The sequence below is a fragment of the Somniosus microcephalus genome, chromosome 6, assembly GCF_052327205.1.
Source record: "Somniosus microcephalus isolate GS21.2 chromosome 6, FLI_Smic_1.0, whole genome shotgun sequence".
Taxonomy (NCBI): domain Eukaryota; kingdom Metazoa; phylum Chordata; class Chondrichthyes; order Squaliformes; family Somniosidae; genus Somniosus; species Somniosus microcephalus.
Genome location: NC_140992.1, coordinates 97,313,852 through 97,589,313, shown reverse-complemented (window position 1 = coordinate 97,589,313; position 275,462 = coordinate 97,313,852). Strand labels below are relative to the sequence as shown.

Below are 275,462 nucleotides of genomic sequence, written 5' to 3'. Positions count from 1 at the left end.
CAAGCTGTAACATAGTGGGCTGCAAGTGTTACACAGCTTCTCTCCTCTCCCAGTAGGAATGGGAGTTTTTGGTTGTCATTCAGATTTCTGAATTCAGAGCATATTTGTGAGAATTTTTGGTAGAAATTCTCCCTGATGTCCTGATATTTTCCACAAGCTGTGAGGAAGTGCATCTCTGTCTCCACTACTCCCTGACTGCAGTGAGCGCATAACCTGTCTTCTCTTGGCAGCCTGGTCTGCCTGTGTCTGCCTTTTTCGATCGCTAGGCTATGTTCGCTAAGTCTGTACCTTGTCAAGGTTCTTCTCATTTTGTTATCCTTTACCATGGTCAGGTAATCAGCTATGTTGTATTGTCTGTTTAGGGCCAAGTAGCAATTGAGTTTGCTTTGGGTTTTTGTTGTTTCTGCCCAATATGTCAGATATTTTTCCTTTTGCTTAGCGACGATTGTGTTGGGTCGAATTCTTTGTGTTACCCTGTCACTGTCCTGGGGCTGGTTATTGTTAGTATTGTTAGTAGTTACTTCACTGAGTCCCAGGACTAGTTGACTGAGGGTATTCTTCTTTATGGTCAGCTCTTGGCATTTCAGGGCGTCGTAGTGATAGCATTGGGGGTTGCTCATTTGTAGGTGATTCCAAAATTTGGTGGCTCTTTTTTGGATAGTGATTATTAATGGATATTGGCCTAGTTCCGCCCTGCATGCATTGTTTACTGTTTTCCTTTGAGTCCGGAGGATACTTTTACAGAATTCTGCATGTAGGATCTCAATTGGGTGTTTGTCCCATTTTGCGAATTCTTGTTGAGTTAGCGGTCCCCATACCTCACTGCCATAGAGTGCAATTGGTTCAATTACTGATTTGAAAATTTTGAGCCAAATGCTAATTGGGATTTCTATTTGGATTGATTTTTTGATGGCATAGAAAGCCCTTCTTGCTTTCTCTTTCAGTTCATTCACAGCCAGTTTGAAGTTTCCCGTAGAACTGATTTTTAAGCCCAAGTATGTGTAGTTAGTGGTTTGTTCAATTTTGGTTGTTCCTACTGTGAAATTTATTTTGGGTCCCTGATGTTTGGATCTTTGCTGGAACACAAGGACATTGGTTTTTTGGGGATTTATTGTCAGGGCCCAAGTCTGGCAGTACGACTCCAGCAGGTCCAGGTTCTGCTGCAGACCCTCTTTAGTTGGTGACAGCAGAACCAGGTCGTCTGCATAGAGGAGGAATTTAATCTTGGATTCATATAGGGTGAGGCCGGGTGCTCTCTCCCCCCGCCCCCCCGTCGCTCTCTCCCCCCCCCAGTCGCTCTCTCCCCCCCCAGTCGCTCTCTCCCCCCGCAGTCGCTCTCTCCCCCCCAGTCGCTCTCTCCCCCCCGCAGTCGCTCTCTCCCCCCCAGTCGCTCTCTCCCCCCCCAGTCGCTCTCTCCCCCCCCAGTCGCTCTCTCCCCCCACAGTCGCTTTCTCCCCCCCCAGTCGCTCTCTCCCCCCCAGTCGCTCTCTCCCCCCCAGTTGCTCTCTCCCCCCCCAGTCGCTCTCTCCCCCCCCCAGTCGCTCTCTCCCCCCCGTCGCTCTCTCCCCCCCAGTCGCTCTCTCCCCCCACCAGTCGCTCTCTCCCCCCCAGTCGCTCTCTCCCCCCCCAGTCGCTCTCTCCCCCCGCAGTCGCTCTCTCCCCCCCCAGTCGCTCTCTCCCCCCAGTCGCTCTCTCCCCACCAGTCGCTCTCTCCCCCCCCAGTCGCTCTCTCCCCCCCCAGTCGCTCTCTCCCCCCCAGTCGCTCTCTCCCCCCCAGTCGCTCTCTCCCCCCCCAGTCGCTCTCTCCCCCCCAGTCGCTCTCTCCCCCCCCAGTCGCTCTCTCCCCCCCAATCGCTCTCTCCCCCCCCAGTCGCTCTCTCCCCCCCCAGTCGCTCTCTCCCCCCCAGTCGCTCTCTCCCCCCCAGTCGCTCTCTCCCCCCCCAGTCGCTCTCTCCCCCCCCAGTCGCTCTCTCCCCCCCCGTCGCTCTCTCCCCCCCAATCGCTCTCTCCCCCCCCAGTCGCTCTCTCCCCCCCCAGTCGCTCTCTCCCCCCCAGTCGCTCTCTCCCCCCCAGTCGCTCTCTCCCCCCCCAGTCGCTCTCTCCCCCCCCAGTCGCTCTTTCCCCCCCCAGTCGCTCTCTCCCCCCCCAGTCGCTCTCTCCCCCCCAGTCGCTCTCTCCCCCCCAGTCGCTCTCTCCCCCCCACTCGCTCTCGCTTCCCCCCCCACTCGCTCTCGCTTCCCCCCCCACTCGCTCTCGCTTCCCCCCCCACTCGCTCTCGCTTCCCCCCCCACTCGCTCTCGCTTCCCCCCCCACTCGCTCTCGCTTCCCCCCCCACTCGCTCTCGCTTCCCCCCCCACTCGCTCTCGCTTCCCCCCCACTCGCTCTCGCTTCCCCCCCCACTCGCTCTCGCTTCCCCCCCACTCGCTCTCGCTTCCCCCCCACTCGCTCTCGCTTCCCCCCCCACTCGCTCTCGCTTCCCCCCCACTCGCTCTCGCTTCCCCCCCCACTCGCTCTCGCTTCCCCCCCACTCGCTCTCGCTTCCCCCCCCACTCGCTCTCGCTTCCCCCCCACTCGCTCTCGCTTCCCCCCCCACTCGCTCTCGCTTCCCCCCCCACTCGCTCTCGCTTCTCCCCCCACTCGCTCTCGCTTCCCCCCCACTCGCTCTCGCTTCCCCCCCCACTCGCTCTCGCTTCCCCCCCCACTCGCTCTCGCTTCCCCCCCCACTCGCTCTCGCTTCCCCCCCCACTCGCTCTCGCTTCCCCCCCCACTCGCTCTCGCTTCCCCCCCCACTCGCTCTCGCTCCCCCCCCACTCGCTCTCGCTTCCCCCCCACTCGCTCTCGCTTCCCCCCCACTCGCTCTCGCTTCCCCCCCCACTCGCTCTCGCTTCCCCCCCCCACTCGCTCTCGCTTCTCCCCCCACTCGCTCTCGCTTCCCCCCCACTCGCTCTCGCTTCCCCCCCCACTCGCTCTCGCTTCCCCCCCCACTCGCTCTCGCTTCCCCCCCCACTCGCTCTCGCTTCCCCCCCACTCGCTCTCGCTTCCCCCCCCACTCGCTCTCGCTTCCCCCCCACTCGCTCTCGCTTCCCCCCCCACTCGCTCTCGCTTCCCCCCCCACTCGCTCTCGCTTCCCCCCCCACTCGCTCTCGCTTCCCCCCCCACTCGCTCTCGCTTCCCCCCCCCAGTCGCTCTCGCTTCCCCCCCCAGTCGCTCTCGCTTCCCCCCCCAGTCGCTCTCGCTTCCCCCCCAGTCGCTCTCGCTTCCCCCCCCAGTCGCTCTCGCTTCCCCCCCCGTCGCTCTCGCTTCCCCCCCCAGTCGCTCTCGCTTCCCCCCCAGTCGCTCTCGCTTCCCCCCCCAGTCGCTCTCGCTTTCCCCCCAGTCGCTCTCGCTTCCCCCCCAGTCGCTCTCGCTTCCCCCCCCAGTCGCTCTCGCTTCCCCCCCCAGTCGCTCTCGCTTCCCCCCCCCCAGTCGCTCTCGCTTCCCCCCCCAGTCGCTCTCGCTTCCCCCCCCCAGTCGCTCTCTCTCTCTCTCTGTCTCCCAGTCTCTCTATCTCTCTCTCTCCCCAGTCTCTCTCTCCCTTCCCCTGTCTCTCTCCCCCAGTCTCTCTCTCTCTCTCTCAGTCTCTCTCTCTCTCTCTCTCCCATCTCTCCCCCAGTCTCTCTCTCTCTCCCATCTCTCCCCCAGTCTCTCTCTCTCCCGTCTCTCTCCCCCAGTCTCTCTCTCTCCCCCAGTCTCTCTCTCTCCCCCAGTCTCTCTCTCTCCCCCAGTCTCTCACTCTCCCCCAGTCTCTCTCTCTCCCCCAGTCTCTCCCCCAGTCTCTCCCCCAGTCTCTCCCCCATCTCTCTCTCTCTCCCCATCTCTCTCTCTCTCCCCCATCTCTCTCTCTCTCCCCCAGTCTCCCTCTCTCCCCCATCTCTCTCTCTCTCCCCCAGTCTCCCTCTCTCCCCCAGTCTCCCTCTCTCCCCAGTCTCCCTCTCTCCCCCAGTCTCTCTCTCTCCCCCCTCAGTCGCTCTCTCTCTCCCCCCTCAGTCTCTCTCTATCTCCCCCCTCAGTCTCTCTCTATCTCCCCCCTCAGTCTCTCTCTATCTCCCCAGTCTCTCCCTCTCTCTCCACATCTCTCTCTCTCACCCCTCAGTCGCTCTCTCTCTCCCCCTCAGTCTCTCTCTCTCTCCCCCTCAGTCTCTCTCTCTCTCCCCCTCAGTCTCTCTCTCTCTCTCTCTCCCCATTCTCTCTCTCTCTCCCCAGTCTCTCTCCTCTCTCTCCCCCCAATCTCTCTCTCTCACACTCCCAATCTCTCTCTCTCACTGTCCGAATCTCTCTCTCTCTCACACTCCCAATCTCTCTCTCTCTCTCTCTCTCACTCCCAATCTCTCTCTCTCACTGTCCGAATCTCTCTCTCTCTCACTCTCCCAATCTCTCTCTCTCTCTCACAGTCCCAATTTCTCTCTTTCACACTCCCAATCTCTCTCTCTCACACTCCCAATCTCTCTCTCTCACACTCCCAATCTCTCTCTCTCACACTCCCAATCTCTCTCTCTCACACTCCCAATCTCTCTCTCTCACACTCCCAATCTCTCTCTCTCACACTCCCAATCTCTCTCTCTCTCTCACACTCCCAATCTCTCTCTCTGACACTCCCAATCTCTCTCTCTCTCACACTCCCAATCTCTCTCTCTCACACTCCCAATCACTCTCTCTCACAGTCCGAATCTCTCTCTCTCACACTCCCAATCTCTCTCTCTCTCACTCCCAATCTCTCTCTCTCACTCCCAATCTCTCTCTCTCACTCCCAATCTCTCTCTCACACTCCCAATCTCTCTCTCTCACACTCCCAATCTCTCTCTCTCACACTCCCAATCTCTCTCTCACACTCCCAATCTCTCTCTCTTTCCTTCCATCTCTCTCTCTCTCTCTCCTTCCCTCTCTCTCTCTCCTTCCCTCTCTCTCTCTCTCTCTCTCTCTCTCTCTCTCCTTCCTTCCCTCTCTCTCTCTCCTTCCCTCTCTCTCAGTCCCTCTCTCTCTCTCTCCTTCCCTCTCTCTCTTCCCCCCAGTTGCTCCCTCTCTCTCTTCCAACAACAATATGCCCTCAAAAAGCCTCGGCACCGCCGGGCTCCCCCAGCTAGTATAGACATACATCACACATGCATATATATAGGACACACAGAAACACAACAAATTATAGACCTAACTTCAATCAAAACTATAAGATAGAAAATAAATATTTTCATACAAATAATCTGTCTTTACACATATTATGGCGCCGAGTTGAGGCAAATTGAGTTTCCGCAATCTTTTGCGCTAGTCTAAAAAACATTGAGCTCGACACCGGCCCCGCCTCCAAAGTGGCCACAAGGTGAATTAATCGCCATTGGGAGTTTCCACTAATTGCGCTCCTTTGCAGGCTTTGAAGGAGGCTCTAAAAATTAAGCTCATTCTTTTGGGCACAAGGATACTAATAGGCACGTTTTAAAAGCTTTTGAATGTAATTTTTTTTATTTACTAAGAAACTGACTACTGTACCCCAATATAACTAGCAAATGGTTCCGTATATTTTTTTAAAGTAATTTTCAGTCATTTAAAATCAGGTAACTCACAGGTGGTGGATTGACACTGTGATTTAAAACGTTTATTTTTTGTGATAAACCCATTTTTGGCCGTATTAATCAAACTGCACCAAATTACCACTCTTAAATATAGCAATTTAAATGACGTAAAATGTTGCCCGGTTCATGGTAGATTTTGCCATTGGCGATATGCAAATGAGTTTGAGTGGAAACTCAAGAAACAAAACACTTCTCAAAACAGCCACAATTTTGGGCGCAATTTGCGCCTGGATCGCCCGGAACTCTACCTCTATATATCTAAATAAGCTCCATCTATACATCAGACAAATATATTTATATGCGTGTACAATGAAATCGCTAGGAACATAAGAACACAGGAGCAGGAGTAGGCCATTGAGCCCCTCGAGCCTTAGTATTTTACATTGACAAATATCATCATATCTATATATAAATTCTAAATTAACCCATTTAATCACTCCACTACATCAGTTCCTCCAATTTCGCCCCATCCATTCCCTTATCCTTCTCCTGTTTGTAAAACAGGAAGAGAGGAATTAACATTGGAATTCCATTTCCCCAGTCCAAAACATGAAATTTTCCAGTATTCACTTTAAATAGAACCAGATCTGTTCAGTGAAGCTCCAGCACTCAATGCAAAAAACAAAGTAAAGTGCAGTAATTTCAACCAGGATGGCCTCCTTGCAGAATCTGCCTCAGACACTCTGCTGCTCATACCGCCACTTATATATTAGTGGTTGACACGGCCCTCGACCGTGTCCATTCTATCTCCCGCACTTCTGCCCTCACCCCTGCCCCTCCCTCCCGGAACCACGATAGGGTTCCCCTTGTCCTCACCTTTCACCCCACCAGCCTCCACATTCAACTGATCATCCTCCGCCATTTCCGCCACCTCCAAAGTGATCCCACCACCAAACGCATCTTCCCCTCCCCTCCCCTTTCAGCATTCCGTGGGACCGCTCCCTCCGAGACACCCTAGTCCACTCCTCTATCACCCCCAGCACCCCTTCCCCTTCGCCTGGCACCTTCCCGTGCAAGCGCAGGAGATGTAACACCTGCCCTTATACCTCCCCCCTTCCCACTGTCCAGGGCCCCAAACACCCCTTCCAGGTGAAACAGCGATTTACTTGTACTTCTCGCAATCTAGTATATTGTATTCGCTGATCACGATGCGGTCTCCTCTACATTGGGGAGACCAAACGCAGATTGGGTGACCGCTTTGCGGAACACCTCCGTTCAGTCCGTAAGGGTGACCCCGAGCTTCCGGTCACCTGTCATTTTAATTCACCGCTCCATTCCCACTCAGACCTCACCGTCCTTGGCCTCTTGCATTGTTCCACGGAAGCTCAACGTAAACTCGAGGAACAGCACCTCATCATCCGATTAGGCACTTTACAGTCTTCCGGACTCAATATCGAGTTCAACATTTTCAGATCATAACCTCGGCCCCTATTACATTTTTACTTATATTTTTTATCCACACCTTTGTTTTGGTTTTTCCCTCCCCCCCTTTCCTTTTTTTCCCTCTCTCCCACATGGCAGCTGCCTCCCATTCTGCCAGCGCATTTCACATCTAATCTAGAGCTGTCTTTTGTTTCCACTAGTCTTATCACCATCTCGTCTCGTTTTGAATACCTCTTAATGTCTCTTCTCTTTTGTTCTCTCCCAGCCCGGCCTCTTAATCTATTTCATTCCCTGTGCCTCTTTAGTCTTGATAAAGGGTTTTGACCCGAAACGTTGACTCTAATTTCTCTCCACGGATGTTGCCTGGCCTGCTGAGTTTTTCCAGCATTTTCTGTTGTTATTATACATTAGTAGAGTTGGCCATGAGTGGGTTAGGGGTATGAATTGGGGGAAATTGTGTAAAGGAATGAGCCATACCTATTCAGAAAAATACACCATCCTATGAACAGAATTCTGACTTTATTAAAACATGACAAACTGGGTTTAAAAATCTAAAAGCCTCAACAACACAAAGCTGTAAATACAGGCTTCTGAGATAAGATGAGTTGTTAACACAAAGCTGTAAACACCATACAAACTTTTGAAATGGGAATTGGTTGTTGACACTGAAACAATGGCCCTATTGAAGCAAAGGGTTGGAGCTTCCAAGAAGTCTGCAGTTTGGAAAGAACACAATAGCTATACCCAGTTTAAAGTGTTATAAACTAACACTTCAAACAGAAACACAGAACATTAAAGAACCATATGCCTTCATAAATATGACATCAATAGATGCACCAAGCAATCACATGGTTTTTGTATTGAACTTGGAACACATAGGAGATGCGAAGTCTGCTTACAACCAGCTAAGGTGATTTAAGAATTGAATAGAAGTCCTTCGTAAAAATGGCATCAAATAAATACATGTTATAACTGTTTTTATGTTAAGTTTTGAACACCTACACAGCAGACAGAATTCTGCAAGCTAACAGCTGAATTGACAGTAAGAATAGAAAGAAGTCAACAGAAAGATGACTAGAGATAATTAGCTTATATCAGCAGAAAACTTCAAAGGATATACCACTGAAAAAAGGGTATAAAATATAGAACTTTCAAATAGGAAGTCAGAAGTCGCTGAAAGGGGCAAAGCGATTCTCAACTTCAGAGGCAGGCTCTGTAAGTTTTTAACTCTTTGAGCCTCGGGGATCAAAAAGGTACTTTTATTTGATTTTGGTGGATATCCTGGATTAGAAATAAGTAAGAAATGTAAAAATGTAATGAAGTTAAGATTTAAGAATAAGAATTGTAAGCTATTTGAATTTTGAACTGTTAATGTTGCGACTGAATCACCAGCTGTTAACTACATGTCGGTTCTTTAATAAATCTATATATTTTTAGAATGGTCTCACATAGTACTTCTGTATCAAACTCACGAACTCAATCTCTGTATACTCTTTGGTGAGGAGTTGCAGAATTGTGGGGGAGTTTTCTGGACCCTCATAATATCCAGAAGGTTACAGTCTAGTTAAACTTATTAAAAGTGCTATCTGGAGGATGGTAACATCTTCAAGTCATTCCTTTCCTTTAGGGAGAGATAGTCTGGACCTTTAGACCCAATTAAGCGTCTTATAGAATTCGGCTATCTCTAACTTTAGTTGAAGGTGAACGTCTGGGGAATACGTCTGATCCGGGGTAGCCTGAAAAGGGCTAGGACTAGTAATTATCCCTTCAATTCCAGGGACTGTTTGACAATGCCCACCAACCATCATTTACATGTGGCAGGGTGGGCACAGGGCAGGTGATTATTGGGACTGGTGATTTTCAACAAGTAACATTTTGATGGCTATTTTTGTGATGGGTAAGCCAGTAAGCCACGCTACTCCTTTCTACTTTCTTTCATCTCAAAACCACCTGGCCATAAGTGGTTTTCTAAAGAAAAGTCTAAGCTTGAATGTCAAGATCAGCACCCGTGAAGTGACATGCTTTTTATCATATGTGGATTGTCATACCTGCCCACTTTTAGTTCAGAAATCAGTTTTTAGTTTTTGGACTTACTATTTGGGACTGGACTTTTGCTTTTGCTCACAAGCACGTGATTTTCTGTCCATTCACTTTAATAGGTAGAACATCACAAGCTAGCAAGCACACAAGCAGAAAACCCTAGTCTTGGATGCTGTGTAGTGGTCAGGAGTCTCAATTTAACCATGTCCAATTATCACTTTGGAAGTCTATGAAAGGTTGTTTCCTCCAAAAGACTTGCAGATTATTGGATTGTGTAAATAATATAAGCTAAGGAAGATATTTTAATCCAGTCAAATTGATCCAATCTATATTGTTTTCTAAGTACTTTTACAATCAGCAATGATAGAGCTTCAGATGAGTTCTGATATCTCTATAGCACTGCCTGTGGCCATGAAGGTCAGCATGAGCCAAATGGCCCCCTGTGCTGTAAATTTCTATGATTCTATGACTCTCAATGTTTATGTATCTGCCTCCTTCCAGGCTAGTACTAATAATATCTGCAGTGTCAGCTAGTTTAGTATCTGGATACCCTTGTTTCACTGGAAAATAATCTCTGGGGATGTCCTTAATCTTCCTGTACTAAGAATGAGTTATTTAGTCTGGACATAGCCACACTGCCAGCACCATTAATAAAATAATATTTGTGAGTTCAAGTTTCACTCCAGAGACTTGAGCACATAATCTAGGCTGATACCTCAGTGCAATACTGAAGGAATGCTAAACTGTCGGAGGTACTGTCTTTCAGTTGAGACCTTAAACCAAGGCCTCGTCTTGCCTCTAAGGTGGATGTAAAAGATCCCACAGCACCATTCAAAGAAGAGCAGATGAGTTATTCCTCAACCAATGTCACTAAAACAGATTATCTGGTCATTTTCTCATTGCTGTTTGTGGGACCTTGCTGTGCACAATATTGGCTGCTTTGTTTCCTACATTACAACAGTGACTATAATTCAAAAGTACTTTATTAGCTATAAAGTGCTTTGGGACGTCCTGAGGTCATGAAAGGCGCTATATAAATGCAAGTCTTTCTTTTTTCATTTAACTTGCCCAATAATAGCAGGACTTTGATGGCAAACAATGGCAATCAAGTTGTGCTGGGAACCACTGTTTGGGAGGGAGTAGGCACTCTGACAAGTGTTACTGATATAATTCGTATTTGTTAGGGGGCGACTGGGAGCATTTGAGGGGTAGGGGGAGTTAGCTAGGGAACAGGAACATTTTGGGGCACTAAAATTTGAGGGCACTCAATGTGTTGGGCTTAAACCTGGAAGTACTCGGGTAAGGAGGGTGGGCGTGAAGCAGGAATGAAGGTCTGGGAGCACTTGGGGCTGGGAGTGTCTCCATATACTCAACACAAAAGAGAGAAATCCTATTGAGGTGGGGTGAGAGAGAGAGAGAGAGACAGACAGAGAGACCTTGTTGAGGAAGGGATGGCTAGAGGATAGAGAGGAGATGTACATAAAAACTTAAGAAATAAGAGCAGGAGTAGGCCTTATGGCCCCTCGAGCCTGCTCCACCATTCAATAAGATCATGGTTGATTATCGACCTCAACTCCACTTTCCTGCCCGATCTTCATATCCCTTGATTCCCCTAGAGTCCAAAAATCTATCTATCTCAGCCTTGAATATACTCAAAGACTCAGTATTCACAGCCCTCTGGGGCAGAGAATTCCAAAGATTCACAACCCTCTGAGTGAAAAAATTCCTCCTCATAGTCTTAAATGGTCTACCCCTTAACCTGAGACTATGCCCCCTAGTTCTAGACACTCCAGCCAGGGGAAACAACCTCTCAGCATCTACCCTGTCAATCCCCTTCAGAATCTTATAGGTTTCAATGAGATCACCTCTCATTCTTCTAAACTCCAGAGAGTATAGGCCCATTCTACACAATCTCTCATTACAGGACAGACCTCTCATCCCAGGAATCAATCAAGTGAACCTTCATTGCACTTCCAAGGCAAGTATATCCTTCCTTAGATAAGGAGACCAAAACTGTGCACAGTACTCCAGATGTGGTCTCACCAAGGCCCTCTACAATTGTAGCAAGACTTCCTTACTCTTATACTCCAACCCCCTAGCAATATGGGCCAACATGCCATTTGCCTTCCTTATTACTTGCTGTGCCTGCATGCTAGCTTTCTGTGTTTCTTGCACGAGGACACCCAAATCTCTCTGAACACCAACATTTGAAAGTTTCTCAGCATTTAAAAAATATTCTGTTTTTCTATTCTTCCTACCAAAGTGAATCTCACATTTCCCTACATTATACTCCATCTGCCACCTTACTGCCCACTCACTTAGTCTATCTATATCCCTTTGCAGACTCTTTGGGGGCGATTTTCCTGGAGCCATCAGGCGGGCTTTCAGGCATGTGGGGGGGGAAAATCGCAAAAATAGGGGGTCGCGACCACCCCCCCGCCTGATTCCCCGCCCCGTCCGATTTTCACCTAGGTGTTTCTGTCCGACCCGAATCAGTCCCGCTCGCAGCAGGCGGGACTGGTCTTCAAGCACCTTAATCACCAATAATTGGCATCTATAATGCCATTTTACGGGGCCCTTGCTATTTTCAGCCTTTTCCCACGTTAAACACGCCTGGTGGGAACCCCGCTGATGAAACCTGGCGTGAACAATATCGGATTGCTGACTATCAGCTGCAGGTTGTGGTAAACCACTGTATTGTATATTGCCACCTCTGGGTGGCGCTGTGTATGGAGGCATGCCTCAGCTGACTCCACCCACCACTGTGTGGGTTTCGTTCAGACTTGTTCAGTCACTCACGAAGAAGCATGGTCTCTTCTTAGCTAATAAAAGCCTTATTCATCTCTTCTTTCGACTCATCATCTCTTCTTCGACTCATCACCTTTTATGAAGTAATTGATAAGCGTATCAATTTTATTAGCTAAAAGTTAAATGGCGACACCTGAGGAGCAACAACAGCAACGGATACAGCAGACATTGCTGAGAGCCCTCAGACCACCACGCCTGGACCTCGACCCTCAAGATGTGGGTGCATCAGCCAAGTTTGAACACTGGCTGAGCTGCTTTGAATCCTTCCTCGCAATCTCACAGGTTACAGAGGAGGATCACAAACTGAAAATTTTGACCGCCCAGGTGAGCCATCAAGTATATATGCTAATCCGGGACTCTAATACGTACGTGGCAGCCCTCGAGCTACTAAAAGGGCAATATACGCGCCCAGTGAACACAATTTACGCCCGACACCTCTTGGGATCCCGCAGGCAGCAACCGGGAGAATCGGTAGGGGCATTTGCACGGGCGCTACTGGCACTCTGCAGAGACTGCGATTGTAAAGCGGTAACGGCTGTGGAGCACGCGCAGGGACTCGCCTGTGATGCCTTCGTCAGGGGCCTCCAGTCAGACCACACCCGGCAGAGACTGCTAGAAAGCAAGGAACCCGACCTGAAGACGGCCATTGCCCTTGCGCTCTCGTTAGAGGAGGCCCACCGAAACCTCGAGGCATACCCCCGTAACGGCGCCGAGACATGGCAATCGAAACCGTGGGACACGGGACCGCCGCCCCCGGCACCAACCGCTGCAGCGACCCAACCGAGACAGCAGCCTCCGGTAAGAACTGCTTCGATGCCCAGTAACCAGGCCCAAAAATGCTATTTCTGTGGCCAGTTAAAACATCCCAGAGCGCACTGCCCAGCTAAGACAGCTACCTGCTCGGGCTGCGGGAAGAAAGGCCATTACGCTAACGCCTGCAAGGGGAAGCCAGCCAGCAGCGCAGCGTGCGGGCCGTGGGAGCAGCCATCTTATCCGCCATTTTGTGTACCCCCGGCCGCATGGCATCCGCCGCCATCGTATCCAACGCACTCAACCGCCATTTCGTCACCGGAACCGACCACCGTCTCGGCGGATGACTATAGTGACTCACTAAGCCACATACTGGCCTCCGTGACGCTGGATCAAGCCCTCCCTCACCATCTATCCAGCTCCATGATGGATATCGCGGTAAACGGCCGCGCCACCAGTTGCCTGATCGACAGCGGGAGCACAGAGAGTTTCGTCCATCCCGACACGGTACGTAGCCACTCCCTCACGATTCTGCCAACGCACCATCGCATTTCTATGGCGTCCAAGTCCCAGTCAATGGACATCAGCGGCTACTGTGTGGTGACCCTGTCAGTAGGGGGCACTGAATATCAAAAATTTAAACTGCTAGTCCTGCCCCGTCTTTGCGCTGCCGTCCTGCTAGGGTTGGATTTTCAGTGCCACCTTAAGAGTGTCACACTAGCATACGGTGGACCCCTCCCCCCACTCACAGTCTGCAACCAACAACTTTTAAATCGCCCGCTGCAAACCACCTGCAGCCTTTCCACATTAAAAGTCCCCCCCCCTCCCCTGTTCGCTAACCTCACCCGCGACTGTAAACCCATCGCTACCAAAAGCAGGCGGTACAGTGCCGGGGACAGAGCTTTTATCAGCTCCGAGGTGGAGCGGCTCTTGAAGGAGGGCATTATCGAAGGTAGCACTAGCCCCTGGCGAGCCCAGGTTGTAGTCGTTAAAACCACTGCAAAACGCCGCATGGCAATCGACTACAGCCAAACCATAAACCGGTACACCCAGCTGGACGCGTACCCCCTCCCTCGCATATCTGATATGGTCAATCAGATTGCGCAATACAAAGTATTCTCCACCATCGACCTTAAGTCAGCGTACCACCAGCTGCCCATCCGCCATGAGGACCGCCAGTATACTGCCTTCGAGGCAAACGGCCGCCTTTACCACTTCCTTAGGGTCCCCTTCGGCGTCACCAACGGGGTTTCGGTCTTCCAAAGGGAGATGGACCGAATGGTTGACCAGAACGCGCTGCGGGCAACCTTCCCCTATTTGGATAACGTCACCATCTGCGGCCACGACCAGCAGGACCACGACGTTAATCTAGCAAATTTCCTCCGTACGGCCCAACGGCTGAACCTAACGTACAATAAGGAAAAATGTATGTTTCACACCAAGCGCCTGGCCATCCTCGGCTGCGTGGTGGAGAACGGAGTCATCGGGCCCGACCCCGACAGAATGCGCCCCCTAATGGAGCTACCCCTTCCCCACTGCCAAAAAGCACTGAAGAGATGCCTGGGGTTTTTCTCCTACTACGCCCAGTGGGTGCCCCTCTATGCAGACAAAGCCAGGCCCCTCATCAAAGCCACCTCCTTCCCCCTGACACCAGAGGCGTGTGCAGCCTTCACTCTTATCAAGAACGATATCGCGAAGGCCGCAATGCACGCGGTGGATGAGTCCATCCCCTTCCAAGTGGAGAGCGATGCCTCCGACTTCGCCCTAGCCGCGACCCTTAACCAGGCGGGCAGACCCGTGGCCTTTTTCTCAAGGACCCTCCAGGGCCCCGAGACGAGACACTCCTCCGTCGAAAAGGAGGCCCAGGCTATTGTAGAAGCGGTGCGTCACTGGAGGCATTACCTGGCCGGGAAACGATTTACCCTGCTCACTGACCAGCGTTCAGTAGCTTTTATGTTTAATAATAAGCAGAGGGGTAAAATCAAGAACGACAAGATCTTGAGGTGGAGAATCAAACTCTCCACCTACAATTATGATATCTTGTATCGGCCAGGGAAACTCAATGAGCCCCCAGATGCCCTATCACGTGGTACATGCGCCAACGCGCAGAGTGATAGGCTGCAGTCCCTCCACAATGACCTCTGCCACCCGGGGGTCACCAGGTTTTTCCATTTTATCAAATCCCGTAACCTGCCCTACTCCATCGAGGAGGTCAGGACCATGACCAAGAGCTGCCAAATCTGCGCCGAGTGCAAACCGCACTTCTATAGGCCGGACAGAGCAAGCCTGATCAAGGCCACCCGCCCCTTCGAACGCCTGAGCGTCGATTTTAAAGGGCCCCTCCCCTCCGCTGACCGCAATGTGTACTTCCTCAACATAGTTGATGAGTACTCCCGTTTCCCCTTTGCCATCCCTTGCCCAGACATGACCAGTACCACGGTCATCAAGTGTCTGAATGACATCTTCGCTCTGTTCGGGTTCCCCAGCTATATACATAGCGACAGGGGCTCATCGTTCATGAGCGACGAACTTCGGCAGTACCTGCTAACAAGAGGTATCGCCACGAGCAGGACCACCAGTTACAACCCCCGGGGGAACGGCCAGGTGGAAAGGGAGAACGCGACGGTTTGGAAGGCAGTCCTCTTAGCACTAAAATCTAAGGGCCTTCCGACCTCCCGCTGGCAGGAGGTCCTCCCTGCAGCGCTTCACTCCATTCGGTCACTGCTTTGTACTGCCACTAATGCGACCCCTCATGAGAAAATGTTCGTTTTCCCCCGGAAGTCTACATCGGGAACCTCGCTACCGGCATGGTTGACTTCTCCTGGGCCCGTCCTACTGCGGAGGCACGTGAGGACGCATAAAACGGACCCCCTGGTCAAGCGGGTGCACCTCCTACACGCCAACCCCCAGTATGCCTGGGTGACATACCCAGACGGGCGGGAGGACACGGTCTCCATACGAGATCTCGCACCCTCGGGTACCCCTGAATTACCACCGTTATCCCCCTTACCACCGTTATCCCCCTTACCACTGTTATCCCCCACCACCCCTCCCAACCCAACCCCTGCAGACGGCATGCCAAAGCCCCAGGAATCTTCGCCAACCACCCAGACACCAGACCCGACGTCGGATGCTGCAACACCACCGCCGCCACCACGACGATCAGGACGTCAGACAAGGCCTCCTGATAGACTTAACTTGTAGTACCCTTCACCCCGCCGGACTTCACATTAAACAAGGGGTGAATGTGGTAAACCACTGTATTGTATATTGCCACCTCTGGGTGGCGCTGTGTATGGAGGCATGCCTCAGCTGACTCCACCCACCACTGTGTGGGTTTCGTTCAGACTTGTTCAGTCACTCACGAAGAAGCATGGTCTCTTCTTAGCTAATAAAAGCCTTATTCATCTCTTCTTTCGACTCATCATCTCTTCTTCGACTCATCACCTTTTATGAAGTAATTGATAAGCGTATCACAGGTCAATCAGGAAAGAAGAGATTTAATCAGACATCATTTGTAGGTTGCAGGACCTTGTTGTTTCAGGCTTGGGGCAACTTGTTACAGGCTTAGGCACAGCTGTGGAAGGTTGGAGCCTCACACACTTCTCCAGTGTGAGCTCCTAGGAAGCCCCTCTCACCACCCTCACTCAACAGAGGCTCTACCAGAAGTATGGGAAGCCTTTTTTTCCTTCCCTTCTTGGCATTAGAGGATCTCCAGCAGCAGAGGCGGCAGCAGCAGATCCAGCAACAACAGCAGCAACAGCAGCACCAGCAACAGCAGCAGCAGCGACAGGCTGCAGCTCACCCACCTGAGGCAGCACAGGCCAGAAGGGGCCAGCGCATGGAAGGCCGTTGGCGCAGGAGATGCCCCCCAAACAGGGTCTACAGAAACAGGGTCAGCTACCTCAACATGACTGAGCAGCAGTGCCAAAGGCGGCTCCGACTTTCGCGAGAGGTTGTGACTGACATCTGCGCAATGCTGCAGCAAGACCTGGAGCCCAGAGCACCAGGTCAACACTCCTTACCAATGGCCCTCAAAGTCACCACCACACTCAACTTTTTTGCCTCAGGCTCCTTCCAGGGATCAGCAGCAGACATCAGCGGCATCTCCCAGGCGGCCGCACACACTTGCATCATGCAGGTAACCGATGCCCTCTTTGCCCTTGCGCACAATCACATTCATTTCACCAGGGATCGCGCAAGTGTGAGGGCGCGAGCGCTTGGATTAGCTCATCTGGTAGACTTTCCAAGGGTGCAGGGCGTCATTGACTGCACACATGTGGTCTTTAGGGCACCCCATCGCAATCCAGGAGTTTTTTCAACCGCAAGGGCTTCCGCTCCCTTAACGTCCAGCTGGTGTGTGACCACAAGAAGGAGATTTTGCATGTTTGTGCCAAGTACCCTGGCAGCTGCCATGACTCCTTCATACTGTGCCAGTCTACTGTGCCTCCGCTATTCAGGCCGCCAGATGAATTTCAGGGATGGCTACTTGGAGACAAGGGCTATCCCCTGCAGACTTGGCTAATGACGCCGTTGAGGAGACCAACCAACGAAGCTGAGGAGCGCTACAACTCCAGCCACATTTCCACCAGATGCATTATCGAGCAAACCATTGGATTGCTGAAGATGCGCTTCAGATGCCTGGATAGATCAGGTGGAGCCCTACAGTACTCAGCAGCCAGGGTCTCCAAAATCATCGTGTGTACTTCACAACATGGCACAGCGTCGTGGCTTGCAGATTCCTCAGGACCAAGTGGTTCCTCACAGACCCGTCTCGGATGAAGATGATGCTGAGGAGGAGGAGGAGGAGGAGGGCGAAAACGACCATCCTGCAGAGGCCCATCAACCAGCGGCACCATTACGCGAGAACATTGCTGCCCGGGATTCAAGGAACGCACTCATCCTGTCCAGATTTGCTTAGCCTAGTACATCAAACACTGTAGCCTCGCTGCTTCTTACCTGAGCATGGACAATGGCCAAACCCTGCGCATTCCTACCTATTTGACCAACATCCTGACAACTGCAAGTAATCCTAAGGCCTCAATGCGAAATCCGCATTTGCCAAATGACACATGCCACAACTGCAGCAGTTGCCATCAGATTTTTAATAAACAAGATACTGATGACATAATAACTATATACAAAACTTTTCACTCAAGTGACTACCCTTGTGATTAGTGGTGCTTTATTTTTCTCGTATGCATGCTCCTACGTAGTGGTTCCCCTGTGGCTTCAGCAGATGTGGAGGCCCCTTGCTGACTTTCCTGCTGCTCCTGTCTCGACACCTTTGGTGGGCGTCCTCTGGGGTGGCGAGCCTGGGCTCGCCAGCAGTCTGCTGCTCCTGCGGCTGTGCAGGGGTTGAGACGTCTCTCTCACTTGGGTGTGGACTCCGGCGGGGCTCTGACCGAGGGCTCTGCAGTGGCATGGAAGTGTGAGCGCTTGGAGAGGAGCCCCCACTTCCTTGAGGTGTGCCAACAACCTCCCTCTCATGGGTCAGGTCCCCCTCAGCGCCTGCAAGTGGCTGGAGAGCACCTTGCTGCACATCAGGGGGGCCATGGGGACCCGTATCTGCACTGGAAGTCCTACTCAGAAGGACTTCCATGAAGGTCTGGTTTCTGTATTTAATAGATGCCCATCGCTCCTCAGGAGATGTCATTCTATTCTGAACACTCACCATGTTTTCCATAGCCTGGCGACTAAGCTCCCCCATGGCCATAGCCCTCCTCTCCTCGGCCGTAGCCCTCCTCTCCTCGGCCGTAGCCCTCCTCTCCTCGGCCGTAGCCCTCCTCTCCTCTACCGCAGCCATCCTCTCCTCTACGGCAGCCAGCCTTACCACAAAGGTAGCCATCCTTTCCGTGGTGATGCGTTCATGCGCCAATGACTCCACTAAGGCTCTGCTCATGTTCGCTATGGACGCCTCCATTCGCTCTACACTCGCAGCGACCCTGGAGACAAAACCTGTCAGAGGCTCCTGCATCTGTGCATGGAGATCCATCACCTCTTCTCTTGCGGATGGACCCAGAGGCACAGGGTTGACATGCAGCTGAGCTGAGCTGGCAGAGTCCTGCGCCCTCCGACAAGGACTCTCCACTGCTGTCCCTGTCTCCACAATCTGCTAATGCTCACTTGTGAGCTGTGAAACACCAGGTGACAACACTACTCTATGTCCCGAAGGTCCCCCTGAGGTGTGAGTGTCTGCGCTGGTGCTGGGTGCGCTTACTTCTGCTGACGCTGCGCCCTCAGAGGTTCGAGCTTCCTCTGAGGAGTCTGGCTGCTCAGCCTCTTCCTCCTCCACAGTGGGGACGGGGGCTCTGGATGGTCTTGTGGTGGAGTAAAGGAAAGAGTTAGAGATGTGATGCCAAGGTTACATGCACATTGGATTTTGCAGATAAGTCCAAATGATGTAGCTTCAGAATCATAACAGCGACTCATGCTATGTCAATGAGAGAGATGGAAAACTATTCTGTCACCAGCTTGCGGGACTGCCCCTGTCTCTCCTTCCCCAGCTTCCGCAGCCACATCAGCCCCGACAATTTCCAGCACTCCTTCCTCCCAGGGGGTCAGGTGGGCTATTGAGGGTGGGCCTCCTCCAGTCCTGGCTCGCTCTCTGTTGTTGTGAGCTCTCTTTTCCTGCAATGAGGGAGACAAGTGGAGTTTGAGTGAGAATGAAGGAGTGAGTGTAGAGATTGCATAGCATAGATACTTAAAGGGAGACAAAGATGGTATGAGGCTGCAAGACAAAGGGCCCTCCCTGTGTGTTGTCAGTTGTGTTCAAAGCATCAGAGTGAGAGGGAGTGTGAGGGCTGCATGGTGGAATAGTTATGTGAATGTGAGCATAGAGAGAGAGGGAATGGGTAAGGGTGCATGGATGTGACTGTGAAGTGGGATGTGGAGGTAGAGAGTGCTAAAGCTGAGTGCTGGTGGGGAAAGGCAATGGGGATCAGTTTGAGGGTGATGGAAACTTCATACTTACTTTTCCTGTATGGTGAAGGTCATGGAATTGTTTCCGACACTGTATCCAGGTTCTTCTGGTGACTCCCAGCGAGTTGACATCTGCTGACACCTGCATCCATGCAGCCTTGGTCTCAGTGGGAGGCCTCTTCCTCCCTGACCTAGGGAAGAGGACCTCCCTGTGGGCCCTAACCCCATCCAATAATGCCTGCAGTGAAGCCTCATCGAATTTGGAGGCAGCTCGGGGTCTGGCACTGGCCACAGCTGCTGCAGGCTCCTCTGCCATCCTGTATAGTTCGTTTGGAAGCCTGCAAAGGAAGCAATGCTTGCTGTGGGCCTTAAAAGCACCACGAATGATGACATCATACTGTGCGGCTTTCTCACTGGAAATAGTCAATTAACAAGGGTTCCCACACGCTGGAAATGAATTGGCCAATTGAGGGAAAATTGCATCAATCTGGCAGACCCATTTAGATTCGTGTGGGAACCCCGACATTCAGGGAACCCGACAATTCCCCACACCTGCAGGAAAATCGAGCCCTTTGTGTTTTCCTCACAGCTTACTGTCGCATCTAGCTTTGTATTATCAGCAAACTTGGATACATTACACTCGGTCCCTTCATCTAGGTCATTAATATAGATTGTAAATAGCTGAGGACCCAACACTGATACTTGCGGCACCCCACTAGTTACAGCCTGCCATCCTGAAAAAGATCTGTTTATCTCTACTCTCTGTTTTCTGTCCGTTAACTAATCCTCTATCCATGCTACTATATTACCCCTAACCCCATGAGCCCTAATCTTGTGTAATAACCTTTTATGTGGCACCTTATCAAATGCCTTTTGGAAATCCAAATATACTACATCCACTGGTTCCCCTTTATCTACCCTGCTAGTTGCATCCTCTTATGTGAGTACTTGGGGCAGTTGGGGCTCTTTCAGTAATGGGGGTGGGACTGAAATATGGGAGAATTTAGGAGATAGGATTGGGGCCAAGAAGAACTTAAGGAAGTATATGGACTGGGAATGCTCCTGTATGCAAGCCCTTGCTCCCTGTGAACCGTAGTGTGACCTTATACACAAAATATATTGTAATGTTGCATTGCTTTGGATTGAACAGAACCTCACTGTCACTGTAATTTGCACAGTGGAAATGACACAAGCCCTTTTGTGTCCTCCTACTCTTCAGATAATGAAATAATAATCATTCTGTCAGATCACAGTAGTGAGAATGTGGAGCTCACTGCCACATGGAGTGGTTGAGGCGAATAGCATAGATGGATTAAAGGAGAAGCTGGATAAGTACATGTGGGAGAAAGGAATCAAAATATATAGTGATAGGGTGAGATGAGGTAAGGTGGGAGCATAAACACCAGCATAGACTTGTTGGGCCTAATGGCCTGTTTCTGTGCTGTAAATTTGATGTAATTCTATTCTATGTAATGATGTGGCTAATCCTAATGTCCATGAAAAGTAAGATTTAACCAGTAGCAAAAAGATCAACTCAGCAAATTTCACTGGATTTCAACATTTTGTTTACAACTGCCTGGTTCACAAAATTATAAAAGATGCGTTGTTTCACTAACTGCTAATAACATTGAACGTGGTCCAGTGCCCATAACACAAAACTTGCGTGTGAGCTTATGTCCACCAATGGAGTCTTCATGCATTCATTTCCACATCAGTAGAACAGGAAGAACTGCTGAATTGGCCAAATGCGCCAAATATATTTCACCACCTGGACAAGAAGCTGTCAATCAGCATTATCAAAAGAGCCTGACTGACAGACCTACTATAACAACTCAGCCCCATCCCTTCCCCAATGGTTTGCCAATTAGCTCTGTTTCTCCTCGCAACCTCTGTAAACAACTTCCCAAATAATTGCATTCCCAAATAATTTTATGGCCCAAGGGAGCATATAAAGGGCATTGATATTATTTGATGATCCTTATATATTTTGACATATAACCTTCCAATGTCATCTGTTTGTGCGGATGGGACCAGGCAGTTCTCTCAGCAGGAGACTAAGACAACTGAAGCTGTCTTGAACTTCAGTCACGCATGTGAATGTGGATTCCCTTCTCATGCAGAGGAGCCAAAAATACAGCAATCAATTTACAAGTGGCACCCTTACAAGTGTTAATAATAAAGTGTTCCCCGCACAAGTATTAATAAGAATATATATATTATAACGATTCCTATGACATTAAGGAGGATAGATTTTGGGTCTAAGACAGCACTGTTGGAGAGCGCAGAGGTGCAGCATTTGATTAACCATTTCCATGACACAGGCTGTACTTCTACTTATATTCAACTCTCCAGCAGTTCCTGCTGTGTTGGGTTTCACTCTCTATCAACAGCCTGAGAACTGACATGGGCCTTCATAATAAAAGAGCACATCAAGATTCAGAGTGGTAGGAGATATGAGATATAAGATATATCAAAGCAAGGTATCAGGGACAGCCTTTAAAAAAAAATATGTGCATATGTTGTGCTGGAAGCATGTGCATGCATTGTGATGGAGAGTGAGCCATGGTAAGTCTTCAGCTCATCTGTTGCTGAAACCCTCATCCATACCTTTGTTACCTTTAGACTTGACTATTCCAATGCTCTCCTGGCCGGCCTCCCATTTTCCACCCTCCATAAACTTGAGTTCATCCAAAAGTCTGCTGCCCGTGTCCTAACTCGCACCAAGTCCTGTTCACCCATCAGCCCTGTGCTCGCTGACCTACATTGTCTCCTGATTGAGCAACACCTCAATTTTAAAATTCTCATTCATGTTTTCAAATCCCTCCATGGCCTCGCCCCACCCGATCTCTGTAGCCTCCTCCAGCCCTACAACCCTCCGAGATATCTGTGCTCCTCCAATTCTAGTCTCTTGCACATCCCTGATTTTAATCGCTTCACTATTGGTGGCCGTGCCTTCAGCTGCCAAGGCCCTGAGCTTTGGAATTCCCTCCCTAAACCTCTCCGCCTCTCTACCTCTCTTTCCTCCTTTCAAATATTCCTTAAAGCCTGCCTCTCTGACCTAATATCCCTTTATGTGGCTCAGTGTCAAATTTTCTTTGATAATGCTCCTGTGAAGCATCTTGGGACCAATGTTCCCTTTAATTTTTTGGGGGTGTGTGGCCCCTTTACTGGGCTGCGAGGCCCATTCAAATTTCCACGCATGCGCGATTTTCTCATTGTGAAGCCAGCAAGCAGCCTGGAATGCAAATTCTTCACTGCTAACCATTTTCTTAAGCCCCTCTCCCCTGTCTCCTCCACCCTCATCTCCAACAAGTGTGAGGAGCTAACAACAGAAAATGCTGGAAAAACTCAGCAGGTCAGGCAACATCCGTGGAGAGAAATTTGAGTTGACGTTTCGGGTTGGACCCTTCTTCAAAACTGAGGAGCTCATGGACTTCTTTGTCTCTAAGATTGAGACCATCCGTTCAGCTACCTTTGTCACTTCCTATCCTTCCCCTAGCCCACCGGGCCAAACTTCCTCTAAGGATCCCCCCTGCCCTAGCCCTGAACTTACATCTTTCTCCAGTTTCTCTCCAATCTCCCCTCATGACCTCTCTGTGCTCATCTTGTCCATGAGACCGGCTTCCTGCTCCCTCGACCCTATTCCCACCAAACTGCTGACCACCCAACTTCCTTTTCTGGTACCCATGTTAGCTGACATTGTTAACGGTTCTCTCTCCTCAGGTACTGTCCCCCTCGCCCTCAAATTTGCCATCATCACCCCTCTCAAAAATCCAACCCTTGACCCCTCCGTCCTTGCAAGCTACCGCCCCATCTCCAACCTCCCTTTCCTCTCCAAAGCCCTTGAATGGGTTGTCACCTCTCAAATTCGTGCCCATCTTTCCCGCAATTCCATGCTTGAATATCTCCAATTATGTTTTCGTCCTTGCCACTGTACCAAAACGACTCTCATCAAAGTCACAATTGACATCCTTTCTGACTGTGACAAAGATAAACTATCCCTCTTCGTCCTTCTTAACTTATCTGCAGCCTTTGACATGGTTGACCACTCCATCCTTCTCCAACACCTCTCCATCATCACCCAGCTGGGTGGGACTGCACTCGCCTGGTTCCATTCTTATCTATCTAATCATAGCCAAAGAATCACCTGCAATGGCTTCTATTCCCACTCCCGCATCATTACCTCTGGTGTCCCCCAAGGATCTATCCTTGGCCCCCTCCTATTTCTCATCTACATGTTGCCCCTTGGCGACATCATCCAAAAACACAGCGTCAGCTTCCACATGTATGCTGACAACACCCAGCTCTACCTCACTACCACTTCTCTCGACCCCTCCATGATCTCTAAATTGTCAGACTGCTTGTCCGAGATCCAGTTCTGGATGAGCAGAAATTTTCTCCAATTAAATATTGGAAAGACCGAAACCATTGTTTTCGGTCCCCACCACAAACTCTGTTCCTTAGCCATTGATTCCATCCTTCTCCCTAACATCTGTCTGAACTGAACCACACTGTTCGCAACCTTGGTGTCATATTTGACCCTGAAATGAGCTTCCGACCACATATCCGCAGCATAACTAAGACTGCTTATTTCCACCACTGTAACATTGCCCATCTCTGCCCTTGCCTCAGCTCATCCGCTGCTGAAACCCTCATCCATGCCTTTGTTACCTCTAGACTTGACTATTCCAATGCACTCCTGTCTGGCCTCCCACATTTTACCCTACATAAACTTGAGTTCATCCAAAACTCGGCTGCACGTGTCCTAACTCGCACCAAGTCCCATTCACCCATCACCCCTGTGCTCGCTGATCTACATTGGCTCCTGGTTAAGCAACGCCTCGGTTTCAAAATTTTCATCCTTGTTTTCAAATCCCTCCATGACATAAGAACATAAGAACATAAGAAATAGGAGCAGGAGTAGGCCAATCGGCCCCTCGAGCCTGCTCCGCCATTCAATAAGATCATGGCTGATCTGATCCTAACTGCCAATCCACTATCACAGAACCATCTCCTGCATCTAACAGAATTAGACACATGAAATAGGAGCAGGATCAGGCTACACGGCCCCTGGGCCCGCTCCGCTAACCACAGGGCCATGACCGATCCGAACCTAGACTCATGTCCAAATTCCTGCCCGCTCCCCGTAACCCTTAATTCCCTTTACTTCTAGGAAACTGTCTATTTCTGTTTTAAATTTATGTAATGATGTAGCTTCTACAGTTTTTTGGGGCAGCATATTCCATGGACCTACCACCCTCTGAGTGAAGTAGTTCCTCCTCATCTCAGTTTTGAAAGAGCAGCCCCTTATTCTAAGACTATGCCCCCTAGTTCTAGTTTCACCCCTCATCGGGAACATCTTCCCTCCATCCACCCGATCCAACCCCTTCACAATCTTATATGTTTCAATAAGATCGCCTCTCATTCTTCTGAACGCCAATGAGTAGAGTCCCAATCTACTCAACCTCTCCTCATATGTCCATCCCCTCATCCCCGGGATTAACTGAGTGAACCTTGCCCCCTCCCTATCTCTGCAATCTCCTTCAGCCCCACAACCCCCTGAGATATCTGCGCTTCTTTAATTCTGCCCTCTTGAGCATCCCTGATTATAATTGCTCAACCATTGGTGGCCGTGCCTTCTGTTGCCTAGGCCATAAGCTCTGGTATTCCCTGCTTAAACCTCTCTGCCTCTCTTTCCTCTTTTAAGACACTCCTTAAAACCTACCTCTTTGACCAAGCTTTTGGTCACCTGCCCTAATTTCTCCTTATGTGGCTCGGTGTCAAATTTTTTGCCTTATACTCCTGTGAAGCACCATGGGACATTTTACTATGTTAAAGGCACTAGATAAATACAAGTTGTTGTTGTTACTGACCCTTCTACCTACCACTCTGGGGACTTGAGCACGGGGGTCTGGGCTGACTCTCCAGTGCTGTGCTGGGGGAGTGCTGCACTGTTGGAGGTGCTGTCTTTCAGTAGACGTTGGACCCAGGCCCCGTCTGCCCTTGGGTGAACGTAGAAGATCCCACGGCACTATTTCGAAGAAGAGCGGGAGAGTTCTCCCTGGAGTCCTGGCCAATATTTATCCCTCAACCAACATCGCTAAAACAGATTATCTGGTCATTGTCACATTGCTGTTTGTGGGAGCTTGCTGTGCGCAGGTTGGCTGCCGCATTTCCTGCATTGCAGCAGTGGCTGCACTTCAACAATGCTTCATTGGCTGTGAAGCACTCTGGGACGTCTAGTGGTCATGAAAGGCACTATATAAATGCAAGTCTTTCTATCTTATAAGATCCAGCAAGGCAAGGGGGCTCAGTCAGCTCAAAAACAGCTCTGGCAGAGGCCTTGGAGCAGATCATGTGCTTTCCTCTCCGTTAGAGAGGGGAATTAAATAAAGCAGAAACAGCATATTTAAAATGATGTCATTACTTTAAGTTGGGCTTAATGGAGAGCCAGTAAGCTGAAAAGTCCCTGCTCCATAACAGAAACCAAAGGTGTACTTTACAGTTACTCTGCTGCATTTGAGGCACATTGTGATCAACTTGCATAACATGTTTCCTGTGTGTAGGAGTGCAATGAACATGTGCTGGGGGCTTCATTACTGAATCACATCAGTCACAATCTGAGTCACTGGTTGAGTAATGTTCCTTTCAAGGCCCTAAGCTCTTGAATTCCCTCCCTAAACCTCTCCGACCCTCTACCTCTCTCTCTCTCCTTTTAAGACGCTTCTTAAAACCTATCTCTTTGACCACATTGATTGGCAGAAGAACCAAAGGTGACATGAGGAAAGACTCTTTTATGCAGCGAGTGGTTAGAATCTGGAATGCACTGCCTGAAAGGGTGGTGGAGGCAGATTCAATCACAGCTTTCAAAAGGGAATTAGATAAGTACCTGAAGGAAAAAATTTGCAGGGCTACGGGGCAAGGGCGGGGGAGTGGGACTAGCTGAAGTGCTCTTGCAGAGAGCTGGCACGGCCTCGACGGGCCGAATGGCCTCCTTCCATGCTGTAACCATTCCATTCTATGATTCTGCCAATGAAAACAGTTTCTCCTTATTTACTCTATTAGAAGCATTCATGATTTTGAACCCCTCTATTAAATCTCCTCTTAACCTTCTCTTTTCGAAGGAGAACAACCCCAGCTTCTCCAGTTTATCCCTGGTACCATTCTACACCCACTCCAAGGCCTTGACATCACTCCTAAAATAGGTTGAACACAATACTCCAGCTGAGGCCTAACCAGTGTTTTATAAAAGTTTAGCAAAACTTCCTTGCTTTTGTACTCTTTTCCTCAGTTAAGAGTCAACCATGTTGGCCAGACCAGGTAAAGGTGACAGGTTTCCTTCCCTCGAGGACATTACTGAATCAATTGAAAGGACGTTATGGTTTTTACAACAACCTGGCAGCTTCATGGTCAGATTTTTAAAAACTGAATTCAAATTCTCAACTATCTTGGTGAAATTTGAACTCACAGTCGCTTGATGTTAGCCCAGTAACATAAGCACACTACTGTGCCCAGTAAACGACACTGCAATATTTGGAAGTCACAGTGCATGAAACTTGAAAGCTTTAAAAAAAGAGCAAGAATTTCCTTGCACCTGCTGGCAATCTGAGGGTTAAATACTGCACCACCCTATGACTCTGTTGCTTCTCATTTCTTGAGATGTAATATATTTTGTCAGCTGTTGAGATGGCTACATCAACAGATTGTCATTATCTTTCGTGTCTATTCGCAACCACGTGGGAGTTTACTGAGATGTTTATTGACTCGGGGGAGATGTCACTTTTAGGTACAACACAGGCATTGTGCCGTACCATCGTAAAGCAAGCAGCTCCCAATTACAGGCCACTTCCAAATGCTGCTATTTTGCCTGGATTCCCATTCAGCCATTTTTGGTTCATCGGCGCAGGGAGAGGATTCGTCTGAATCAGGAGGACAATCGTGTCCTCATGTGCATGGAAGCAGACCAAATTAATGGGAGCAGCTAAAGCAGAATATTGGACATCTCTTGTCTTCATTTTTCATCTTCAGGTAATAGCATGCCCTGGTTTGCCGCAACTGTAGCTATTAGTGCGATCAGATTCAAATGTAGATTCTTAAAAGTATATTGCGAAGCATGGGGAATGAATGTTGTCATTGTGTTTTCAAAGCACGTTCAAAGGTACCATATTTCATATACGCCGCGGGGGAGCTTTGCGGAGCTGAAGGCACCAGTTCAACACACGCTGCCGCAAATGGTGGGAAGAACAAGCACACAGAAGATTATTTGTAGCCTAACACGCAATGAAAATACATACAGCTGAAATGTACAAGCGCCGAGTCTAATCCATTAGAACTACAGTTCAGCATACAGAAAACGTTTGCTGTTTATTTTAAATTGATTTTAAGTATGTGCTGCTCTACTAACCCAGTCCTTGTTAAGTCTGCCTTCACACAAAGGAAGTAAAAGTATCTTCCACTGGACCACAGCTCCTTGCCAGCGTCCTCCACGTGTAAGGTATGATTTTTGTGCTCTTCCGTTCATGGTCTAAAGATGTTTATAGCATTGCTTTCGATACGTTTCGAGCTTCTCAATGGAGAACGCACATGTCACAAATGGGTTTAATACTCTGAGTTAGCGTGAAGAGTGCAGAGCTTACTTTTAATTCCCAGATTTGTTTTCCAACACCCCCCTCATCATTCTATAAGGGTATCCTAGCTCAGCCTTCATAGCAGTTTTCACCGACTGAGAAACCAGTCAAAGGATGATTCCTGTGCGGTCCGCAATTGAGCCTGTCAGAACCAATTAACGATACTATCTTTTTTGAACAAGACCACCAGGGAATATATGATGGACGCCTCCAATTATGTATGGAATTAGTAGTCAGTCACCTACATATCTTAATAGTAAGTGGCAACTACCGATCTCTGCGATGCCGCTGCGAAATTCAAAATGTTGGTCATTGCTGGGAAGAGAACTAGAATGAAATTAACCCTTCTGGAGTACAAGAGAAATAAGCCAGAAGGTCTCGGGTATTCTAGATATCGGAACGTTATGTTTAATAAGGAACATGTCACATTTATAAGTCTAGAATTGATTTCAATATTGCTAATTGATGTTGGAATGGAAAAAAGACACAAGGCACCTGGAGCTGCTTTCAGTTTTGAGCAGAACCTCTAGAAGGATACACTGGCCTTGGAATGGTACAGTGCGGAGTCACCAGAATGATATCACGGCTTAAAGGGTTAAATTACGAGGGCCTGTTACATAAACTTGGCTTGCATTCCCTTGAGAATAGAAGATCGGAGATGATCTAATCGAAGTATTTAAAATGATGAAGGGATTTCACAGGGTAGATAGAGAGAAACGATGTCCTCCGATGGGGGAACCCAGAACAAGAGATCAGGATCAGGAGTGGAATCAGGAAGCAGTTTTTTTACACAAAGGGTAGTGACAATCTTGAACTCTCTCCCCAAAAGGCTGTGGATGCTGCGACAATGGAAATGTTCAAGTCTGAGATGGAGAGGTTTTTTTTTATTAGGTATGGATATGGAGCAAAGGTAGGAAAATGGAGTTGAGGTATAAACAGAAAATGCTGGAAATACTCAGCAGGTCAGGCAGCATATGTGGGAAGAGAAACAGAGTTAACGTTTCAGGTCGATGACCCTTCGTCAGAACTGGAAAAAGTTGGAGATGGAACAGGTTTTTAAGCAAGTGTAGGGGCAGGGAAAGGGGGGAGGGGAGGAAAGAACAAAAGGGAAGGTCAGTGTGGAAGGCAGGAGAGATTAAAGGACAAAAGGGATGATGGTGCAAAGCAAAAGGAGATGGTGATGGGACAAGTTAAGAAACAAAAGATGAGTCTGGAGGAGGTGTAAATGGCAATGGCAGTTGTGTCAGCCACGATTTAATTGAGGCTCGAGGGGCTGAATGGCCTCTTCCCGTTGCGATCTTTCTATACCTCTTGTAAAGAACTCTATTCAACATTTAGCTGCAGACATCAGGGCAGACAAAACATGCAGACAGCATTAACACGACGGATGGAACAAATGTAATCTCCTGCAGTGAGGCGCAGACCGAGGAGAAAGGTTTGAACCCATACTTTGTTACAGAAATGAAACCTTTGCAATTCAGGGCCTGAAAGAAAACAGTAACTCGTGAGCATGGGTGCACTCAGGCTACGGTCTGGGTCGGCTTGCCAGACGTGAATGGTGGTGGGGATGGGATGGGGAGGGGAGGCGGGTGCTGTCACTGTATCTGGCTCGGGTAATAGAGAGGTGAGCACAAGAAAACATGGAACACTCTTGTAAGTTGCATTCATAAAAATAAACCACAGTTGAATCCAAGGGGATTGGATTTTTTAAAAATAGCGATTCAGCCACTTTGAGCCCAATTGCATTTGCTGTTTGGTTCAAAAGTAATTTCCTATGGACGGATTATGTGTTGTTGACTGCAGTGATTGGAGCTGTAAATTTGATTGATGCCTGGGAGCTAGAGGCTCTTGACAACAGTAGCCCTGAAATACTGCTCTCATGGTTATGCTAAGGGTTTTAACACTGCAGATTAAAGGTCAATTGGATTGCTGACTGCAATAGACAAGATGAAATAGTTGCCGTAGTTCATGAAATGCGGACCTAATTTTCCTTGTCCTAAATATTTTTTTATTGAAGAAGAGATGGCTGGCTGAAGCGCAATATTTACAACAGCAGTAAAGTTATCATTTAGGTTTCGACTGGGCCAAAACAAACCATTTGAAACACCTTTTTACACATTTCTGTGTATCTAAAGTTGGAACCACACAGTGAAATCGATTGCTGAGCAAACCTGATGCAACGACATTTTACCAAATGCTCTTTACTTAGCCATTCCTATTCCAGGTGCGGTCGGGAGAGATTGCACATCACACGCCACTTCAGTTACATTTGTTAGAGGCTGTATCGGTGCGACTGAAGCGCAAGTTTTCCACAGTTGTATTAAACTTTATTAATTCAGAATCACAAAGTTGTTCACGTATTGCAGAAGTCAGCTTATTGATTGAAATCCCTTACGCTCATTTCTTGTAGTATTCAGCTAACATAATTGTTATGAATAATCAGATCCTGGGATTTGGGGAACTCGGTGCTAAATTTGCATGCAATCCATTATGGAATCCTTGTCGCATTTCTTGAACTGCTAAGTTTATCTTCCATATACTAAGGATTAAATAAAAGATGCTTTGGGCAAAACTGTGGCAAATGGATTTGAATGTAGGCAAATGTGAGGTCATCTACTTTGGACTTAAAAAGGATAGAATTGGATACTTTCTAAATGGTGAAAAGCTAAAAACAGTGGAGGTCCACAGAGACTTGGGGGTCCTGGTACATAAATCATTAAAATGTCATGGACAGATACAGAAAATAATTAAAAAGGTTAATGGAGTGCTGGCCTTTATATCTCGAGGACTAGAATAGAAGTTATGCTGCAGCTATACAAAGCCCTGGTGAGACCACACCCGGAGTACTGTGAGCAGTTCTGGGCACCACACCTTAGGAAGGATATATTGGCCTTGGAGGGAGTGCAGTGTAAGTTTACAGAATGATATCGGGACTCCAGGGGTTAAATTACGAGGAGAGATTACACAAACTAGTGTTGTATTGCCTGGAATTTAGAAGGTTAAGGGGTGACCTGATCAAAGTTTTCAAGATATTAAGGGGAACAGATAGGGTAGATAAAGAGAAACTCTTTATGCTGGTTGGGGAATCTAGGGGCATCGTCTAAAAATTAGAGCCAGACCTTTCAGGAGTGAAATTAGGAAACACTTTTGCACACAAAGGGTGGTAGAAGTTTGGAATTCTCTTCCACAAAAGGCAAATGATGCTAGATCAATTGTTAATTTTAAATCTGAGATTGATAGATTTATGTTAACCAAAGGTATTAAGAGGCAAAGGCGGGTATATGGAGTTAGGTCGGCTCGTTAAGAAAAAAGCATTTCACTGACTGGATTTCATTTGTTGTATTTGGTTATGTGACAAATAAAATTGAAATTGATAGGTCGCAGATCAGCCATGATCTCCTTGAATGGCGGAACAGGCTCGAGGGGCTAATTGGCCTACTCCTATTCCTCCTACTATGAGATGACTGGCTGAATTAGCGGCGAGTCGTTGTTTTAATTATACTGCAAAACAAACACATGTTTAAAAAGCAGCGCTCTTGAAACATTATTGCCATACATGTGATACAGTACAACGCATTATCAAAACGTACACACCCGAAATACGGTATACGCTGGATACAGTTAACAGTGTGTCGTCGGGAATTTTCGGCTTGCAAGCTAGAAATTCCTAAACCCAAGGGTCTTTAGACAATATCTAGGTAAGTCACTCTCCAAGCCGTTCCAGAATTTGAACGAATGTGTCAAGTCTCCAGCTTCTGAATAAGTGAACAGCCTTAGGGCCATTTGCAAAGAGTCCCTGGAGGCGAGATAGAAATTGCCATACACACGTGTGCGCAGCAGGGCAGGAAACAGACAAGGTACTGCAAGCGGTTGCATTGATTCGCTCAGCGAACAACGTGACAGCGGATGAACTGCTAGCATCGGAAAAGCAATTAGCTAGTGCCTTATGCAGTCCTAAATGATGCATCATCATCTGCGCATCAAAAATCGATTTCTAATTCAATGAGTGCCTTTATTGGATTTTTTCTCGTGCAATTCTTTGAAGAAATGATATTACCTTTGTTGCTACCTAAAACAAAGGTTCATTATTTGATTCTTCCTTTGGCAAACGAATGATACAATGTGGCTTCATTCGTGTCAAATAGAAACTACACTCTCGTTTGGGCAGTTGCATGATTAGTGTTCTTTCCCGATCAACAGATGATAACGCTATGTGTTCTCTTTGAGAAAATAATAAAACTACGACAATGCCTGTTAAAATGTGAAACGAGTTTTGGTAAACATTAATAAAAAACACATCAATAGAAGAAAATATTCATTTTACAGAAGTAATTAATTGTTACGCAACCTATTTAGTAAGAAGCTTATTGATTCACATACAAGGTGTTCTCTGCTCTTTCAGTCTAGCAGGGACTCATTCTCGAATCAACACCACCATCACCCTGCTGATGCGCTAAAGAACGGTTCCAGAGCAATTTCAGTCGTTTTGGTGGAACTATGCAGGACACACTGTAATTAAAATAGACATTGCTTTTCTAAAGTACAGTATATGGTTGCACATTATTTTGCAAGTAAAAGTAATTATATTTATCATCATGAATAAATTTACTTTATAAACATTTAAAGATAACCATTGTGTTAAATGTTCTCCAAATTACGTAACAAAGGAAATGCCTATTTTGCGCTTAATCAGGAAAATGAACAAATGCTGCAAGTGTACGGAACTGCTTAACAGTCCATTGTATGAAGAGAGAAAAGGATTTTCCTCTTTTTCTGTAACAATGTTACTGGGCAATCTCACGCACTGCATTTTCTCTTTTTTTTTGCCTTCCGCGCTTGCGGATGACTATCACAATGACGTCACTGCAAAGTTACAACTTTTCCCCAACAAACCTAAAAAAAATCCCAAAAAAAGAGAATCACCAGAAGAAAATCTATAAACAAACATGCATTTGAACTGGCGCAAATTTTCGCGGAGAAAGGGAGGAAAGCTGAGGCAGCGGATGATGTCACACGCTGAACCATTGTAGCCGGCACTTTGTTACAGTGTATCTATCTGAGTCCAGCGGGGACAAGCTGACCTGATGATGGGCACCACGTGTAGCCAATAAGCGAAGAGAAACGAGTCAAATAGACCAATCAAAGCGGCGTGAAGGCGGGACTTCCGCGTGTAAAACTCGGTGTCGCCAACGCTCCCATGCGCAGTGAGACTTTTCGCACGGCTTTAGGTGGCGAAAGGAGTTTAACTGGAGAGGAAGGAAAAATCACTATTATTGGATTGAGCTCCAGTGGATACGATTTTGTTGGTTTTAGCACCAACTTCTCAGGAGTGTAGTTCATTGCTCAGGTAAATCCTCTTTTGGTCGAATATACATATATATTTTAAAATGTGAAAAGTAGTGATTGACTGGAAGTGATGAACAATCGTTGCACTCAGTCACCGCTACCGGTCAGCGAGCAGTGGCGGCGGCGGGAGGCTGAGGGCAAACCTGGTGATTACAGAAAGCAGACACCATCGATAAGGGGTCGGGTTTTTTTGTTTGTTAGGGGCGGGGAACGACTATGTCCTTTTTTGTATATATATATATATATCCACCCATGCCTGGATTCTTTATCCATTGGGAGAGGGAGAAAGTTACAGAAGTAAAGACAATGAATGGCAGCCCAGTTGGGGAAAAAAAACTTTTTTTCTATCTCGGTGCTTGATCGGTGAAAACTGCGTCTCACCAGGTTATCCTTCTCGGTATTCAAAGCAGCCCAGCCACCAACTCCCCCAGTAATTTGTCGCATTCAACGGGAACCTTTTGTTCTCGACTCTAACCTAACATTTTTATTTCCCGAGAAGTTCAGCATCTGCAGGAACTGCACACTCCTTTCTAAGAATACAAGTGTTGTTTTACTGGGTTCAGAGTTTGGGCTTCAGGGTGAAAGGACGGACTCATCGGCGATAAAACTGCTCTGAAAACATTACTTTGGACTTTCTTTTTAAAAAAAAAAGTTATCGAAGGAAACGCGATCTTGTCAAAAATGTTCAAGCGGCTTTATAGAATCCGATGATCGATCGATCATGAATATTTGAAGTTTGTTAACAGTACAGGCAGAAACGCAAAGCTCTTCAGTTTCTTTGGACGATTGATCAGAATCAGGCTGTGGATTTTTATGGTGTCTCTGCAGCTTGTATCGCGTCCAATTCAAGTGTAGGTAAGTAAGGATGGGTGTTTGTTTTATTAGTAAGATCACCTAATTCCAGCATTAAATACTAATGCTTTATCATGTAAGATCTTTACTTTCCGACAGCGTTTCCTAAATTACAACAGTAACTACACTTCAAAAGCACTCCATTGGCTGTAAAGCGCTTAGGGATGTCATGAGGTCGTGAAAGGCGCTATATAAATGCAAGTTCTTTCCTTGCCACTTCCTTTTATTTTTTCTCTTTCTCCCTCCCCTCATTTCTTCTTGGAGATCTGTGTCCATACATTTTCCCTCATGGCTCTTGTGAACTGAGTCCCTTGAGGTACTTCCATGTTCTTAATCTATTAATAGATCTGGGACTCTATGAAATCTTCATTCAAACCCATATGTTCATGCTACTGCCAAATTTAGAAAATTAAACACATGGAAGTCACAGCCTGGAATCAGGCCATCTGTCCCAACCAGCTGATGTAGGCATTTACCATCCCCACGAGCAAATAATTCTGAATCATATTTACCCACCCTGTTTGTATATCACTTCAATGCCTTTTCTTTGATCCAGCTGTCTATCCAGTGAATATTTACATAATTTCTGCCACAACCACTAACCCTGAAAGTGAATTCCACTGCCGCACAACTTGATGAAGTTACTCCTGCTCTGTTCTAAATCTCTTGCATATAATCTTTTATCAAAGGCCCTCATTCTTGAGCCCACAACTACTGGAAACAGTCTGCTTCCATGTACCCTGTCCCATCCTTTCATAATTTTAAACCCTTCTATTGTATTGCCTCATAATCTGCATTGTTCTAGCAAAAGTGACGCAATTGAGTCTTTCTTTGAATTTGTAATTCCTCATACCAGACAGCATTACAATGAATTTGTTATATACCCTCTCTAAAACTTCAATGCCCTTCCTATAGTGTGGATCCTGATACTGCACACAGTACTCTGAGGTCTCTGAGGTCTTCTGAAGGTTTTATATAGGCTCATCATTACCTCCTGGCTTTTACGTTCATTACGTGTTGAGATAAAACCTAGAATTCTCTTGCCTAATCAACCTGGGTGCTGCCTTTAATGTTCTGTTAACCTGTATCCCCAAGTCCCACTGCCCTTCCACAGAACCAAGCATGCTTTTGTTGAGAGCATAATTGCTACTTTTTTTTCAAACTAAAATGCATCAACTCACACTGACATTGAATTACGTCTAACATTTTTAGCCCATCTCCCATCCCGTTGCATTTTTCTTAGGTATAGTTAACTCTTTTAGAAGACTAATGTGTTTTGGTATCATCTGCAAATTTTGACACCTCCCTCTAGGCCTATATCCAAATTGTTGATATACACAGTGAACAGAAGTAGCCCAGAACTGAACTCCAAGGGCCTTCACTACCCACTTCCAACCACACTTGAAAAAGTGCCCTTATTCTCTATTTTCTCTCTTCTAAACAATTTTTAATCCACTTTGCTATCCTCCCCCTAATTTCATACCCTTCATCTTATTTAGTAATCTCCCATGTGGTATCTTGTCAAAGGCATTCCTGAAGTCCATGTACACTACATCCACTGCATTTCCCCCATCTGCCACATCTGTTTCCTCAGAATTCTGAGGTTTGTCAAGCATGATCATCCCTTCTGAAATTTGTGCTGGCTGCTTTTAATTATTTTCTCCTTATTTAGAAACTTGGTAATTCCATCCTTAATTGAAGACACTCAAATTTTCCCTACTACAGATGTTAAACTAACTGGCCTGTAATTACTCACATTAACTCTGTCTCCCTTTTTAAAAATGGGTGCTGCATTGGCCACTCTCTAGTCCTCTGGTACATATCCACATTCAATAAAGCTCTGAAATACAGTTTCTAGGGCGTCTACAATTTCCTCCTTCAAGATATCCTGTCAGGTTGTGTTGCTTTGTCTTCCCTCGGCTTAACCCGCGCATCTAATTTTTTTTATCCATCAAAATATTGCTAATCTTGTTCTCGGCTACTTCAGGATTCATCTCTCCAATACCCTCTTTAGTAAAGACCGATAGGAAGTACTTATTAATACATCTTATTAAGTGTCAGCTGTGGCTCAGTTGGTAGCACACTCGCCACCTGAGTCAGAAGGTTGTGGGTTTAGGTCCCACTCCAGGGACTTGAGCACATAAAGCTAAGCTGACACTCCAGTGCAGTGCTGAGGGAGTGCTGCACTGTCGGAGGCGCTGTCTTTCGGATGAGACGTTAAACCGAGGCCCCGTCTGCTCTCAGGTGGACGCAAAAGATCCCATGGCACTATTTTGAAGAAGAGCAGGGGAGTTATCCCTGGTGTCCTGGCCAATATTTATCCCTCAATCAGCATCACTAAACAGATTACCTGGTCATTATCATTTTGTGGGAGTTTGCTGTGCACAAAGTGGCTGCCGCATTTCCCACATTACAACAGTGACTACACTTCAAAAGTACTCCATTGGCTGTGAAACGTTTTGAGACATCCGGTGGTCATGAAAGGCGCTATAGAAATGCAAGTCTTTCTTTACCTGTCATATTTTGATTATCCTCTGCCAATTAACAATCCTCCCCCTCTCAAAGATCCCACCTCACTTTTAACGATTCTCATTTTATTGATATTTGTAAAATACTTTGCTTCTTTTGCTGGTTTTGAATTTTGTTTCCTTGTACTTGCTCTGATATTTCCTTCTACCACTCTTGACCTCTTTCATTTTATTGTATTCTCCTTTTAGTTTTTTCTCCTTTTAGTTTTTTCATTATTATCCTTAAAGTATTCGTAGTCATTCTTCAATTTTACTTTGGTTTTTCACCTCTTTGTTGAAGAGGGCCATTAACTGCCGAACATGAATGCAAATTTTGACAAAAGAAACCCAGAACCAAGTGCAAATCACAGAATGATACAGCACAGAAGGAGGCCATTTGGCCCATCATCCCTGTGTTGGTTCTTTAGTAGAGCTATACAATTAATCCCACTCTTTCTTTCTTTCCTTCCCCATAGCCCTATAAATATTTCCCTTCAAGTATTTATCCAATTCTCTTCTGAATGTTGTTATTGAATCTGCTTCCACCACCATTCCAGATCACAACAACTTGCTGTGTAAAAGAAAAAAGTTTCCTTATGTCGCCTCCTGGTTCTTTTGCCAATCACCTTAAATCTGATTACCGTCCCTTCAGCCACTGGAAACAGTTTCTTATTTACTCTATCAAAACCATTCATGATTTTGAACAGCTCTATCAAATCTCCTCTTAACCTTCTCTGCTCTAAGGAGAACAACCCCAGCTTCTCCACATAATTGATTTTCCTTATCCTTGGTACCATTGTAGTAAATCTCTTCTGCACGCTCTCCAAGGCCTTGACATCCTTCCTAAAGTGCGGTGCCCAGAATTGAACACAATACTCCAGCTGAGGCCTAACCAGTGTTTTATAAAGCATAACTTCCTTGCTTTTGTACTCTATGCCTCTATTAATAAGGCCGAGGATTCCATATTTTTTTTTTTTAACAGCCTTCTCAACTTGTCCTGCCGCCTTCAAAGATTTGTGTACCTACAGCCCCAGGTCTCTCTCTTCCTGCACCCCTTTTAAAATTGTACCATTTAATTCATATTGCCTCTCCTCATTCTTCCTAACAAAATGAATCACCTCTGAGTTAAATTCCATCCACCACGTGTCTGCCCATTTTTACCAATCTGTGTATGTCCTCCTGAAGTCTGTTTACATTTCCGAGTTTTGTATCCTCTGTAAACTTTGAAATTATGCCCTGTATACCCAAGTCCAGGTCATTAATATATATCGAAAAGAGCAGTCCAAATACTGAACCCTGGAGAATACTGCTGCAGACTTCCCTCCACTCTGGAAAAACAACCGTTCAGCACTACTCTCTGCTTTCTGTCTCAGTTGGTAGCATGCTTGCCTCTGAATCGGAAGGTTGTGGGTTGAAGTCCCACTCCAGAGACTTGAGCTCAAAAATCTGGGCTGACACTCCAGTGCAGTACTGAGGGAGTGCTGCACTGTCAAAGGTGCCGTCTTTTGGATGAGACGTTAAACGAAGGCCCCATCTGCGCTCTCAGGTGAACGTAAAAGATCTCATGGCAGTATATTGAAGAAGAGCAGGGGAGTAATCCCGAGTGTCCTGGCCAATACTTATTCCTCAATCAGCATCACTTAAAACAGATTATCTGGTCATTATCCATTGCTGTTTGAGGGAGCTTGCTGTGTTCAAGTTGGCTGCCACATTTCCTACATTACAACAGTGACTCCACTTCAAAAGTACTTAATTGGCTGTAAAGAGCTTTGGGATGTCCTGAGGTCGTGAAAGGCGCTATGTAAATGCAAGTCTTTCTTTCTATAGCCAATTTTGTATTCATGCTGTCACTGTCCCTTTAGTCCCATGGGCTTTACATTTTCTAACAAGTCTATTATCTGGTACTTTGTCAAAGGCCTTTTGAAAGTCCATATACACATTCACCACATTACCTTCAGCAACACTCTCTGTTACTTCATCAAAAAACTCAATCAAGTTAGTCAAACGTGATTTGCCTTTAACAAATCTGTGCTGACTTTCATTTATTAGTCCATACTTTTCCAAATGCCAATTAATTTTTCCCACATTATAGTCTCAAAGTTCACCCACCACTGTCGCTCGGCTGACTGACCAGTAGTTTCCCAGTTAATCCCTCTCTCCTTTTTTGAAGAGGGATGTAACATTTGCAATCCTCTAGTCCTTTGGCACTACCCCCATATCCAAGGAGGATTGGAAGATTGTGGCCAGAGGCTCTGCAATTTCCACCCTTACTTTCCTCAATAACCTAGGATGTATCCCATCTGGACCGAGTCAGTAGAGCAAAAAGGGGTTATGGGGCTTTTCTTGTATAGCTGCAAGTTTGACTGCAGTTATATTACAACTACTGGTCTGAGACCAGTAATGAAAGAACTTGCATTTATGCAGGGAATTATGTCTTCAGGGCATTCTGAAGTGCTTTACAGCCAGTAGATTTTTTTTTGAAGTGTAGTCAATGTTGTTAAACCGAAAGAAAGAAATACTTGCATTTATATAGTGCCTTTCATGATCGCAGGATGTCCCAAAGTGCTTTACAACCAATGAAGTACTTTTGCAGTGTAGTCACTGTTGTAATTTGGGAAATATAGCAGATAATTTTTTTCCACAGCCAGGCTCAACAGACAACAAATGAACAGATTAAAAAGCTGGAAAAACACAGCAGGTCAGTCAGCATCTGTGGAGAATCAGATGTCAGTCAATGTTTCAGGTCTAAGACCCTTCCTCAGAACTAATTGGGTTTTTGTTGGTGTTGGTTTAGGGATGGCTGTTGGCTTCGCTACTGGGAGAGCTTCCACTGTTTTGAATATTTGAAATCTTTTTTTGTATTCATCTGGGCTGGCAGACATGGCTTCAGTTTAGAGTCTTCATTACTGCAGTGCTCAGTACTGCACTGAATTCTGTCCAGATTATCTGCTCAAGTCTGTGTTGGGCTTGACTCCACAACCTTCTAAGTGAGGTGGGAGCACTATGAACACCGAGCCAAGCTGACTCTAGGTATCTATTAAATCCAATAAAACGCTGACCGACATGAGCCTGCTGAATTTTCTGTTGTCTTGCAGATGACTTACTTTTAATGTGAGCACAGATAGGCGTGCTCACATTCTACAAACATAGACAAACAAGTTTACAGAGTTCCCAGGGGAGCCAACGGGTTGCCAATTTTATGTCACCGTGCACAAATCTGTGTAATTAAAATTGCAGCCAGTAAAGGCACCAATTGAATCTTGTGCATGCACACTTAGTTCAGACACATTTCTGACTTTTTCAGTGTGACTAGTATCTTGCCTTGTGCCAAAAGTGCTTTGCTGGCCTGTACGGGTGAGCTGAGATGTCAACCTATCCATGGACAGACAGAAAATGGCTGACCCAATGCCAGATGCTAGGACCATTTTAGTTATGATCCCGTAGCACTGTTGGTCAGGGGCAGTTATCCTCCAGTCCAAGAGGGTTTCACTGCCTCTGATGGCAAATGTCTTCATACGTTACAGGTTTGCCTCCTCTCCAACCGCAGAATAACTTGGTGACAACCCTTTACCATAAGGAAGAGTGACTTAAGAAGGTGTTTGGTTGTGTTTTAGTCATGAAGCATTTGGGAAGAGACCTTTGTGCTTGTCAAGTGATGAGGATTGCAAGCATGGATCTCTGATCAAGATGGCTTGGTCTCAGCCAGTTTGCATTCTCAGTGGGGTTATGAGTGTGCAACTTTACAAATAAGATGCAAGACTGCAAAATTGTAATGCAAATTGAGTGTCCATTTGGAATAATAAAAGTAACACACGAGTGTCCATACATACCACAAAAAACGGTCAACATTACATTTTGTTAAATGATCAGAAAGTGATTGACTTCAGTAACATGTTGCTTTGTATAAAATTAATAGATGGTAAATGTGACCTGTTATGATTTGTTAGGAGGCAAGAAAAAACACCTAGTATCCCACATTCTTAGAACCTAATTTAAATTGCCAAGTAATACTCCTGAAGGGAATTTTTACTGTTTACTGAAAGCTGTAATATTGGATCCTATATGTTGAATTGCAAGAAAGAGCTGACTGACTATATGGTGTTAACTTTTTAAAAAAAAGTAAAATGGTGCACTTTTATGCAAACAACTGGCTTTTCTCAGTGAATGCAGGACAGTATTTTGTATTTCTGTCCAGCGATATTACTGCTGTGAGAAACAGTTGAGTATATCTTTGAGCATATAGATGTTATCACTTTGTCTTGTGTGCACACAATATGTGGTCAGATTTGAGGAAAGCAGCCGGAAGCAGTCATGCAGATAATGTAAAAGCTGCTATTGTAATGCCATCAGGCTTGACTGTGCTACACGTCCTGTTAACAATTTGAGTCTGAGTAGGATGACAGTCTTTAAAGGAGATCCGAGTCTAATTAAATGGTGCTGCAACTTAATACTGCTTTAATTTTATTTTGCACTTACTGAAGTGAGAGATGTTGACTGCAGGTTTTTGCTGCTCCCAATCCCAATTTTCTCCCTTCTCTGCTGAAAACATGGCTGGTGTTGGAGGATTATGCTGGCAGCCTTCTGGTATCTTGACTACATGGCTATTCTGTATGTGAGTCTGGGTAGTGTGCAAATGAATTTGTCATTGATGAGGATGAGTTTGTGTAATGAGAGAGGAGAAGACATCACTGTTCTCGCCCAGTGCGCAGTGTTGAGGTTCCAACAGGGCTCACTGGATTTTCATTAAAAGCTGAACCCTGGCTCATTTCTCCGTTGCCCTCTGTCCAACAGGATTGAGGTCAGAGTAGTGCTTTCACCAGCACTGTATTTACCCACGGGGTGGGGAGGGGGTGTGTGTCAGTTTTAGCATTTGATACTGCGCTGATGGACTGGCAGTGGCCAAAAATTCAGTTATTTCTGTCTGCAACAGGAGAGGCTTTAGACATGATAGTTGGCACTGTCTGATCAGTCAACTTTCAGTTATCTTTGTGGGTGGGGGAAATTGAAGTGATTCACAACTTAATTTCTTTTTAATCCTCCAGGGATGCTTTGACTTCACTTGCTGCCAACTAAAACAGTAGCTCTAAAGTACCTGATTAGTAATTGCAACTTTGGTCCTGGGGGAAAAAAGTCACAACAGCAGCATTTGTACTCTACCATTAAATGGGAAGGACAAATGGAGATGAAGGGGATTTTTGTTCCCAACCCCTAAATCTATAATAAGTAGTTGAGATGATGCATGTTCCATTCAATGGTGTTTAATATTTCTTAATTAAATAAACCAATGACTAACTCAATCGAGTGGGTATGTGAGGCTGTATCCACCATAGATGACTAATGTTGAGTTTGCCATCAATCTGGTCAGCAATAACGCACAGGTTATTGGAGCCAGATCTCCTGGTGTGTTTGCAGTCTGATTCCAACATGCAATAGATTGACCACTTAAAGAAGAAAATCTAACTCTTTTGACTCCTCATGTTCAATGCTATTTTTAAAAGAAGGTTGGTAGAGTTCTTATTTTTTTGCTGTTTGATCTTGTGTGGTTTAATAAACGTTTCACAATATAGTATTTCCAAAATGGACTAGTAACATCTAGTGGTAGAAAATTGTTGCTGCAACAATATCAACATGTGGCTTGTTTTAATTTAGTTTAAAAATATATATATATTCCATCAATGTTCTCCCGAGCTTTTTCATTCTTTACTGGTGTACAGTTTTGCTGGTGCTGGGCTAACTCTGGTACTTCACTCAGCTGAGCATGATTTATGTATGAGCCTGGGCATTGATTTTTAGGCTATTTAACTGCACATGATATTCTGTCCTCAACAATGTCCACAGATATTAACTTCTGGCAGGAGTTGTGATCAGGAGCAGGGGCCCTGACTGTAGTGTCCGTGTGTAGATAAAGACACTGAAGACAGGAGTTGGTTCATAGGTATTTACTAAGCAAGTCTGGGGGGGGGTTCTAAAGGATATACACAATACACAGGCTTATATAGCCCAAGTGGCAATTACCGGCATTACGCACACCTGGGGCTCTTAAAGGCACATACACCACACTGACTCCTTTTCCAGACTCAAAATCAGAGGTTTTGAGGCAAATTATAGTGTCCCTTCCACCATTCAGCTGAGATCAGAATGGCCTTTCTGGTTCATTTATCAGGTAGTTAATGGGGTCATGTTAATGACTTGCCTGACTTGGATGACATCCGGTTAGATACTAAAATTATTCCAATTACATCCTATATTAATGTATGGTCATCAAACAGAGTGGAAAGCTTTGTTGATGGAAACAATATACGATGTATATGTGAAGAAGATAAAGGGCTTCCCATCCTCTTCAGCCTTCCCTTCACCCCGATTTGGTAAAGTTTGACTGCTTACAGGAGAATGCAAACTGCATTGTCGCCTTTATCCTGAGTTCTCGTGTTACATTTTTGATAATCCTGAATATTAAAACCCATTTTGCTATGAAAGAGGATAAGCACCAATTCAGTAAAATGTGACCATCATTAAAAAGTACACTATGGTCCACTCTTTTGTGTAGGAAGTTAATGTGAGGAATGAAAGTATACTTTGAAGAAAAGAAAATTGCTGCAAATTTTTTCAAAATTCTTTAATACCAATGTGGAAACATTCCGAACCTTATTACAAGATTGAAATTCCCAAATGATGTAGAATCTGAGCTAATAAATATAATGCGTGACTGCTTTCTGATCCACTGCATCATGGATGCCACGAGATACAACTCTCATCTAGACTTGTTAATGACATATGTGGGAGCATATTTGGGTTTGGATTGTGGGCCCTCTTGGCAACAGCGAATGTATGATGATTAAATGTGACCTGATCTGGGCTAAGCCAATACACACACATACAGTTTTAAAAGGACAGACTTCAAGGGAGCTCAAAATAAATCGTGGGGGGTGGGACGGGCGTGGTGCAGTATTGAAGAAAACGTCTGGGGTTGGTGTAGTATTGAAGGATGAATGGAATGCCATTTAATACTGAGCATGTAAGATAAATACATAGCAAGGACAGATAAGTGCAAACGAAACAAACCTGATCCAAAAGTAGATAAACAAGACAATACAAAGTGAAATAAGTAAGAAGAACAAACTGTACAAAGCCTTTGGGGAGAAAGGTGAAGAAAACCACAGGGAAAAATACTGGAACTTTTTTTTAAAGCTGATGGAAGATGGAGCTAAAAATGAGCAGAGCTGTCCATGCTAAACTCAACAGGAAAGAGTTATTTCATTGTTGCAAATAGTAAGAGGCTGTTATCAAAAAAGAACAGTCACCCTTTAAGGCTGAAAATTAGGTTAAACTGAAGAGAAACTAAAATTGGTTATGATGCTAAATGACTACTTCCTAGAAACATACATCAAAGAACATGTGAGTAACTGGTTACCCAACTTAGGATGGTCTATAAATAAATTTCATGAGTGCAACATCACTGACATGGAGGGCCGAGACAAGCAGAAAGGACTGATAACAAATAAATCCCCAAGGATGGATAATGTATACTTGAAGATGCTAATTGAGCTTGGAGACAAAATTACAGAAGTGCTGATCATGATGATGGAGGTGATGAACATGGGAACTTCTACTGTATTGGAAACAGGGTAACATGATTCTTTTTAAAAAAAGTAACAAAAACGTTCACAACTATAAATCAGTGAGTCATTACTGGAAAAACAATGGAATTGATTGTGGGACAAACTAGATTACCTGTATAAAATAATCAAATAAATGGCAGTCAACATGGCCTCAGAAAGGGGAGATCTTGCTTTAACATAGAAACATAGAGATAGGAACAGGAGTAGGCCATTCGGCCCTTCGAGCCTGCTCCGCCATTCAATGAGATCATGGCTGATCTTCGTCTGAGATCACAGCTGATCTTACCAGTTCAGTACCCCGTCCCCGCCTTTTCTCCGTAACCCTTAAACCCCTTAGCCTTCAGAAATATATCCAATTCTCTCTTGAAAATATTTATTGAATTAGCCTTCACAGCCCTCTGTGGCAGGGAATTCCACAGGCTCACCACTCTGAGTGAAGAAATTCTTCCTCATCTCTGTTTTAAATGATTTGCCTGCTATTTTTAGACTGTGGCCCCTGGTTCTGTGCTCCCCTGCCATTGGAAACATTCTCTCTGAATTCAGCCTGTCCAGGCCTGCCATAATTTTATATGTTTCGATGAGATCCCCTCTCAATCTTCTAAACTCCAGTGAGTACAAGCCCAAACTATTCAATCTCTCCTCGTAGGTCATTCCCGCCATTCCAGGTATCAGCCTGGTGAATCGCCGCTGCACTCTTTCCATGGCAAGAACATCCTTCCGCAGATGGGGCGACCAAAACTGTACACAATACTCCAGATGCGGTCTCACCAGCACCTTGTACAGCTGTAGTAAGGTATCCCTATTCCTATACTCGAACCCCCTTGATATGAAGGCCAACATACCATTTGCCTTCTTAATCGCCTGTTGCACCTGCATGCTCTCCTTCAGTGACTGGTGCACAAGAACACCCAGGTCCCTCTGCACTTCCCCATCTCCCAATCTATTGCCATTTAGATAATAATCCACCCTCCTGTTTTTACCCCCCAAAGTGGATAACCTCGCATTTATCCACATTATAGTGCATCTGCCACGTATTCGCCCATTCCCCCAACCTGTCCAAATCGCACTGTAGCCTCCTGACATCCTCATCAGAGCCCACCCCTCCTCCTAGTTTAGTGTCGTCAGCGAATTTGGAAATATTGCATCCAATTCCCTGATCCAGATCATTTATATATATTGTGAACAGCTGGGGTCCCAGGACAGATCCTTGCGGCACCCCGCTGTTCACTGCCTGCCACTCCGAAAACGAGCCGTTTATTCCAACTCTCTGTTTTCTATCCGCCAGCCAGTTCTCTATCCACGTTAATACTTTGCCCCCAATCCCATGAGCCTTAATTTTGCATGATAATCTTTTGTGTGGAACCTTATCGAAGGCTTTCTGGAAGTCAAGGTACACCACATCCACTGGCTCTCCCCCATCTATTTTACCAGTTACTTCCTCAAAAAATTCCAGCAGATTAGTCAAACACGATTTACCTTTTGTAAATCCATGTTGACTCTGTCCGATCCTTTCCCCATTTGTCAAGTGCTCTGCTATTTTATCCTTAATAATGGACTCTAGCATTTTGCCCACAACCGATGTAAGGCTTACTGGTCTATAATTCCCTGCTTTCTCTCTACCCCCCTTTTTAAATATTGGGGTAACATTAGCTACCCTCCAATCCACGGGTACTGTTCCCGAGTCAATGGAGTTCCGGAAGATGATCCTTAGAGCATCTGCTATCTCCAGGGCCACCTCCTTAAGTACCCTAGGATGTAGTTTATCAGGCCCCGGGGATTTGTCGGCCTTCAGTCCCCTCAACTTACCCAACACCATATCCCTAGAGATACTAATTTCTGTCAGCTCCTCCCTCTCATTAGTCCCTATGTTTGTCGATATTCCTGGGAGGTTATTTGTGTCCTCCTTTGTGAATACAGAACCAAAGTATGAGTTTAATTGGTCTGCCATTTCCTTATTCTCCATTATATATTCTCCCGAATCGGACTGCAAGGGACCGACTTGGGATTTTACCAGTCTTTTCCTCCTGATATACCGATAAAAGCTTTTGCAGTCTGTCTTTATGTTTGCTGCAAGTTTACTTTCGTATTCTATTTTCCCCTTCCTGATTAATCCCTTTGTCCTCTTTTGCTGTATCCTGTACTGCCCCCAATCTTCCGGTCTGGTGCTTTTTTTTGCCAGTTGATATGCCCTTTTTTTTGATTTTATGCTGTCCCTAATTTTCCTCGTTATCCACGGTTGAGTCACCTTTTTAGGTTTATTTTTATGCCAAACCGGTATAAACATGTTCTGGAATTCTTCCATTCTATCTTTGAATGCTTGCCATTGTCTATCCACTGTCAATCCCCCCAGAAACACCACCCAATCAATCTTACCCAATTCCCGTCTCATACCCTCGTAATTCCCTTTATTTAAGTTCTGGACCTTAGTCTCTGATTCAATTTCCTCACTCTCCATCTCGACTGAGAGCTCGATCATATTATGATCGCTCTGACCCAAGGGGCCTCGTACAAGAAGATTGCTGATAAGTCCCTTCTCATTGCACAATACCCAGTCTAAAATGGCCTGATCTCGAGTCGGCTCCTCGACATATTGGTCCAGATAACCATCCCGAAAACATTCCAGGAATTCCTCCTCCTCAGAATTTTTACTAATTTGGGTAGTCCAATCAATATGTAAATTAAAGTCACCCATGATGACAGCTGTGCTCTTATCGCACGCTTCTCTAATTTCCCTTTTTATGCCTTCCCTCACCTCCATATTACTATTTGGAGGCCTATATATCACACCCACTAACGTTTTCCTCCCCTTGCTATTTCTCATTTCTACCCATACAGATTCCGTTTCATCCGAGTTAATATCCTTCCTTTCCATTGCATTAATCCCCTCCTTTACCAATCTCCTTATTGTTTTGAGCTAGTAACATCCCAATTTGACAGTGGAAAGTTCTACAGTGTAGTGCACCTAGAATTCCAGACAACTTTTGAGATGTTTTGTATGGACATCTGCTACACAAGTTCAAGGCAGTGAGTACCCATGATGAAATCTGTATGTAAAGCAGAAACTACTTTGTGATGCAAAAGTAGCAACAATAACTTGCATTTATATAGCACCTTTTAATGTAGTTAAATGTTCCAAGGTGCTTCACAGGAGTATTATCAAACAAAATTTGACAGGTGACCAAAAATTCGGTTTGTGAGGTAGGTTTTAAGGATTGTCGAAAGAGGTAGTGGCAGAGAGGTTTAGGGAGGGAATTCCAGAGGGCCTCGGCCGCTGAAGGCATAGCCATCAGTGATGGAGTGATTAAAATTGGGGTTGTGCAAGAGGCCATAATTGGAGGAGTGCAGAGATCTCTGAGGGTTGTAGGGCTGGAGGAGGTTAGAGATTGGGAGGGGCGAGACCATGGAGGATTTTGAACACAAGGGTGCGATTTTTAAAATCAAGGCGTTGCTGGGCTGGGTGCCAATGTAGGTCAGCGAGCACAGGGATGATGGGTGAATGAGACTTGGTGCGAGTTAGGACATGGGCAGCAGATTTTTGGATGAGCTGAAGTTTAGAGGGTGGGAGGCTGGCCAGGAGGGCATCGTAATATAACTGCTCCTAGAGAGGCTGGCTGTGTACTATTAGAGAGCGTGCAAGTCACAATAAAAAATTACAGCACATTGTGAACCATTTGAGTGAAACCTGATAAATATGCACAAGTTAGATGTGCTTATCTTTATGCTTTCAGAAGGATCAAGGTTGGGTAGCTCAGCCAGTTTAGCATTGAATCTGGTGCCAGAAGTCTTGAGTTTGAATCTTGGCGGATCTCACTCAGCCTTCTGTTTTTTACAAGGTGGATGAAATGAGTCTTTGGTTTTGGGTGAAAACGGGAGGTAGGTGCTTGCTGCAATGTCACTTGAGTAGCATAGGAAATAAGGATCAGCACTGCATCCAATAAGCACTTGTTTACTCTACCTCTTGCAAGGTGGAGTGGGGCAGCTCTTCGCAATGTGTGACTTGGTCAGAATGAGCTTGTGCACATGAGTTCCCTGTGTGGATGAGTTCTTGCTCTTATTTATTTGTTGGGGCAGGGTACAATGGGATAGTGAACTTTCTATCTGCTTCTGTGAACCTGTCATCAAAGCATAAAACAGAATGAGCTTTTTATAAAATAACAAACGTGACACACTTAAAGGAATACTCCTCCAGAATAAAGCCCAACAGTGGGTTTATCCTCGAGTATTTGCAGACTTATGCTTGAGATTTTTTTTCTCTGTAAAGTTAATCAAACTGAAACACAAGGCCCAGAAATTCGGGTCGGGGGCTTGCCGCGCGTGCAAGCCCCCGATATGCACTTACCCGACGCGCTGGCCGTTGAGCTTCAGGGACGCCTGGAATTCCTTTTTTAAACTGAAGAATCCCGGGCAGCGTCTGACGTCACGCCGCCCAGGAGTGCAGCAAGCGCGAAGCCTGTAGCGCGCTGTGCAACTGAGACACGCCCCTTGAGGTCTCCGTTTAATAGGGCACGCCCCCAATGTTTCTCACAAGCTGCTAAGCATTTTTACATGCAAAGCAGCATTTTAAATAGGTTTTTGGTATTTTTATGAAGCTTTTGGTAACTTTTATAAACTTTTTAAAAAGTTTACATTATTTTGAAGAATCTGAAGTAGTTTTAAACAGAATTAAAGCAATTTAAAGACTTTCAAAAGCCCTAAAAAAAATTTAATTTTATTTATTTAGCAATGTCGTCGTCATACGTGTCTTCACACTGTTCCCTTTGGGGAACTGTATGAAGTGGTGGAAGGATTTATGGCCGTGATTAACGCTCATTCCGTGACCGTAACCATCTTTGAACCAGCCATTAGGGTGGTTAGTCCTATGGCGGGAGGGTTTTACGGGCTCCCACAAGCTATACAAGGAGGGGGGGGCCACCCACACCCACGGACGCAAATATCCCACTGGATGTCGACCCAGAATTTAGAGCCGGAGCTCCGACTCCACTTGCCGGGACTGTCTGGAGCGGGGTTCGAAACCCTACCCCGTCTGGCCCAGCGGCGGGGATCCTACCGCTACGCCAAAGGCCCAATCCGATTAGCAACGTGAAATGGCTGGAATGAGCACAATTCACGGCATTAAAAGAACTCACAATTGAACTGATGATGACCTCAGCAATCTCCTCAACGAGGTGGAGGCGCAGCGCCTGCTCATCATTGGTAATGAGAAGTCAAAGGCGCCGCAAAAAGGACAGATGATAGCTTGGTCTTTCAAGTGGCAGCATAGGGCTCCAGTCACGGGGAGGGAAAAGGCGCAGGAAACGTATGGGTGTCACCTTTTGCGCGGAGTGGGCCTTTTGCGTAGCGGTAAGCATCCCCGCCGCTGGGCCAGAAGGAGTAGGGTTTCGAACCCCGCTCCAGACAGTCCCGGCAAGTGGAGTCGGAGCTCCAACTATAAATTCTGGGTGGACATCCAGCAGGATACTTGCGTCTGCGGGTGTGGGTGGCCCCCTCCCCCCCTCAGATGGGTTGTGGGAGCCCGTAAAACCCTCACGCCATAGGACTAACCACCCTAATGGCTGGTATGAAGATGGTTATGGTCACGGAAGGAGTGTTAACGTGGCCAGAAATCCTTCCACCACTTCATACAGTTCCCGAAAGGGAACAGTGTGAGGATACGTACGACGATGACCTCTTGCGCAATGCACCTCCTTGGGCCCTCAGTCGCAGATGCGAGGGGGCAAATCGTGCAATTGTTAAATTTTTCATTTTATTGACATGTAAAATGTTGGCCCAGTAATTCCCTTCCAAACGCGCGAGTACGGTCGGGGTACTTACGCGTCTGGCCGGAGGAAATGCCGGTTTTCAGCATGCACAGCGCATGCGGGGAAAACCGGCATTTCCTGTCCTCTGAACGAAGGGGTTCAGAGGCAGAACGCGTGCGACTGTACAGGCAGCGCGTGCGCAGTAAAATTCGCCGCTTTCATTCATGCTTTCAGTGAGGTCAAGTCCTTACAACTTACACATGAAAAAAGCGTGAGTACAGTTGCTCCAGAGGCTGCGGAGGAAGATATTTCTTATCGTGGAGCTTCTGAAAGGCAATATTTTTGTTTGGGAAAGGGAGGAAAGTTATTTTAAGAAATGCTGAGGTAAGTTTTAAAGTTTATTTTTGTTTTTTAAAACGGGTTTTCAGTACTGTAGGTAGAAGGATCAATTGTGGCTATGTGAATTGAATTTGCTGTGTTTATTAAATGTGAAAATGACTCCAACATTTTTAAGAAAGAAACTTTTCATCAGTAATATATTCTTTTAAGTAATTATGTATGTATATATTCCTTTGCGTGTATGTATATATTCCTTTACTTATGTGTATGAATGTATGTATTTAATTATGACTTTCAGAGAAAGTAACTTATTGGAAAATCATAATTAAAAACATACATTCATACACATAAGTAAAGGAATATAAAACATACATACATATACGTAAAGGAATATATGCGGACATACATACATAATTACTTATTACTGATGAAAAGTTTCTTTCTTAAAAGTGTTGGAAATGTTACATTACTCATTTTAGAACACTCATTCTCACATTCAATTCACACAGCCACAATTGCTCCTTCTACCTACTGTACTGAAAACCCGTTTAAAAAAAAAAAAAAAAATTTAAACTTTAAACCTTACCTCAGCATTTCTTAATATAACTCCTCCCTTTCCCAAACAAAAATATTGCCTTTCAGAAGCTCCACGATAAAATATATCTTCCTCCGCAGCCTTGGAGCAACTTTACACATGCTTTTTTCAAGTGTAACTTGTAAGGACTTACCCTCACTGAATCCATGAATGAAATCGACGAAGTTCACTGTGCACGCGCTGCCTGTGCAGTCGCACGTGCTGTGCCTCTGAACCCCTTCGTTCAGAGGACTGGAAATGCCGGTTTTCCCCGCATGCGCTGTGCATGCTGAACACGGGCATTTCCTCCGGCCAGACGCGTGAGTACCCCGACCATACTCACGCGTTCAGAGAGGAATTACTGGGCCAATAGTGCTTTCCTGACAGCACTGTGGGTAAAAGCACTGGCCAGTGTAGCACTACAGAGCGGAAGCACCCAGGTTTGTATCTATTCTCTGATCTCAGCTGGGCAGCAGTATATGTGTTACAGTTGGCCTCAACTACCCTGGGTCATGGAAGGTTAAAAACAAAATCTGCTAGATTCCCATTCCTGATCATTATACTGTGACTCCTGCTGGAAAGTGTGTGCATGTGGACATTGGATGAGGAGAGGATTGTACTTGACTGCCATTTTATTTCCAGTTTAAGTAGCACGCTAACCTCGTGTGAAGAATCACCACTTAGGCAAAATACTAGGGTGCTATTAGTGCTTAAGGAAATGTACCCCAGCAAGTCCGTTCTCTCGGAATCATTTTGGAGAGAAATTGTATGGCACTTGGAACGCGATTTCTATAAATCTCAACCAAATGATCAATTTGCAGATTTTTGCAATGCAGCCCATTTATAATTATTCACCGAGTATTTATTTTTTATCTGAAGCCAATTTTTACCAAAAAAATCTCACACAAATAACCAGACCTCTGAATTGTGCATTAATCTGATTGCCGTTTGGCAGTAAATTATCTAACTATGTTGTGTATAGATTATTCGAAAGCTGTGTTCCTGGGTAACATTTTACGTCTTGCTACTTAAGTTTGGCTTTGAAATTCTATACAAAATCGCTCATGATTCGATAATTTGGAATTCTGTACTTTCATCACTGTTTATATCTGTATACACGAGCCTTCTAATTTTATGATTAAACTGATAATCACCCCTCGAGATAACCCAAATTGAGGTTAAGCCTGACGAAAACCCGGAAACATTAATGTTGTTGTACTTCAGTTCTGGTGTGATGAAAGATGCTGCTTTCTATTTGGCATAGAGTACCGCATCGCTATTCTGTAACAACAGGCAATGGTAAGAATACATTTTCAGTTGTCTACATCATGTACAGACAGCTGAATAAAGTGAAAGGAAAGGAAGGACTTGCATTTATATAGCGCCTTTCACGACCACCAGACGTCCCAAAGTGCTTTACAGCCAATGAAGTACTTTTTGGAGTGTAGTAATGTGGGAAGTTCCACAAAGGAGGAGGATTTGAGGATGCAGAACAGCTTTTATAGCATATATAATTAGTGAAGATGGTTGTAAGCATTTACTATTTTGTGGTGGGCAAACTATACTCTTGCTGCTCTTTGGTACCCTGTGTTTATACTATGTTACAGGGCTGCCTTCTGCCATTCTTTTAATAACTCTGCTAATCTCTTGAACACCCAAGTCAAAATCTGTCATTTCCTGCCACAGATTGGTAGCCTATGAACTATGATCTGTAAATTGATACTTTGTGTTCTTTTGTTCAGATTCCCATTCAAGGTTCTTGTTTGTTTGATCCTACTTTGAGTTCACTGTTGCTGGTCAGTGGACTAATTTATTTGTCTTTTTTGTTTAAAAAAAGGGCTTGTATGCAGTTTTTGTCTTTGTTTCTTGCTTGATATTTTATTCCATTTTCATACTTAATTGCTATTTATTTTTCTTGAGTAAGCTGGCTCATACTGTATGCCTGTTAATAGTTCTTGTGCGCATCATTCAGACATCAGTGGCCAACCTTGAATGGAAATCTTGAGGTTTTATAGACGAGGGTGACTTTTTCTTTTTCCATGCAAGAAAGGAAAGTTCAGGAAGTACAGTTTAGAACAGATACGGGGGTGTTCTATTCATTTAGTTAGATGCCTGAATACACATGCTTGGAAAATTCTGTTCAGACTGAAAAGAAGCTATAGTCTGCACTCCTATTTGTTTAAGGCAGCCTGATTTAAGTAGACATCAATGTTGGCAGTCATTGGAGTGATCAAGATGTTAACTCCTAGGAGATGTTTGTGTGTGTAATTGACTATGCTGGTAGAACCTGAGGGGATCTTGCCTTTAGACATCCTTGGATGTTAGGATTTGTAATGCATCTCCTGTGATCCTCTTTTTTTTTAATTGAAGATATTTACCTTGACTAGAGTAATGCTAATTTCATTGTGGTTCTGGGAAAAATAATTGTTGAGGGAGGGAGGCCGAAGAATGCACATCACTGGAAGGTTGCCTGTAACATCACTCTGCTCTTTCCATTTGAGTGCTGTTCACCAACTGAGGCAGCAGGATGCTCCTGTCTTTCAGCCTTTTTTTCCAATGTGGATACTCTGCCTTTGCTGTCTCGGCTCAAATATGAAGCACGGCCAATTGGGTGAGGTAAGGTATACCTGATCAGTGGCGTGGAACAGTACTGTAGTGTGACTGACTGATATCAGCAGAGACAAGAATTTTATAGGTGCTTTTAAAATTAGAATGAAAGTATATTTTTTTATTTTTGACGCTTTCTTCTCGAAAGTAAATCACTGGGGGGAGTCTATTCTGTTCCAAGTTTGACATTTAACCCGATGGTATAGAGTTGGTCAGGCAACATTAGTTTGACCTTTCCATCTAATCAAATAATTGGTCACTGGGCTGATCAAGTCAGGAAAGTCTGATACACCAGTACAACTTGTTATTATTACTATGCAAGTCATCTGATCCAGAGCAGCTGCTGCCATTTGTTTCTCAGTCAAGCACGAACATAGGTATTTTTTCTATCAACAAAGTTTCACTAAGTTTAATTTTGAATGAAAAGTCAGTTAATATTCAGTTTCATCTCCTAAAATTGTACAGATGTATATCCTCAGACCAGAGGTCAGTGTTGACACTCGGTGTACTTCATTGTGTACTTCATTGTATAATAGTATAAAAAGTAGAAGAACATCTTCAAAGTGTAAGAGAGTAAATGATGCATAAAGATTGACGTTGCTGGCAGTGAGTTATAAATAAGATAGCAATTTAATCCTCTAGTGCTGTTGCCATTCTTGTGCTTCAGTTTTGTAAACTGCTCTGAATTGCTTGTAACTCATTGGCCATTTTTATCCGCTGTAATGTAATTACAAGGCATTCTAAAGGCATGCAGTGATGAGCACCAGTACTACGTCTACTTTTTCCCTTCAATTTGAGCACTTTCTTTACAAAAAGAGTGGGCTGGATGTGTGAAAAATAGACTCGAGTCCAAATGGACACCTGGATCCAACAGTGATGCCCCAGGTGTATTCTATAATTTGATATCTCTTTCCTGAAACTGTTTTAAAATGTGTGACTTGATTGAAATGGAAAAATAACCTTTTTTAAATCCTTTGCATTGTAGAGGTAGGAGTTGTTGTCCTTCCATTTTCAAAGATCTTTTAGTTTAACTGTTCAGCTACATTTGACTGACTCAATGGAGGGACGTGACTTTCCAGCATAATGAAATGTATGTATTTGTTTCACGTGGCCAGGTTTAATGATGATGGACACTGATGGTTCAGTCAACCCAGTAGTTTCAAATTGACAAAATCACAAATATGATTGACTTGTCTTTGGATTTTTCCACTTCTGCATTAAAAAAAAATGTTCTCTAGTCAATGACTGAAAAACTAAAAATATACATAATGGTTTGACGAGAGAGAGTTTGAAGTTTCAAAGTTCTTGAACTTAATGCTAAAGCGCTGACTCTCCAATTCAGCTTCAGTGAGGTTGGAGAAGAGCTCAGATCTTATTAAAATGAATCCATGATGGGACTTAAACCTGTTCATCAAGTCTTAGACAGCCAGAGCAACAATCGGTTAGGATTGTATATACACCACTTGAATGAAGAAATAAACTGGAGTTGAGTCCTTCAATGGCGTTGGCTCTGCTGTCAGTGTTATTATTTCTAGTCATATGACCTCTTAAACATACCTGCCTTTCTGTTTGAAATGTAGTGTTTTGTCCCTTTACAAAATATTTTGTTTTATGCAGCTTTGTTCCAGCTGCTTATAGTTGAGTTCAGCAGGACGTTGTAAATGAGAATGACATCCCAAGGTTTCTGTGTGTCATTGAGGTCTGATTTGAATTCCTAATTTGGATCGTTGCAGGTGCTTGGTATCTGTTTTGCATATTTTGAAGGGAACAATTGATACTTGGGGTGATTAGCAGGCAGTAACCTAATCTTCTGGTTGAGGCTTTGTGAACAATGTCGTGAATTTGAACAGATTATAAATCATTTTAGCCTTGAGATTAGATTACTGGCATAAAGGATTATTTTCTAATACACTGTATAGTTTAAGGAGTGTTTATATTCAGTTTTGGAATCTTTTGTGTACTGTTTGTGATTGTCAGTAGAAGCATCAACTGCCACTATGCTTTGTTCGTGTAATGTATTTTAAATAATAACAGGAAATTATGTGGCCAGCAAATAAATAATTGTCACTGAACTAATTGAGAACTATTCACGCATGAGGATCAATGCCAGTAAATGAAAATTTTCAAATATAACATGCAAGACGTTCTAAATATACTCTTGTGGTAGAGAGATGGAGTACTTGATTTAAAAGAGTTTCATGGTGATGGAAATAGAGGGATGAGCGACATCCAAGACAACTGCCCTAGATTAAGAAGTGAGAAGACAGACAGTAAATTAGAGCCACTTTCAAGTTGGCATCTATTTAGTTTAAGTTCTGAGAGAACATGATTCACGGGCCTGCTCATTTCATTTGTTTGACTAAATCTGGCTTCCTTTTCCTGGTAGCAGAAAGGGTGGAGTAGTTGTTGGCAGTGTGGATGATTACCGTTTGTGAAGTAACCAGCTAATATTTGCATCTGCCTCTTTGGGATAAGGATGTAAAATAGCTCACGCACTCCTCAGGCACCTCCGCTTACTGGAAGAGCTACATTTATATCACGACCTATTAATTATAGGTCAGATTTCATTGGACCTTTTTCTTCCTCTTGTGATGTGTCTTTGGGAGTTGCATGCAAGCAAAATTGGCTCTCTCCCACTCTTTTATGCCTGCCCCCCCACCCCCCATACAAAAAAAAACTGTTGTTGATGCAACATATAAAAGCTTCCACTGACCGTCTTCCTACTAGTATGCAGGAATATTGCTTTCCCTTTCCCTGCCCCCTTTCATTTGATTGGCTGCTTTTGTATTCTTTGTGCATGTCTATCTCTGCTTTTGGTTCTTTATCCCTTGCTTTCTCTCGTGTTCGCTCTCTGTGTCTCTCTCTCTCGTGTGGGTGCTCTCTCTCCTGCTCTCTTGATCGAAAGTGGCTCAAATTTACTGTCTCCTAGTCTCCCTGCCTATTTTCCTGTTTGATCAATTAAGTTAGATGTGCTACACAAAGTGAATGAACCGTAGCAACTGTCTGGAGAATAAGCAGAAAGGTGGCAAATGTAAAAAGAGCACATAAGCAAGGAACATTGTGCTACGATGGTCAATTCTGTTTGTTACAAAGTAGTTCCAAGAATGGGATAAGAAGAACTGAATTCAAGATTTAACCAACACTGCTTGAGATTGATCAAACCTTGATGAAGTGATGTGTGGAGTGTGTTTTCTTTTCTGCCAAAAGAGCTATTTAGCAGCATGTACGATCCAGAATAGTAAATCCTATGTCAAAAACAGATGGCATTTTATTAGGACCAGTGAAGATTAATGAGCTTAAACTTTTCCATTAATTTCTAACTTGCCCAGCTTCGCCTGTTGATTTAAAATGAACAAATCTAAGCAAACTGATCTGACCTCCTCTGGTTGGCAGGCTTTTCAAGATCTGTTGTTTAAAGTAGAAGTGTGCCTATTGAATCCATTTTTCCTGGTTTTCACCGTGTTTTAGTTTATTCCAAAATCCTGCAGTTTGGTTTTGTTCTGTGGACTCCTGATAACAAACGCCTGGATCAAGATCATTTGACAAGCACTGGAGAAAGCTCTTGCTTCCATCTGTGCCCCTTAGAGGATGAGACCAGGAAATTAATGGTGGGAAATATGGAGATGGCAAAAACACTGAATGAATATTTTATATCAGTCTTTACAGTAGAAGACACTAAGAATATCCCAACACTGGACAAACAGGGGGCTAAAGGGGGGGAGGAGCTAAACACGATCAAAATCACTAAGGAAGTGGTACTCGGTAAAATAATGGGACTCGAGGCGGATAAATCACCTGGACCTGATGGCTTACATCCTAGGGTCTTGAGGGAAGTGGCGGTAGGGATTGTGGATGCATTGGTAATAATTTTCCAAAACTCCCTGGACTCAGCAAAGGTCCCGGCAGACTGGAAAACTGCTTATGTAACACCCTTATTTAAAAAGGGCAGTAGACAGAAGGCTGGAAACTATAGACCGGTTAGCCTAACATCTGTGGTAGGTAAAATTTTGGAGTCCATTATTAAGGAGACAGTAACAGGACATTTGGATAATCATAATTTAATAGGACAAAGTCAGCATGGTTTTATGAAGGGGAAGTCATGTTTGACAAATTTGCTGGAGTTCTTTGAAGAAGTAACAAATAGGGTGGATAAAGGGGAACCAGTGGACGTAGTGTATTTAGACTTCCAAAAGGCATTTGATAAGGTGCCACACAAGATTATTGCTTAAGATAAAAATTCACGGGATTGGGGGTAATATTCTGGCATGGATAGAGGATTGGCTATCTAACAGAAGGCAGAGAGTTGGGATAAATGGTTCATTCTCAGACTGGCAATCAGTAACTAGTGGTGTTCCGCAGGGGTCGGTGCTGGGTCCCCAACTCTTTACAATCTATATTAACGATTTGGAGGAGGGGACCAAGTGTAACATATCAAAGTTTGCAGATGATACTAAGATGGGAGGGAAAGTAGTGAGTGAGGAGGACATAAACCTGCAAGGGGACATAGACAGGCTAAGTAAGTGGGCAGAGATTTGGCAGATGGAATACAATACTGGAAAGTGTGAGGTTATGCACTTTGGCAGGAAAAATCGTAGAGCAAGTTATTATCTTAATGGCAAGAAACTGGAAAGTACTGAAGTACAAAGGGATCTGGGGGTCCTGGTGCACGAAACTCAAAAGGTTAGTATGCAGGTGCAGCAAGTGATTAAGAAGGCCAATGGAATGTTGGCTTTCATTGCTAGGGGGATAGAATATAAAAATAGGGAGGTATTGCTTCAGTTGTACAAGGTATTGGTGAGACCGCACCTGGAATACTGCGTACAGTTTTGGTGTCCATACTTAAGAAAGGACATACTTGCTCTCGAGCCAGTACAAAGAAGGTTCACTCGGTTAATCCCGGGGATGAGGGGATGGATATATGAGGAGAGGTTGAGTAGATTGGGACTCTACTCATTGGAGTTCAGAAGAATGAGAGGCGATCTTATTGAAACATATAAGATTGTGAAGGGGTTGGATCGGGTGGATGCGGGGAGGATGTTCCCGATGATAGGTGAAACTAGAACTAGGGGGCATAGTCTTAGAATAAGGGGCTGCTCTTTCAAAACTGAGATGAGGAGGAACTACTTCACTCAGAGGGTGGTAGGTCCATGGAATATGCTGCCCCAAAAAGCTGTAGAAGCTACATCATTACATAAATTTAAAACAGAAATAGACAGTTTCCTAGAAGTAAAGGGAATTAAGGTTCCGGGGAGCGGGCAGGAATGTGGACATGAGTCTAGGTTCGGATCGGTCATGGCCCTGTGGGTAGCGGAGCGGGCCCAGGGGCCGTGTAGCCTGATCCTGCTCCTATTTCGTGTGTCTAATTCTGTTCGATTCAGGAGATGGTTCTGTGATAGTAGATTAGCGGTTAGGATCAGATCAGCCATGATCTTGTTGAGTGGCGGAGCAGGCTCGAGGGGCCGATTGGCCTACTGCTCCTATTTCTTATGTTCTTATGTAGTTTGGTCTGTTGGGCGACACAGTTATGAGGGCAATGTCTTTTTCTTGTGCTAATGCTGTCTCCAGGAGGAGCAAAGCTGGATTTTTATCCCTTCACTGTATTAGCTGGGGTTTATAGTATGGAAGGGATTTACAGATGCTGATCTCTTGATCTGTGCTGCTGAAATTAAAATCAGCCACTGGTAAGAAAATATGCCAATTGCTAAAATGGTTGCTCTCCCCTCTTATGACACTGACTGCATAAGGGCACATTTAAACTGCAAACTAGCATCGCCCTGATGCAATATCCACGTGTGGTGACTCTGAAGTTGCAAAATCATTCTGGAGTCTAGGTCAACAAAACTCCGAAGACCCCTTGCCTATTACTACTCGGGTTGACATGGCAGAGTGCATAACAACAGTGTGGTGTCAAACCAGGTTTGTAAAGTTTATTTAGAAAATCCTACCTGGAGTTGATGTAAATGTGCGGAGCTGTGTGCTTTCAATGTTTAATTGTTAACCTCCTGGGAGAGGAGATCTATACCTACATGTAAGCACATGTGCAGACCTCTTTCCTGAGCTGGAGAATTGCAATTGGACTTCAGGCAGTATAAGCAGGATACTGAAACAAAAACAGAAAACATTGATTTAAGTTCTGGGAAGGTTCCATACTCCACGTCTTGTCTGTTCTCTCCACAGATGCTTCAGATTTCCAATGATCTGCAGTATTTTGCTTTTTGTTCATAAGCAGGGTACTGCCTGGCTGCAAGCAGTTCAGTATCCATCTTTGGTAATGCACGGAATAAAGGTGCCAACGTTAGTGGGGAGTTGTTACAAAGATGAAACATGAAATCACTGGTTCAAATCCTTCTTGTGGGCCAAACACATTCATGCTGCAAATTGGTATTTGTATTGTGACACAAGTAATGTTTTAATCCATGGGTTGCTTTGAAAAGATTACTTTGTTCCATGTATTCGTGACAGGATAGCAATAACAGGGATAAATCAGCTGCCTTCTGTTTTCCCCAGGTTTCCTCAAATATTTACAGTTCTATTTTATTAGATTTTACTTCAACATCAAAACAGTAAAAATAGAATGCTATTCAAAGCTTGAAATCTGTTGTGTTGGGTTTCGAACACAAGGAAACTCAAAGTGGCAGACGTTGATGCTTTAATTAGATGCTGTCTCTTTGATTTTTGTTTATACCCCACCCCAACTAAGTGGCAGGTAGTAACAGGTCTTCACGGTGTGTTTGTGTAGTAATATGGAAGAAATACAAGACTTTAAAGGAAGCAGTAATGTGAGATTGGTGCAAAATAGTGGAGAAATTTGGATTGGATTTCTTACAATAACAACTTTCATTTATATAGCACCTTGAATTTTCTCCTTTCCCCAGTGCAATCAAAAACATCGGAAGTAAAACCAATGAATCCAGTAAAACTAATTATTAAACATTAAATTCAAGTCTAGGAAGTGCATGTATATATTGATACTAGGCAAGAATACTAAAGTAGTGGTTGTGATATTTGCTGTTTATTTGCAAGTGCTCTGATGCAAAATTATATTCATTTAAGTGCAATTGCCTACAGTTTAAACAATTGAGAGGGGTGCAAAGAAGAGAATTCTAAGTCCAGGTTACCTAATTTTCTTCCCGCGCACTGTAATTATTATTGCTCCCTGTTCCAGCCTTTCATCACGGTTTAACCAGCAGGCTCCTGGAGCTTAGGTAAGCCTTGTTGTAGTAAGCTGATGGGCCAGCTGTGAAGCTGGTGTTTACACAGGATACCTAACCTGAGCCGATTATCTCTATGTGGGGATAATTTGCAGCAATGATTAGCAGTGTCATGGGGAAAAGGTTTGAATTACCGAGAGTGAATCAGGCAAATAATTTGAAATTCATTGAGAAAGGGCAGTCTGTTGGCATATGTACTTGGCCATAGAATAGTGGTACACTGTTTTGTACTGAGTCTCAATTGATTTTTTGGAAGGAGGTGAAGTTGGAGGATAAATCAAAACATGTGACTCTCTCACAGTTCTCAACAGGTTAGAGGCCCCTTTGTGTTCTGCTGGTGCTGCCTCCTCCCACCATTGACAGCCGTTCCTTCAGCGCCTAGGCCCTAAACTCCCTCCCTAAACTTCTCCACCTCTCTCCTCCTTCTGTTCGAATATCTCCTTATGTGGCTCGGTGTCGCATTTTGTTTGATAACGCTCCTGTGAAGTGCCTTGGGACATTTTACTGTATTACTGATGCTGTATAAATGCAAATTGTTGTTGAGTTTTACCAGCTAGCGCCTATACTATAGGTTAAACTTGCCAGATTTGCTGATGCTGACCCCCAGGAAAAACGGTGTCTTCCTGCCCATCGTCTCAGTGAAACCTTCTTTGTCAGGAGTTGTATTGGCATATAATCGAAATAAAACTGTAGTCCAGCACTGAATTCTCTCTGAGAATGGGGGTGAGGGGAAAATTCAAATGCACTGAGGGGAACAGTTAAACCTGGTATAGGAAGCCTGCCAGGCCTGTAGTTACTGGTTAAGAGAAACTCCAACTATAACCTATTGGCATTTAAACTGCTTAGGAGGTCATCTGAAGCAATTCAGCTCAAGTCTATGCCAGTAGTTCTCCCCATTAGAGCCAGCTAGTCCAATCCCACTCTCCTGCATGCTGTCCATACCATTTATGTTCCTCTTTTCAAGCAAACATCTAAACTTTATAAAATAATTTATTACATATAAATTACTCTGTTTTAACAGTAGTTTGTGGTGGAGAATTCCATATTTAATTACCCTCTAGGTGAAGAAAATTTTCCTAAACAACTCTTTAATTTTTTTTGTGATTGTTTTCCCTTGTCAGCAAGTCAGTAATAAGACAATCTCTCTCTATTTACCATGCCATAAACCTTTTATGCTGAAGACCTCCTATTGGGCTAACCTTTTAACCTTCTCAGCTGTAATGAAAAATGCCCTAAATTCTCAAATATCTCTTAACTTTCAAACCCCGCTCCCCCGGCTGGTAAAATCCCAATGAATCTGCTTTACACTTTTCCTTCGCTTTTGTGTCTTTTCTGTAATGGATGTCCAGAACTGAGAGTGCACTACCCCAACTGTGGCCTAAATAAGGTCTGTGCAAGTTCAACATTACTCCATTGCTTTTGTAATCTCTGCTTCTACATACAAAAGCAAAACATAGTGTTTTTTGTGTGTGGTCTTTATCTGTTTGGGTTGCCAGCTTTAATGACCTTGTATTTGCATACCAAGCTTCCGCTACTCATAAAATCTTACCCTTCTTCGACTTGTATTTCCTTTGACAGTTTTACTTACAAAATATATTTTTTCACACTTTCTACATTGAACAGAACCAAATTGGGAGAGCTGTCTCACAGACTAGTCCAGCAACAGCCTGACATAATCATACTCACAGAATCATACCTTTCAGCCAATGTCCCAAACTCCTCCATCACCATCCCTGGGTATGTCGTGTCCCACCGGCAGGACAGACCCACCAGAGGTGGCGGCATAGTGGTATACAGCCTGGAAGGAGTGGCCCTGGGAGTCCTCAACATTGACTCATGGCTTCAGGTCAAGTATGAGCAAGGAAACCTCCTGCTGATTACCACCTACTGCCCTCCCTCAGCTGATGAACATAAGAACATAAGAAATAGGAGTAGGAATAGGCCACTTGGCACCTCGAGCCTGCTCTGCCATTCAGTAAGATCATGGCTGATCTTGGGCTCAAAGCCACTTCCTTGCCCGCTCCCCATAACCCTTCACTCCCTTATCTTGTAAAAAATCTATCTCTCTCCACCTTATGACCCAGCCTCCACGGCTCTCTGGGGCACAGAATTCCACAGATTTACGACCCTCTGAGAGAAGAAATTCCTCCTCATCTCAGCTCTAAAAGGCCGACCCTTTATTCTGAAACAATGCCCCCGCGTTCTAGATTTCCCCATGAGGGAAACATCCTCTCTGCATCTACCTATATGCTTCAATAAGATCACCTCTCATTCTTCTAAATTCCAATGAGTATAGGCCCAACCTGCTCAACCTTTCTTCATAAGTCAACCCCCTCATCTCTGGAATCAACCGTGTGAATTGTCTCTGAACTGCCTCCAATGCAAGTATATCCTTCCTTTAAATAAGGAGACCAAAACCCTGTACAGTTGTAGCAGGACTTCCCTGCTTTTGTACTCCAACCCCCTTGCAATAAAGGCCAACATTTCATTTGCCTTTTTGATTACTTGCTGCACCTGCATGCTAACTTTGTTTCATGCACAGGGACCCCCAGGTCCCTGTGAACTGTAGCATTTTGTAATATCTCTCCATTTAAATAATAATTTGTATTTTTATTTTTCATGCCAAAGTGGATAACTTTGCACTTTCCCACATTATACTCCATCTGCCAAATGTTTGCCCACTCACTTAGCCTGTCTATATCCCTTTGCAGATTCTGAGTCCTCTGCACAACTTGCTTTCCCACCCATCTTTCTATCGTCTGCAAACTTGGCTACATTACACTCTGTCCCTTCATCCAAGTCATTAATGTAGATTGTAAATAGTTGAGGCCCCAGCACCGATCCCTGTGGCACCGCACTAGTTACCATTTGCCAACCAGAAAATGACCCAATTATCCCGACTCTCTGCTTTCTGTTGGCCAATTCTCTATCCATGCTAGTATATTACCCCCAACTCTGTGAGCTCTTATCTTATGCAGTAACCTTTTATGTGGCACCTTATCAAATGCCTTCTGGAAATCCAAATACATCACATCCACTGGCTCACCCTTGTCCATCCTGTTCGTTACATCCTCAAAGAACTCCAGCAAATTTGTTAAACATGATTTCCCTTTCATAAAACCACGCTGACTCTGCTTGACTGCATTATGATTTTCTAAATGCCCTGCTACTGCTTTCTTAATGAAGGACTCCAGCATTTTTCCAACGACAGATGTTAGGCTAACTGGTCTGTAGTTTCCTGCTTTCTGTCTCTCTCCTTTCTTAAATAGGCGTGTTACATTTGCGGTTTTCCAATCCGCTGGGACCTCTCCAGAGTCCAGGGAATTTTGTTATATTGCAACCAATGCATCTACTATCTCTGCAGCCACTTCTTTTAAGACCCTGGGATGCAGGCCATCTAGTCCAGGGGAGTTGTCGTCTTTTAGTCCCATTATTTTACCAAGTACCTTTTCCTTCATGATAGTGATTGTCTTTAGCTCCCTGTGGCCCCTTGATTGTCCATTATTGGGATATTGTTAGTGTCTTCTACTGTGAAGACAGATACAAAATATTTGTTCAGAGTCTCTGCCATTTCACCGTTCCCCATTATTAATTCCCCATTCTCATCCTCTAAGGGGCCATTATTTACTTTAGCTACTCTCTTACTTTTTATATACCTGTAAAAGCTCTTGCTTTCTGTTTTAATATTTCTTGCCTGTTTACACTCATAATTCATCTCTCTTTATCATTTTTTTAGTCATCCTTTGCTAGTTTTTAAAAATTTCCCAATCCTCTGGCCTCCCACCAATCTTGGTAACATTGTAGGCCTTCATTTTCAATTTGATACCATCCTTTACTTCCTTAGTTAGCCACCGATACTCCATTCTCTTAAAATATTTCTCTCACTGGAATATATTTTTGTTGAGAGTTATAAAATTTCTCCTTAAATGTCCACCACTGCATTTCAACTGTCTTGCCTTTTAATTTATTTTTCCAGTCCACTTAGCCAGTTCTGTCCTCATGCCATTGTAATTGTCTTTGTTTAAGATCAGGACACTCGTTTGAGATACAACTTTCTCACCCTCCAACTGAATTTGAAATTCAACCATGTTATGATCACTCTTTCCTAGAGGATCCTTTTACTATGTGATCATTTATTAATTCTGTCTCATTACACTGTACCAGATCCAAGATTGCCTGCTCCCTGGTTGGTTCCATTACATACTGTTCCAGGAAACCATCCCGGATACACTCCCAAGGCTACCATGGCCAATTTGATTTGTCCAATCAATATGGAAATTAAAATCACCCATGATTATTACCGTACCTTTTTTACAGGCCTCCATTATTTGTTGATTTACACACTGTCCAACAGTATTGCTACTGTTCGGGGGCCTGTAGACTACGCCAATCAGAGACTTTTTCCCCTTATTATTTTTTATCTCCACCCAAACCGATTCTACATCTTGATCTTCTGAGCCAGTATCACTTCTCACCACTACACTGATCCCATCCTTTACTAACAAAGGCACCCCACCTCCCTTTCCTTTCTGTCTATCCTTCCGAATTGTCAAATACCCTGGAATATTCAGTTCCCAGCCCTGGTCACCTTGCAACAACGTCTCTGTAATGGCGATCAGATCATACCCATTTGTATCTATTTGTGCCGTCACCTCCTCTATCTTGTTGTGAATGCTGCGTGCATTCAGATATAGAGCCTTTAACTTTGTCTTTTTACCATTCCTCCTTGTTTTGGCCCCATTTTCTGTTGCACTCTTTTTAATATTATGTCCCTTCATGTCACTCTGGTTATTATTTCCCCCATCTCTATCCTGCTCTATTGTTTTCTAATTTCTCATTGACTTTTTAATCAGTATTCATCCATATTGAACACCACTTGGAAGAAGCACCGAGAGTTGGAAGAAGCACCGAGAGGAGCAAGGGCACAGAATGTACTCTGGCTGGGGGACTTCAGTGTCCATCACCAAGAGTGGCTTGGTAGCACCACTTCTGACTGAGCTGACCTTCCCTTCAACATAAGGTCAGAAATGATGGGGATGTTTGCTGATGACTGCACAGTGTTCCGTGCCCTTCACAACTCCTCAGATAATGAAGCAGTCCATGCCTGCATGCAACAAGACCAGGACAACATTCAGGCTTGGACTGATAAGTGGCAGGTAACATTCGCACCACAGAAGTGCCAGGCAATGACTGTCTCCAACAAGAGAGCATCTAATCACTGCCCCTTAACATTCAATGAGATTAACATCTCCGAATGCCCCACCATCAACATCCTGGGGGTTACAATTAACCAGAAACTTAGCTGGACCAGCCACATAAATACTGTGGCAGCAAGAGCAGGTCAGAGGCTAGGTATTCTGTGGCAAATGTTTCACCTCCTGACTCCCCAAAGCCTTTCTACCTTCTACAAGGCACAAGTAAGGAGTGTGATAGAATACTCTCCACTTGCCTGGATTAGTGCACCTCCAACAACACTCAAGTAGCTCAACACCATCCAGGACAAAGCATACCACTTGATTGGCACCCCATCCACCACCTTAAACATTTACTCTCTCCACCGCCGGCGTCCCATGGCTGCAGTGCGTACCATCTACAAGATGCACTGCAGCAACTCGCCAAGGCTTCTTCGGCAGCACCTCCCAAACCTGCGACCTCTACCACCTAGAAGGACAAGGGCAGTAGGCGCATGGGAACACCACCACCTCCAAGTTCCCCTCCAAGCCACACACCATCCTGACTTGGAAGTATATCCCCGATCCTTCATCGTCGCTGGGTCAAAATCCTGGGACTCCCTACCTAACAGCACTGTGGGAGTACCTTCACCACACTGACTGCAGCAGTTCAAGAAGGCGGCTCACCGCCACCTTCTCGAGGGAAATTAGGGATGGGCAATAAATGCTGGCCTTGCTAGCAATGCCCACATCCCATAAAGAAATTAAAACAAAACCTGCTGCTTATGTGACCTTTCTGATATCGTATCTGTTCCCCTGCAGTCCTTGTAACATTGTGTTACCACCAACCAACCACTCCCCTGGTATGGTGTCACCTGTAAATTTCAGTATTGTTACTTTGATTGCTAAAAAGCACACAATTTTATGGGTGTGTATATAATCCTATATATTAAATAGTGTCCTAACACACCTGTGGAATTTCCATTCACCATACCTTTCCACATGGGGAAACTTCCTTCTACCTCATTTTGATCTTTGCTTTCTGCCCTCCAACCACCTCTCTGTCCATGTGAATACATTCTTCTTCACTCCATGTCATTTTTGCCATGAGTCACGTGGTACCTTATCAAATGCTTTTTGAAAATCTATATAAATCACACTTGCATCATTTCTTGTATCTAACCTATTTTCTAGGAAGAATTTTCTAAGGTTTGACAAGTTGACTTTTTGAAATCAGTGCTGATGATTAGCTCATGTTTCTTTAAGTGCTTAGTAATCTCATGATATATTGTAGACTCCAGTAGCTCCCCAACAGCTGAATTAAGATTGATTGGACTGCAGTTTCCTAGCCTAATTATGACTTTTTCTTTTGAAGAGCATAGGCACAATTTTCTTTCCACAGAATTTTGAAGACTGTTTGTCTGCTTTTGCTATTTCTTCCTGGCCTCCATTAAGATCCTTGGATGCAAATGACCAGGTCCTAATGATTTGTCCACCTTAAATTTGAGTGACTCTTTCTGTACCATTTCTTTGGAATAATCACCATCAATTACTCTGCAATTGCAATAACCACCTTTAATGATCGACAGTTCTATTTACCAATTTGTCTTTCCATTTTATTCTGGGTAAGAACCTTTTTTAAATCTTAGCGCCCCCCCCCCCCCCCCCCCCCCCCCCGGCCTCAGTCAAATGCCCCTGTCCTCATCTTTTCTTCTTTTGGTTCTTGTACTGAACCTAATTATATTGTTGTTGTCACTGCTTCCCAAATGTGGCAGGTTGAGAAAGCAGTTAAAAAGGCCTATGGGATCCTGGGCTTCATAAATTGAGGTATGGAGTACAAAAGTGTAGAAATTATGATGAACCTGTATAAAACACTGGTTTGGCCCCAACTGGAGTACTATGTCCAATTCTAGGCACCTCACTTTAGGAAGGATGTGAAGGCCTTCGAGAGAGTGCAGAAAAGATTTACAAGAATGCTTCCAGGAATGAGGGACTTCAGTTACTTTGATAGACTGGAGAAGCTGGGGTTGTTCTCCTTGGAGCAGAGAAGATTGAGAGGAGATTTGATAGAGGTGCTCAAAATCATGAGGGGTCTGGGCAGGGTAGATAGAGGGAAATTGTTCCCATTAGCAGAAGGGTCGAGAACCAGAGGACACAGATTTAAGGTGATTGGCAAAAGAACCAAAGGCGACGCAAGAAAAAACTTTTTTACAGAGCGAGTGGTTTAAGATCTGAATGCACTGTCTGAAAGGATGGTGGAGGCAGACTCAATCTTATCTTTCAAAAGGGAGTTGGATAAGTATCTGAAAGAAAAAAAAAAATTGCACGGCTACAGGGAAAGGGTGGGGGAGTGGGACTAGCTGAAGTACTCTTGCAGAGAGCTGGCATAGGCTCGACAGGCCGAATTGGTCGCCTGTGTGCTGTAACTATTCAATGATTCCTCTACTTTTAGATCATCTACTTGCTCTGCCTCATATTTGCCAAAACCAGTTAAAGTGGTGCTTCCTTGGTAGTGAGAGTTAGGTGGAAAACAGTGAAAAAACATCCTCTCTTAATACAAACATTTTTGCTATCCTAGTCTATTTTTGGATAATTCAAATCTCCTACAACTAGAACTCCTGTTATTACACACCTCAATAACTTGCCTCCAGATTTTATTCTCAATTTTCTTCCCACTGTTTGTTAATTTGTGATGTGACCACTCCTTAATCCTCAGACCAATCCAAAAGGATTCTGTTCAGACTACGTTGATTTGAATCCTTAAGCTTTAGTACTATGAGACTATCTCTAATTAATACTGCTACTCCTTTTCCCTTTCTTTGCTAACCCTTCTGAAACTTTAATACCCAGGTATATTTAATTGCTAGTCCAGGTACAGCCGTGTTTCAGATATTGCTATTGTGTTTAGTCAGTGTCTCGAGTTCTCCAATTTTGATTCTTATACGCTGTGCATTAATATACATAGTTTGGATTCTCTTGGTTGTCTTTTTTTTTTGCCTTTGTTCTTGCTGTCTTGTTCAACCCTTTTCAGTCTTGCTCCCTCCTATTACCTGTACACTTGAAGCTAAATTCCCTTTCAGGCAGTCTATTCTCTTTACCTCTTCACTCTCCTGTTAGTTTAAAGCCTCCCCCCAGAGCTCTCATTAATCTCCCTGTGATACTTTTAAAATGCATGACTTTGTGTGATTCATATTTACAGTATCTTGAGGCAGTTTAAATATTTGTGAATAACAATCTGTATGGACTGTTGTCTTTTTTTGGTACGTGATCTTTTTATCTCTCTCTTCCCTTTTCCCCCATAAGCCATATGTGTTTTGTGAGGGAGGAAAATATGTTGAGGCCTTTAGCAGTGTGCTTTTGAGTAGGTTACCAGAGCAAAAAGAAAATACTGCAGATGCTGGAAATCGGAAATAAAAACAGAAAATGCTGGAGATACTCAGCAGGTCAGGCAGCATCTGTGAAGAGAGAAACAGAGTTAAAGTTTCAAGTCAATGACCTTTCGTCAGAACTGGGGGAAAAAAGCAGGAAATGGAACAGATGTTTAAGCAAGTGTAGGGGCTGGGAAAGGGGGGAGGGGTTGATAGAACAAAAGGGAAGGTCTGATAGGATAGAAGGCAGGAGAGGCTGAGATATTCAAGGCAAAAGGAGATGGTAATGGGACAGGTTAAGAAACAAAGGATGGCTCTAGATGAAGTGTAAATTGCACTGGCAGAATGAAAGACAGCTGCCATGTGGGAGAGAAGAAAAGAAGACACAAACAAAAAGGTTACCAGAGCAGCCTGTTGATACAACTTGCTGCTCCCTCTCTACAGTGCCGAGGTTTCTGTTCAGTGTATCCCTACACTAGTTTGATTTGGAAAAAAGAAAGACTTGGATTTATACAGCGTCTTTCACGACCACCGAACCTCCCAAAGCTCTTTACAGCCAATGAAGTACTTTCTGAAGTGGAGTCACTGTTGTAATGTAGGAAATGCGACGGCAATTTGCGCACAGCAAGCTCCCACAAACAATGTGCTAGTGACCAGATACTCTGTTTCAGTAATGTTGATATAAGGATAAATATTGGCCAGGACACTGGGGATAACTCCCCTGCTCTTCTTCGAAATAGTGCTATGGGATCTTTTACGTTCACCTGAGAGAGCAGACGGGGCCTCGGTTTACCGTCTCATCCGAAAGACAGCACTTCTGATAGTGCAATTCTCCCTCAGCATTGCACTGGAGTGTCAGCCTAGCTTTATGTGCTCAAGTCCCTGGAGTGGGACTTGAACCCACAACCTCCTGACTCCGAGGCAAGGGTGCTACCAACTGAGCCACAGCTGACACCGAGTTCAGTAATTCAGCAGAGTGGGGAATTGCATTTGTGTCCCACCACTCCTTGGTGGTGTCTGTAGGTGTTGTTGACTGGGTCAGGTTTTATTTAAACATATGTTGATTCAGATTAACTTTGATCTAAACAACATCATGGAGGATATGGAATCTTGTTGCCAGTTGATGTGTGATTAATATATTTTTATCCTCCACAAGCGAGGCTGATCAGATAATTCTGACGCGCTGGTTGCTGGTGAGATATGCCTACCTCTTGAATGGTGATATTTATTGCAATTTGCTGCTGCCAGACCCATTGTCATCTCTCATTTTTAGAGGTCCTGTGCAAAGAAAGGTTGACTAAGTATGATTTGTAGATTGGGAGGTGTGTTGCCTCTTGACTTTATTGCAGCGTTTCTGTTCTGAGTGGGTTAGTGATGCGGCTGTGTGACAGTCAAGATTGTGCATTGATGAAATTATATAAACTACCTCAACAAAACACACACACATCCATTTTTCAAAATAAGTTTCATTATAATTTTAATACAGAAGGTCTCTGCTCCAACTAACATAAATATTCCTTGCACATCTGCTTTTGGCTCCTGTAGGCGTGAGTTTGCACAAATTTGCCCAGGATCTTTGTTCCTTTGCTGATGACAGAAGCACTTTGCATTTTAATATATTTATAGTCTTTGTATATAATACCCAAACCTCTCTTTTAACCCAAACTCCCCCAAGGAATTTCATTGTAAAAAAAAAAAAAAAAAAATTAAAAAAATTAATATGGACTTGCATTTCCCCCAGTATCTGTACAAAATGGGGTGAGGGTCAAATTGCATAATGGCCCAGATATTCGGGTCTCCACGGGTGAGTACGCATGGGGTACTCACCCGTAAGCCCAATGGAAGTGCCGGTTTCGTGCATGCGCGGGAAACTGACACTTCCGTTTCCCTGAAAGAAGGGGTTCAGAAGTCAAACGCGTGCGCAGGAGAGGCAGCGCGTGCGCATTGAACTTGTTTTTTTTCAGGTTTTCCTGGGAAGGTAAGTCTCCAGAAGTTAGTACAAAGCAGTCGCAAGGCCTGCTTTTTACAAGGTAAGTGGTGAATTAATTAAAATTAAAACATTTTTTCCACAAGTTTATTATTTTTAAATACTTTAAAGAAAGGTAAGTTTATTTTTAGCCCCATTAGAAAATGTAGTAATTTTTTCAAAAATTTAAATTGTTTAAAATAGTTATTTCATGTAATTTATAGTTTATTTTAAAAATGCGATTTAAAAAAAAAAAATTAAAAATTATTTGAAGATTTCGTGATGTTTTGGGACTCATAGTATTTATAGGTTTGACAGGTCTTCCTGTCAAACTTATGAATGAAGCATTCCCTGCTACCATTGGCTCTCCATGGCCCACGTGATCCATGGGGACGCTTCGAACTTTATTCCAATGTTGGGAGGACTCGTAAAAATCAACATTTCATTGTGCAGTACACACGTCTGCTGCATATATGACAAATAAACTTGAATTGAATTGAACTAACTGCGCCCCTGGGATACGCAAGCACTGCGCGCCAGCAGTTGGATGAGGCCCAGGATCGCAATTCCACGGGGGCTCACAGCTCAACGGCCGGCACGCTAGCTAAGTGCAGGTCGGGGGCTTGCACCTGCGGGAAGTCCCCGACCCGAATTTCTGGGCCATTGACTCTCTACAGATATGTACTTAGTCTTGTATATACATATAATAATTTGAAATTGTAGTAATTAGCGAATTCCAACAGATAACGGAGATCGACACAAGAGAACAACTAAACGGGTCTTTAATCAACGGAGATGCCACGAGGACTGCCTGGGCAGCCCCGTGGTTTGCGACGTGACGTCATCGTGTTTTCCCACGCTCTTAAAGGGGCCACGCCCCATACATGCAAACTCTATATACAAAACACAGTAATGCCTAACACAATGGTACAGGTTTAGGCTGGTGTTAGAACATCGTTAAAGAGAATTATATACAGTTAGCCAGAGTCATTCAGTGGTTCTGCCACATGCGTTCCCCCAGAATTCACTAACAGACAAAGTCAAACGGTGAGGGGGTCTGACGAGCCTGTCAGAACGACTCCTGTACTCTCGAGGCGGAGGCTGCTGGTCGGCTGGCAGTCTGGTGGGTGGTTGTACTCGGTCTGCCGTAATGACGATGGGTGGCCGACCCCGTCTCGGCGGTTGTGCTGTCTCGACGGGGCGGTCGAGGTCTAAATGTGCTGGCTTTAAGCGGTCAACCGAAATGTGGTCCGGTTTACCACCGACATCTACCGTGAAGGTTTTGTCCCCTGCTTCCAACATGCGGAAGGGACCGGTATATGGGGCCTTGAGCGGATCCCTATGTGTGCCATGGCGAATAAAAACGTATTCAGCCTTGTGAAGCTCCGTGGGAGCGAGTGACCTCTGCAGCCCGTGGTGCGAAGTGGGCACCGGTGCAAAACATCTGGCCACCTCTTGGTGACTAGCAAGCTGGGCAGACACGGACCATGGCTCCGTCAATGTTGGTAGGAAGTCCCCTGGGACTCGCAGCGGCTGACCATACACAAGCTCCGCTGATGAAGAGTGAAGGTCTTCTTTGGGGGCCGTGCGAAGGCCCAACAGGACCCACGGTAGCTTGTCTGCCCATCCAGCGTCCTGGAGGCTGGCCCTCAGGGTGGCTTTCATTGACCGGTGGAAGCATTCGCAGAGGCCATTCGCCTGTGGGTGGTAGGCTGTGGTGCGGTGTAATTTGACACCGAGTCCTTGGGCCACTGCATTCCAGAGTTCGGAGGAAAACTGTGGTCCCCTGTCTGATGAAATATCTGCGGGCACTCCAAAACGGCCGATCCAGGAGGAAATGAACGCCCTGGCCACGTCCGCCGACGTAGTGGATGACAGGGGGACCGCCTCTGGCCATCTGGTGGTGCGGTCAACCATGGTCAGTATGTGTCAAAAACCATGGGAGGGTGGGAGTGGTCCCACCAGGTCCTCATTGACATGGTCAAAACGTCACTCCGGAACCGTGAAGGTGGCCAACGGAGCCTTGATGTGGCGCTGTACTTTGGCCTTTTGGCAGACCACGCAGGTGTTGGCCCAGTCGCGGACATCTTTATGCATGTCATGCCATACAAATTTCGCTGACATCAGTTTCTGAGAGGCCTTCATTCCAGGGTGTGACAACCCATGTATGACGTCGAACACTTTGCGGCGCCAGACGACCGGCACGACAGGGCGAGGATCCTGTATGGAGACGTCACACAACAGCATGGTACCTGCCAAATGGAACTTGACGTCGGCCAACTGGAGGCCAGTGATGGCCGTTCTGTAAGCTTGGACTTCCGGGTCTGAGGCTTGGTCCGCTGCCATGAGGGCGTAGTCGATGCCCAAATGAACCGTATTGACGATCGCGCGGGGGAGGCAGTCTGCCGCCAAGTTGTCCTTACCGGCCACGTGCTGTATATCTGGTGAATTCGGATATGTAGGTCAGTTGACGCTGCTGTCGGGCTGACCACGGTTCGGCAGTCTTGGCCATTGCAAAGGTTAGCGGCTTATGGTCCACAAAGGCGGTGAAAGGACGTCCTTCCAGTAGGAACCGAAAATGGCGGATGGCCAGAAAAAGGGCGAGCAACTCCCGGTCGAATGTGCTGTATGCTCCCTCGTTCTGCCGTAGTTGACAGCTGCCACGTCCCGTTCACCCACAGCTGTTGCACGGCACCGACTGCATAGTCCAACACGTCAGCATAGTCGCGTTGGCTAAGGCGCTTTTGGTGTTGGCGAACGCTCGGGCCATGTCATCCGTCTAGTCTACCGGGTTCTTGCCAGTCTTGCCTTTGAGGGCCTCGTACAGGGGCGGGCTGCATGAGTAGTGCAGCCTTAGGCACGAAACAGTGGTAAAAGTTTACCATGCCTAGGACTTCCTGCAGGGCCTTTACGTTCTGCGGGCGTGGAAAGGATGTCACCGCCTCTACTTTCGAAGGTAAAGGAACCGCTCCCTCTGAGGTGATGCGATGCCCCAGGAAGTCAATTTGGTGCAGGCCAAACTGACACTTGGCCAGGTTGATAATCAGGCCATGTTGGCTGAGGCGTCGAAAAAGGATGTGTAGGTGACAGGTACGTTCTTCGTAGGACTGGCAATTAGAATATCATCCAGGTAGACGAAGAGGAACTTGAGGTCCCGCAGCACGGAGTCCATCAGGCGTTGGAAAGCCTGGGCGGCGTTCTTTAAACCAAATGGCATTCGTAAAAACTCGAGGCCGAATGGGGTGATGACTGCGGTCTTCTGGACGTCTTGTGGATGAACTGGGACCTGGTGGTAGCCCCGGACGAGGTCGACTTTTGAGAACACGGTGTTCCCTGCCAAATGGGCAGAGAAATCCTGGATGTGGGGGCTCGGGTACTGATCGGGAGCGGTGGCGTCGTTGAGGAGTCAATAGTCGCTGCTTGGCCGCCATCTGCCACCAGGCTTCGGGACGATATGGAGGGGTGAAGACCAGGGACTATTCGACCGGCGAATAATCCCTAACCGTTCCATGGTTGCGAACTCCGCCTTTGCGACCGCCAGCTTGCCAGGTTCCAGGCGTCGGGCCCGCGCATAGACTGGGGGGCCATTGGTGGTGATGTGGTGTTCCACACCATGTTTCGTGGGTCTTGTCAGGTCGGGGAATTTGCCGAGCAGGCGAGCGAACTCTTCAGGAGTCGGGAACGCACAAGACGGTGTGTGACGTAGTGTTACTGCGGTAACACGGAAGAGAATTAAAAGCTGCTGCATTGATCAGCCGCCGGTTCCTAACGTCGACCAGGAGGCTGTTGGCGTACAGGAAATCCGCGCCGAGGAGGGGCTGGGAAACTGGCCGTAAAAAACTCCCAGTGAAAACGTTGCCCCCCCGAGGCACACCTCCACTCGCCGTCTGCCGAAGGTCCGAATTGTTCCGCCATTGGCCGCTTCAAGGGTGGGGCCGTGATTCCCCGTCTGCACATCGAGGGTGGACGCGGGTAAAATGCTGCACTGCGCCCCGGTGTCGCACAGAAAACGACGACTGGAGAGAGTATCCGTGATGAACAGCAATTTTCCCGCGTTGCCGATCGCCATCGCGGCCGCGGGGTGCCCGTTAGACCCGTTCCTCGGTGGTCACAGTGTCAGTCGTTTTTTTGGGGGGGAAACTGCAGGGAGGGCGGTAACGCTTCGCCTTCGCGCCGAACTGCGCATGGTAGAAACACAGCCCAGCAGGCCGACGAGCTGGGGCGGCGTCTGCAGGGGATGGGTGCCTCATGGCGACGCAGTATTGCCGAGTTACAGCGACAATTTTGTCAGCCTCCGCAGCGAGTGTTGCGCAGTCTTCAATTTCAGATCTGGCCAGGGCAGCTTGTACATGTTCAGGCAGTCGGCTGAGGAAAATCTCGCGGAATAGGAAACATTCCCGTTCTGAGCCCAGGAGTGTGCGCATTTGGCTCATCAACTCTGAAGGCTTGGAGTCCCCAAGCCCGGGCATAGTGAGTAATCGACGGGCGCACTCTGATTTTGTGAGCCCGAAAACCTGCAGTAACCGCGCTTTGAGGGTTTCATACTTGCGCTCCGTTGGGGGGTTTTCGAGGAGGCTGACGATCCGAGAGGCGGTAGAGCTGTCGAGTGCGGAAACCACATAAAGGTACTTGGTCTGATCCGCATCGATGTTCCTCAGGGCGAACTGGGCCTCGACCTGAATAAACCACGAGGGCGCTTGCTGCTCCCAGAACTGCGGTAGCTTTAGCGAAACGGTGTTTGCTTCAATGCTGTACTTTTCTTTGGTGACCCCGTTTTTGTGAACGTTTTCACATATGTAGGAATTAACGAATTCCAATGAATAACGGAGATCGACACAAGAGAACAACTAAATAGGTCTTTACTCAACGGAGATGCCACGAGGACTGCCTGGGCAGCCCCGTGGTTTGCGACGTGACGTCATCGCGTTTTCCCACGCTCTTAAAGGGGCCATGCCCCATACATGCAAACTCTACATACAAAACACAGTAATGCCTAACACAATGGTACAGGTTTAGGCTGATGTTAGAACATCGTTAAAGAGAATTCTATACAGTTCGCCAGCGTCATTCAGTGGTTCTGCCACAAAATATTGATTTATGGTATTTTTAAACAAAGTAATATGAAAATTGGAAAATAATTTTATTTTACTCATTCACTGTTATTCACTGGCTGTAAAGCGGTGGCTGAGTGGTATTAACTACTTAAGCTTTTTCTATTAGAAATGTTACTACAGTAATACAGGTTGTAGCTACATATTTGTAGCTGATTTTAAATGCTGTTGTTAGTGCGGTGTAATTGAGTTATTAAGTGGACCATTTGTTTGGAACTTTCCTGTTGTGAGAACACGTTAAGGTTGAGCTTGGAGTAAATATGTCTCGATCTGATTGGCCGATAAAGACTTTCGCCAGAACAAAACAACAACTTATTTAGTGCCTTTAATATTGAAAAGCACCGTAGACATTTACAAAGGACATGTGAGCAGAGGGAATTGCCTGGTTGAAGGGTGAGGTTTTCAAGAGACGTTTGAAGAAGCTGTGCAAAGGGGATGTGGCTTACAGAGGAAGTTCCTGAAAGTAGGGTTCAGATAGAGGAAGGCTCTGTCACCGATGGTGGGGAGGAAGGGAAGCACAGAAGGACTGCGTTAGACTAAAGGGCACAGATTAAATATAGAATTAGAGGCGGTTTTCTGGGTAGTGTTGGATGAGGCTGTGAAGGGAGAATGAGGACTGGGATTTTGAATTCAGTGTGTTGGGGGTTGGGAAGCCATTGGAGGTTGGTGATGGTAAGATGATCGGTGAGCAGATCAAGGTGCAGGACAAGATGCAGGTCAGTGGAGACATTGTCACTAATACTTGATGAATAAATCGGATGGGGTAAGGATGTAAAATAACTGACTTAAAGCTTCTTGTTGATCTGAGATTGGAGCCTCTGTTTAAAATGTTTAGTCAATACAGTGTGGGCAATACAGAATCATTGAGCCCGATGGGCTTAGGTAACCAGTAGCTGTTGTCAGCAGGAATGCAGTCTTGTTTCCTGGTGTAGCTTGACACATGGCATCTGGGAGTTATCGCCCGAGATCCATAATTAGAGGTGTAAAATATTTGTAATATGTTGTAGAGACCAGTGGCTATACCCAAAAACTTGTAATGTGACTTAGTTGTTGTATTTGCAAGGTCTTCTGAATTGAGGATGTAAGCTAGCTCAATTAGGGTTTGTGTGATTGCCATGTCTGCCAAGTGTGAGAGAATGAAAGAACTTGCACTACAATAGCGCCATATCACATCCCCAAGAAGTTCCAAATTGCTTTACAACCAGTGGATTACTTCCTCAAGTGTTGCCTACAGAGTCAGGTAAGTGCGGCAGCCAACTTGTGTGCAGTAAGGTCCCATAAACAGCAAGTGAATGAATGACCAGATATATTTTTGGTGGTATTTCAGGGAGAAACAGTGGTCAGGATACAGGGAGGACGTTCTGCTCTTTGGCTCCTCTTCAAATAATGTCATAGGGTATTTTAATTCTACCTGAGCAAGCAGCAGAGGCCTTAGTTTAACCTCTCATCTGAAAGATTGCAATTCCAACAATCTAACCCTCCCTGCACTGATGTGTCATCCTAGGTTATATACTCAATGGAGAGCTCATTCAGAGTGCTGTTACAGGCACGATGGACTGAAGACTCCTGCTGTGTCCTGGAGTGGCCCTTGAACCAAAACCTTCTGACCTAATCTGACACACAAAATCTGCTCTCCTGATCTCCTTTATGAACCTGTCAAACCTCTGCACATGACCCTACAGCTGTTGTAGAAAATTGTTGTAATGATGTTGACCTTGCATGAGAAGCTGAGCTGAGCTTCCTTATCTCTGGCAGGAGGGAAAGGATGGTTCTTCATCCTTACTGAGTGACTCAATGATGTCTGAATTGCTTTTGGCATAGATTATTGCATTCTTTTTTAACTAACCTGTGGTGAACATCTTTTCTACTTTGCCTTTATTAGAGCCAACCAAATAATGAGCCTCTATCAAGTTTAGGGACTTTTTGATCCTTGTTCCACAGAGGTGTTTTGGATAAAAGTTATCCCAATCCAATCTTCATATTGGATTTTCAACAAGTGTAATGTATTCAGACAAGCTTTCCTAAAAAAAAAAGCTGAGACCCTGAATAGTTAAGATGCTAATAACCTAGCTGTGATGTTGTTTCCTCATTGAGCAATTTGTTGATTTGTCTGGGCATTCAAAAATCTCCCATCCATCATACTGCAAAGTCTTCGGATCCTTGTTTTTAGCTGTGAACAAAGAGACAAGATAATGGCTGAGACACAGGCAGGCAGGGAAGTTTCTTGAAATGAAAAGGCTGTGAAGGCTTCACTGAGGCAAAGTGGTTAGAAATGCTGGAGGATAGTTAGAAGCCATCTCTCAAGTTAAATAAGACGACTCACTGGTGTGAGCTGATCTGGTATGTTTATTTTCTATTACATGAGGATAAATTGTACTGATTGAATCGAGGGATTCCAATGGTAACAGCTGTTCTGTGTGTTCTCCTTGCTGTGAGGGGAAAATAAGCAGCATAACCATTCGTATTTAACCTTATCTTGCCAAATGTTTACACAATTTGCCTTTGGAGAGATCCAAGAAGCAAACTGAGAAAGATAGGAATATTTGGTTGAGCTCAGCAGGGGATACTATTGTGTCCCTGGGTTACACTATAATGCAATAGGTTTAGGGCAGTGTGAGTCAATTTACATACAAGTAAGATGCTCGGAGTGATTGATGCCACTGAACCCAAGAATGCATCAATGGCAGACACTAATCTTTAATGAACAAAAAGTCTAAATCTTAAATATCTCATTCTTCATGGACAAGGACAGCAGATGTTACCACTTATAAGAAATGGCTGTCACTGCAGTTAGATTGTTGCGTTATTATGTGTATTTTGCTGAGGGGCCATCAATTCTTTATCATTCCCTGATTTAAGTTGATTTATTTTGGTGTCCATGGACCTATTTTGGGCTTTTGAAGAGGACAAGTTTCCCTTTTTATGTGTTTCATGCAGTTTACACATAGTAAGCGTGTGTAATTTATTCTTGGATATTTAGATGGCTGGAGAAGGTTCTCTGTAATGGAAATGAGGTTCAGGATTTAATTGCTCAAGTTTTATCCTCAGTGTCTCTATGATCAAAAAAAAACTTGAAAACGGGTTGCATCTTTTGTGTGCAGAGAAATCCATCTGTTCTTGGCCTGAAATCTGAAGAGTTCCAGGAATATTATCTTTTAAGTTGCCACCCATTGGATTTACCACATTCTAGTATGTCATTAACTTACTATACCAGAAGGTGAGTAAGCCAGTGTCTCTTAATTGTTGCAAAGCTATACTTCAAAAAGTTGAAACTATATAATCAAGAATCTACTTGAATGCACTGTACTTGCAGTGTGCACTTAAAATGGTAGTTATGCTTTTGATCTGCTTTTTCGTGGTAATGTACTTTGCACAAAGACCAGTCAGTGACTGATGGATGCCTTTCAGCTTATATCTTTTTGGATGTTAATTTTGATGGTTCATTTTTAAATGTGTAACTTGGCATCATTGCAATATATTTGAGAAATATTTTACTGTTTGGGGACCTTGGCATGCAGGATTGCTGAGCAAGACGGGAACATTTTCTTCAAGTAGCCAATTAATATGCATATATAATTAGATCTTCTGATTGGTTTTTTTCACACACACCAACCCCACTGAATTTAGTTAAAAAATGAAGTCAGCTGTGAGCAAATGCGTGCTTTTGGTCAAAAATAAAACCATGTTTGTAATCGAGAATATTTCAGGTTAATCAGCAAATTAATTTTGGAAACAACAAATTAAACACTTGAACAAATAATTAAGTTATTCATCAAATTGTGTGTGTGTGTGTGGCTGAGATATGTGGATGTGTGTACTGTGTCAGAGCACTGTATATTCTTTTCAAAGGTATTTTGGGAAGCAAGAAATCTGGTGATTTTTGGATATTATGAGTAGGAGGTTAACTGTTAAGTGTGTACAGTGAAGATTCATGATGTGTACATAGAATCAGGTCAAGTCTATTCATGTGTTGTGATACAAAAATCCTTTACTCAAATATGATACATGTAAATTGATGTAGGAGGTTGTCTTGTTCATGAGACCCATCTCCTGCTCCCTTGACACCATTCAACAACAACTTGCATATATAAAACACCTTTAACGTAGTAAAACATCCCAAGGCACTTCACAGGAGCATTATCAAAAAACAAAAACTTTACATCGGGTCATATGAGGAGATGTTAGGGCAGATACCAAAAGCTTGGTCAAAGAGGTAGGTTTTAATGAGTGTCTTGGAGGAGGAAAGAGAAGTAGAAAGGTGGAGCGATTTAGGGAGGGAATTGCAGAGCTGAGGACCGAGTCAGCTGAAGGCACGGCCACCAATGTTGGAGCAATTAACATTGGGGATGTTCAAGAGGCCAGAATAGGCAGAGCGTAGAGGTCTTGGGAGATTATAGGGCTGGAGGAGATTACAGAGATAGCGAGGGACAAGGCCATGGAAGGATTTTGAAACAAGGATGAGAATTTTAAAATCGAGGTGTTGCTTAACTGGGGGCCAATGTAGGTCAGTGAGCACGGGCAAGTGGGACGGTGCGAGTTAGGACACGGGTGGCAGAGTTTTGGATGACCAAGTTTATGGAGGGTAGGACTATGGAGGCCAGCTAGGAGTGCATTGAAATAGTCAAGTTTAGAGGTAACGGGCATGGATGAGCGTTTCGGAGGCGGATAAGCTGAGGCAAGGGCGGAGACGGGCGATTGTTATGGAGGTGGAAATGGATGGTCTTAGTGATGGAACGAATATGAGGTAGGAAGCTCAACTCATGATCAGATATAATATCAAGGTTGCAAACAGACTTGGTCAGCATCAGACAGTTGCCAGGCCGAGCGATAGAATCGGTGTCAAGGGAGCAGAGTTTGTGGCATGAACCGAAGACAATGGCTTTGGTCTTCACGATATTTAATTGGAGGAAATTTCTATTCATCCAGTGCTGGATGTCAGACAAGCAGTCTGATAGTATAGGGCGGTGGAGGGTTCGAGAGAGGCGGAGGAGAGGTAGACCTGAGTATCATTAGCGTACATGTGGAAACACACATTGTGTTGCTGGATGATGTCACCGAGGGGGAGCATGTAGATGAGAAATAGGAGGGGCCAGAGATAGATCCTTGGAAGACACCAGAGGTGACCGTGCAGTATCGGGAAGAGAAGCCATTGCAGGTGATTCTATGGCTATGGCTGGAAAGATAGGAATGGAACCAGGCGAGTGCAGTCCGACTGAACTGCCTCCGAGCTTTCCTTCTTGGCCCCCATGCTAGTTGACATTATAAATGGTTCCCTCTCCTCAGCTATTATCCCCCTCTCTTTCAAAACCACTTTCATCAACTGTCTTTAAAAAAAAAAAAAAAAAAAAATGTCCTTTCAAAACTACCACTCCATCTTCAACTGCTTTTGCCTCTCATGTTCTTGAACTTGTTGTCTTCCAAATCCATGCCCATACTTCCACTCCCTGTTGGAATCTCTCCAGTCAGGTTTCCATCCTTGCCACAGCACCAAAACGGCTCTAACCAAAGTCACAAATGACACCCTCTGTGACCCGTGGTGCATTATCTCTCCTTTAACTTCTCTGCTGTCGTTGACATGGTCAACTATGCCATCCTGCTCCAACGCCTCTCTTTTGTTGTCCGTCTCTGGAACTGCCCTTGCTTGGTTACCTATCTAAGTTCAGCAAGAACATCTCCATGATCTCTCTGTCCCCACACTGTTACCTCTAGAGTTGGCTCAAGATCTGTCCTTTGACGCCTCCTCTTCCTCATTTGCATGCTGATATTTGTCAACATCATCCAGAGACTAGGAGTCAGCTTCCATATTTACACTTCAGACACTGAGCTCTACCTCGCTACTGCCTCTGTATTGTCGGACTGCTTATCTGGCATGCAATTTTGAATGAGCCACAATTTCCTCTGGCTAAACTCTGGGAAGACCGAAGCCGTTATCTTCAGTCTTTGCTACAAACTCCAAGTCCTTGCCACCGTTTCCATCCCCCCTTCCCAGCCACAGTCTCTGGCTGAGCCAGACGTTTTACAGCCTTGGCATTCTATTCATCCTCAATCTGAGCTTCTGACCCCATATTCTCATCACAAAAAAACACCTATTTCCAGCTCCATCCACACCTACCTCCGCTCATCTGGTCCCAAAACACTCTCATGCCTTTGTCACCTCCACACTCAACTATTCCAGTGCTCCCCTGGTTGGCCTCCCATCCCCCACCTCCCTACCTCCCTAAACTTCAGCTCATCCTATACTCTGATGTCCATATACGCTATCCCACACCAATTCCCGCTCGCCCATCACCACTTGCATTGGGTTCCTGAACACCTCAAATTTAAAATTTCATCATGTTGAAATCCGTTCATAGCCTCACCACTCCCTATCTCTAACCTTCTCCAGCCCTGAAACCTTTGCCCCTAATTCTCTCTTCCTCTGACTCTGGCCTCTTGTGCGTACCACTTCCTCCCTTTAGCCACCTAGGCCCCACACTTAAATTCCTTCCACCTCTCCACTTCCCTCTTCCCCCCCCCCCTTTTTAAGACCTTCCATAAAATTCATCCTTTGACTAAACTTTAGTTCGTCCCTCCTAATATCCTCTTTGGTTTGGCAGCAATTTTCTTATTCTGCCTATGTGATGCTTTCTAGATTAAAGGTAAGTTGTTGAATTTGTGTTCCTCGGTAACACACTTTAAAAAGATTAGTCAAGATTGGCAATTGTCCAGTTCATAGGAAATTATACTTGCACCAGTTGCCCATTTGTTACAATTAATGAAGCTTGGGGATGGATGTTTTACAGTACTACTAAACTGTGAGCTACTGTTTGATTTAATGCTACTCTTAAATCTTGGGTTTTTTCTTTCCAAATGCTAAGAAGTCGAGCATCCTGCACTGTGTTGATGGTGACTTATGCCTCCGTTGGTATGTTTATTGAAGTGTAGCTAGCTGCTTCCTTCAGCAGTGCTTCTGAACAGTAGCAGGCAACAGAAGCCTCACTTCCACTTCGACTTTATGGTTGGTTGCAACTGTACCAGAACAATTAAAGGTGTTAAACTTCAAATTAACTCTGCTTTATTCAATTGAGCTTTTTTTTTAAAACTAGACTTAATTTCACACACCACTAAAATGCAAAAGCCCCATTTTGCCTCCCAATCTTCACATTTCCCTCTTGATTTTAATAAATTGCATAGCATTTTCCAACTGAAGATATTGCAGCAAGTTGTTGCTGCATTGAACAGAGGTCTCTGCAGTGACCCAGACTTCACAGTTTTAAAAATGATGGGCTCCATGATCGTTTCCTGTTCTTAAGAGTAATCTATGCACATTGATTTACTTTTAAATAATGAGGTGGTGTGGGCTTCTAGTTCTAAGTTTAGGAAATGGGTGCCAGTGTCCACAAAAATGTTGCATGTGTTCAATTGTAGTGGAAACGTTTTGCCGTTTCGGGCAGGCTTTTAACAAGGTAACAGGACAGGCCAAGACTAGTTGTGAGGTGTAGTACAAGATGAAAGCAAAGTTAATTCAGCTACAGTTCACTCTTAATTCAAAATCACTAAATTAAAATTATTTATATCATTAGGAGTAAACTTTAGTATTTTTAGACTCCTTCATAGCCCACGGATTCACTTCAAATAATGGCTATTTTTGTATTTTAGAGCGCTCCACTATCCTGCTGCAGTTTTATTTCTTTCCTCCTTGCTCTTACTGTGTCTTTCTGCTTCTGTGCATTATGTCAACTGTACTTGAACTTTATTGAGTAGTTTAGTGTGTACCCATTGTTATAATTGTGTTGTTTTCCTCCTTTTAGAAGAGACAGGAAAAGTCGGTGCGCCTCTTGTGCATTCTCCAATGAGCAATAAACCACAATTAGTGGCTGATTCCCAACCTGGGTGTGCTATCCTTACATAGGGGTGAATAAGGTTGCAAGTTTCAGTTCACAAGCGAATCGGTCTGCTTCTGGGTTCTGCCATCTAGTGTGCTCAGGAGAGCAAGTGCTGACGGCAGGAGCATAAACTATCATCGTTTATTCTGCTTTTTCCCTTCTGCCTCATGGGGTCTATTCCTGGGATGAGACCGAAAGGAAGAAGCAGAATAAAAGAAATGCGAGATAAAGAACATGCAAATAGCTGAGATGGTGCAGCACAATTCAAAGCTGGAAAGAAACAAAAAAAAAATGTGCATTTACACAATGCTTTTCATTTTCTCAGGATGAACCAAAGTACTTCACTTCAAAATTACTTTGTTGGCTGTATAGTCGCTGTTGTTTTGTAGGCAAATGAGAAGTCCATTTGCACATAGCAAGGTCCCGCAAACAGCAATGTGATGAATGACCAGTTAATTTGGTTTTTGTGTTGGTTGTGGGATAAATGTTGGCCTGGAGAACTCCCCATCTCTTCTTAGAAATGGGTCTTTTGATTAATTATCTCTTCCTAAAGACAGCACCTTGAACAATGCCACACTTCCTTTGTCTTGTACTGGTGTGTCAGCTGAGGTTGGGGATGGCATTAAACGAGAAATTAGAGACGTGTGCAATAAGGGCACAGCAGTTATCATGGGTGACTTTAATCTACATATAGATCGGGCTAACCAAATTAGTAACAATACTATGGAGGAGGAATTCCTAGAGTGTATTTGGTATGGTTTCCTGGACCAATATGTCGAGGAACGAACTAGAGATTAGGCCATCTTAGACTGGGTATTATGTAATGAGAGAGGATTAATTAGCAAATCTTGTTGTGTGAGGCCCCTTGGGGAGGAGCGATCATAATATGATAGAATTCTTCATTAAAATGGAGAGTGAAGTAGTTGACTCAGAGACTAGGGTCCTGAATTTAAATAAAGGAAACTACGATGCTATGAGGCATGAGTTGGCTAGGATGGATTGGAGAATGTTACTTAAAGGGTTGACGGTGGATAGGCAATGGCAAACATTTATAGATCGCATGGATGAACTACAGAATTTGTTCATCCCTGTTTGACATAAAAATAAAACAAAAAGTTGACTCAACCGTGGCTAACAAGGAGAAGACATATAATTTGGCCAGAAAAAGCAGCAAACCTGAGGATTGGGAGCAGTTTAGAATTCAGCAAAGGAGGACAAAGGGATTAATTAAGAGGGGAAAATAGATTGAGAGTAAGCTTGCAGGGAACATAAAAATTGACTGTAAAAGCTTCTATAGATATGTGAAGAGAAAAAGATTGGTGAAGTCAAGCGTAGGTCCCTTGCAGTCAGAATCACGGGACTTTATAATAGGGAACAAAGAAATGGCAGACCAATTAAATACATATTTTGGTTCTGTCTTCACAAAGGAGGACACAAAAAACCTCCCAGAGATGTCGGAGAACATAGGGTCTAATGAGAAGGAGGAATTGAATGAAATCAGTATTTGTAGGGAAATGGTGTTAGGGAAATTGACGGGATTGAAGGCCGATAAATCCCCAGGGCCTGATATTCTACATCCTCGGGTACTTAAGGAAGTGGCCCTAGAAATAGTAGATGCATTGCTGGTCATCTTCCAAAATGTTATAGACTCTGGAACAGTTCCCATAGATTGGAGGATAGCTAATGTAACCCCACTGTTCAAAAAAGGTGGTAGAGAGAAAACGGGGAATTATAGACCGGTAAGTCTGACATCGGTAGTGGGGAAAATGCTAGAGTCCATTATAAAAGATGTAATAGCAGAGCACTTGGAAAACAGTGACAGGATCGGACAAAGTCAACATGGATTTACAAAAGGTAAATCATGCTTGACTAATCTACTGGAATTTTTTGCGGATGTAACTGGTAAAATAGATAAGGGAGAACCAGTGGATGTGGTGTATTTGAACTTTCAGAAGGCTTTTGATAAGGTCCCGCATCAGAGATTAGCGTGCAAAGTTAAAGCACCTGGGATTGGGGGCAAGGTACTGACTTGGATAGAGAACTGGTTGGCAGACAGGAAGCAAAGAGTTGGAATAAACAGGTCTTTTTCCGAGTGGCAGACAGTGACTAGTGGGGTACTGCAGGGATCGGTGCTAGGACCCCAGCTATTCACAATATATATTAATGATCTAGATGAGGGAACTAGATGTAATATCTGACACAAACTGGGTGGGCGTGTGTGCTGTGAGGAGGATGCAGAGAAACTCCAGTATGATTTGTACAGGTTGGGTGATTGGGCAGATGCATGGCAAATGCAGTATAATGTGGATAAATGCGAGGTTATCCACTTTGGTGGCAAAAATAGGAAGACAGATTATTATCTGAATGGCAATAGATTGGGAAAAGGGGAAGTACAAGACGACCTGGGTGTCCGTGTGCACCAGTCGCTGAAGGTAAGCATGCAGGTGCAGCAGGCAGTTAAGAAGGCAAATGGTATGTTGGCCTTCATAGCGAGAGGATTCGAGTACAGGAGCAAGGATGTCTTGCTGCAGTTGTACAGGGCCTTGGTGAGACCACACCTTGAGTATTGTGTGCAGTTTTGGTCGCTTATCTGAGGAGGGATGTTCTTGCCATGGAGAGAGTGCAGCGAAGATTCACCAGACTGATACCTGGGATGGCAGGAATGACGTATGAAGAGAGATTGTGTCGATTAGGATCTCATTGAGACTTTTAAACTTCTAACGGGACTAGACAGACTAGATGCAGGAAGGATGTCCCCGATGGGGGCGTCCAGAACCAGGGGTCACAGTCTAAGGATAAGGGGTAAGCCATTTAGGACTGAGAGATGAGGAGGAATTTCTTCACCCAGAGAGTGGTGAACCGGTGGAATTTTCTACCCCACAAGGCAGTTGAGGCCATTTCATGAAATATATTCAAGAAGGAGTTATATATATTTCTTAAGGCTAAAAGGATCAAGAGATATGGGGAGAAAGCAGGGACAGGGTACTGAATTTGGATGATCAGCCAGGATCTCATTAAATGGCAGAACAGGCTCGAGGGGTCGAATGGCCTACTCCTGTTCCTATCTTCTATGTTTTTATAGATTCTGTGCTCAAACTCCTGTTCCTATCTTCTATGTTTTTATAGATTCTGTGCTCAAATTCTGCAGTGGGGCTTAAACAGTGCACAACCTGGTAAGTTAAAAGAGAAGTAAATCAGGCTGACATTGAGGGCACCGATCCCTCTGCCAGCACTAACCTACCTTTTATGTTTTCTCTCCCTACCCCCCTTCAAACCCGCTTACACGCCCATGCCACATCACCAGCAGCCCCCGCTGTAAAGAAAGTGGAAGCTGAGGTCTGGTTATTGAAGTCAATGTTATGATCACAGTGCTGTAGAGTGCCTAAAGGAAACAAAGGGTGCTGTTCCTTGAACTTCCGTTGTGCTTCATTGGAACAGTGCAGAAGGCCAAAGACTGAGGACCGAGTAGGTTGGGGAATTCAAGTGGCAAGTGACGGGGAGCTTGGAGCTGCAGTTCGGACTGAACATAGGGGTTTGACAAAGTCATCACCACCTAATCTGCATTTGGTGTCCCCAATGCAGGAGACACTGCATGTTGAGCAATGGATAGAGTGTACTTAATTAGTGCAAGTAGAAGTAAATTGCAGTTTCCCCACCCTCCACACTCTCGCCCTCTTTCTCCTCTCCACACCTCAAGCCCTCGTCACACCCTCCATCTCTTCACCCTCTGCCCACCGCCATCTTGCTCTCCCATTTTCTTTTCCTTTTTTTATTCATTTTCTAATTAAGTGCTATTCATTTTTTTCAGTCCTCCTAGTATTACAGCCAAAATGTTGACATGTGCGATCTCTCCATTGATGCTCACTGACCTGTCTAGTTTAGCATTTTCTGTTTCTGTTTGATTTTCAGCATTTGCAGTTTTCTTAGCTTTGTATTGACTGAGTGAAAAGCAAAGACCTGATTGTTTGTTTGCAGCCGTTGGCATCTACCAAGGAAGCAGTTGGACTTCCTTAGAGCTGATGCAGCACTTATAGTCGCTGAACACCGAGTGAAGACCAAGTATCCTCTCCAGATGATATGGGGTAATGGTGAGGTAGAGCACAGGGAGTATGGGCAATGGTACGGAAGATTTATAGAAACAATAAGAGGAATATAAAAATATTACACCCACACAAATACAGTCCCCACCACTTAAAGCGTTGATGTTAATGTGATGTATTTCAAGAGCCAATAATAAAAATATTTAAAAATGACCCTGTATGAATCGACACCATTTCAGTAGCCCTAACTGTGTAATTGAACCCCAAAGAAGTAACTTGTAATGTTCCAAGGGTTCTTTTGCTGGTCACTGCTTTCATAGTAATCACAAAGACCTTGCTATTTTACTACCCCTGCCCCGATGGAAGCTCAGCAACATAGACTGAGAAATTGCTTTGAGACATTTGGCACTGTATCCAGTGTTTTTGCACAGTTGTGAAAAGGAAGACTTGCATTTATATTGCACCTTTCACGACCTCAGTACGTCCCGAAGCGATTTACAGCCAATGAAGTGTAGTCACTGTTGTAATGTAGGAAACACGGCAGCCAATTTGCACAGAGCAAGCTCCCACAAACAGCAATGTGATAATGTCAAAATGATCTATTTTGGTAATGTTGGTTGAGGGATAAATATTGGCCAGGTTGTATTGAATACTGCTGTGATTTGAATACAGGAAACTTTGTGCTATCTGGCACCGACGGGACCGAGCTGTTGCCGTCCCATCAAAACTGCCGGACAAACCAGCGCTAATGTTAAAACATACGGAGATTTTGAGCTCCGTATCTGGCAACAAACCCTGTTGCTTAACAGCTTCTAAACAGTCGGCCGTACCTTGCAAGCGTCTTTGTAGCTTAGCAACAGCTTCAGCGAGACCTTGTAGACCCTGACTGGTGGGGGAAAAAAAAGCAGCGAAAAGAAAAAAAACCTAACGAAACGGCTCCTGATTTTTGCCGGTGGCTCGAGCATTCCGGACAGTTAACCTCCGGGTAAACCAAAGTTTCCTGTAGTACAATTTATACAAATTTAAAATTATATTTGCCATTCGATTCCATTTGAAAAATATTAATTTGAGTTCTTGCACTGCAATGCATGAAATGATTGACTGGCTGAGTAAAATTCTGATTTTTATTGGATGCTAATTATAGTAGCTGCACATACTAGTTCCATGCTTGAATGTGGTTTCAGTCTGTTTTAAGAATAGGAAGCTGTTGTGTAAATTTCCTGGGGAATGCAATGAATAATGTTTCAAATGTGTGGGCTGCTTCTTGCCTGTTTGCAAACCTGTTGGTTTGTATGCTTATTTTTAACCAACTATTTCCTAATCATGACTGACGGATGTTAAAAATAAGTATTTTGAAAACAAAAAGACAAATTTAAAGAGCTAATTCAATTTCTAACAATCACTGATCGAAAGCAAGAACTTCCTCCCCTTTATATTCTCGAACTTTAGTTAAAAAGGCTGTCATTCCATTAGTCGTTTTGATTATTTTTGGTATCTGGCTACTGCATTTTAGTGATCTGTGTACATGGACCCTGAATCTCTTTGGACCTCCACTGTTCCTAGTTTTCGCCATTTAAATAATACTTGGATAATCCTTTTTTGGCCCAAAATGGATTGCCTCGCGCTTGCAACCTTGATGATGCGAGTCGACAGGCCATTCTATTATGGGGTTATTGCATATGAGCCTAGTCGCAGCCTTTCGAGACATCCACATACACACTGGATAGCAATCAGGAACCTTGGTTGATTCAGCCACTTGCTTATGCCAGAAGTCCAGAGATGACTTGAAGTGCCTCTGTCATTGCCCCTGCAGAGATCCGCTATTGACAAAAAATGGGACTTCCTGTTTAATCTGCTCACCGGCTCAACACATTTGGCTTTTAGCAGAGCTGGCAGCCCGTGCTATTGGAAGGAGGTTTTCAAACAAATGTTACTTTTTGATGTTTCAGGACTATATGCTATTTAATCTGAATTTTACAGTGGTGGTGATATCTGGTTATTTTTATGTGTATGCACTACTTCTGTTTCCTCCCATTCTGTGCACTGACTACAGCCGAGACCAGGCCTCCCTCAATGCTACACTGAACCAGACGCACGAATGCAAGACATCGGCACGGCGATAATGCTTGTCTGTTTTCCTGCTCCTCCCTCACAATATAATGGAGATTGAGCGAGAGATCAGAGCAACATCTTACCTCCCTCTAATGCTGCCACCTTTGTGTTTCATTTTCTCTCGAAATATAAATCTTCAAGAAGAGGTTATTTCATAAAAGCCAACAATAAATTAACTGAATTACAGCTTGGAAATCTCACCCTTTTGAGGTCCAGATCATACTAGTGCTGACTTTTTTTTGGTTGGGGAAGAAAAGAGATCCAGATAGCAAGACCAACGGATTATTGTAAACCAACTTGTCCAATTTTGTGTTTTGGCCTACTTGCTTGAATAACAGGAAGAATACTCTGAACAGTTACTGTACATTTCATTTTAGGATCTAAACATTGTCCTGAGGTTAGACCCGCAAAGGCGTCTAAATAATAAAACCGAATAATTGAAAACGTGCTCTATAACCAAACCTAGGTTAAATGTAAAAATATTTTTCAAAATAAGTTGCCATTGTGTTACAGGATTTATTCTAATTTATCCTATGTAGTAACTGATTTACTTAATGTGAGCAAACCCAGCAATTATCACTATGCGTTTGTTTCTCAGATTTTCAGAATGTTTTAGTTTGATAACAGAATCTCTTGGTGCCTGAAACTGTTTACCATACATTTCAGCTAGTGCAGATGTTTGCTGTCTGGTGTTTGTACAATACAAAGTGAAGTCTTTTTTTTTCTCAGGCTGTCATTTTGAAAACAGCAGTTCTACATTCTTTGTCCAAAATAACTTCACTTTAAACCAGCACTAAGGCCATTATTTCCCAGGCAGGAATTAATTTCTCCCAAAGGGAGAGTGGACCATATATGGAATGTAATGACATCAGGAATGTTTTGCTTGTGTTTGTCAAAATGCAGGAAACCGTGACAATGATCAGCTGAAAGAAATTAAGTTGAAATGATCATCTAAACAAGTACAGTATAGTCAAGGGACTTGTAACACATTTTAGGCTCTTGGATTGCTTCTTCTCGAGAGTACAGTATTTGCTTTTTGTTTGCAACTTAATCTACATCTTCCCTATGTGTTGAGAGTCGCAGCATGTTCAGTCTGTTGAGGCTAATAGTTTTGGCTGTTTTCAAGTTTACACTTGCAGGTGTTTGTTTTTAGCCAGTGTAGATTGATAAAAAGCAACTGGCTTATGTCTTGTGTGGTCTGGAAATGTGAAGATATCTTTAATGTCTCCATGCCTGAGAGATAATGAAAGCCTACATTTGTCCTTAAACAAGGTGTAAATGAATTGGTTCCTTGCCAGGAGTCAATAAATGAATATTTTAATTCAGAATGACAAAACCATTTTCAGTCATGAGTTTTAGAATCATTCTCAATCATCCTCTAGTTGAAGATTAGGAGCTTCGTAGCATTTTTCAATAAAATCACAATGAAAGTGTTTGACTGCCATTTTAGGGTATGGGTGTTGCACTGCTTGTCGGACGTACAGGCCCTCCTACCACATTGGATATATACTTGAAAAGGTAAAATTTTGCAGGGCTATGGGGAAAGAGCAGGGGACTGCGCCTAATTGGACTGCTCTTTCAAAGAGCAGGCACAGGCATGATGGGCCGAATGGCCGCCTTCTGTGCTGTAAGGTTCTGTGACTACATTTTCTAAAGTTTTATGTTGTTTTGAAGAAATCCAAGGACCATAGCTCTGAATAAGAAATAATAATTGCAAAGCTGCAATTTCAGGCAGAACTTGAGAAAGATGGTAAATATTTCTTAGTACTCTGGTTGAAATATTTGACCCGGCAGGACAGCATTGCTGAATAAGTGGTACATTCAGTGTGTTCCAGACAACTGACCCTCGTGCTTGGGCTGAAGGATGCCTGCTTGTGTCCCTCCTTCAGTTCTCTAATTTTGACTAAAACTGGACTAAAATCAGACAGCTGCATCAACTACCTTTTTTAATCCATTTAATAAGAATATTTCAGATATTTTATTTCTGTGGTCCGTGGCCTTGGTTTAATATCCTGCAGTCTGCGTGCGTCAGCATGTGTCTGACATTAATCTCGGGTTGTTGCCAAAAGAAACCAGAGAACAGCTGGTCCCAGTTGGATTACAATTGTATCTTGTGTGATCTGTGATGTGGAATACACTGATCTTGGGTAGGTAAGGTGCAATCAAATATGTGTGTGTGTGGTAAATTTTATCAGAACTTTGCACATTCAAACCTAGAAAAGAGGACAGTTTGTTTCTGCAAGCAGTACCTTTTCATGACCAAAATGGGTGATGGGCTAAACGGGGTGTGTATGCTTTTTAATTTAAATCTTGCAGCATTTACAGTCTTGATTTCCACCCCCCCCCCCCCCCCCCGGCCATATATGTAGCAAATAGCCTCTTGCTACATTGGCAATCTAACTTTTGAAGATCTGTAATATAGCACTGGTGTCAACATTGCAATGCCACTATTTAACCCATGTTCAGATGCCCATCCATGTACATGGGTTTCTTACCATTTTCCTAGAACCGGTACAAAGTTTGAAATGTGATTATCTTATCAGTTTTTGCATTATCTTTGGACACACTAGTATCCTTGTACATTATCATTCTAGCTGGGGATATATTTATCGGTAGAGAGAGCTATCTTGCTTTACCATTTGCTGTGCCCCCTCTTTTTTTAAGGTATATCTCTTTCTTTTGGGTGTTCTGTCATGCCTTAACTGGAATTGAAAGAGTGGATGGGTAACCTGTTTGGAAGACTCTCCCCTCAGGTGAGTTCCTAGCTGCGCGTCTGGCCCAGTGATAACTTGCCTCAGTGCCCGTGTACCCTCTCCCATGGGAAAATACCTAGCCTTCATTTCGCCCCCCTCTATAACATGATGGTTGGATCAGCGACTCGCTGGAGTGACAAACGATAGGTGCAAGCCCACATCTCATCATTTTGGCAGCAAGTGTTGGAGCTTCAGTGAGCTGAATCATACTTGCCTTGCGATGATTTTAAGATGAACCTCGTAATTTTATTCTTGTACCAATCTGGCCAAACTGGAAAGGGACTAGGTAAAATTCAAATTTAGCCTCTTTGTACCAGGAGAAAAAATTGAATCATTGCTACATTTGTGGGCATGGTACAAAATGAGTGAAGTTATTACAGTAATTGTTTAAGCAGAGTGAAATGAGATTTAGCTGGTACTTCTAAAAGAAACTGCGTCTGATCATCTACATCAGTAGTAGGGAAAATGCCAGAGTCTATTATAAAGGATGTGATAACAGGACACTTGGAAAATATCAACAGGATTATGCAAAGTCAACATAGATTTATGAAAGGGAAATCGTGCATTGGTTGTCATCTTCCAAAATTCTATCGATTATGGAACCGTTCCTGCAGATTAGAGGGTGGCAAATGTAACCCCACTATTTAAAAAGGAGGGAGAGAGAAAACGGGGAACTACAGACTGGTTAGCCTAACCTCAGTAGCAGGGAAAATGTTAGAGTCTATTATAAAGGATGTGATAACAGGACACTTAGAAAATATCAACGGGATTAGACAATTTATTATTGGATTTATGAAAGGGAAATCGTGTTTGATAAACCTCCTGGAGTTTTTTGAGGATGTAACTGGTAGAATAGACAAGGGAGAACCAGTGGATGTGGTGTATTTGGATTTTCAGAAGGCCTTTGATAAAGTCCCACATAAGAGGTTACTGTGCAAAATTAAAGCACATGGGACTGGGGGTAATATACTGGCATGGATTGAAAATTGGTTAACAGACAGGAAACAGAGAGTAGGAATAAATGGGTCTTTTTCGGGGTGGCAGGCGGTGACTAATGGGGTACCGCAGGGATCAGTGCTTGGGGCCCCAGCTATATACACAGTATATATCAATGATTTGGATGAGGGAACCAAATGTAATATTTCCAAGTTTGCTGATGACCTGAAACTAGGTGGGATTGTGGGTTGTGAGGAGGATGCAAAGAAGCTTCAAGGTGATTTAGACAGGTTGACTGAGTAGGCAAATACATGGCAGTTGCAGTATAATGTGGATAAATGTGAAGTTATCCACTTTGGTAGGAAAAACAGAAAGGTAGAGTATTATTTAAATGGTGATAGATTAAGAAATGTTGATGTACAAAGGGACCTGGGTGTCCTTGTACACCATTCACTGAAAGCAAACATGCAGGTGTAGCAAGCAGTTAGGAAGGCAAATGATATGTTGGCCTTCATTGCAAGAGGATTTGAGTACAGGAGCAAGGATGTCTTACTACAGTTATACAGGGCCTTGGTGAGACTACACCTGGAGTACCATGTGCAGTTTTGGTCTCCTTACCTAAGAAAGGATATACTTGCCATAGAGGGAGTGCAGCGAAGGTTCACCAGACTGATTCCTGGGATGGCAGGACTGTCGTATGAGGAGAGATTGGGTCGACTAGGCCTGTATTCACTAGAGTTTAGAAGAATGAGAGGGGATCTCATTGAAACGTATAAAATTCTGACAGGGCTAGACAGACTGGATGCAGGGAGGATGTTTCCCCTGGCTGGGGGGTCGAGATCAAGGGGTCACAGTCTCAGGATACGGGGTAGGACATTCTTCAGAGGGTGGTGAACCTGTGGAATTCTCTACCAAAGATGGCTGTGGAGGCAAAGTCACTGAATATATTTAAGAAGGAGATAGATAGATTTCTGGACACAAAAAGGCATCAAGGGGTATAGGGAGAGAGCGGGAATATGGTATTGAGATAGAGGATCAGCCATGATCATACTGAATGGCAGAGCAGGCCCGAAGGGCCAAATGGCCGACTCCTGCTCCTATTTTTCTATGTTTCTATGATCCAGTTAGCAGTTCTGAGAAAATATTTTTCACAACCATGTCTTCTGTCTCGTATACTTCAGGAATAAAAATGACCATGGTTTGAAAGCTTGAATATCATAGAACAATGTTGGTAACCAGCAGTTTGCTGTTACAGCTTGTGTACATGTTGAATCAAATATTAGTGTTGGCAGCAAGAAGCTATCATGGGTGACCTATATGTTCTACCTCACAAGACCAGACAGACTCCCTTTTGTTTTCAGCATCTGAATTTGTTCTAAATGGCTGGATCAAAAATAATCACTGCAGTATATCATGACTCTGAGCAGGATTACAGGCAGTCATGGTTTAGTCATGATACCTTAAACTAATTGGCAGCCGAACGCATCTTTCTGGTAACTGAACATTTTTTGTTATAAATATACTGGATAATAATCCATTAACCTTGCACTTTAGTACCAGTTTGTTTCAATTTGGATTTATTCATTACATTCTCACTTTTCTGCATTACCCGATGCCTATGGTGTGGGTTAGACTGGCCTTTTTTATAGATCGAGTTGTAATGCTGCTCTGGCATCAGCATTTGATTGCTGTGGCAAAGAGGTTTAAACAGGATTTGATTGTTGCTCTCCGCTGTAGTGCTGATGGCCCTGAAAAAACAAGGCCACTTTCTGAAAGCTGCATTGCCTCTGAGAACTTTGCTCAACAATTGACACACATTAACTTGGATAAATATGCCGAGGTACTTCACAGTTGGGAGTCAGATCTGAGCAGGAGGAAATTAGGGGAGTGGTGCAGGTGAGCTAGCTCTTAAGGAGCCATTTGAAGATGGGGAGATAGGGAGAGGAAAGAACCGATGTTTCTGTGCTCAATGTTGAGTGGTGATTGGGGTGGAAGAGAGACTGCATGGTAAACCTGTGTTGGAAGAGCAGGCCTCAGAGCTGGTAAATAGGATTGGAAGGAGCTGCAGCTATGGAGGATTTTCTAGACTCTAATTTTAAATTTGATGCTCTGAGGGGTAGGGAGCCAATGGTGGTTAAGGTGACAAGTGAGTGGAATTTTGTTTGGCTCAGATGTGAGTAGCAGAATTCTAGATGAGGTGGCATTTGTGTAGCTTGAAGCACTCACTGGACAAAAGTTTTGGAGGTGAAGTATGTATGATAGACAGTACAGCGACAGTCACAGAATTGATGGTGGAGGGGTAAAGCTGGGTATTCTCAGCATACATAGGAAATTTGTCTCCACGCTTAATGGTAATGTCACCAAGGGTAAACATAAAGGAGTGGCCAAAGTGAAATCTTGGGGCACACCAGGGATGATTGAAGGATGGGAGGAGATCTTCTGACTGTTGGGGAAGGTAGGAATGGAACCATGTGAGAGCTGTGCCATGATGGTGGACTGCGCAGTAGTCAGTGCGGTCGACAATATCAAAAGTTGCAGAGAGGTAGAGCAGCGATAATGTGTTATGATCACTTTTACCAGGCCTGTCTCGGTGCTGTAGATAGGATGGATAGCAAGAATAAAGGGGCTGTTACATTTGTGAACTGTCAAATGTTCCAATAATCCAGACAGAACAATAGAACTTTTTTTTTGGTCAAGTGCTATGGGAGACATGAGACAGTGTAAAGTCTTCATGAAATTACAGGTATTACAATGATCCTATAATATGACACATTTGTATCCAGTTCTGTAATGCAGTTTAAAGTAATGCTGGCTATGTGTTCTTGAATCTCTGCGCTGGATTTTGTCGTTGGGGACGGGACTGCTTTTTTTTGGGTTTTAGTCCCGCCCCCAATGACGTCCGGCCAAACCACGCTATTTTCCCTTGATTGACCTTGTTAAGCCTGCCAATTAAGGGGGAAAGCCTGTGACAGGACGTCGGCATATGACTTTTCATCTGTCAAAATTTTTTAGAGAAGCTGTCAAACACTGACAATCTCTGTTCTAAGGTGAGCCCTTGTACTGAAGACTCACCAATAGGGTTGCAAAGGGGTGGAAAGTTTCTGGAAATTTTCCACGGGAAGTTTAGCTTGGGAATTTTGGGAATTTTGCCCAAAAAAGCACATGCTAGCATAATTTTTTTTGTATTTCTTTTTTTTCCACAGGTCCTCTCTTAAAATTACTAACCGAGATGGAATCTTAATTATTAAGGAATTTCTTAATCAATATATGTCTATCTTCTTACTTGGCTTGTTTTAATAATTACAAGTTTTGTGTGTGACTGTGAACAAATGTGTCCTGATTGGTTGGATGAGTGGATGAGCGATTAGCTCCCTCTATTTGTAACATTTGCATATCGAATTGTGATTGGCCTGCAGGCATCTGTAAGACTGCTATAGTTTTTTTAAGATCCAGGTTAGGGGTCCTGAGGGAAGTCATTTTGTTTTCTGCTGATGTTGTGATGATGCAGTAAGTAAATCAGACTTTATACCAAATAAACCAGTTACTTGTTGAACTCTGCTGTCCTTCAATTTAAAATATACAAAATAATACACTATTGGTGATGTAGCGTCGTGTGTGTACAGGTCATGCTTCCATCACATGGAGCATCAGCAAAAATGTACTCGCCCTGTTGCAATCGTGCTGATCGACCGCAGTTCGACACAGAGATGAATGCCCTTTATTTCTCTGCATAGAACAATGCCACGTTTACCGTCAGATGTGTGGAAGCATTTTACCCCAGGCATTAAAGATGGAAAGACTGTGTACATGTGCAAACACTGTAGAAAGCCATATGTAAAGAATGCCACAAAGATGCAGCAGCATTTATCCAAATGCAACAACTTCACTCAAAGCTCACAGCAGTCAGCCCAGAGTTCCTCTGCTTCCATTCAAGAAGATGATGGTTCTCATTCAGCATCAGGCTCCTTATCATCAGCAACTCCTGGCCCACTTGGAAGGTTCTTTGATACAATGGATAACCATAGCCAGAAGAATGCAGATGAGTGCCTTGCTCGAGCTGTATATGCAACAGGCTCACCCCTCATGCTCACAGCCAATGTGTACTGGAAGAGATTTTTCAATGTTATTCGCCCTGCGTACTGTCCTCCCACCAGACATGCTTTGTCTACTTATTTGCTGGAGGCTGAGTATAAGAGTCCAAGGAAAGCTCAAAGACACGAAGGACAACAGACACACAGGCACATACATTGCTGATGAGCTGAAAGCGGTCATCAACGATCTTGGATCACAAAAGGTCTTTGCAGTAGTTACTGACAATGCTGCGAATATGAAGGCTGCTTGGGCTCAAGTGGAGGAGGCCTACCCTCATATTACGTCTATTGGGTGCGCAGCTCATGGGCTTAACCTGCTCCTCAAGGACATCATGGGTTTGAGAACCATGGAAGCACTGTACAAGAGAGCCAAGCAAGTTGTTAAGTATGTCAGGGGAAAACAGGTAGTTGCAGCAACCTACAACTCCAAGCAAATGACACAGAACAAGAACACCACACTGAAGCTGCCCAACAACACTAGATGGTGAGGTGTTGTCATAATGTACAACAGCCTTCTGGAGGGTAAGGAGTCGCTGCAAGAAATGGCAATATCCCAGTCTGGGGATATGGAAACCACCATCAAGAAAATACTGCTGGATGATGTGTTTTGGGAGAGAGTGGTTAGCAGCCTTAAACTACTCTCGCCAGTAGCATCTGCAATTGCTCAGATTGAAGGAGATGACGCTGTCTTGTCAGATGTTCTCAGGCTTTTTACTGATTTAAAAGAACAAATCAGCATTGCCCTACCCACATCCCTGCTGCTCAAAGCAGAGGAGAAGGCAATTGTTCAATTCATACAGACGCGTCAAGAATTTTGTGTCAAGCCGATTCATGCTGCAGCATACATACTAGACCCAAAGCATGTTGGGAGACCAATACTTTCTGGAGAACAGATCAACAGCGCTTACAGTGTGATTTCTACCCTCTCACCATCTCAATCTGGATGTGGGCAAAGTTCTGGGAAGTCTGGCAAAGTTCTCTACCAAGCAAGGTCTTTGGAATGGGGATGGGATATGGGAATCATGCAAGCATATCAGTGCACATACCTGGTGGAAGGGACTTTGTGCATCTGAGGCCCTGTCACCTATTGCATCGGTGATACTCCAAATCCCACCTTCATCAGCGGCCTCTGAACGAAACTGGTCACTTTTTGGGAATACGCATACAAAGGTGCGCAACAGGCTGACTAACAAGAGAGTGGAGAAACTGGTGGCTATCCGGGCGAACCTACAACTTATTGAGCCAGATACAGAAGTGTCCACCACACAGCTAGACACTGACACAGGAGGAAATGGACACGCCAGAGTCAGAGAATCAGGAGGAGCAATGAGGAGTAGAAGACTCAAAGGGACAAAATAAGGACAAATTACAGGCTAAATAAGCTGACGCTCTTTTTATTTTATTTTAGATGGGTCTTTTTTGTGGGGGTTCAATAAAGATCAAAATTATAACCTAAATAAAGTTTTGAAAGCCTGTTTTTATTTGTATGGAACAGTATGTCTATTTTGACGACAAAGATAATATAGGGGTCAGAGACAAAAACCATCAGTGTGCAAAAAAACTCAAAATTCCCATGGAAAGTTCCCTCTTTTAAAAATTCCCAGAATTTTGCAACCCTACTCACCAAACCTCTTTCCTCAGCAGAAATCAGATGGCTGCTGCATCAGAGAATGCAGCAGCCATTCTGTCATCTCTGCCGTTGAGATGGGGTACCTCTGGATCCCCAAGGGTTGAAGCCTGCAGGAAGAAGCAAAGGTAAGTAAACTTTTTCTAACACTTTACACTCACCTTTCATACTTACCTCTCCACACGAGCACCCATCACTCACCTCCACAGCACACTTTTCGACCCCTCTCAGCCCCGCAGACCCACTGCTCGCCTCGCTGACCTTGGCGAGGTTCGCAGCAGTTGGGAAGCCCACACTTGCAGGGGTAAAATGGGGATAATCCTCTTAACTGCCTGTTAACTACCTGTTAACAGGCAGTTAAATGGCTGTAATCCTCTTCCCGCCTCAAGGAGACGGGTCCTTGCACGAGTTGGGGACCTGCCTCCCGGGAAGATGGCACGGAGGCGGGTTGGGAGCAGGTTCAGTTCCTGCTCCCAGTTTCTGCCATTTTCTCGGCAGCCCCGCCTCCATACCCACCTCCCCAGGGCTGGGAAAATTTCCCCCTCTGTTTGCTGCCAGCTGTTTTAGATTTTTTCCAGGTTTGCTTTTAAGGCGCATTTACACTGCAAATTTAGTGAAGGTGTGAAACCAATTCCACTTTGCATCAATGGTTAAACCTGTTGTGTACCAGACATTAAATTTGCAGTATAACTCTTGGAGTCTGGGCACAACTTTATACCTGAACGAAGGGGAACCTCCCTGGTGGGAGTAATCATGTATTGCTTCATTTTGACACCACCATTCGCAGAATAAATCAAGTATGGTGTTGAGCCTGGTTTCCAAAGTGTGCAGGTCACTTTGTAAACCTACTTGATCTTGATTTAAATGTTCATGAGCAGAGATGTTCCTCATAACAGTAAAATTAAATTTCTAATTTTTGGCAGACCGCTCTGCCCATGTATTTATCCAGCCAGTGCCAGAGCGAGCGCACGCGCTCAAATGTTGAAGTTACAGCCAGACTGGAACCAAGCACTGAGAATGGGTGCTGCGTTGAAACCCAAATTAAATTGTCTATTTAATCCACTCATTTTTACATAGAATTACACAGAAAGAGGCCATTCAGCCTAACTGGTCCATACTGGTGTTTGTGCTCCACATGGGCCTCCTCTCACCCCTCTTCATCTAACGCTATCACCATAACCTTCTATTCTTTTCTACCTCGTGTTTATCGAGCTTCCCCCTAATTACATCTCTGCTATTCGTCTCAACTACTCCTTGTGGTAGCGAGTTCCACATTTTAACCACTGTCTGGATAAAGAAGTTTCTCCTGAATTCCCTATTGGATTTATTAGTGACTATCTCTTATATTTATGGCCCATAGTTTTGGTCTCGCCAACAAGTGGAAACATCTTCTCTGTCTACCCTATCAAACAGGGGTCACAGTCTCAGAATAAGGGGTCGGCCATTTAGGACTGATTAGGAGAAATTTCTTCACTGAGGGTGGTGAATCTTTGTAATTCTCTACCCCAGAGGGCTGTGGAGGCTCAGCCGTTGAGTATATTCAAGATGGAGATCGATGGATTTTTGAATATTAAGGGCATCAAGGGATATGGGGATCGTGCAGGAAAGTGGAGATGAGGTAGAGGATCAACCATGATCTTACTGAATGGCGGAGCAGGCTCGAAGGGCCAAATGGCCTACTCCTGCTCCTATTTCTTATGTTCTTATGTAACCCTTTCATATCTTAAAGACCTCTATCAGGTCACCCCTCAACCTTTTTCTTTTTTATAGAGAAATAAATTTAAAAAATAAATCTGGTAATCCAAATGTATTTAGATAAACCCTGTTTTAAATCACTTTTTCTTTAAATAAAATCAAATTCTATTTTAATCCTATTTATTAGCAGTATTCTTTCTGATATGTTCATTGGGAACCAAAATGAAAACTTTACACGGGAGTTTTCCAAGTTGAACAGTCTAATCCAGTACAGCCTGTTTTACACTTGCGCAATTAGTTAATTTTTTTCCTTTTGGCTTTGTAAGATTTGAGTGGGAAGGGTAGTGTACATTGGTTTATTTTCATGATCGTGAAAATGTCTGTTTTGCAAAAGTTGAGTACTTAAACAAAGTTAGATTCAGAATTGATCTCTTCCTCCACAAATGTGAATTTTTACAAGATCCTTAAGAGAATCCATAAAATGTGAATCTTTATTGCATGGCTCAGTATTGAACATTGAAAAATATCTTTTTTTAAAAAGAAAATGTTCATTTGCTTTTCTGCTTTTTACCATGTACTTGTTCAAGGAATCTACTCCAGAATAAGGCCTTATTTTACAGTTCAGTAGATCTTTTGAGACTCCTATTTCAATTTGGAAAATCATTGGGATGCCTGTTTTGAGATTTCCGGGTAGAACCCACATCATTAGTATGTTCCACATTGTACAGATCGAGTGAATTTTGATCATGGAATTACTGACATAAATTGTTTCTCATTTTATTTTCTTCTGTACAAGTGTCACCTTAATTTGGTAGGTAGTATTCTCGACTGAGTCAGAAGGTTACAGGTGCAAGTCCCACTACTGATCTTGAGCGGGTAATGTGGGCTGACACTTCAGTGCAGCACTGAGGGAGTACTGCATTGTCAAAGGTACAATCTTTTAAGATTAGAGACTTTGGCTCCCTGCCCAGGTGGATGTTAAAGTTATCACGACACTATTTAAGGAAGAGCAGGGAATTTTTCCAATGTCTTTCCCAACATTCCTTCCTCAAACAATATCAGCAAAAGAAGATTATTTTGAAATTTATTTGCTGTTTGTGGGACCTTCTGTGTGTAAAATTGGCTTGTCATGTTTTCTGACATAAGTGATTTCAAAAGTAGCATGTAAGACACCCTGAGGACATAAGGTGGTATATAAATGCAAGAGATATCTTTCCTCCCATAGTATTGCACTGAATTCTTCGACTTCAAATTCCTCCTTTTTATGAATATGGTATAAGTCTTGCTGTCACGTTGTGGGAGGGTCCAGTCTGACTACATTATTTTGAAGCATATTCAAGATACACTGAACGTAGAATATTGAACAATACAAATGCTTTGCTTCTGTTAATCAAACACTTGGGCAAATTTCATCCTTGTAGGTGAGCTATTTACTCCCGGAGCCAACAATTGTATAGAGTGCAAAAGATTGGAGTAATAATGCATTGTTTGAGCCCTCGGTAATGAAAATACTCTGTGGGTATTTCAAGGCTTAGTGTTCATGATGCTTTGGAAGTTCTAACATTGTTAGTAATTTTTTTTAAATGTTGTCATTTCAATCCTCAGTCCAAGTAAATTATGAATTGCTTTGAAGTTTTCAGTAAATGGTGGCTTTAATAAATTGATTCATGTTAACATTTGCTTTCTAAACAAATAATCAAAGAATATATTGTTCTAAAATTGTGCTGAACTAAGAGTTCTCCTTTTAAAATTACTTTTATGTGGTAAAGTCCATCAACAATTTTTTTTGTCCTAGGCCACACTGAACCTCTGTTTAAAAACAGTTTCACATTCTATTGGGGAGTTAGTATAATTGACAAGTGGGTAAGCTCTTTAGCGTCGTTATACTACCAATGTTTTGGGATACAAGTCAAATGAACTTTGTAATATGGTGAGGAGTCTCAAATTGAGACAGTGGCTATTTATAATCCAAATCTGGCCCAGTCCTGATCTTTTAACACCACCTTGTGCACTGATTCTTTGCACTTTTTATTCTGGGTTCACTCTGACTAGGTTCTCTGCTCCTGCTCGGGTTGCAGCCCGTCATCTCCAGGTAGATATCCCATGCTTTGTGATTTTAAGTGGTACTGTAGCTCGGTCTACCTTGACCCAGCCGAAGCAGGTGAATGTGTGCCCCAAAATTGGGCTACAATATCATTGACTGCAATCACAGTTGTTCAGGAGGTGAGGGCTCAGAACATGAGACTTGAGCAAGAGCGAGGAAGTCCAGTCCAAGCAAAGCTGAGATTGAGAGACGAGGAGTTAATCAGGAGACTGATGCTGGAGGATCCAAGAAGGCAGATTCTGGCCTGGAGCAAGTGGGGGTGCGCTTTGCCAAAGTGACCTACAAACCAAGAAGTATTATGCAGTTACTGGACAGCAAGCAAATAAAATAACACACATGTTGAGTGAAAAGTATAGCTAAGTACATGTTACAAGGCAATTTAAAAACCTTTGCATTCTCATATTAACTTTGCAATTCTATTGCACGAAAGACTTGCATTTATATAGCGCCTTTCACGACCACTGGACGTCCTGAAGTGCTGTACAGCTAATGAAGTACTTTTTGAAGTGTAGTCACTGTTGTAATGTAGGGAAAGCACCAGTCAATTTACGCACAGCAAGCTCCCACAAACAGCAATGTGATAATGACCAGATAACATTTTAGTGATGTTGATTAAGGGATAAATATTGGCTAGGACAAATGCTCGTCGCAATTATAATTAAAGCTGAACAATTCAATATGATCATTCAATCCCAGCCCCGCTCAGATTAGTCTCCTTGCTCTCAATTTCAAATTCTGAGCCCAATCCTTCAGTTCCAGCTCAGTGTCCTGTTCTCTATGATTACAGTTGATGGCACTTTACTCAACTTTGGGTCATTCTTTCAATTACTTTTAGTTGACACAGACTCTGTTCCCTACACACAGACTCCATCCCCCTCCCTGGCCACTGTCTGAGGCTGGACCAGACTGTTCACAACTTCGGCGTCCTATTTGACCTTGAGCTGAGCTTCCGACCCCATATATTCTCCCATCACCAAGAATGGCTCTATAATATCACTCGTCTCTGTCCCTGCCTCAGCCCATCTGCTGTTGAAACCCTCATCCATGCCTTTGTTACCTCCAGACTCTACTATTCCAACACTCTCCTGGCTGGCCTGCCATCTTTCACCCTCTCTAAATTTGAGCTCATCCAAGGCACCGCTGCCTGTATCCTAACTCGCACCAAGTCTCGTTCACCCATCACCCCTGTGCTCGCTGACCTACCTTGGCTCTCGGTCTGGCAACGTCTCAATTTAAAAATTCTCATCCTTGTGTTCAAATCCCTCCACAGCCTGGCCCCTTCCTATCTCTGTAACCTCCTCCAGCTCTACAACCCTCCCGGATCTCTGCGCTCCTCCAATTCTTGCACCTTGCGCATCCCCGATTTTCATCACTCCACCATTGGTGGCCGTGCCTTCAGCTGCCTAGGCCCTAAGCACTGGAATTCCCTCTCTAAACCTCTCTGCGTTTCTACACCCCTCTCTAAGATGCCCCTTAAATACTACCTCTTTGACCATCTGTCGTAATATCTCTCTATATGGCATGGCATCTGTCTAATGACACTCTTGTGAAGCACCTTGGGATATTTTACTACATTAAAGGCGCTATATAAGTGCAAGTTGTTTCATTTGTTTTCCACTATCCTATCTGACTGGAACTCAGAAAATGGTAGACCAGTTCTGGAGTCCAGACCAGACACGTATGTGTGCGGGTCAAGGATCAATCAACTCTTCTGCTTCACAGGCTTTTGTGGTCTCTGAGAATGAACCACAATATGGAAGCATTATAAAGATTAACATTTTTATAGGGGTGATCCTGACCTTGTTTCCTTAGTGCAATGCAATGTTTCTACAACCGTGTCGCAACATTAATTAGTTATACATGGGATTGTGAATATCCTGGCAAAAAGCAATGTATTACTGGAAATTGTACCTTTCTATTGTTTAGTGAGACCACAACAAAAGTCCTCTTCCTCTTCCACACAACGTATTTTTTGGTGCAGCAGAAATAGGGGAAAAAATAAGGAAAATTAGGAACTTGAATAAGAATAACCAATGCAGAACTAGAGACTTACTCAAAACTATAAATGTTCTCGTGACTTGAAAGCCTCCAAGTTCTGCTGCTTTTCCTTTTACCCCCACCCTCCTTCTTAGGCAGTCCCTCGGAACCGAGGATGACTTGCTTCCATGCTAAAAATGAGTCCTCGGGTGACTGATGAGTCCAATGCGGGACCTACAGTCTTGTCACCGGTATCATCAGTTAGAACTGAATGTACACAAGTGCTTGGTCTTGAGGACTGTAGGCAGGTAGGGCCTAGCTAGTTGGGGGTTTCCATAAGAGCCAATTTAAAGACTATTCTTTGCACACTTTCTACAATCCCAAATGCTACACACAAAAATCTTTCAAATACTGGGCAGATTTGTAAACTATATTTTGTATTTTCAGTGGGAGTATCAACCAATGGGTAAGAAACCTTTTATTTTTGCCTGCAAGCAAATGTACCCTGGGGTAGATGATGGCAAATTGTTTGGCTTTATTTATAATGGTATATACTATTCAAAAATAGAGTTGCCAAATTAATATCCAAATGTTTTGGGTTGGAAGACCAAAGACATTGTGTTTTCACCCCCATCATAAACTCTGCTTCCTTGCCACTGACTCCATCCTTCTCTCACTGGCCACACTTGGGCTGAACCTATCTTTGTAATCTTGGTAACCTGTTTTACCCAAAGTTGAGCCTGTAGTTCCATATCTTATCCATCACCAAAGTTTCTTACTTCCACTTCTGTAACATTACCTGTCTTTTCCCCCTACCTTGCCCCTCCTACTACTAAAGCTCTCATATAATCCTTCGTTGTGTCCAGACTTAATTACATTGTTCTTGTTGGTGTCTCATTCTCCACCCTCCATAAACTCTCAACTTGTCTAAAACTCTAATGCACTAATCCTCCCTTCACCCTCGCCCGCCCCCTCACTCTCTCGCTCGTTCCTATATATTTATCCATATAGACATCCAACAATTTTTTAAAAATTAACTTTGTAGGTTCTCCCACAACATCTGACTTGCAGAAATTCCTATGTCAAATTGTTCTGATCTCCATTTGTGGCTGCTATTTCGTTTTGCCACTAGAAAATTGTTCAGGCATTTAAGAATCTGTTAAAATGATCTCATCTTCTCCAATTAGACACTGATTGGTGGGTATACACTGGTAACTGCAGCAGCGAGACCGTATTGAAACAATTAACATTTCATTTTAGGTGGCTCTAATATACTGAGGGGTTAGGTCACTATGTAGTGATGCTTAAGCTTTGAGAGCTACTTTGTTCGGTAATCCATATGTTGCCCGGCTACAACAAGGTTGTGATCAGTTTGAGAAAGTGAATCAGTGCAAGTTTTATTTGGCCTCCCTGTGCAGCCAGATGTTTGTACTTTTCCTTGCCACAGGCTCCCATGCTCCAAGTTATAGGTCAAAATAACACGTGATGTGTTTCAATCAAATTGTCCAGTGGCTATCTAATGTGCTGTAGAACTATGTGGTTGATGTATTGCATCATAAAGAAAACATAACGTTCGCCAAGATAACTCGGCTGCTGATGACTCCTTTCAGTGCCTTCGATGTTCCCTTTGCTTCCTTATCAGTAATTACCATTGCCCTTTAAAATGCTCATCACTTCTTAGGGAATGTTGAGGGCTTCTTCTTGAGCATCGATATGAAAAAATTGTTCGTGTAATCTGCCGCAGGTTGCATGATGCCACCTCACCATTGGTGCCTTTCAAAGGCCTTGTTGCTCCTCTGACTTCTCTTGTCTATATTTATAGAACAATTTAAATGTTCTGTGCGATCCAAATCTCAGTGTCTATATTTGTAGACTGTCCAACCAGTTGTCTAACATATCCTTATGGACTTCGTGTTAGAGTCATCGAATCAGCACAGAAGGAGGCCATTCAGCCCATTGCGCCTTTGAAAGAGCTATCCAATTAGTCCCACTCTCCTGTTCTTACCCCATAGACTTGCAAATTTTTGCTTTTCAAGTATATATCAAATTCTCTATTGAATCTACTTTCACCACCCTTTCAGGCATTGCGTTCCAGATCATATCTTGCTGCGTGTTGCTTAGTATGTGTGTAGTGTGTTGCTGGTCCTCTGCCTATGCTGTTTTTGCGCTTATTGTTAAGTGATGTGCAGCAATGGCACATTGAGTGATTTTATTTTTTCCCCCTTTCACATGGGGAAGTGTTAGTTTCTTCTTTCAACCTTGCCAAAAAAGTATAGCTGAAATTGATTTTAGGAGGTTTAATTGCAGTTTGAAACCCACACATTGCTTTCTTTAGTGTTTCACACTTTTGTAAGGAGTAAGGAAAATCCATGGTAATCATGGAGAATGCATTCCTCTCCTGAACAGTGGTAAAGTGTTTAAAAATGAAATCTGCAAACCTGCATTTGTCTGAATTCTGGAATGAGTACCCACTGCAGTTATAGAAATGCAAGCTGCTTTCTCCTTCTGCTCCACCCCCTTTTAAATTTTCTTCCATCATTTGTAGGGGCCATTTGGAAATCGCAAAAATAACGCCGGTTAGCAGCTCATTGCAGTTTAAAACCCTGAGGTACGAGGTGTCGGCTGTTCAATGACCAGTTAGAAAAATGGCAACAAACATAAATGAGCTTGGGAGGTTGAAACACTGAGAGATCCTGATTTTTAAACCTGCATTAAAAATGTGATTTTTGCAATCGGTTACAAAACAAATGAGGGAGGAGCTGACAGAAATTAGTATCTCTAGGGATATGGTGCTGGGTAAGTTGAGGGGACTGAAGGCCGACAAATCCCCGGGGCCTGATAAACTACATCCTAGGGTACTTAAGGAGGTGGCCCTGGAGATAGCAGATGCTCTAAGGATCATCTTCCGGAACTCCATTGACTCGGGAACAGTACCCGTGGATTGGAGGGTAGCTAATGTTACCCCAATATTTAAAAAGGGGGGTAGAGAGAAAGCAGGGAATTATAGACCAGTAAGCCTTACATCGGTTGTGGGCAGAATGCTAGAGTCCATTATCAAGGATAAAATAGCGGAGCACTTGACAAATGGGGAAAGGATCGGACAGAGTCAACATGGATTTACAAAGGGTAAATCGTGTTTGACTAATCTGCTGGAATTTTTTGAGGAAGTAACTGGTAAAATAGATGGGGGAGAGCCAGTGGATGTGGTGTACCTTGACTTCCAGAAAGCCTTCGATAAGGTTCCACACAAAAGATTATCATGCAAAATTAAGGCTCATGGGATTGGGGGCAAAGTATTAACGTGGATAGAGAACTGGCTGGCGGATAGAAAACAGAGAGTTGGAATAAACGGCTCGTTTTCGGAGTGGCAGGCAGTGACCAGCGGGGTGCCGCAAGGATCTGTCCTGGGACCCCAGCTGTTCACAATATATATAAATGATCTGGATCAGGGAATTGGATGCAATATTTCCAAATTCGCTGACGACACTAAACTGGGAGGAGGGGTGGGCTCTGATGAGGATGTCAGGAGGCTACAGTGCGATTTGGACAGGTTGGGGGAATGGGCGGATACGTGGCAGATGCACTATAATGTGGATAAATGCGAGGTTATCCACTTTGGGGGTAAAAACAGGAGGGTAGATTATTATCTAAATGGCAATAGATTGGGAGATGGGGAAGTGCAGAGGGACCTGGGTGTTCTTGTGCACCAGTCACTGAAGGAGAGCATGCAGGTGCAACAGGCGATTAAGAAGGCAAATGGTATGTTGGCCTTCATATCAAGGGGGTTCGAGTATAGGAATAGGGATACCTTACTACAGCTGTACAAGGTGCTGGTGAGACCGCATCTGGAGTATTGTGTACAGTTTTGGTCGCCCCATCTGCGGAAGGATGTTCTTGCCATGGAAAGAGTGCAACGGCGATTCACCAGGCTGATACCTGGAATGGCGGGAATGACCTACGAAGAGAGATTAAATAGTTTGGGCTTGTACTCACTGGAGTTTAGAAGATTGAGAGGGGATCTCATCGAAACATATAAAATTATGGCAGGCCTGGACAGGCTGAATTCAGAGAGAATGTTTCCAATGGCCGGGGAGCACAGAACCAGGGGCCACAGTCTAAAAATAGCGGGCAAATCATTTAAAACAGAGATGAGGAAGAATTTCTTCACTCAAAAGAGTGGTGAGCCTGTGGAACTCCCTGCCACAGAGGGCTGTGAAGGCTAATTCAATAAATATTTTCAAGAGAGAATTGGATATATTTCTGAAGGCTAAGGGGATTAAGGGTTACGGAGAAAAGGCGGGGACGGGGTACTGAACTGGTAAGATCAGCTATGATCTCAGACGAAGATCAGCCATGATCTCATTGAATGGCGGAGCAGGCTCGAAGGGCCGAATGGCCTACTCCTGTTCCTATCTCTATGAATCTATGAAAATTGGGCCTGAGCCCTGGTGACTTTAATTGACATGGCTCATGCCATTAATTACTGAAGTTATTTTATCCAAATATCAGAAGGGGGAAAAAATCTATCTCTGGATTTTCTTTTAAAAATTTGATTTCAAACCAGTGAACCATTGCTGAACACCTCATTAAAGCGCATATGTGGTTATTGTACCAAAGCTGAGAAATAGCAATTTTGAAGGATGTCTTTTAGTTGTTATCTTGACTCCGAAGATTCAGTTTGAATGCAGAACTTTTGACTTCAGTGTGTTTTGAGCCCCAGGAGGCTGCAAGATTAAATAAAACAGTTTTACTTCCTGTAGTTCTAAATGGGCGAACTGGCCTGTCACTCTGCTGCCAACCGGTTATTTTTGCAGTTTCCAAATGACCCCTGCAAATGATGGAAGCAAATTAAAGAGGGAGAAAGCAGCTTGCGTTTTCTGGAATGGCAGTGGGTACTCATTCCAGAATTCAGACAAATGCTTTTTTGCAGATTTCATTTTTAAATGCTTTACCACTGTTCAGGAGATGAATGCATTCTCCATGATTATCATGGAGTTTCTTACTCCTTACAAAAGTGTGAAACATTAAAGAAAGCAACGTGTGGGTTTTAAACTGCAATTAAACCTCCTAAAATCAAGATTTTCACCCCCAGAAAGAGGTAAATGTTTAATGTGCATCTCGCTGTAACTTTTTTAGGTTCTCTGATCTACATTTGCATTTTATTAAACTATTCTACAATCATGGGTACATTTTGATGAAACCATTATACAGGTTTAGCCATATCAAATATTTTATCAAGCCATTGTTTAATTAATTCACACACACCTTTTCTGAGATCAACGTATATTTAGGTGTGTAATCACTTGCATTTTGTCAACGTACACTCGCACACATAGTTTTATGAAGTCATTGTGCATCTTGACTGAATGGAGACATTTGGTTGTTGCTTGCACTGGGAGCAATGCAGCTTGTTTCGGGGGGAAAGGGGAACTGAGGTAACTTGTTTAACCTTGGTTCTGGGGCGGGGTGGTTAGATGGTCTTGGGGATGGTTAACCTTGGGTTCTGGGGGGGGGTTAGATGGTAGTGAGGGCTCTGCACAATGATCATATTGGTGTGGCTCATGCCGGTGTATGGGTTGCTGCGTCGAGAAGTCTGTTTGTGCTGAGTGGGTCTCCAAGAATAGATCTCGGACTGCCTAGTACTTCTCCATTTCCAGGTGGAGGCCAAATATCATTCACTCTGACCGCTATCCCACATTTGCCACAGCCATGTTTGTTGTGTGATGGGCCACAGAGAAGGGACACATCTTGCAGCTAGCAATGAATTGTGCTAGCCTACTCATTGCAGGAGGCCCTATTGAATCAGTGGGCAGGCCCAGCAGCACTGAGATGGGTCTTCTGGGATGTGAGACCAGTCATGTTGGTAGTGCTGTTCAGAATGTCTGGATGTGAGGGCATGGCCAGAATATAGTGAGGAGGATGATGGCCCCTCCAGCAGTTGTCTGGTATGGACGGGTGGAATTTATGGCGTGGTTTCAGAATTTTTAGTACCAGTTTGTCTCTGTGGTCTAATGCCTTTTCCTGTAAGTAGACTGTTCCATCATGCCATCTAGAATCTGTACCCATTTCTTTCCTCTACCCTTGCAGTATTGCATCATGAAGGTCAACACTCACTCTGTTTACTGGGTTTAACACTAGACTACCAGATTTTCTTAAATGGTGGATATTGCCACAAAGATCAGAGGTTGACAGATTAAGCCATTGTTTTTAGTTTTTATTAATTATGATCTCGGTTTCTTTCTAATAACCTGAATTTCTAAAATGTGTAGCACTACCATGGTTGAAGTATCACATTGCCATGGCCTTCTCCAGTGTATTGGTTTTCTCAAATATTTGTGAAAAGAGTCCCTAAATCTAATTTACATTTTTATTTGAGATTTTTATTTTTAAACCATACCATGTTACTTCACCTTCCAGTGGGGGCTTGGACTAGTTTCTGTGCCATTTCGTGTAGATGAAGCTATAGCAATCTTCAGAAATGTGTTTTTTTAGTTGCAGTTTTTGTAATAGTGCCCTTGCTGCGGCTCACACTCGAAATACATTTCTGTCCTTGTGCTCCATTTAAAACCTTGGAATCATTCCAGATGGACAAAGGTTTTAAATATATCTGCAATGGTTATGAAGCAGATCGCTCATGGAAGGAGAGGTCAGATATTCAGTTACGTGGATTTGAGTGAGCCCTTCATAACTTGGTATTCTGAGTTTTTTTTAAAAATTGCTTGAAAGCTAGCATGCTCCAGGTCAGTTAAATTATCCTAGACACACACGCACATACAACCATCTCCCTTGGCCAAGTTTTTCTGAGCCATAATTGAGCTGACAGCTACACAAGTCTGGATTTTTGTAATAAGTTGTACTATGAATGCCAAAGGTTGCAAGACATTGCTGCTTGTCCTGGGGACTGACAGTAATAGCAAGAGATCACTGCTCGTCTTGACATGGTTTTTGCCCGTTGGTGACAAGGCGACAAAAAGCTGTAACGCTGTATAGTCTTTTAACAGGTTGTGATGTAAAACTGCACACAAGAATTTATTTTTAGTGACATTTTTAAGGATTTATTACTACATTTGTTATGTATATGGGAACGCTTCTTTGAGACTATCAAAATATTCTACACATGTAAGATTTAGTGAGGGGGTGACTTAGTGAATATAAAGAAATTCATATTATTCAGCTCATTCCAACATTAACTGGGGAGAATGAATGAGCTAGCGAGGTGCAATGGTGCCCTTTCTGTGGGTTATGCTGAAATAATCTACAGATCAAACTTGCATATGGCATGTACTTCTTGTCCACAGACATTACTTCCTGCTATTGTTTTGGTGCTGCTTTTGTTCACATTTGCTAGTGTAAATTGCTGAATCAGCTGTCACAATGTAGTTGCAGACTTTGGCTAGTGGGCTCTGTGGAGCGAGCTTTTAAAGTGTTTCTTTGGACTTGGTCACGGTTTGTTTAAGAAAAATGCTTGTATTCATTGACTTTGGGGGACAACACACTGGCAATTCTGTGAAAAGAGAAAAGAACTTGCATTGATATAGTGCATTTCACCACTTCAGGACGTCCAAAAGCGTTTTATAGTCAATGTGGTACATTTGAGATGTTGTAACTATTATAACGTAGGGGGGTGATTTTGCCAGTGGGGAGCTTTTGGAGGCAGGACTCCCACTTGTCGAGTTTCAGTCCCGCCTCCAACAACTTCTGGCCAATCCACGCTATTTCCCCTTGATTGACCTTGTTAAGCCCGCTCAGCGGGCTTAGCAGGCCAATTAAAGGAAAGCCAGTTACAGAGAACGTCCGCATATGACGTTTCATCTGTCAGAAATTTTTGACAGATGATTTGTCATCGTTTGACAGCTCTGTGAAGCTGTCAAACAGTGACTTCTCTAGTTTCATGAGGTCTTGAATTCATCTTTCTTTTGCAGAAATGAGATGGTTGTTGCATCTGAGAATGCAACGGCCATCTCATCTGCAACACAGAGGTCCGAGACTCTCCGCATACACGCCGACTGAAGCCTGCAGGAAGAAACAACGGTAAGTACACTTTTACTAACATTTTGCACTTAGCTCAGATACTGACCTCTCCACACTTGCACCCATCACTTACCTTCACAGCACACTTTTGCACCCCCGCAGACCCAGTACTCGCGTCGCTGACCTGGCGGGTTTCGGAGCCTTCGGGAAGCCCGCACTTGAGGGCAAAAAATGGGGATAATCCTATTTTCTGCCTGTTAACTAACTGTTAACAGGCAGTTAATAGGCTTTAATTCCTTCCCGCCTCCAAGGAAACGGGACCCGGTGTGGGACGGCTACCCGTCTCCTGAGAAGATGGCAAGGAGGCAGGTTGGGCACCCGCCCCCAAATTCTCCCATTTTCCCGGCAGTCCCGCCTCCACCTCCCCAGGGCTGGCAAGATCGTGCCCCTAGTATGTATAGATATAATTATTATGTATATGGATATATGATATTCTACATAGACATTATGCCTTTCAGGCTGAATGCATGTCCTTCCTGGACATTGCCGTTATTATTGAGAAGGCAACTGTTACACAAGTCTTACTGGCCAGGTGATAGTCTTGTGGCTTTTATTGTACAAAATGGATGTTACCAGAATAGTTTGTGTATCAAACTATGTCATGTCCTGTTACTGTAAATGTAAACTTCAGGAAGAATATATTTATAGAACACTGATTCCCATAAAGGATGTATTACATTTCCTGCTGAGAAGTTGCCTTCTGTAAGATGAGGTTCTCTGTTGAAATGATTTCAGTGTTGTTTATAGGAGGAAAAAATTTACGTCCTTGGTGTCTAATTTATTTTGGTCTCCAGTATGATCGATCAAGTCACATTTATATATTCCAGTTCAAGAGTGGGCATTAAGGAGCAGAAAGTCCAAACTTTTTCGAGTGGGGTGGTGGTGAATGCAATATGACAGTCTTGGAAATTAGCATAAAATATTTGCTGCAGATATATTGAGAATAGTTTGTAATAACTTGTGTTGTGTTTAAAACATCTGGTGTGTTGAAGCATGCAAATCACAATGGTCTGTATTTATACCAGTGGTGGTGGTAATTGAAATTAGGCCAGGGGCCCAATGGCAGCCCACCTCCTTGGCCAGCCTACTGCTCCATGCGTGTCTGGTCCTCATTTCAGAGCCTGCCAACACTGGGATGTTGGAGATCAGATTCAGGGGAAGAAGATTAAAACAAATTAAAAAGGGAAAATGGGGGGGGGGGGGGCGGGTAGGGGAAATGGAAAAACAAAAAACACATGGGATTATTTTATTGTAGGTCTGAGATTGACCCTCAAGCAAGACACTCCGAAAGTACCTCTGTATTCCTGCCAGCAGATGTTCAAGCCTGTTAGAATGGAGTTGAAAATGTGTTTGCTTATGAAATAAATTGAAATTATAGCACTGTACCCCATCGTGTGCCTATTGCACAGTAGCTGCAATCCGTGTAGTTGGTATGAATCTTCAGGTTCCACTTTGCTGTGCCTTGTTGAGTCAGTGAGGGCAAAATAGGATTCTGGTAAAATTACAGATTGTTTGTAATGAAGAGATCCTCTTGCTTCTAAATAAAGTGCTGAAATAATGATGTAAGGGAAAGTTTAAACCTTTTGACATTTGGTTGTGATGACATCTATGCTGGCTGATCTCTGCAGCAGGTCTCCTGATGTTTCCATTCCCATGATTGTCCATGCATCTTAATTTTGACGATGTTTTTCCTCAGTTGAAATGCCATTTAAAAAAAAAAAAAAAAAAGATTCTGAAGCGTAAAAGAAATACGGAGTGTTCTAAATGCCCAACCCAATGATTTGAACACCAAATGTGAATCCTTCAAGTATAAAACTCTGTTGTTATTATAATCAACTCCTACAGGTCCTCAGATTTCCCCTGCTAAAACATGCTGTTTCAATTGCTTTCCGGTCTGTAATGTCATTTAGATGCTCATATGGGAATTTTAAGGGTAAATCTTAACGTTAAAGCTATTTTTGAGTTGCTAAATGAATGACTCTGACTCAGTTCCCTTTGGAAAACACCAGCTTTGTTAACATTAATGGGGTGACGGTTATATTCTTGTTGCATGGATTATTGATCAGTAACCTCACGTCAACAACTTGCATTTATTTAGTGCGCTTATCGTACAAAAAAATGACCCAAGGCACAAGATATAAAGCCCGCTAATGCCAAATACATGGTCACAGTGTTGATTTTTTAAAAATTCCAAATTTTTTTTAGAAAAAAGTTTTGATTTAGCTCAGTTTATTTTTAAAGTAACTTAATCAGAAGTTAACATGAGACCGTGAATGGTTTATTAGAATGGAAGGATTTTAGATCTTTTGACCCCGACCCCACCCCCACCCCCAAACTGTGACTTTGCCACTTATTAAGCAATTGTACTCGCAGAAGTAAATGATTGAAGTTGTAAATTTTGATGCAGTGAAAAAGAGTTTCTTTATTAGCAAGAAGTTTCAAAAGTAGTGAAACAGTTTTAATAGCATTTGTTTTTCACCAACCCTGTTGCTGTATGAGACTAGGCATTTTGTGCTGATGGAACACCCAGATTTTGGAGTTTACAAATGCATTCAATTCAACTACTGTTGTGCAGTCATCAAACTGCCTACCCATTATATCTTGGAACAAAATGTTTTTCAAACTGACCACTTTTCCTTGAATATAGAAGTGTTAACATTCCAAACATGGCTCCTGAGGTGTTGGCCATTAAAGCTCTTGGTTGCCATGTTCTCCTCCCTTGACTTTGTAATCTTTTTTCCATGGAGATGGTGGTGAATATGATAAAATCTTGTGCATGGAGTTGTGACAAATGCAATGTGACTGCAGTTTCAGTAGCATTTTCTGCACCAATACTTCAGATTTTGTGTGTCACAAAGTGCTTGCTGGTACTTGATGTTGAACACGATGGGATTTGAACTCCTGTTCTCTGCATTGTTCTCTGGGGATAGCATCATTGGCAAGGGTATGGAGTTTTAACTCTGCAATGATTCAATCCCCACTGTCTCGGGCTGAACCGGACTGTTTGTAACCTCGGTATCCTGTTTGATTGATCTGAATCTCCAACTCTCTTTTCTTCCCCCCCCCCCCCCCCCCCCCCCCAATATGTTCTCCATCGCAATAACTGACTGCCTACTTCCACCTCTGTAATATCACCTGCTTCCACTCCTACCTCGGGCCATCTGCTGCTGAAACCCTCAGCCACATTATTGTCTACTACAGACTCGATTATCCCAGTGCTCTTCTGGCTGGCCTTCATCCTCGGCCCCACGTTCTGGAAGTCCCTCCCTAAACCATGGCACCTCCCGATCTACCTCTCATTTAAGATCCTTATTGAATAAACCCTGTCTCTGAGACCAAGCTTTTTTTTATTCCTCCTAATCTTTCCTGCAAAATCGTGCCTGCTTTGGTTCAATCTCTGAAACTCCTTGGTGTTTTATGTTAAAGGCACTTTATAAATGCAAGTTTCGAATCAATCTGCTGTTGTAAGCAGGTTTATGGGTCAACAAAGACCTTTTAGATACACTTCATGCCCCATTTATATTACAGCATTGCCTCTGACTGGAACAAAAGGCTCCTCTCTCGGCTGTAAGGGTCCGATGATATATCAAATGAGCTTGACGTTCTGAAACCTGCTGTTAACTTCCACAAGCTCACAGCACAGAACTCTCGGCATCTTGTACAATAAGAGCAGTTGTGCTGAATAGGCAAAAGTGTAGCTGTCGTCGTCTTTCTCTTCTGTCCATGGTAGCACGAGACAATGCGGACAAGTTGTTAGCTTGACTCACAACCCCTATCGCTTCCACTCCCATCCACCGGATCTCAACCGGGTATTCCGAGATTGAACTCCTGTCTCTACTCGCCAAGCTTATAGCTGGTGTGGGGAATGGAAATATTCACACTATTGGCGAAGCGGACTGGTGGTAGTTGTATTTTGCACTTGAGTCACACTCTACCCAGCTGAATGGAATGCTAGAAACTGATACTGGATAACAATATCGGTTGTCTTTTTTCCACAGTGTGGCAAACTTTTCTGTGCCACGTTATTAACACTCCTCACTACTATAAACATACAGTAGTGAGGAATGTTCCAGTACTATTTTTTTGGGGAAAAAAAAGGTGGAATAGAATTGACTTGAATTTTTTAACATTACAGTACAATGTAGGAGATTGAAACTGGAAACATAAGAACATAAAACTCTGCCCTTTGTTAATTGTCAAGAGACCTGCTATAAATAATGCCAACTCCATTCTGCCAGACATTTTGTTATAATATTGGAATACTTCTAGCCATTTGTGCCACTTTCTGCAATTCAAATACATTACTTAATAACAGAACTGAAAAAACACAGGAAATGAAACAGATTAAAAGGCCAGTTTGGGGGCTGGGAAATGGGGATGAAAGAACAAAAGAGAAGTGAAGAGACATTAAGAGGTATTCAAAACGAGACTAGATGGTGATAGGGCTAGTAAAGAGACAAAAGACAGCTCTAGATTAGGTGTGAAATGCGCTGACAGAATGAGAGACAGCTGCCGTGTCGCAGAGGAAAAAAAGGGGGAAGGGCACAAAACAAAGGTGTGGATAAAAAATATATATAAAAATGTAATAAGGGCCGAGGTTGAAATTGTTGAACTCGATATCGAGTCCAGAAGGCTGTAAAGTGCCTAATCGGAAGATGAGGTGCTGTTCCTCGAGCTTACACTGGGTTTCCGTGGAACAATGCAAGAGCCCGAGTACGGTGAGGTCTGAGTGGGAATGGGGCGGTGAATTAAAATGACAGGCGACTGGAAGCTCGGGGTCACCCTTATGGACTGAACGGAGGTTCAACCTGAAACATTGAATCTATTTCTCTCTCCATGGATGTTGTGTGGCCTGCTGAGTTTTTCCAGCATTTTCTGTTATTTCGGATTTCCAGCATCCGCAGTATTTTGCTATCACGTCTATATAATATATCTATATATATATAAAAGGATCGTTCTGTCTGTCTGTCTGTCCTCACGTGTGCGTCTGTCCGGCTATGTGCTCGAAAGTTATAGAGCGTACCTACGCGCGCGTTACCTCCAAAGAAAGCTTACGGTTCCGGGATGGTCGTAAGCGTATTTACTTTTCGGTCGGACGAAAATTGTTCGCGCCTTATGCAAAAAACCTTCAAAATTAAACTCATTATCTGCTACTTAGCATTGATTGATTGACTGACGTCAAGGTTCGACCAATCCTGTGCCGTCACGATTGACCAATCCTACAGTACAGTCCCCTGATGGTTGGCCAATCGGTGTGTGTGTGTGTGGGCGGGACTAATTGTTTTGAACCGAGGTGAGTGTCAGCCATCTAAATTTCATTCTTTTTCCCGCTTTCTGCGTTTTTCTTTCCAAACCTACATTTCCAGCAAAAAAAAATTGCTTTTATTAAATTGTTTTTAAAAAAAAAAAAACTTCATTTGTAAATATTTACTCTAACCTGATGATTCTTTTTCCTACCTTTCCCCGTTTTTGTAAGGCCTCAGAATCTAGGCCTCAAAGCCTGGGCCCCTCCTGCCCAGCCACGCCCGAGCTAGGTAATTGCCCCACGGCTTCTGCGAAGCCCCTCACCCCTGTCACGTTACCCAGGGCAACGGCATCGGCCACGAGGGTCACGGGACATGCACAGGGTGCGCGCGCAGCAGGAGCAGCTGAGACGCGGCGTCTCTCTGTTCCCCGCTCGGCGCGGGGGGGCGGGGCTCGGAGAGCGGGGCTCTCGGGAGTGCGGATCTCGGGCGGGGCTTGGAGAGCGGGAAGGGTTACCCCGGCAACCGGGCCCGCCGGCCGTCTCTCACAGCCGCAATCGGCAGTCTTGAAGCCAGCTCGGGAGGGCGGGGCCATGTCAGTGCGTGGGGCGGCACGGAGCTCCGCGGAGCCATCGCCGGCGCTGGGCTCGGGTGCTTTGTGGCCTGCGGCCGAACGGCAGCTGCGGACCTCGAGCTGACTGGGGCGCTGGACTCGGCTGGGCCATGTCTTTGCGGGTGTTCGCCTCGGTCAACGGCATCAGGGTGACGGCCGAGGCCGCCAAAAGCGTCCAAGGGAACGCGTTCATCCAGGTGCCGAGGCCCGGGTCCCGGGGCGGAAAGAGGGATTGGAGCGGAGGAGGGGGGGGGGGGGGGGGGGGGAGAAAGAGGTAGGAGGGAGTCGGCGTTTTATCAATTACGGGCATTTCCTAATTAAGAAAAAGTCACAGAAACTGATAGATTTATTGGCATCATTCGAACAACCAGCAAAGATTCAGCATCAAACTATGTCTGAGTTTCTGCTTCACACAGGCGGTCAGAAGCTGCAACGTAAGACTTCAAGCATTACTAACTACACCCTGGATCCGAAATATTAACCAGAATTATATTCAATGTTAGAAGTATTTTAAACTACATAAAATTTAAATGTGGAACGAGTAACAGTCGCCCCCCCCCACCCGGTCGCTCTCTCTCTCCTCCCCCCCCCCCCCCCCCCAACCCGGTCGCGCGCTCTCTCGCTTCCCCCCCCCCCGGTCGCTCCCGCTCCCCCTCTCTTCCAACAACAACATGCCCTCGAAAAAGCCTTACTTAATAATATTGTTTGCAAATTCCTGTTATGTATCCCAGTGGAATTTTTTTGAGAGTTTCTGGAAAGAATGTGATTTGTCTCAATGTTCTGTTAATGAGGGCGTAACTCTGAAACACTTTTTAAAGCCCAAGTGTTTGTGGACTTCGGGTATCTATGGAGCCTTTTTCAGTCGGCAATTGGAGGATTCAGCATGCGGTGCCCTATTGACATTTATCACCAAGGGAACTCGAGCTTCAATCTGCAGATGGTGCATTAACATAGTTTAACTACTTTACCTTTTTGATTTCTTGCTGTTGCATTTAGAAAATATGAAAATGTAAAAGCTTTCCTCAGTTCCCCCGATACCCCAGTGCACGGTTGATAGTAATGTTCACTGAAAATGGGATGTGTTGTTTGCCAATTCAACTTTTTAAAAAAAAAAAAAGTAATTTCATTAGATATCCTTGAAATGTGGTGCAGGCTGACCAATTTCAAACAATACATATACTGGTGTGACTTGAGATTTTTCCCCATTTCCTTTATTCTTCTTTCCTCTTGTACTGAGCCATGTTTGCAGATGTGAATGAATTACAGGCTAGGAGTGGGGGTGGGGTTGGGCGGCAGGCAATATAGGATTTAGTTGGGGAAAAGAAATGAGTGAAGCTATGACCTTCTGTTTTTCAATGCTAGAAGAAGTGATTTTAGGAGAGTGGCCACCTGTTGTGTCAGTACCTTTCTACCGAGACACAATTTAGGACTCAGAACTCAGAGATTCAAACATGAAGTGCTTTATTGGAAGGAAAGGAAGTTCTGGAAAGTTCCGAACAAAGAGAGCTAAACTTAACAGAGAACACCCAACCATTTATCTCCTGTGACAGCGCCACCACAGGTGGGAGGAGAACACACAATACATGACCTTCCATTTAAGAGGGGAGGAAATGTTCACATTATTCCTCAACAGGCAAGTTACTTTCAATGCACTCAACTAACCAAGGGTAGAGGTAGACTGCCTCAACCCCTGACTTTACCCTGGGGTTTATTCTGCCCCAGTCTTGTGGGTAAGTCACTAAGCCTACAGATCCAAGCGTCTTGGAGGCCGCCGCTCTCTGACAGGATACCGGTGGTCATCGCTGGCTTCCACAGCAGCAGGCATTGACACAGGCCTGGATGGAGAAGGTGCCTGTGTCAGTTGAAAGTCAGGAGTTTGCACAGGTGGAACAGTCTCTTTGACTTCCTGTGTTGGAGAAGAGCACTGTGGCAAAGGATGCTGGTTTGCGGTATCATCCGGAAACAGTTCAGGCCAACCAGCCGTTGGAGCCTCTGTGGCTGTCTCTGCTCCTAGCAACAGTTGATCTGTGTGTCTTCTCCAGACGACGTCCTCAGCAGTCTCAACCGTGTAAGACACAGGGCCCGCCTGCGCGATCACCGTAGCAGGAACCCATTTCGGTCCAGTGTTGTAGTTTCGAGCTAGGACGTGCTCTCCAGGGTGAAACCGTCTCTCCTTGGCTCTTTTCGCTCTCTTTTCAACTTGAGCTTGTTGTTGACAATGGACAACCTGTTCTGCCCTTGGAGGTTTGAGTAAGTCAAAACTTGTCCGCAACTGCCTCTTCATCATGAGCGAAGCGGGGGAAGTTTTGGTTGTGGAATGCGGCTCGTTCCTGTAGGACAACAGGAAGCTGTTCAGATGTTGGTGGATTGAGCCCTGACCTTGCGATGCCTTCAAGGCGTGCTTCAAAGTTTGCACAAACCTTTCTGCCTGGCCGTTAGTAGAGGGATGATAGGGCGCAGACCTGATGTGTTGGACACCATTCACATGCAGGAAGGTTGCAAACTCCTGTGATACAAATTGTGGACCGTTGTCACTTACGAGTTGTTCCGGTGAGCCATAACGGCTGAACATCTCACCAAGTTTTTCAATTGTTTTCTCTGCCATGGTAGACCTCATCACAGCGACCTCCGGCCACTTGCTACGAGCGTCCACAACCACCATAAACATCTTCTCTTCGAAAGGACCGGCGAAGTCCACATGTACTCGCTGCCACACTTCTGCAGGCCAATCCCAGGGGTGTAGGGTTGCCAGCTGTGGAACATTCCGGACCCTTTGACATGGGGAACATGTTTTGGCTTTCTCCTCAATATTTCCATCGAGACCTGGCCACCAGAAGTAGCTTCTTGCCATTTCCTTCATCCGAACCATCCCACTGTGGCCTGTATGAAGTTGTTGCAGTATAGGTTCCCTCAGAGGTGGCGGAATGATGACACGGCGTCCCCAAAGAAGACAACCTGCCTGGACGGAGAGCTCATTTCTTTTTGAAACGTAAGGTTTCAAACTAGGAGAATCTCCTATAGCTCTCCCTCGAATGACATCGTCCATTACCTCAGACAGGACTGGATTGTTGCGGGTGTACCTTCGCACCTGAACTGCAGTGACAGGTGCTCCCTCCACTTGTCTAAAGTAGAAGATGTCTATCTGACGAGGCTCTGGGGGAGTAACAGGCAAGGGTAGCCTCGAGAGACCGTCTGCGTTGCTGTGCAAGTCTGATTTGCGATATTTGATGTTGTATGTGTGTCCTGACAACAGTAAAGCCCACCTTTGCATCCTGCTTGCAGCGAGAGACGGAATTCCGGTGAGGGGCCCAAGATTGAAGTCAATGGACGGTGGTCCGTCAGGAGTGCAAACCTTCTCCCAAACAGGTACTGATGAAATTTTCAAATTCCAAAAACGATTCCCAAGGCCTCGCGCTCGATCTGCGCATAGTTACTCTCGGCCTTGTTCAGGTGCGTGATGCGAATGCGATAGGTTTCTCTTCACCCGAAGGCATGATGTGGGATATGACTGCTCCCACACCATATGGTGATGCATCACATGCTAGCTGCACGGGTAGCTTTGGGTCGATGTGTGTCAGGACCTCCGATTTCAGCAATGCTTTCTTTGCTTGGGCGAAAGCTTCGTTGCACAGTTCAGTCCATTTCCATGTTTTGCCTTGACATAGCAACTGATGTAACGGCTTCAGCAATGTTGCTAAGTCTGGAATAAACTTCCCATAGTAGTTAAGTAGTCCCAGAAATGAACGTAACTGGCTCACATTCTGGGGTGCTGGGGCCTCTACGATCGCCTTGACCTTTGACGGCGTCAACCACATGCCCCAGGTACTCAACTGAAGACTGAGAATTCACATTTGTCTTTACGAACTCTGAGTCCGTACTCTTTCAGTCGTTGTAGTGCCGCATCCAAGTCCAGAAGATGATCCTCCTCATTTGTCCCAGTGACAAGGATGTCGTCCAGGTAGCACTGGACTCCTGGCAGTCCACTCAAAATCTGATCCATTGCCCTTTTGGAATAGAGCAGGGGCCGACGTAATTCCAAACGGAAGGCGGCAGTGCCTGTATAGCCCCTTGTGTGTCACAATTGTCAGCAGCTCCTTTGATTTGTCATCGACATGCATTTGTCGATAAGCCTGGCATAAGTCTATTTTGGTGAACTTTGCCCTCCAGCCAGGCCCGTAAAAAGATCATCAATGAGGGGAAGAGGGTACTGCTCCGCAGACAGCACTGGGTTAATAGTCACTTTAAAATCCCCGCAGATTTGAACAGATTCATCCTTTTTCAGGACGGGAACAATGGGTGTGGCCCATTTGCTCACGCTCCAGGACTCCATTCTCGACTAAGGCCTCCAAGTTAGCCTCAACTTTTGGCCTAATTGCATAGGGTACAGGTCGGGCTTTGTGAAACTTCGGCTTACTGTCAGGTTTAATGTCCAGTCTCACGCTGATCTTTTTCATGCTCCCAAGTTCCCCATTGAAGAGTTCTGCATGTTTGTTTAACACTGCAGTCAGACCTGACTCCCCTTTTGACATCATGCGGACTGCAGGCCAGTCCAGCGTGATTTTCTCTAGCCACGCACGTCCCAGTAGCGATGGGTAATTTCCCTTTACCACATATAGTGGCAGTTTTGCAGTCTGTCCGTTCAATTTAACTGTCACCTCAATGACGCCTCTCATGGCCACAGGTTCGCCGGTATACGTCTTTAGCACAATGTTTGCTGGCTGAAGGGTAAGATGCTTTAGCATTTTGTAGTAGACAGTGTCTGAAACAAGGGACACAGCCACGCCTGTGTCCACCTCCATCCGCACTGATTGTCCCTCCACCAGTGGTGACACCCAGTAGCCATTTAAATCCCCTGCAACCATCAGTATGTGCACCTCTTCCTCCTCCAGAGGTGTCTCTCCCCTCTGTTTTGCTTGTTTCATCATACTGCACTGAATGAACACTCTCTTTTTCCTCTCTTGTCCAAATACAGACATTTTGCTTCCATGCTTCCCAGCTCTCTGTTCTTTTTTAACCTCTACAGGCGCGTTCAATGTGACCCTTTTTGCCACAATTTCGGCACTCCAACTCCGTACACCAGCAGTCATTAGCGTGATGGCCCGTTTTCCCACAACGGTAACATGTGCCGTTCCGTGCACCTTTAGGCTCAGACGACACCTTGTGAACTCTCCCTGTTGAACTCAACTGGTGAGCCTCCTTTTCTGCCATCTCCATGGAGACACTAACTTCAATGGCCTTTTCAAGAGTAAGGTTGTCCTCAGTAAGAAGGCGCTTCTGTGTGGCTGCATTTTGCAGACCACACACAAGTCTGTCTCTAATGGTGTCATTCAGCACCTCCTTGAACTGGCAGTGTTCCGACAACCTTTTTAAAGCAGCAATAAACATCGTCACTGATTCCCCCTCTTGATTCCGTTTGGTTATTGCTGAGAGATTTAGATTTCAGAGGTTTTGGTGAAAAATGTGCTCCTGGCTTATCTGGTTGCACAAGGCTGCAAAGTAAATTGAATGTCTTCGGCCCGATTACACTCCAAGGTAGGCACGACCTTTTCATTTGCCACCGCATTCGCCAATACAAAATAGTCAAAACGTTCCGTATATGCGCTCCATTGCTCCACATTTTCATCAAAATCACCGATGTTTCCTAATATAGTAGCCATCTCATGTTTCAAATTAAATTTTCTGTTTACTCACTGCACCTGTAATGTACGCAGATTCATCCGCTCCTCGTCGCCACTTGTTGTACCTTTCTACCTAGACACAATTTAGGACTCAGAACTCAGAGATTCAAACACGAAGTGCTTTATTGGAAGGAAAGGAAGTTCTGGAAAGTTCTGAACAAAGAGAGCTAAACTTAACAGAGAACACCCAACCATTTATCTCCTGTGACAGCGCCACCACAGGTGGGAGGAGAACACACAATAGAACACACAATACATAACACCACCCTTCCCTGCAGTCTTCCCTTCAGGGTTAGAGATAGGAATAGAATTTCACTGCTAATGGGCACATCTTTTATAAAAAAATAAAAAAAAAATAAAAGGAATTGCCCTGATTTCAGTGTCGGATGTCCTGTGCAATGTCAGAGAACTTGCAATGCTGAAACTCACTCCCATATGTAAATTAATTAATGTTACATTTTGAATCGGCCCTGACCCAATCAAACATCTTTTTATTAAGTTTGACTTTGGTGAATTATATTCTTGCAACAATTCTGTAAAAGTCTTGGCTGCATTACTACCCTGTTTATGTTACAGGGTAGATTCCACAGCATCAGTTGCAGCAGCCAGTTATGTATGTGTGTGTGGGTCTATCTTGGGTAGAACAAATGAAGGATTATAAATGACCATTAACAGTAAAACATCGCAAAAATTCAGTTTAGGCGTCTCAAATTCACCTTAAACTTGTCCACTCGAAGGTTGAAAACTGTGTCCTTCCATGATCCCTAAAAATGGCTTTGGGACCCCATCCTTGTTGCCAAAATGTAATATATGTGGGTAGAACAAATGAAGGACAGAGACACGATGAGTTGCAAGTCCATGTGCTTGCTTTTAGGCCAGAGCGAACTGAGCATGCTCATACTAAACCATGTGATAATACATTATACTGGAGTTGTAAGTTGAGCTTTTTAATTTCTAGCTGGGGAGGGTCCATGCATGCCAATGTTTTTTAGTTGGGGGAGTGCACGGCAGGGGGTAGAGGAATAGCACTGCTGACCTGCAGAGTCCAAGCCACCAAGGTAGGCTGTTGCCTCCAGATGAGCCTTGGCAGACTGCACCTTTTGGTTGTTGCTGTGAGATATAAATGTTTTCAGTAACATAAATTGCAATCTGTAATTGTTATTTTAAATAAAATTTGCTGTGAAGATGTAATGAACCCAGAATAGATTCCTTTTGATTCAGTTGGCAGGAACCTGTAGGACTTGAGCACATAATCCAGGCTGTCACTGCAGTGCCACGTCGAGGGACCACTGCATGGTTAGTACAAAAGCAAAATACTGCGGATGCTGGAAATCTGAAATAAAAACAGAAAATGCCGGAAATATTCAGCAGGTCAGGCAGCATCTGTGGAGAGAGAAACCAAGTTAAAGTTTCAGATCGATGACATTTCGTCAGAACTGGAAAAGCTGGAGATGGAACAGGTTTTTAAGTAAGTATAGGGGCAGGGAAGGAGGGGAGGAAAGAACAAAAGGGAAGGTCTGTGATAGGATGGAAGGCAGGAGAGATTAAGAGAGATTAAGAGATGGTGCAAGGCAAAAGGAGATGGTAATGGGACAAGTTGAGAAACAAAAGATGGCTCTAGATGAAGTCTAAATGGCACTGGCAGAATGAAAGACAGCTGCCATGTGGGAGAGAAAAAAAAATGGGGGGGAAAAAAGGGTAGGGGCAGAGGTTACGGTCTGAAATTGTTGAACTCTATGTTGAGCCCAGAAGGCTGTAAAGTGCCTAATCAAAAGATGAGGTGCTGTTCCTCGAGCTTACATTGAGCTTCATTGGAACAGCGTAAGAGGCCGAGGACAGAGAGATCAGAGTGGGAGTGCAGCGGAGAATTAAAGTGACAGGCGACCGGAAGCTTGGGGTCACGCTTACAGACTGAACGGAGGTGTTCTGCAAAGCGGTCACCCAATCTGCATTTGGTCTCCCCAGTGCAGAGAAGATCACATCGTGTGCAGCGAATACAGCATGCTAAATTGCAAGAAGTACAAGTAAATCGCTGTTTCACCTGGAAGTAGTATTTGGGGCCCTAGACCATGGGAAGGGAGGAGGTAAAAGGGCAGGTGTTGCATCTCCTGCACTTGCAAGGGAAGGTGCCGGGCGAAGGGGAAGGGAGGGGTGCTGGGGGTGATAGAGGAGTGGACCAGGTTGTCGCGGAGGGAGCAGTCCCTTCAGAATACTGGGAGGGGAGGGGGAAGATGTGTTTGGTGGTGGGATCACGCTGGAGGTGGCGGAAATAGTGGAGGATGATCTGTTGAATGTGGAGGCTGGTGGGGTGGAAGGTGAGGACAAGGGGCTCCCTATCGTGGTTCCGGGAGGGAGGGAAAGGAGTGAGAGCAGAAGTGCGGGAAATAGAACGGACATGGTCAAGGGCAGTGTCAACCACAGTAGAGGGGAATCCTCGGTTGAGGAAAAAGGAAGACCTGTCGGAAGCACTAGTATGGAAGGTGGCATCGTCTGAGCAGATGCGGCGGAGACGGAGAAACTGGGAGAATGGAATACTGTCCTTAAAGGAAGCGGGGTGGGAGGAAGTGTAGTCCAGGTAGCGCTGGGAGTCAGTGGGCTTGTGGTTAATGTTTGTCAATAGCCTATCCCCAGAGATGGAGACAGAGAATTTGAGGAAGGGAAGGGAAGAGTCGGAGATTGACTGAAGATGAGAGAAGGGTGGAAATTGAAAGCAGAGTGATTGACATTTTCTAGTTCAGGGCGAGAGCAGGAAACGGCACCGATAGTCATCAATGTACTGGAAAAAGAGGTGAGGGATGGGACCTGAGTAGGACTGGAACAAAGAATGTTCCACATATCCCACGAAAAGGCAGGCATAGCTGGGACCCATGTGGGTTTCCATAGCATCACCTTTTACTTTAGAGAAAGTGAGTGGAGTCAAAGGAGAAGTTGTTCAATGTGAGAACAAGTTCAGCCAGACGGAGGAGGGTGGTGGTGGATGGGGACTGGTTCGGCCTCTGTTCAAGGAAGAAGCGGAGCGCCCTCAGGCCATCCTGATGGGGGATGGAGGTGTAGAGGGATTGGACGTCCATAGTGAAAAGGAGGCGGTTGGGGCCAGGAAACTGGAAACTGTTAAAGTGGCGGAGGGCGTCGGAAGAGTCGCGGATGTAGGTGGGAAGAGACTGGACGAGGGGAGAAAAAATAGTCGAGATAGGAAGAGATAAGTTCCATGGGGCAAGAACAGGCACACGCGGAGGTAGAAGGTGGTGTCGGAGAGTTGGCGTTCAGCCTCTGCTAGGTAGAGGTCGGTTCGCCAAAAAACAGCACCAGCACTACCCTTGTCAGCAGGTTTAATGACAATGTTGGGGATGGATCTAAGAGAATGGAGTGCTGCAAGTTCAGAGGGAGGTAGGTTGGAGTGAGTGAGGGGAGCAGAGAAATGGAGATGGCCGATGTCACGCCGGCAGTTTGCAATGAAAAGATCGAGAGGTTAAGATGCCAGAGGGAGGGGTCCAGCTAGAACGAGAAATCTGAAAACGGGAGAAAGGGTCAGCTGTGTGGGGGGAAGACTCCTGGCCAAAGTAGTGGGCACAGAGATGAAGGCGGCGGAAAAAGAGCTCAGCATTGTGCCAAGCTCTAAATTCATTGAGATGGGGGCGTAAGGGGATGAAGCTCGGGCCTTTGCCAAGGACTGATCATTCGGGGTCAGAGGGGATAGTGAAAACACGGCAGGGGGTGAGATTGGAAGAAGGGATGGGGTCAGAGGAAAGTGAAGGAGAAGGTGGTTCTATTTTTTTCATTTTTTTCTTTCTCACATGGCTGCTGTCTTTCATTCTGCCAGTGCCATTTGCACTTCATCTCGAGCCATCTTTTGTTTCTTAACTTGTCCCATTACCATCTCCTTTTGCCTTGCACCATCTCTTAATCTCTCAATGTCTCTTTAATCTCTCCTACCTTCGATCCCACCACAGACCACCCCCCCCTGCCCCTGCACTTGCTTAAAAACCTGTTCCATCTCCAGCTTTTTCCAGTTCTGACAAAGGGTCAACGACCTGAAACGTTAACTCTGTTTCTCTCTCCACAGATGCTGCCTGACCTGCTGAGTATTTCCAGCATTTTCTGTTTTTACTGCATGGTTAGTGTTGTCCATCAGCTGAGACTTTGAATGAAGGTTGTGATCTCAGTGGTTTAGATAGACATCAAAAGCTCCTATGGCACTTTGAAGAGCAGGTAGCTCTTCCGATGGCCTGGCCCAACATTTCTTCCTCAAGCAATACCAACTTTAAAAAAAAAATCACTTGTCACTCTTATCATGGTTGTTTGTGTGATGTTGCAGCACAGAACGACTGCTGCATTTGGCAAAATAAGTTAACTGCACTTCAAAAACAAAGTGTAAAACACTTAAAAGCATTTTGAGACATAAACACTATATAAATGCAAGTCTTATTCTTTGCAGATGTTTTAAAGAATTCTTAACCAGAAAAGTACAGTGTTCACTTCACTCCTGGTGAAATCACCCTTTCAATATTTTAATTGTAGCAATAACCTTAGACCAATCTGTCCCTGTTATTAATTTTGTAGTCATCCTGTCTTGAGACTTTTTGTAAAATTACATTTGTTTTCTCTGATTATTTGTTGAGAGAAATGTAAAACAATTAAAACAAAATTCTAACCCCTTCCATTGCATTTCCAGGCTATGTAAGTTGTACTGTTTTCTGCTACTAACTCTTAGAATAGACATTTCAGAGGGGTAAATAGAAAGAAGGCGGCAATTGGATTGCTCCCAGCAAAAGTTGTTCTGGGATGGAGGTTTACATTCAACATTTGTTTCATCTGTTCATGGTTTTTCTGAGATCTTAACTGTTTTGCACCTTTAGTTAAAAGAAGGTTCTCATTGTGAGCAAAGAACCAATTCTAGTCTAATCCAAATGCACATATAGTGCACTCCATTTCTGTAATTTGATTACGGCCTCTCTTGTATCATGCAGGACCATGTTGCGGGGTACGAGTCTCTCACAACTGAGTGCACGCCAAATGTTGAACTGCTGGGACTTGCTAAGATTGGCAGCTGGGCAGACTACTTTTCACTCTGTCTTCCAGGCTGATGTTCTTGGAAAGTCCTGACAATTTTGCAGTTTATTGGGACAACACATACATTTGGGGAACCCAGTGACACTAGTGGGATGGAGAGATTCATATAGGGAGTTGTCAGAGTTGAGTTCAGATTTGGGAAATTACAACACATTCAAGGATTTTGGAGAGGAAAGGAAACATAGAAACACAGAAGATAGGAGCAGGAGTAGGCCATTCGGCCCCTTGAGCCTGCTCTGCCATTCAATGAGATCATGGCTGATCATCCAAACTCAGTACCCTGTCCCTGCCTTCTCCCCATATCCCTTTAGCCTTAAGAAATATATCTAACTCCTTCTTGAATATATTTAATGAATGGGCTCAACTGTCTTCTGTGGTAGAGAATTCCACAGGTTCACCACTCTCTGGGTAAAGAAATGCCTCCTCATCTCTGTCCTAAATGGCTTACCCCTTATCCTTAGACTGTGACCCCTGGTTCTGGACTCCCCCTGCCATCGGAAACATCCTTCCTGCATCTGGTCTGTCTGGTCCTGTTAGAATGTTATAAGTTTCAATCAGATCCCCTCTCATTCTTCTAAACTCCAGCGAGTATAAGCCCAATCGACCCAATCTCTCCTCATGCGTCGTTCCTGCCATCCCAGGTATCGGTCTGGTGAATCTTCGCTGCACTCTCTCCATGGCAAGAACATCCTTCCTCAGATAAGGTGACCAAAACTGCACACAATACTCAAGATGTGGTCTCACCAAGGCCCTGTACAACTGCAGCAAGACATCCTTGTTCCTGTAGTCGAACCCTGTCGCTACGAAGGCCAACATACCATTTGCCTTAACCGCCTGCTGCACCTGTATGCTTATCTTCAGCGACTGATGCACAAGGACACCCAGGTCTCGTTGCATTTCCCCTTCTCCCAATCTATTGCCGTTCAGATAATCTGCCTTCCTGTTTTTGCCACCAAAGTGGATAACCTTGCATTTATCCACATTATACTGCATCTGCCATGCATCTGCCCAATCACCCAACCTGTCCAAATCATACTGGAGTTTCTCAGCATCCTCCTCACAGCACACACGCCCACCCAGCTTTGTGTCGTCGGCAAACTTGGAGATATTACATCTAGTTCCCTCATCTAGATCATTAATATATATTGTGAATAGCTGGGGTCCAAGGACCGATCCCTGCGGTACCCCACTAGTCACTGCCTGCCATTCAGAAAAAGACCCGTTTATTCCAACTCTTTGCTTCCTGTCTGCCAACCAGTTCTCTATCCAAGTCAGTACCTTGCCCCCAATCCCATGTGCCTTAACTTTACACGCTAATCTCTTATGCGGGACCTTATCGAAAGCCTTCTGAAAGTCCAAATACACCACATCTACTGGTTCTCCCTTATCTATTCTATCAGTTACATCCTCAAAAATTCCAGTAGATTAGTCAAGCACGATTTACTTTTTGTAAATCCATGTTGACTTTGTCCGATCCTGTCACTGTTTTCCAAGTGCTCTGCTATTACATCTTTTATAATGGACTCTAGCATTTTCCCCACTACCGATGCCAGGCTTACCGGTCTATAATTCCCTGTTTTCTCTCTAGTTGGAGAAGGGGCAATAGTTTGGAAAGATGAGAGGGATTGTTTTTTTGGGAGAGTAATGTGGTTTCAAAAGGGAGGGGAACATGCCGGAGGAAAGAGAGCTATTTACAATGTCAACCAACATGGGGGTCAGGAAGGTCAGCACTTTAGTGGAAATTAGGTCAAGCGAGCAGGTGGTGGGTCTTGTGGACGGCTTGAGCTCCGAGGGCATGGAGGTAATGAGAGGGAACCTAAAGAGCGATACAGGTTCCAGTCCCTGGCAGGTTCAGGCTGGGGAAGGATTGGCTTGGTGGCCTATGACGAGGGGGAAGCAGCCGAGTCAGTGAATGGATTATTTCCCTTGTGGCCTGTAAACTACTTGGTCTTGCTAGAGGTGAGTGTGAAGGGGTCAACGGGGGAGGGGGACTTTAAGGAGGTGATTATAGTTTAGAAAAGAAGCTGGAGTTATCTTTTCTCTGCAGTGTGACTTTAGACCAGTGAATGGTTTTGGCAGAGGAGAATGAGGCCCATTAGAGTCTGATGTAGTCCAGCTAGATCTGATGATGTGTGTATTCAAGATTATATTCCTTGGATTTGAGGCAGTAAGGATGAGGGCGGTACCAGGAGGAGCGCCTAGCATGAGATGATGATGGTTTTCCTTGGGACCAGGACATTAAAGGTGGAAGTGAGGGAGTGGTTGAGCAAGTCAGCAGCTGCAGTGATATATTGTGGTGAATGAAGGGATAAAGACTAGGCAATAGGGAGTTTTAAAATGCAGTTGCAAGGAAGTTGAGAGCGCCTTGATTCCTATGGACTCAACTTAGTTAACTTAATGATGTGTTTGATGCTATTGATGCTGCTGAGGTTCTTAACATGTGGGTGCGAAAGAGCAGAGGGCTGGAAATGTGCCATGTGCAATGTAGAAGATTTGGCATTGTCTGATAAAGGAAGAGGTTCTGGCAAGAAATAGTCAGTGGGATGGTGTCCCGTTTTGTCAATTGAGCATAACTGTAGCCAATCACAGAATCACAGAAACCCCACAGTGCAGATAGAGGCCATTTTGGCCCATCGAGCCTGCACCGACACATATCCCACCCTATCCCCGTAACCCCACATATTTTAATCCCCCTAACACTAATGGTCAATTTATCATGGCCAATCAACCTAACCCGCACATCTTTGGACTGTGGGAGGAAACCGGAGCTCCCGGAGGAAACCCACGCAAACATGGGGAGAATGTGCAAACTCCACACAGACAGTTACCCGAGGCCGGATTCGAACCCGGGTCCCTGGCGCTGTGAGGCAACAGTGCTAACCACTATTACTTGTCTATTTTAAGGTTTCCTCAATTTAGTGTTTTGTGTAAACAGTATCTGAGAACTTCATCCCTTAATGCACATTGTTGAGTAAATGTCTGGGTTCAATTAACGATGAACTACATGGCTTGCAGCAATCCCCATTAACCGTACAATGACAGGAATTTGATTTGGGGGTGGGAGGAAGCTGTTTCAAACTGAAGTGGAGTTGCTGTTGGGAGAAATGCATTCCCTTGCATTAAATTCCCAATCTGTTCCAGATGTTTTAGTTCTTAATCAATAGTTGAAAAAATTGGAAAGCTTGCTGGCAGCACAGTGTACTAGATCCCACATATAGAGTGAAACTGGAAAATGATTAACCCCAAGAGGTTTGTTGATGAACTCCTTAAACATTTAGAAAAAAACTTTGCTACCAATACTTTTAAAAACAAACTGCCCAATATTTCATGAAAACACGAATCAAATGTTTGAACTTTGGAGACAAATAAACTAATTGTTACTAGTTCCAGAAAACATGAGCATAATGCTATGAAGTGAAAGGAATACAAATATTAATTGCCAGAAACTTTATTTTGTGCCTACTACTTGGGTCTGGCATTGGGTAAATTGTAGATGGTTTGGAACTTGCTCTGCAGAAGATTAGTGACATCACAACTATCTTGCAAATATTTAGTGCTTCACTTTATTAGAGACTGACCTGCATTGCCTAAAATTATATTCTGATTTTGTAAAAATTGTTGAAGCCGCATTTAGAATATTCTGTCCAGTTTTCAGTACCCCTTTAAAAATTGCATGGAAGAGGGTTCTGGAAGAGAAAAGAGGGTGATTTGAGATTTAAGGCTGAAAAGTTGAGAGTTGCAGAACTGAACTTGCTTTCATTGAACAAAAGCTGGGTGTGACACACAACTCAGTTTTTAAACCAAAGTTCTGAGGAAAGTACTGTATTGTGCAATTGCAAACAGGCCATTTAACTTTGAAATGTGAACATCAAACCAGACAAGAGAACTGCAAGATTGCTGAGCCTCAAGCAAGATTTAAGGTTAAAAGAATTTTTTCCCTCTCCTTCCCTCCATGCTCATGGTAAGGGGGAAATTAGATGACTCCCAGATTAAGCAGTTAATATGGTATGCAGAGCACTTGTTTAAAAAAAAAATCACAAGAGTAACAACATTGAAAATTAATGCACTAACCTTTATACTTGTGCTGCGCTCCTGATATAAAAAAAACTTCTGTTTAGAAGAGAGGCGCTGAGCAGGAAGTAAGCAATTTAGGAGGGCAGGCTGAAGGGAATCATTTTCTTTTTAAGGGCAAGTGCCAGAGATTATTGAATGTTTTGTGGTACATGGTTCTTGAATGGCAGAAACCATTGAAATATGTCACGCTAGGAAAAGCAACCAGTCTAGATAAAGGATTTGGGTGTTCTCGTCTAGGTAAAAGTCCAGAAGAAATTTTAAAGGACGTTCCTTCAAGAAGTTAAATAGGTGGTATAGAGTCGATGAGGGAACAAGTTATACATGGAGAGCTGGTTGAGTTGAATGGTCTTGCTCATTACATACTTATTTCTAACTATATTCTTAACAAATAGCCAGAGCCAAGTTACTGTCCAGTTTTGACAAGCCAAAAAACAAATGTGCAGGTATTATCTCTCTGCGTTTCCAGCTCCATCATTTCCTTTTTCTTGCTTTCCCCAATTCTATTGTGACCAGATGCAGCTCCTCTTACCCCATTTAGTGCCTTCTGTGAAGTGATCAGTATGGAACAGGAATGATGGACCAGCTGATCTTTACCTGCTCATCATTTTCAAATGTTCTTGTCCAGTGTGGTTACTGCAATATTTTAAATGGCAGTACAGTATGTTTAATATCAAGAATTTCATACTTGTTATATCTATACTGGCTTTATTTTTATACAGTCGATCTGTTTTTCAGGAACTTCATTTTTGGAATGCGCTTCTCAAAACTTCACTTACAGCTGCTAATTGTTCGGTGGACATTTCATGCAATAGTTCTTTTTTTCAGGGTGCTGTAATCTTCCTTTTGAGCATGTGATTGTTAAAAGAGGAAATGCTTACAAATGAAAGAATGAATCAAAATAATTACATGCTCGCGCAGCCAGTTTTCAAAAAACGTTTGTCATTGGATTAGAAAACTTGCAACTATTTTTCTTCTATTCATTGCTCTTCCAGCAAAGGGTAATGTTGGGATGGGGGAAATGCAGGTAATGATGCAGTGAATTTAAATGTATTTTTTTTAATTTCAGCTCACCATTGGACAGGATACTCTTTGAGGCTGGCTGTTTTGATGTGGCACAGGTAGAATTTTCATTTCTGTTTACTGGCCAGAATAAGCAACAGTAACCATTTTTAATTCATCCTGTTGGTTTACCCATAAATGTTAGATATCATAGTTGTATCATATTTTATTTGTAATGATAGTGAATTAAGTGCCCATGTGTGAATTGTTTTATTTAATTAGAAATCAGTCTTTCTTTGGATCAAATGGATTTATGACCTTGACTTTCATGTACATAAAGGGATCTTTGATCCTGATGCTGGACTGGAAAAAGGCAAAGTTCAGTGAGATATGAAGGGATCCAACTTAAATTAACTTGGCAGAAAAGTTGGCAAACAAGATGATAGATCAGCAGTGGGCAATCTTCAAATATAAGATAAATATCTACACTGCACTCCTCCCAAGGCCAATGTATCCTTTCTAAGGTGCGGTGCCCAGAACTGTACACAATACTTCAGATGTGGTCTAACCAGGGTTTTGTATAGCTGTAGCAAAACTTCCTCCCCATTATATTTTAGCCCTTCAGATATAAAGGTTAACATTCCACTAGATTTTAGTGATCTGTCTATATGGACCCTAAATCTTTTTGAACTTCCACGGTTCCTAGCTTTTCAACACTTGAAAAATATTTGGGTCTATTTTTTTTGGTCCAAAATGGTTGACCTCACACTTACCTGCGATTAAATCCATCTGCTACAGTTTTGCCCACTCACTTGATCTATCAATGTCTCTTTGTAATTTTATGCTCCCGTCTACACGAGACTGCTCAGGGATCGAGTTGTGCAGCATGAAGATATGGTAGAGATATTGAATGGTTTTAGTTTTTGCAAATTATGGTGAAGGTAAGAATCCAAATGTACTAGAGGAGAATGTAGAGCAATTGTTAGCAGTAAATATAGATGAAGAATTGGGTCTGGAAAAAAAATAGCCAAACTCAAGATAGGTAAGCCACCAGGCCCTGCTAGGAATGCACCCTAGCTGTTGAAGGAAGTCAGAGGAGATAACAGAGGTGCTGACTGCAAATTGTGCAAGGGGAACTAGAGAGTAGCATTCTAGTACCTGTTTGAGAAGGGAAATGAGGACTGTTTAGTCTAATGTCAGTTGTGGGGAAACTCTTGGAATCCAGAATTCAAATTAACGGCCCAGAAATTCGGGTCGGGGACGCGCCGGCCGTTGAGCTGTGGGCCTGCGTGGGATTCCGATCCTGGGCCTGCTCCAACTGCCGGCGCGCAGTGCTTGTGTATCCCAGGGGCGCAGTTAGTTTGATGCGTCCCCTGGGATCACGTGGGCCAGGGGGAACCAATGGTAGCAGGGAAATGCCCATTCATAAAATTGACAGGAAGAGCTGTCAAAACTATAAATACTATAAGCCCCAAAACATCACTGAAACGTCAAATAATTTTTTTAAAAATATTTTTAAAATAACTATAAATTACATAATTTTAAATTATTGTTTAAAATAGTTACTTTTTGAAAAAATTAATTACGTTTTCTAACGGGGCTATAAAATAAACTTACCTTTCTTTAAAGTATTTAAAAATAATAAACCTGTGGGGAAAAATGTTTTAATCTAGATTAAGTCACCACTTACCTTGTTAAAAGCAGACCTTGCGCCTGCTTTTTACATGTGTAACTCCTGGAGACTTACCCTCCCAGAGAAACCTGCAAAAAAAACATAAGTTCCATGCGCACGCGCTGCCTCTCCGGCGTACGCGTTCGACCTCTGAACCCCTTCCTTTAAGAGAACGGAAGTTCCAGTTTCCCACGCATGCGTAGTGCATGCACGAAACCGGCACTTCTGTTGGGCCTCCGGGTGAGTACACTGTGCGTACTCACCCGTGGAGAGCCAAATTTCTGGGCCAAGATTAATGAAAATTTGGAAATGCATGGGTTAATGGAGAACAGCCAGCATGGATTGATGAAAGCGAGACGTGTTTGACAAATTCAGTAATCCCCCCCCCCCCCCCCCCCCACCAAAAGTGATCGATTGGATAAATGGAGGGAATGCAAGGACTTGACGTATATACATTTTCAGAAGTTGTTCAATGAGGTCTCTCACAGGAGGCTTACTACAAAGTTTCAGTGCTGGTTCTAATGTTGTTCTCATAGATAATTTGGACTTGGATAAAGGGAGAACAGAATTGAAGTTTGCTGGCTACACAAAAGTAGGCAGTTTGGCACACACCGAGGCTAGCTGGAAAAGGTGGCACATGCAATTTAATGCAAGGAAGTCCGAGGTAATACCCTTTTCTCCCAAAATGCAAGAAATGGGAGTATACTCTATGGAAAGACACTGAAAACTTTGGAGGAACAGAGACCAAGAGTACAAATACATAATTCCCTGAAAGTGAGTGCAGGTAGCTGAAGCCATAAACTGGTCACTAGCCTTCTGAATTTTATAAATGGGGCATAAAGTACAGGAGTGAAGAGTGAATAAATCTGTATACTGCAATGGTTAGGCCACCATTAAAGCAGCATTTGCAATTATGGGCACCATATTATAGAACATTGAAGCCATAGAGAGCATATGTACACCAAGATGATACAGATCTATGGGGTAAGAGTAGAGAAACTATTGTTATGAAGAGAGACTTGAGATACTAGGACTATTTCACCTGAAGCAAAGAAAGCAAATAATTTAATAAATCTCTATTAAATCTATGAATGGGGAAAGACTATTTTCTCATGTTGCTGGGTCAGTGACTAGATGCTGTCAATTTAAAATAGCCACAAAGCAAATAAGGAGAGGGGTTAGGAGATCATTGTATGATTTAAAGAGAGAGGTGAATAAGAATTTGAAGCAGAAAAATGTGTGTCCATGGGGAGAGAGGAGGGCAATGAGATGATCTTCAGATTGTTCTGGCAAAGACATAATGGGCTCTTTCTGTGCTGTAAACCTTTTATAGTTCTGTGAACCTAGCTAAGATTTGTTTGTTACAGTAGTTACAGTAGTGCTGTCGACTCCCATGAATGTGTTCCAATAGCTATGTTGAGTCGCCTGTAGCAGAGAGCCAGTTTTTCCTGGGTCTTCAGGCCTTCTGTCCACTGTTGGAACTCCCTTCACCCTTCACTGCTTTGTTAATTCTGCTCAACCAATGCAGTGAACAATGTGCTTATGTCATGGTGCCATGTCAAAAACCAGGACATTGCCTACTGAATCTAGAGAGACTTCTTTGTTTCAGTGCAAACATTCTTATGAAGGGTAATTGACCCATTACAAACTTTCTCTTGCAAAAGTTCATAGTTAGCATCTACCAAACTTCATATTACTATTTAATTGTAAATAAGTGTACAGCCATACTTGAGATGTCATTAAGGATGGAGACAGGTATTTTACAAAGAACATACTTTTGAACTGATTCATAGCTAAATAATTTCTTAGTGAATAAAGGTACTAAGGTTGTACTAAGCTAGGCAAACCAGAAAATCCCCAGTCTAGCCTCTGCTCTCTAATATGAGCCAGGGCAGCAGTGAGGGTACAACAAATGACTGTCTTCTCTGTGCTAGGGAAGGGGAAATTCATCCTGCATTTCCATAATTGCTAGCCAATGAACTTTGATGGGAATTGCACATGTGTAGACATTGGGTGAGGACAGGATTGGGGTTGGATGCCTTTCACAGTCAAATAATGTGCTCACACTCTTAATCAAGGCTGAGAAATGGTCCATTAGACAAAGTACTGGACGATGCCCTACCCTAGTAAGAGATTGTATCTGGAGAGGAGAAAATAGAAATGGGGGACAAATTTAAAAAAAAATCCAATTATCTTTACTCAGAAATTTTGAGTTATATGTTGACTCTTTATGTTGCAGTTTGGGATTTGGTAGAGCAATGGCAAAATTACCCCTTGCGGATGCTTTCCAGTTTTTCTAATAAATTGGCAGTTGGTTCTATAGGCCCATTAGAGACCAATTGGTTCTATTTGCACAAAGTGTCCAATCGTCCTTGCATGCAGGGGGCCTGAGAACTGACTCTGGTCTTGCACCATGACGCAAGCACACAAAAATAATACAGACTCCATGGGCTGGATTTTCTCAATGGAGATGAGTTGGAGGCGGGGCTGCTGCTTGTCGGGTCTGTGTCCCGCCTCCATCTTCTGACCAACCAGAAGGATTTCCCCCTGATTGACCTTGTTAAGCCCGCCCTGCGGGCTCAGGAGGCCAATTACGGGGGAAGTTACTGACAGAGCACGTCAACGTCAGACGTGTTATCTGTCAAGACTTCTTGAAAGAAGAAACGTCAGCATTTGACAGCTCTGTGAAGCTGTCAGACACTGACATTCTGTGTAGTTTGATGAGTCCTTGTGTTCAGGACTCCTCAAATCTTTCAACTTTGTAGATTTCAGATGGCTGTTGGGTCAGAGGATCCAACAGCCAGTCTGTGAAATCGACAAGGAAGATGTCAGGTCTCCCAATCCAGGGTGGATGAAGGCTGTAGGAAGAAAACAAGGTAAGTGAACATTTTTTAACACTCACCTTCCATTCTTACCACTCCACACTTGCACCCATCACTCACCTCTACATCTTTCTTCCAGGTGCCTCCGACCCCCGCAGACCTCCTTCACGTCTCCTCCAACCCAGCGGGGTTCTCGGAGGTCAGGAAGCTTTCACCCGAGAAAGTAAAATGGCACTAATCCTTTTTTCTGCCTGTTAACTACCTGTTAACAGGCAGTTAAAAGGATTTAATCCCTTTCCTGCCTCCAGGAGATGGGACCCGAAGCAGCACATCTTCCCGCCTCCTGGCAAAAGGGCACGGAGGCGGGATGGGGGCGGGTTTGCCATCCGCCCCCACTTTCTGCTACTTTACCAGCTGTCCCGCCTCCATGCCTGCCTCCTCGGGGCTGAGAAAATCCAGCCCCACGTCTTTAGCAGCGGAGAGTCAGTTGTTTCAACGCCTGATTACGCTTGAAAAGATGGGTTATTGGCTTACAGAGGTTAGATTTTACATAGTACATAGAATATACAGCACAGAAACAGGCCATTTGGCCCAACTGGTCATGACAATGTTTATGCTCCTCACGAGCCTCCTCTCACCCCTCTTCATCTAACGCTATCAGCATAACCTTCTATTCCTTTCTCTTTCATGTTTATCTAGGCTTTCCCTTAAATGCATCTATGGTATTCGCTTCAACTGCTCCTTGTGATAGCAAGTTCCACATTCTAACCACTCTCTGGGTTTCAGATACTAGTGTGAGTCGGAATAAATAATATATAATAAAAATAATAGTCAGAGCTCAACACTGACCTTTACTTAATTACACAAAGGAAGTGCCTAAAGGCTGTGGATGAGATTAAATGTCCAGTGTACATTGGCAAATACGTGGCAAGCTGATTCCCTGGAACTCTTCTAATGACATATTTTCAGGCTATGAAAATAAAACAATTTGGGTGCTTTTTTGGTAATTAACTTATACTGGAAAAAAGCATTCTCCTGCAATTTCCAATAAGTGTCCCTTTTACCCAGCTGCCGCTGTTGAGATGAACAGTTAGTGCTTCTAACTGTGAGCGTTAACTAGTATTAGTGTTCACAACAGGTAAGATTGTGGCTGGGAGTAGTTCATTCTATGCAATAAACAGCCAGATGCGGTCAGTCCAGATTCCTGTATAAGGGCACGCAGCCCTAGAGTTGTGAAGCTGTTTATTTATAAATCCTCATTCAACCATTTCAAACTAGCTGTCAGTGTGAATCAATATTCCTTATTTTACTTTCAAATCACACTGAGGGTATTTTTGACTTTGGACGATACAGATGTGACAATCGTCTGCAGTTGATGAGAATCCATAAACATATAAGCTGCATAGTTGTCACATTTTCAGCAGTCAGCACAGCACTGAGGCCTGTGCATGCTACAAGGTTTCTGGATTTGGTTTAAATCTACGTTGCAAAGCTTCAAACCCTGCATCGTGGCTTTATAGTGAAAATGTAATCTAGTTAATTTTGTTTTTTGCAGTGTATTATCCATCCACAGTATTGTGGCTCCATATGTTTCTCTCATTCTTCTCTACCGAGTTTGTCAAAATATAGGTGAAATCTGTTGAATTTTCATATAATGCTATTTCAGTCGCAAACATTGTAAAAATGCTGCAGTGCTCAAAACCTTTATGAAAGAAAGACTTGAATTTTTATAGTACCTTTCACATCCACTGGACATCTCAAAGCGCTTTACAGCCAATTAAGTATTTTTGAAGTGGAGTCACTGTAGTAATGTGGGAAACGCAGCAGCCAATTTGCGCACAGCAAGGTCCCACAAACAACAATGTGATAATGACCAGATAAATTTTTAAATGTTGGTTGAGGGATAAATATTGGCCAGGACACCGGGGATAACTCCCCTGCTCCTCTTCGAAATAGTGCCATGGAATCTTTTACGTCCACCTGAGAGCGCAGACAGGGTCTCTGTTTAACGTCTCATCCAAAAGACGGCACTTCTGACAGTGCAGCACTCCCTCAGCACTGCACTGGAGTGCCAGCCTAGCTTTATGCGCTCAAGCCCCTGGAGTGGGACTTGAACCCACAACCTTCTGACTCGGAGGCGAATGTGCTACCAACTGAGCCACAACTGACACTATTGTGATGTATTCTAAATGTAATGGAGACTTGGACTGCACAAAGAGTACGCAACCTTTTGTTTTTAAGATGTGGTCTGTTAGTGTGGAACTAGGGGGGTGTCTGAAATCTTAGCTTCCTGCAGTGCAAAGTTCTGTCACAAGGAATAAAGTAGAGTATGTGTGTGAGTCATTCACAAGTGGGTAGATAAGCTGTATCCTGGAGCTGACTACTTCCTGAAATCTGTGTCTCTGCCTGGTGGATAGAGTGTTTGGCACACTCCCCTGGCACTGCTGGGGAACAAGAGTTCCCTCCTTGCCCTCACCTCTTCCACAAGCACATCCAGGGAGGCTTCCAAGAACCTGGGGGCTTGCCTGCAAATCATTTGAGAAGATTCTTTCAGCACCTTAAACGAAAGAAGCCACAAGGGACTGCAACCTCATTTTAAGAGATGCATTCCCGCCTTAACTAGGCTATTAATTCTGTGTTAGATAATATTTAGGGCGTTTGATCAAGTGCCACATAATAGGCTTGCCAGCAAAGTTGAAGCCCATGGAATAAAAGGTACAGTGGCAGCATGGATACAAAATTGGCTAAGTGACAGGGAGAGAGTAGTGGTGAATGGCTGTTTTTTGGACTGGAGGAAGGTATACAGTGGTGTTACCCAGGGATCGGTACTAGGACCACTGCTTTTCTTTATGTATTAATAATGACTTGGATGTGGGTGTACAGGCACAATTTCAAAATTTGCAGATGAAACAAAACTTGAAAGTATAGTGAACAGTGAGGAGGCTAGTAATAGACTTCAAGAAGACATAGACTGGCTGGTGACATGGGCGGTCACGTGGCAGATGAAATTTAATGCCGAAAAGTGCGAAGTGATATATTTTGGTAGGAAGAGGAGAGGCAATATAAACTAAAGGGTACAATTCAAAAGTGGGTGCATGAACAGAGAGACCTGGGGGTATATGTGCACAAATCGTTGAAGGTGGCAGGGCAGATTGAGAAAGCGTTTATATAAAAAAAAAATACAAGATCCTGGGCTTCTTAAATAGAGGCATAGAGTACAAAAGCAAGTTATGACGAACCTTTTTAAAACAGTGGTTCGGCCGCAACTGGAATATTGTGTCCAATTCTGGGCACCGCACTTTAGGAAGGATGTGAAGGCCTTCAAGAGGATGCAGAAAAGGTTTACGAGAATGGTTCCAGAGACTAGTAACTTTAGTTATGTGGATAGACTAGAGAAGTTGGGGTTGTTCTCCTTCGAGCAGAGAAGGTTGAGAGGAGATTTGATGGAGGTGTTCAAAATCACAGAGTGTAGACAGAGTAGATAGAGAGAAACTGTTCCCATTGGCGGAAGGGTCGAGAACCAGGACCCAGATTTAAGGTGATTGACAGAAGAACCAAAGGCAACATGAGGAAAACCTTTTTTACACAGCAAGTGGTTATGATCTGGAATGCATTGCCTGAACGGGTGGTGGAGGCAGACTCAATCGTGGCTAAGTACCTGAAGGAAAAAAATTTGCAGGGCTACGTGGAAAGGGCGGGGTAGTGGGATTAGCTGAAGTGCTCTTGCAGAGAGCTGGCATGGGCTCGACGGGCCGAGTGGCCTCCTTCTGTGCTGTAACCATTCTATGATGATCTTGAGTAGAGTTTCCCTCCCTGCTACATTGCACCTTTGATATCACTTATGTGCAGCAGCTTCACTACAAAAAAGGAGGGGGGTGAGGATGTGATATGACTTCATTCCAGCCTGGGAGCTGCTTTGGAGCTGTCTGCCCTAGGAATCTTCTATAGCTGAGAAATCTGCATCCCTCATAAGACTGGGGGAGCAGGAGTGGGTGTGTTTGGGCAGTTTGAACTCCCCCCCCCCCCCCCCCCCCCCCCCATTGTAAGACTGACTTTTTTAAAAAATGTTGTGGGAAATTTCAGTTAAGAGTATTTTCCTCTACAAACATTCCTCCTGGACTTTCCTTCTGTGCTATACCAAATATATTTGAAGTCATATTACCGTAACAATATTTATACATTCAGCTTTTAAATAATTGACTAAATGAAGTTGTTTTCAGGTGCATATCCTATTCCTCCAACTATGGAAAATGGCACCTTGCTGTTCTGTGAAAACTGTTCTGAAAAGAATATTGATGTTTCTGCCATTTCCTCTCCCATAATCTCAGTTCCCATCTTTAAGGAGTCCCATTTATTTTTTCAGTGCTTTACCTGCTGTGAACATATGGGTTGGGGGATAGGATGCAGTGATATTTTAAACTGTAACCTTTCCAATAACTCTTCAATTTATCTTTGGGCAGTTTTTAAACTTTTTTAGTCTTTTCATGACATTCAATGCCTTGATGTGTTACAGCATTTTAACACTTAAAATTTTTTTTTTCATTTTTATTATTGCTGTCAAACAGAGAATATTGGGAGGGGGTGGTGTAGAGCACAAAAAAGCAAGGATAACTACAAAGGAAAGTCAGTTTAAAAAAAGAAACATTTTATTTTGAACATCATTAACATGCAGTATAATACAAATGTAATACAATTTTCTATGATTAAAATACTGTCAAATGATTTTAGTAAGATGCATAGCTGTCAATGCACTGTTCACTTCAAAGTGTTGATGGCTAAAGTGAAGGATTAGTCTATAACAATTGTTTGTGTAGCAGAGCTGTACCAATAATACACTCACTGTGTAGGCAATTGGAGGGTTTCTGTCTATTATGGGTTGAACAGAGAGCCAAGAGTAAGGAAGGCCTTAATGGTTGAACGAAAGAGGACAGTGACTTAGTAAATACTGAACAAGTTCACATTCTGACTCGGAGGCAAGAGTGCCAGCCGTGGCTCAGTGGGTAGCACTCTCCTCTGAGTCAGAAGGTTGTGGGTTCAAGTCCCACTCCAGAGACTGGAGCACAAAAATCTAGGCTGACACTCCAGTGCATTACCGAAGGAGTGCTGCACTGTCGGAGGTGCCGTCTCTTGGATGAGACTTTAAACCGAGGCCCTGTCTCCTCGGGTGGACGTAAAAGATCCCATGGCACTATTTCTAAGAAGAGCCAGGGGAGTTATCCCCGGGGGTGTCCTAACCAATACTTATCCCTTAGTCAACATCACTTAATAAAAACCCAGATTATCCGGTCATTATCACATTGCTGTTTGTGGGAGCTTGCTGTGTGCAAATTGGCTGCCGTATTTCCTACATTACAACAGTGACTACACTTCAAAAAGTACTTCATTGGCTGTAAAGCGCTTTGGGATGTCCGGTAGTCGTAAAAGTACCATGATTGCTGGTCTTTTTTCTTTCTACCAATGAGCCACTGTGGTATGTTTCATTTAAACAGTTTTAATTGAAAATATAATTTTGAATTGTGAATTTATAAAAATTCAAGTTTACTAATACACAAAAATCTACATTAAAGTGTTCTCTGAGAATCTTAACAAAAAGGTGACTGAATATTTGAGCTTTTAAAAATTTCCCTGTTGTGAAAGCCTTTGTTATTTTCTGCTTTTCTAGCAGTAATTTAGTGCTGGTTACGTTTCCATTGACAGTATTGTATTGATCAAGATGCTAAGACCAGATGCATGTTGCAAAACCTCAAGCTACTTGGTGCCTCCAGTGTGAAAATACCTAATGTGTGATTATAACAGTACACAGCACTGCATTTGAGGGTCTGATATTAAATGTGTGTTTTAGAGGGCTGGTAATTGTTAAATTATATCTGTGGTTAGAACATGTTCGGGTTTATTCTGACAGTAACTTGCCCAGCTTTGTACCTCTTTATGTAAGACTTGCAGAAACCCAAACATGTGCGTAGAATACAATGCTTGTGGTTATTGTGTCAAGATAGTCATTTTCCTGTAACCTAAAAATGTTTGGTGTGTACAACTGAATTGCAAAGTACAATGCAAGGCTGACTGGCCTCAGTTTAAGAATTTATATTTGAGCAAATATTCTATATTTTCTTGTAAAAGAATGTGTGTGTGTGTGTGTGTGTGTGTGTGTGTGTGTGTGTGTGTGTGTGTGTGTGTGATGTCATTCTTTTCATCAGAACTTGTTAATTTTTTCCCTTTGATGTTGAATGCGATGTGCATCTGACTATATTTGCACCCGCCCATGATCTTCTATAATCTAGGGATGAGAGGTGCTGCAGACTATTATAAAAAAGATCTGCTTTAATGCAAGAATAGGAAATAGAAACCTAGCTATTTGTTGAGCCCATCCACTGGATTGCAGCCTTTTATACCACACATGGGGTTCATGGTCGTGGTTTATGCTCTGCCTGTACGTCCTGTGTACCACTGCAGTTTCTGCTTTGCAGCTCTTTTGCACGCACCTGGAGAGTTACTTGCTGATAAAGGACTATCATGATTATAAAAAGTATTGTATAATCTGGGTATTTAAAGGAGATATGGTATTCTAAGACGGTGTCTCGGCTGTGATGGACCCATAACTCTGTTGCATTGTGTGCTTAAGTCAGTGCCTCTTGTGAGTGGCACTAGCTGATTGTAGGGACACTGAGATACAGGTATGTTTGGGAGAGGGTGGGATGGATAGCTGAAAGGTAAAGTAGTTTGGAAGTATTTCTCCCCCCCCCCCCCCCCCCCAAACTTAAAGACCGAGGCACCTGGGCCTTCAAACTGGATAAGATCCCTTCAGTTGATGCAAACGGCTCCTCGTTCTGTGCTTTAATTTTTTGCCTCAAAGCCGATGGCTCCCTCTGAATTCACTATCCTTCTGTCCCCCTGAGGCAACCATCACTAATCTTGCTTTTTACCCCATGAAATACTACAATGCTTTGCTTTCCCCAGCAAAAACTAACACTACCAGAATCATTGTGCATTTCAACGATAATCCCATATCTGTACTCCTCTCTCCCATAACTCTCTGAATTCCTCTAGTCCAGCTGCCACAATTTTTCACTGCATCACAGCCCTAACTAAAGAAACAAATAATCCCCTGTGACAGTGGCGCTTTATGCCTCCTGGACCTTTCTGCAACATTGGCCTGACTACTCCATTACTGCCATTGCCGGCCTCCCTTCCTGCACCCTCTAAACTCCAATTTGTTTAAAAAAAACTCTACCTCACGCATCCTGTCCCACCCCTAGTTCGGTACACCTATCAACCCCGTCCTCATTGATTTGCATTGGCTCCCTGTCCCTCCCACATGTTCAATTTAAAATCCTTATCATTAAATAATTCTCCTCCTTTGCCTCATCCTGTCTGTAACCTGATGCAATTTTTTTTAATCATACAGATGCACTCTGCCATGAGGATTAAAATTCATTACTCTATTAACGCCTCACTTATTCAAAATGGTTTAGATAAGCATTGTACCAGTTAAGGTCACACACCTGCTATAGCTCCCGGAAGCTTGAGAGCTGCACACATTGCAGCTATGTAGGAACATCTGAGTAACAGGAAGGGCACCAACAACAGAAATATTCAGCTTAAACACGTGACACATTACAATGAAAGTGAATTTGAATTTAGTGCAAGATTCACTGTCAAATTAGTTTGTAACTTATTTTGACAGTAATATTGCAGAACAGTAGTTCAATTAATTAAAAAAAAAAAACACTCTTGGAGTCTGGTATGGCAGTCAGCATATATTTATGTACAAACCTTTGTCATTGAAAGGATTACTATTGACTGCCCTTAATTGGGGATGGCAAAGTTAGTTTTTATATATAAATGTTTATTCGTGTTTAAAATCAGAACATACCTTTTGTTTTATTGCCCAGTTAGACTGTTGTGGAGATGATGCAGGTTGAACTGGAGCTGTGGTCAGGAGACGAATGATATTGTGAATTCGTGCTCATGTTTGAAATCCATCGGAAATAGGTATTGTAATTGGAGGGAGTATATTTTCAATGGTTTGAGATTTGCAGATAAGCACTACTTTGAGAAGTGTGTGTGTGTGATGTTTATCCTGTGTACCAGAGCTTTACCTAGGATTATTGAATAGTTCACCTCGCCCAAATCCAGACTCCTCCACTGGATGCCGTTTTTCTTTGTCGTGTCCGCATAGCAAAAATAAAATCTGATTTCAAAATGTTTTACTGCAAATCACTAATATATTTGCCGGTGTTATACGATCGCAAAGGTTTGATTAAACTACTAAGGCTTTTATGGAATAAACACACAGCTTGTGGAAATCCGAACCAATTAAACACAAATTGGATAATTACTGCCTTTTGTGCAAAATTTGACACTGAATGAGACCAAATTCTGAAGCTGGGTAAAAGTAATAATGGTATTTGCCTTTAACATTTTAAAGTATATTTATTTGAGCTTTTAATTTGTCCAAAGACTTGCATTTATATAGCGCCTTTCACGACCACTGGACGTCCCAAAGCGCTTTACAGCCAATGAAGTACATTCTAGGGTAGAATCTGAGGAATCCTCCATCATAACTATTAATGTGTGCTTCTAGATGACCCATTTTGTGCTTAGTGACATAGTTGCTTGGAATCTGGTTTTTAAAATTATGAACTGTTGGAATTTTTATCTTGATTTTTTTATTATATTCAGAATTTTTGATTCCTGTTTCACAATATGGTAATGACCATTCCCACCTGTATTGCTGGAATAGGGGACCAAACATTTAAAGCACCTGGCAGTGCACTTTTTCAGCAGCAAGTTTCTCTGTTGCACTGTAAACTGTGCTGGAATATTCATTGTAGGCATAATGTACTGTCGATGTGCAAACATTTATCACTCAGTTGAACATCAAACCTTGCAAAACGATGGGATGCAGGACCGTTACTTGTTGAAAGAGCTTGGTGTCATAATTAAACCCAAATCAGTTCCTGACTTTGCCTATTCTAACCAATGTCTTTGAGGAAAGAGAGGGGTATCCCTGGGTACTTCTCAATGCACATGCCCTTTGGCAGCAATTTCAGAGTGGCAGTGATGGAAGGGTGGGAACAGGGCACTTGTCTGAAGTTGGTATGCATTCCTAGGATAAAAAGAAGTCTTGAAAAGCCTTCTGTCCTAGCTAATCTGATCACTTGTTCAAACTTAGCAATGCCAATCACATCTACTAAAATAACTTGAATGACGAACTGAGGAATGTCAACACTGCACCAGGGAAAATTCACTGTGCAGCACAATGTAATCAAACAGCCAGTCGAGCCGTACTTCTCTCTCCATTTCACCTGTGTTCAAATCCTGCTATTTCCGGTGCTAATACTAACTAGAAACTACTGAGTAAAGTGATCATGCTCTATTAAATGTGCCAAAACACTGGTGCAATAGGGAATGGATAATGGTGGCAATTATTTAATACTGCTTGTAGTGGTTGCCAGATATTACAAACGAAAAAACCTTCTGTTTAATGCATTAAATAAAACACTGCGAGAAGATAGAAGGAGCTTGTAACATGCACCTAGAATTCATTTTGCAAAGAGAACCAATATTGCTTGTGCATTTTGCTTGATTTGGACACGGGAACTACAAAATGAATCTGCTCTGACTCCAACCCTTTGCTCAGCCGCTCTCTAGATAGAAAAATGTTACAATTTTCTTCTGCCTGAAGCCAGATCTCAAACAAATAACAGCTCATTTTCCACAATTTTTACTAATTTTTCAATTTAACTGAATAATATATACTTACTTCTAAAATTTGGGTAAGGGTTCCATTTTGCACCATTGTCAGCATCTTGAAGACTGAATGACTATAAAAGGTTATGTTTGTTGTGGAGAGGGGATTTCCACAAGCTTTGTTCAATCCCTTTTATCAGATTCTTGGATGTTCTTGTAAATGAATAATTGAAGGAGCTTTGTTTCTAGACTTTTTATAATAGTTGGCTGTATTTTCACCAAGCCTGAAAGTGGTCTCATTACACTATTTTAGTTAAATCATAGCATGCTGCAAGCTATCTCCATCTGTATGGGTGTTTACAAAAATTTTAACTGCACCTGAAAAGTGACTCCACTTTAGGAACTGTGATTCATTTGTCATCTGCAGCACCTATAGAATGCAGAAAGAAAGACTTGCCTTTATATAGCACCTTTCACAACCTCATAATGTCCCAAAGTACTTCACAGTAGGAAACACCAGGAGTATTCTATTGTTTGAGCTGAATTGATTTGTTTGCAAAACATTAATTATACATCCTGCGACTTACTTCACCAAATTAGGTACCATCCAAAGTTGGAAGGTGTAGGATAGCAAAATACTGCAGATGCTGGAAATCTGAAATAACAACAGAAAATACTAGAAAAACTCAGCAGGCCAGGCAACATCGTGGAGGGAAAGGTTTTGAAAAAGGGTTAGACCCGAAACATCGACTCTATTTTCTCTCCACGCATGTTGCCTGGCCTGCTGAGCTTTTCGAGCATTTTCTGTTGGAAGGTGTAGGTTCAGCACCTGAAGTTCGTGTGTATGGGACCCAAATTGGCTGTTTTGTTTGCCTACAAAACAGTGAGAAGTATTTCATTGACTGACTGTGAAGTGCTTTGGGACATCCTGAGGTTGTGAATGCTGTTTTGATAAATACAATTTTTTTTCTTTTCCCCCCCCTCCCCCTTTTATCAGGGCTGGAGGGGAGACACTTCACCAACCTCTTCATTTCTCTCTTTCCACATCCCCTGTCATCCCAGGAGAAAGAGAAAATTGGAGGACAAGCTGTTTCTGCACAACTCTATAAAGGAGCAAAATGAGTACAGGCTTCCTTTCTGCTTTCCCTCTTGATTGTTTCCACTTATTGGCCTCTGAAAGGGGAGGCTGATGCTGCGAGACGGTTTCATGGGGAGTGGTGGCTTTCCAGTACCTTGCTCAGTTTGTGATTGTGTGACTTTTGTCTGTGGTCACTAATAGGCGATTGACTAACATCAGGCCTGACTCTGACCGACATGCTCAGTTCTGGTAGGTTTCGGGGTAAGAAGCCCCAACTACTGCCCAGCAACTGCCCAGCAAATGCCCACAAAACCCTTACGCCTGCTTTTTACCAGATGTAAGGCCTTTTACCAGTGTAAGCGTTTAAATAAATATTAAAATTAATTTTTTTAATGATTTAAAAACCTTTAAAATTAGTTTAGGTTATTTTTGGCCTCTTGAAAAATGTTTAAATTTTTCAAAAAATTACACTTGTTTTAAATGTTTAATTAAATTGTATTTTAATTAATTTTTAACGTGATGATTTTATTTTAATTTATGTGGAGTGAAATGTATTTTTTAGGGGATTTCTATTATATGTATGGGGATTCTGTACATAAATGTTTTGAGCACAATGGGAATCCCCCTTTCCGATTGGTTGGGCCAGCCCACATGATCCCAGGGACACTTGCGAACTGCATGCGCCCCGGGATACATGGGCCTTTACGCAGGCGTACGCCTGCAGGTCCAGGATCGCAAGTCTTCGAAGATACAGAGGCACCAGGTAGGTGCTGCGTTTACTTGCGGTTCGGAGGCATTGGCCCGCGGGAAGCTTCCAACCACAACTTCCAGCCCATTAAATCCGGACCACACTTCTGCCTGTATTATCACGAGTAGCACGTTGTGCTATGTTCATGAAAAACATGACATCTGCCACCCCCCACCCTCCCAACCTGGAAGTTGCTATCGCCTGCTCCTCAGTTTGGTCTTTTGCTGCTTTTGTGGGGGTGGTGGGGGGGGTGGTGGGGGGGGGGGGGGGAGGAGGGAGGGGAGAACCTAATTGGTTGCATGCTCCAGTAGTTTTGCAAAGTAAGTTCCTGTCCACAGCATGCAGAAGAATTGGATCCCCGAGCAGCAGCGCGAGTTGGGTGAAGCAAGAGACAGAGTGCCTCTTAAAATTGGGGACGGTGTTGGAAGAAGCCTGCCTTTTGTGAAAGGAAGACGTGGGAGCAATCATGTTAAATGCAAAGTTATTTACAAGTAAGAAGTTTGAGAATGGCTTGAGGACCATAGTGCACCAGCAGCCTGAAATTTCCGAAGAAAGGAGAGAAAATTCCTGCAGTTTTGCAGCAGTCTTCTGCCATTTTCCAGTGGCACTGGCTGAGTGAGGAACGTGAGAAAAGCAAGCAGCTAAGGATGGGAATGAGCATTCTTTCCCTTGCAAAGAACATTTGCTTTTCATGTAAATTGGAGTTCTGAATGATTTAGTAACTAACTGAAATGCACTACAGTTTGTTGCTTTCAGTTGCCTGGGGCTCGTCAAAAGTTAGTGTTGCGTGGATTTGGCACTTGGCATGAGTTCCCTTGCTAATTATGGATGAGCAAGATCATTTGGGCCCATTTTAGTTCGTCCATCCAGAAGGACTCTACAGTGTTTCCATCTCTTCCCCCTACACATCAATGCCCCCACTCCCTGATGGCTTTAGTTTATTAAACAATTCCAGGGTTTTTAACCTTATCTATCCTGCCTGGAAGTCCATTCCATGTGTTGATCACTTTGTGTGAAGAGCTTGTGACATCTGTCCTCATTTTGCACTTTACTGGTTTGAGTCTGTGCACCCTTGTCCTAATGGCATCTTAGTTTGAAGTAATTTTGAAGATCTATGTTTTTCATATTTAATATCCTGCATCTCTATAAGGTCACCTTTTTGAAGCCTGAAAATTTTGAGCTTCACCAATCTTTCCTCGTTTCTCCACCTTCTGATGCTAGGGATCAGCCATATGGATGTCTTTTTAAAAAAAAAAAAAAAAAAAAAAAATTGCCTCCAGGGCTTGAACGTGCCCCTTGTGTCTTTGTAACCAGAACTGGGAATAGCACTCAATGTAATCTGATCAGAGCATGATACAGTGTGAGCATGGCTTCCTCTGAATTGCTCTGTTGTTTTGGCTATATAGTTCATCATTCTGCTGCTCTGCAGTGGTTGGGCATGTTAAACATCTATCTATTAAGATCCTTAGATTCATTTCAGCCTCATCCTTAGCTATTTTAAAGGCATTCGGGAGTACTTGTCACTCATTTCTCTTCCCTATGTCTAGTACTTTACACTTGTCTATATGAAATTTCATCTGGCATTATTTTAGCCATTTGCATATTTATCCATCTCATTTTGTAGCTCTCCAGCTGTCTCTTCAGAATCAACTGCTCCTCTTAGTTTGGTATCATTTGCAAATTTAACTGAATTGCATAGAGTTTCTGAATCCAAGTATCTAATCTCAATTAGAAACAGATTCCAGAAATAATCCCTGGGGTACCCAATCAGCACTTCCTCTCTCTTCCTCCCACCCTTTGAGATAACCTCCAATAAGTAGCTGCTTTTTATCTTTCAGCAAGTTTCTTCTTCATTCCGAAGTCTTGCCCTGAATTCTTGCTGCTTTGAGCTGAACTAGTTGCCTTGCAGAACTTTGTAAATCACTTGACCCCATGTCGTCATTTTCCTTAGTCCATTTAGATGTTATTTTCTCAAGATCAAGTCGATTGGTGAGACAGGACACTTCCCTTCTCAATCCATGTTGTTACACGACACACAAATAAATGATTGAGACACAGAATCACTTAAAATAGACTAGGTGATAAATGATATCGAACTGTGAAAGAAAACAAGTGAGCTGTTGCATCATGAAAGTAAGCTCCAGCTAAAAAGATCTAGTATGATAGATTATGATGAGTATCTAGTTTAAACATTGGAAGAGTTTTGTAAATTTAATATTCAAATAGCTAAAAAGGAGAGTAAGTTAATTACTTTTATTGCAGACTTTTGAGTTGCAATAATAACAGATTTACACATTGTTGCATAGTGAAATCTTAACCCGCTTGTATTTGGGAACTGTGGACTACTGGCTCGCTAACATTTGTGGTCAGTGGAACCCGGTCAATTTAATTTAGTACCACGCCATACTATATTTTGAAGGGACGTAGTTTATGCCTTAAAATATGTACCCATCAAAATACAATAAAGTGTTACTGCCTCTGATTGAGAAATGTGCAAAAATGCAAGCGTTTCAATTTGATTTATTCTTGAGTTACCAAAGTTTCAAAAAAAAAAGTCTTGGAATCAGCAGTTCTAGGCTTGGGAGACATTTTAACCTTTGGGGATGTCCATCGAAAGTTGGGATTTCAGGGCAGGATTGAAATTCACCTGCAAACTCGGAGATATGGCTGTGACTCAGTGCCTCATTGCATTGGTCATTTAGCCCACTGAGCCAGCTGGGGGATGTCTAATAAGGGTTGAATGAAGCGAGTGACTGGTAACTGTTAGTTGGGTGAGAGCTAATTATTGTCCATTTTGTAAGAAATAACTCCCACAATTATTTCACAGCAAAATTTTACTCTTTCTGAATATCAAATGTGTAGCTTAATTTACATTGTGCTCTTAAAATGCCAGCACTTTACTGCAGAGTAAGAAAAATAAAATGTAAAGGAACAAGAAAAAGGGAGCCAAAATTAACCTGCTAGCAGCGTCACACCAAGGTCTCGAACAATATTTAAAAATAAGACTGATTTAATTGAGGTAAAATATAAGTCCACACATACCATTTCAATTAATGTGTGATTTCACTTGCTTAACTAATATTTTCCCTGACTCTTGAAGTTTTAATCAAACATTGAATATTATTTGGAAAGCTTACATTCCTCTAAAATACATACGTTTTTAATAATCAGCCTTGTATTCAGGTAAATGAAAGGGGTGCCAGAAAGCTGCAAGGAAAAGAAGGTGGGGAGGGGGCAGCTAATTGAGTTGGGGGAGGGAACTCGATAAAAGCTTAAACATCTCAACACCAGGATTTATTTAAGGGAGATTTCAGGAATACTGGAAACCAAGGCCTTCCGAAATGCTTAAATTGCACTGTAAATCAGGGCCTCACCTATGTGAAATAACATTCCCGTGAGCATTGAGCAGTGAAATTACCAATCATGAAATGGAACAAATGGAGAATAATGGCTGCCTGGGAATGATTACAAGGCAATAATCTGATAATGGGCATCAGTAAACTGGTCAAGCATTTATTATGGATCGTAACGATTCTCTGAATCCAGAAATTGGGTTACAGCCTTGAAATTGCTTCCGAGTAGAGTTTTTTTGTTATTTATATTTTTTTATTAGATATATAATAAACTGTGGGTTGCAGTTTTATGCAGTGGCTTTACTCATTTTTGTATTACTGGGATCTCTTTGTTCCATGACCTTGATTTGCGATGGCAGTTGCAAGTGATGAGCATGATGTTTTGGCATCACACTCAAGTTGTGAAGTTCAGTTGATTGCTGAGATGTTCTAACTCCAATGTATAGTAACTTTGAGGAACCTGCAACCATATTGTATTGTAGGATTTACGATGGAAAAATTGAAGTGTATTTGGTAACTGTAATTATTAGTTGTACCATGAGGTTTGTAACAGTTTGCAGACTGACCACCACTGTTTGTGGTTGAAAAGATAGTGTTTATAAACCAATCCCATGGTGTGTTCCAAGACCTTTTACTCTCTGTGGAAACACAAATCCTAACCCCAACAGAACTGTTCTTGGTAAATTGCTTCTGTCTTCTTCGAATTTAATTGTACCATGGGCCGATTTTAGCAGTGGGATAAATGTAAGTTTTTTTTTTCCTCTCTCTCTACTGAGTCAACAAGCTTAACTTAAATAGTTTGGCTCCAATTACAATCTTCTCCCAGGTGCTGAAAAATTAAACATTCCACAGTGAGTAACCTTTGAATATTACATGAGGAAATCATTTGAAGTGGAAAATTGTATTCGGCAAAGCTGCAGTGTGGTTTCTTATCTGATTTGTTTTCTTGACAAAATTTCCACACTGCTGCAAGAAGAGATTCTGTGTAATTTTCTGGAATAAGATTCAGTGTCTGTTTCTCTTGAGTTCGGCAGTACAGTGACCCAAGAAGATGACTCGTAAACACCATATCCTGGCAGATTACTTCTATTTACATCACACTTCAAATGTCATTCTCTTTGTGAAGTTTTTCTTCTCGTGTGAAGTTTTTCTTTTCTCAAAAATCATAGAAAAACAACATTCACGCTTATAGTAGCTTTAACAGTAAGTGTTACATGAAGATGGAATCACAGCAGAAAGTTATCAAAAATGAAATGAATCAAGTTCTTGGCTGGGAACTGACCAGTTGTGTACAGCACTTCAGAATGCTGCGTATGATCACTAAATTTGGGCTCAGCCAAGGTCTAGGCCAGTGTGCTCACAGGGAAAGAAGAAAGTCCTTTTGATGTAGTGACATTTTAGAAAGGACCAGAACTGGTTGGGTTAATTTCAATGAATATATGAGGAGAGAAAGTTGCAAAAGGGTTATCCCTTGATGGGTTGAGTACAAATTCCGTACTGTTATTAATATGAGAATACAATTAATTTGTTTTACTCTATAGGTACGTGATTTCCCATTTTGGTGCACCTGTTTGCAGAAAAATTAGCGATCAGTGATAATGGGCACAATGGAAGGTCTATTTAAAAATGCCTAAATGCATGAAATACAGAAAGAAAGAACTCACATTTACATAGCACTTTTATCAAGTTCTCAGGACATCCCAAAAAGCCCAACAATCAGATACGTTTTGAAGTGCAAATGCTGGTGTTACGCAAGTGAAACAGTCATGTACTATTTTCGGTTTTGCTAGCTTTCTGGTGAACAGATAGGCAGAAAAGTATGATGGATTCTATGTTTCTATAATTCATGTGTTAAATTTTACCCATTGGCAAAGTCCCAGTCTATGAGAAATGTAACAAAGGGATTTCCTCCCATCATATATGCATATTCTATTCCAGATTTTCTTTCCAATTATTGGTAATTTATTGCAAAACTTGATTTTCCTTCTAGTTCTGTGTTCGATGAACACTTGGGCAGTATCAAGCATTTAGTTAATGGTGGTGCTGGGTGATGCTTACTGGAAAGTCCCTGTGGTGTTGCACAGTTGACTGCGTTTGAAGCTGTCTGCCCCCAAATTTTTGTGAATGGTGTACATTATCACTTATCAAGTGACTCCACTAACAACCTTTTAATCGTGTGTGTGTGTATATCTGAAAGGGGACTGTCAAATGCAAATGTATTAACTGAGATTGATAGATTTGTGTTAGGCCAGGGCATTAAGGGTTACACAATCAGTACGAGTAGATAGAGTTGAGATATAGATCAGCCCTAATTGAGTAGCGGAACAGGCTCGAGGTGCTGAATGACCTACTCCTGTCCCGATTGACTGTAAGCACTTTGTTGCAGTGTGTAAATATTCAAGTTACGGTATTTGTTTGCTGAGTTGCACATATCACCCACTGCACCGATCATTGTATTTTGTTAACGCTAGTGAAGTTTACTGATGTCATATTGAAACAATTACTTGTTGGTTACTTAATATACTTTCTAACCTAATAAGCATTCTTTTCAGTGACTGATATAGTGAATATAATCTGCCTTATTGAAATACAAAAGTAACCTTTTCCGTGTCTCATACAGCACTACTTCTGCTTGCTTCCTTACCAACCAGTCTATGTAAAACCTCTGAAATGTTGGCAATTTTAAATGTAAAGATTGTTGGCTTAAATAACCTAGCTCTATTGAGTTAACTATGCTGATTTGCTGAAATACTGGATTGTCAATAGACGGGAAAAGCTACCAGTTTCAGATCAGACACGAGCAACCTGTACAAAACCAACCAAATAGCACGCTCTTTTTTTCAAAGCTGGAACAAGCAGCTACCACGGAAGTTTGGGGGCTGTCCAACTACATAACACCAGCACAATAAAAAAAAAAAAAATCTATAACCTAACAGATGCACACATTATTTCATAAAAACTTTACACTTGCTCAAAATTGTATATTCTGTCCAGCCCTAAACCACCTGATCTGTAGCACCCAGTCCTGCGCAGAACCTTCTGTTTTGACCCCTGCACCATCAGCTGACCATTCCAAATCTGTTCTACCTCTGAAGCTGATTTGGTTGTAACATAATCTTACCAGCTAGACCTCGATGCATGCCATATTATCAATGTAATATTTTCTTCTGAATGACCTAGAGCCATGGCAAATGCTGTAACTGCTGTATATACCCAAGCAGGACCCAAAACTGGAGCTGCTTAGAGCTCTTGCTACCAAAGGCTGACTTATCGTTGATGGTGGCCGTTCCCATGCTGAAGTGCTTGAGTTTGAATGCGGACTCTGCCCAAGATCCCCTGATTATTGCCAAGCCCCAACACCCTCTCCTGAGTGCTGCAAGACCAAAGGCTCCCTTTTTGATACCGAATACATAAAAAAAAATTGGGTGGGAGAGCACCAGGCAATTTGACAACCTCACTGCAGTTTGTGAAGAAGTGGGAGAACTTGCATATCTGTGAAAAGCATCTGAAAGGTTTACAGAGAAAAAAAATTATATCTCAGCAATTTAGTTACGGGGAACAGCTGGCTAAATCCACTTTTGATATCAACTGTACCAATTTCCCACCATGTGTTAAGAAAGATGAGGCTGCTTATCTGTTTCATCTTTTCTCCACTCATTTGACTCCCCCGGTGCTGCTTCCAGTCACTCCTTCTTCTTAAACTGAAATCATGTGTCCATGAAGGCGTGGAAGTGACCTTTTTTAATAATGCTGTAATGCAAAGTAATTAAGTTAATACCAACATTTGAACCATCATGTGGCCACTCCTCAATGCTGTCTGTCTGTGTGCTGAAGTTGTCCAGCTGGTCAACATCATGCTGCCAAAATCTGCTGAACTAAAAGTTCACAAGCTCTGAATTCAGGACACCAGAAATGTTCTTGGCAATGGCACAGAAGTGCTGCTCATCCATGTCTGTTTTGCTGTGAGATGAGTTAACTCTAGCTGTCTCCTGAATTGCAACATGGCATCTCTGAGCTTTGTGTTGAATTTGGGTTATCCACCAATGTAAACACCCTCCCCTTTTCCATGACACATGCAACAGTGCTTTCTTGGTTATACTGTTGATGTTACTATTCATATTACTTATTTTAGCTAGTATTTTATAATTCACTGAATTCATGTTTATCATACAGAATCTGTTCTGTAATTTGCTAGAGCTCCTGGTACTATGGACCTTGCCCTGTTTTCATTGTGCATGTTTATACATTTGTTTGAAAGGCATGAGCCTAGAATTTCAACCGTGTGGCATAAAATGGGTGCCTAAGGGTCTAAGATGGAGGGCGACGAGTTCGCGCTCATTCCATGCCGGTAGTTTGTGGTCCGCCATATTTGACTGGGGTCCTCTGTAGATGTCCAGGACGCATGCCGGAAAGTATTAAAAATGCTCATTACAATATTTCAATTAATTTTTGTGAAATTGGTCTTCCCCAGTGCCTGACTTGCCATGTGATAAACTCAGTTAGCAAATCATGGCACTAACGGGCAACAAGGACTCTGCAGTGATGCTATTTCAGGGGCTCATCCACTCCAGGTTAGTTGCTGGTTTGTCCTTTTAGGCTACTGGTTAACTTCTGGGTGTTTTTTTTTGTCTATTTCCTGTGTTCTATAATGAATTGTGACTTCTGGTGCTGGACTGCATTTGCCTTCCTTCAAAACTGTTTTTATTGCAGTCATGGGTGGTCTTGTGGGTCTGCCTTTGGGCTGGAGGACAAGGGGCAGCAGCAAAGAGGACAAGGGGCAGCAGCAAAGAAGACAAGAGAGCAGGAGCAGCTGAGAGAAGAGGGAGGAGGAGGGCATTGCTCAGGAGGCCATAGCCACAGCAGGTCTTCAGGGAGAACTTCTCGCACCTTAAATTCACTGAGGAACAATGTGTCGGGCGCCTTTGTTTCACCAAGGAGGCTGTCGCTGAGCTATGTCACCTGCTGCAGCTTAAACTGGAGCCTCCAATCAGGGCATGGACAGCACTGCTTGTGGCTGTGGCTGTTAACCTTTATGCAACTGACTCCTTCCAAGCTGCTGCTGGTGACACCTCCCAGTTTCCTGTGCACCACTATCAGGGAGGTGACCGAGGCGCACTACACCAGGAAGAACATCTATGTCACTCTTATAATGGACAGAGTGAAGCAGGACGAGAGAGCACTAGGCTTCACCCAGATTGCAGGCTTCCCCAGAGTCCAAGGTGCCTACGTGCTCCCCATCACCGTCCTGGTATCTTTCTGATTAAAAAGGGATCCACTCCCTCAATATCCAGCTTGTTTGCGACCACTGACGCATCATGCAGGCCTGTGCCCAATTTCCTGGCAGCTGTCACGATTCAGTCTGGGTGGTGAGCGAGCAGGCCTGCTGAGAGAGGGCGCTGTGGGTTGGCCTATCTTTTAGTTGCCCTGTGGATATGGTAATATGGTTATTTGCAAAAGAGAGATTTTCTTTTTTAAACTGCAGTTTACCTGATTCCATTAATCACTCATCTGAGCCAGGTTTTTTTCATGCATTATTTCAAAGTTTAATTAATTTCAACTTTAATGAAGTTTTACTCAGTTAATGCTTCTTGTATTTTAACTTGGTTATGTAGTGATGGAAAGTACTGCCCAAGGGCCTGGGAAATTCCAGGCATTTTAATTACATGGATTTTTCTTTTCTTTCACTTTTTTTTTAATGTTTCTCCTTACTGAAGAAGTGCTACATAATTCTATCTCTACCCCTGCACCCCTCTTCCCCTCGCCCCCCAAACAAGGTGCAGTGATTGCTACGTATCTATGAAAAAGATTGGGTTTCATTTAAGTGGTGTATCAATAAATTATTTTAATAATGTAAGAAGTCACACAACACCAGGTTATAGTCCAACAGCTTTATTTGAAATCACAAGCTTTCGGAGCGCTGCTCCTTCGTCAGGTGAAGTGGAGAGATGCCTATAGACACAGCTTATATAGTCAGAGAATAATGCCAGATGATTACAGGTAATCTTTCTAACTGCCATTTATCACACCTCGGCAGAGAGATAATCACAGCAATCAAAGGTGTGAATGGTGTCCAAACAGGTCAGTCAGGAAAACATTATATCAAAGAACAATGAGGTGGGGTCACAAGAGGTCAAATGTTGCAGATGCTGGGGTCTATGGAAAACAAAAAACAGACAAAAAACATTTTTTTGCTGGAAATCACAGCAGGTCCAGCTGCATCTGTGTAGAGAGAACAAGCCAACGACGACTCGAGTCTGGATGACACCGGCATCACCACACCATGGTTATTTTAATAATGCAGCTAATTAACACACACTTGTGCTGTTCTATTGAATATTTGGACATTGTTATACACGCCCACATGTAATGTTTGCTAGTTGGATCTTGTGCCTAAAGCATCACCTGTCTCTAAACATAACCCAACAGTCCAAAAAAAATCCCTCCGCTGAATTTGTTACAACAGAGGGCCTGTTTCAACAACAAAGGAATAAGACTCCAAAACGATGCCTGGTGAGCTGCTGTTCATTCTTGAGCTGTACTAGTTATACAGTGGGTAAGTAATTTTAGTGGGGTTTTTTTTAAACCAATTTTAAAGCTTAAAATTAAGGGACTTGTATTGATGTACTTGGTTGAGAAGGAAGCTGTCAGTTGTGTTTGGTGATAATGTAGTTTGTACAGATTTGTGGAGCATTTGAATGTACCTGGTGAAGAGGTTTTTTCATTGTGAAACTATTAATGTTTGTGTGTTTCACTGCCAGTTTGCACTTCAAAGGTTTTGTGCGTTTACATTTTTCTCTCATAATTTGAATGGGGAAGAAGGGTGGCGACAGCAGTCTGATACCTGATACAATCACATGACAGTTGAAAATAATTCGCTGTAGTAGTACTGCACAAAACATCGTGTAAAGAGAAAAGTTAAAAAAAACTAGAACCCAATGTATCAATCTAGTCTTCAAATGTATCCAAACCATTGATCAGATAAGCAGGCAAACAATTATTTTGGAATGAATGGAGCAAATATTTCAACAAGAATAACTTGCATTTATATAGCACCTTTAACATCGAAAAGCATCCCAAAGGGCTTCGGAGAAGTCTGGATGGTGTGGTCGACTGTCAAAGGTTGCAGAGAAGGATGAGGAGCGATTAATGCACCACGGTGACTGGATGTAATTCTGGTTTGATTAGAGTGGGCTCAGTGCTGTGGAAGGGGCGAAAACTTGATTTGGAGAAATTCAAACGTGGAGTTGTGGGAAAGGCGGGCATGAATTTGGGAGGTGACCACATGTTCAAGGAATTTGGAGAGGTTGGAGATGAAGCAGGAGTTTGCAAGGACAGGGATGGAGAGTGGGCATTTTGAAGAGGGGGATGATGACACACTTTTTTAAAACGGAGAGGGACAGTACCCGAGAAGGGGGAAGCATTTTCAATGTCCTCTAGCATGGGGGGCCAGAAAGGGATGTTGGGTGGTCAACAGTTTAGTGGGAATGTTTAATTTGTGTTTATTTTAAAGTAAAATGGTGCAGATGCTAGAAATATGAAACCTAAATAGAAAATACTGAAGGCACATGGCAGGTCAGTCAGCATGTGTGGGAAGAATAGATCACGATGTTTCAGGTGTGGCTCTTCAGGACTGAGTTGGAGGAGTCCAAGTTCTGAAAAACCTGCACCCAAAACATAAACTTGTCTGTTTTCTCCACAGATGCTGACCGACTTCCTGTATGTGTCCAGCATTTTCTGTTTTTACTAGCTTTCCATTTACGTTCATTTTGTTTAAAAATTTAAATAAGTTTAAATCTGGACATGGCGGTGGAATTGCTTCTTGAGGTGATTTCACAAGAAGGTTTAGTGTGTTATATTTTTTCCAGAGTGTCTATTGACACCACTGTCGGCCATTGAGTTAGTGGCGGGGTGGGACTTATGGTAGGATTAACTGCGAACAGTGTATTTTACAGCAGAAAAAGTCTGTTTGCTCAGCAGAGTCCGTTTAAACAGCGCGCTACAGTAAACAGTCTACAGTCTATTTAAGAAGAGTCAGTACAAACTCCAGCAAACAAGACCAGAACTGCAGCAACATCTCCCGATAAAAGCAGGGTGATTTCTCCAGCACCATGCAGTGAGTGGAGGAGAGTTACATACAAATTGTGTGTAAAATGAATCCCAGTCACTTACAGCAGTGATTGATGGGGAAATTTTCCAATCACCTCCATTCTGACTGGGAATACAGGTGTCACGATATGCAGCCACTTCTCCAGTTCTTGGGCAAACATGGCCTGCTTCCTCAGTATATCTGACATTACAACACTGCTGCTGTGGTCAGGTTTCAGTTAGAGCAGAACCTAGGCCCCACCTGTATTTGTAAATGCATTGAGTTTAACACAAATGTACTGCTGTTGCACAACCCCCCACCCCGCCACCCATAATGTTGAGACAAACGTAACTTAGTCTGAACATTTATTCTATGTCTCCCTCCTTGTTTGCCTATAAGTTCCCAAAGATGTAGTACTGTAAAGTACAATTAGATAATTCAATTAAGATTTTTTTTGTACTGGTTAAATTTGCTAAAACTATTGTCTTGTCGATTAAAACCCTAGAATTTTACATTGCAGATGGGGACCATTCTGCCCATTTTGCCTGTGTTGGCTGTCGGAAAAAACTGCCCACTTACTCCCATTGCCCCGCCCTTTCCCTGTACACTTTAAAATTGTTACTTTCCATATATTTAATCACTTCTGTTGTAAAAGCTCTTGTGCATCCTACTTTCACTGCTGTTTCTGGTAGGACCTGCTATGCTTTGACTACCAATTGCTTAAAAAAAATCTCTTGATCTGTTCTTTTGGCAATCAACTTAAATTTACACCCTCTCGTTGACAACTCACTGACCGATGGAAATAATTTGTCCCAATTTAATGATCAAACTTTTTTTTCTTGTGATTTGGCAAATTAAAAAAAATTAAACCTCCAATGGCTGTGTCCTGCTCTTTGGAGCTTCCTCCCAGTGCTCCCCTCCTTTTGTTTCAAAATCCTCCTGGAAAAGGTGATGACAGCACTTCAGCAATATGGAGAAGCCATATCTGAGAGTGGGGGGGGGGGGTGGTTTATCAAAACATTTTTCTGTTTTAGATTTTAATGAAGCCACACAAACCCTATCATATCTTTTCAAACATTCAAGGAGCTGAGAGAATTTACATTTCTTAATGGAAATTTATTTGTGTTAAAATGATGTGCAATGTTGAGGTCAAGAATTTTGAATCTTCTGGCAAAAAATTAGCATTTCCTAATGGAAATTCATTGCTTCATTCCAGTGATATCTATTCCTTGGCCTAGATTAGGGTTGCAAAGGGGTGGAAAGTTTCCGGTAAATTTCCGGAAATTTTCCACGGGAAGTTTAGCTTGGGAATTTTGCCCAAAAAAGCACATGCTAGCATAATATTGTTCTTTTTGTATTTCCTTTTTTTCCACAGGTCCTCTCTTAAAATTACTAACCGAGATGGAATCTTAATTATTAAGGAATTTCTTAATCAATATATGTTTATCTTCTTACTTGGCTTGTTTTAATAATTACAAGTTTTGTGTGTGACTGTGAACAAATGTGTCCTGATTGGGTGGATGAGCGATTAGCTCCCTCTATTTGTAATATTTGCATATCGAATTGTGATTGGCCTGCAGGCATCTGTAAGACTGCTATGGTTTTTTTAAGATCCAGGTTAGGGGTCCTGAGGGAAGTCATTTTGTTTTCTGCTGATGTTGTGATGATGCAGTAAGTAAATCAGACTTTATACCAAATAAACCAGTTACTTGTTGAACTCTGCTGTCCTTCAATTTAAAATATACAAAATAATACACTATTGGTGATGTAGTGTCGTGTGTGTACAGGTCATGCTTCCATCACATGGAGCATCAGCAAAAATGTACTCACCCTGTTGCAATCGTGCTGATCGACCGCAGTTCGACACAGAGATGAATGCCCTTTATTTCTCTGCATAGAACAATGCCACGTTTACCGTCAGATGTGTGGAAGCATTTTACCCCAGGCATTAAAGATGGAAAGACTGTGTACATGTGCAAACACTGTAGAAAGCCATATGTAAAGAATGCCACAAAGATGCAGCAGCATTTATCCAAATGCAACAACTTCACTCAAAGCTCACAGCAGTCAGCCCAGAGTTCCTCTGCTTCCATTCAAGAAGATGATGGTTCTCATTCAGCATCAGGCTCCTTATCATCAGCAACTCCTGGCCCACTTGGAAGGTTCTTTGATACAATGGATAACCATAGCCAGAAGAATGCAGATGAGTGCCTTGCTCGAGCTGTATATGCAACAGGCTCACCCCTCATGCTCACAGCCAATGTGTACTGGAAGAGATTTTTCAATGTTATTCGCCCTGCATACTGTCCTCCCACCAGACATGCTTTGTCTACTTATTTGCTGGAGGCTGAGTATAAGAGTCCAAGGAAAGCTCAAAGACACGAAGGACAACAGACACACAGGCACATACATTGCTGATGAGCTGAAAGCGGTCATCAACGATCTTGGATCACAAAAGGTCTTTGCAGTAGTTACTGACAATGCTGCGAATATGAAGGCTGCTTGGGCTCAAGTGGAGGAGGCCTACCCTCATATTACGTCTATTGGGTGCGCAGCTCATGGGCTTAACCTGCTCCTCAAGGACATCATGGGTTTGAGAACCATGGAAGCACTGTACAAGAGAGCCAAGCAAGTTGTTAAGTATGTCAGGGGAAAACAGGTAGTTGCAGCAACCTACAACTCCAAGCAAATGACACAGAACAAGAACACAACACTGAAGCTGCCCAACAACACTAGATGGTGAGGTGTTGTCATAATGTACAACAGCCTTCTGGACGGTAAGGAGTCGCTGCAAGAAATGGCAATATCCCAGTCTGGGGATATGGAAACCACCATCAAGAAAATACTGCTGGGTGATGTGTTTTGGGAGAGAGTGGTTAGCAGCCTTAAACTACTCTCACCAGTAGCATCTGCAATTGCTCAGATTGAAGGAGACGACGCTGTCTTGTCAGATGTTCTCAGGCTTTTTACTGATTTTAAAAGAACAAATCAGCATTGCCCTACCCACATCCCTGCTGCTCAAAGCAGAGGAGAAGGCAATTGTTCAATTCATACAGATGCGTCAAGAATTTTGTGTCAAGCCGATTCATGCTGCAGCATACATGCTGGACCCAAAGCATGTTGGGAGACCAATACTTTCTGGAGAACAGATCAACAGCGCTTAGTGTGATTTCTACCCTCTCTCACCATCTCAATCTGGATGTGGGCAAAGTTCTGGGAAGTCTGGCAACGTTCTCTACCAAGCAAGGTCTTTGGAATGGGGATGGGATATGGGAATCATGCAAGCATATCAGTGCACATACCTGGTGGAAGGGACTTTGTGCATCTGAGGCCCTGTCACCTATTGCATCGGTGATACTCCAAATCCCACCTTCATCAGCGGCCTCTGAACGAAACTGGTCACTTTTTGGGAATACGCATACAAAGGTGCGCAACAGGCTGACTAACAAGAGAGTGGAGAAACTGGTGGCTATCCGGGCGAACCTGCAACTTATTGAGCCAGATACAGAAGTGTCCACCACACAGCTAGACACTGACACAGGAGGAAATGGACACGTCAGAGCCAGAGTCAGAGAATCAGGAGGAGCAATGAGGAGTAGAAGACTCAAAGGGACAAAATAAGGACAAATTACAGGCTAAATAAGCTGACGCTCTTTTTATTTTATTTTAGATGGGTCTTTTTTGTGGGGGTTCAATAAAGATCAAAATTATAACCTAAATAAAGTTTTGAAAGCCTGTTTTTATTTGTATGGAACAGTATGTCTATTTTGACGACAAAGATAATATAAGGGTCAGAGACAAAAACCATCAGTGTGCAAAAAAACTCTAAATTCCCATGGAAAGTTTCCTCTTTTTAAAAATTCCCAGAATTTTGCAATCCTAGCCTAGATCCAGTTTTCTTTGTGATATAAAGCCTGCACTGTGCTCAAAAGGTAGTGTTAGTAAAGTGATATACTGTTGCAGTAGGGTACTAATTGTGCACAATAACTCTAGTTTCTGTGCTCCTGCTTATTTGCTCATATGGGTGCAAAATAGTGACGTTACAGGATCGCTGGATGACAGAAGAAATGTTGGTTAGAATATTTCTCGATTGCTTTCTGTGCAAATCGGACATCATCCAATTAGGAGAAAAATATTTAAGCAGGCACCCTGCTAATGCAGAGCCATTTCCTTGCACTGCTGACTGTTCTCGACTGCTTGTCACAATAAAAAGAAAGGTCTTGCATTTATATATCACCTTTCATAACCTCGGGATGCTCCAATGCGCTTCACAGTCAATTAAGTACTTTTGAAGTGTAATCGCTGTTGCAATGTGTCTATTGACACCACTGTGTCAGCCAATGAGTTGGAGGCGGGGTGGGACTTTGGGCAGGATTTACAGCAAACAAGTTTATTTTACAGCAAACGAGATCTATGTGCAGTCTATTTAAAAAGAGTCTACGAACTGCCGCAAACAGAACTTGTGCATGACTGAAACTGCAGCAACTTCTCCCGATTAAAACACTGTGATTTCTCCAGCAAAATGCAGAGTGGAGGATAGTTATATTGTAGCGGTTCGTGTAGATCGCCACTAAATAAGAGAGTTTGACTTTGACGAACTATTAACAAGTTGTTTATTTACAGGAACAGACTAATTACATCAGGTAAGATGGCTGACTGTAGGAGCACCGTGGTGTAGGTCTTGTCCCAGCGGGGACTCCACGAGGACTGAGTTCGCAGTCCTGTGGGGAGTGTGATGACGTCATCGCGTTTGTGTTGTGGCGTCATCACGTTCGAGTTTTCCGCGCTTAGGGCGTCACGTGATGCGCGTCGTTGCGTCGCTGGCCGTTGAGGCCGAGGTTGCGAGGCCGGGCTGTGCCGGTGCTTGCCGCGGGAGCGGAAGATCGCGTCACTCCCGTCGGCTGGCCGTTGAGGCCGAAGACGCTAGGCCGGGCTGTGCCGGCGGCCGTCCTAGAAGGCCGAGTCGGGCCGCTGCACGTACGTCACGTCGTACGTGACGTCAGCGCGCTGGGGCACGTCTTAAAGGGGCAATGGCCCCAACAGGTAAGTTAAAAGGGCAACGGCCCCAAAAGGTAAGCTAAACATACAGTAAGGTAAGTTAAAGGGAATTATGTGTCTTTATGTAAGGTACAACCGGTGGTACCGCCACAATATACAAATTATGTGCGTAAAATTAATCCCAGTCACTTACAGCAGTGTGGTTTCCAGGTGTGATTGATGGGGGAATTGCCCATTCTGGCTGGGAATAGCGGTGTCACTATATGCAGCTGATCATCTTTGAAATAGTACCATGGGATTTTTTGACGTCCATTTGAGAGGGCAGAAGATGGGACCTCGGTTTAACGTCTCATCCAAAAGACAGCACGTCCGACAGTGCAGCACTCACTCAGTACTGCACTGGAGTGTCAGCCTAGATTATGTACTCAAGTTTCTGGCGTGGGACTTGAACCCACAACCTTCTGATTCAGAGACAAGAGCACGACCTGCTGAGCCATGGCTGACATGTGTAATAGCTTGTTAAAATCCACCTGATACACTTGTAAGGTGGCATCATGGTGTATGCCTCCATTATAAATGGAGATGTATTGTACAGCTCTTCCAGTAACACAAACTGGCTACTCTCCTCTGTAACAAATCTATATAATTTGGATTGTGAATACTTAGTTAAGTTACTGTCAGTTCAATTTAACGTGAAGGAATTTGAAATGAGACATGACTGCTAATTTGAAGCCATATAGAATATAAAATAACAAGGAATGTGGACAACCTTGGCTGTCCACAAAAGAATTGACAACCTTCTCTCAGATCTTCCAGCCTTTAATTTGAGTTACTGTCTGATTTTTTGGAACATCGCCTTGCTGGAGATGTTGTGGTACAAAGTTTGAAAGAAGTATCCATAAGTATGAACAGGAGCATATATCCTTGGATGTAAATATCAAGGAGAGCTGTCCTACAATACCAGATTGATCATTATCTTGGGTTTCTAAATAGCAACTAGTGTACTGGTTGCATTCAGTATCTTTTGCTACCAGTTTGCTTGGTCCTTGGAACATCAAAAGGACCCACTGACCCTGAACACGGGGGCTCCACAAGGATGTGTGCTGAGCCCCCTCCTCTACTCCCTCTTCACCCACGACTGTGTGGCTGTTCATGGTTCCAACACCATCATCAAGTTTGCGGATGATACCACGGTAGTAGGCCAGATCACCAACAATGATGAGTCAGCCTACAGGGAGGAGGTCCAGCATCTCGTGAAGTGGTGCGCCGATAACAACCTGGCCCTTAACATCAAGAAAACCAAAGAAATCATTGTGGACTTCAGGAAGTCTGTATCACAGTATGGTATGGCAGCTGTAGCTACTATGACCGGAAAGCCCTGCAGCGGGTAGTCAAAACTGCCCAACGCATTACCGGCACCCGGCTACCGACCATAGAGCACATATACCAGAAACGCTGTTTACGGAGGTCACGGTCCATCATCAAAGACCCTACCCACCCCAGCCACAGTCTGTTCGCCCTCCTGCCATCTGGGAGACGCTACAGATGCATTCGCACCCGTACGACCAGATTTAGGAACAGCTTCTTTCCCAGGGCTGTCATCCTACTGAACTCCACAAATAAACTCTAAAGCCTGCACATCTGCCAATGCACTTTATTATGGTTATTGTGATAAAAATAATAACTTCCGGGAAGTTATGTCATCACTTCCTGTGAACTATGAACTGTGTACATACCTCACTTCCTGTCATATGTCACTTCCTGTTGGACTGGTATAAATACTGGTCTGTTCAGTATTGTAAGAGGCTTCTACCAGAGGCATGGTAAAGACCTCTCTTGTATATAGTGTGTTTATAAGTTACTTAAAGCTTACTTTAAAGTTACTTGATGGTAAGTCTCCTTTTTCTTACATCAATTTAAGTAACTTAGTATTTACACTGACAAATACTAGACCTTCAGACAAACTCGGAAGTTAAGGATCCAGGGAACCACCCATCATGGAGAAAATCCTTAGACCTATTCGTCTGGACTTGGACCCAAATACACCAGCAGCTGGCAGGGTATGGAAGCATTGGTATCGTACTTTTGAGAATTTTCTGGATGAATGTAAAGCGGATGCTCCTGCTAAATTGAAGATACTTGTCAATTATGTGACCCCAAAAGTGTTCGAATATGTTGATGAATGGGATAATTACGAAGAGGTGATTCGGGCACTTAAGAAACTTTACGCGAAGACCCCAAATGAGGTCTATGCTAGACATCTACTGGCCACAGCCCAACAAGGGCCAGGGGAATCAATTGACGAATTCCTGCAAGAACTTCGCAGGCTCAGCGTAGATTGTAACTTTCAGGCAGCCTCAGCTGAGCTGTACCGCCAAGAAATGATTCGTGATGCTTTCATCTGCGGGATTGCCTCTCCATTTATACGCCAGCGTCTACTAGAAAGTAAAACACTTGAGCTACAAAAAGCTTTTGACCTAGCTTGTTCACTGGATTTGGCAAAGAGAAATGCAGACCTCTATCAGCTGCCCAGATCTCGATCTGCTGCTGTAGCTGCAACCAGACAATTCAAGCGGTCTCAGGTGAACCCTATCATGGGGGAATCTAATTCTGATGAAGAAGAGGAGGACGACCCCACTTTAGCAGCCTCTTGGCAATCTAGGAAGGAATGCTTCTTTTGTGGAGATGCTTTTCACCCTAGGAAAACCTGCCCTGCTCGCAATGCAATCTGCAGTTATTGCGGGGAAAAAAGGACACTTTGCTAAAGTTTGCCTATCAAGGGCCTCTACGAGGGCCAATCCAGCTAAGGCCTACCGAACTGCCCCAATTAGGGCCTATCAAGATGCTCCAGCTAGGACCTATCGAGCTTCCTCTCGAGCTCTCTCCCGAAGAAGCACACCGAGAGTTTTAGCCACTCTCTGTGCAACGACACCAATTACAGCTGCTTGCCCACAGAACCTGTCTCGTGCAGCCACAAAAATTTCAATTAAAGGGCATACCTTAGATGCCTTAATTGACTCAGGAAGTACTGATAGTTTCATTAAGGAACAGATTGTTGCGAAATTGAAACTACATGTCTTCCCATCGGACCAGGCAATTGCGATGGCCCAGTCATCACTTAATACCAGAATCTCCGGCTTTTGTGTTGTTGATATGACACTTCATGGTCGTATGTATCCCTCCACCCGACCTTCAGTGCTCAAGGACTTATGTAGTGATCTCCTCTTATGCTGTTTTTGGAAGTCCAGCCCTAAGAAACTCACCATTCAGTTTGGTGGATCCAAACCCGGACTTACTATTTCTAATATACCGTCTAAATTACCATTTTGTGCATTATCAGCAGCTTCACTTGATGAACCCTCATTATTTGCCAGTATTCCGCCTCAATGCGAACCGATAATAACGAAATCGCGGCGCTTTAATCAGGAAGACCAATCTTTTATTGCGGCTGAAATCTCTCGACTTCTAGCAGAGGATATCATTGAACCATGTTCGTCGCCCTGCCGGGCTCAAGTCGTCATTGTCAAGAACCCTCTAAAACCTCACAAACAGCGACTATGCATCGATTATTCGCAAACCATCAATCAATATACCGACTTGGACGCCTACCCATTGCCACGCATTGATGATATGGTTAATAAACTGGCCGAATACAAAGTGTTCTCAACTTACGATTTAAAAAGTGCCTATCATCAGTTACCCTTGAAGGTCTCAGATAAGCAGTACACAGCCTTTGAGGCTAATGGACGGCTGTACCAATTTCGTCGCCTCCCATTCGGGGTTACTAATGGAGTGGCTGTCTTTCAACGGGCAATGGATGGCCTGGTTAAGCAGGAAAACCTAAGGGACACTTTTCCCTATCTTGATAACATTACCATTGCAGGTCACGATCAACAGGAACACGACTCCAAACTCCAAAAATTTCGGGATGCCCTCCATCGCCGTAATTTGACCCTGAATGAATCCAAATCTGTTGAGTCGCAACCGACCATCAACATCCTTGGCTACTGCGTAGGCAATGGTATCATTAAGCCAGACCCAGAAAGACTTCGCCCGCTCCAAGAGCTCCCGTCACCTAAGAATCCGGCTGCTTTACGTCGGGCTCTCGGTCTGTTTGCATACTACGCTAAATGGATTCCTCATTTTTCGGACAAAATCCAACCCTTGCTGCATGCTAGATCATTTCCACTGGGAACAGCGGCTGTTGCAGCCTTTAACCTTCTCAAAAAACAGTTGGAGAAAGCGGCTCTTCACTCCATCGATGAGAATCTCCCTTTCGTGGTTGAATGTGATGCCTCGGAGGTGGCGATCTCGGCTACTCTGAATCAGGAAGGTCGTCCTGTAGCATTTATGTCCAGGACCTTACAAGGTGCCGAGCTACATTATCCTCCGGTTGAGAAAGAAGCCACAGCCATCATAGAGGCAGTACCGAAGTGGAACCATTTTCCAGCTCGCCAGCACTTTACATTGATCACGGACCAACGATCAGTCGCCTTCATGCTCGATAATCGAAAACGAACCAAAATTAAGAATAATAAAATACAACTTTGGAGGATGGAACTGGCCTCTTTTGGTTATACCATTCTCTATCGGCCTGGCAAGGAGAATGTGGCCCCGGACACCCTCACACGGGCATTCTGCTCCACTATGTCATCCTCCACTCTTATGGATGTCCACAATGGTTTGTGTCATCCTGGCGTTACGCGCATGCTACATTTCGTACGATCACGGAATCTCCCTTTTTCCACTGGAGATGTAAAGAAAATATGCTCAGAATGCCGGCTTTGTGCGGAATTAAAACCTCAGTTCTTCCGCCCCTCAGATGGTATACTCATACATGCAACCCAACCGATGCAACGACTTAGCATCGATTTTAAGGGCCCAGTGCCCTCTTCAACTCGGAACACATATTTGCTCACCATGATCGACGAATATTCACGTTTTCCGTTTGCCTTCCCCTGCTCCAATATGCTGGCGTCCACAGTAATCTGCTGCCTTGAGCAGGTATTTTCTCTCTGTGGCATGCCGGCTTATATTCACGCAGATCGGGGTCCATCCTTTATGTCAAGGGAACTCGAGGACTACCTCTCAGAATGGGGAATTGCTACAAGCAAAACAACACCATACCATCCCATTGGAAATGGGCAGGTAGAGAGGTATAACGGTATCATCTGGAATTCCGTACGTCTCGCTTTAAGATCTCGGGGCCTACCAGACCAGCAATGGGAAACAGTGCTTCCGGATGCATTGCACTCTATACGGTCCCTGCTTTCTACAGCCACAAATACTACACCTCATGAGCGGTTCTTTGGATTCCAGCGTCGCTCATCTCATGGGACATCACTCCCGTCATGGCTAACTACTCCTGGACCTGTATTACTCCGAAGATACGTTCGGACGTCTAAAAATGACCCTCTTGTAGACGAGGTCGAACTAACCGATGCCAACCCCACCTATGCAAACATACGATATTCCGACGGCCGAGAATCTACCGTATCATTACGGGATCTGGCTCCCTGCCCACCAGGACCTAGTGGGACATCGGGTGATGGCATTTCACCAGGAAACTCTTGGGACCTATCGGGTACCCCTCTCCAGGATCCTGATCGGACACCAACTAGCTTGGTGCCGGTAGAACCCCGTGCTCAAGGTTGCGACCCTCCCAGTACCGCGCATGAAAGTACTGATCCGCCACAGACCAGCTCTGCACCTCCCTCTGAACAGAGGCAGTCCGACTTTGAACCTATTGGGGCTCGTACTCGAAGCCATGATCTCCCCGACCCTTCACAGGGCAATCCAGGCCACACAGACTCTGACCAATGGCCAACCGCATGTAAGCGGACCAGCGACCCTCTACGACGGGAATCCAAACGGGTGCGACTCTTCCTTGTTCGGTGGCTGCGGACCAAAAGGTAGACCACAGCCTCCTAATCCTGCAGGAGGGAAGAATGTGATAAAAATAATAACTTCCGGGAAGTTATGTCATCACTTCCTGTGAACTATGAACTATGAACTGTGTACATACCTCACTTCCTGTCATATGTCACTTCCTGTTGGACTGGTATAAATACTGGTCTGTTCAGTATTGTAAGAGGCTTCTACCAGAGGCATGGTAAAGACCTCTCTTGTATATAGTGTGTTTATAAGTTACTTAAAGCTTACTTTAAAGTTACTTGATGGTAAGTCTCCTTTTTCTTACATCAGTTATGTTTATGTTAATGTATTACAAGCCAAATGTATGTTGAATGTTTAAATGTCTTAATCTAAATGTACACTCTCGGGAGCCGCAAGCCTACATTTCATTGTACTGCACTTGTGCACTAACAATGACAAAAGTTGATTTGATTTGATTAAACTCACTAGTGATCACTAGTTGAATCAACTTTAGTATATTTAATGCAGAAAAGTGCTACCTGCCTTTTTAAGTGTGTACATATAGCTGATCTTGTACAGAAGGGATAATTGTGTAGTGCTTTTTAAACATTTAAAGAGTCAAGTGATTTTTGATACTTTTATCTATTCCGAGAAATGAATACACTACGTGCATAGCTTATCGTCTGAACTGTAATCCTATTTGAAAGTTTAATTACATGTTTGAACAGAGGCCTGACTCTGATTACATGGATTCCTAAGCCCCATGGTGAAAAGCGAAAGTTCAAACATATTACCACCAGCTGTCGCCCAGTGTTAACTTAAAATTGAAGACTGAGCTGTGCATCAGTTTTGAACATATTTCTTTTATCTCTGGGTTTGGATGGAGCTCAAAGTTGGCATAAAGGTCTGTGTTTGCTCCCTGTCCAAAGCATCAATGAAGGACGTTTCAAGTCTATATCTCAACGAATTTGAATTGAGGTACTAAATTGATTTTTTAAAATTCAGCCCTAATATTTATTTTCTACTATGAGGCAGAGAGGCTATAGGTTACAAAAATGAAAACATTTGTAAGTGTTACTATTTTATTGTAGACAATGTTTGATATATTATGAGTGTAAAAAATAGCATCTCATGGGTACCTTGCCAACTGAAGAGTGCTCAATACTGGTGGAGATGAGAAAAATCCCTTTTCCCAGGAGTTGACTGATAAACATGGGGAGCATTCAGTGGGGGAAAAATAAATCTTTTTGCCTCTGCAGGGGCATTTGATTATTTACTTATCAGCTTCATGGAGTTTTCCTATATAGGTCTATTTATACATATTTTTTAAATCCAGCATTCTTGACAAAGTCTCCATAGATGTGAAAAATAGTTTTTTTTTTAGTACTTGACAGCTCAAATGAGAATTTGTAATTTTAAATCAATCAATGGATCCTTAACAAGTAGGAAACTTTAACATTTTTTATTTCCAGTAAATAGACCCCGAGAGGAGCCAATCACTGTTTCTGCTTTTGGGTAAACGCAGGATTAAAATAAGCAGACATGCAGTTTGATCAGTAAAACTGGAGCAATTGTAAAGAATGTGGGTCCATGTGACTGATATTAGTAGATAGTGTGGACAGTTGCAGGGTTTTAATTAGTCTTTTTTATAAAAAAAAAAAAAAAAAAAAATTTTTTGTAGTATTGAGGAATTCTGAACCAGATTGCCTTGTTCATACTACAGTGGCTTTGGCAATCATTTTTTTAAGTTTTCCAGTTTTGTAGTGCCATGGGAAGAAAAAGAACTTGCATTTATATAAAAGCAAAATCCTGTGGATGCTGAAATCTGAAATAAGAACAGAAAATGCTGGAAATACTCAGCAGATCAGGCAGCATCTGTAGAGAGAGAAAGGGTTAACGAATCAGGTCGATGACCCTTCATCAGAACTGGAAAAAGCTGGAGATGGAACAGGTTTTTAAGTATGTGTAGGGGCAGGGAAAGGGGGTAGGGGAGGAAAGAACAAAAGGGAAGGTCTGTGATAGGATGGAAGGCAGAAGAGATTAAAAGACAAAAGGGATGTTGGTGCAAGGCAAAAGGAGATGGTAATGGGACAAGTTAAGAAACAAAAGATGACTCTAGATGAAGTGTAAATGGCAATGGCAGAATCATCAACAGCTGCCATGTGAGAGGGGAAAAAAGAACAAATAGGGGCCGAGGTTATAGTCTGAAATTGTTGAACTCGATGCTGAGTCCAGAAGGCTGTGAAGTGCCTAAGCTAAAGATGAGGTGCTGTTCCTCAAGTTTATGTTGAGCTTCGTTGGAACAGTGTAAGAGGCTGAGGACAGTGAGGTCTGAGTGGGAGTGGAGTGGAGTGGAGAATTAAAGTGACAGGCGACCGGAAGCTCGGGGTCACGCTTACGGACTGAATGGAGGTGTTCTACAAAGCGGTCACCCAATCTGCGTTTGGTCTCTCCAATGTGGAGGAGACTGCATTGTGAGCAGTGAATACTGTATACTAAATCGCAAGAAGTACAAGTAAATCGCTGCTTCACCTGGAAGGAGTGTTTGGGACCCTGGACAGTGGGAAGGGAGGAGGTTGTGGGGGACTACGGTCTCCCGTGTAAAGAAATAGGCAACACAGCGAGCTACAAGAAATAGGTCTTTACTCCAACTCTCTCAATACAGTACTGAATTCGTGAAGCCCGCGAACCTGTGATGACTCACGGATTGGTCACCTGCTGGAACCTGATTGGTTTTCCTTCTCTCAGCAGCAGGCAAGTCTGAACATGCCTTATTCCTCTCAGCTTGCAACTGTCTTGCGGGGGGAGGGGAATACAGCAGTTAAAAGGGGATTATACAGGTTTATCTACATACACAGTGTTTCCCCAATGTGGCAACGCCACATACGCCCCCCCCAGAATCCTCGTTAACTGTAAAAGTCAGTCTCTGCGGAGGTTTGACCAAGCGGCCGTAACGACTGTAGTAGCCATCTGGCGTGTGAGGAGGGCTGTCTGGGAGGTCGGCCAGTTGGTTCGTCGGCTGGTCTGCCGGTGGACTGGCTGGACGGGCTGCTGGCGAAGGTGGGGCGGCGGCCGGAAAGTAAGGTTCTGGCGTGTCTTGGTCCTCTTGTGGGGCCGCCACCAACGCGGGAGGTCTGCCCCGCCGTGGGGGAAGAGCCGGCCGAAACGGGAAGCCGAGGTCCAGGTGCGCCGGTTTGAGGCGGTCTACTGAAATAAGGTCCGGCTTCCCGCCGACATCGATAAGAAAAGCTTTGTCCCCTGTCTCCAATACTGGGAAGGGGCCGGTGTATGGTGCCTGCAGCGGGCCTCTGTGCGCGTCCCGGCGCACGAAGACGAACTCCGCATGTCGTAAGTCTCGAGGCACATAGGACGGCTGCGGGCCGTGTTGCGAAGTGGGCACTGGACGGAATTGCTGGGCCGCGTCCTGGTGCAGGGAAAGCTGTCTGGCGGCCGACCACGGCTCCGTTGTCGGGGAGGAAGTCACCTGGTACTCTGAGCGGTTGGCCGTAGACCATCCCGGGCGCGGAGGTCCTCTTTGGGCGTGGCACGCAATCCCAGGAGAACCCAGGGTAGTTTGTCGATCCAGCTGGTGTCGACCAGGCTGGCGCGGAGGGAGGCTTTCAAAGAACGATGAAAGTGCTCGCAGAGCCCGTTGGCCTGCGGGTGGTAGGCTGTTGTCCTGTGCAACTTGGTGCCGAGGCCGATGATGATGGCATTCCACAAGTGGGAGGTGAACTGGGGGCCTCTGTCCGAGGATATGTCGGTGGGCACGCCGAACCGGGCCACCCATGTCGAGACGAATGCTCGCGCGACGTCGGTCGTGGTGGTGGAGGCGAGGGGAACCACCTCGGGCCATCTGGTGGTGCGGTCGACAATCGTGAGCAGGTGTGTAAAACCGTGCGACGGCGGCAAGGGGCCTACCAGATCGACGTGGACGTGGTCGAAACGCCTCTCTGGCACCGGGAAACACTCCAATGGCGCCTTGGTGTGCTGCTGGACCTTAACGCGCTGACACGGCATGCATGTGTTGGTCCAGTCTCTCGCATCTTTGTGGAGTCCAGGCCAGACGAACTTGGCGGACATAAGTTTCTGAGACGCACGCATCCCTGGATGTGAGAGGCCGTGGATGATGTCGAAAACTCGCTTGCGCCAGGCGGATGGAACGACCGGCGTAGGCGAGGGGACTGAGACGTCGCACAGGAGGGTTGTGCCGGCTGCGTGGAAGTGGATGTCGGCCAGGGTGAGGCTGGTAGTTGACGTCCTGAGGGCCTGGATCTCCGCGTCGGCAGCCTGGTCACTCGCCATGCTGGCGTAGTCGACGTCCAGGTGCACTGCGTGGAGCGAGGGTCTTGAGAGGCAGTCGGCCACCAAATTGTCCTTGCCGGCGACGTGGCGGATGTCCGTGGTGAACTCAGAGATGAAGTTGAGTTGGCGCTGTTGGCGCGCGGACCAGGGTTCAGTTACTTTGGCCATGGCGAAAGTGAGCGGCTTGTGGTCCACGAATGCGGTGAACGGCCGGCCTTCCAGAAGGAAACGGAAGTGCCGGATTGCCAGGAACCGGGCCAGGAGCTCTCTGTCGACCGTGCTGTAAGCCTGCTCGTTCTTGCGCAGCTGTCGGCTGAAAAATGCCAGTGGCTGCCACGCGCCTTCGACCCACTGTTGCTGGACGGCGCCGAACCTGATTGGTTTTCCTTCTATCAGCAGCAGGCAAGTCTGAACGTGCCTTATTCCTCTCCGCTTGCAACTGTCTTGCGGGGGGAGGGGAATACAGCAGTTAAAAGGGGATTATACAGGTTTAGCTACATAGTGTTTCCCCAATGTAAAAGGGCAGGTATTGCATCTCCTGCGCTTGCACGGGAAAGGGCCGTGGGAAGGGGAAGGGGTGTTGGGGGTGATAGAGGAGTGGACCAGGGTCTTGTGGAGGCAGTGGTCCCTTCGGAATGCTGAAAGGGGAGGGGAAGATGTTTTTGGTGGTGGGATCACACTGGAGGTAGTGGAAATGGCGGAGAATGATCCATTGAATGTGGCGGCTGGTGGGGTGAAAGGTGAGAACAAGGGGAACCCTATCATGGTTCTGGGAGGGAGGGGAAGGAGAAGTGCGGGAAATAGAATGGACACGGTCAAGGGCCATGTCAACCACGGTAGAGGAGAATCCTTCGTTGAGGGAAAAGGAAGACATATCGGAAGCCCTCGTATGGAAGGTTGCATCGTCCGAGCAGATGGGGTGGAGACGGCGAAACAACACTGAGCTCTTTTCCCGTCTCATTCGTCTCCAAGCCCACTTCTTTGGCCAGGAGCACAGCAGACCCTTTCTCCAGTTTTCAGAATTCACGTTCTACCTGGACCCCTCCCTCTGGCCTCTTAACCTCTCGATCTTTTCATTGCAAACTGCCGGTGTGACTTCGGCCGTCTCAATTTCTCTGCACCCCTCACTCAGTCCAACCTACCTCCCTCTGAACTTGCAGCACTCCATTCTCTCAGATCCAACCCCAACATTGTCATTAAAACTGCTGACAAGGGTGACACTGTTGTTGTTTAGTGAACCGACCTCTAGCTAGCAAAGGCTGAATGCCAACTCTCTGACACCTCCTCCTACCTCCCCCTGGACCATGACTCCACTACTGAACATCAAGCCATTGTTTCCAAGACCGTCACTGACCTCATCTCCTCTGGAGATCTTCCCTCCATGGCTGTCAACATCATAGTTCCCCAACCACGCACAGCCCGCTTCCACCTCCTTCCCAAGAACCACAAACAAGATTGCCCTAGTAGACCCAGCCTGTTCTTGCCCCAAAGAACTTATCTCTTCCTATCTCAACTCCCTGTTTTTTCTCCCCTTGTTCAGTCTCTTCCCGCCTATATCCGCGACTCTTCTAACACCCTCCGCCACTTTAACAGTTTCCAGTTTCCTGGCCCTGACCGTCTCCTTTTCAATATGAACGTCCAACCCCTCTACACCTCCATCTCCCACCAAGATGGCCTGAGGGCGCTCCGCTTCTTCCTTGAACAGAGGCTCAACCAGTCACCATCTACCTCCGCCTGGCTGAACAACTTCTCACATTGAACAACTTCTTTGACTCCACTCACTTCCTCCAAATTAAAGGTGTTGCTATGGGAACTCACATGGGTCCTAGCTATGCCTGCCTTTTCGTGGGATATGTGAAACATTCTTTGTTCCGGTCCCCTCCCTCGCCTCTTTCCGATGACTGTATTGGTGCCGTTTCCTGCTCTTGCCAAACTGGAAAATTTCATTCACTTTGCTTCCAAATTCCACCCTTTCCCTCGCCTTCAGAGTCCATCTCCGACTCTTCCCTTCCTCGACTTCTAGGTCTCCATTTCTGGGGATAGGCTGTTGACAAACATTCACTATAAGCCCACTGACTTCCACAGCTACCTGGACTATACTTCCTCCCACACCGCTTCCTGTAAGAACTCTATTTCATTCTCCCAGTTTCTCCGTCTCCACCCCATCTGCTCAGACGATGCCACCTTCCATACTAGTGCTTCCATCATGGCTTCCTTTTTCCTCAACCAAGGATTCCCCTCTACAGTGGTTGACACGGCCCTTGACCATGTCCGTTCTATTTCCCGCACTTCTGCTCTCACCCCTTCCCCTCCCTCCCAGAACCACGATAGGGTTCCCCTTGTTCTCATCTTTCACCCCACCAGCCACCACATTCAATGGATCATCCTCCGCCATTTCCGCCACCTCCAGCGCGATTCCACCACCAAACACATCTTCCCCTCCCCTTTCAGCATTTCGAAGGGACTGCTGCCTCTGCGACACCCTGGTCCACTCCTCTTATCACCCCTTCCACTTCCCATGCCAGCACAGGAGACGCAACACCTGCCCTTTTACCTCCTCCCTTCCCACTGTCCAGGGCCCCAAACACTCCTTCCAGGTGAAACAGTGATTTACTTGTTGCACTTGCAATTTAGTATACTGTATTCGCTGCTCACGATGTGGTCTCCTCTACACTGGGGAGTCCAAATGCTGATTGGGTGACCGCTTTGCGGAACACCTCCGTTAAGTCCGTAAGCGTGACCCCGAGCTTCCGGTTGCCTGTCACTTTAATTGTCCGCTCCACTCCCACTTTGATCTCTCCGTCCTCGGCCTCTTACACTGTTCCAATGAAGCTCAGCATAAGCTCGAGGAACAGCACCTCATCTTTCGATTTGGCACTTTACAGCCTTCTGGACTCTACATCGAGTTTAACAATTTCAGACCATAACCTCGGCCCCTATTTCTTTTTTCTCTCTCTCACATGGCAGCTGTTGATGATTCTGCCAGTGCCATTAACACCTCATCTTGAGTCATCTTTTGTTTCTTAACTTGTCCCATTACCATCTCCTTTTGCCTTGCACCATCATCCCTTTTGTCTCTTAATCACTCCTGCCTTCCACCCTATCACAGACCTTCCCTTTTGTTCTTTCCTCCCCTCCTCCCTTTCCCTGCCCCTACACTTGCTTAAAAATCTGTTACATCTCTAACTTTTTCCAGTTCTGACAAAGGGTCATCAACCTGAAATGTTAACTCTGTTTCTCTCTCTACAGATGCTGCCTGACCTGCTGAGTATTTACAGCATTTTCTGTTTGTTATTTTGCATTTATATAGCCCCTTTCACAGTCTTAGGATGTCACACAGTCAGTCAAGTACTTTTGTAATGCAGTCATTTTTGTAATGTGGAGAAACAATACAGCCAATTTACGCTCAGCATTGAGATTAATTAATGACTAGATAATCTGTTTGTGATGTTGGTTGAGGGATAAATACTGGCTTGGACACCGGTAGAACTCCCTTGCTCCTCTTCAAATCGTGCCACAGGATCGATCACATCCACATGAAAGGGCAGCCAGAGCCGCCGTTTAATATCTCGTGTGAAAGATGGAGTCTCCGACAGTGCAGAACTCCCATAGATCTGTGTGAAGTGTCTGCCTAGATTATGTGCTCAAATTTCTGGAGTGGGGCTTGAACCCACAACCTTCTGTTTCAGAGATAAGAGTGTTACCATTCAGCCAAGGCTCATAACATTGAAAGCTTTCACTGCTGAAAGAAACGTCTTTGCTCTGCTGGATTAACTACATAAGTGAATGGAAAATAATACTTGCATTATTACATCTCCAATTATTTAACATTTTCTTCAAACCTTTCTTGAAATTTTGCTCTTAAATGCATTAAAGTTTTTTTGCTATCTTTTGTAGATGAAGTACTCATTTCACTTACTACATTGGGATGTAAACTTGCATTCCACAAACCTTATGTACAGAATCTTAACTAAGCACATTCACACTTGAGCTTTTTTTTCAGCTTGTAAAGTATATGTATACAAACTAGCTCCCTTCCCATAGGAATGTTTTGAGCATGGTATACTGTGGTCTTTTTTGCAGTATTCTGTTACAATAATAATTGTTTTCTCTTCGAACTTGCAGTGCTGAACCCACGGGAAGATGACGGAAGAGGTGATAGTGATTGCCAAGTTTGACTATGTGGCCCAGCAGGAGCAAGAACTGGACATAAAGAAGAATGAGCGATTGTGGCTGTTGGATGACTCCAAGTCATGGTGGCGTGTTCGAAACTCCATAAACAAAACTGGCTTTGTACCTTCAAATTATGTGGAAAGAAAGAACAGTGCCAGGAAAGCTTCTATTGTGAAGAACCTGAAGGATACCTTGGGTAAGGTTGTCATTGACGATGGATGCTGGAGTATTGTAACACAGTAAAACTATTTGATTTTAGTTTTAAAAAAACTTCTAGCCCAAAATACAAATGATGTCTTTATTGAAAACTCTTCCTGTCAGAGTGTGAAGCCAAATTGTGATTATCAGCAGCCATAATCATGAGGGAATATTGCAGCACTGAAAGATAGAAATGCCAGTGGGTATTTAAATGATTAAAATTGGGCAGATGGGTGGATGGTAATGGAGGAAATATATACAATGAAAATATTATGCTGCTGAATGCAATGCTCTTGTAATCATCTGTTCTGTCTTTTTAAATCGTTCTAATAAAACTTAGCACGTATTACGAGGTCCGACAGAACGGAATGCAGATGAAATCGAAATTCTCTTATTTTAAGACACATGACATCCAATAAGTACTTTTTAAAGGAAAGATTTCTGTAGACATGCTGCAGAGTAATCAATTCTTCTGAGAGATATATACTAACATTGTTTATGTGCATTATTTAAACAAGAGCTGTAAGATAAGCATTTATTAACTATTTGCAGATGTATAGCTATGCAATCTCCTTTACTTTTCTGCAGCCACTTTTCGGAATACTCAGCAGATTGAACGTTGTATGCTTTGTTTGATTATAAATAGATGAATTTAATAGAATACATAACCGCCTTTATTTCTAAATGCAAGACAAATGGGTAATTCTGCACAAGCACAGGTAATCATGGATTTTGTTTCCAAATTTTAAAAAATTGCACAATATAAAATAATGGATTTTGGAAAAACAGTAATATGGTTTCAACAATATCTTATTAGCTATTTGTAAACCTCAAAGTTCATCACCTAAACTTCTAGATTGTATTATAATCTGAATCATCTGTAATCTTTGAACTGAATCCTTAAACTATTCTTCTCTCTTCTCTGTATATTTGTACCTTGATGTGTATCCCTGTCGATCTTGGCTGACAAATTGCATAAGAAAATGGTATGGGCAGTTTAAGAATCTGTGGAGAAGTGGTTCAATGAGGGATGACTACACAGATTCAACTCTGTTATTCCTCCATGTGAAGACGATTGAGTTGAGCTGTTAAGTCTATCATGTTCTTGCTGCTTGTTCTGTGAAGAAATGGCACAAGCAAAATAATAATCAAAAGTGACTCCACAAATATCTTCCCCCCCCCCCCCCACCAAGAGAACAAGGAAAGCAATTGTGGGTTGTGTGTATTTTGATTTTCATTTACCTATGGGTCCACAGTCGTTTGAAGAATTGCTTCCAGACATGTGCATGAGAAACTCATCCGCTCCCATTATTCTCACTTTTCAACCCACCGTCGAACACAAAAACCTGAAAGCTGATTTAAAAATTATATGGGACTTTGCTAGTTCAGGATTCTCAATCCGGCACCAGACATTCTTATTTCCTAATCATTCTCGCGATGTGGGCATCATGGCGAGACTGGCATTATTCCCCGAGTTGCTTTGAGAAGCTGGTGGTGGGTCAATTCTTTGGAGTCACGTATAGGCCAGACCAGGTAAGGACAGCAGGTTTCCTTCCCTAAAGGGAAATCAGTTGGGTTTTTAACGGGTACAGTAGCATAATGGCTATGTTGCTGGACTAGTAATCCAGAGATGTGAATTCAAATCCCACCACGGCAGCTGGGGAATTTAAATTCAGTTCAGTAAATCTGGAATGTAAATCTGGAATAAAAAACTAGCATCAGTAATGGTGCAACATGAAACTACCAGATTGTCATAAACACCTATTTGGTTCACTCATATCCTTTAGGGAAGGAAATCTACCGTCCTTACCCAGTCTGGCCTATATATGACTCCAGGTCCACAGCAATGTGGTTGACTCTTAACTGCCCACTGAAATGGTCTAGCAAGCCACTCGGTTGTATGGGCCACCACCTCGAGGGCAATTGAGGTTGGGCAATAAATGCTGGCCTTGCTGGCGTTTTCCACATCCCATGAATGAATTTTAAAAAACGCTTCATAGTCACTTTTAATACCACCCTTTTGTTTTAATTTCCAGATTTTTAAAAACTGAATTCAAATTCTGCAGGGAGAGATTTGCACTCCTGTTCTCTGGAATACTAGACCAGCAACATAACCACTACACTACCATACCCTGGCTACTGAAACGTTCTTATTAAAAGCCCGATTGCTGTACTGCGCTACGTTATTTTGCAACCTTCCTTTCTGCCTATACTTAGCTTTGGTGCAATGTATGATTTCATAGTCTATAGGGTTTCCCCTCAGTTTGCAACAGCTACTACTTTCATTTTTATCGTGCACTTCATGTAAAAAAAACTTCCCACGGTACTTCACAGAGGCATAATCAGAAAACAAATGGACGACGTATAGTGATCTTGGGAGGAGTGATCAAAAATTTGGTCAAAGTAGTTTTTTTTAGAGGGTTCAAAAGAGAAGCGAGAGGTGGTGCGGCGGATGAGCTTATGGATGGAATTCCAGAATTTGGGGCCTGAACGGCTGCCAGTGGGGCAAATGGAGGGCATGATGCAGAAGCAACTAGAGTCCCAGGGACTGCAAGTTCTTGGGAGGGGGCTGTAGGGTTGGAGAAGGTATGAGATGGGGATTTGTGAGACCGTGAATGAGTTTGAACATGCGGATGAGATTTTTTAAATTGGGGGACTGTTAGCCAATGTAGGTCAGCGAGGACTCTAGCACAGGCAGCAGATGTTTGGATAAGCTGAAGTATACAGCGTGTGGAGGATGGGAGGCAACCAGGAGAGCATTGGAATAGTTGAGTCTGGAGGTGACAGAGACATGGATGAGAGTATCACCATCAGGTAGGCTGAGGCTGGAACAGAAAAAGGCAATTTTTTATGGTGGATGCAGGTGGTCGTTGTGATGAAGGGGATATGGAAACTCCGCTTTGGATGCCAAGATCTGGTTCAACTGGAGACCATGGCCAGGGAGGGAGATGGAATTGGTGGCAAGTGTGCAAAGTTTATGGCAGGGGATGAAGACAAGATTATGGCTTCTGTCTTCCCAATGCTTAGTTGAAGGAAATTGTAGCTCATTTAAGACTGGATGTCGGACAAGCAGTCTTGACAGCACAGAGGCAGTGGAGAGTGAGGCTCAATTGTGCTTGATGTGGACCAGCCATATCTGGTATTGGATGGCCAAACTAGTTCTGCGCCAGATATGCTGAAATCAGCACCCCTTGGATTTGAGAGAGTGAAGATGGGGGCCATGCCTGGGGACAAGTTTATTAACAATTTGGTAACAAATAATTATAGTTTGAACCATCTGGCATTTAAAAAAAAAAAAAAAAAGGTCATGAAGTTCTACTCCAATTAATGTCTAAATCCAAGATGGAAAAAGTTGGGTTAAGAACAATTACCTCTGTGTAATGCAACATTAATCTCTTTCATCTGTCATCAAAATCATGGTATAAACTTTTAATAAGAATGCAGTGTAATTTTCATGTTTTATTCATGAAACCATCTACTTTCCCTGAAAATGTTTTGAATTGTTGACCTTTTCATTTGGTCTGACAGAGAAGTTGAAATAAGGATAACCTTGTTGACAAACTTTTAATGTCACTTTCTGGGTGTCGGCCTGTTGCGTTTCCCACTAAGTGTCAAATATTTTTGCTTAAACAAATAGAAGGTGTGACTCATTATAAGCTGAACTTTCAGTCGAACTACAGGAAACTTTTTTTTTTTATCCGGGACCGCCGTGGTGCCGGTTCATCAAAAATTCCGGATAACCGAAAGCTATAGTAAAAGATACGGAGCTGAGAGCTCCGTATAAAGCAACAAACCCTGTTGCTTAGCAACAGGTTCAGAACAATGGCCACAAGTTCCAAGCGTCTCTGTAGCTTAGCAACAGCTGCAGCCACACCCTTGCACAGCAACAGACCGAGGAAGGCAAGTAATAAAACTTACCTGAACCTACTCCTGAATTTTGCCGGTTAACTGAGATTTCCGGTTATTTACGTGCCGGTAAATCGAAAGTTTCCTGTAGTTTGATTTTTGGGTATGAGTTGTGAGCCATTCAGCCTACACCTAACCTTTAATTAAAACAGTTTGTGACCTGCCACAAAGACTGAGATGCATGGTAGATGGACCCATAAAGTCTCTTTGATTTGGACTGTGACTTATTTGTGCTTGCTTAAAAATTTAGCCTATTAATGTATCTCTTAAAACTAAACACAGCTTCATTTGTTTAAATGGGTTTAGAATCAAATCTCATTCCTAACATTTCTGCATTACTGACACTTCTGTTAAAGATTGGAAGTATCACGCACTATTACCATTTGCCATGTGGCAATTGATCCTCCACAGACTAAGTCTGCAGGTCATTTTTCTTCTGCCTCACTACAGCTAGTTAGCATGTGTACTGGCCTCGCTAGACGTGCTCCTATCTAGTTATCCAGCAAGTTAAACACTTATTCAAATAATTCCTCGAAGCCGATTTGCTGTTTTGAAGATTTACTTGAATACATTTGTGAAACTGTAAACAAAGACAAAGTATGTTTTATACATAAAACTGAGTAATATACATAAGATATAAACATATTTACAACAGTAGAATAGACTAATTGTATAACTAACTAACATTTGGACTGTACTTCGGTAAATACCAACTATTACTTCTTATAAACATAGTATTGTCAAAATACTACACGGACAAAGTTGCTATCATGTTAACAAACAAAGATACTCACAGATATTGCGTATGGCCTAACATATGAGATCAGATTACACTGGATTGCGAATCCTTCATGGAATTCTCCATTACTCAAGTCAGGTTCTTTCTGGGAAAACTCCTTCCTGGGTCAAACAGGAAGAAAGGTCAACTGACCTTTGCTGCATACAAACACTGCTAACACAATAACCACCACCAGAGGGTGCCATCTGCATGTAAAATGTCCATAAGTCCAGAACAGCATGTCATTCCAATAACTCCAATTTGAAATTCCCTCCTAATGCAGTAGATCAGTTTTTTTAAATATTGTTTCTTCTCCTTTCACCATGGTTATGACATCTTCCTCTAGTCCTGCAGAGAGGGATCAGAGTTCCATTCATGTCAAGACTTTTACATTCACATGGATTTAATTTATGTCGAGCAACTAATTGGCAGATTCAAAATCACCCCACCTCCCTCCTAATGTGACTCTGCAAGATAGCAAGCACCAACCATTGTGCCTTTTTGATGAATTTGTCTCGAGTGTCATTTAGCTGATGCGTCACTTTTGCGACCTTTAACACAAGTACCAGAGTTGGATTAAATGTCCTTGGGATGCTTCCATAATTTCAACTGCATTACGCACTCAAGAATTCCAGAGAGGTTAATCTTCACAGGACTGGAATTCCTGGTCAAGATTTGTCCTTAACGTTGATTAAAAGACCACCATCTCTAAAGTGCCCAAAACAAAGACATTTACCCCTTTGGTAACCTCTGAAAAGACTAAAGTTCTACCTAATGTTGACAGTCCCCTGGGCCTTGAGTAGAAGCAGCCACTCATTCCAGTTGTCTAACTCCCACTCAGTCACATGTCAATGGATTAGTAAAGAGGGCCTCAGACATGGTGACTTATCAATGCTAACTTTCTTTACCAGTGACATGAGGTCACAGGGATCCAATATCTGTGTCACTGAAATGGTTCCCTCTTTGTCACCAACTGCTTGGAAATAGTGTCTATATACATTTTGCGCTCAAATATTTTGCATTCCAGCTATAACCTCATATCCTCAAAGTTGAGGATAGTATCTGTAAACATTATGGTTGGGCCTCTGGACTAGCTGGGATTGACTCATACTACAATGGTCAAGAGACTGCTCCTGATGTTGAGCAAGAAGTAGAGAAGCCACAGCTGTATATTCAAATAGAAATTTCTGTCCTCCTTCCAACCTTATTTAAAGCTGCTTTTATATTTATATTGATGATTTAATTTAGAATCTGGGAGACTGCAGTCCAAGAGCTGGCTCCTGGCATTCACAGTCATAAATCTGGCTCAGTTATCTTGGTGGCAAGTGAAGAAGAGAACAGCTGAGATGGGAAGAAATGAATGTGTAAATGTTTCCATATTTTCTTTAATTCAAAATCTAGGACTTTTATATTGGTGTGCAATGTTCCAATCAGCCCTGGCACAGAATCAATTTAAAGGCGATAATGTCCACAATTCTGGCATCCAAGACGTGACTTTTTGTGGGTCTTGACAACTGCTATTGAAGGCAGTGAAATATATGTGCCTCCATGCTGTTGATCCAATGGTGATCAGTAGCACGCTGAGAAGGAAGGAGCGTACAATTCCCCTCTAAGTTTTCCCCCTGTAATACATTCACCCGATGCCTCAGTATTCAGAGAATAGAATCCTTTGTCACCGTCTGCCGATCTGACTATATTAAGATTTTGGATTTAAGTTGCTCAAGTCTGAAAAAGCAACTTATTGACTCTATTCCAAAGATCCAACGTTTTGAATTGTGGTGAGAGTTTAACATAGTTTTAAACATTGTGAAATACAGAGAAATTTCCCTGGTTGTCAGTCACATTGCTCATTTTGAGCTGAAAAGTCCACCTAAAATATTTAAATTCTTTTATTTGGTTGCCAAAATCAACAGTTTCTTCCATGTAATACCTTAAGTGTTTGTTGAAGTAATCTGGTATTGCTATGTTCTTAAACATTAAATTATACTTGAATAATTTTTCATATAATTTAATTTTAGTGGAAACTGCTGAGTATCCCTTTCTAACTGGCCTTTACTTGTCTTTGCAAAAGAAAATGCAACCACCCATTCAGACATATCATGTCTTGGCTGGTTGATTTTGGGATGATGACACCCATTGGTGAAGCCAGGTAGTGATTTTATGTATTATGCAAAGGGACTTTCATTTGTCGGCTTCAAATCTGTAGAGTTCAGTAAAATGCAAATCTTGTGAATATGAGAGATCCATAAATGTTGATGCAAATAAGGTAAGACTGCCTATCAGGTTTCTCACAAGTGTGAAAATTTTTCCTGCCAGTTTTCTCTTCTCCTTCCTTCTGTCAAGGGGTTGACTCTTTGAGGTATCATTCCGTGGGGTTTGGGCCCTCCAGTAACTCAGTCTTGTGGCCATTCTTGATGTGAGCTAAGTGATGAGTTGACCAACTATTCCTTTCATGGTGCATGTCACAGCTTGCCTGATCCTTTCCTCACATGTACAATTTACAACAGGGTTTGCTGGATACTGATTAAGGTGGAGACCATAGCTTATTTTCCCCTCCCTAACCTAGGAACACTGGGGCTTTCCTGGTCTACATGGCTCAACTACTCGCTGTGTTAATCATGTAAGACATTGGAAAGTGGTCCTGTATTCCATGGATTATTCACTTTACATTTTAAGCGTCCTTGCAGGTCCCCAGAACAGTTCGTTGGTAAAGGCACCAAATGGTTTAGCAGTTTTTGGAATCCGACTGTGCCTTATGCCTTGAAACCTCTTTCTTCTACTCCGCCGCATGGAATATCGTCTAAGTCGTAAAATGAACCCCCATTGCGTTCAATTACTTACGAAGAACACATAGGTTGCCCGCTATATCTCTCGTGAATCCAGAAGGTGGAAAATATCAATGCGAGATTGCTTTGTATTGGCTAAAACTATTGATCAGAATTATTTACAATGATCCACAGAAACAAAACATTACCCAGCGCAAGTAGTTATATATAGATATATATATTTATATTGATGTATAGTAGAGATATATCGATACATATACAACTGGGGTGACTATTTAAAAGAGACTTTTGTTCTTCCAGCTTCATTGGGCAAGCTCTTGGGATGCTGGTCTCTTGCTAGATATATTTTTTAGGGATACTTCCCCCTTTAAGGTTATAAGCAATTTTTTTGAAGACAGTACAGCAAATAGAATCTTAACAATCTTATTTTGATAGAACATGAGATAATGGCTTGAGATTTGTCTTTCATCCTTGAGACTTATCCAGGTCTCCAATTGATTATCTTAATACACAACAACAATCAGAAATGACATACTAGTCTGCCTCATCACATCCAGATGAATTGACAAAGTATCCCTGCATGGAAAGTTAATGAATATATAAAGACATACTGCCTGGAATCCAAACGTCATGCTGCTGGTAAACATCCTCATTCACAATAATTAGATATTCACGATCAAATTCACACTTGGAACAAAAGATACTCAAGAGGTTAAGTGGGCTGTGATTCAGATAGTCTGAGCAACCATTTAGATTTTCAACTAAGTGGTCTATCTGTCTTGGAACTAGGTTACCATAAGACATTTTTACGGTCTACATACCAAACCAGACAGAAAATGTCATAGAAACATAGAAGATAGGAGCAGGTGTAGGCCATTCGGCCCCTCAAGCCTGCTCCGCCATTCAATGCGACCATGGCTGATCATCCAAATTCAGTACCCGGTCGGTCCCTGCTTTCTCCCCATAACCCTTGATCCCTTTAGCCTTAAGAAATATATTCAACTCCTTCTTGAATATATTTAATGAACTGGCCTCCACCGCCTTATGTGGTAGAGAGTTCCACAGGTTCACCACTCTCTGGGTGAAGAAATTCCTCCTCATTTCTGTCCTAAATGGCCTACCCTTTATCCTTAGACTGTGTCCCCTGGTTCTGGACTCCCCGACCATCGGGAACATCCTTCCTGCATCTAGTCTGTCCAGTCCTGTCAGAATTTTCTAAGTTTCAATGAGATCACCTCTCATTCTTCTAAACTCCAGCGAGTACAAGTCCAATCGACCCAGCCTCTCCTCATACGTCATTCCTGCCATCCCAGGTATCAGCCTGGTGAATCTTCGCTGAACTCCTTCCATGGCAAGAACATCCTTCCTCAGATAAGGTGACCAAAACTGCACACAATACTCAAGATGTGGTCTCGCCAAGGCCCTGTACAACTGCAGCAAGACATCCTTGTTCCTGTGCTCAAACCCTCTTGCTACGAAAGCCAACATACCATTTGCCTTCTTAACCGTCTGCTGCATCTGCATGCTTACCTTCAGCGACTGGTGCACAAGGACACCCAGGTCTCGTTGCACTTCCCGTTCACCCAATCTGTTGCCATTTAGATAATAATCTGCCTTCCTGTTTTTGCCACCGAAGTGGATAACCTCACATTTATCCACATTATATTGCAGCCATGTTTCTGCCCAATCACCCAACATGTCCAAATAATCCTGGAGTTTCTCGACATCCTCCTCGCAGCACACACGCCCACCCAGCTTTGTGTCGTCTGCAAATTTGGAGATAATGGCCTAGAAATTCACTATGGCCCCGCCAGCTGGCTAGCCCCCAAAAGTTAGCGCTGGGCGCAGAGCCAGTTGCGACCGTCAGATATTCAGTTTTTGCGCCCCAAGTCGGAACCGGGTGCTATTCCAGGGTGTGCCCGCCCCCGCTTGGGGCGCTGAAACTGAATTTCAGCGCTCTAGGCGCCGTTGCGCCACCCGCTGCGGAGCGGCAGGCTGCGGTACTGCAGGTCTCCTCCTCCTCTTAAGGGGGAGGTGCCTGCCACGGGGAGATCGCCGCTGGATTGTGCCGGCAAATGAGCCCGGCACCACGGAGAAGTGCCGGGTTCGCGGAAAGCAGCCGGCAATGCCGCGGGGCGGGGGGGGGGGGAGGAGGCCGGGGAAGGAGGTGCGGGCAGGCGGCCGCCAAAAAAGCGGCCGGCCACACCTCCACCTTAAAGCGCCCCACTAAGGCTACAGTACGGCCCCGTTTTCTGGTCGCTGTTTGCGGCCGCTACTAAATATGGGGATTGGGGTGGAACCGGGGCACTGCGCACTCCGATGACATCATCGGTGCCGGCGCAGCGCTAACGGCTACCACCGCCATTACCGTTGCGCTGAATATCAGCGCAAACTCCTGTATTGGCGCAGAAGCCCTCTTTAGGCGGTAACTGGCAGCAAAGCTGCCGGCGCCTTAATGAATTTCTAGGCCCTTACATCTAGTTCCCTTGTCTAGATCATTAATATATATTGTGAATAGCTGGGGTCCAAGGACCGATCCTTGCGGTACCCCACTCGTCACTGCCTGCCATTCGGGAAAAAGACCTGTTTATTCCAACTCTGCTTTCTGTCTGCCAACCAGTTCTCTATCCAAGTCAATACCTTGCCCCCAATCCCATGTGCCTTAACTTTACACGCTAATCTCTTATGCGGGACCTTATCGAAGGCCTTCTGAAAGTCCAGATACACCACATCCACTGGTTCTCCCTTATCTATTTTACCAGTTACATCCTCAAAAAATTCCAGTAGATTAGTCAAGCACGATTTACCTTTTGTGAATCCATGTTGACTTTGTCTGATCCTGTCACTGTTTTCCAAGTGCTCTGCTATTACATCTTTTATAATGGACTCTAGCATTTTCCCCACTACCGATGTTAGGCTTACCGGTCTGTAATTCCCCGTTTTCTCTCTACCACCTTTTTTGAATTACAGCAAGTACAAATTTGAATACAGAGACATCCATCTTAAAGGCTGCACATCTATAAATGACCATTCACTGGTAATTCTATCAATACATTTCTGGTTCTTCAGACTGGTGTTCAAGAACCTTTCTGAAGCCGTCCATAAAGGTCATTGTGATGGATGAGTTTAATTATAAATTACATGACTAATTCAAGATTAAATACTTTCTAGTTCAGTTTTTTTTTTTAAGTCGTTGCTGTTTTTATACATGGCACATATTTATATTGCCAAATGACCAGAATATAAATGTACAATTTTTTTTCTCCATCTTCTATTTCTTCCTGCATGTTACCTGTTGCAGTGTCGCATATTAAAATAAGACAAAGATCGGATTTTAAGGCCCACTGGCATGCAAATGGCCAGGAGAAGATGCATCTGAGCAATGAGTTGATGGGCATTCCTCTGTTGCCTTTCTTCCTGAATTTCTGACCCTGTTGGGTGCTCCAAAATCATGGAATTTTTTTGTACTACATAATCTGTATTCCATAAAAGTGAGTTTTAGCACTTGATATTTTTGGTTATTGGGTAAAATCAATTTCGAACTGAAATTCTTTATATTTTTTAATCTACTTCCTTTGATAGCTTAGTGGGTTAATCTACTCACTGTTCATTCATTGTGCTACTGAATTATACAGACCAGGAGAGTCCCTACTTGATCCCATTTTGTGCTGAGCTAGCTGGTCTCAGCATGCAGGCTAGAAAGAGGAACAAGTCAGCCAAGTTTCCCACTCTTGACTGATGTCTAGCAACCGCGAGTGGAAAAACCACTGGGGGTAATTTTAACCCCTAAATAACGGGTGGGTTTGGGTCAGATGGGAAGTAAAAATATAAAAAATCTCCAACCCAAACCTAACCCGTCCACTTCCAGTTTTAACAGAGATGGGATGGGATGGGATGCGGGCAACCAACCCACTCCCAGGAGGCGGGCTGCTCATTTAAATATTTTAATGAGACTGCATACCTAAGATTTTATCTGTGGCTTAGGCTTAATGCTGGCTAGCTGGGTTTTCCAGGCCTCAGGAAACCCAATAGCTAAAGGGAGGAGAGGACAGCTGGATGTTCCAGGAATGTGCTTTTCCAGCATTGCTTGTGGGCTAGGAGGAGCACGGATGCTTCTCCCCCACCCCGGCCCACCAAGCAAATCTGTTAATTTCCCCAGCAATCAGAGCTCCCCCTCCCATCTCTCCCTCTGACCTCTCCTGAGTCCCTGATCTCTCTCCAACTCCCCCACCCCACATGATCAATCCCAACCCTCCAAACCACACTGTACCCACCACCCCACCTCACAATCCCAACCCTTCAAACCACGCTGTACCCACCACCCCACCTCACAATCCCAACCCTTCCAACCACACTGTACCCACCACCCCACCTCAATCCCAACCCTCCAAACCACACCTCACAATCCAAACCAGACTGTACCCACCACCCCACCTCAATCCCAACCCTCCAGACCACACTGTACCCACCACCCCACCTCTCAATCCTAACCCGAGCAGCAGGGAACCTGTTTATAAAAAATTTAAACAAACACGCACTCACGCCATGGAGTTAAAATTCCACGGTGTTTCTGACCAGCGCTCCTCCCCCACCGCTTGGAATTCCCACTCCAGTAAATATTGGGCCCTATTTGTCTGTGCACAGGATCAGGGTTGGCTATTGCTCCAGTCCTCTTCTGTTGTTTCCCCCACCAAACTAGGCTAGCATGTGTTAAATGACGGCACTTATTGTCCAGCCTTCTACACTAAGAATGGCTAGATGGTTGTGGGTTTAAGTCTCACTCCAGAGACTTGAGCACATAATCCAGGCTGACACTGAAGTGCAGTGCTGAGGGAGTGCTGCACTGTCTGGGGTGTCGTCTTTCGGATGAGATATTGGCCCAGAAATTCGGGTCGGGGACTTCCCACAGGTGCAAGCCCCCGATCTGCACTTACCTTGCGCGCCGGCCGTTGAGCTGTGGGCCCGCGTGGAATTCCGATCCGGGACCTGGTCCAGCTGCCGGCGTGCAGTGTTTGCATATCCCAGGGGCGCAGTTAGTTCGATGCATCCCCTGGGATCATGTGGGCCATGGGCAGCCAATCGGAGCAGGGAATGCTCCATTCATAAGTCTGACAGGAAGTGCTGTCAAGACTTATAAATACTACAGCCCCAAAATAGCACTAAATCTTCAAATAAATTGAAAAACCATCATTTTTTAAATAAACCATAAATTACATGAAATAACTATTTTAAACAATAACTTAAATTTTTGAAAAAAATAATTTTATTTTTTAACGGGGCTAAAAATCAACTTACCTTGCTTTAAAGTATTTAAAAATAATAAACCTGTGGAAAAAATGTTTTAATTTTAATTAATTCACCACTTACCTTGTAAAAAGCAGGCCTTACGCCTGCTTTTTATATTTCTAAATTCTGCAGGCTTACCCTCCCGGGAAAACATGTTTTAAAAAAAAAAAACACACGAAGTTCGATGCGCACGCGCAGCCTCCCCCGTGCACGCGTTCGACCTCTGAACCCCTTCGTTCAGAGGAACGGAAGTGCCGGTTTCCTGCGCATGCGCAGTGCATGCAGGAAACCGGCACTTCCATCGGGCCTACGGGTGAGTACCCCGTGCGTACTCACTCGTGGAGACCCGAATTTCTGGGCCATTAAACTGCCCCCTCAGGTGGATGTAAAAGACCGGATAGCACTATTTCAAAGAGGAGCGGAGGAGTTCTGCCAGTGTCCTGGTCAATATGTATCCCTCACTTAAAAACAGATTATCTGGTCATTATTACATTGCTGTTTGTGGGACCTTACAGTGTGTAAATTGGCTGCCGGCTTTCCTACATTACAACAGTGTCTACACTTCAGAAGTACTTCATTGGCAGTAAAGCGCTTCGGGACATCCTGACATCCAGAGGTCATGAAAGTTGCTATATAAATGCAAGTATTTCTTTCTTTTCTATTGGGGTGAGGTACCAAATGACGACTTGTGTTCAGGCAGCTTTGTCAGCATGAGCCACTGCCTTCAGGAGTGAAAACTGGAAAAACAAAATATGTGCTCACAGTGTTGTGATACCAGACTGGACTTTGTGTGCTGTGCATGGTTGGTTGATTTAGTGCTCTCAACCATCACCATACAAATGATGTATTGAATAACAAGCAAGTCATGGAACTCTTGTCCTTTACTTGGTACTAGCCCTACCCTCGCTCAGAAACTTCATTTTGCTCCAGAAAGTAAAAAGTGTTACAGGAATTTTCTCCTGTCTGCTGACCAAGAATACTATGCAGGATGTACTTCGCTTAAGCCAAGACAAAATCTAGTTTTACAATGGAATAAGATCAGGGTATAATCCAAGTCCTTAATGAGAGTCTGTCCATGCTATTATTCCCTTCATACTGGATGACCTTTACAAAAGGAGGGTCAATAAACTCTTGCGTTTCACGTGTGGCTGACTTGCTCAATGTATGTCTTATCATTTCACTGAGCAGCGTGATGCATTTTTCAATAAATGCGCACTGACTGGAACTGATCCCATTATTTTTTCAGTATTGACTACATGGTACTTCAAAAAAAAAATCGACTTGGACAAGTAAGGTACTTTAATGTGCGCTTTAGTTTGCCTTGCCTAGAAAAGAGCAAATTTTACTTAGCCTGTTTCAAAATGTACACAATTTAAAGTGTAGCATTTTTGTCAGGTCCTTAAATGAAAATTTGGTATTAAGAACAACCCACAGCATGTGGGATGTTTTAAACAACTTATTGCTTCCTCTCTAGGAGCAGCGACCCCATCTTCCACTCTTATCAATCATCTGGCCAAGCATACTCCTCAGGGAGTAATCGCTCCTGCTGCCCATCTTGCTCAGCCCCACTACCACCACTCCACACGTCCTTCCAGAATGCCTGCTTTCAAGCGAATAAGGCCCTGGTTATACACAGCCTATTTGTGGTGATTGTGATGCTGACAGAAACCTGGCTTATGGATGGTTATTTATTCCCCCTCCCTCTTTCTCCCCCCCCCCCCCCCCCCCCCACTCTGCCCATATAAGTGCTTTGATTCTTTTTATCTTCAAGTCATAATTTGGCTTTTTTTCTCTTCCCCTTTTCCCCCACACATACACTCCTCTGGCACCTTCTCCTTTTGGGCACTTCACCCTCCTCCATCCCTCTTTCATTTAAAATCCTTGTTGTCTTAGCCTCCCGGTCCTAGGAAGTCTAATTTCAACTATCTCCAAGACCTTATTTTATTATGGCAGATCCCTGATTTTGTCAATGATTCTCAATGATAATCAATACAAATCTCCTTTTTGGTGACTCAAACAAAATCCTTTGTATTCTCCATACTTGACACAGTGACAATAGTGCAGCTGACCTAGAGTTGTGAAGGAGAGCAGTGCCCTTTTCCACTTTGTTCTAAATAATGTGGTTGTCATGATCAGTTTGCAATATAGCTGATCATAACACAGCAAAGTTTTGCTTCAAACGCTTTGAGATGATTTGAGTAGTGATTGTGATGTGATGTGAGGAGGGAGAGGAACACTGGTGTTTTATAATTAAAAGCTAGTGTGTGAGTCAACTTGCTTGATAGATTCAGATATGTCAACATAACATTAGTGAAATGGGGTCCAGCCTTGTGCACAATATGGAGTTTGATCAGTAACTACAGCAGTAATTGCTTGGGGGGTTTGGAAGAGAGGAGGTTGTGTAAATAACATTGTTCTACAGTTGTGCAAGACTATTAGTTATATCACCAGTTATTTCCCCTCAGGGTCAAATGCAACATACTGTATGTAGTCTTGATGCTTTCATTGTTAATAACATCCACATATCTTATCGCTACTGTACTACCCCTGAACTTTTAGTCTGAGCAATATTGCAAATGAATCTATTCCTTCCTCAGTTCATTTGTTTCTGCTAGTCATCAACTTCAGTTTGGTTTTCCTACATTGATGAGCAAAATGTAATTTAGTCAACCATATGGGAAGGTCCCAAAATATAACTTGTGCATCACCAAAATACACAAGGAGCAGGATCGAAGGGGCATATGGCCTACTCCTGCTCGCTCTTATGGTCTAAAATGTCCGTATGCGGTGGGTGGGAATAAAAGTATTCAAGCTTGTGTTAAAGTGTTTGATTTTGGTCTATTTGGGAGTGAAGGACAGAAAGAAATAACCAGTGTCATGGTATTGGTAGGTTTATTCCCATCCCTGGAAAGTGGCTTAAGTTACATCAAGGAAAACTGGGATTTTGGAATTGGCCAGTTCTAATATTTGGATTTTTGAGCTTGAATGGAAATACTTATGAGCTGAATTCAAAGTTCTAATTTCTCATTCCTTATTATCTTTGTGGCATTCCAATGCTCTATTGGCCAGCCTCCCACCTTCCACCCTCCGTAAACTTCAGCTCATCAAAAACTTTTCTGCTCGTATCCTAACTTGCACCAAATCCCGTTCACCCATCACCCCTGTGATCTCTGACCTACATTGGCTCCTGGTCCGGCCATGTCTTGAATTTAAAATTCTCACCCTATCCTTCCATGGCCTCCCCCCTATCTTTGTAACCTCCTACAACCCTCCGAGATATCTGCGCTCCTCCAGTTCTGGCCTCTTGCACATCCCCATCCCCAAGTTGTTGTTGCAGTCTTAATTTTTTTTCCAGTTTGTGAATGGATTTCTTGAACAACAATGGGGTTGTGGTTTGTTTTACCAGTAACCTCTTTAAAAAATAAAAAATAAATTATCCTGAAAGGTCATTAAACATAAATGCCAAATAAGCCCAAATTAATTTGACCCTTTTTTCCAACCTAATTTTGTTTTAAACTTTTGCAATAATAAGTGAACGATTAGTTGCACTTTTAATGACTCTTTCATCTGAGCTTTAGTCGAGCACTGCTATTTTCATTAGTTTACTATGGGTCACAGTTTTACCAAGCATCAAGTTGGTAAAGTTATGATGTATTTGGCTATGATTCCAAGTTAGGACTGGTGTAGGTAGACAATCCAAAACTCTTAGCTGCAACCACAAATGAAATTAAGATTGTGTTTACAACGTCTGTGTTGCTGCCAAGTGGTTTCCACTTCACAGCAATGCAAAAATTGCTCGAAGTCCAGAGGTTAGGGCCCAAGTGCCTCGAGGCAAGAGGAGCGAACTACACCCCCACCCCCAAAAAAAATGGAGTTGGGCTCGTACAGCTTGGGTTTGACACTACACAGGCAACATTTGTGCTAGTGTGTTTCATTATTATTATGCCTATTTAACTTTTATTTTAAATATAAAAGGGGGCCCCTTGGACCTCCCATGGGCTCTCTCTTTTTAAAATTAGTGCCAGATTTTGTGGCTGTGAAATATAAATGTTACCGTTGTGTTGGGAATTGTCGTAAGTTGCCCCCTTGCTTCCCCACAGGGAGAGAAAATTTCGACATAGTCACTTTGGGATATCCCTGCACTTCCTGACAAATATCCTATGGATCAGATGACGTGCATTAAATGTTTTTGTGGAATTCACCCTTTTTAAAGAATATGGCCCTGCGCTGACCTTGTCCATGATTGAGGGCTGTGAGCTGCCATTTTGCCCTTGTTTTCAAGGATAGGCACTAGTGCAGTGTTCATTTGCTTAGCCTTTGCTCGTTTCTTCTTTCTTCCTATCTCCTCGAGACCTACATTGAGAAAATCCAAGCAACGCAGCCATCGTGGAGCAATTTTTATAGTGATCTGGTAGACTGGCCTCTGTGCACCACTCGTAACCATGTACATTGCTGCTTTGCTCCGTTCTCTATTTAGCAATGTTGTATGATCGGACTTTGTATTCTAGCACAGCAGAAGGTTTAGGAAGTAGTTTCTGGCACATCCTCATAATCTGGCATTGTGCCTCTCTGTGTTTACTTTGAGAATAAATTGTCTTAATTTGGTGGATTTGTAAATTCACATTTTCTTGTGTCTATAATACCATCAACATCCCAGAAGCTCAGCGCGTGTACATGTGGAAGTGCAGGTGACAGAGAGAGAACAGTGGGTGTCGTGCTGGCTGCACACATGATGAGTTTGTTTTAAATTTGAAGGGTCAGTATTTGACTATTGGTAACAGCAGTATATAATTGGGGAAAATTTGGGGATAACACGATTTTCAGACCTTATGGAATAATTCTTTCATTGGGAACATCTAGTTAAGAAAACATTTTGCTCAGTTGTAGGTTCATTCTGTATATATTCAATTAGAAAACATACTTGTTTTATGGGGAGAATTTAGACTAAGATTGTGTCTTCTAGCCAAGAGTTCATACACAGGAGTCTAACTAATGTGCACTATATGCAAATAATGCAGAACTTTGACTCACTGAGATTAGTGTTGAATTAAGTTTTTTTTTAAATAATGTATAGTTGGTGTGATTTAAAATTTGAATAAACTTCTATTTCTGCATAATAGTCACATTAACCAATTTTTAACCAGTATAATTGCTCCCTGTAATTTTGCTGTACAAGGTTAATGTGAATACACTTTCACGTTCAGGTCCTAGCAGAGTGACACCAAAGCACACTATCTGCATCACTCCCCTGTTTAGCCACCACAAGCCTTCTGTCGGCCTTGTGGTTGCAGCTAAGAGTTTTGGATTGTCTACCTACACCAGTCCTAACTTGGAATCATAGCCAAATACATCATAACTTTACCAACTTGATGCATGGAAAAGGGACATTTTACATCTGTGCAGAAGAATCCAAGAACTGGTGAGATAAAAAGATAACTGTCCATCTAAATAATTGCAGCTGGTGTGCATGGCGTGCAGTGCAAACTCTTATAAATGCCCAACTGATATGAGTTAAGTTTAGTTATATTGCAGGTTTTGACACTGAAGCATGCACATACACTGTTTTGTCTTGCAGCACAAGCATGCTGACTTACTGACCCAGCGTATGATATGTGGGCCGCAGTAGGAGCTAGTTGATCCAACAGCAGAATGCAAGATCCATGAAACTTGTAGGTCTATGTTGCTGTAGTGTCTATGGCGATTGGATTGTTTACTTTGAGGATTTCTGTTCATTGTGTGCAGTAAGTTTAAAGCATCATTATTTCTTGGGTCATTGAAAAGGTTGTTGGGACCAGTGCTCCTGATCACTTGATAGCAATAATCGAACAAAGGGAGCTTTACTTGCCACAGGTGCCCTCGGTGGTATATTTCTGAGTGTTGTTCTGAAGCATGGGTTACAACATGATCTTTTTGCAAGGTGAATTAACCCTGATCGAATTAGAGCTGTAAAATGAGTTTGGGCAGTCCTGGTCCAGTTCCTTGTAAGCATAGGTCCACAGCCCAAAACTGCTCATACACTGGTACTAATCTTGCAAAATAAAATTGCATGCTCAAAGACTGACAGGATAAGCCGGTGTTGGAAAAGCAATTGTCAAACTGGTGCAGTGAGTGCTCTAATGAGTTTGCATTCAGATACATTGCTAGGTGTTTTTCTCCATCTGACTAGTACTGTATACCTCACCTCAATAATTGCTGGTGTACCCAGAATGGGAAGTGTTTTTTTTTGTTTTGCACTGACCTCTTTTTCCAAGGTGGGCCCTGAAATTCACGTGATTAGTTGGTAGTATTGCAGTGTCTTGAACTACAGGTTGTTGGTTCAAGTCTCGCTTATAGACTGAAAGTTCAGTACAGTAATAGGGGAGTGCTGCATTGTCAGAGGTGCCATCTTTTTGGTTGAGATATTAAACCGAGGTCCTGTCTGATTGTTTAGGAGGTCGTAAAAGATCCCATCTACTCATAGAAGAGCAGGGAGTTCTGGTGTCCTGGCCAAAATTTCTCCTTCAATCAGCATCCCTAAAAACAGATGATCTAATCTTGTTTATGGGGCTTTGCTATGCACAGATTGGCAGCTATCTTTGTCTACATAACAATGAATGCACTTCAAAAGTAATCCATTGGTTTTATAGCACTATTGTACAGGTAGACTACCCTTTATCCGAACTTCCGAAAACCGAAACCCTCTAAAAACCGAAGGTTTTTTCGTTCAGCGTAAGTCGTGCGCACGACCCCCCGCCGACCCCCCCGCCGACTTACGCTGAGCGTCAGCGTAAGTCGTGCGCAGGACCCCCCCCCCCCCCCGCGGACCCACCCCCCGCCGGTCCCGCTGACCCCGACCCCCGCCGACTTACGCTGAGCGTCAGCGTAAGTCGTGCGCGCGGACCCCCGCCGACTTACGCTGAGCATCAGCGTAAGTCGTGCGCACGGACCCCCGCCGACTTGCGCTGAGCGTCAGCGTAAGTCGTGCGCACGACCCCCCGCCGACTTACGCTGAGCGTCAGCGTAAGTCGTGCGCAGGACCCCCCCGCGGGCCCCCCCCACCGGTCCCGACCCCCCCGCGGACCCCCGCTGACCCCGACCCCCGCCGACTTACGCTGAGCGTCAGCGTAAGTCGTGCGCACGACCCCCCGCGGACCCCGACCCCCGCCGACTTACGCTGAGCGTCAGCGTAAGTCGTGCGCACGACCCCCCGCCGACCCGCCTTCCGAAATCCGAAATTCTCCGAAAACCGAAACACGGCTGGTCCCGAGGTTTTCGGATAAAGGATAGTCTACCTGTATTTGAATTGTCCCACATAGCTTACCGTAGTTGTGATGTGCAATGCACTATGGGAAATAGAGTGCATGAGGTGGAGATGATTCTGGAAAGTCATGGCTGTTAACTGAACTCTGTCTCCTGCGTACTCTCTTAATTGTTATACAAGCAAGGTTATTAAACTCTTGAGATTTAACAGTGTTCACGTGCCATTATAAATGCAAGATCCTTCTCATCATGCATTTATGCTGTCAAGAGTTGTCAACAACACAGAAATACTAAGCTTTTAAGATTGGTGAGCCAGATTGTAAACCCTTTTACAGATATCGAGCTGTGTTTATATTGTTAAGAATAATGTGCATCAACATAAGTTATATTTTTTTTATAAATGTGAGGTTATTGCAGCATTTTCCACTGAAATATTCTGCAGTTGTAATCAGAGTGAATTGTGCATATTTCTGCAGAGCTATTAATGTAGATTTTGCAAAATTATCTTTTCTCACTAAAACCTTTCCCTGCTGCTCCTGAAAGTATCGATTGCTTGGTGGAGTGTAGTCCCGCGGATGCTGCGTCAATTCTGGCACCCCTTGCCACTACCCGCCTGAAATCAAATTTGATGTTTGAGTTTAGTCAGTTACAGCTGGCAATGAAGTGGGTGTGGTCTACAGAAGTGCTGACAATGCAAGTACAATTGCAGAATAATTGGGTGAAAAAGTGCAGTAATTCTAGACATGTCCAATATGTGAATACATTTTGGAACATTTTCATTCTTGTAGTTTTGGCGTTTTGACAGCTCATTTAAACTGGATAGGAACTGGAATGTCATGTAAGATAACAAAGTAAAGCTGTTAATATATTAATGTGATTAATCACCACCACACTGTTTACTAGCCATGAGTAAATCCCTGGTAAAATCAGTTGGGCAAATGGTACTCTCAAGCCAGCCACTTGTCCACAAAGAAACTAAGTTGAACTCGGGTAGGTGGAAAACTGTTACTGAATTTGGATGTTATCAACTTGAATAAAATCACTGCTGAATTAAGTAATGGAACAAATTATATCAGAGGGGAAGGGACTGGAGAGTAAAGGGAGAGTGGGAGTCAAAATATTGCTGTTGCTGTTTGCCCTGTTCACTGATTTTTGTAACGAGTGAAGTATTCTGAAGTGATGTAACCACTGTTGCCGTAACAACATGATTCACTTGTCAGACAGGTTTTGTAAGCGTTCAAACCAAACCTTTTACAATGAGTGGTTGGGAGTTATCCTTTGGTTTGATTTGCTGTCCAGTCACATGCTCTTGGGGCGGGGAGTTTCTACGCTGATAATTGCTGCGTGACTGCTGGAAGTTTCTATCGGACTTGACTTACCTGAACTGAACACCGAGGCAAAGGGAAACGGACAGAATGGAACCAGTTAATATTATCAAGCAGTTCTTCAGTAAGTTACTAGTTTCTCATAAATTAGTAATCTCTTATCCATTGTCTAATCAGTTTAATGAAAAGCAGCTGGAAACAAATGGTCACTGCCAGCTTTACATTTTGCTAAGTTAATCTAGGTGCACGTGTTTGATCTAAGTTTGCATTTAGTTTTTAATGGCAGCAGTATTTTACTGGAATTATTTTGTCTTAAGTTGTTAGTTGTGAAATGATTGGTATCCTTTGGTAGAAAATGGCCAGTTGCTATTTTTTAAGCTTATTTTTCAACTCTTGAACTTATTACTTAATGTTGAGAACTGTAGTACTATAACATTCCAACACTCAAATGTTTTGTGCAACTTTTAGTTTGAGCCCTGAATTAAAATTAGTTTCATGGTTCCTTAAAATTAGTTTCATGGTTCCCAAAAACTTCTCTAATTTGGTATCAACAACTTGCAGAATTTTCATTTAAAATAACTTTTCCTTCCCCATTTCAAGCTGCCTACTTGTATTGGTGGGATTTTTGGAAAAATCTTCTTGGAAAACTGTCTTTACTGCTGGTCATAATGACACCTGGTGAGCATGTAATGGAAACATTTTGGTGGTTTGACTCCTTGTATTTGTGTGCTCTTCATACTGACCTTGATGGCAAATAATGTTGGAGAGCTGCAGTATTTAATTGATTTACATTAGATATCTTGGAATTGAGGCAAGATTAAGTTTTGGGGCCGGGTGAAAGCACCCAATTAGCTATCCTGACGATGCTGACTTAATCTCTTCTTCTTAGGCAGTCCCTCGGAACCGGGGATGACTTGCTTCCACATTAAAAATAAGTTCGCAGGTGACTGATGAGTCCAATGCGGGACCTACAGTCTCTGTCACAGGTGGGGCAGACGGTGGTTGAAGGGTGGGTGGGGTGCTTGGGTTGACGTGCGCTTGGCTTCCGCTTGCTCCCGGCGAAAAGACTCGGTGTTCGGCGCCTTCCCGGATGCTTCTCCTCCACTTTGTGCGGTCTTGGGCCAGGGATTCCCAGGTGTCGGTGGGGATGTTACACTTTTTCAAGGAGGCTTTGAGGGTGTCCTTGAAGTGTTTCCTCTGCCCACCTGGGGCTCTCTTGCCGTGCTGGAGCTCGGAATAGAGCGCTTGTTTTGGGAGTCTCGTATCGGGCATGCGGAAGATGTGACCCGTCCATCGGAGCTGATTGAGCGTGGTCAAAGCTTCGATGTTGGCCTGAGCAAGAACACTGATGTTGGTGCATCTATCCTGCCAATGGATTTGCAGGATCTTGCGGAGGCAGCGTTGGTGATACCTCTCCAGTGCTTTGAGGTGCCTGCTGTACATGGTCCATGTCTCTGAGGCATACAGCAGGGCGGGTATCACTGCTGCTCTGTAGACCATGAGCTTAGTGCTGGATTTGAGGTCCTGGTCTTTAATCTGGTGATTAGCTGAGCCGCACTAACCATATTCGATCCTTGTCTAGGCCCTAAGCTCAGAAATTCCCTCCCTAAACCTCTCCACCTCTCTCCTCATTAAGATGCTTATTAACACTACCTCACCTGTCCTAATCATATGTGGCTCGGTGTCAAATTTTGTTTGATAATGCTCCTGTGAAGCGACTTGGGTCATTTTACTATGTTAAAAGCAAGTTGTTGTCTGTGTTGAGTTAGCTGGTTTCAGTTGAATTGCTTATATCCCTATATTAGGGTGGGGGAAGTTGGCACCTTGCTGGAGATGCCTGTGTATATGAGTAGGCTCAGCTGCAATGTCCTCATAGTTGAACATCCTGCTGACATTCACTGCCAAATCGCGCGCACAAATAATTTAGGTAGTGTACCAGGGAGCGGGAGCAGACCTAGAGCCACTGGGGGTGGGGCAGTTTTGCGTTCTAGTCCTGCCATGTTTAACGGCTGAACCTGAAACATTTTTTGTTTTGTTTCCTGGCCGCAGCCAGTCATATTGAGTGGCTGTCAGGTGGGTGGGCCTTCACAGCCGGGGGGGGGGGAGCGAGGGATCGGAGAGGCTGGGTGGGGGTGGAGTGTCGGGGTTTGGTGGGGGATCGGAAGCCAGGGGTGGGGGGATCAGAGGCCAGTGTCGATGTGGGGAGTGAGATTGGAGGCTGGTGGGGGGGGGGTGCGTGGGAGTTTGGTAGTGGGTGGGTGGGGGGTGCGTGGGAGTTTGGTAGTGGGTGGGTTCGAGGGGGATTGGGTGCGGGTTTGAGATTTTTAACATTTTTACATCCCACCTGACCAAAATGCACCCGTTTTTGGGGGTTAAAGTTCCCCTTATAAATTCAGTGAGTGAGCAATACCTTCAGGAGAGATGAAGGGGGTGGGGGGAGGAAAACTGAAGAGAAAAAATATTAAGATTGCATTCAAATCATAAATATATTAGAGGGGCTCTTCTGATAGTAAATGTGGAACTGAGCCATTAGACCAGGAAGGTATCGGGTTTAATCTTCAGTTTATGTTGCTTATCTGAGTGCTACCATTGACCACCTTGTTCCAGGATTAAGGAGAGCCAGTATTACCCTAGTCTTATCTGACTGACTCCTCCTGAAAAGTGTGCATTAGCAAACATTGGATGAGGACAGGATTGGTTGTGGCTATGATGCCCCCATAGTTCAATAACCTCAAGGCACTCGCTGACTAAGCTTACACAGGAAGACTGGCTAATTAGGCAAAGTACCAGAGGGAAGCTGGTGCCCACAATCCTATACTTGAGCATCAATCAGTGTCTTCAGAGAAAGGAAAAAATATATAGAGGAAGGTGGAGGAAGTGCAGCTTTAAAGTATCTACGTAAGAAACACAAAATGATGGTCAGTATTACTCGTATAGAATGTATTTCAAATCGCACAAAGCATTTTTGGTACTTTCGGTTTAATAATTTAAGTTTAAAGTAGGGCTTTGCTGAAAACATGTATATACAAATTAAATGAATACTGCATGATATTCACTACTAACAAAATGCTGAGAATGCATTCGAGTGAAGAGATGAACTTCATTTTGATACCATATTTTGTAAATGTATTTGTTTAGTGCACACCAAATTCATGAACCATTCAAAAATTAATTTCCCATTCTTGATGCAAATGCACCATCCACAGACTGACGAGCAATGTACAGGGAATGATGTGTTGTGTAAGCTTTTACTCCTGTGCTGACTTGATCTAAATGACTGGCCTGGCAGTTTTAGGCTCGAGAACCGCACGATTTTTGTTCACCTTTTAATAAAAGCCTAGCCATTGTTGCAGTGAGATTGATGGTCTTCAGTTGTATGGCTGTATATTTTAGAGTTGCTGAAATCATGAGGCACAGTGACGAGGACTCAGTTTGGGAAAGAGCTGTTCCTTTACATTCAGCAGAAATTAAAACGAGACAACCCCCTTTTAATTTAAACTAATGACACCAGTTACCAGATGCAGTGGAGGATGTTAGAGTCTCAAACTGTAATCATTTTTGCCGTCAAGCTAGTGCCCAGGGCTTCATCTGTCACTGGCAGCAGCAGCAGTTAGTGTACTGGAATGGTTGCGATTCTTGCTGTGCAGGATATATCGTCATATATAATTTCTTGTCCCGCTGTATAGACCTGGATTCCATCAATTCCTTCTAACTGCCTCATAATACTGCAGGGCAATTTGCACCTTAATAGTTCTGTCACTGGTTGTGTGATTTTGTTCCGGATGAACATTTTTTTCTCACCAGTTCAGTGGAGATCAGGACACCACATTGTGGTATAAATGTGTCCAGAGACTTTAAATAGTTGCATATTGGCCCCACTAAAGTTTTCTGTTTCAAACATCAACCTTTCCACCATTCAGGATTTAGCTCGCTCAATTAACTGATCACACAAATGGATATAGCAGTTTTTCGATGGGGGAAGAGGGGAGGGTCAACCCCGCCAAACTCCATTCTTGCTGCATTTCTCAAGGTCAACAAACAGTAAGGTTTGGATAACAGCTACTGCAGTTTGTTTTGAAGTACCGAGTACTGGCACTTACAAGTATTAATTAACCCGTCCATTTAACGTTTGTTCAGAACCAAAAGTATTTAATGCTGAATTTCAGTAAAGGTCATTGTATAATTCCCCCACTTGTACAATGCCGTCTGTTGTAGGAAAAATGATTCCTCGGAAACTAGACTTTGAGTAAGAGAGACAACTTTATTAAATGACAGCTCTGGGAGAAGCGTCTGCGAGAGCACCTTCTCCCCGATTGTAGTATGTGCCGAGCTTATATACAATTCCAAGAAGTTGGTTTTAGATCATTTACATTCATCCAATCAATTCGTTTATTAGCACATATCGTTATTTTCCTCCAGTCAGGAGTTTACACACTTGTGTTGCCAATTCAGCCTCTTCAGGTCTTTGTTCCGTCTTGTTCCCCGGCGGAATGTGATTAGTTCGATAATAGGATACAAGTGATTAGTTCGATGATAGGATACCAATGAACCTTGTTAGTCCTCAGTGATCCAATTAATCCCAGTCAGGACACGAGACGAACTTTGTTCCAGCCATGCGTAAGCGTGGCATGTCTCACTGTGCAGTGATTCAATTAGTCCCAGTCAGCGAATTTGTTGTTTGTGTCTTTTCCAGCAAAATCTTGTCCAGCAAAATTTTATTCTAACACCGTCTTTATTGATGAACAGTGCAATGCATTGCCATACTATTTATTCGTGGGTAACAAGTACATAAACTGTTGGAAGGATTTAAACCCACACGCAGTACTAATGTAGCACAGTATTAACAAAAATAAATTAATTATATTATTGGGATATAGCATTATGCAGTCACAAAACAATAATGAAATCATAGTACAGGTAGACTATCCTTTATCCGAACTTCCGAAAACCTCTAAAAACCGAAAGTTTTTTCGTTCAGCGTAAGTCGTGCGCACGACATGACCAGAGTGGCGCACGACTTAAGCTGAGCAGGGCAGAGGGTCACAGAGTTCCCTCGTGGGTAGGAGATTGCAGGTCGAGCCGGGCAGTGTGAGGGAGGTATCGGGAGAGTGAACCCGACAATACAGCGGCCCGTCCGATATTCTTTTCTCCCCCCCCCCCCCCCCCCGACAACCCTCACGCCGACCCCGACAAATTTCCCAATACCTTCTGAAATCCGAAAAATTCCAAAAACCGAAACTCAGCTGGTCCCAAGGTTTTCGGATAAAGGATAGTCTACCTGTATCTGAAATTCAGGTATCCAGTGTACAAACAGCAGATTGCAATAAACCAACTTTTATTATAATGTATTCCCGAGTATAATAACTAAACATCAGTGTAAATGTAACAAACCAGATTCAATGAACAAGAAATGAGCAATATCAGAAATAGATTCCAGATGTAGAGAAAGGAAACCTATTGACTTAGTGTTAGATATAGAGTAGAAGCATTGTATGATTTTGCATGTTCAAAATAATTGTTTTAAATCATTGGTTCTTCCTTTGCAATGCCGTAATCATCCTTTCCAAGACGCATGCATTTCCTCATTTCTTTTCAGTATTCTGATAGCGCATACCTTTTTAAAAACTATTTTGTGTATTTATGGTAACACTATAATTATTGGGTGCATTGGAGTACCAGCTGTTTCCTTTGATCCTATTATGTAGTAACATCAGGACTGCAACATGCAAATATTTCATTTTTTGACCATTTGGGTATGACCAAGTACTTGTATAAAATCCTTTCATTATATCTGCAATTTGCCAGTATTAAAAATTATGAGCCAGCGTCAAGGATTCTAGGCGGGTGTCGGAGGTTATGCAGTGTCTATTTGAGGGTTGAAAATAGTAGAATCCCAGAATAAATAACACTTTAAATGCCAACTGCCACCCCCTCTTCACCCTCAGCAGAATTTTCTTTTTTCTTGTTTATATTTTTTTTCTACCCAAATTGAGCTGGTGCCCCTCTGTCTCAGATGCATAGCCCCCCACTCTGCTCGAGATCAAGTACTGCTCAGAGGGGGGAGGGGAGGAAGAGGAGGAGAGGTGCGGGGAGAAAGGGTGGGGTGGGGGAGAGAGACAGGGGGTGGGGAGAAGGGGGGAGAGAGAGATCGAGATGGGGGGAGCGAGAGATCGAGATTGGGGGGGGAGAGAGAGATTGAGAGATGGGGGGGAGAGAGAGATTGAGAGATGGGGGGGAGAGAGATTGGGGGGGAGAGAGACAGAGAGAGACGGGGGGGTGAGAGAGAGAGAGATTGGGGGGGGGAGAGATGGAGAAAGAGATGGGGGGGCAGAGAGAGATGGGGGAGAAGGGGGGAGAGATTGGGGGGGGAGAGAGAGATGAGGGGAGATGGAGAACGAGATGGGGGGGGGCAGAGAGAGATGGGGGGAGAAGGGGGGAGAGATTGGGGGGGGGAGAGATGAGAGATATGGGGGAGGAGAGCTAGAGAGATATGGGGGAGGAGAGCTAGAGAGATATGGGGGAGGAGAGATAGAGAGACGGGGGGGTGAGAGCTAGAGAGACGGGGGTGGTGAGAGATGGAGAGAGACTGGGGGGGGTGAGAGATGGAGAGAGACGGGGGGGGTGAGAGATGGAGAGAGACGGGGGGGTGAGAGATGGAGAGAGACGGGGGGGTGAGAGATGGAGAGAGACGGGGGGGTGAGAGATGGAGAGAGACGGGGGGGTGAGAGATGGAGAGAGACGGGGGGGTGAGAGATGGAGAGAGACGGGGGGGTGAGAGATGGAGAGAGACGGCGGGGGGAGAGATGGAGAGAGACGGGGGGGTGAGAGGGAGGGAGACGGGGGGAGAGAGAGACGGGGGGGGGGAGGTGAGAGAGAGAGAGAGAGAGAGAGAGAGAGACGGGGGGGGGGGAGAGAGAGAGACGGGGGGGGGGGGAGAGACGGAGGGGGGAGAGAGACGGGGGGTTGGTGAGAGATAGAGAGAGAGAGACCGGGAGGGGGGGGGAAGAGAGAGAGACGGTGGGGGGGAAGAGAGAGAGGGGGGGGAAGAGAGAGACGGGGGGGGAAGAGAGAGACGGGGGGGTGGAGAGAGGGGGGGGTGGAGAGAGAGGGGGGGAAGAGAGAGAGACGGGGGGGGGAGAGAGAGGGGGGGGAGAGAGAGACGGGGGGGGAGAGAGACGAGAGGGAGAGCGGGGGGGGGTGAGGGAGAGAGAGAGGGGGGGTGAGGGAGAGAGGGGGGGTGAGAGGGAGAGAGAGGGGGGGCTGAGAGGGAGAGGGTGAGGGGGAGAGTGAGAGGGGGGGTGAGGGAGAGAGGGGGGGTGAGGGAGAGAGAGGGCGTGAGGGAGAGAGAGGGGGCGAGAGGGAGAGAGAGGGGGGGTGAGAGGGAGAGAGGGGGGGTGAGGGAGAGGGGGCGTGAGAGGGAGAGAGGGAGAGAGATATGGGGGGGAGAGATGTGGGGGGGCGAGAGATATGGGGGGGTGAGAGAGAGATATGGGGGGGAGAGAGATATGGGAGGAGAGGGGGGAGAGGAGAGAGATGGGAGGGAGAGATGGGGGGAGAGAGAAGAGAGATCGGGGGAGAGTGATAGAGAGATGGGGGGAGAGATGAGGGGCAGAGAGAGAGAGAGATGGGGGGGAGAGCGATTGAGAGGGGGGGGGAGAGAGATTGAGAGGGGGGGAGAGTGATGGGGTGGGGGACTAAGACTGGGGGAGAGAGATTCCTTGCGCTGCTTAGAATAGCGGTAAAAGAATGTTTAACAACCACTGACGGGGCCTCATTTACTCGTCTCTTCTAAAACTTGCAGCCAGTTATCGCTCAGGATTACACTGAGCTGGGACACTAAGGGCATTAAATTAATTGCGAACAAGTTAGTGGAGTTGATGTCTGATACAAGCACCTTCATTATTACAAGAGCACACATAGGAATGCATTGTTATGAAGTGTTTCCCCTAAGAGGGAAAAAATTCTGCTCATTTTTCAACATTGACTGGATTTCAAATGTTTAAAAAACTGGGACTAAAGCTCTCTCCTGAACTGACACTGATTCGCTGCTTCTCCTTTTGCTCTGATGTCCTTTGCAGAGAGAGACACAAAGAGCCAGAGAGAGAGAGACACAAAGAGCCAGAGAGGGAGAGTGAACACGATACAGGGACAGAGGGAGATAAGGAGTGTGTGTGAGACGGACAGAAGGAGATGGAGAAAGAAAGGGACAGAGGGCAATAGAGAGAGAGAAACTGGGAGGGAGGGACAGCGAGCGAGACAGCAGTAGAGGGAGGGGTGAGGCTCCAGTCGCGTGTAGTCCGTTCTCTGGGACTGAGCGGCAGCCGCACTTTGGAACAACACAGGTGGAGGAGCAGCACATGTGCAATGGCCACTGGAAGGAGGCTAAAGCAAACAATTTTTAGGCCCACAGTGAAAATTTTTTTTTTTAATTCGGAAAATTGTTTAAAGCCAGAAAATAATACGGGTAAGTGATGTTGAATATCCTGCAGTAAGTTCCAGTTAAATTTTGCCAGGTGTTGTCCCCTTTTTGAAAGAGTTTAGCAGGGTTATTTAAATCATGTTATGAGAGAGGGGAAAATATTTGTGCCCCTGTTAGTACCTCGCTGTTTGAGAGACAGAAGGGAATGGGAGCAGAAAAAGAGGAAACCGCTTCTCCAAAACTGATCCCAACTCATCGCCAAGGCTGAGGATAGATAACCTCACCACCTTCTTAGGAAGCTTAACCACTTTATTCACTTTCTTATTTGAGCTTCGTTTAGAGTTTATTTTATTATTTTTTGTATGTTTAACGACAGCATTGAAGAGGGAAAGAAAAACTTGGAGCAACCTACTCTGTCAAAGCTGCAACAAGACTTGAAAGAATTTAAAGGGGGAGAAATTGGTCTCCCTTGCGCCTCCCAGTAGCACCTCCGGGGGGGGGGCGTTAACGGGGTGCTACCCGCTTTGTGACCGGGCGCAGCAAGAGTACCGATGCCCGCGAACTTCCCCTGCGGTTAGCGGCGGCGATAAACCCTAATGCCACAATCTCCTGTGCCCTGGAGATCGTGACGTCATCCGGTGCGCAGTGCCCTCGTACCACCCTGGATGCGAACTTGGCTTCCACCCCATGCAGCATCGCTGGCATCAACACCGACAGCTGCAAGAGGCGTTGTCACCGCACATGACCGCTTGGGGAGTGGTAGTTAAAGGGATTGCCGGTGAGGTAGGCGAAAAATGTTTCATCAAGACTCTGTGCTTCTTTCCCCCTATTTTCGAGGCGCCACGCTTGAACAGCCCTGTACTCCTGTTAGAGAGCTTGAGGCTGATTGGCGCCAATCGGAGGTGCCGTCGGCGATCAGGGGATTCGTTTTCTTGCAGAGCCTGCAGCAATGGCCCTTCCCTTTAAGAGGGAAGGAGCCTTCCAACTTGGCAGTGCCCTGCCTGTTGCGCTCCAGGAAGGAAGTGGAGCACTTGCTCTAGTGTTCCACTTCCTTCCTGGAGCGCAAAACCAAATTTTTTTAAAGTTGAAAGGCATTAGCGCCTGGTGCTAACTTTTTTAACTTTTAAAAGTTAGCGCCCCAAATGGGGCGACACCAAATTTCGACACCAAATTTCTCCCCCAAAGATTCTTAATGAACTTTTAATAAAAAATAAGTTTTGAATATGATTTTGAAAGAAACAAGCAAACATCAATTTCCCCTCATCTAAACAAGTTTCAACCAGGTCTTGAAGTCCAAACGCTTTTAAAGTGGCTCTGAATTGCTTAAAACGTTTTAAAATTGAAATTTCTCAGTATTTGATTTTGAACAATCAACGGAAGTGAGTAGCTTGATACAAGCATGCAACCATACTGTTGAGGAGGGGGACGGCAGGGGACGATTTGTGGGAGTTACATATTACTTTTTATTGAGTTAAAAAAAAATCATTAAGACATTTAGGAAGAGAACCAAAAAAGGGGAAAACACACACCATTTTATTTTTTCTGTCGTTCTATAGTCCGAACAAGTCCCAGGAATAATGTAAATATAGATTTCCTCTTAAACGTTTAGTGGAATGTTAATAGAAACACGAGACATAGAAACATAGAAGATAGGAGCAGGAGTAGGCCATTCGGCCCCTCGAGCCTGCTCCGCCATTCAATGCGATCATGGCTGATCATCCAAGTTCAGTACCCAGTACCTGCTTTCTCCCCATATCCTTTGATTCCTTTAGCCTTAAGAAATATATCCAACTCCTTCTTGAATATATTTAATGAATTGGCCTCTACTGCCTTCTGTGGTAGAGAATTCCACAGGTTCACCACTCTCTGGGTGAAGAAATTCCTCCTCATCTCTGTCCTAAGTGGCCTACCCCTTATCCTTGGACTGTGACCCCTGGTTCTGGATTCCCCAACCATCGGGAACATCCTCCCTGTGTCCAGTCCTGCCAGAATTTTATAAGTTTCAATGAGATCCCCTCTCATTCTTCTAAACTCCAGCGAGTACAAGCCCAATCGACCCAATCTCTCCTCATACGTCATTCCTGCCATCCCAGGTATCAGCCTGGTGAATCTTCGCTGAACTCCTTCCATGGCAAGAATATCCTTCCTCAGATAAGGCGACCAAAACTGCACACAATACTTAAGATGTGGTCTCACCAAGGCCCTGTACAACTGTAGCAAGACATCCTTGTTCCTATACTCAAACCCTCTCGCTATGAAGGCCAACATACCATTTGCCTTCTTAACCGCCTGCTGCACCTGCATGCTTACCTTCAGCGACTGGTGCACAAGAACACCCAGGTCTCATTGCACTTCCCCCTTCTCCCAATCTATTGCCATTCAGATAATAATCTGCCTTCCTGTTTTTGACACCAGAGTGGATAACCTCGCATTTATCCACGTTATATTGCATCTGCCATGCTTCTGCCCAATCACCCAACCTTTCCAAATCATCCTGTAGTTTCTTGGCATCCTCCTCACAGCACACACGTCCACCCAGCTTTGTGTCCTCTGCAAATTTGGAGATATTACATCTAGTTCCCTTGTCTAGATCATTAATATATATTGTGAATAGCTGGGGTCCAAGGACCGATCCCTGCGGCACCCCACTAGTCACTGCCTGCCACTTGGAAAAAGACCCGTTTATTCCAACTCTTTGCTTTCTATCTACCAACCAGTTCTCTATCCGCCAACCAGTTCTCTATCCAAGTCAATAACTTGCCCCCAGTCCCATGTGCCTTAACTTTACACGCTAATCTCTTATGTGGGACCTTATCGAAAGCCTTCTGAAAGTCCAAATACACCACGTCCACTGGTTCTCCCTTATCTATTTTACTAGTTACATCCTCAAAATATTCCAGTAGATTAGTCAAGCACGATTTACCTTTTGTAAATCCATGTTGACTTTGTCCGATCCTGTCACTGTTTCCCAAGTGATCTGCTATTACATCTTTTATAATGGACTCTAGCATTTTCCCCACTACCGATGTCAGACTTACTGGTCTGTAATTCCCCGTTTTCTCTCTACCACCTTTTTTGAACAGTGGGGCAACATTAGCTACCCTCCAATCCATGGGTACTGTTCCAGATTCCATCGAATGTTGGAAGATGATCAGCAGTGCATCTACTATTTCTAGGGCCACATCCTTAAGTACCCTAGGATGTAGATTATCAGGCCCTGGGGATTTATCAGCCTTCAATCCCATCAATTTCCCTAACACCATTTCCCTACAAATACTGATTTCTTTCAGTTCCTCCCTTTCATCAGACCCTATGTTCCCCGACATTTCCGGGAGGTTATTTGTGTCCTCCTTTGTGAAGACCGAACCAAAATATGTATTTAATTGGTCTGCCATTTCTTTGTTCCTCATTAGACATTCCCCTGATTCTGACTGCAAGGGACCTATGCTTGACTTCACCAATCTTTTTCTCTTCACATATCTATAAAAGCTTTTACAGTCAGTTTTTATGTTCCCTGCAAGCTTACTCTCATATTCTATTTTCCCTTTCTTAATTAATCCCTTTGTCCTCCTTTGTTGAATCCTAAACTGCTCCCAATCCTCTGGATTACTGCTTTTTCTGGCCAATTTATATGTCCTCTCCTTGGATCTTATGCTATCCCTAATTTCCCTCGTTAGCCACGGTTGAGTCACCTTTTTTGTTTTATTTTTATGCCAAACTGGGATGAACAAATTCTGTAGTTCATCCATGCGGTCTTTGAATGTTTGCCATTGCCTATCCACCGTTAACCCTTTGAGTGACATTCCCCAATCAATCCTACCTAATTCGCACCTCAGACCATCGTAGTTTCCTTTATTTAAATTCAGGACCCTAGTCTCTGAGTCAACTACTTCATTCTCCATCTTAATAAAGAATTCAATCATATTATGATCGCTCCGACCCAAGGGGTCTCGTACAACAAGATTGCTAATTGATCTTTTCTCGTTACATAATACCCAGTCTAAGATGGCTTGATCTCTGGTTGGTTCCTCGACATATTGGTCCAGGAAACCATCCCGCAAACACTCCAGGAATTCCTCCGCCACAGTATTGTTACTAATTTGGTTAACCCAATCTATATGTAGATTAAAGTCACCCATGATGACTGCTGTGCCCTTTTTGCACTCTTCTCTAATTTCCCTTTTGATGCCATCCCCAACCTCCGCATTATTGTTTGGAGGTCTATATACCACTCCCACTAATCTTTTCTGCCCTTTGGTATTTCTCAGTTCTACCCATACAGATTCCACATCATCAGAGGTAATATCCTTCCATACAATTGTGTTAATCCCTTCTTTAACCAGTAATGCTACCCCACCTCCCTTTCCTTTTTGCCTGTCTTTCCTGAATATTGAATACCCCTGGATGTTGAGTTCCCAGCCTTCGCCACCCTGGAGCCATGTATCCGTAATCCCAATCAAATCATATTCGTTTACCTCTATTTGCGCAGCTAATTCATCCACCTTATTACGAATGCTCCTCGCATTAAGACACAAAGCCTTCATTACATAACACAAAAATTGCAAGAAGCTAATTTAGAAGCAACTACTAATTGTTTATTGAGAAAGAGACAGAAAATACTACGATTAAACTGACGATGTACAACTTCGTTTTGGTATAAATGTTTGAAATAGGAGATTAAAAATTGAGTGTACAATGAAGTTTCTTTCCCATACTTAATTGCGAAATACCTAAAGTAATTCAACTCTTTTCGTGGTAAGAGCAGGGATTAATACTGTGGAGAATGTTTGTGAGAAAAACATTAGAAGCAAAATTTGTACATGAACATCTTTACGTCACCATCTTAGTTTCCAAGTCAAATTGGTTCTCCTGTCCAGGAAGAAAGATTAATGTTTATTTTTGTTAAATCATAGCTTTTTCTGCTTTTTCTTTTTAATTCGATGACGCAATTTGTGTATATGTTTTTCTGCACTTGTGAATAAGTGCTGCATTTCAGACATGTTACATGAGGGGTGTGCTGGTTCAAGAAGACAATGTTCATTAATGGAAGTGGAAATATGGATACCCATTTTTGTTCAATTTTTTTTAATACTGTGAACTAAAGATCTACAGCCCTTTATACTGGTTGCATTGTGATTAATATTCTAATTACGTATCTGGACATGCAGCACATCCGCGCCATAGGAAAACCGCTGCCCCTGCTGCTTGTGCAGCCATTGCTGTAGTGACATGAGGGATGGGCTAACACGTTGAAAACTTTAAAATGATTACAAATTGCATGAATAGATATGCCTTTTTCAGCTCACCATGGGCTTTTGGATTGTTGTCGATGCATAACCGTGTAACTGAGTGACGCTTCTGAAGTGTTATTCTGCAGTTCTTTTACATCCTAGTCATTTCTGATGAGTTTTTTTTTAATAGTTTGCACATGACGAACTAAAAGCTTTTAATTAATTCTACCATAAACTTGCAGAATGGGCATGTAAATAACAAATGAATTTCAGTATAGGTAAGGGTGAGGTGGTGCATTTTGGTAGGAGAAATAAGGAGGTGAACTGCTCCCTTGGAACACGAGTCTAAAATGGGGTAGAGGTGCAAAGAGATCTAGGGGTATAGATTCACAAATCATTAAAAGTAGCAACGCAGGTTAAAAAAAGCCATAAAAGTGCAAATAAAGCACTGGGGTTCATTTCTAGAGGAATAGAATTCAAAACCAGAGAAGTTATGTTAAACTTGTATAGAACCTTTAATAACAGAAAATGCTGGAAACGCTCAGCAGGCCAGGCAGCATCCGTGGAGAGAGAAACAGAGATAACGTTTCAGGTCTGGGACCCTTCATCAGAACAATGTCCATTGGCAAATCCATTGGCAGGATAGGTGCACCAACGTCGGTGTTCTCACTCAGGCCAGCATCAAAGCTTTGACCATGCTCGATCAGCTCCGATGGACGGGTCACCTCGTCCTCATGCCCAATACGAGACTCCCAAAACAAGCGCTCTACTCTGAGCTCCGACACGGCAAGAGAGCCCCAGGTGGGCAGAGGAAATGCTTCTAGGACACCCTCAAATCCTCCTTGAAAAAGTGCAACATCCCCACTGACCCCTGGGAATCCCTGGCCCAAGACCGCACAAAGTGGAGGAGAAGCATCTGGGAAGGCGCCGAACACCTCGATTCTTTTCACCGGGAGCAAGCGGAAGCCAAGCGCAAGGAGCACACGCCAACCCAAGTACCCACCCCTTCAACCACCGTCTGCCCCACCTGTGACAGAGACTGTAGGTCCCGCATTGGACTCATCAGTCACCTGAGAACTCATTTTTAATGTGGAAGCAAGTCATCCTCGGTTCCGAGAGACTGCTTAAGAAGGTGGTTCTGATGAAGGGTCCCAGACCTGAAACGTTAACTCTGTTTCTCTCGCACGAATGCTGCCTGGCCTGCTGAGTGTTTCCAGCATTTTCTGTTGTTATTTCAGATTTCCAGCATCCTCAGTATTTTGCTATTGTGTTGTATAGAACCTTGTCTGATTGTCTCATGATTTGAAATGGTGGGGTGGCAATATGGCATTACTGTATATATGCTTTTAAGTGGTTGTAAAATTTGCCCACGGACAAAAAGGTCACGCTCAAAGGAGATCGTGGCCCGCTCAGTACAAAAAAAATTAGAGGGAACATTGGTTGGAGGACCAGTGATTTCCCAGAAATTACTCCTGTTGGGCTGCCACAATTTACAGTTGAGCTGTTGGTTTTTGGTGTTGCCTTTCCTTGACCCATCAATCATTGATAAGGATGCATATACTTGCACATTGCAGAGTTTGTGATGAGTCAGTGGATCAGCATGTTGGTGCATTCGCATGCTGTGCCTCAGAGTGGAAGAATGCAGGTTCAAGTCCATTGATTACCCACATTGTGTTTACACAGTCCCAGCTTGCATGCTCAGAGAGGGAGGGAAAATCAGAGGCTGTGTCCATCTGTCTCCAGTGATCTATCAAGGTAACAAAAATGTTCTGATCCAAGTTGCCTTAATGATTGGAATTTGTGTAAATTTTTCTGGAACAACATTTGTAAATCTGGCCAGAATTTCTGGTGTGCTAAAGCACAAGCAAATTATTGCAATGTTACAGAACAGAAATCCATCAGCACTTTGATAGTCTGCAAGGGTTCATTTCAGATGTTAATATATTGTGAAGAGATATCAACAACTTCTGTCCAGCTAATCAAATCTACTTTTTGCAAATTTCTTGTTTCTCATGCAAGAAAATATTTCAGAACTGAAGTCTGCAAACAATTTTGTGTTTCACCTCTATTCTCCAATAAAGTGAGGACAGTGAGGCGGTTGCTCTAGCGAGAAATTGGGAGTACACTAGGATTTGAATCATCCCATTTCTACTTGGACATTATAGGAAAACCTGCTTGAGACCCTGTGCTCAATCTTTTAACGTATAAAGAGTCCCGTGTGTTTCTGCCTTGTACTTTCTCCAACCTCTTAATAAAACTTAATTGAAAGGGCTCAGCGAAGGGACAGAAGAGGCACAGGAAAACTGGGAGTGGTGTAGGTCAACAGAAGTATACCACTAACGTCACAAGTGGCTGTATAGTCAAGAGGAAAAGCAAGTAATTTGTCATCCTCCTTCTGTTTATCACATTAATCGTGTAGTATTCTCAGCTTCCTGTAGTCGCTGGCACCTCTGACCAATGGCTGAATTGTTACTTATTTATGTAAGTTTTGGCCAGCTTGAATGTTCCATGTTCGTTCTGGAAACTAGAGGTAGGGTTGTAGTCTGATTGACTTTTAGTGAATGAGTCCATTGGGGATTTCTGCCTGGAGTGGGAAGCACAGTTACCATTTGTTTGTGGAAGGAAGCACTTGGCTGTCACTTTATTGTTAAAAGACTGTTGTGTGACTGAGTCTATGGATCACTGCTGTGCAAATGGGGGGGATTGCTAAGTGCTTAAATCAGAGTTTGTATGTACAGTATTGCTTTGCATGCTTTGGTTTTGTGAGGCAGGTGCAGCTTTGTATACCTGTATTTTGTGATTTTTCAAATTTTTTTAATTTTCAATTTCTCTCACCTAAAGCCATCTAATTATGTGCACATGCCTCTTTGCACTGCTTTATGTCACATTATTGTGGTTGGTTATTGATAAATACATGAAATATCTTAAACATGTCATTCAACTGGTATGCTTCCGTTGTATTGCCGTGCCTTTCCTGCCGGTGGATGATGCAGTTGATACGCTTATCAATTACTTCATAAAAGGTGATGAGTCGAAGAAGAGATGATGAGTCGAAAGAAGAGATGAATAAGGCTTTTATTAGCTAAGAAGAGACCATGCTTCTTCGTGAGTGACTGAACAAGTCTGAACGAAACCCACACAGTGGTGGGTGGAGTCAGCTGAGGCATGCCTCCATACACAGCGCCACCCAGAGGTGGCAATATACAATACAGTGGTTTACCACATTCACCCCTTGTTTAATGTGAAGTCCGGCGGGGTGAAGGGTACTACAAGTTAAGTCTATCAGGAGGCCTTGTCTGACGTCCTGATCGTCGTGGTGGCGGCGGTGGTGTTGCAGCATCCGACGTCGGGTCTGGTGTCTGGGTGGTTGGCGAAGATTCCTGGGGCTTTGGCATGCCGTCTGCAGGGGTTGGGTTGGGAGGGGTGGTGGGGGATAACAGTGGTAAGGGGGATAACGGTGGTAATTCAGGGGTACCCGAGGGTGCGAGATCTCGTATGGAGACCGTGTCCTCCCGCCCGTCTGGGTATGTCACCCAGGCATACTGGGGGTTGGCGTGTAGGAGGTGCACCCGCTCGACCAGGGGGTCCGTTTTATGCGTCCTCACGTGCCTCCGCAGTAGGACGGGCCCAGGAGAAGTCAACCATGCCGGTAGCGAGGTTCCCGATGTAGACTTCCGGGGGAAAACGAACATTTTCTCATGAGGGGTCGCATTAGTGGCAGTACAAAGCAGTGACCGAATGGAGTGAAGCGCTGCAGGGAGGACCTCCTGCCAGCGGGAGGTCGGAAGGCCCTTAGATTTTAGTGCTAAGAGGACTGCCTTCCAAACCGTCGCGTTCTCCCTTTCCACCTGGCCGTTCCCCCGGGGGTTGTAACTGGTGGTCCTGCTCGTGGCGATACCTCTTGTTAGCAGGTACTGCCGAAGTTCGTCGCTCATGAACGATGAGCCCCTGTCGCTATGTATATAGCTGGGGAACCCGAACAGAGCGAAGATGTCATTCAGACACTTGATGACCGTGGTACTGGTCATGTCGGGGCAAGGGATGGCAAAGGGGAAACGGGAGTACTCATCAACTATGTTGAGGAAGTACACATTGCGGTCAGCGGAGGGGAGGGGCCCTTTAAAATCGACGCTCAGGCGTTCGAAGGGGCGGGTGGCCTTGATCAGGCTTGCTCTGTCCGGCCTATAGAAGTGCGGTTTGCACTCGGCGCAGATTTGGCAGCTCTTGGTCATGGTCCTGACCTCCTCGATGGAGTAGGGCAGGTTACGGGATTTGATAAAATGGAAAAACCTGGTGACCCCCGGGTGGCAGAGGTCATTGTGGAGGGACTGCAGCCTATCACTCTGCGCGTTGGCGCATGTACCACGTGATAGGGCATCTGGGGGCTCATTGAGTTTCCCTGGCCGATACAAGATATCATAATTGTAGGTGGAGAGTTCGATTCTCCACCTCAAGATCTTGTCGTTCTTGATTTTACCCCTCTGCTTATTATTAAACATAAAAGCTACTGAACGCTGGTCAGTGAGCAGGGTAAATCGTTTCCCGGCCAGGTAATGCCTCCAGTGATGCACCGCTTCTACAATAGCCTGGGCCTCCTTTTCGACGGAGGAGTGTCTCGTCTCGGGGCCCTGGAGGGTCCTTGAGAAAAAGGCCACGGGTCTGCCCGCCTGGTTAAGGGTCGCGGCTAGGACGAAGTCGGAGGCATCGCTCTCCACTTGGAAGGGGATGGACTCATCCACCGCGTGCATTGCGGCCTTCGCGATATCGTTCTTGATAAGAGTGAAGGCTGCACACGCCTCTGGTGTCAGGGGGAAGGAGGTGGCTTTAATGAGGGGCCTGGCTTTGTCTGCATAGAGGGGCACCCACTGGGCGTAGTAGGAGAAAAACCCCAGGCATCTCTTCAGTGCTTTTTGGCAGTGGGGAAGGGGTAGCTCCATTAGGGGGCGCATTCTGTCGGGGTCGGGCCCGATGACTCCGTTCTCCACCACGCAGCCGAGGATGGCCAGGCGCTTGGTGTGAAACATACATTTTTCCTTATTGTACGTTAGGTTCAGCCGTTGGGCCGTACGGAGGAAATTTGCTAGATTAACGTCGTGGTCCTGCTGGTCGTGGCCGCAGATGGTGACGTTATCCAAATAGGGGAAGGTTGCCCGCAGCGCGTTCTGGTCAACCATTCGGTCCATCTCCCTTTGGAAGACCGAAACCCCGTTGGTGACGCCGAAGGGGACCCTAAGGAAGTGGTAGAGGCGGCCGTTTGCCTCGAAGGCAGTATACTGGCGGTCCTCATGGCGGATGGGCAGCTGGTGGTACGCTGACTTAAGGTCGATGGTGGAGAATACTTTGTATTGCGCAATCTGATTGACCATATCAGATATGCGAGGGAGGGGGTACGCGTCCAGCTGGGTGTACCGGTTTATGGTTTGGCTGTAGTCGATTACCATGCGGCGTTTTGCAGTGGTTTTAACGACTACAACCTGGGCTCGCCAGGGGCTAGTGCTACCTTCGATAATGCCCTCCTTCAAGAGCCGCTCCACCTCAGAGCTGATAAAAGCTCTGTCCCCGGCACTGTACCGCCTGCTTTTGGTAGCGATGGGTTTACAGTCGCGGGTGAGGTTAGCGAACGGGAGGGGGGGGGACTTTTAATGTGGAAAGGCTGCAGGTGGTTTGCAGCGGGCGATTTAAAAGTTGTTGGTTGCAGACTGTGAGTGGGGGGAGGGGTCCACCGTATGCTAGTGTGACACTCTTAAGGTGGCACTGAAAATCCAACCCTAGCAGGACGGCAGCGCAAAGACGGGGCAGGACTAGCAGTTTAAATTTTTGATATTCAGTGCCCCCTACTGACAGGGTCACCACACAGTAGCCGCTGATGTCCATTGACTGGGACTTGGACGCCATAGAAATGCGATGGTGCGTTGGCAGAATCGTGAGGGAGTGGCTACGTACCGTGTCGGGGTGGACGAAACTCTCTGTGCTCCCGCTGTCGATCAGGCAACTGGTGGCGCGGCCGTTTACCGCGATATCCATCATGGAGCTGGATAGATGGTGAGGGTGGCCTTGGTCCAGCGTCACGGAGGCCAGTATGTGGCTTAGTGAGTCACTATAGTCATCCGCCGAGACGGTGGTCGGTTCCGGTGACGAAATGGCGGTTGAGTGCGTTGGATACGATGGCGGCGGATGCCATGCGGCCGGGGGTACACAAAATGGCGGATAAGATGGCTGCTCCCACGGCCCGCACGCTGCGCTGCTGGCTGGCTTCCCCTTGCAGGCGTTAGCGTAATGGCCTTTCTTCCCGCAGCCCGAGCAGGTAGCTGTCTTAGCTGGGCAGTGCGCTCTGGGATGTTTTAACTGGCCACAGAAATAGCATTTTTGGGCCTGGTTACTGGGCATCGAAGCAGTTCTTACCGGAGGCTGCTGTCTCGGTTGGGTCGCTGCAGCGGTTGGTGCCGGGGGCGGCGGTCCCGTGTCCCACGGTTTCGATTGCCATGTCTCGGCGCCGTTACGGGGGTATGCCTCGAGGTTTCGGTGGGCCTCCTCTAACGAGAGCGCAAGGGCAATGGCCGTCTTCAGGTCGGGTTCCTTGCTTTCTAGCAGTCTCTGCCGGGTGTGGTCTGACTGGAGGCCCCTGACGAAGGCATCACAGGCGAGTCCCTGCGCGTGCTCCACAGCCGTTACCGCTTTACAATCGCAGTCTCTGCAGAGTGCCAGTAACGCCCGTGCAAATGCCCCTACCGATTCTCCCGGTTGCTGCCTGCGGGATCCCAAGAGGTGTCGGGCGTAAATTGTGTTCACTGGGCGCGTATATTGCCCTTTTAGTAGCTCGAGGGCCGCCACGTACGTATTAGAGTCCCGGATTAGCATATATACTTGATGGCTCACCTGGGCGGTCAAAATTTTCAGTTTGTGATCCTCCTCTGTAACCTGTGAGATTGCGAGGAAGGATTCAAAGCAGCTCAGCCAGTGTTCAAACTTGGCTGATGCACCCACATCTTGAGGGTCGAAGTCCAGGCGTGGTGGTCTGAGGGCTCTCAGCAATGTCTGCTGTATCCGTTGCTGTTGTTGCTCCTCAGGTGTCGCCATTTAACTTTTAGCTAATAAAATTGATACGCTTATCAATTACTTCATAAAAGGTGATGAGTCGAAGAAGAGATGATGAGTCGAAAGAAGAGATGAATAAGGCTTTTATTAGCTAAGAAGAGACCATGCTTCTTCGTGAGTGACTGAACAAGTCTGAACGAAACCCACACAGTGGTGGGTGGAGTCAGCTGAGGCATGCCTCCATACACAGCGCCACCCAGAGGTGGCAATATACAATACAGTGGTTTACCACAGCAGTCAGACCCATTTCTAGGCTGGGCTATAGGATTGTACATGCTGCCGCTCAGCGACACAATCCGCAGACATGACATCAGTTTCCACATGTACGCTGACGATGCCCAACTCTACCTCACCACCACCTCTCTCGACCCTTCCACTGCTTTTGTGTTGTTGGACTGCTCCAATCCTGGATGAGCCGTAATTTGCCCCAATTAAATATTGGGAAGACCAAAGCTATTGTCTTCGGCCTTCACCACAAACTCTGTTCCATCGCCACAGATTCCATCCCTTTCCTTGGCCACTGTCTTGGGCTGAACCAGACTGTCGCAATCTCGGCATCCTATTTGACCCTATATCCTCTCCACCACAAAGATCACCTACTTCCATCTCCATAACATCACCCCTGTCTCAGTCCAGCTGCTGCTAAAACCCTCATCTATGCATTTGTTATCTTCAGACTCGACTACTCCAATGCTGTCTTGGCCAGCCTTCCATCTTCCCACCTTTCCTAAACTTGAGCTCATCCAGCACACTGCTGCCCGTATCCTAACCTACATCAAGTCCCCTCTCACCCATCACCCCTGTGCTCGCTGACCTACATTGGCTCCCGGTCCACAAATGCCTAGATTTTAAAATTCTCTTCCTTGTGTTCATAACCCTCACTCCTCCCTATCCCCGAGAACTCTGTATTCCTTTGGCCTCTTGTGCATCCCCACTTCCCTCACCGTGCCATTGTCTGCTGTGCTTTCAACCATTTAGGCCATAAACTCGAGTTCCCTCCCTAAATCTTCGCCTTTCTCTCCTCCTTTGATCACTCTTTTGGTCAGTCATCCTAATATCTCCTCCTTTGGCTCGATCTCAGGTTTTGTCTTAATTACAGTCCCGTGAAGCATTCAGTTTATCTTGCTGTTAAGCTTATCTTTAATGTAGTACATGCTGGAAAAAGGCTCACTAAAAGCTATTCCAAAACTGGAAACACTGGAATTTAGAACCTGCAGGTACAGTGGCAAATACTCTACCCTGTATTCAAGGCCTGTAGTTACAATGCGACTTACACATTGATGTGCAAGTAGGTAAGCCTGCCTTTAAGGGGATGTCTCAAACTGCTTTGAGTTAACATTGGTAGCAATATTCTGATGGAAATCTCCATTTTAAAAGTGCCCAATTAATTAATAGGACTGCTTTGCAGCTTCTTAAACTTTGTATGGAATCCGCTGGAGTTCTATGCTTGCATCAAACCTTCCGTTAATAGTTGAGCATTTCCGTGACTTGTTCTATAAATAGAAAAAAAAATAGGAGCAGGAGTAGGTCATTCGGCCCTTCGAACCTGCTCTGCCATTCAATATGATCATGGCTGACCCTCTATCTCAATACCATATTCCCGCTCTCTCCTCATACCTCTTGATGCCTTTTGCATCTAGAAATCTATCTATCTCCTTCTTTAAATATATTCATTGACTTGGCCTGAACATACTTAAATATCCTTAATACTTAACTTAATTTCTGCCTGAAGTTTAAAGCATTAAATTCCCTTCTGTTTATGTAAGGAAAGAAGTGTTGAATGGCTGAGTCTTTTAAAAGTGCATGCTTCAGGTATAGACCTGAACTCTCTGCTTCTGGCAGGTTATGTCCAATGCAGCTTCAGAAAGCAACTACCAGACTGCAGAATTGCAATGTATTGTACAATTTGGGCTGGCCATACAGTAGCTTTTAGTTTAATTTCAACCCCCCACCAACCCCCCCCCCCCCCCCCCCCCCAAAAAATAAAAAGCATGCCTTGGATTGACTTGCTGAAAATCATAAGTTTCTCATCCACTCTGCTTTAAAGTTCAATACTGACAGATTCTGTGAATGCTTGTACAGGATATGTTAATAATTGGCCATTTAGGAAGCTCCAGGATGTCCTGTATTTTACATGTATTTTACCTGCTTTCGTGAGCACAGAAATATGGAAGGAAATATGGCTGCTGGAAACCAGGTAAGCCTAGTGACTACAGCGCCTGGGCCTGCCATGAGGATCAGTGTTTATATGGTTGGTCTCTATGAACTGATCAGAAATCCCCTTCAGTTCATAGCTCTCTTAATGCTGATACATTTCATAGGCCTAGATTTTCATAGAATGGATATTGTACAGAAGGAGGCTATTCGGCCTGTCGAAACCGTGCCGGCTTTTGCGGTAATAATAATAGGCTATCAGCACTCACCGTTATTACAGGGTAAATCGGACAGCAACTTCCGGTGTCCGCACATGCATGCGCAGTTAAACGTGGAAATCCGGAAGTTGCTGTCAGAGGTACTCTGCCCCTACACGGTGCGTTGTTGTAGTCCTCGCCAATAGACTCGGCATTGAAATGACTGCAACAGCATGAACTTGGGGTACTTGCCCACTAATTCCACACTAAAAACAGCTGACAAAGTTAGGGCTGGTGCATTTAGGAATAAGTGAGTTCTTAACTTTGTGATATGTGATAATTACTCCTCTCTGGCCCTGAAAAATTAACTTTACAAGTGTGGAGTCTCATTCCCTCAGAAGAAAATTAGTGTTGGCAATTTTTTTTAATTTCATTTTTTTTAACTTTTTCTGTGTGTGTGTCTCTCTCTCTCTCTCTCTCTCTTAATCCCATCTGTAATTCCCAACCTTTGTTTCACTTTTTATACATCATTTAAATCTAATTCATACTTCCTGCTTTATACTTCCTGGTTTGGACTCTGCGTGTCTGTGAGGATTCTTCAATCTGATTTGGTTGAAGAGCCTCACTGTTTCTTTTTCTGCTCACGCACGCCACAGATTACCTGTAGGCGGTGCCCCATTGGAAAAGACACAGGATTAGAGGAAATCTATTCTGAGAAGCCCGTGGAAACTCTGTGGGTAGCCGTCAGAGAGGTGAACGGTGAGTGCCGTTCTGTCGCCACTGAGCGCATAATCTCCATTACCTTTTTGTGCCCTGACCCTAACCCCTTTTGTATGCAAGAATAATGGAATCTTGTAATCGTAACGGTGGTGAAGCAATATTAACTTTAAAAAAAAAAAATTGATATTATACTTGGGGGCTGAAGAGAGCAGGGTAAGATAAAATACTGAGATATTGATGCAAAGATTGATGAAAATGTATAACTTGCCTACACTATTTAGCAGCAGACCCCTCACTATGGGGAAACTAGCTGATCTAATGGCAGTGGATTCATTCCAATGCCTAAAGAATGCTCATTGCATTGTTCACGGCATGCAGGAAGTTTCTTTTGCCTGTTTTTTGTGAACTCTTGGGCACCAGTGTCTTATGATATGTTAAGTACAGTTTTATGGTTTCCAATGTGCTGGCTGGCCAGTGAATTCCAATACAGGACCTTCTGCCTTTATTTTGAGCCCTGTGTTAAAACTGTGACGATACTACTTTTTGTTTTACGTTTTGAAATACCCATGCAATTTGGAATTCTTGTAAATCAAGCTGTCACCTTACAAATAACTGCAAGTTCTCAATGTGCCCAAAATCCCAATAATGTAGCTGTTTAAACCTGATTGAAATGTATGATCAATGCACCCAAATTTATTTTCATACTGAGAACATATCAACAGTGCGGTTGGTGGTGAGGAAGAAAGTTGCAGACTGCAGGAAGATACCAGTGGACTGGTCAGGTGGGCAGAAAAGTGGCAAATGGATTTCAATCTGGAGAAGTGTGAGGTAATGCATTTGGGGAGGGCTAACAAGGCAAGAGAATGCACAATAAATGGTAGGATGCTGAGAAGCGTAGAGGAACAAAGGGGCCTTACAGTGCATGTCCACAGATCCCTGAAGGTAGCAGGACAGGTAGATAAGGTGATCAGGAAGGTATATGGGATACTTTCCTTTATTAGCTGAGGCATAGAATATAAGAGCAGGGAGGTTATGCTTGAACTGTATAAAACACTAAATAACAACAGAAAACACTGGAAAAACTCAGCAGGCCAGGGCAGCATCCGTGGAGAGAGATAGAGTTAACGTTTCAGGTCGATGACCTTTCATCAGAGCTGGAAAAAAGCAGGAAAAGGTATAAAACGCTAGTTAGGCTGCAGTTCGAATACTGCATATAGTTTTGGTCATCACATTACAGGAAAGGTGATTGCACTAGAGAGGATAGATACAGAGGAGATGTATGAGGATGTTGCCAGAATTGGAGAATTTTAGCTATGAGGAAAGGTTGGACAGGCTGAGGTTGTTTTCTTTGGAGCAGAGGAGGCTGAGAGGAAACTTAATTGAGGTGTATAAAATGATGAGGGGCCTAGATAGAGTAGATAGGAAGGACCTATTTCCCTTTAGAGAGTTAAATAACTAGGGAGCATAGACTTAAAGTAATTGGTCGGAAATTTAGAGGGGATTTGAGGAGAACCTTTTTCCACCCAAAGGGTGCTGGGGTCTGGAACTCTGCCTGAAAGGGTGGTAGAAGCAGAAACCCTCATCGCATTTTAAAAAGTATTTTTGGATATGCACTTGAAGTGCTGTAACCTACAGGGCTACGGACCAAGAGCTGGAAAGTGGGATTAGGCTGGATAGCTCTTTTTCGGCTGGCACAGGCACAATGGGCTGAATGGCCTCCTGTGCCATAAATATCTATGATTTAGATATTCACCCTTGTTCCCAGTGTTACCAGCATCCTTCCTGTTAACAACAGAAACTTGTGATTAAATGGACCTAGTTTTATCAAGAGGTTTGTGATTTTAATGCTGTTCCACTTTGATAACTTTGGATTTAGGCCATATGTATAGACACAGTTGGCTACAGCGATTATAATTTTATAGCGCTGATCTCTTTGGGACTTGCTTCTGTAACTATATGGAAGTTATTTCATTCTTTAAAATAAACTTGCTTAAAGTTTGTCAAAGGGATATACAAATATAATAACTTCAAATAAAATTACTTTGTTCTAAATTAAGGAATAGTGTGATCTTGTATCAAAATGAGTAAGTTATTTGATTTGAAAGGAAATATGTCCAGGTTTGCAATGAAATTCTTAATTAATCTTTTCTTGATAAAGGACTGGAACCTGGACTAGTGCCAACAATTCCACAGAAGTTCAAGGTTGGCTACAAACTGACAATCTCATGGGTATATTGGCAATATATGAATTAACCAAAGCAATATCTGCAAGCACAGTGTTTCAAAGTGTTGGTTGTTTGGAACTCTAACGATAATCCCATAAGAATGTTTATATTTTTTGTACGTACGTTAACAGATGATTTACTACAGATAGTGATGGTTGAGTCTTGTTAAAGTGCCTTTTGTATTTACCCACAAACAAAGGAGCTGTTTGAACTAAATTCCAAAGTGACTAAGCTCTTGTACATCAAAGGTTATTGAAGACAGGTGTTAATCTTGTCTACCTGAAGGATTTTTAAAAGTTTGGTTTGGGAGAGGGGATTAAAAGTGTCGTAATCTATTAGTGCTTGTTTTTTAAGAGCAGGAAGACTTATTTTTTAAAGTCTCCAGTGCATGAATCAAAGGATTGTGTAATGAACCAGAAATAATAAACCATCTGCAAACAGATAGATTTACATCCTTGAGATAACCATAGATGTTTCAGTTCTGTAATAAGCAGTTTACAGTCCACAGAGATACTCTTTTTTTCTTACTCGAGGTTTTTTATAGAAAGAAAGACTTGCATTTATATAGTGCCTTACATGATCACTGGACGTCTCAAAGCACTTTACAGCCAATGAAGTATTTTGGAGTGTAGTCACGATTGTAATGTGGGAAATGCGCAGCCAATTTGGGCACAGCAAGCTCCCACAAACAGCAATGTGATACTGACCAGATAATCTGTTTTTGTTATGTGGATTGAGGGCTAAATATTGGCCAGGACACCAGGGATATCTCCTCTGCTCTTCGAAATAGTGCCATAGGATCTTTTACGTCCACCTGAGAGAGTAGACGGGGCCTCTGTTTAACGTCTCACCTGAAAGACGGCACCTCCGACAGTGCAGCACTCCCTCTGTACTGCACTGGAGTGTCAGCCTAGATTTATGTATTCAAGTTCCTGGAGTGGGATTTGAACCCACAACCTTCTGACTCCGAGGCGAGTGTGCTACCCACTGAGTCGCTGACTCAGAATCTGCTGACCAGAATTGCTGGGAACCATTTAGTTGAAGTGAGAATCTGTTGACCAGAATTACTACATACAAGATTGTTAATGTGGCAGAAAGTATAATCGTAAAGGTTGGCTGTGGCAGTTTGCCACAGTTTTACAGTAAATACATTTTTTTTATGGCTTTTATAAAAATCCTTAAAAAAAAAAAAAAAAATTTAAATTATGATTTCAATACATTTACAAGATAAATGTGGATGACAAAGGATATTTGGCCAATCTTCACTCAACCATTCAGAAAGAATCTGCATCTACTCCACTGGGGGGTCCCTCCAAGTTACAGCATGCCACTGATTCCAGGGTTTTTGCCTCCACTGTCCTACCTAGAACACCATTCACAATCACTCTGTGAAGAACTTCCTAATATCTATCCTAAATGTTCTAGTTTGAACCTGTGCCTCTTTGTACTACTGTCATGGTTTAACTTGAAGTAATGTTAATTGCCTTTAATTACCTTTACTATACCATTTACTACCATATATTAATTTCTGAGTTGCTGCCTTTCAAGATGTTCAAAATATTTATTATAACATTGGGAAAAATGTAATATTTTCTAAATGCTTCAATGGACAGTCAAAAATGTAGTGCCCATATTCAAAAGGGTGGTGAAACAGGCAACTACTGTCTCAATAGACTTGTTTCACATCCATGGCAGATGAAATTCAATGCTGTCAAATGTTGACCATAGGAAAGAAAGTTGGGTGATACATGATCCATGAATGGTGCTGATAAAGCGAAGGATAAAGTTTAAAGAGACACGAGAGTTTTAGTATACTCAGTTTTAGTACACTCAACCTAACCAGCCACAAAACAGTCCAAAACCAACAAAATTCTGAATTACCTGGACAAAACCATAGAATACAATTCAGAGGAAGTCATGATCACAATTTTATTCAGCTCTGGTCACTGAGAAACAAAGGAGACATTCATGCACCAGAGGCAGGGCAGAGAAGAACCACAAGGCTGGTTCCTGTGTCAGAGGACTGTGTTCTGAGGAAAGACTGGAAAAACTTGGGCTTTTCAACCTCAAAAGGAAGGTATGTCAAGGGAATGGAAAAGGTAAATCCAGAATATTACTTTAAATTAAATTACGATAATTGGGCATGGCGGTTCAGACTAATAAAAGGTAAATTTACGTCTGATATTAGGAAGTACTTTTTCACATGAGTGATCACTTGGAATGGACTTCCAGATAGAGTAGTGGAGGCAAATGCCCTGGTACCAGTTAAGGAACAGTTAGGTGCTGAACTGGGGTAATTATAGGGTCTTTCTGGATATGTTAAGATGGACTAAATGGCCTTCCTTAGCTATGATCTTGTGACCATAAGAAAGCAGAGATTGAAACAAAGACCATCTGAACCATTAAGCTTATTTCTATCAATAGATTTAATGCAACATGGTAGAGAGGTGAAAATGTAACCAGGGATACAGGAATTAAGGAGAAAGAGCAGTACTGTATTAGTACTTTCCCTGCAATCCAACCTCTCCAACAATCATTAGCATCAACTTTGACACCTTCAGTTGGCCAGGTGATCCTTGTGATATGTTTCTGTTAATTTGTTTTTAGAAGCCAGTAATATAGTCAAGGACTAAATGGCACAGTAGGTTAACACACTGTTCCATCTGAGCCTATGTTCAAATGCAGCTTAAATTAATCAAATGAGTGTCTCCTTTTTTTGGCTTTAAACTCTTATGTGAAACAACTTTAGATTGTCTCAACTCCGTTCCATTGGGCATATCTGCATGATATAAATATACCCTATTTTGGCTCCACAGGGATGACTGATGTGCGAAATGGAAGCATCACACTAGTGCACCAGGAGGTGACAGAGGCTGGTGATGAGGCACACTGATATAGCAGGGCAAAGGGAAATTACATCCTGCATGGATTCTTTGCTACGATTTTTATCATTACTGAACAAGAACTGTTAGATCATCAGCCAAGGATCCACTTTCTTAGATTTACTTTTTTTTAAGTCAGCGCAAGAGACTGATTAATGGAACAGTTCAGTGTGTCAGGTGAAAAACATTGATTGGAAAAGAAGAGGGCCAGCTACCACTAACAGAGATTAGTTCCCTGACAACTAGAGGTGTTTGTGTATCAATTAGAGCTTTCTGTCAACAAATTGTTTGTAGTGATAAATTCTTGTTTGCGTATTCAAGTATGACTAGGTCAGCTGTTTAAACACCATCAAAGATTGAGGTCAACTGATCAAATGTGCCACAGCTTTTAGATTAAGTATTGTCCAGATTATCAGTAAAGATGTAAGATTTATGTGAAAGCCATACTGCGGTATGTCTGGTTTGTCAAAACTGCAGTAGTTATCACCTTTTATACTAAAAGCTACTCGGTACCAGTGTCCTCGGGTTCATCATGGTCTACATATAATTTATAGAGCAACTATAAGAAATGGTTCCGCAGTTTTATTCAAAGTGTCCAGTGCGGTGGAATCTATCCTATATATGTAGCGAGTCAAAATCCATAGCACTAGAACAGCCTGAATATTAAATGTATGTTAAGTCTTGTGTGCAGCTTGTGGTGCTATTCAAAACCACCTCTTGAATAAACATTTTTGGGGTTTCTGCATTCTAAGTTTATAAATGTAGATCTGCTAAATCTCTCCCTCACCCCTCCCGGTCAGCTGTAATTGATTACTGTTCTTGCTATTGATAAGGAGTATATAGCACCCCTCTGTTCACTCTTTTCCCCCCAAGAAGCAATACCATGTTTATGCATTGGGGAAAAGAGGAAGAATTATGTCTTTTGCAATCCACTTCTTACATGTAGGTAATAAGTTTCGGAGGTCATCAATTGGCAAGGATTTAGTTGTATAATGTAGTCACATCCCTGTTGCAAAATGTTAGTTTGAGACTATTGTTCTGCCTTTTTTATTCTCCTAACCCAAGCTTCAGGCCGGATGTATCTCCCAGCCTGGCAGATGCTGTTGACAAATTGTGGTTAATCAGTAAGCACAAATCCTAGGGTCTGTAATGGTTAAAAAAAAAATGACACCATTGGGCTGGTGCTCCAAGTATATTATGATGACTCAGTTCCTTTCAAACACTATGTTTGTGTGTTTGAGACTGCTGGCTTGATGCTTCTGGGAACTCAAAGAAACATCGGTAAAGCTAGTGCCATGAATTAGCGCCATCCTTTCTCCACTGGGACCTTTTTTCCAAATGAGTTCAAATGTGTGGGAGTCTTGTGTAATATTAGTTTGTGCAACCTCAAGGCAGTTAGCAGTGAACTCGTGTTCAATACCCGCATACCTCATTTTAATTGGCAAGTCTTGCTCAAATAGATCACAGAGACAGATGTTGATGAAAAGGGTGCAGTGGGGATGAAGAATGCTGTTCTTTGGTCTTCACATAGTCACCTTCTGAGCCTGTTTCCATAGTTGTGGTATCTTGAGGGTGTTACCTGCAGGTATGATGAAACAGCAATCAGCTCTTCAATCCTAATTCACTTTTACCTGTGCTCAAGGCAATGTATCTGTCATGTGGAAGTTTTTATAAACCTTGACTTCTAGCTTGCAAGAAAACAAAACAGTCAAACATGCAGTGTTTTCGTCTCCAAGTTACATTATTGCTTAACAGTTTGTTTCGTTAGTGACCTGTTCTTGCCAGATGAACAACCTAGGAATACTAAATTGTCTTTTCAATAGCTAACAAAATAAAGTGCAGTGGCTTAGCACACTATAAAAGGTTGCTGTTTCCCCTGCACTGAACAGTCGTGTTCATCTGCATGGTTATGGGTCATTATCCTGCATTTGTATCTCCATATACAATAGGTTGAATAAGACCTGGAGACCAGATAACCTAACCTATGTGCAATTGTGTGTGGTGTACTGTTTTCAGTCAGTGAGGGAGATTATACCGAAAGTAGACAATATCCTTTTACAATCTCCTACCTACAGTTGGAGGTAAGTCAACTGCCCCTGAATGCCAAACAATCTATTATATGTGGGGCCCTTTAATGGGGAATACCGTGCTGTAGGCTGACACTCCAGTGCATTACTAAGGGAATGCTGCACTGTCGAGAGGTGCCGTCTTTCGGATGAGACATTAAACAGAGGCCCTCTTGGCTAGATGTAAAAGATCCCATGGCACTATTTTGAAGAACAGTTATCCCTGGTGTCCTGGCTAATATTTACCCCTCAGCCAACGTCCCCAAACCCGATTATCTGGTCATTATCACATTGCTGTTTGTGGGAGCTTGCTGTGTGCAAATTGGCAGTTGCATCTCCTACATTGAATGACTAGACTTCAAAAGTACTAAACTGTCTGTAAAGTGCTTTGGGACACCCTGAGGTCATGAAAGATGCTATATAAATGAAGTCTTTCTTTATTTCTTTAGGTAGATTAATTTTAATTTTTATTTGTGTTTCTAACCCACAGGATTAATTTTCTTGGTGGTATAAATATTACAATTCTATCTGGTATTTTGGGCAATCTGAATTAGAAGTTTCTTTCTACACCAGAAGCTTTGTTTTGTGATTCTGTACCCAGTACACCACAAATTAAATATTCCTGTTTGTTCTTGAGTGTAAGTTTGACTCTGTGATCGCACTTTCTCCTCTGACATAAAAGTTCATGGTTCAAGCACTGCAGGACTTGAGTGCGTAATCTTGGCTCACAGTTGCTTTGGTGCAGTATTAAGGGGGTGCTGTATTGATGGAGGTGTCTTTTGGATGGGACATTAAACCATTTTGGTGGATGTAAAAGATCCCAAGGCACTATTTGAAGAGGAGCACGGATATTGTCCTGTTGTTCTGGCCACTTTTTATACCTCAAAACAAATTAACTGGGCATTTACCTCATTGCTGTTTGTGGGACCTTGCTGTGCACAAGTTGGCCGCCAAGTTTGCCCACAATAATAGTGACTGCAATAAAAAAAAAATTGTAAATTAGTTAGCTGCGATGCATAAGGATGTGTAAGGTGCTATGTAAATGCAAGCTATATTTTCTCCTTTTCTCCTCCTTCCGCCCCCCCCCCCCCCTTCCCTTTGACCCCCACCTACAGCTCTGGTGGGGGAAAAAATCTTATCCGTCATCCTAAATTTGACACGTGTTCATTTATGGGGCTGAGAAGGTGGTTTGCTAGCAACCGTGGTTAATCTTGATCCAGCAGCTCGGAAGAGTGGATAGCAGTGATTCATCCACCATACTTCCTTCCTTCCTGCCACCCACCCTGATGGAGTTTGTGATGTCCAGAATTCATATAAATTGCATAGTATTCTGTCACTCTGTCACAGGGTACTGGAGCATTATTAACCATTCTCTTTTTCCAGAATCTTTGGGCTTCTCCACAGCATAAGCAGAGTTTTGTTGCACGTTTAATTTTGAGGAGGCTTGAAAGGATCGACTTGCAACAGCTTGCATATTAATTACAGAATTTACTTAAACAGAAAGGAGTTGTAATTGTGACATTTAATTATTTGAGACAACAGTTAAGATCCTTAGTTAAAAGTTTGGAATTTTAGAAGGACAGAAAGAGCAGTAGATAATGAGGCCTGGAGAGATGGGTCTCATTGGGAGTTGGGGTTATTCCTACCTGTTCAAGCAACTGCTTTCTTCCCTAATACCTTTATACTGACATTTGTCAGAGCCCTTCTGTTAATAAGCTGCTGTGTGTGACAACAGCATTGTTTCAGATTTGTTTACCAAGTAGCTGCTCATGTCTAATGGTTTTTCTGTTAGCTTTACACATTTCATGGCTGAAAATTATGTAATGAGGCCCCACTGTGAGAATTATGTAATGGGTCATAAATCTACACTGCACCGAACAAAGAGCTGTTTCTTAACCTTGTAAAACCTGGCCACCACCATGATGACATAACTCCTATCTAAGTTCAAATTTAAGCCATTGATGCACTTATTCAAATGCCACCTGAGCATTTGGCGTTTTTCCTCCACTGTGGGAGTCTATGCTGCTGATGGACTCGAAGCTGTATGTAGAGCTTTTGAAACTTTTTAAAGAGATTTTTCACCCATTTTTTAAAAAGGAGTAATGTCGTAAGATGATGTCATGAAACTGCTTCAGTTGTCAAGAAGTAAATGAACATAGGAACAGGAGTAGGCCATTCAGCTCCATAAGCCTGTTCCACCATTCAGTTACAGCGTGGTCGATCTGTACCTCAACTTCATTTACCTGCCTTTGTGCCGCATCCCTTGATACCCTTACCTAATAAAAATCTATTGATCTCAGTCTTGAAAATTTTAATTGACACAACATTCATAGCCTTTTGGGGGAGACAATTCCACATTTCCATGACTCTACATGTGGAAAAAGTGCTTCCTGATTTCACTCCGAAATGGCCTAGCTCAAATTTTAAGATTGTGCCGCCTTGTTCTGGAATCTCCCACCAGAGGAAATAATTTTTCTGTATCTACTCTATCGAATCATTTTAAACACCTCAATTAGATCACCCCCTCAACCATCTAAACTCTAGGCAATACAACCCAAGTTTATGGAACCTGTCCTCATCGTTTAACCCACCAATATCATTCTGGTGAATCTGCGCTCTGTCTGCTCCATGACCAATATATCATTCCTGAGGTCCCGTGCACAAGCTGGTGGAGCCATTTTTTTTTTTGCCACTTCAAATTCCATCGGCGTTTATTGGTGCCACCCAAATAATTTTGATTTCATTGCAATGGTATTTAATATTGGATCTGGAAAGAAATGTTCATGAATAAACTTGGTTGGAGCATGGGTATTTGCAAGTGGATTTGATTTTGTTTTGGTTGGATGTTGCTTGAGCCAGGTATTCAAATATAAACACTGATAATATACTTGAGCATTCAGAACTGGGCAGATCCTAGCAGATTTAGGTCAACATATCGTGCTTGTAGTAGTACAACAAGTTGCATTTATATAGAGTCTTCAATATAGTAAGAAGTCCCAAGGTGCTTCACAGGAGCGTAATCAGCCAAAAATTGACACCAAGCCATCGAAGAAGACATTAGGATAGGTGACCAAAAGCCATCGCCCAATCTGTGTTTGGTCCCCCCAATGTAGAGGAGACCACACCGTGAGCAGCAAATACTGTATACAAAATTGAAAGAAGTACAAGTAAATTGCTGTTTCACCTGGAAGAAGTGTTTGGGGCCCTGGACGGTGGGAAGGGAGGAGGTAAAACGGCAGGTGTTTCATCTCCTGGGCTTACACAGGAAGGTGCCGTGGGAAGTGGAGAGGGTGTTGAGGGGGTGATTGAAGAGTAGACCATGGTGTCATGGAGGGTACTGTCCCCTCTGAATGCTGAATGGGGAGAGAAAGATGTGTTTGGTGGTGACAATACACTGGAGGTGACTGATAATCCATTGAATGTGGAGGCTGGTGGGGTGGAAGGTGAGGACAAGGGGGGAGCCCTATTGTGATTCTGGGAAGGATGGGAAGGGGTGAGAGCAGAAGTGCAGGAAATGGGACCGAGACAGTCGAGGGCCCTGTCAACCATTGTGGAGGAGAAATCCTCAGTTGAGGAAAAAGGAAGACAAAGCACTAGTATGGAAGGTGGCATCATAAGAACAGATACGACGGAGACGGAGAAACTGGGAGAATGAAATATAGTCCTTACAGGAAGTTGGGCGTGTGGAAGTGTAATCAAGTTAGCTGTGGGAGTCAGTGGGCTTATAGTAGATGTTGGTTGACTGCCTGTCCCCAGAAATGTAGGGAAGGGAAGAGTTGGAGATGGACCGAGTTGGAGATGGACCATGGGAAGGGTGGAAATTGGAAGCAAAGTTTATGAAATTTTCCAGTTCTGGGTGAGAGCATGAAACTGCACTGATGGTCATCAATGTATTGGAAAAAGAGGTGAAGAAGGGGACCTGAGTAGGACTGGAACAAAGAATACATATCCCACGAAAAGGCAGGCTTTCCTGCTAAGCTGCACAGCGGTCTGGAGGTCACTCACCGGGTTTTACATAGAAGAAACCGTGCTTTACATAGAAGAAACCACGCATGAGCAAAAATTTGAACGGGCCAGTTTGTAAACCAGGCCCTTAAATAGATCATTTAACTGTAGTGAAATTGGTGGGATTCATTTGTTTAATTTAATTGCAATTAATTAAAGGGTAAGTCATGGCAGGACAGCCCGGTGCCATGGTATGCTCCTCCTGCGCTATGTGGGAACTCAGGGACACTTCCTGTGTCCCTGACAACCATGTGTGCAGGAAGTGTGTCCAGCTGCAGCTACTGGCAGACCGCATTACAGTGCTGGAGCAGCAATTGGATACATACTGGACCATTCGCGATGCTGAGGACGTCGTGAATAGCATGTTTAATCAGTTGGTCACACCGCAGGTAAAGGTGGCACAGGCAGAGAGGGAACGGGTGACCAACAGGCAGAGTAGCAGGCGCAGGCAGGTAGTGCAGGGGTCCCCTGTGGTCATCCCCCTCTCAAACAGATTTACCGCTTTGGATACTGATGGGGGGGATAGCTTACCAGGGGAAGGTAGCAGCAGCCAACTTCCTGGCACCAGGGGTGGTTTTGCACAGGATGGGAGGAAAAAGACTGGGAGAGCTATAGTGATAGGGGATTCTATTGTAAGGGGAATAGATAGGCGTTTCTGCGGCCGCAAACGAGACTCCAGGATGGTGTGTTGCCTCCCTGGTGCAAGGGTCAAGGATGTCTCAGAGCGGCTGCAGAACATTTTGGAAGGGGAGGGTGAACAGCCAGTTGTCGTGGTGCATATAGGCACCAACGATATAGGTAAAAACCGGGATGAGGTCCTAAAAGCTGAATATAGGGAGTTAGGAGGTAAATTAAAAAATACGACTTCAAAGGTAGTAATTTCAGGATTGCTACCAGTGCCACGTGCTAGTCAGAGTAGAAATAGAAAGATATTTCAGATGAATACGTGGCTAGAGGAATGGTGCAAGGGGGAGGGATTCAAATATCTGGGACATTGGAACCGGTTCTGGGGGAGGTGGGACCAGTACAAAACGGACAGTTTGCACCTGGGCAGGGCCAGGACCGATGTCCTAGGGGGAGTGTTTGCTAATGCTCTGGAGGAGGGTTTAAACTAAAATGGCAGGGGGTTGGGAACCTGAGCGGAGAGACAGAGGAAAGGGAAACGAGGATAAAAGCAAAAGACAGGAAGGAGAAAAACAAAAGTGGCAGGCAGAGAAATCAACAGTTTAAATCAAACGTGGCCACAGTAAATAATAATTCTAAAAGATCTAAGAGCATTAAAAAAACAAGCCTGAAGGCTTTGTGTCTTAATGCAAGGAGCATTCGTAATAAGGTGGATGAATTAGCTGTGCAAATAGAGGTAAACGAATATGATATGATTGGGATTACGGAAACATGGCTCCAGGGTGGCCAAGGCTGGGAACTCAATATCCCGGGGTATTCAATATTCAGGAAAGATAGGCGAAAAGGAGGTAGGGTAGCATTGCTGGCTAAAGAGGGGATTAACACAATTGAAAGGAAGGATAGAAACATAGAAGATAGGAGCAGGAGTAGGCCATTCTGCACCTCGAGCCTGCTCTGCCATTCAATGCGATCATGGCTGATCATCCAAATTCAGTACCCGGTCCCTGCTTTCTCCCCATACCCCTTGATCCCTTTAGCCTTGAGAAATATATCCAACTCCTTCTTGAATATATTTAATATATTGGCCTTTGCTGCCTTCTGTGGTAGAGAATTCCACAGGTTCACCACTCTCTGGGTGAAGAAATTCCTCCTCATTTCTGTCCTAAATGGCCTACCCCTTATCCTTGGACTGTGACCCCTGGTTCTGGACTCCCCGACCATCGGGAACATCCTTCCTGCATCTAGTCTGTCCAGTCCTGTCAGAATTTTATAAGTTTCAATGAGATCCCCTCATTCTTCTAAACTCCAGTGAGTACAAGCCCAATCGACCCAATCTCTCCTCATACGTCATTCCTGCCATCCCAGGCATCAGCCTGGTGAATCTTCGCTGAACTTCCATGGCAAGAACATCCTTAGATAAGGCGACCAAAACTGCACACAATACTCAAGATGTGGTCTCACCAAGGCCCTGTACAACTGCAGCAAGACATCCTTGTTCCTGTACTCAAGCCCTCTCGCTATGAAGGCCAATATGCCATTTGCCTTCTTAACCACCTGCTGCACCTGCAAGCTTACCTTCAGCGACTGGTGCACAAGGACACCCAGGTCTCGTTGCACTTCCCCTTCTCCCAGGCTATTGCCATTCAGATAATAATCTACCTTCCTCTTTTTGCCACCAAAGTGGATAACCTTGCATTTATCCACGTTATATTGCATCTGCCATGCTTTTGCCCAATCACCCAACCTGTCCAAATCATCCTGGAGTTTCTCGGCATCCTCCTCACAGCGCACACGCCCACCCAGCTTTGTGTCGTCTGCAAATTTGGAGATATTACATCTAGTTCCCTTGTCTAGATCATTAATATATATTGTGAATAGCTGGGGCCCAAGGACCGATCCCTGCGGTACCCCACTAGTCACTGCTTGCCACTCGGAAAAAGACCCGTTTATTCCAACTCTTTGCTTTCTGTCTGCCAACCAGTTCTCTATCCAAGTCAATACCTTGCCCCCAATCCCATGTGCCTTAACTTTACACGCTAATCTCTTAGCGGGACCTTATCAAAAGCCTTCTGAAAGTCCAAATAAACCTCATCCACTGGTTCTCCCTTATCTATTTTACCAGTTACATCCTCAAAAAATTCCAGTAGATTAGTCAAGCACGATTTACCTTTTGTAAATCCATGTTGACTTTGTCCGATCCTCTCACTGTTTTCCAAGTGATCTGCTATTACATCTTTTATAATGGACTCTAGCATTTTCCCCACTACCGATGTCAGGCTTACCGGTCTGTAATTCTCCGTTTTCTCTCTACCACCTTTTTTGAATAGTGGGGTAACATTAGCTACCCTCCAATCCATGGGTACTGTTCCAGATATTAGCTCTGATGATGTGGAATCTCTATGGGTAGAACTGAAAAATACCAAGGGGCAGAAAACGTTAGTGGGAGTGGCATATAGACCTCCAAACAGTAATGCAGAGGTCGGGGATGGCATTCAACGGGAAATTAGAGAAGCGTGCAATAAGGGCACAGCAGTTATCATGGGTGACTTTAATCTACATATAGATTGGGCTAACCAAATTAGTAACAATACTGTGGAGGAGGAATTCCTGGAGTGTATACGGGATGGTTTCCTGGACCAATATGTCGAGGAACCAACCAGAGATCAGGCCATCTTAGACTGGGTATTTATGTAATGAAAGGATTAATTAGCAATCTTGGTGTGCGAGGCCCCTTGGGTCAGAACGATCATAATATGATAGAATTCTTCATTAAGATGGAGAGTGAAATAGTTGACTCAGAGACTAGGGTCCTGTATTTAAATAAAGGAGACTGCGATGGTATGAGGTGCGAGTTGGGTAGGATTGATTGGGGAATGACACTCAAAGGGTTGACGGTGGCTGGGCAATGGCAAACATTCAAAGATCGCATGGATGAACTACAGAATTTGTTCATCCCAATTTGGCATAAAAATAAAACAAAAAAGGTGACTCAACCGTGGCTAACGAGGGAAATTAGGGATCGCATAAGATCCAAGGAGAGGACATATAAATTGGCCAGAAAAAGCAGTAAACCTGAGGATTGGGAGCAGTTTAGGATTCAACAAAGGAGGACAAAGGGATTAATTAAGAGGGGGAAAATAGAATATGAGAGTAAGCTTGCAGGGAACATAAAAACTGACTGTAAAAGCTTTTATAGATATGTGAAGAGAAAAAGATTGGTGAAGTCAAGCGTAGGTCCCTTGCAGTCAGAATCAGGGGAATTTATAATGGGGAACAAAGAAATGGCTCCCAATTAAATACATACTTTGGTTCTGTCTTCACAAAAGAGGACACAAATAACCTCCCAAAGATGTCGGGGAACATAGGATCTAATGACAGGGAGGAACTGATAGAAATCAGTATTTGTGGGGAAATGGTGTTAGGGAAATTGATGGGATTGAGGGCTGATAAATCCCCAGGGCCTGATGGTCTACATCCTAGGGTACTTAAGGAAGTGGCCCTAGAAATAATAGATGCATTGCGGGTCATCTTCCAAAATTCAATAGACTCTGGAACAGTACCCATGGATTGGCAGGTAGCTAATGTTACCCCACTGTTCAACAAGGGTGGTAGAGAGAAAACGGGGAATTACAGACCGGTAAGCCTGACATCGGTAGTGGGGAAAATACTAGAGTCCATGATAAAGGATGTAATAGCAGAGCACTTGGAAAACAGTGACCGGATCGGACAAAGTCAACATGGATTTACAAAAGGTAAATCGTGCTTGACTAATCTACTGGAATTTTTTGAGGATGTAACTGGTAAAATAGATAAGGGAGAACCAGTGGATGTGGTGTATTTGGATTTTCAAAAGGCTTTCGACAAGGTCCCGCATAAGAGATTAGCGTGTAAAATTAAGGCACATGGGATTGGGGGCAAGGTATTGACTTGGATAGAGAACTGGTTGGCAGACAGAAAGCAAAGAGTTCGAATAAATGGGTCTTTTTCCGAGTGGCAAGCAGTGATTAGTGGGGTACCGCAGGGATCGGTCCTTGGACCCCAGCTATTCACAATATATATTAATGATCTGGACGAGGGAACTAGATGTAATATCTCCAAGTTTGCAGACGACACAAAGCTGGGTGGACGTGTGTGCTGTGAGGAGGATGCCAAGAAACTACAGGATGATTTGGACAGGTTGGGTGATTGGGCAGAAGCATGGCAGATGCAATATAACGTGGATAAATGCGAGGTTATCCACTTTGGTGTCAAAAACAGGAAGGCAGATTAATATCTGAATGGCAATAGATTGGGAGAAGGGGAAGTGCAACGAGACCTGGGCGTCCTTGTGCACCAGTCGCTGAAAGTAAGCATGCAGGTGCAGCAGGCGGTTAAGAAGGCAAATGGTATGTTGGCCTTCGTAGCAAGAGGGTTTGAGTACAGGAACAAGGATGCCTTGCTGCAGTTGTACAGGGCCTTGGTGAGACCACATCTGGAGTACTGTGTGCAGTTTTGGTCGCCTTATCTGAGGAAGGATGTTCTTGCCATGGAAGGAGTGAAGCGACGATTCACCAGGCTGATACCTGGGATGGCAGGAATGACGTATGAGGAGCGATTGGGTCAACTGGGCTTGTACTTGCTGGAGTTTAGAAGAATGAGAGGGGATCTCATCGAAACTTCAAAAATTCTAACAGGAATAGACAGACTAGATGCTGGAAGGATGTTCCCGATGGTCGGGGAGTCCAGAACCAGGGGTCACAGTCTAAGGATAAGGGGTAAGCCATTTAGGACGGAGATGAGGAGGAATTTCTTCACCCAGCGAGTGGTGAACCTGTGGAATTCTCTACCAAAGAAGGCAGTAGAGGCCAATTCATTAAATATATTCAAGAAGGAGTTGGATATATTTCTTAAGGCTAGGGGGATCAAGGGATATGGAGAGAAGGCAGGAACAGGGTACTGAATTTGGACGATCAGCCATGATCTCATTGAATGGCGGAGCAGGCTCGAGGGGCCGAATGGCCTACTCCTGCTCCTATCTTCTATGTTTCTATGTGACCATGCAGCCAATTAAAGGGACCATGTATCTACAATAAAAATTAGCAGGAACATTGGCTAGGACCCATAAAATGTTCTCATAGCAACACCTTTTTATTAGGAGGAAGTGAGTGGAGTCAAAGTAGATGATGTTCAATGTGAGCACAAGTTCAGCCAGGCGGAGGAGAGTGGTGGTGGATGGGAACTGGTTGGGCCTCTGTTCGGGGACGCACCTGCGCGCCCTCAGGCTGTCCTGGTGGGGCTGGAGATGTAGAGGGATTGGACGTCCATGGTGAAATGGAGACTGTTAAAGCCAGGAAACTGGAACCTGTTAGTGGTGGAGGGCACCGGAAGAGTTGCGGATTTAGTTCAGAAGATACTGGACAAGGGGAGAAAAGAGGGTCGAGATGGGAAGAAATCCATTCCGTGGCGTGAGAACAGCCTGAAATGGAAACAGGCAGTCCTGTTTGTGGATCTTGGGAAGGAGGTAGAAGTGGGCAGTGCCGGGGATGATGAGTGCGAGGCTGTGGAGGAAGATCTCCAGAGGAGATGAGGTCAGTGACATTCTGGGAAACTATGGTTTCATGTTCAGTGGTGGGGTCATGGTCCAGGGGGAGGTAGGAGGAGGTGTCAGAGAGTTGGCGTTCAGCCTCTGCAAGGTAGAGGTCGGTTCGCCAAACAAAAACAGCGCCACCCCTGTCAGCAGGTTTAATGACAAGATGGTTGGACCTGAGAGAACAGTGTGCTGCAAGTTTAGAGGGAGTGAGCAGAGTAGACAAATTGAGATAGCCGATACCACGCCAGCAGTTCCCACTGAAAAGATCTAGAGAGGGTAAGAGGCCAGAGGAAAGGGTCCAGGTGGAACAAAAATTCTAAAAAGGATCCACTGTGCAGGGGGGGGGGGTGGAATCTCCTGGCCAAAGAAGTGGGTGCAGAGGCGAAGACGACGGAAGAAGAGCTCAGCCAAGCTTGAAATTCATTGAGGTGGGGGCATAAGGGGATGAAGCTGAGGCTTTTGCTGAGGGCTGACGGTTTGGGGTCAGAGAGAGGAAGGTCTGAGGAGATTGTGAAAACGCAGCAAAAGGTGAGATTAGAAGAGGGGGTGGGGGTCAGAAGAAAATGAAGGGGAAGAAGGATCCGGAGGGGTGTTGGTATTTAAGAGTTGTTGAAGCTTGCAGTCCTTGACATCTGAAAGGAAGAAAAAAAGATTTTTGTTAAAGCGAAGGATGAAATGGAACTGCGGACCTAGATGGCTGAAGGCATGGACACCCAAATGTAGTTTTATACAGTCAACTCCACTTAAGTTAATTCATATTTATCAGGTCTTCAGTTACGTCCCAAACTGACACGGTCATCAAGTTCCACTACATTTCTTATGTAGATAATAGAGGTAATCTAATGCTTCGATAAGGCTGCTGCTGTTGGCAAAATGCTGTCGAAGGCTATCTTGTAGTGTAAACAACCTGACGATCTTGCCATGAGATTATCAAACTATTTGAGGAGCTCCTTGCCTCCAGCCAAAAGTACATGCGGCTGCAAAGGTTAAATAGGTCCGATTGGTAGTTTATCTCTGTCTTCCAGACCAGAAACGTGCTTCCCCTGTTAAATTGCTGGAGCCACTAACAAGGTAATTCAGAGTAGTAGCATGCACGACTTGGTGCTGCCAAAACATGTGAAAAGTTCACCTTGTTGCCTCGATGACTTGACCAAGTTCACGTTTGCAGACTTGTGCCTTGATTAGCTGGTAAGCCAGTCTTGCAACATTTTTGCAGCCCATTAACCACCAATGAGAATGGATAATTGGACTTGGGTGGGCAGAGCGATACTAAGCATTATATTTCCCCCCATCCCAGTCAGTTTTACAGTTATGGTTGAACTAAATTTCCCTTACTCAATTGTTAATTGCCTCTTAGTCGGTATTGACGAGGAGTTTGCTCCAAAAAGACATCCTATTTCTTGTTGCATAACTGGCTCCTGACAAGTGCAAATGAATAGGCTGTGGTAGCCCTCCCTCCAACTTGGAGTGAAGCAACATATCGACCCAAATTCAGTTTGGAAAAACTGGTTCTTGGTTTACACTCATAATTGCTCACAGCCATAAGCACATCATGCATTGTGCTACTGCCCTGCCTGCATGCCAATGTGCTGTCTTTTTCCCTCCTTGTAATCTTTTGAGATTTGCATGTTTTCACATACAGGAAACTTTGCTATCCGGCACTGACTGGACCGAGCTGTTGCCATTCCCTCAAAACTGCCGGACACACCAGCGTTAATGTTGAAGCATACGGAGCTTTTCATATCCGCATCTGACAACAAACACTGTTGCTTAGCAACAGCTTCTAAACAGTCGGCCCGTACCTTGGAAGCGTCTCTCTGAAGCTGTTGCTAAGCTACAGAGACTTTGCAGAGCCTGACTCTTGGGAAAAAAAAAGCCACGAGAAGCAAAAAAACCTAACAAAACGGCCCCTGATTTTTGCCGGTGGCTCGAGCTTGCTGGACATTTAGCTTCCGGATAACACACAGTTTCCTGTAGATACTTGAAAAAAGAACCTCTCACCGAATGTTCTACAAAAATAGAGATTTGTAATGTCAGCATTTTTCTGCAGTGTTCTTGGAGGATTAAACCTAGACATTACCGTTTTGTTTATTGCATTGGGAAATAAACAAAAGACTGAAGGGTTGATTCAAGTTGATGTTCAATATATTGAATGCTTCTGAAGTGAAATATGATTAGATCAGCCTGAGCTGTAAGTATTGGAATATGACCATTCTGAATGGTAATGTGAATTAGTTGCTATTACATTCCTGATCTGCAGAAAGCTCTTCATGCAAAAGATAAACTAAAATTGATCACCCTCACACAATGGCCCAGAAATTCGGGTCGGGGGCTTCCCGCGGGTGCAAGCCTCCGACCTGCACTTACCTACCGTGCCGGCCGTCGAGTTGTGGGCCCCCGTGGAATTGTGATCCTAGGCCTGCTTCAACTGTCGGCGCGCAGTGCTTGCGTATCCCAGGGGCGCAGCTAGTTTGATGCGTCCCCTGGGATCATGTGGGCCATGGAGAGCCAATGGTAGCAGGGAATGCTTCATTCATAAGTTTGACAGGAAGACCTGTCAAACCTATAAATACTATAAGCCCCAAAACATCACTAAATCTTCAAAAAAAAAATGTTTTAATCACATTTTTAATATAAACTATAAATTACATGAACTAACTATTTTAAACAATAAATTTTTGAAAAAATTTTTTTTATTTTCTAACGGGGCTAAAAATAAACTTACCTTTTAAAGTATTTAAAAAATAATAAACCTGTGGAAAAAATGTTTTAATTTTAATTTTAATTAATTCACCACTTACCTCGTAAAAAGCAGGCCTTGCAACTGCTTTTTACATGTCTAACTTCTGGAGACTTACCCTCCCGGGAAAACCTGCAAAAAAAAAAGTAAGTTCAATGTGCACGCGCTGCCTCTCCTGCGCACGCGTTCCACCTCTTAACCCCTTCTTTCAGGGGAACGGAAGTGCCGGTTTCCCACGCATGCGCAGTGCATGCACGAAACCGGCACTTCCATTGGGCTTACGGGTGAGTACCCCATGCGTACTCACCCGTGGAGACCCGAATTTCTGGGCCAATGACAGATATCTCCCATACAAGTTAAATTAACTGTCAGCAGAGTGGTATCTAGATAAATACCTGATCCAAACACAATCCATGCTTCTCCTTGACCAAAGTAGACCCATTGTCCATACCATTTTAAAACCAAGAAAAATAATCACTAAGTTTTTCCGTGGATCTTACAAATTGAGTGTTGAAAATTCTGAAAAATAATTCCTTTTATTCATATCAGCTAAGTGGCTGTGCTTTGAACTGGTGAAGGTGTTGACACTAATAATTTTGAAATGGAGGTTTTGTTTCATTAGTTGTGAATGGTTGGAATATTCAAGATCTAGTTGGGCTTTGGAGATCACTTATAGTCTGCCTTTCTGTGTTGTGCTTGCATAAACAGCAGCACATCACCAAAGGAATAGAGATAGCTACAGGAAACTTTCTGGTATCTGGCACGGACGGGACCGAGCTGGTGCCGGTCTATCAACAATGCCGGAGAATCGAGCGCTATAGTTAAAACATACGGAGCTTCTGAGCTCCGTATCTAGCAACAAACCCTGTTGCTTAGCAACAGCTTCAAAACAATCAGCACAGCTTGCAAGCGTCTCTGTAGCTTAGCAACAGCTTCAGTTAGACGCTTGCACAGCCAGAAATGAGTTTTAAAAAAAAGTAACTAAAAGTAAAAAAAAGTTATCTGAACTGACTCCTGAATTTTGCCCATTTCCAGTTATTTAGTGGCCGGTTAATTGAAAGTTTCCTGTACTTCATTGCGTAATTTTAAAATTAAGGTTGCAAAATAATTCATGTGAGCATTTATTCTCGTCGCCATATAAATGCAGCAGATGGCAAGGTTATTTGAACATTGCACTTTACTGCTGGTTAATAGCATAGCTCCACCTGAGGCAGTGTCCTTGAACCATTCAAGTGAGTTCCAAGCTGCATTCTGAGCCATGTGATTGTGGTATTCGTGTGGCCATGGGACAGTGTAGTTCAGCATTGCACACTGGTGTTTTTTTTTTAAAGCACATTGGATATTGCACAGTCTGATAATTGCAATCACAGTCTAAAACTTGAAGACTAAGGAATGTTTTCTAGCAGGCACAATGGAAGCATTGTAGTCAGGAGGCAGGTGTGGACTCTGTTACGTTCATTCCTTGTCAAGGCTGTTTGTTGTCCAGCTGTTTTGGGTTCGTATACAATTTGTCAACCCAAGCAGGTTTCAGTAACAATGAGCTCACCTACAGGATGATTGCACCTCTATGCTTCGAGCTTGTTGTGGTCATTCTTATTAGTAATGTTACTATGACAGACTAAATTCATTTAACCAGACTTCATTTTTTTTTTTATAACTATTTTATAATCTATGCTCTCTTCCCCCTTCCCCCCCACACACACACACACACGCACACACCTGAGCGTCTCAAAAACTGGAGATGTCTTAGTAAAATAGAAGAGGAACTTACCTTTCCATAGAAACTGAAAGAGTCCAGCATTTTAGAATAGTGTTTGATGTAGAAACTGGTGGCATTTGAAATGCAGCAATCAAGTGAGAACATTCATTTTCAATACACTCCCTGTACATAAAATAAGAAATGTAAGAATTACATAGAAATAGCTACCCTGAAACAGGCAGTTAAACCCGACAGTTTGTGTTGGTGTTTATCTGCTGCATGAGCGGATCTCCTAATCCCATGTGCTCGCTCTGTTCCCATATCCCATCTATCTAACTTATTCTTAATTGTTAATATGGTCTCTGCTTCGACCACTAGCTCTGATGTGCATGCCACAACCCCTCAACCTTTTGTGTAAAATATTTCTTTAGCTCTCTGTCCCAAATCTCTTGTATTTATAACCCCTTGTTCTACACCCCTCAACCATTGGAAACAGTTTATTTTTATTTATATTTACTGTGTCCCATCCCTTCAAACACCTCAATTAAATCACCTTGAATATCCTCTTCTAACAAAGACAGCCACAATTTTTTAAGTCTTAATATTTTTTCGTACCAGGTAGCTCCCTAGTGAATATGCGCTGTACCCTTTCTAGTCCATCGGTATCTTTCCTATAGTGTGGTGTCTCAAAACTTTGCACAATACTTCTTACTAAAAGTTTACATAGATTCACCATTACATCTTGACTTTATATTCTATGCTCTTGCCGTAAAATCCAGTATTCCATTAGCTTGCTTTAAAAGCAGCACTTCAAGTGAATAAAGCCATAATATTTTGTGAATCTGAACCCCCAAATCCCTTAGTTCTTCCACATCACCCACACTTCCTTTATTCAAAGTATATATTTTTTTAACCACAATGTACCATCTCACATTTACTGACATTGAATTCCATCTGCCACTTTTTTTGCCCATTGTACCATCTTGACATTGGCCCAGAAATTCGGGTCGGGGGCTTCCCGCGGGTGTAAGCCCCCGACCTGCACTTACCTTGCACACCGGCCATTGTGCTGTGGGCCCGCGTGGGATTCCGATCCTGGGCCTGCTCCAGCTGCCGGCGCGCAGTGCTTGCGTATCCCAGGGGCGCAGTTAGTTCGATGTGTCCCCTGGGATCGCAGGGAATGCTCCATTCATAAGTTTGACAGGAAGAGCTGTCAAAACGTATAAATACTACGGGCCCCAAAACATCACTAAGTCTTCAAATAATTATTTTTTTTTAATCACATTTTTTAAATAAACTATAAATTACATGAAATAACTATTTTAAACAATAATTTAAATTTTTGAAAAAAATAATTTTATTTTCTAACAGGGCTAAAAATAAACTTACCTTTTAAAGTATTTAAAAAATAATAAACCTGTGGAAAAAATGTTTTAATTTTAATTAATTCACCACTTACCTTGTAAAAAGCAGGCCTTATGACTGCTTTTTAAATGTATAAATTCTGGAGACTTACCCTCCTTGCAAAAAAAAAACCTAAGTTCGATGCGCACGCGCAGCCTCTCCTGCGCACGCGTTCGAACTCTGAACCCCTTTCAGGGGAACGGAAGTGCCGGTTTTCCGCGCATGCGCAGTGCAGAGAGGAAACCGGCACTTCCATTGGGCCTACGGGTGAGTACCCTGTGCATACTCACCCGTGGAGGCCCGAATTTCTGGGCCATACACCTCCTATTTTAGTATCCTCTGCGAGTTTTGACATTCTAGCCCTATGTCCTAATCATTGTACACAGTGAAGAGGAGCAGTCCCAGAGCAAGAACCCTGTGAGACACCTTAATCCACTTCCAACCACTCTGAGAAGCTGCCCTTAATTCTTACTCTCTCTTTCTTTCCTCTTCCAACCAGTTTTCAATCCAATTTATTACCCTTGCCCTAATTCCATACCCCTTGATCTTCTCCAGTGTTCTCTTTCTGAAAGTCCATGCATTTCCACCATAAAGTGAAAGTTTTGAAGAGCTGTATTCGTAACAACTGAAATGGGGAAGTTTAGTCCACTCTGAAGTTATTCATCACTAAATCGATACTTAAAGGGATGACCAATTAATTAATTGTTTTTACCAGTGAGGAACTACAGGGTTTATCACAGGTACTGATAATGATTTCATTCTTGAATCTATTTGCGATGAATGATGTAGTCATATAGATAATGCACCACAGAAATGTTGACGTCTAGAAGTTAATTTTGGCCTCTGGAACTTGCCGTTATTCCTGCAAAAGTTCAAACGTCAAATAATGCATTCTTATATACAAGTGCATTTAGATTTATTTTACAGATTCTTTTTCTAGTTTCTTAAACCTGTCGTTCAGAATTCCCATAACTATATTTCCCAAGTATGTCTGTTCTGTAGGTTAGCTTATAGCACATATGTTTGCTATTGTTTAACTTGAATTGATTGTGAAGCATATTGTTGACAAAATGTGATTATTTTGGAAGGTTTTTAGTTTGCAGTGGTGACCATTTCAAAGATGTCCTACACCCAACGTGTTAATCTGGCCTCCCTGTTTGCAGTAATCTTTTCTTCCTTTGCACAAAGGACTTTCCCATTTGTAGTTTCCAGCATCATCTTCCCCCAGATAGTCACACATCGGTGGGTGTCATTAAAGGACATAGTGTTCATATTAACTCTGTCATGGGATTTCAAACTGTCAAACCATCAGAGTTATTTCTAAATAAATGTGTTATGGGGTTAGAGTTCATTTTTTACTCTGGGGATTGTTGAGGCAATATTGTCAATTTATTGGTTGGAAGAGGATTAATATTCAGAAACCAAAATGCATGATACGTTTGTTTTCCTGTTGCAAGTAATTGACTAGTTTGTAACCAAAGCAACCAAAAGCAATTGTAAATTCCCAATGGAGAATGAGGCAAGTTCCCGATGCCTCTGTGTAGCAGAACAATTGATTCTTTCCACTTGCTTTTGATGACATGGTCAAAACTACTTAAAAATGTTGTAGCCTTGATCCTCATAGTGTTTTTTTTTAATTCAGTGTGCTGGGCATACTTGCTTGAAATATTTCTTCAATGGTAGGTTTTGAAATTAAAACAATCTAAACTTTACTGAAATAAGTACCTGTATTTGTTTGAAAGTTTCAAAATAACTTTACTGGAGTCCAGTAGTTAAAGTAATCTTTTAACTTTCGATTAATGTGAAAACATTACACTGATTACATGTTGGAGTATGTTGAAATCTTTAAAAACAAGTAGGTACCACTTCCAAGAAAGGTTTCAACTAATGCACATACAGGAAACTCTTTGGTATCCGGCACCGATGGGACCAGGTTGGTGCCGGTTGATTAAAAATTCTGGATGATGGAGAGGGTTATCTACCGAGGCTATTTTTAACAAACAAAGAGTCAGATTCCTGTTATTGAGGTGTTCGGACTTCCGACAGTTCCAAGAAGCTGAGTAGTGGCAGTTTGGAGAACTACCCCCACTGACTAACTCGGCCACTGCGGGAGACTCGGACTCGAACTCGGCAACATTTCCGGTTATTGAGGTGTTTTCGGAGTATGAATTTTGCCGGTTAATAGAGAATTCCAGATATTTAGGTGCCGTTTAAATGGGAGTTTCCTGTACATATGTAATCCATAATGTGGAAGCAAGTCATCCTTGGTTCTGAGGGACTGCCTAAGAAGATGATACACTTAGTTGCTGTTTGTAACCTGAATAGTGACTTCTGTAGGCTTCTGTGCAGTTAAACTGCTTTACATTATAATAGAAATGGCTGGCATAGGAATTCCATTATTTTACCCTGCCAGCAATGAATTCAGGATGCCTTTCCAAATTACCTTTTTGAAAGTTGCCTCAGTCAGAGATTTCATTTGTGAATTGTAAAATATTAGCAAACCGTGGTTAAGAATTGTGTATTCATGCTTGATATTTTCTAGTCAAAAGGAAGGTTCAGAAAAGTTATTTGAGCTTCATCTGTTTGCCAGTTCACTGAGAAAATAAAATGTCATCTTGCTTGCTTTTAGATGCTTGATTTGTAGTCCCCAAACTGCCCTGCCCAGTGGTAGTAATGTTGTAATTCACCCATTCCCACAGTCGTGTTTGAAGCACCTGCAGTGTTTTGTGTTTGAGTGTTGCGCACCAAGTCCCGTGTACTTTCCTAATCTCGGTGTTGAACTGAGTGCATGACCGGAATAAAATGTAATTATTACCGTGCATTGTACTCTCTGCAGGTAGTCCTTTAACACCTGTCACAGGGTGGTGAGATTCCCAGGAGATGAAGTAGAACAGAAATGTTCACTGCGAGAACATCCAATACTCCCACAATATCCCACATCAAATTGCTGCACTGTTCTGAAAAGGAGCATGGGAATGAGCTAATGGCTGTGCTCACCATAAGGAGCTGACAGATACTCCGGTCAGAATCCTGAGTGTAACTTCACTGGAAGTTTTATTATTGAGTTAAGCAAAGTTTATGTGTTTTTTGGCCATGTTACATAGTATTTACAGGCATGCGCATTGATGGTCTTGCAAAATCCTGTACATTTCAGTAGCATTATGTAGCCAGGATTCAGAGCTGGAGTAGTTCTTGGATCTGCAGGCTCACTGGGCGTAGAGTGTAGGTGAGGTTTAGAGGCATATAGCTTTACGCACTGTTTAGGTGGACAGTGCCTCTCTGAGTTCGTAGGATTTCTTCATTGTAAGGGGTAGTGGTTGTGATGATTTTTTTTTTGATGAAAGCTTTAATTCCTTGCTTGAGTGAGGTTCCATAGGCATCAGTGCCTTCTGGGCCCTTGCCTAGTTGACTAACTGTACGTAGGAACTTTGATGGTAAGTGTTGGCAAGCTATTTGACTGCTGGGAGCATTGCAACCTGGGATATGCTCCACCACTATCCCAATACACGTACTTCCAGCAGGGGTCACTGGATAGTGATCAGAAGCAGGAGCCCGTTTGACTTCCCCTTTTCCCACTTCTAACCTGTTGAGGGCATTACTGCTGCCTTGAGTTAGAGCTAACTGTACACATCTGTTTCTTGTATTGCATGGCTCAGCTATTCACTAGAAAAAGTAATTCTGCCACCAGGAGAGTAGTGTGATGATTTTATAAACCATATATAGAGTGCTATTTCTATACAGGGTACAGATGTGTTTATACCATGAGTGGAATGTGTATTAGTGAGTAGGGATAAGTGAACCATTTCCTGTCTAGAGGTTCTGTTTGGATTGTGATACCCATTTTGGTTGAGCTGTTCAGTTAAGATTCTCAAACGGTCCTAGTGTATGTACACTGGGAAAGAAAAAAATTGTAACTGAAATTTTACTACTTAAATATCTTGCAGTGCACTGCCCATTACCCACATTCTAAATAACAAGCTTGTGCACACTTACTCTTTGGTACATGCCAATTTGACAAAAGAATGGATTTTAATGTGTTGAGATTTCTGGCTTGGTTTTGAGCAGATTCCTAAATAGAGGCCAGCATTCCAAGCTGAACATCTGTTTGCTTAAAAAAAAAAAATTGTGCAAACAGAATATGGAACTTGAAACTATCGCCTGAGAAAGCTGAGCATTTGATGTGGAACCTTCAACTCATGCATGCCTCTAGCAGTTCTGAGTCATTCAATCCAGTGTGACTAAGGGTGTATCCTCAATTGCTGTAGCATTTTTGCAGCCCATCCAAATCTCGAATTTTCCATTATAGATACTGTACAAGAAAGTCGTTGGTTTGAAAAAAAATTATTTGTGCAAATATGCAGAATAAGGGTTTCAAATATAACTCATATACTGGAAGAATTGGGTTTGGTTTAAATCTGAAATGTGGTTCCAATGTTAGTTTGCAAGCAACAGTTTTGACCAAATGAAAGTACAGAAAAAGTGATAAACTAGAGAAAGATGGTAAAAACATTTCTTTCAATGCAGTTCAAGGATATAAATCCAGAGCTACAGCATGCGGGTAAGCTCTGCTAGTATGGGCATGCAGATATTTTATGACGCTATTTGAGCAACAAGAGAGGGAAAAGGTTAGGCATTTCAAATTCTGTTCTGTTGTAGTTACTGAACAGCTCTTGTAGTGATGAGTAAGAGGAAAGGTTTGTGTCATTCTCAATAATCTGACAAAGGGAATTTTGTAAGAAATCAAATTGCTTTACTGAGATTACCTTTATTTTTTGTTACCATAGCAGCAAACTGGTGAGCAGGTTCGATGTTAGGTCAGCTGTTTCTGTGGCAAGCTTTTGTGCAATTAATGGAAAACTTTTTTTTTTCCTGAACTAATTAAGGGGCAATGTTGGCTGCAATGGTGGAGCCAGCAGATCAGAGTTATATGGCTGGCTTCTGCATTACTCTTACTGAAAGTGGTATAATGTGGTCGATTAAATAAAATCATATACAGGTAGCCTAGTAGGTATACTGGAGTATTGGAATCCTAACTAGAGGTCTGAATATTAATAGCAATCTTTACTAACTGGGGTTCGTGGACTTTCCCTAAAAGGTATGTGTTGGCATTCTCAACTAGATTGAGGGAAGTGGGTAGGGGAGTGTAAAAGAAGGGAAACTCTTTCTTGTATTACTTCTAATGGGTTAACTCAGATCGGCAATTGGTTGTTTTTTTTTAAATTTTCCTGCCAATTTTCTCGTCAAGGTATTGGCTTCTTGTGGTTCCCTAGGTGCTATTTGCTCTCCTGTACTTTCCCAAATGGCCATTATTTATATGTGATCTTGTTGGTGAAGCTGATCCCATCCTCACCTGAGGGCAATATGATGCACTCTTCCAGCAGGAGCTCGTGTATAGTTAGCAGGAGTGGGGGGGAGGGAACTGTGGCCACTTTTAGATTTTTATTCCCCTTATCCGAGGAATACCTGCTGATTGTGCTACACCTTCTACGACTGGCTGAGCACAGACCAATAATGAAACCAGGGATGCTCATGATCTGCATGGCTCAGGTACTCACTGGATGAACTTGCTGAACCATTGGAGAATTTGGTTCTGCTTCTAGAATATGTGCATGGGCTTGCACCCTGTCTTCCAGACTGAGGCGAATGGTGCAGATGCTGAGGGCAACTTAAAATGTGTATGTACATATTGGTAAAAAAAAATTATAATTGCAAAAGAGCTTGGGTGAAAGGCCATAGCAGAGGATACCATCAAGGTTTAAAATAGTTGGAGAAAAGATAAGGTAAATCGAGAAGCAATTGTTAGTGATAACATGCTTATTTTAAAAGCTTGTAAGTTGTCGAAGGAGCAGAATGTTGAAGGAACTCTGAGAAAGTAATGTGTTCTAGCAGGAGGCTATGCACAGAGTCTTGATTGGAACACTAAAGATGTAAGGAGTTGGCAGAAAAATGCTTTGAGCTTCGAGTGTTAACGAATAACAAAGTTTTAAACACCTGAATTTTTGGAAATTTCAAAATTGTTGAAATTTGGACATTAATGAAATGATTGCAGTCTAGGCACCCTTAGTGTATCCAGAAGTGGAAAGAGCGGAGAAGTTCTAGCAGGACAGTTTTCAACCTGGAAGAACTATTGTACAAATGCCACTTTGTAAACTTCCTGCGTGCGATGCCTCCTATCGGAAAAAAATCTACGAACTTACCTGAGTGCTCCTGAGGTCTGGACACTTCCGTTCCTGGGCGCCTCAAGTCAAGATGCGCAGGGCCCACGTATCCCAGAGCCGCATGCAGTTTGCAAGCGTTCCTGGGATCACGTGGGCCGGGACAGATAGACCTGTCAAATATATGAATGGAGATCACCCCAAAAACACAGTAAAACATTTTTAAAAAAAATTTTAAACCACGTTTTTAAAATTAGTTTAAATTACATTAAATTAAATATTTTAAACAAAAATTAAATTTATTGAAAAAAATTATTTTTTTACGGGGCTAAAAATAAACTTACCTTTTTTAAAAGTATTTTTTAAATTATAAATGAGTGAATTTTTTTTTTAACTTTTTTCAACTCTAATGCTGTAAGATTTCTAAGGGTTTTCAGCGGGCAGAGGTTCTGCAGAAAGTGGAACTCTCCACCCGCAGAGGCCCTTCTCTAGGGCAGGCGTCCGATCTGTCAAGAACATTCTTGACCGATCGATGCCGGTTTTCAGCGCATGCGCATTTCCGATGTCCCTATGGGTGAGTACACAGCGCACGCACACCCGTACGCATCGGAAAATACAGGCCATTGTAAAATCGACCAATTGGGAGTGAAGGTTAATCATAAATTTTTGAAACAAAATTATGAATGGCAGAAGTATCACTAAGTGCAGAGGTTCACAATAGGTGCACAATAGTAAGGATTTTTGGTTATGTAGTGTAAGGTGCATTGCAGAGATTACTGATCTATAGGAAGTTTTGCATGCAAACACTTTATTGCTCGAGTACAAATTGAGACCACTCTCACAAGGGGCTGGGCATCTGGCCATGCTGTTTAATTAGTTAGAGCATATAATCCATGAGCAGTGTAGCTTTGGAAATAGTTCATTAGGTGTAATGCAAGGCTACCTGCCAGCAAAACACTTATTAAACCAAGGAAATGGGTTAGTTCAGTAAACATAATTAGAGACTGTACAAATAAGGGGAGGGGGCAGGAAGGGACCAATTTTTGTTCAGTCTCTTGAATTTTGCTTCAACCAAAGTTTTACCTGCAATTGTAGGTTCTTTTGGTTTCGTGCCTAAAAAACTTAAATTGGTCCTGGACCATACTATATCGAATGCAATATGACTCTGGCACCATCTCCTACTTTAGCTACAACTTGTGCACCAAATTGCAGGTAATTTTTTCATATACAATGACTAGCAGTGCATGTGTATAATACTTGCTGAATCCGGAGCAGCCTGACCGCTAGCACAGTTGTTTCCAAAGTTTCTATTTTGTGAACTATTACAAATAGGGCATTTTCCAGAACTTTTTACTTGTGTTCATCACAAAATACAGGCCCGCTCATCCCATGAACCGAAATGTAACCTTGTATGTGCTGTGAATGGAATGTTCTGTGCCTCGGGCCAGTATTCCACAGTGACTTGGAGATTTGGTTCAATCATATGCCTGGTCCAGGTAGCTTTTTAAATCTCGGAACAAAAATCTTTTCTTTAATAAGTAAGTTTCTTTTGAAGAGGTCCCCGATCTTTTCTCAATAGGGAGGTAAACAAGTTTTTCATTAATTATATATTCCAGGCAGATGGGGTGAACTGCAGCTGTTTGATCATCAAACTAATCACTCAGGCCTAGTTTCCCTTCGACAGTTTGCTTGTTTTCAGAGAGACAGCTGGCACAGATGAGAGCTAACAGGAATAGGCAAGATAGATGTTTGAAGGAAAGGGGAATCGAGGGATATGTGAACAGGGCAGGCACATAGGATTAAGACTACTGCTCGTGTGCAGTACTGACTCTGTACAGGACTTAGTTTAAAAATGGTGTGAATGGCATTGAAGATCTGTTTTTTTTAAAAAGGACTCGCATTTATATAGCACTTTTCACTACCTCAGGATGTCCCAAAGCGCTTCACAGCCAATGAAGTACTTTTGAAGTGTAGTCACTGTTGTAACATAGGAAAGTCCCACAAACAGCAATGTGATCAAGACCAGATGATCTGTTTTTGTTATGTTGATTGAGAGAGAAATTTTGGCCAGGACACCAGGGATAACTCCCTTGCTCTTCTTTGAAATAGTGCCATGGGATCTTTAACGTCCACCTGAGAGAGCAGACGGGGCCTCGGTGTAATGTCTCATCCAAAAGACGGCACCTCCGACAGTGCAGCACTCCCTCAGCACTGCTCTGGAGTGTCGGCCTATGTGCTCCAGGCTCTCTCGAGTGGGCTTGAACGAATACCTCCTGACTCGGGCGAGAGTGCTACCCACTGAGCCAGGTTGACACTGCAGTATTGGAGAGTTTTCTGCACAGTATTTCCTTGAAATAGAAAGCATTGGTACTCATTACACAGCCTGGGAATGCAGCTTATCTCCTCATCCATGGTCCACAGCAGGACTGTGCTCCACATGTCTCCACACCTCCCTTCATGGCCCACCAAGTTGAGAATTTCATTGAAGTGAAGACTCAGTGCTGTTCACTCTTTCCAGCTGTCAGGAGATGGAGCTACACCAGCACACGACCAGTGACTGACAGGAAGAGACTTTTGGTCCTTCGTGCCTGTCCCATACATTTGTACTGTGGAACCTGAGATAACATTGCTTCCTTGCTCCCTAATAAAGAAAACTGGGGGAAGGAAGAGGGTGAACAGATAGGGGGAAAAAAAGAGACACAGTCCACAAAGGGGAATGTAAACCACTTGGTAGGAAAGATGCAGAGTAATAGTAAATGAACGTGTCCCCTCAACCCCAGTAATTTTGCTCCTCTGATTTCATTCTTGTGTTAATGTGGTTACTATCCTGAGTGGATAATTGAGTTGACTGTTGACCTTCTCTTCCAAGGCCTTCAGTTCCATTTTATAGCCGGTAATTAGGTGCATGTGTGTGAGCCAAGGTGTTAGCGCAAAAGCCAATCTCAGCCCATCAAACTCATTCTATCTGGTGGATTACTTGCATTCAAGCCCCTTCTCCCACCCTTCCAGTCCAAATGATTTATTATCCATGGATTTTTTTTTTCATTTTCCCCAAATTTCAACCTTTACGATCATCATATTTATATTTTTAGCTTTTGTCTTGGCAATGCCATCTGTCTCCTTTTTGGAATCTGGACATTTTTCTCCACTCCATGGTACTGTAGCTTCTTTCATTAAGTAACTGCCCAAATATTTAGAAATATGGGATAATTTTACTGACCTTTGGAATTGTACTAAGTTCCACTGAGGGGAGCAGCCGTGATATGGAAGGAAATTGGGAACCGAGTTGCTTGTTATGTGGGAATAGGATTTCTTACAAATATAAAGTTTTTTTTTTTTTGAAGAGGCAAGCTAGGAGGAGTGTAGCTGGTTGCTAGGAGGTGGAGCCCCCAGCAACTAACATTTTAAGAGCTCAAATATCAGTACATTGGCAAATGCAATGGTGTCAAAATTGAGGCTTAGATTAGCATAGATGGCGTATATCTGTTTCCTGTAATGTTCAATGTAGATATTGTGAAAGAGTCTTGGGCCTAGAAATTGGGTTTTGGCGCAGCGACGGCTTTAGCGCCGGAAGTTAGTGCCGGAGCTAAGTCGCGCTGGGCGGGCCAAAAATTCACTACTTCTGCGCCCAAACGGCTGCCGGCGCTGCTGAAAGCTGTTAGCGCCTGAAAACTGGCGCTATGCGCTGAATTTCGGCGCTATTCCGGCGCTGCGGCGCCCGCTGCGGTGCGGCAGGTTCGGGAAGTGCAGGCCTCCTCCCCTTAAGGAGGAGCTGCCTGCACCCGGCCGCGGCCCGCGATAATCTTTTTAAAAATGAGCCCGGCACCTCGGACAAGTGCCGGGCTTGCTTCTGTTCCGGGGGGGGGGGGGGGGGGAAGTCCGGGGAGGGAGCTGCGGCCAGGCGGGCGGCGGGAAAGCGGCCGGCCGCCGCGGGGCCTTTAATGCGCCGGCGCAACGTTCTGTAAGGCACCTCTGCCAGAACGTTGCTTGCGGCTGCCACGGGCGAGGCGGCCGCAACTCAATTTCCGAGTTTGGGCGGGTTACCATGGCAACCGGGACGCTGCGCACACCGATGACGTCATCGGTGCCGGCGCAGCGCTACCGGCCTAACGCCGATTTAGGGCCCCTGTCAATTTCAAAACTGGCCATAACTTCGCCGCTAGGCCCTCTAGCACCTCAAAAGCGGCGCTAAGGCCAGTGAATTTCTAGGCCTTGATAGTTTAATTTTACTTTAAACTGCACTAGTTGCTGGTTTGTTGCTACAACCCCTGAATTGATCTTTACAGACCCAAAGCGTCAATAAATGTGAGGCAAAAAATAAAACCGTTAACCAAGGACTATCGCAAGGGATGTATTTTTAAAAAAATGAAAAAGAGCTTCCTGTGCTACTAGCTGGATATTTGAAACCAGTAAGACACAGAAGGGTAGATTTTCCCCTCGTTGTCACAACAGAGCAGTGGACTTAAAATGAATGGTAGAAAAATTTGAGCAGCTTGTGTCTGATTTTACAATAAGGGCTTCCACCCCAGCGCTGAAGAGGAAAATCTGCCCAATGATGTCCAGCCTAAACGGCCAAATTTCAGTGTATAAGATTAATTGCATTTTCAATTTTGAGGATTCTGATTTTCGGAAGAGTTAGAATTTAAAGTTATGTAAATGGAGTATTTGATCTTTATGATTCCTTAATCGGTGATGACAAACAGAAACAAAGGACCTCCACAGCATGAGTTTAGCAAAAGGCCTCCATTTGATTGGCACTAGTCCAGTATTTCTGCAGATATCCCCTTGTATAGCTACTCGAGAAAGAAGTTACATTTATATAGCATCTTTCATGACCGCAGGACATCCCAAAGGGGTTTATGCCAATGAATTACTTTTGAAGTGTAGTCTCTGTTATTTTGTAGATACACGTCAGCCACTTTGTACACAAGGTCCCACAAACCGCAATGAGATAAACGGCTAGTGAATCTGTTTTTGTGGTGTTGGTTGAAAGTAAAAGTTGGCCAGGACACTGGCAGAACTAACCTGTTTTTTTTAAATAGTGCCATGGGATCTTTTACATCCACCTGAGCAGGTGGACGGGACCGCCGTTCAACACTTGGTCCAAAAGCCAGTACCTCTGCACTGGTGTCAGCCTAGATTAAATGCTTAAGTCTTGGAGTAGAGCTTGGACCCATCACCTTCTGTCTCAAAGGCAAGAGTTCTACCATTGCACCCATCTTGGTTCATTAACCATCATAGCAAGCTAATTTTTTTTTTGTAGATTTGTGACTTGAAGAAAGATTATTTATTGACTACCAGGCAATTATTGTCCAACTGCATAGTCTGGTAGGAATTGTTGAGATTCAATTTATCCCAATTTATTTGGACACCAATGTAATTGATGTGTTTAACACTAAGTTGCTGTACTTGGGTGATAGGTACCCAATAAGTGCACCAGAAAAAATTAGGGCTTGTCCATTTCAGTGCAAGTAAATTTTTAATAACATGATAAGTCTTAATTACTGCCAAACAATCTCTGTAGCATTGAGCATTGTGGTTCCTGACAAAACTACAGCACAGAGAAAAACAGCAGGCACAACACAGGCAGAAACCTTTATGCAGCAATATCCTCCACCCAGCAATCCTACCCCAACCCTCCACGCCCAACAAACATCATGAAATAAGAAGGTACAATGGCCCGGATTTTGCGGTAAGAATAACAGTGAGGCTAACGGTGCTCACCGTTAATTGGACAACAACTTCCGATGACCGCACTTGCGCAGTTAAACATGGCAATCGGGAGGTTGCTGTCCAATTTGCCTTGCTCCTCCACAAGCTTCACTATACTGGTATCTCGCCGAAAAATTCGGCATTCAAATATATAAAGGGCGTGATGTTGCGATACTTCCCTTCTAGATAGCCACTAAACATGCCAGAAGACCTTAGGACTTGTCCATTCAAGTGTAAATTAATTTTTAACATCTTACCTATTGCCAAATAACCTCTCCAGTGCTAAAGATTAACCTTTACAAGTGTGGTGTCTCATTCCTTCAGATTTTAAATATTGTTGGAGATATTAAATTTAATTTTTTTTTATTACTTTCTGTCTTTTATTTCTGTACATGATTTGGCATTGAATTAAATATTCTAACTTGCACTTCCTGGTACAGACTCTGTGTTGCTCATTAACCATTCTTCAATGTGATTGGCTAAGGAGATACACAGTTGCTTGCTCTGCTCACACAGGTTCCAGATCCCTTGCAGAGGGCGCTATGCTGAAATGGATTTCTAATTACAGTAAGTCCAGTGTAAAATCACATAGAAAGCCTGTGGGTAAGTGTAATGAATGGCTGGTGCTGTTCATTCACCGCTGAGAGCAAAATCCGACACACACTCTTTTTCTGCTGAGGGCACTGACTTTTTGATGAAGTTGTTTCATGAGTGTCAGCAGTGCTATGAGTCCTCACCTATTCTTCATGTGAGTTTTGAATATCACAATCTATTTGACTGTGGATGTTTGCAGAGCCAAGCCCAAGCCTGATGTCCTCAAGCCCCCCACTATTCAGGGGTCTCGCAGAATAACGAGCAGCAACACTGGCCTTTTATTAAAAAAAAATAAAAAAAAATCTCTCTTTTTCCCCCCCCCCCCTTTTTTCTTCTTCTCCTCTCCCAAGCTCTGGACCATGGAGATCAATTATAGTAACTGTGGTAAACCACTGTTGTTAGTATTGTTGTTCACTGTTAGTACTGTTGTTCACTCTTGCATATTGTTGTACTTGTCTGTGCATGCCTCAGCTGACTCCGCCCCTGGCTCCACCCTCATGGCTGGGTATAAAGGTCGCTGCTCAGAAGCCTCCGGCCCTTTTGGATACCAGGCAACCACAAGAGGCATGCTCTGTTCTTTGGTAATAAAAGCCTGTTTATTACTTACTCAATCTCCAGTCTTTTGTAGCAATTGATAGTGCATCAATTTTATTACCAAAGTTAAATGTTGGCTGCGGATGCTGATCAACCGATGGCGCAAAACGCTGAGCAGCAGGCGCTGCTGCGAGCCCTCAGACCAACATGCCTGGACCTAGACCCCCAAGAAGCGGGTTCGTCGACTAAATTCGCACAATGGCTGCGTTGCTTTGAGGCGTATCTGGAAGCCTCGACCGTGACTCTTGATGAAAATAAACTGAAAATCCTGGCCTCGAAGGTGAGCCACCAAGTCTATACTTTAATCCAAGATGCGACGACCTACGCGGCGGCTATCGACCTACTGAAAGGGCAGTATGCACGCCCGGTTAACACGGTCTATGCCAGGCACCTTTTAAGATCTCGCAGACAGCAGCCCGGGGAATCGGTGGAAGCCTTCCTACGGGCACTGCGGGTACTCGGACACGGCTGCGACTGCAAGGAAGTATCGGCCGCGGCACATGCGGAGGGACTGATACGAGACGCTTTCGTTGCGGGTCTAAGGTCCGACTACTCCCGGCAGAGGCTGCTGGAGAAGGGTGAAATAGACCTGACAAAGGCAGTGTCCCTCGCGCTCTCGCTCGACGCGGCCCACAGAAATATGGACGCTTTCTCCCCTCATCGCCCCGCGCCGTGGACGCCGCAATCTTGGGCCATGGGACCGCCACCTCCGACTGCTGCAGCGATGTCCAAGGCACAAAAATGCTATTTTTGTGGCCAAGCTAAACACCCTAGAGCACGCTGCCCCGCGAAGAATGCTACCTGCTCCGGCTGCGGGAAGAAAGGTCACTACGTTAGCGCCTGCAAAGGGAAGACCGCTAACGCCAGCAGCGCTGCGTGCGAACCGTGGGCGCAGCCATCTTGTCCGCCATCTTGGGCTCCCCCAGCCGCGTGGGGATCGGGACCGTGGGCGCCGCCATTTTGTCCGCCATCTTGGACGCCTCCGACTTCAACCACGGGGGACCCGGACTCAACCACCGCCTCATCTGACGACCACATCGACTCGCTCGACCATACGCTGGCCTCCGTGACGCTGGACCAATCTCTCCCTCATCAACTGTCCAGGTCCATGATGGATATTACGGTAAACGGCCGCGCCACTACCTGCCTTTTTGACAGCGGGAGCACGGAGAGCTTTATCCACCCCGACACGGTGCGCAGTTACTCTCTCCCGGTCCTGCCGACGCGCCATCGGATCTCTTTGGCTTCCAAAGCCCAGTCAGCGGACGTCGGTGGCTACTGTGTAGTGACCCTTTCAGTAAGGGGCACAGAATACAAAAATTTTAAACTTCTGGTCCTGCCCCATCTCTGCGCTGCCGTTCTACTGGGGTTGGATTTTCAGTGCCACCTTAAGAGTGTCACATTAGCGTATGACGGACCCCTCCCCCCACTCACAGTCTGCAGCCAGCAGCTTTTAAATCGCCCGCCGTGCACCATTTGCAGCCTCTCCACCCTTAAAGTCCCCCCCCCCTCCTTGTTCGCTAACCTCACCCGCGACTGTAAGCCCATCGCTACCAAAAGCAGGCGTTACAGTGTTGGGGATAGGAGCTTCATTAAATCCGAGGTAGCGAGACTCCTGAAGGAAGGGATTATTGAAAGTAGCACCAGCCCATGGCGAGCACAAGTGGTGGTAGTGAAGACTGGCGAAAAACAGCGCCTAGTTATTGACTACAGCCAGACGATCAATCGCTACACCCAACTAGATGCATACCCACTCCCCCGCATATCTGACATGGTCAATCAGATAGCACAATACCGGGTGTTCTCGACGATTGATCTGAAGTCGGCATACCACCAGCTCCCCATCAGGGCTGAGGACCGCCAGTACACAGCTTTTGAAGCTGACGGTCGGCTCTATCACTTTCTCAGAGTTCCCTTCGGCGTCACCAACGGAGTTTCTGTCTTCCAACGGGAGATGGACCGGATGGTTGACCAGAACGCGCTCCAGGCCACTTTCCCATATCTAGACAACGTCACCATCTGCGGCCACGACCAGCAGGACCACGACGTTAATCTAGAGAAATTCCTCCGGACGGCCCAGCGGCTGAATCTCACATACAACAAAGACAAATGTATGTTTCGTACTACGCGCCTTGCTATTCTTGGCTGCGTAGTGGAGAACGGAGTCATCGGCCCAGACCCCGATAGAATGCGCCCCCTTATGGAGCTCCCCCTCCCCCACTGCCAGAAAGCACTGAAGAGATGCCTGGGGTTTTTCTCTTACTATGCGCAGTGGGTGCCCAACTATGCGGATAAAGCCCGACCCCTCATCAAGTCCGCCTCCTTCCCCCTGACAGCAGAGGCCTGTGCAGCCTTCACTCTCATAAAAGGAGACATTGCGAAGGCCACAATGCACGCTGTGGATGAGTCCCTTCCTTTTCAAGTGGAGAGCGACGCATCCGACTTTGCCCTAGCTGCAACCCTTAACCAGGCGGGGAGACCCGTGGCCTTTTTCTCAAGGACCCTCCAGGGCCCCGAGATTCGACACTCCTCTGTCGAAAAGGAGGCCCAGGCCATTGTGGAAGCCGTGCGACATTGGCGGCATTACCTGGCCGGAAAACGATTTACCCTGCTCACTGACCACCGTTCAGTGGCTTTTATGTTTCATAATAAGCAGCGGGGCAAAATCAAGAATGACAAGATCTTAAGGTGGAGAATCGAACTCTCCACCTACAATTACGATATCTTGTACCGGCCCGGGAAACTCAATGAGCCCCCAGATGCCCTATCACGTGGTACGTGCGCCAACGCGCAGGTTGATAGGCTACAGACCCTCCACAATGACCTCTGCCACCCGGGGGTCACCAGGTTCTTCCATTTTATCAAATCCCGTAACCTGCCCTACTCCATCGAGGAGGTCAGGACCATGACCAGGAACTGCCAGATCTGTGCCGAGTGCAAGCCGCATTTTTATAGGCCAGACAGAGCGAGCCTGATCAAAGCCACGCGCCCCTTCGAGCGGCTGAGCATCGATTTTAAAGGGCCCCTCCCCTCCTCTGACCGCAATGTGTACTTCCTCAATATAATTGATGAGTACTCCCGTTTCCCGTTTGCCATCCCTTGCTCGGACATGACCAGTACCACGGTCATTAAATGTCTGAATGACCTCTTCGCCTTGTTCGGTTTCCCTAGCTATATCCATAGCGACAGGGGCTCATCTTTTATGAGCGACGAACTTCGGCAGTACCTGCTCGCGAGAGGCATTGCTACAAGCAGGACCACCAGCTACAACCCCCGGGGTAACGGCCAGGTGGAAAGGGAGAATGCGACAGTCTGGAAGGCAGTCCTTTTAAACTTAAAATCTAAGGGCCTTCCGACCTCCCGCTGGCAGGAGGTCCTCCCTGCGGCGCTCCATTCCATTCGGTCGCTGCTCTGTACACCCACCAATGCCACTCCTCACGAGAGAATGTTCTCCTTCCCCAGGAAGTCCACGTCGGGGATTTCGCTACCAACATGGCTGACTTCTCCAGGTCCCGTCCTACTGCGGAAGCACGTGAGGACCCATAAGGCGGACCCCCTGGTCGAGAGGGTGAGCCTCCTCCACGCCAACCCGCAGTATGCTTACGTGGTGTACCCGGACGGGCGGGAGGACACAGTCTCCATTCGAGACCTCGCACCTGCAGGTGCTCCTGAAACACCCTCTTCGCCACCCACCGCTACTCCTGCCTACCCCCAGGACACAGTCCCCGCACGAGACCTCGCACCTTCGGGTGCCTCTGAGAGACCACCATCGCTACCTCCCATTACCCATGCTCTGACCCCTGTAGACGGCATGCAGCAGCCCCAGGGTCCGCCACCTGCTACACCTCCTCTGAACGAGACACCGGGTTCACCGTTGGATGCTGCACCATCACCGCCGCTGCTGCGACGCTCAGGACGGCTTACAAGGCCTCCTGATAGACTTCAGTACACAAATTTTTAGTGCACTTCACCCCGCCGGACTCAATTCTAAACAAGGGGTGAATGTGGTAAACCACTGTTGTTAGTATTGTTGTTCACTGTTAGTACTGTTGTTCACTCTTGCATATTGTTGTACTTGTCTGTGCATGCCTCAGCTGACTCCGCCCCTGGCTCCACCCTCATGGCTGGGTATAAAGGTCGCTGCTCAGAAGCCTCCGGCCCTTTTGGATACCAGGCAACCACAAGAGGCATGCTCTGTTCTTTGGTAATAAAAGCCTGTTTATTACTTACTCAATCTCCAGTCTTTTGTAGCAATTGATAGTGCATCAGTAACTAACTGCTTCCCAAGCAAGGTGAGGTGGTTCAGCTCAAACCAGGGTCCTTGCTGGCCTGCATGGCTTAGGGCAGCTATGCAATTCGCACAGCTGGTAAAGCGATGGCTTATTTAAAAAGAATTTATGATGTGGAAACTGGCATTGTGCAACAGAACAGTTCCTTGAATGTTAAATCATTATAAATGTGAACACTTCGATCCTCCAGAAGAGATAATATTTTTGAAGCAATGAGCTCTATTTGCAAGGAAATGGTTATAACCACAGTTGAATGCAGCTGATTTATCTCTATGAAATACAATTTAGTATCTACCTTCCTTCTGTGTGTGCACAAAATAGCCTTGCAGCCATGGATGATATGTTACTTGAAGTACTTTGCATGGTTTTATGCTTTGTAGGTTTTGTTATCTTACCTAGTGCAATAATATTTTATCTCTTTTTTAAGGAATTGGAAAAGTGAAGCGGAAACCAAGTATTCGAGACACTGCATCCAATGCAGATGCCGATGGATATGCTGACAATGGTGAACGTCTGTATGACTTGAATGCTCCTGCTTATGTCAAATTCAACTACATAGCGGAGAGAGATGATGAGCTTTCATTGGTTAAAGGGACAAAAGTTACCGTCATGGAAAAGTGCAGCGATGGATGGTGGCGGGGTAGTTATAATGGACAAACTGGTTGGTTCCCTTCAAATTATGTTATGGAGGAACCCGAGGGCACTACAGTGGAACCTGTGGGCTCATTAACAGAGAGACTAGCGGTTGTGATCAATGCACACAATGTCAAAGTACTGCATGTTGTGCAGGCTCTGTACCCATTCAGTTCTTCAAATGAAGAGGAACTTAATTTTGAGAAGGGTGAAGTGATGGATGTTGTTGAGAAACCAGAAAATGATCCAGAATGGTGGAAATGTAGGAAAGCTGATGGGCAAGTGGGTCTGGTACCGAAGAACTATGTGAATATTGTGCAGACGTCTCCACCAGTCATTAGCGTTGGCCCAACACCACCTCGATGTGACTACATAGGAGCAGCAACCACTGGCAGGTTTGCGGGTAGTCCATGGTATTATGGAAAGATTACAAGGCATCAAGGAGAAATGGCTCTGAATGAAAGGGGAGTTGATGGCGATTTCATAATTCGAGACAGCGAGTCATCAGTAAGTAATGGATTACCTATCTTAGAATTCTGATTTTCTGTTTCCAAGTAACTTCTCACAATATTCAATAATCTTAATAGGAGACATGGCAATGGTACGTTTAGCTACAATTAACTTTCTTTAATACATGTGGAAAAGCATCAGTTTCGGCATATCCTTGTCTGCTGTAACTGGATTTATTGGCATTTTACCAGAAGTCACTAGAACGCTAGTATATAAACCCAATTTGAAAAGGTGCTATTAAAAGAATACTACATCCCTCTTTTTCCTTCTCCCAACTTGGATTATACATATAAAAGTTCTTGTATTCATAGATTCTCTGTCATCGCCTTGCTGTCCTCCCTGTGGATTGAACCATGGCATCAAAAACAGTTGCTGATCATAATTTTGACAATCTAGGTAGAGAAATGTAGCCTTTTTATAAAGTAGGTGACTATCAGTGGGATAAAAATACAGAAAGTTACTGTAATATTGAGAAATTCTTCTGCTCCTGGTTATTTCCCAGTGAAACTCAGTGGTCAGAGTGTGCATTTTTTTAAAAGAAACCTAATCAAGCTTGATTTTCACTTCTTCTTTCACAGCCCAATGACTTCTCGGTGTCCTTGAAGGCCCAAAATAAAAACAAACACTTCAAGGTACAGTTGAAACAAGGCCTCTACTGCATTGGACAGCGCAAGTTTGACAGCATGGAAGATTTAGTGGAACATTACAAAAAGGCACCAATTTTCACAAGTGAACAGGGAGAGAAATTGTTTTTGGTTAAGCCTTTATCTTAATGGAGAAGGAAAAAGATCCACTGAAAATGGATTGTTCTTGCAGGAAAAAAAAGCAATGGAGGCAAGGAAAATCATCATGATTTTTAACAGACTTACTGGCAATAATAACATGAAACAACAGATCCACTTTTAATTTTTCCAATTTTAACTACACTTGTGTCCCATTTGCATTGTACTGTTGTTTATTTTGAATAGCTCTTGTACGTAAAGATTTTGTGCCTTGCTTCTGTTGCGATGCTCATTGTGAACATACTGCCTACAGTTACCTTTCATCACCAATTCCTTTCTTTCACTTTCTCCAATAATCTTGAATCTTTTTATATTTCACTTACTAAATATAAATATATTATATATATATGGCAGTAGCCCACTTAATAAGTCTTACTACAGATCTTTGATTATCTCTGCTTTGGAACCTTGTTGACTAGCTCATAATGTGAGATGTGAGGTTTTATGTATTGTGCGTTTGGAATATTCATTTGCCTTTTCTCGATTTTTGTTCAGTTATTCACAAGTAATATCAATCAACTGTGGTTTAATTGGGTTTGAATTCTTTTGGGAAAGGGTGCAAATTGCACCAAGATAAGTGCTCTAGTATGACATAAAATGTGGACATACCAGATTTTGCCTTAAAATCTTTCAGACCAAAGGCTGTGTATAATTACTGTAATGTTTATATATAAAGTTACAGTTTAATCACACTTTGGTAGGTCCTGCATTGGGGTGTGACTTCAGTAATATCTTTAAAATGTTTTTTTGGATGTATTTAACTCCTAGGTTAATTGCAACAGAACTACTTTGTGTTGTTCTGCCATGGTTGATCACAGGCTCCACTTAAAGCTAGCTATGATGATGGTTCATATTAGGGATACACCATGTATTGTGCTGTTCATCTTGTAATACAGTTGTAAAGAATATCTCAATTTAACAGATATTCTACAGTCACTGATTATATCAGAAGTATTTTTTTCTGTTTTTCATGAAGCTCAAATTGTATGTCCAGAACTTTTGGCTGCATAGCTGTTGACCTGATGACCATAATGCACCTGTGCACCTATAATACTGTACAGGCCGCTGGCTCACGATATTGTACACCCTGGTCAATGCAGGGAAACTTTTGTTTTATTGTAGGGGGGGGCGGGGGAGAAAAACAAACACAAAGGTAGTCAGTTACTCAGACGTGAATGTGATGACACATAGTTTGTGTACTACACAGATCACTTTATAGTATCACTAGAAACGCTGTGTCTGAGTTATCAGAATTTTGAATGATATTATTTATCTTTAATTTATACTTAAAGCCCATCCCATGGTTATCGGATTCATTCAAAGAGATGGTGTGTATTTTTACTGTTAAGATATCAGTTATACCAGAGGGTCAAGGAAAAAAATGTTGTACTTTGTCTTGTGTAACTTAAAGACCAGAGGTCAGAATCCTGTTGGAAGCATAGATAAAAAGAACCTATATAGCAGCACATGTGCTGACACTAATTTCCTATCCTGTTCTGTGGTTGTCTGATATAGGCAATGCGAAGGGATCTGTAATGACCGATGCTTAATGAGAGTTGTTGGAGCATATTTTTATATATTGAATTTTAGACAACCAAAGGGTTTCTGAAACCTGGTCTTTTGATGTTTAATATTGTTGTAAACCTGTAGAAAAAGTTGCTGAGTATAAAGTGGTGTTTGGGAAGCTATACTCAAAGCCATTCACATATTGTTTCTAATCCACTTTTTCGTTATTGAAATTGCTTTACCATATGTGTATATCCCTTTTTCAAATGTCAAAAATAACTGTTAAGTATAAAATACTGTGAAGTCAAATTATTTTTTGCTGTTTTTAGTGCAGCAAATGCCCTACATGCTTTTAGAAACTTATAATTTCCAAGTATGGTTGTGTTTAATTATTGCAAAACCCAATAAAGTTTGTAAATCATCTCCTAATTTTATTTTATTGTTTCTCTGAGAAACTTATTTTCCTGAATTTAAATAAGACATGTTAGTTTTAATACCATGTTATTGCAGGACAAAAGGACACAGCCCAAAGTTGCCACCACGCTCTACAGAATTCTGAGCGAAAGTATAGTTCGGCCGATTCCAATTTGTCTAAAAACCAAAATTGAGAACGTGCGAAATGACAATCTTCAGGTTTCAGTGTAATGCTAATTTTCCTCTAATGAAAAACAAAGACAGATTACTTTCTTCTTGCAACCTGTTGTCACAGTTCAGGATTCTGAGCCCATTCTTAGCACAAATCGGACTCAGACGTGATTTGCCTTCAAATGCATTTTGAGCAGAAGTTTGCCTAACAGTCGATCGCAGAAGACGAGTCGGCCATCCAGAGATAAGTGAGAGCTGATTCAAATGTGGGATGGACGGTTGTTTTACACAGATACCAAACATTAAAAAGTACAGAGGAGAAGTGAAAAAGGATATAAGAGGGGCAAAGAGACAGTAGGAGAATAGATTGGCGAATGACATAAAAGGGAATACAAAAGTCTTCCAATAATGGATAATCAATGGGCCACAGGGAGGGTGGAACTAAAGACAATCACTATCACTAAGGAAATAGTAATTGGTAAAATAATGGGACTAAAAGACGACAACTCCCCTGGACCAGATGGCCTGCATCCCAGGGTCTTAAAAGAAGTGGCTGCAGAGATAGTGGATGCATTGGTTGCAATATACCAAAATTCCCTGGACTCTGGAGAGGTCCCAGCGGATTGGAAAACTGCAAATGTAACGCCCCTATTTAAGAAAGGAGGGAGACAGAAAGCAGGAAACTATAGACTAATTAGCCTAACATCTGTCGTTGGGAAAATGCTGGAGTCCTTCATTAAGGAAGCAGTAGCAGGGCATTTGGAAAATCATAATGCAGTCAAGCAGAGTCAGCATGGTTTTATGAAAGGGAAATCATGTTTAACAAATTTGCTGGAGTTCTTTGAGGATGTAACGAGCAGGTGGACACAGGTGAGCCAGTGGATGTGGTTTATTTGGATTTCCAGAAGGCATTCGATAAGGTGCCACATAAAAGGTCACTGCATAAGATAAGAGCTCACGGAATTGGGGGTAATATATTGGCATGGATAGAGAATTGGCTAACTAACAGAAAGCAGAGAGTCGGGATAAATGGGTCATTTTCTGGTTGGCAAACGGTTACTAGTGGGGTGCCACAGGGATCGGTGCTGGGGCCTCAACTATTTACAATTTACATTAATGACTTGGATGAAGGGACCGAATGTAATGTAGCCAAGTTTGCAGATGATACAAAGATGGGTGGGAAAGCAAGTTGTACAGAGGACTCAAAGAATCCTCAAAGGACATAGACAGGCTAAGTGAGTGGGCAAACATTTGGCAGATGGAGTATAATGTGGGAAAGTGCGAGGTTATCCACTTTGGCAGGGAAAAATAAAGCAAACTATTATGTAAATGGAGAGAGATTACAAAATGCTACAGTTCAGAGGGACCTGGGGGTCCTTGTGCATGAAACACAAAAAGTTAGCATGCAAGTACAGCAAGTAATCAAAAAGGCAAATGGAATGTTGGCCTTTATTTCAAGGGGGTTGGCGTATAAAAGCAGGGAAGTCCTGCTACAACTGCACAGGGTATTGGTGAGACCACACCTTGAGTACTGCGTACAGTTTTAGTCTCCTTATTTAAGGAAGGATATACTTGCATTGGAGGCAGTTCAGAGACAATTCACTCGGTTAATTCCAGAGATGAGAGGGTTGACTTATGCGGAAAGGTTGAGCAAGCTGGGTCTGTACTCATTGGAATTTAGAAGAATGAGAGGTGATCTTATTGAAACATATAAGATACTGAGGGGGCTCGACAAGGTAGATGCAGAGAGGATGTTTCCTCTCGTGGGGAAATCTAGAACTCGGGGCCACAGTTTCAGAATAAAGGGTCGCCCTTTTAGAACTGAGAGGAGGAACTTCTTCTGAGGGTCTGTGGAATTCTCTGCCCCAGAGAGCTGTGGAGGTTGGGTCATTAAATACATTTAAGGTGGAGCTAGACAAATGTTTGCAAGATAAGGGAGTGAAGGGTTATGGGGAGCGGGCAGGGAAGTGGAGTTGAGCCCAAGATCAGCCATGATCTTATTGAATGGCGGAGCAGGCTCGAGGGGCCAAGTGGCCTATTCCTCCTCCTATTTCTTATGTTCTATAGGCATATCAGTAAAAGAGGCATATTATCAGTAAAAGGGTTGTCAGAGGAGCAGTGGGGCCGATTAGGGACCAAATTGGAGATCTGTTGGTGGAGGCAGAAGGCATGGCTGGGGTACTAAATGATTACTTTGCATCGGTGTTTACCAAGGAAGAAGGCTTTGCCAAAGCTATGGTAAATGAGGTTGCCGGGATACAGGATGAGATTTTAAAAAAGAGGCGGTACTAGAAAGGTACCTTGCTGAGGGAAGTAAAGGTAGAAATTGTGAAGGTACTAGCCACAATCTTCCAATCCTTCTTAGATATAAGGGTGGTGCCAGAGAACTGGAGGATTACAAATGTTGCACCCTTGTTCAAAAAAAAAGAGGGATAAACCTGGAAATTACAGGCCAGACAGTTTAATGTCGGTGATGAGGAAGCTTTTGGAAACAATTTTCTCCCAGATTATTAACAGCCACTTGGACAAGCATGGACTAATAAAGCAGAGCCAGCACAGATTTGTTAAAGGCAAATCGTGTTTGACTAACTTGATTGAGTTTTTTGATGAGGTAACAGAGAGGGTGGATGAGGGCAGTGCAGTTTGTGTTTATGGACTTTCAAAGACGTTTGATAAAGTACCACATATTAGGCTTGTTTGCAAAATTGAAGCCCATGGGATAAAAGGGGCAGTAGCAGCATGGATATAAAATTGGCTAAGGGATAGAAAACAGAGTTGTAGCGAGCTGTTTTTTGGACTGGAAGGAGGCACACTGGTGTTCTCCAGGGTTCAGTACTAGGACCACTGCTATTTTTGATATACATTAATGACTTGGATTTGGGGGTATAGGACACAAAACTGGGAAGTTAGGAAGATAGTAATGGACTTCAAGAGGACATCGACAGGCTGGTGGAATGGGCAGACACATAGCAGATGAAATTCAATGCAGAAAAGTGTTAAGTGATACATTTTGGTCGGAAGAATGAGGAGAGCCATGCTAAATGGTACAATTTTAAAGGGGGTGCACAAATCTTTGAAGGTGGCAGGATAGGTTAGCAAAGCAGTTAATAAAGTATATGGGATCCTGGGCTTCACTTGGCCAGTGCTGGGACTAGAGTCCTGGCGGATCATATAACTAGGGCTGTAGAGAGGGCTTTAAACTAACTAGTGGGGGGGAGGTTCCTAGAGAACAAATAATAAAAATGACAACAGAGAAGGTCATAGACTTAGGTAGCAGTGGGGAAATTAAAAACCAGAGCGTGTCAG

General features: G+C 44.0%; 1 protein-coding gene across 19 annotated transcripts; it reads left to right on the top strand.

Moving 5' to 3' along the window:
• Nucleotides 1-33,286: 33,286 nt before the first annotated feature.
• On the top strand, nt 33,287-272,005 carry LOC147115941 (SH2/SH3 adapter protein NCK1-like). Of its 19 annotated transcripts, none has more exons than XM_085990604.1 (8): nt 33,287-33,476; nt 87,530-87,576; nt 88,313-88,491; nt 135,514-135,565; nt 147,837-147,932; nt 182,201-182,444; nt 268,568-269,280; nt 269,862-272,005. In XM_085990604.1, exons 6-8 carry the CDS (start codon nt 182,219-182,221, stop codon nt 270,054-270,056), a joined length of 1,134 nt encoding a protein of 377 aa, XP_085846730.1. In that variant the 5' UTR covers nt 33,287-33,476; nt 87,530-87,576; nt 88,313-88,491; nt 135,514-135,565; nt 147,837-147,932; nt 182,201-182,218; the 3' UTR covers nt 270,057-272,005. The 19 variants fall into 19 exon arrangements, with proteins under 19 accessions (XP_085846730.1, XP_085846728.1, XP_085846726.1 ...); XM_085990602.1 differs by having other exon boundaries at nt 147,833-147,932; XM_085990600.1 differs by having other exon boundaries at nt 88,313-88,522.
• The last annotated feature ends 3,457 nt before the right edge of the window (nt 272,006-275,462 follow it).

What these genes read in the sequence shown, in the direction of transcription:
- LOC147115941 (XM_085990612.1), top strand. Translation starts at nt 182,219, where the DNA reads ATGACGGAAGAGGTGATAGTGATTGCCAAGTTTGACTATGTGGCCCAG. An exon ending in GAACCTGAAGGATACCTTGG is followed by an intron (nt 182,445 to 268,567) that starts GTAAGGTTGTCA and finishes CTCTTTTTTAAG; the next exon opens with GAATTGGAAAAGTGAAGCGG. An exon ending in TTCGAGACAGCGAGTCATCA is followed by an intron (nt 269,281 to 269,861) that starts GTAAGTAATGGA and finishes CTTCTTTCACAG; the next exon opens with CCCAATGACTTCTCGGTGTC.